The 288,358-nt window shown below is 42.3% G+C and overlaps 1 protein-coding gene across 1 annotated transcript; it reads left to right on the top strand.

The window, feature by feature from the left end:
- Nucleotides 1–82,346: 82,346 nt before the first annotated feature.
- LOC134350819 (zinc finger protein 292-like) lies at nt 82,347–288,096 on the top strand. Its single transcript, XM_063056556.1, has 8 exons — nt 82,347–82,505; nt 160,303–160,457; nt 188,919–188,997; nt 249,611–249,746; nt 261,916–262,118; nt 262,639–262,775; nt 265,956–266,097; nt 278,449–288,096. Exons 1-8 carry the CDS (start codon nt 82,377–82,379, stop codon nt 286,399–286,401), a joined length of 8,934 nt encoding a protein of 2,977 aa, XP_062912626.1. The 5' UTR covers nt 82,347–82,376; the 3' UTR covers nt 286,402–288,096.
- Nucleotides 288,097–288,358: the final 262 nt, after the last annotated feature.

The following is a 288,358-nucleotide window of genomic DNA, read 5'->3' as shown; positions in this document are numbered from 1 at the left end:
TCCAACTGTGATAAGACTGCTGAACGGATCCTGACCCGGATCTGGGCCGTACCTTCCAAATATCCGGACCTGCCTCTCGGTTTTTTTGCACTACCTTACTTGCCCTTTTCTATTTGTACAGGGTCTTTCTTTTTTGTATGTTAAATTTAAAATGGCTTCTTTGTTATGTTATACTGGGGAATGCTTCTTTGTTATGTTAAATGCTGAGAAAGTCTCCAGCTAGACATTTGCTTGGGTTAATACAGACAGCAGGGTGCTATTAGCCAATGGGTGTTCACGTATCGTCTTTTTTCTGGTGATAATGCTGTCTCATATGACTGGAACAGGGGTTTTTGGTGGGGAGTCGGAGGAGAGACGAGGAGGACGACGGATATGCGGAAAGGCTCCGGTCGATCACTCCGGGTGGTCCCGAGCCGTGAGTCGACAGGATCCAGGTGGTCATCAGGAATTGATTGAGCTCCAATGGTTGCGCACGAAGAACTTGGACTTTGATAAGTCTGGCGCCTTTTTTTTAATTACTTCCTTTTCTGTATTGAACTTATATTAATTTCATAGACTTAATAATATCTATAAAGTGTACTTGGTAAAACGTACTGGGTGTACTGGCTGATGACTGATGTTTGGGCTTGATTCGGGCGGCAACCGACTCCGTGGGAAGCGTTGAGGCAGGTACTGGGTGGGATTTCCCCTAGACATATACGAGCCAATATAACTGAGCGTTATATATTTTCTATTTATGAATTGTAATTTAAATTTTTAATATTTACTATCGATTTGTACTCCAGAGAGCAGAATCAAATATCACTGTGATGATTGTACACTCCAGTATCAATTGTTTGGCGACAATAAAGTATAAAGTATAAAATATACTGTATATATAGGGTGTCTAAGACGTTTGCACAGTACTGTATTTGTCAATGTGGGATGGAGAGTAAGTTTGTAAATCTGGTGGGAGCAAAGGATGTTGGGAACGGCAAGGGTGGAGCTCCATGGGAGGGATGTGGGACAGGTGGCAGAGAAGGATGGCCAGGGTGGGGAAGGTGGTGTGGGTGCAGACACACCCAATTCTGAGGCACCAGACAAGGTCATTTGATTCCAAACAACTGGTATATTGATCATTACAGAATGCCTTTCTGGTGCTTCCTGCTCCCTTCCCTCTCCCTTCCTCTTTTCCCAATCATGATTCCCCTCTCCCTGCCCCCTCCCCACTCAGTCCACAATAGAGACCCAGATCAGAATCAGGTTTGTCATCTCTCAGGTATGTCATGAAATTTGTTTTTTTTTGTGGCAGCAGTACAGTGCAATGCATAGAATTACTACAGTGCTGTGCAAAAGTCCAAGGCACTTTAGCTATCTACGTATACTGTATGTGCCTAAGACTTTTGCACAGTACTGTATCTTTCAATCTTCTCGATTCATCTTCATTTATTTCTGATCTCCATGCCCTTGCTCACTATTGGAAATGATCTTTCTTTACGTTTTTGTGATAAATTTCCCAGATTTCACTCATATACTTACGAGCTGCTCTTCTCAGGGTATCATCCCCAGCCAAAGTACTGCCACTGTTCTCAACTGAGGTCCCACACATACTGCAGCTACCATCAGTTTTCGTGGGAAAGAAGTCTATTTGCATTTCAGAAGCTGAGATAAATGAAGCAAGGAAGGTAGCAGTTGACCCTGGCAAGGTTTGCAAGCCATTACTTCCTACAAGGCAAAACCTAACGTCATAAATGGCTGAGTTGCTTCACTCCCAGATGAGCTCAACACCTTTTATAAACAGTTTGAAAAGGAGAATAAAACTATACCGGGGCGAATCCCAGCAGCATCTGGTGACCCTGTGATCACTGTCTCAGAGGCCGATCTTAGAACATCTTTCAGGAGTGTGAACCCTCACAAGACGTCAGGCCCCAATGGTTTTTCTAGTAGGGCTCTGAAAACCTGTGCCACCCAATGGGTGGGAGTGTTCAAGGACATCTTCAATCTCTCACTGCCGGAGCTGGAGGTATCAATCATATCAGCACCCAGGAAGAGCAGGGTGATCTACCTCAGTAACTCTCACCCTGTGGCACTCACATCTACCGTGATGAAGTGATTTGAGAAGCTGGTCATGGCCAGAATCAACCAAGAACCTGAGCTCACTGAAATTTGCCTATCACTACAACAGGTCTACAGAAGATGCAATCTCACTGTCTCTCCATATGCCACTGAACCACCTGGACCACAGCAGTTCCTATGTTAGGCCGCTGTTTATTAATTATAGCTCAGTATTCAACACCATCATACCCTCAGTACTCATCAACAAGCTTCAAAACCTGGGCCTCTGTACCTCCCCCCTGCAACTGGATCTTTGACTTCCTCACTGGGAGGCCAGAGCCAGCGCAGATCAACAGGATGTGTGTTCAGCCCACTGCTCGGCTCTCCTTATCCTCCAACTGTGTGTCTGGGCACAGCTCAAAAGCCATCTATAAATTAGCCTATATCACAACTGTTGTTGGCAGAATTACAGATGATGACGGGGAGACAAAAGGCAACAAACCAGACAAGTACGAAAATAAAGAGAGAATAATAATAAATAAGTAAGCAATAAATATCGAGGACATGAGATGAAGAGTGCTTGGAGGCGAGTCCATAGGTTGCAGGAAGAGGTCAGCGAAGTAGAATGAAGTTTTCTGAGAAGAGAGCATAACCTGGATGGTGGGGGTCCCTGACGATGGATGCAGTTTTCTGCGACAGCACTCTGTGTAGACGTGCTCAATGGAGGGGAGGGCTTTAGCCGTGATGGACTGGGCTGTATCCACTACTTTTTGTAGGATTTTCTGTTCAAGGGCATTGGTGTTTCCATACTAGGCTGTGATGCAGCCAGTCAATATACTCTCCACCACACATACACAGAAGTATGTCGAAGTATTAGATGTCACGCTGAATCTTTGCAAACTTCTAAGGAAATAAAGGTGCTGCTGTGCTTTCTTCGTAATTGAACTGAAGTGCTGGGTCGAGGACAGGTCCTCTAAGACGATAACACCAAGGAATTTAAAGTGACTGACACTCTCCACCTTTGACACCCCAAGGAGGATTGGCTCATGGACCTCTAGTTTCCTCCTCCTAAAGTCAGTAATCAGCACTTTGGTCTTGCTGAGCACCAAATTTCTTGGTGTTCACCTGGCGGAGAATCTCACCTGGTCCCTCTACACCAGCTCCATAGCAAAGAAAGCCCAGCAGCGTCTCTACTTCCTGCGAAGGCTGAGAAAAGTCCATCTCCCACCCCCCATCCTCAGCACATTCTACAGAGGTTGTACCGAGAGCATCCTGAGCAGCTGCATCATGGCCTGGTTTGGAAATTGCACCGTCTCGGATCGCAAGACCCTGCAGCGGATAGTGAGGTCAGCTGAGAAGATCATCGGGGTCTCTATTCCCGCCATTAGAGACATTTACACCACACACTGCATCCGCAAAGCTAGCAGCATTGTGAAGGATCCCACGCACCCCTCATACCAACTCTTCTCCCTCCTGCCATCTGGCAAAAGGTACCGAAGCATTTGGGCTCTCACAACGAGACTGTGCAACAGTTTCTTCCCCCAAGCCACCAGACTCCTCAATACTCAAGAGATGAGACTGACATCTACATAATTTATTATTTTATTGTAAATTGTCCTCTACTGTGCCTATTGTCTTGTTTATTAATTATTGTACTGCCCTGCACTGTTTTGTGCACTTTATGTAGTCCTGTGTAGGTCTGCAGTCTGGTGTAGTTTTTGTGTTGTCTTACGTAGTCTAGTGTAGCCTTGTGTTGTCTCACTTAGTCTAGTGTAATTTTGTGTTGTTTCATGTAGCACCATGGTCCTGGAGGAACATTGTTTCATTTTTACTGTTTACCAGCAGTTTATGGTTGAAATGACAATAAAAAGTGACAACTTGACTGACACTGAGCGAGAGGTTGTTGTGGCACCACTCAGCCAGACTGGTGTTTTGTCACCAGCTTTGATTCAGCCCATGACAGCAGTGTTGTCAGCAAACTTGAGTGTGACATTGGAATTGTGCTTAGCTACTCAGTCATAAGTGTAAAGCAAGTAGAGCAGGGGGGCTAAGCACGTGGCCCTGTGGTGCTCCTGTGTAGGTGGAGATTGTGGAGGAGATGTTGTTGCTAATTTGAACTGATTGGGGTCTGCAAGAGAGGAAATCCAGGATCCAATTGCACAAGGAGATATTGAGGCCAATGATCTGAAGCGTGTGATTAGTTTTGAGGGGATGATGGTATTGAATGCTGAGCTGTAGTCGATAAAGAGCATCCTGATGTATGCACCTTTGCTCTCTGGATGTTCCTGGGTTAGGTGAAGAGCCCACGAAATGGCATCTGCTTACAAGAACTTAACAGAATCAAATCAAACATTCATAGTTTGAAAGGGAAATAATGTTTGGCAAATTTGCTGGAGTTCTTTGAGGATGTACAATCGTAGGAGGAGGGAACATGAGGATATAGTATATTTGGATCTCCACAATGACTGGTGCACAAGTTAAGATCTCATGGTATTAGAGGAGGTGCATTAGTATAGAATGAACACCAATTATCACTTAAAAGGCAGCCAGATTAAGAGTTTTTTTCAGAAAAGATGTTTGTAACTAGTGGACTGCCTATGGACCAGTCCATGACCCACAATTATTTACCATCGATGTCAATGACTTAGAAGAGGGAGCCAGACTATAGGTTAACCAAGTTTGCCTATGATGCAAAAGTAAGTGGAAGGGTGATCTGTGATGGGGACATTTGGACAATATAACAGCACACGGCTACATAAATAGATCGAGGGAATGGATGACAACTTTGCAAAAAGAAGTTAATGCAGGAAAGTGTGAGTTCATGCATTTCTGTGGGAGAAATGAAAAAAAGGCATGCTGTTAGTTAAACGGAGAGAGACTGCAAATGTTCAGAATATGGAGAGATGTAGGTGATCTTGTGCTGGAATCATCAGAAGATAGCATGTGAATGCAGCAGGTAATTACACAACAAGTGGTATGTTGGCCTTATTGCTAGGGGAACAAGGTTTAAACGTAGTGGTATTGTTAACACTGTGTCGGATACTATTGAGGTCATTCCTGTAGTACTGAAAACAGTTTTGGCCCCCTTATTTAAGAAACGATAAATTAGCATTGGAGGCAGTCCAGAAAAGATTCAGTAAGTTAATTTCTGAAATGTCAGGTTGTCCTATCATGGAAAGTATACCTATACTTTTTTGAAGTTTGGGAGAATGAGGGGTGATCTTGTCAAACATACAGTATCCTTAAGGGAAATGACAAAGTGAATGTTGAGGTATTTTCCACTCATGGGAGAGCATCAAATGTGAGGATATAGTTACTAAAGAGTAGTCATTTAAAACTCGAGTGCATAAGAATGTCTTCTCACAGAAAGTGGTGAATTTCTGTAGTTGGGGTACGATAGGGTCTTTTAAGAGACATATGGATGGGACATGTTCGGCACAGCATTGAGGGCCGAAGGGCCTGTATGGTGCTGTAGGTTGTCATTGTTTCTCTACCCTGAAAGATTGTGGAGGCCAGGACCCATGGAAGTGTCCACCACTCTAAATATCCAATTCCTCCACTATTCAAATCCTGGTTAGAATGTGTACCATGAAGGAAATACATCACAGTTATTTGTCTAGGCCACTCTCAAACTTGCAATCTCATCAACTGTAAGAGCAAGAACACCACCATACGCAGTTCTCTCTCTAACTCATGTACCTTCCAGACTGGGAAACATATCATTTCTTCATTGCCACCGAGACATGATGTTACTATTTCCTCCTTGTCGTGCAGTAGGAAAACGCTCAATACAATGACTACAGCTATTCAAAGATTGATCAAGGACAGTTAACAATGAACATTCAACTTGGGCATGAATGAACACCTAAGAGAAATGCCAGAGGATGACCATAAGACCATGAGACATCAAAGCAGAATGAGGTCATTCGGCCCTTTGGGTCTCTGCTCCACCATTCTATCACGGCTGATTTAACACGTTCTCCCCAGAACCTTTGATGTCTTACCTTTGAACCTTTTAACCTATCAACCTCCATCTTAAACGTACTCAATGATTTGGTCTTCACAGCCATTTGTGATGATGAATTCCACAGATTCACCACCCTCTTGCCAAAGAAAGTCCTCCTCATTTCTGTTCTAAGGCGACTTCCTTTTATTCTGAGGCTGTGCCTCTGGTCCTAGACTCCCCTGCTATGGGAAACATCCTCTCCATGTCCACTCCATCTCGGCCTGCATATATTTGATAGGTTTAAACAAGATCCACCCCCCCCCCACTTCACTCTTGTAAATTACAGCAAGTACAGGCCCAGAGCCATCAAGGACTCCTCATATATTAACCCCTTCATTCTTGCAATCACTCTCGTGAACCTCCTCTGTATCCTCTCCAATGTCGGCACACCTTTCCTTAACTAAGGGGTCCAAAACAGCTCACAATATTTCAAGTGCGGTCTGACCAATGCCTTATAAAGCCTTACTGTTACGTTGCTTCTATATTCTAGTCCTCTTGAAATGAATGCTAAGATTGCATTTGCTTTTTTCACCACCAACTCAATCTGAAAGTTAACCTTTAGGGAATCCTGCACAAAGACACCTTGCACCTTTGAATTCTGAATTTTCTCCCCGTTTAGAAAACAGTTTATGCCTTTATGCTTTCCACCAAAGTGCATGACCACACACATCCTGACACTATATTCCACCTGCCACCTCTTTGCCCATTCTCCCAACCTCTCTAAGTCCTCCTGCAGATCCCCTGTTGCCTCAACACTACCTGCCCCTCCACCTATCTTTATATCATCCGCAAACTTGACCATAAAGCAATCAAATCTGTCATCCAAATCATTGACATATAACGGGAAAAGAAGAGGTTCCAACACCAATCCCTGTGGAACACCACTAATTACCAGCAGCCAATCAGAAAAGGTCACTTTTATTCCCACTCTTTGCCTCCTGCCAGTCAGTCTTATATCCATGACAGTATCTTTCCTGTAATACCATGGGTTCTTACCTTACTAAGTGGCCTCATGTGCAGCACCTTGTCAAAGGCCTTCTGAAAATCCAAATAAACAACACCCTCTGACTCTCCTTTGTCTATCCTGCCTTTTATTTCCAAAAAGAATTCTAACAGATTTGTCAGCCAAGATTTCGCCTTAAGGAAATGATCCTGTCTTCAGCATATTTTATCCTGTGCCTCCAAGTACACCAAAACCTCATCCTTAATACTTTATACTTTATACTTTATTGTCACCAAACAATTGATACTAGAATGTATAATCATCACAGCGATATTTGATTCTGCACTTCCTGCTCCCTGGATTACAAATATTAAATATTAAAAATATTTAAAATAGTAAAAATTAGTAAATATTAAAAATTTAAATTATAAATCATAAATAGAGAATTAAAAAATGGAAGATAAGGTAGTGCAAAAAAAACCAAGAGACAGGTCCGGATATTTGGAGGTTACGGCCCAGATCCGGGTCAGGATCCGTTCAGCAGTCTTATCACAGTTGGAAAGAAGCTGTTCCCAAATCTGGCCGTACGAGTCTTCAAGCTCCTGAGCCTTCTCCTGGAGGGAAGAGGGACGAAAAGTGTGTTGGCTGGGTGGGTCGTGTCCTTGATTATCCTGGCAGCACTGCTCCGACAGCGTGCGGTGTAAAGTGAGTCCAAGGACGGAAGATTGCTTGTGTGATGTGCTACGCCATGTTCACGATCTTCTGCAGCTTCTTTCGGTCTTGGACAGGACAACTTCCATACCAGGTTGTGATGCACCCTAGAAGAATGCTTTCTACGGTGCATCTATAAAAATTAGCGAGGATTTTAGGGGACAGGCCAAATTTCTTTAGTTTTCTCGGGAAGTAAAGGTGCTGGTGGGCCTTCTTGGCAGTGAACTCTGCTTGATTGGACCGAGTCAGGTCATTTGTGATATTGACCCCCGAGGAACATAAAGCTTTTGACCTGTTCCACTTGCGTACCACTGATGTAAATTGGGTCGTGCGGTCCGCTACTCCTTCTGAAGTCAACAACCAATTCCTTCGTCTTGCTGACGTTGTGGGATAGGTTATTATCTTCGCACCATGCCACCAGGTTCTTAATTTCCTCTCAGTACTCAAACTCATCATTACCCGAGATACGGCCTACAATTGTTGTGTCATCAGCAAACTTATATATTGAGTTTGATGGAAACTTGGCTGCACAATCATGGGTGTACAGTGAGTACAGCAGGGGGCTGAGTACACAGCCTTGTGGGGTACTGGTGCTCAGAGTGATTGTAGAGGAGAGCTTGTCCCCTATTTTTACAGCCTGGGTCCTGTCTGTGAGGAAGTTGAAGATCCAGCTGCAGATCTGTGTGCTAAGGCCCAGGTTCTGGAGCTTAGGAATCAGTTTATTTGGAATGATGATATTAAAGGCAGAGCTGTAGTCAATGAAAAGGAGCCTTACATATGTGTCTTTATTCTCCAGGTGTTCTAAGGAGGAATGTAGGGTCAGTGAGATGGCATCTGCCGTTGACCTGTTGCTCCAGTAGGTGAATTGTTGGAGTCCATTATTAATAATGGACTCCAACACTTTCCCAACCACTGAACTCAGGCTAACTGGCCTATAATTGCCTGTTTTTACCTCCCCCCACTTTCTTAAAATGTAGAGTAACATTTGCAAATTTTCCAGTCTCTGGAACAATTCCAGGATCTAGTCATTCTTGAAAGATCATTACTAATGCCTCCACAATCTCTTCAGCCACCTCTTTCATGTGTAGTTGAAAGAGGGTACACTGGGGTGCAGACCATCTGATCCAGGTGACTTATCTACCTTCAGACCTTTCAGCTTCCCAAGAGCCTCCTGCTTAATTATAGCAACTACATACACTCCTGCCCCCTTACACTCCTATATTTCTGGCATACTGACGGTGTCCTCCACAGTGAAAACTGATGCAAGACATTTACTGAATTTATCTGCCATTTCTTCATGTCCCATTGCTACCTCTTGACATGTACAGTCAGTTAGGAATGGAATACTAATTTAGGAATGGGATATGAAGCAAACTATGAATGAGGATAATATTTATGAATTCAGTGCATTGGGTACAGAGATCCTGAGAAGATTGATAAATACGTGGATTTATAGGGGAGGGTACAGACTCCACAACTCATATTCTCAGTTCTTATTTATTTATCTATCTATTTCTCCATTTATTTATTTTGCACAATTTAACAAACAACACATAGGTTGTTTGTCAGTCTTTGTTATGTATAATTTTTATAAATTCTAATATATTGCTTTATTTTCCTGTAAATGCCTGCTAGAAAATGAATCTCAAGGTAGTGTATGGTGACCATGTACATACATAATTTGAGAATGACCTTACTTTGACTTTCAACAGGATACATGGAAGAAGTGGATAATAGGTGAATCGGACTCAAAATGTTAGAGGAGGTCAGTGTGTTGCATGGAACGGTCACGCAAAAACAGTCTGAAAGCAAAGCAATACAAAGCAAAGAATTCACAGAAATTGTGACTACAAGATCACTTTGATAATAGAATTAAATCAGAGCAAATTAAACTGCATGAGATGCAGTTTCAGTGACTCTTTCCTCAATTACTTGCTGCTTTAACTTTCTACCATGTACAGTAAGTATTTTCTAACATCAGTAGTTGGTTGGCATCCATCTGTCTCGAAGGACACTGGGTGATGGTGATCATCATCACAAGCCTGGGCGGGAGGTATGGAGATCCTGAGATGCCCAGTCGTCAAGATCCCCCTCCCAGCCTCACCAGTGTAGTCCAAAGGAAAGCTTATGAAGCAATATGTTTGGCACCAGCTTGGCTGCAGGAGCTGCCGGAAGGATGTTCAATGACGTCCAGCTGCCTTAGGGGCTCCACTCCAGATTTGCTGTCTGGGTTTACTCCCGTAGCCTTCGTCTCTCCTGAGGCTGCCCACATGGCAGTGGGGCCATTTACCCACAGCTGGGGATCTGGTTCACGAGCACCAGGGCGTGTCCACACACCGATGCGCCTGCGTGCTACATGTGCAGGGGCCAGACCTCCTCTCCGTCCTCTGTAGTTCAGCCTGAGTCTGAAAGGAGTTCAGTTTCTGTGCGTCGCCAGCGAGGAGGCACGACATGGGGCTTGCTGTAGGAGAGGCTATGTACTGGCAGGGAGAGAATTACACACTCAGCTCCCCTTTTCCGGAGACTGCTAATCAGTAGTGGAAGCTGAAAGTGAGAGCGACAAGCACAACCCACTGCATTACCGTCCACTAGACGTAACGCAGCAACCATTTTGACATCAGTTAACTACCAAAATAATTCACTAGACTGAAGTTAATAGATCAGGATATTGGTCAATAAAAAAATCTGTTTCAAAGCTAGTGTTCAGTTCATTAAAAAAAAATCTAAAGGGCTATAGAAGCAGTGAAAGCAACATAATGATTTCATTTTCTTCATTCTGATAAAGACTTTATGTTTTTCCACTGAACAGAAGTGAAAAGCAAGGATATCACATGACTGCTTTGGAAAGAAACATGTCCTTGGAGGGAGAGGATCAGACTAATCTTTGTTTCCAGGATCTTCATTTCAATATTGAACACTAGCACCAAAAAAGAAGAAATACGATAAATTAATGGCTCCTGTAATTTTGTCAAACTTTGGATAAGATGCTTGCTAACAGGAATATGTACAGTGAAACTTTCATTAAATTGAAAGCTTTATCAGTAAACTTTAAGGCTTGGTGTCATATTAATTTAGAATGAAATATACGATTTTTCATAATAATAACCAGCATTCAACATTACCATCCCCTCGAAACTAAACACTCAGCTCCAGGTCTTGATCCCTTCCTGTGCCACTTGATCCTCAATTTTCTCACTTGCAGTCAGGTTGGACCGACAACAACCTCCATCAGCACAGGCTGTGTGCTCAGCCCCCTGTTCTACCACTTTATATTTACAACTGTGAGGTTAAGCACAGCTCCATTGCTATATCTAAGTTTGCTAATGTCACTGCTGTTGTTAGCCCAATCAAAAGTGGTGATGAATCAGCATATGGGGGGGGGGGGAGGAATGGAAAATCTGGTCGAATGGTGCCACAACAACAACCTCTCACTCAACGTCAGCAAAACCAAAGAGCTGATTATTGACAGGAGAAAGAAAATAGAGCTCCAAAAGCTAGTCCCTAAGGGGATCAGAGGTGGAGAGGGTCAGCAACGCTAAATTCCTTCACCTTATTAAATCTGAGGATCTTTTCTGGGACTAGCACATAAGTGCCATTACAAAGAAGGCACAACAGCACCTCTACTTTCTTAGAAGTTTGCACAGACTTGCCATGTCATCTAAAATTTTGATTAACTTCTGTAGATGTACAGTGGAGAGTACCCTGACGGGATGCATCACGGCCTGCTATGGGTGGAAACTCCAATGCTCAAGAACAAAAAAACCCAATTAAAAGTGATTGGCACAGCCCAGTCCATCACAGGCAAAGCCCTCCCCACCGTTGATCACATCTACAAGGAGCACTAGTCCAAGGAAGCATCATCCATCATCAAGGAACCCTACTGTCAAGGCCATGCTCTCTTCTCCCTTCAGCCATTGGGAAGAAGGTACAGGAGCCTTAGGTTCCTCACCACCAGGTTCAGGAATAGTTATTATCCTTCAACCGTCAGGCTCCTGATCCAACATGGATCATTTCACTCACCTCAACTCCGAACAGATTCCACATTCTACGGAATCATTTGCAAGGATTCTACAACTCATGTTCTTGGTGTTATTTATTTACTTACAGTAGTTATTATATGTTTTGAAAATTTACACAGTCTGCCTTCTTTTGCACATTGGTTGTTTGTCAGTCTTTCTGTGTAGTTTTTCATTGATTCAATTGTGCTTCTCTGTTGTATTGTGAATGTCTGCCAGAAAATAAATCTCAAGATAGCATAAAGTAATATATACTTACTTTGATAGTAATTTTACTTTGAACTTTGAGCAACATATCCTTATTTTCCCAAAACAATTTTGTCCTTTGTCTCAGGCAGGGTCTTCATGTGAGATTTAACCTTCAGCGGAGGTGCCCCACAATGTTAAATCATGGAACTGAATCAGTGAGTGTGTCACTGTACAGCTCTCCCTCATTATACTCCTGCTCAAATATTCACAACACCGAGACAAGCGAGACAAGCAGGTGGGTTTTCATTTGGTGTCTCACACTTCACACAGGAGCAAGATCAGACCTGGTGAAAGAGAGCAAAGAGAGAGTTGTTCAAAACTGCATCAAAAAAACTTGTCTCCCCAGGCCTGAGTGAGTTACATATCACAATGCTAGGTGGTGATAAATTCTCACTTGCACTGAGTTCAACCATGCCTAGAGCAGAGCAGAACAAAGTCTGCCACCTTGAATAGGATAACAATACTTGAAATTTTGCCGTTTCAGATTGCACCAATCTGCAAAGCCCTTGGCATCACAATGAAATGCCACTGGTTCAGAAAGTTAGCAAAAGGTAACAAGGAAAGTGGGAATTCAATTCAATTTGTTACATCAGCCCAGCTAAGGTTCCTCAACTGGTAGCTTATAACATGGAACGTAGGACAGTACAGCACAGTACGTGCTCTTCAGCTCTCGATTTTGTGCTAACCTTTTAACCTACTCGAACCTTCCCTTCCTACACAGCTCTCCATTTTTCTATCATCCATGTGTCTATCTAAGAGTCTGTTAATGTATCTGCCTCCACTACACACCCACCCGTTACCCAAACTTACCTCTGGCATTTCCCTATACGTTCCTCCAATCACTTTAACATTTTTGCCCCCTTGTATTAGTCATTTCCACCCCAGGAAAAGTCTCTGGCTGTCCACTCTATTGTGCCTTTTATCATCTTGTAAACCTCTGTCAACTCACATCCCATCCTCATTTGCCCAAAGAGAAAACTCTAGATCGCTCTAGCTGTCCCGATAAGATTTGTTCTCCATTCCAGGCAACATCCTGGTAAATCTTTCTCTAAAGCTTCCTCATCCCTCCTATATTTAGATGGTGTCCTGTCTCCCAACTGCTAGCTCGAAGTCAGCCGGCCACTTTGGCTGCAGAAACAGATTTCTGAGAAGCCCATCTTTACCTCTGCTCTTGATGGATTGCCCCACAGAGGGCCAACAAGAAAAGACAGACTAAGATTTCATACACTCACCTACTGCAAGTGTCTCCTTTAAGAGGATGAGAAAATATATCATAAACTTTCTAATGTTTAATTAGGTCACACTAAATATTATTCTTTTGCATTATTTTCCTGTTTTGCCTGATTTTGATTGCTGGCTGAGGAAGGCCGATATGGAGACATTACAGGAACTGTTGGCAGTGTGCAGGACAGCATTGCGTCAATGTGAAAAGTTATTACTGCAGTATGTGCTTTCAGCTTTCAGCAGTGCAACCTGAGTCAGACCCTCAACTTCTAAGGACATCTTTGACAGCAATGTGAAAAGATGTCATCGCACTATTTCATCACCTCCCTCCTGCTTCTCCCCTCACAAACAGTGTGAATAGGATCTAAGCTCTTCCACAGCTCCATACCTCAGACAGTACAATCTTCTGCAGAAGGCAGTACACCACCAGTGCTCTGGAGATTCTGTCCAGTGCATACTGAAGACTGCTTCTGGGCCTGTCCTGGCACTTCGAGAGTTTTTTCATGATGCTTGTTCATTCATACATCTGATCTCTCCTGACATTCAATGAATCATTAGGATTGCAACAGCAAATGTTGAAGTAGATGTTCCTTTCCTTCTGCCATTTCTGCAGTCTGCTTCCAGCTCTGAAGTAGGTGAAATTATCAAGGTACACTCCTTCATCAGATTCTCAGACATGAGCCCAGATTGTCATGCATGTTCCCAGATTGTCATACATTAGATTAGATTAGATTATGAGGACACTCAGTCCTTGTTTATTGTCATTTAGAAATGAATGCATTAAAAAATGATACAATGTTCCTCCGAAACGATATCACAGAAACACAAGACAGACCAAGGCTAAAACTGACAAAAACCACATAATTATAAGATATAGTTACAACAGTGCAAAGCAATACCGTAATTTGATAAGAGCAGACCGTGGGCATGGTAAAAAAAAGTCTCAAAGTCCCGATAGCCCCAATATTTCACGCAGACAGTAGAAGGAGGAAACTCTCCCTGCCATGAGCTTCCAGCGCCGCAAACTTGCCAATGCAGCACCCTGGAAGCACCTGACGGCAGCCGACTCTGAGTCCGTCCGAAAACTTCGAGCCTCCGAGCACCGAGGACCAGCTCTGCTGAGCGCTTCGACCCCAGCCCGGCCGCCAAGCAAAAGGCAAACCCGAGGATTCAGGGCCTTCCCCTCCGGAGATTTCAGATCACACAGTAGCGGTGACAGCGCAATAGACATTTCAGAAGTTTCACCAGATGTTCCTCCGTGCTCTCGCATCTGCCTCCATTAAATCAGAATTGTGCACGGCCTCCTACTTGACAGATAACAGATATCATCACCAGAGAGGCCGCGTCACACCGCCATCTTCTTCTCCTCCCAGATTGTCATACATGTGTCTGGATTACTCCTCAGAATAGGCTCTTGAAGCAGAGGGATTAACTTCGCTCAACGTCACTCACCCCATAACTGAACTGTTCCCACTTATGGACTCACTTTCGAGGATCTCATGTCCTTGATATTTATTGCTTATTTATTTATTTATTTATTATATTTTGGGTTTGTATTTACACGGTTTGTTTATTTATTTTTTGAGTTGTAGCACAGATGATCACTGCCTAGCAACTGGAATCACAGAAGACTGAAACATAAACAGCTCATTTGAGTGTTTAGTAACTGTGTCAGTTGAAAAAGAGGATCCCAATGAGACGCCACCTTCCAGCATTTGATTGGTATATATAGGCCATTTAATTACACATCCAGGCAAACTTTAAGTGTGATGAAAGTTTTTTGTCCCCAACACCCTCTGGGTAGAATTTTATTCCTTCCCTTTCCATCCAATCTTTCCAACAGCCCACTTGCGGTCAAGATGGCGCCAGCGTACGACGCTCCCTCGGCCAACATCTTCCAGATAGCAAATAAACATATCCTTTTATACTTCTCTTGTGTCTGCTTTTCACTTTAAGTGTGTCCCTGTTAGAGCCTGCAATTGACAGTTCGGAGACTGTTTGAGTGACCGAGCACTTTGCTGACTCTGAGAAGATTCTGGGAAGCGAGCGGGCACTCAGGTGGCCTCAATGTGAAGAAACTTCGAGACGGGACACGAGCCTATTTTTGACTCCATGTTGCCATTTAAAGCATCCATTATTCGCTGATTAAAGGGTCGAGGACGATTGAGACATCGAAGCGAATGCAGAAGGCGAGCGAGCGTTTCAGCTCCGTCTGCCTTTTGATCGTTGCCGGAGAAGGAGCCAGTGAGCGGCCTAATTCTGTGGCAGGCGGGGAGGCCTCATGCGGCAACCCTCTCTTTCGAACAATGTCGGCGATATCGTAGGATGGTATCGTGGTTCTGCGCTTATGAATTGGACAATTGCGTTGATGGGCCGCGGATTTTTTTCAAGCATATGGTTTTTATATTCTGTTTTTTTTATCTCCCGTTCCATTTCCATTTTGTTGTGTGAGGGGAGGGGATCGGGGGTTGATGTTCTGTTAGCTTTTTGTGCAGGGGAAGGGTTGATTTTTTTGGGGTCGATGTACCTGGTCCGTTCTGTGTAGGGGGGAGGGCGGTTTTGCGGGGTTGATGATCGGAATGCCATTCTTTTTGTACGGGAGATGGGTGGGTTGACGTTTCTCTGTGAATGACTTTCACATTCTTTGTTTCATGGCTATCTGGAGAAGACAGAGTTGTATAGAGATACTCCCTTCTCCAACCCTTTAACTCTTTCACCAATCATCTTCCCAGCTCTTTGCTTCACCTATCACCTGCCACATTGTACTTCTTCCTACCTTGCTCCCCTCCCAGCCTCCACCTTCTTATGCTGACTTCTTCCTCCTTCTTTTCCAGTCCTGATGAAGGGTCTTGGCCCAAAACGTCAACTGTTTATAACCATCAGTAGATGCTGCCTGACCTGCTGAGCCTCTCCAGCACATTGTGTGTATCACCCTTCCATAATGCTGCAAGATCCAATGACATCATCATTATGCGCCATGTCATATGACGTGGGCGATCATGGTCTTCCATCTGAGTAGTTCTAATAGCTCGTCAAACCCTTTGCCCGTCCATCTCTTGAAGTAACTCACGAATGTCATGCACTGTTGACCATGACTTTTTGTCCCATCAGTTTTTCCCATCACTGCAAGATGTTCGATTTCTCTTTCCTCAGTACATGTCCCGGAAACTCCAGCTGCCATTTTCTGATTCCAATAACATATAAGGGTCTGATTATCAGTTTTACTGAAGTCTGTTACTAAACTCAGTGGTCTCTGCTTTATGAGAAAGTTGGTTATATAAATGACCCAGCTTCTTGTTCCGTGATAAATCATCCTGAATTTAGTGGTGCTTTCTCCACAATTGCTTCCTTTGGGAATTAGAAATAGGGATATCAGCCTTTGCCTTAGGAAATGTTATAGACACGATCTTGCTCCCAGCTACTGCATAGTAATACTTTTTGTGAAAGCTGTGCATTATTTCTCTGGCCTTGTAGACTTTACGGGCAAGTGACACTGACCTAATTTAAAAATAGAACTCTACCATCTTTTTAGTAGATAAGGGCATTTGTTAGTCCATGTAAGCATGAGAGGGAAATAGGAAACTTGAAGACCTGTTTGTAAAAAAAAATGAATCAGAAACCATTTTAATTATAGATCCTTATCAGTGTGGCTTAGGCACAGGATGATATGACCACTAGCTCCATTTTTAAGCTATACTTCAAGGCAGTCTTTTTTATTGTTTTTTTGTATTGCAAAACATATATAAAATTTATCTTTTTCTTGTGAAAATTACACGTCTGATGCCACATGCATGTGACACTGCTGCAAGTAAGTTTTGCCATCATTCCAGAGCATACATATACTTGTGTATACAACAAAAAACTCAACTTTGATTTTGAAAATTACCCTTTTAAATACTCTGTTGAAAGTAACTTTGTAAAAGTTTCAAAAGCAGGTTAGATGACAGCTATGGAGAGAGTTAGCCTTTTAGTCAGAAATGGAAAAGTTATAAACTCAACAGATTTGAAATAATAGACGCTGGAGTAAGGGGGTTGGAAGACAATTTGCAATAAGGTGGAAGGCAGGAAAGATTAAATCTCAATACTGTTGATAAAGCAAGGGGAAAGTTAATAAAGGACAAATGAAGAAACATGAGATGAGACCAGAGGAGATGGAAACAACAACAACAGATGTTGTCCAAAAATATGACGGGAATAGATTTGATCTGAAATAGTTGAGCAAAGCTGAGAAGTGGAGAAACGATCAGCAACATATTGTTCTGTAAGAAAGGGACACACAGCACAGAGAGTTGAGTGTGAATGGTGTGGAATGTTAAAGTGTCAAATTCAATGTCAAATCTGGTTCCTAGCGTTTCCGTGACAGGACATCTGGTAGAGTTTCCAAAATGATTTGGATTTTAAGATGAAAGATTCAATCTAAATTTAGCAGGAAAACAACATCTTGGTTGGAGTCGAAACTTAAAGCAGGAAAACAAGAACAAGGATCATTAAAAGGCTGATTAATCAACTGCTAACATTCATTAGAGAGTTTGAGCAAAGACACTGGGTGCTGGAGTCTCTCCTAAAAGCTGTCACATAGATTTTAATAATTGCTGAAAATATCGAGAATAATTTAAAAGCAGAGTCGACTTTTAATTTTTCAATAGCTGTTGGAGGCCTGAAAGACATTAGTAAAAATTAGAAGGCAGTTTATCAAGACTTCGTCAAGACTCTACCAATGTCTAGTATATGAATTCGCTGAGATCTTAACCATATATTCTATTAATTACATCCCTCATAGTTTGGTCATAATATCTTGCAAGGGCACTCTGTTGAACTACAGGAGGAATTGGAGAAGAGGTCACCAGGCAAAGTGTCCAGCCCACTACATTGGACAGGGAGTGGTGGACTTCTGCCCCAGGGATACACGATTACCCTGCTCTGGTCCTTCTCTACCATTAACCAGTGTCACATCCAAGAAGCCCTACACTCTTTCAATCATCATCCTGAAGTAGTCCCTCTTGGTCGACCCGGATTTCTGGAGCCCCTTTGCACTGATAGTTTATAAAACACATTGCCTCCAAACCCCCAGAAATTCAAATTTAATAATCAGCAATTTGACCCAACACAGGACATTAGGATGAAACTAGTCAGCAACGAACCCAGTTGACAAATGACCACTTCAAATTGTAACCTGTAAAGACAATGCTGCAAATATGACAAGTGTTCTAGAAATGGATTGGGAAGAAGTATGAGAATTCTGCCTCGACTATGAAGAAGGATCAGTGGTACATTTCCTAAGCAGTGTTGGGCAGTGCAACTTGTCAGTAACAGAGTCGCCTTTTTGTTCCCCAGTCTCATTGGACATTTATTTGCATATCATTGATGTGCCTGTCTCCTGACTACCAGCCTTCCCCATTGCCCATCAATCCTCAGCTCGCCTCAGTTTACCTATCACCTTCTAGCCCTTTTCACTCACGTTCCTCTCCTGCCCTGAAATGCTGCCAATTCCTTTCCCCCTACAGATTCCGCCTGCCCCATCCAGTTCCTCCAACCGATTGCTTTCTGCTTGGGGAAAAAAAAACAAGCGGAGATATATAGGGATATAGTCTATGTGCAGGCACTGGGGATTCGTTTCATGAGGCTTCAGTGCTTAATTAATTTGACACAACGTCATGAGCCAAAGGGCTTTTTCTTGTGCTGTACAACTAAGAATCAAAAAGTCAAATTAGAGTTTATTGTTATATGCATAAGCACACGTGTGCACAGGTGCAGTCAAAGCTTAGATGAACAATATTGTGGAGCCACATCACAGGCATAAATTACACACCATTTCAACAAGAAACACAATTGGAACAACAAAAAAACAAATTTATTAGAGTGCAAAGTTGTTCAGCAGAGGGAATGATTAGCGTTGTGCAGGTTGGGTTCATCCAAATGGGTGAAGGGAAGTTGCTGTCTTTGAACCTGGTGGTGTGGGACTTCTGACTTCTGTACTTTCCATGCTCAATGAAATATTTAATTCCTCTTGGACACACTGAATGTCTGTCCTCTGGATCACACACACACACACACACACACACCCCATTTGAGAAACGTGCTGGGACTTTTCAGTAATGACCAAGGACGTGGGTCAGTGCTCACAAAGTCACCTTGTTCTTGCCACTCTGAGCAGATGGAGGAAGGTGTTATGTTTGTCCTTAACAAAGATAAACTTAGCTTTTGTTTAACGCTAGAACATGTTTATTTACAGAATGGCTTCAGCTCAATACTGAGCGAGTGTGACCAGGTCTCCATCGTCACTTCCAGTTCCGGGTGAACCGCTTGCATTGAATTCAATTGAATTGACTTTATTTCTTACATCCTTCACATACGAAGGGTAAAAACTTTGTGACGTCTCCATCTAAATGTGCAATCGTTGTAATTTATAATAATTTATAATAAATAGAACAGTCAATGTAATATAGATTACACTCAAATCGGCGTGAGTTTATCAGTCTGATGGCCTGGTGGAAGAAGCTGTTCAGGAGCCTGTTGGTCCTGGCTTTTATGCTGCGGTACCGTTTCCCGGATGGTAGCAGCTGGAATAGATTGTGGTTGGGATGGCTTGGGTCCCCAATGATCCTACGGGCCCTTTTTACACACCTGTCTTTGTAAATGTCCTGAATCATGTGAAGTTCACAACTACAGATGCGCTGGGCTGTCCGCACCACTCTCTGCAGACTCCTGCGATTGAGGGAGGTACAGTTCCCATACCAGGCAGTGATGCAGCCAGTCAGGATGCTCTTAATTCTGCCCTTATAGAAAGTTCTAAGGATTTGGGGGCCCATACCAAACTTCCTCAACTGTCTGAGATGAAAGAGGCACTGTTGTGTACAGATCACGTGAGGTCCTCGGTGATGTGGATGCCGAGGAACTTGAAGCTGTTTACCCTCTCAACCCAGATCCATTGATGTTAATAGGGGTTAGCCTGTCTCCATTCCTCCTGTAATCCACAACCAGCTCCTTTGTTTTGGCGACACTGAGGGAGAAGTTGTTTTCTTGACACCACTGTGTCAGAGAGATGACTTCTTCCCTGTAGGCCACCTCGTTATTGCCCACTGGGAACGGAAGTTCTTTATTATGTACACACATAATAACGTAGAAGGAGTGCCAATCAATTAGGTTCTTTGTCCAGGAACATGTTAGACCATAAGACCATAAGACTTATAAGCAGAATTGGGCCATTTGGCCCATCAAGTCTGCTCCACCATTCCATCATGGCTGACTTGTTGTCTCTCTCAACCTATTCTCATGCCTTTTCCTCGTAACCTTTCACACCCTCCCCTAATGAAGAACCTATCAACTTCTGCTTTAAATATAATCAATTACTTGGCCTCCACAGCCGTCTGCCGCAATGAATTCCACAGATTCACTCCCCCCGGCTAAAGAAATTCCTCTTCAGCCCTGTTCTGAATGGACACCCCTCTCTTCTGCAGTCACTCGACTTGTAAGAAGACACAGAAGGCGGCAATAGCAAACCAGTTCTGTAGAAAAAAATTTGCCAAGAACAATCATGGACAAAGCCTATCATATGACATAGCACATAGTGATGATGACAATCAATAAGAGAAGTAGATGAACTGTAAATTTTGTGGCGAGCTGGTTCCCCAGCAGAAGTAGACAGGACTGATTTCCGATTAGGACATGACAGTTGGCTACAAAAACAGATTGGTCTGATCTACAATCTAACGTGGGCTCTAACCTAACAGAGCGATATGGATGTGGATGAGGGAATGTATCCAATGCCCAAGCTTGGAAGATTGATTCCCAAGCTTGGCTGCAGCAGAAGCATGAGGAACATGGCAGAGCACGAACGAGACTGCAGATGGTGGTGCTGTACATCTCTCCTGCAGCCGGTGACCCATAGCTCCTCGTTCTCAGCTGAAATATCTCTCCTGCTCAGCATAGTTTTACTCCCATGCAAGCTGGAGGCTGTTCCTGATGTGGAGGCATTTGTACCAATTCTACCATGGGAATCTGGCACAGATAGACTGCTAAGGATGAAGTCAGTAGTGTATCCCTTAACCTGATTCACTTAACTACTGCAGAACGAACAGGCCCACAGTGATGAGAGATACAACCCTGGAAGAAATTACTTCCTTTGTCCATCTCAGAATCATTGTGAGTATATATGGTGTAAAGGATAAGGATGTCAAAGCCAGGATCAACAAGGTCAGAGTGGTTTTCAACATCCAGAAGAAAGTGTGGACATCCAGAGTTATATCAAAGAAAACCAACATCAGGATCTTCAACTCAAATGTTAAAACAGTGCTACTATATGGCTCCAAAGCCTGGAGAACAATGAGGAAGACACTACAAAAACTGCAAACTTACATCAACCAGTACCATTTATGAAGGCTGGGTCCCATGCACTAGTATTGTTGCACAATCATTATGATCTGGCTACAATCTTTTCCAATGGACTTCAATCAGCATTTCAGTACATCACTGCTTTCGTAGTCCAAAGAATTAGAGCAAATGAGTTTTCACCTTAAGCAGTGTTGCTCCTCTACAAATGGAGGAGAAACCAATGAGCTCAGCTGAACAGTGAACAGAGCTCCAATAATCAAATGATACATAAGAAATCTCTCTCTGACCCTTGTCTTCCTGTCCCTTGTCTCTCCGACCTTGCGTTTCTCTCCCTTGTTCTGTCCCTTCTCTTTCTGACACTTGCTTCCCTGCAATTTGTCTATCAGTCCCTTGTCCCCTTGACCTTTGTTACCCTCAACTTTGTCTCTCTGTCCTTTGTATTTCTAACTCTTGTCGCTCTGTCCCTTGACTCCATGTCCCCTGCCTCCATGTCCCTTGTGTCTCTGTCCCTTGTCTCTCTGTCCATTATTTCTCTGACCCTGGCCTCTCTCTCTCTTCTCTCTCTGTTGCTTGTCTCTCTATCCCTTGTCTCTCTGACTTTATCTCTCTGTCCATTGTGGTTCTGTTCTTTGTCTCTGTGTCCCATGTTTCTCTGACCCTTATCTTCCTGATCCTGTCTCCTTCACTTTTGTCTCTTGGATGCTTGTCTCCCTGAACTTTGTGTTTCCATGGCTTGTCTCCGTGTCCTTTGTCTCCCTGTTCCTCGTCTCTCTGTCCTTTGATTCTCTGACCCTTGTCTCTCTGACCATTGTCTCTCTGTCCCTTGTGTGACAGTCCCTTGTCTCTCTGTCTCTTGTCTCACTGACCCTTGTCTCTCTGTCACATGTGTGACAATTTCTGGTCTCTGTCCTTAGGCTTTCTGACCCTTGTCTCTCTGTCCCTTGTCTCTCTGTCCCATGTTTCTCTGTCCTTTGTCTCTCTGTCCCTTGTCTCTCTGTCCCATGTTTCTCTGTCCTTTGTCTCTCTGACCCTTGTCTCTCTGACCCATGTTTCTCTGACCCTTGTCTTCCTGATCCTGTCTCTTTCACTCTTTCTTTTGAACGCTTGTCTCTGAGATACTTGTCTCCCTGTCCTTTGTCTCTCTGTCCCTTGTCACTCTGTCCCTTGTCACTCTGAATCTTGTCACTCTGTCCCTTGTCGCTCTGAATCTTGTCTGTCTCACCCTTGTCCATCTGTCCTTTTTATCTCTGTCCCTTGAGTCTCTGATACTTGTCAGTCTGACACGTCTCTCTGTACCTTGTATGACAGTCCCTTGTCTCTCTGTCTCTTGTCTCTCTATCACGTGTGACAATCTCTTCACTCTGTCCTTAGTCTATTTGACCCTCGTCTCTCTGACCTTTGTCCTCTGCCCCTTGTCACTCCATCCCTTGTCACTCCACACCTTGTCACTCTGCCCTTTGTCTGTCTGTGAGTAGTCTCTCTGTACGTTGTGTCTCTGTCCATTCCTTCTCTGTCCCTTGTCTCTCTGACTTTATCTCTCTGTCCATTGTGGCTCTGCTTTTTGTCTCTCTGTCCCACGTTTCTCTGACCCTTGTCTTCCATATCCTGTCTCCTCCACTTTTGTCTCTCGGACAATTGTCTCTGTGACGTTTGTCTCCCTGTCCTTTGTGTTTCCGTCCCTTGTCTCTCTGACTCCTGTCTCTCTGACCGGTGTCCATCTGTCCCGTGTGTGACAGTCCTTCATCTCTCTGACCCTAGTCTCTCTGTCACTTGTGTGACAGTTTCTTATCTCTGTCCTAAGGCTCTCTGTCTGTTGTCTCTTTAACATTTGTCTCCCTGCCCCTTCTCTCCCTGTCCCTTGTCTCCCTGACCCTTGTCTCTCTGTCCCTTGTCTCTCTGTCACTTGTCTCTCTGTCCCTTGTCTCCCTGTCCCTTGTCTCCCTGACCCTTGTCTCTCTGTCCCTTGTCTCCCTGTCCCTTGTCTCTCTGTAATTTGTCTCTCTGACCCTTGTCTCCCTGTCCCTTGTCTCTCTGTCCTTTGTCTCTCTGACCCTTGTTTCTCTGACCCTTGTCTCTCTGTCCCTTGTCTCTCTGACCCTTGTTACTCTGACCTTTGACTCTCTAATCTTTGTCTCTCTGTCCCTTGCCCCTCTGACCCTTGTTTCCCTGTCCCTTGTCTCTCTGTCACTTGACTCTCTGACCCTTGTCCCTCTGACCCTTGTTTCCCTGTCCCTTGTCTCTGTCACTTGTCTCTCTGTCCCTTGTCTCTCTGACCTTTGTCTCTCTCTCTATCCCTTGTCTCTCTGAGATACATGGAAGAAAGGAAAGTGATGAGGATCACCTTCCATGGCTTTTGTTTCCTCCCCCCCACTGCCTTTTCTTTCTTCCTTGGTCTTCTGTTCTCTCCTGTCGGACTCCCGCTTCTCCAGCTCTGTATCTCTTTCACCAAATAAACTTTCCAGCTATTTACTTCATCCCACCCCCTCCCTTTTCAGCTATCACCTTGTGTTTCTCTCTCCCTTCCCCCCACTTTTTAAACTGCTCCTCAGCTTCATTCCTCCGGTCCTGATGAAGCGCCTCGTCCTGAAACATCAACTGTAGTTTTTTTCCATAGACGCTGCCTGGCCTGCTGAGTTCCTCCAGCATTTTGTGTGTGTTGCGTAAAAGTTTCAAGCAATTTTCTTTAAAGATTCACAAATACTTCCAATTTTCATTGATCGGAACTTTTAAACTGGCCTTTATGTTGACATGAAATGTGGCAAATTGGTTAAGGCAACGCACAGAACTCAGCAAAGCAGGCAGCATCTATGTAGAGGAATAAAGTCTCAAAGTTTTGGGCTGAGACCCTTCATCGGGATTGGTAAGCTATGTGGAAGAGGCCATATTAGCATAGCGGTTGGTGTGATGCTCTTACAGACTGGAGAGTTCCAGAATTCAGAGTTCAATTCTGGTGTCGCTTGATATGGAATCTCTTCGTGGAATATGTGGTTTTTCTCCGAGTTCTCCGGCCTCCTCCCACATTCCAAAGACTGGGGGTAGGCTAATCGGTCGAATAAATAGGTGGGGAGAGGGGAAGGAGCACAAATTGGCAGGTGAGGGCATTTGAGGGGGAAATTGCGTGGGCTGGGGAGGGGTATACATTGAGAAGCTGGGAGATGATAGGTCAAAGGGTTAAAGAGCTGGAGAAGAAGGAATCTGATTGGAGGGGAGAGTGGACCATAGGAGAAAGGAAAGGAGGAGGGGACCCAGGGGGAGGTGATGAGCAAGTGAGGAGAAGGGAAGGGGTGAAAGGTTAGTCAGAATCAGAATGGAAAAGAGAGAAAAAATTGCCAGGAGCTGGAGAAATCGATGTTCATGAGGTCAGGTTGCAGGCTAGGCAAGCAGAATGTGAAATGTTGATCCTCTAAGCTGAGTGTGTCCTCCAAGTAGCTGTAGAGGAGGCATAGGTTGTGGGTTTGGCATAATGCAGCAGTTTTATGTACTGCATTAAAGAATTTAATCACATACCTATTGGACACACTGTCAAATGTGTTGTGTGCTGTTTGTGCAAATGAATGCACATAATCACAGCACAATACACTTTCCAACATCATGAACATAAAGTTCCTGTGAATGCCTTTGGCCTGCAGGTGGCGTGGATCACCCACAAAGAATCAGCAAGAGGCACGATCTGCTTCTGTGCTACATGAAAAAGTCCAGCTTCATCTGGTCTGGGCCAGGCCCTCCAGCAAGATCTCACCTTTTTCAACGTTTATTTACCCTTTTCACCCACCACTTCCCCCATGCCAGCTCAGAGCTTATCTTGAGGAGACCTGAGGGCGAGCAAAGGAGGGGCACCACTTCAACCGGTCTTGGGGTGGGGGAGGAAATTGGATTCGAATGGATTGGATTGGTTCATGCTCTGGAGGGAAGAAGCTGCATTAACTGTCAGTTGCTGAGATCATGATTGGGTTACAAGGTGCTTTGTCAGTGTCAAGATCAGGTCAGTATCTGATGTGTTGACCCCCCCCCATATATTTGCAACATGATTATTCTTTGCTACATGCAAAACTTCTAAATATACCTCTTCTGAAATTATTCTCACTGCAATCAGCAGCATGTAATTTCCCTTTAAGCAATGCCCATGTTCCCACAACCCATGGATTCACTTTCAAGCACTCTTCATCTCATGATCTCCATATTTATCACTTATTTATTATTATTATTATTTCTTTCTTTCTGTCTTTTTGTATTTGCAAGGTGTGTTGTCTTTTGCACACTGGTTATCCACTCTGTTGGTGCAGTCTTATCGTTGATTCTATTAAGGTTACTGGATTTATTGAGCATGCTCACAAGAAAATAACTTCCAGGGTTTTATATGATGGCGTATATTTACCTTGATAATAAATTTACTTTGAACTTTGTTTAAGCAAAGGAGAAAAGTTCAGCATTATGTATCAGGATATAATGAATGTGTCACCTTTAGCTCTTCTGTACAGCGCCATTATTAAATCAGTATTTGGTGCTCTTTTTTTACAAACTGCTAAACTCCACTGAGATACAATATGCGAACTGGAGCTGCAAAATTCACAATAACATTGATATTGTATGCGGCTCTTCACTACCAATACATACAATTAGAGAGCAGAGGAGTAGCCCACTGTCTCCGCAATCCAAGATGCTCTCCAATGTCACTGTACATGTTTGCTTTTGGTCTGACAGGTATTACAAACTTGGTCCACAAGCATTATCTAATTCAACATATCTCACAAATAAATTTAGACAGAAACAACAAGCTCTCTTTGTAATCAGTAATTTTCATTGTTGGGTTCCATATCAGAGGTATACCAATTCTCCTTAATGTTTGCTCAAATTCCTCACTGATAATTAACCTTGGGAATCTGGGAAGATCAGTGTTCCCTAATCATCCCTAAATGACTTTGAGATGTTGGTAAAGGCCTTCTTGAACTATTGTATTCCATGTGGCAAATGCAGTTAGAATCACGAAGTCGTAAATCAGAGTTAGAATCAGGTTTATTATTACAGGCCTGTGATGTGAAATTTGTTAACTTAGAAGCAGCAGTTCAATGCAATACATAATATAGCAGAGAAAAAAAATAATAAATAAAATAAAACAATAATAAACAAGTAAATCAATTACATATATTGAATAGATTTTTTAAAATGTGCAAAGACAAAAATACTGTATATTTTAAAAAGTGAGGTAGTGTCCAAAGCTTCAAAGTCCATTTAGGAATCGGATGGGAGGAGGGAAGAAGCTGTTCCTGAATCGCTGAGGCTTCTGTACCTCCTACCTGATGGTAACAGTGGGAAAAGGGCATGCCCTGGGTGCTGGAGGTCCTTAATAATGGACTCTGCCTTTCTGAGACACCGCTCCCTAAAGATGTCCTGGGTACTTTATAGGCTAGTACCCAAGATGGAGCTGACTAGATTTACAACCTTCTGCAGCTTCTTTCAGTCCTGTGCAGTAACCATCTCACCCCGCCCCCCCAATACCAGACAGTGATGCAGACTGTCAGAATGCTCTCCACGGTACGTCTATAGAAGTTTTTGAGTGTATTTGTTGACATACCAAATCGCTTCAAACTCCTAATAAAGTATAACCGCTGTCTTGCCTTCTTCATAACTACATTGATATGTTGGGACCAGGTTAGATCCTCAGAGATCTTGACACCCAGGAACTTGAAGCTGCTCACTCTCTCCACTTCTGATCCCTCTATGAGGATTGGTATGTGTTCCTTCATCTTACCCTTCCTGAACTCCACAATCAGCTCTCTCGTCTTACTGACGTTGAGTGCCAGGTTGTTGCTGTGACACCACTCCACTAGTTGGCATATCTCACTCCTGTACGCCCTCTCATCACCACCTGAGATTCTACCAACAATGGTTGTATTGTCAGCAAATTTATAGATGGTATTTGAGCTATGCCTAGCCACACAGTCATGGGTATTTAAAGAGTAGAGCAGTGGGCTAAGCACACCCCCCTGAGGTGCACCAGTGTTGATTGTCAGCGAGGAGGATATGTTATCACCTATCCACACAGATTGTGGTCTTCCGGTTAGGAAGTTGAGGATCCAATTGCAGAGGGAGGTATAGAGGCCCAGGTTCTGCAACTTCTCAATCAGGATTGTGGGAATGATGGTATTAAATGCTGAGTTATAGTCAATGAACAGCATCCTGACGTAAGTGTTTGTGGTGTCCAGGTGGTCTAGAGTCCTGTGGAGAGCCATTGCGATTGTGTCTGCCGTTGACCTATTGTGGTGATAGGCAAATTGTAATGGGTCCAGATCCTTGCTGAGGCAGGAGTTCAGTCTAGTCATAACCAATCTCTCAAAGCATTTCATCACTGTCACTGTGAGTGCTACCGGGTGATAGTCATGTAGGTGGCCCACATTATTCTTCTTTGGCACTGGTATAATTGTTGCCTTTTTGAAGCAAGTGGGAACTTCTGCCCATAGCAGTGAGAGGTTGAAAATGTCCTTGAATACTCCCGCTAGTTGGTTGGCACAACAATGTTGGATGAAGGGCAAGACTGTTATTTCAACTTTCCAGGCATGATATAGGCAATGCGACATGAATTGGCACTGCAATATTAATTCAGGAGTCCACTACTGCAGTAAAAAGAGAAGATGTATTGAAACACTCTTTAAATAAGGCCTTAAAGGGGAGAACTTACAAACAGAAACAGGGTTGGTCACATCATCAGAGGCGTCACACAGGCTTTCCAGCCATCAGCAGGAAGGACAGCTGGTGCATAAGCAAATGCTCGACAGGTATTAGAATAATATGGTTTTAGTAGAAGGGAATTTCACCCTCCTCAATATTAATTGGTGTTACCTTACTGCTCAAAGTTCAGAAGTGTGTAATTTTTAAAGGAGAGAAGAACTTTATGAGCTAGTAAGTAAAGAGTCCAAATGAGGGTAGTAGTGGGCTGAATCTTAGAATCAGAGTCATACAGCACAGAAACAGGTCCTTTGTCTCCCCATACACTCATCAACCAATATCTATACTATCCCAAATGGTTCCATTTAATATCAGAGAATGTACACAGTATACAGCCTGAAATTCTTCCTCTTCACAGACATCCACAAAACAAAAAAAAACATAGAATGAGTGATAGAAACATCAGAACCCCAAAGCCCCTCTCCCCCTCCCATCGCACAAGCAACTGGAAAAAGTTGCTCGTGGAGAGGGATAGAAGCAGACAGTTTGGGAAAATGTTTAATTGGGGGAAGGAAAATTATGATGATATTAGGCAGGAATTTAGGAGCATAAATTGGAAATGGATGCACTCAGGAAAATGCACAACGGACATGTGGAGGTTGTTTTTGTTTGGCCCCTTCTGGTGAGATGGCAGCATGCTGAGTTGCAATAGCTTCTGCAAGGCTAACGAAAGGTGTTATGGTCTTTTTAAAGCATTTTTTTAATGACTGCAAGACCCAGCTGGACATTAAGAACTAAAAGTACAGCAGGTCCACGTCACCAGTGAGTTGCTGGTTGGTGGAGAAACTGAAGGAGCTGTACTTGGTGTTGACTTTGTTGCTGCCTGCAACAGAGAGGCAGTTCTCAAAGGCAGTGTGCGGTCTTACAGCAAGTGACTGACTGCCTTTGTCGCTTTTCTTGTGATCGCAAGATGCTGTTGGACATCAGTATAATGGATTGCTACAAGTCCGGTTTACTGGTTTTTTGGCAAGAGGTCGGGGGGGGCTGCGTGGCCTTGGTCATAGTGAGAAGTATGTTTTGCCACAGCCGGAGGTGGTGTAGCATGGCACCCATGCTGGTGTTGCCAGTGCTGCTCTGCAGGGTTCACTCGGCAAAAGGCACACTGTGTTCTGTTTGACCACAGGCTGCTAAACATTCATGGACTCAGGGACTTGGACTATATTTTTTTTAGTGTGACTGTATTTTGCAGCTATCTTATATGTGCTGTCTGTGCCTTGTGCTATGTATGACTGTCGGTACTATGTTTTGCGCTTTAGCTCTGGAGTGTCACTGCTTCATTTAAGATTATGAAGACACGCAGTCCTCTTTTATTGTCATTTAGTAATGCATGCATTAAGAAATGATGCAATATTTCCTCCGGTGTGATATCACAAAACACAGGACAGACCAAGACTGAAAACTAACAAAACCACATAATTATAACATATAGTTGCAACAGTGCAACAATACCATAACTTGATGAAGAAGTCCATGAGCACAGTAAAAAGTTCAAAGTCTCTCAAATGTCCCATATCTCACGCAGACCGGAGAAGGAAGAAAAACTCTCCCTGCCATGCCCGACCACAGTCCGACTCTGAGTCGTCCGAAAACTTCAAACCTCCGAATCAGCTCTCCGACACCGAGCACCATCTCTGTCCGAACGATTCGACCTCAATCTCGGTCGCCAACAGCAGGCAAAGCTGGGGATTTTGAGGCCTTCCCTCTGGAAGATTCCCGACCGCACAGTAACAGCAGCAATGAAGGAGCGTTTCAGAAATTTCTCCAGATGTTCCTCTGTACTTTCACGTCCGTCTCCATCAAATCAGAATTGTCCACGGCTCCTATTTAACGGATACGATATCATTTTTCACTGGAGGGCTGCGCTCTCTCCTCATTTGGCTGTATTCATGGGAATTCATTTATGGTTGAATGACAATTAAACTTGGATTTGATCTTGTCTAGGGAGCACTTGCAGGAGATTCTGGATAGGTTTGTCCCACTGTCATAGGGAAAGGATGTAGGGTGAAGGAACCAAGGTTGACAAGAGGAGTGGAATATCTGGTCAAACAGAAAAAAGAAGCTTACTTAAGGTTTAGGAAGCTAGGATTGAACAGGACCTAGAGAGTTATTAGGTAGTCGGAAAGGAGCTGGACTTCCTGGAGAGCCAGAAAAGGATGAGAAAGCTTGGCAAGTAGGATTAAGGAAAACCCCAAGGCATTCTACATATATGTGAAGGTAGGACTGTCAGGGATAATGAGGAAACGTGTGCCTGGAGGCAGAAGAGGTAGGAGAGGGCCTTAATGAGTACTTTGCTTCAGTATTCCCCAGCGAGAGGGACCTTGACATTAGTGAAGACAGTATGTATTAGGCTGATATGCAACCACATGATATTAAGGAAGAGAATGTGCTAGAACTTTTGAAAAACATTAGGATAGGTAAGTTCCCGAGACCAGGCGGGATATACCCCAGGTTACTATGGAAAGCAAGGGAAGAGATTTCTGTGCCTCTGGCAATAACCTTTGTATCCTCATTGGCCACTGGACTAGTACCAGAAGACTGGAGGGTGGCAAATCCTTTTCCTTTGTTCAAGAAAGCTAGTAAGGATAATCCTCCAAGAACCTTCTCTCTCCAACTGTTTGCCCACTACTGACATAAGACTCACTTGTTTACCCTCAGAGACCACTTTGTTAGGTAACTCCTGTGCCACTGAATGTACGTTCGTGGTCTTCCTCTGCTGTAGCCCACTCATTTCATGGTTCGACATATTGTGCATTCAGAGATGCTCTTCTGCACACAACTGTTATAACGTGTGGTTACTTGAGTTACTGTCACCTTCCTGTCAGCTTGAACCAGTATGGCCATTCTCCTCCGACCTCTCTCATTAACAAGGCATCTTTGCCCTCAGAACTGCCACTGACTGGATGTTATTTGGGATTTTTTTTGCATCATTCTCTGTAATCTCTAGATTGTACAGTCTAGACTGTTGTGCAAGAAAACCCTGGGAGGTCAGCAATTTCTGAGACGCACCGTCTGTCTGGCACCAACCATCATTTCACAGTCAAAGTCATTTAGATCACATTTCTTCCCCATTCTGATGTTTAATCTGAACAACAACTGAACCACTTAACCATGTCTGCATTTTTTTATGCATTGAGTTGCTACCACATGATTGGCTAATTAGATATTTGCATTAACAAGTAGCTGTACTTGTGTACCTAATAAAGTGGCCACTGAGAATAGACAGGTGAGTCTTATGTCAGTAGTAGACAAACAGTTGGAGAGAGAAGATCCTTAAAGACAGGATTCCCGAGCATTTGGAGAAGCACAGTCTGATTGGGGATAGTCAGCATGGCCTTGTGAGGGGCAGGTCCTGCATATCAAGCCTGTGAATTCTTTGAGATGTGACAAACCAAACTGATGAAGGTAGAGCAGTGAATTTGTTTTATATCGATTTTACCCATGGTAGACTCATTCAGGAAGTGAGGAGCCATGGGATCCAAGGAAAATTGTTAGTCGCACTCAACATTCGCAAGACCAGAGCTGATTATTGTCTACACAAGGAGGAAACCAGAGGTCAATGAGCCAATACTCATCAGGGGATCAGAGCTGCAGAGGGTCAGTAACTTTAAATTCCTTGGCGACATCATTTCAGAGGATCTGTCCTGAGTGCCGTACATATGTGACATTACGAAGAAGGCACGACAGCGCCTCTACGTCCTTAGAAATTTGCAAAGATTCGGCATGTCATCTAAAATATTGACAGACTTCTATAGTTACGCATTGGAGAGTTTATCGATCGGTTACATCATGGCCTGGTATGGAAACGCCAATCCCCTTGAACGGAAAAGCCTACAAAAAGAAGTGGATACAGCCCAGTCCATCACAGGAAAAACCCTCCCCACTGCTGAACAGAACTACAAGGAGCCTGTTACAGGAAACCAGCAGCCATCGGCAATGACTCCCACCATCCAGGCCGTGCTCTCTTCTCACTGCTGCCATCACGAAGGATGTACAGGAGACTTAGGTTCCTACACCATTAGGGTCAGTAACAGTTACTACCCCTCAAACATACTGAAGTAGAGTGGATAAAACATATGGACTCACTTTCAAGAACTACATAGCAAAGTTGTTTATGACTAGAAACCATAAATTCAGCATGAAGAATAAGAGGTTTTAGGTTTCTGGCAGAGAAATGAAATTGAATTGAATTGACTTTATTTCTTACATTCTTCACATACATGAGGAGTAAAAATCTTTACATTACTTCTCCGTCTGAATGTGCAGTAGTTTGTAATAAGTATGTACAACAGAAAAGTCAATATAGCTTAGAAATACAATTGTGTCAGTGTGAATTAATCAGTCTGATGGCCTGGTGGAAGAAGCTGTCCCGGAGCCCATTGGTCCTGGCCTTTATGCTGCGGTACCATTTCCTGGATGGTAGCAGCTGTAACAGTTTGTGGTTGGGGTGACTTGGGTCCCCAGTGATCCTTCAGGCCCTTTTTACACACCTGTCTTTGTAAGTGTCCTGAATAGAGGAAAGTTCACATCTACAGATGCACTGGGCTGTCCGCACCACTCTCTGCAGAGTCCTGCGATTGAGGGAAGTACAGTTCCCATATCAGGCAGTGATGCAGCCAGTCAGGATGCTCTCAATTGTGCCCCTGTAGAAAGTTCTTAGAATTTGGGGACTCATGCCGAACTTCTTCAACCATCTAAGGTGAAAGAGATGCTGTTGTGCTTTTTTCACCACACAGCCAGTATGTACAGACCAGGTGAGATCCTCAGTGATGTTTATGCCGAGGAACTTCAAGCTGTTTATCCTCTCAACCCCAGATCCATTGACGTTGAAGGGGTGAGCCTGAGAAGGTTGTGGAGGCAGAGGCTCTCAAAATATTTATGGAGTAGCCAGACAAACACTTGAATCTCCAAATCATGTAAGACTACAGAACAAATGCCAGAAAATGGGATTAGCATAGATGCGTAATCAAAGATTCAAAGTACATTTAATATCAAAGTACATGTACAGAATACAACTCTGGGATTCGTTTTCCCACAGGCAGCCATGAAACGACGAAACACCACCATAGAACCCATTCAATAAAACGTCAAACACCCAACGTGTGAAAAAAAACAATTGTGCAAACGGCAAAGAGCAAACGAACGTCTCATAGAAAATCAAACATCAAACCAGCAGTATTCAGTGTAGTTTAGTTCAGTGCCACACCGCTAGCCAGTGCAAGCCCACAAGGCCATTCATCGCTGAACCGCCCCAATCAAACCGCTCAAAAACAAGCAAGAAGAAGAGTACTCGGAATCTAGTGATCATGTACAACATGGAAAAGTCAATCGTTAGACCAATGATAGACCAAAGGGCTGGATTTCGTGCTATATGACCAACAGAAAGCAACCACATAAACCCCACATCCCTGCAGTTGTTTCAAGTACTTGTGCAATTCCCTTTTGAAAAATATCACTGAATATATTTTCTCCTGAGGCAGTGTATTTTAATTCTAACCATTCACTATATAAAAAACTGCTTCCTCATATCGCCTCTGGTTTTTTTAACCTTAAACTGATGTACCATTGTTAGACTATGGGGAATTGTTACTTACTATTTACACTAGATAACCCTGTCATATTTAAACTTCCTCTTAGTATTCTTTGCTCCAAGTATAACAGGGTTATTATCTTCAATTCCTTATTTGCTGCCACTAGCATATAGAGCAACAATGAAGGTCCTTTATCACTGGTGATGTTCAGGGCTTCCTTTGTCATGTCAGTAGCTTCCCCTTGGTTTTCACCACTGTTAGTCATGCAAATCCTGGGCAGAGAGTCAGGAATACCGCCGCACTCAGATGTAGAAGGATTCTTCATTGCTGTTTCTGTAACAGTTCCGTTTGACCAGTCAGGGTTGTTAGCCCGAGCTGGCCCCCAAACTTGGAGGACCGGTGGACCACTCTTAGTCTGACCTCTACTCTTTGACCTGTGATGGGTGACCCTACCAAGAGCCAAAGCATAAAGACCTGATGCCAGCAGGTTATTGAGGCACGCAAACCTCCAAACCACAACAAAGGAGGATCTTCTGTTTCATGCAACCATAATCAATTACTCCTGGAGCTAAATTGCTGTCCATTTTCCAAAGACATCACAACCCTGGACGCAATTGCTGTAAATGAATTTGTGTTTGTTAGCATGGATTATGATCCAACATCTCTGGATTGAAACTACTAACTCGACAGTCTGAACATTCAGAAATGTTTTGATAACTACAAACCATGGTCATGTATGATGAACAAGAGAAATTCTGCAGATGCTGGAAATCCAAGCAAAACACACAAAATGCTTCAGCAGGAGGGTCTCCGCCCGAAGCGTCGACTACTTTTTCCAAAGATGCTTCCTGGCCTGCTGAGTTCCTCCAGCAATTTACATGTGTTTCATGTATGATAAACACTTGTAGCTCATTCTCTGATAACTGAGCACAGTAGTTGTATTTATTTAGATACTGCAAGCTCCATTGAATTGAATTGAGTTTATTGACTTTATTTCTTACATCGTTCACAAACATGAGGAGTAAAAATCTTTACATTATGTCTCCATCTAAATGTGCAATGTGCAATCATAGTAATATATAATAATTTATAATAAATAGAACAGTCAATGTAATATAGAGTACGCACAAGTCAGCGTGAGTTTATCAGTCTGATGGCCTGGTGGAAGAAGCTGTCCCGGAGCCAGTTGGTCCTGGCTTTTATGCTGCGGAACTGCTTCCCAGAGGGTAGTAGCTGGAATAGATTGTGGTTGGGATGGCTTGGGTCCCCAATGATCCTACGGGCCCTTTTCACACACCTGTCTTTGTAAATGTCCTGAATCATGTGAAGTTCACAACTACAGATGTGCTGGGCAGTCCGCACCACTCTCTGTAGAGTCCTGTGATTAAGGGAGTGTCATGTGTGAAGCCAAGAAGAGCTACCGGACGGATGATGCTAATAACGAAAGACAATGGAGAAACATTCAAAATGCTAATAAGAGAGAAGAGAGAGATTAACGAGAAAGAGACACAATTCAAATGTTGGCGTCTGCCACAGACCATTTGCTTTGAACCTGAACTGTTTGAAGTTTGGTGGACAGGTGATACCCCATCAGGGGGATAAAAATAGCGGGTTTGCTAAGGCACGGGACACATACGCCACGAGACCCTGGAAAGAGCAGTGTGCCCCACAAGTTGGTGGGAGTTTAGAGGACCGGTTCGCGGGAATCGGTCAGAGGTTCACAGGGTGGAAAGGTACGATCGGTGGGAACCTGGTGTGTGTCTGCCCTTGCCTGGGTGCCGGGTTCACCATGGAAGAACGATCGCATCCGGAACGGAGGGGTCACAGTCCGTGACCACAGCTGGATCAGAAGGCATCGAAGGGTTTGCCTGAAACCAACTGCATCTCTCTCTCTCTCTCTCCCTCCCCCAACAGTACAACAACAGCGATTACTTCGAACTGCACTAGACTGAACTGAACTCTGCTTCACCTTAAGACTGATCATTTTACCCCTAGACTGCGATAGAGCTTGATTGATTCCTATGAGCCTATTTCTGTGTATATGTGTATATTATCATTGCTAACCTGTTACATTTATATCCTTGCGGTTAGTGCACTGTATTACTTATTTCTTTAATAAAACTTTATTAGTTCCTAGTAATTACAGACTCCAACACGTGTTCCATTTCTGCTGGTTTGGCAACCCAGTTATGGGGTACGTAACAGGAGGTACAGTTCCCATTCCAGGCAGTGATGCAGCCAGTCAGGATGCTCTCAATTGTGCCCCTGTAGAAAGTTCTTAGGATCTGGGGGCCCGTACCAAACTTCCTTAACCGTCTGAGGTGAAAGAGGCGCTGTTGTGCCTTTTTCACCACACAGCTGGTGTGTACAGGCCACGTGAGGTCCTCGGTGATGTGGATGCCAAAGAACTTGAAGCTGTTTACCCTCTCAACCCCAGATCCATTGATGTCAATAGAGGTTAGCCTGTCTCCATTCCTCCTGTAATCCACAACCAGCTCCTTTGTTTTTGCAACATTGAGGGAGAGGTTGTTCTCTTGACACCATTGTGGCAGAGAGATTACTCCTTCCCTGTAGGCCACCTCATTATTGTTTGGGATAAGGCCAATCAATGCAGTATCATCAACAAATTTAATTAGCAGATTAGAGCTGTGGGTGGCAATACAGTTATGGGTATACAGGGAGTAAAGGAGGGGACTCAGTACACAGCTCTGAGGGGCTTCTGTATTGAGAGTCAGAGGGTTGGAGGCGAGAGAGCCCACTCTTACAGCCTGCTGGCCATCTAACAGGATGTCCAGGATCCAGGTACACAAGGCAGGGTCAAGGCCGAGGTCCCGGAGCTTATTGTTGAGCCTGGAGGGAATTATGGAGTTGAATGCCGAACTGTAATCCAAGAACAGCATTCTCACATAAGCATCCTTCCTCTCCAGATGTGTAAGGACAGTGTATAGAACTGTGGCTATTGCGTCGTCTGTCGATCGGTTTTAAACTGCAGTAATCAAAAAGGAAAGAAAAAAACGATGATTGCTGAAAATCTGAAATAGCAGTGCAAAATGTTGTAAATATTCAGTAGGTCAGATTAATAATATTTCATTAAAGATACTGCCAGGTCCACTAAGTATTACCAGTGTTTTCTGTGTTTTTTTTTATAATTTGCAATTATGTGTCACGGAAATATCCAAAAAAGCTTTTGAGGCAATGCAATTAATTGAAAATATCTTTATGCTTTCAATGTGTTCACAATGAGTCAATCTATTGTGTTAGTCATGTTTATTTACTTTATGAATTCCCTTCAGCACAAGCTTTTGTTAGAACTTTTATTCTCCTGCCAAGCAATCTCACCAGAAAACACAAAATCTGTCTGGTTTTAGTACTTATAAAGAAAAGTATGTGCAAGTCCAATTGAAATTTGAAGTGAGCTGGGAGGCACACTTTACCCACTTGGCATATCGACTGAAATCCAGAACTAGTTAATATAACAGTAATTGTCCCAGCCAGTTAGACTGATCAATCTGTAAGATTTATGTGTAGAATGGACATTGACAGTATTAACTCTAAAGAAGCACTGATTTTTGTCAGCAACTGGAAGGATTGTTATTGAGTATTTCATTACTCATTTTTAATTTTTAAGAACTACTTTATGGAAATTGAGCTGTGCCTTCTTTGAGATGTTAATCAGTACTTGTGCAGAGGGCCAACAAATGTTTTGTTTCAGAGTCAATCACTGGGAAACAGTACAAACCCCAAGGCCACTGAAAAAACCTACTACTGTCATCACCAATTAACTGCATTGTGAAAACCTGCACTCAAAGTAAAATTTATTATCAGAGTACATACATGAGATTCTTTTTGTGTGTGCATACTTAGCAAATCTATAGAACAGTAACTGTAAGCTGTCCATTTTACCTGCCGCAGGAGATCTCTGTGATCACTTTGGTAGCAACGTACATTCCACCTCAGGCCAATGTCAAAAAGGCTCAAGATGGTCTGAGCAATGGGATCAACGTGCATGAAACAGCACACCTTAATGCTTTCACCGTTGTTTTGGGGGATTTTAACCAGGCCAATCCAAAAAAAATCACTAAATAATTAGCATCAACAAATCACTTGTAATACCAGAGGAAACAACACACTAGACCACTGTTACACCTCCATCAAGAATGCCTACTGTGCTATTCCACACCTTCACTTCGGGAAGACTGATTACCTGGCTGTACTTCTACTCCCTGAGTATAGGCAGAGACTGAAGACTGCAGCACCAGTAGTGAGGACCAAGAAGGTACCGACAAGGGAAGCACAGGAGCGCTTACAGGACTGCTTTGAATCGGTGTATTCAGGGATTCATCTTCAAATCTGAATGGCTACGCCACAGTTGTTTCCAACTTCATTAAAATCCATGTGGATGAGAATGTGCCTACAAAGACTTGCTGTACATTCCCAAACCAAAAGCCATGGATGAAGCAGAAGGTACGCCATTTGCTGATGGCTAGATCTGTGACATTTAAATCTGGTGACCCAGGTCTGTACAAGGAAAACAGGTATGACTTGCAAAGAGCTATTTCAAGGATGAAGAGACAACTTCAAACGAAGGTGATATTGGATGTTTGACAACTCTGGCAGGGTTTGTAGGGCATTACTTCCTACAAAGCAAAACCCAACATGATGAATGGCAGCAATGCTTCAGTACCAGATAAGCTGAATGCCCTCTATGCTCACTTTGAAAGGGAGGTACAACTACAGCTGTGAAGATCCCTGCTGCAACCAGTGACCCTGTGATCTCTGTCACGGAGTCCAATGTCAAGCTATCTTTCAGAAGGGTGAACCTTTGCAAGATGGCAGGCCCCAAAGGCATACCTGGTAAGGCTCTGAAAACTTGTGCCCACCAACTGGTGGGAGTATTCGAGGTAATTTTCAGCCTCTCACTGCTACAGTTAGAAGTTCCCACCTTCTTCAAAAAGTCAACAATTATACTAGTGCCTAAGAAGAGTAGTGTGAGCTGCCTTAATGACTATTGTCCAGGAGCACTCACATCTACGGTGATAAAATGCTTTGAGAGGTTGGTCATGGCTAGAATCAACTCCTGCCTCAGCAGGGGCCTGGACCCACTGCAATTTGCCAATTCTCACAATAGGTCAATGCCAGACACCATCTCAATGGCCCTTCACATAGCATTAGATCACCCGGACAATACAAACACCTATGTCAGGATGCTGTTCGTTGACTTAGCTCAGCGTTTAACGCTATCATTCCCACAGTGCTGATCAATAAGCTTCAGAGCCTGGGCCTCTGCACCTCCCTCTGCAATTGGATCCTCAGCTTCCTAACCGGAACACCACAATCTGTACGGATTAGTGATAATATTTACTCCTCCCTGTTGATCAACACTGGCGTATCTTAGGAATATGTGCTTAGCCCACTGCTCTACTCCCTCTATAACCATGACTGTGTGGCTAGGTATAGCTCAAATACCATCTATACATTAGCTGATGATATAATTATTGTTGGTAGGATCTCAGATGGAGATGAACGGGTGTACAGGAGTGAGATATACCAGCTAGTTGAGTGGTGTCACAGCAGCAAGCTTGCACTGAATGTCAGTTAGATGAAAGAGCTGATTGTGGACTTCAGGAAGGGCAAGACGAGGAAACACGAACCAATTCTCACAGAGGGACCAGAAGTGGAGAAAGTGAACAACTTCAAGTTCCCGAGTGTCAAGATCTCTGAGGATCTAATCTGGCCCCAACATATTGATCATTCTGACAGGCTACATCACTCTCTACTGGCTACTGCACAGGACTGAAAGAAGTTACAGAAAGTTGTAAAATTAGTCAGCTCCATCTTGGGTGCTCGCCTCCATAGTATCCAAGACATCTTCAAAGAGCGGTGGCTCAGAAGGGCGATGCCCAACCAACCAGGACATGTCCTTTTCTCAGTGTTACTGTCTGGAAGGAGGTACAGAAGCCTAAAGGCAAACACTCAGCGATTCAGGAACAGTTTTTTCCCCTTTGCCCCATACAATTCTTAAATGGACATTCAACCCATGAGCACTATGTCACTTTTTTAATATATGTTATTTCTGTTTTTGCACTACTTTCAATCTATTTAATATACATATATATACTTACTGTAATTGATTTACTTTTTTCTTTCCTTATTATCACATATTGCATTGAACTGCTGCTGCTAAGTTAACAAATTTCACGACACATGTGGGTGATAATAAACCTGATTCTAATACTGGATAGGATCTATAAATTGTAAACACCAAGATCTGTAAACTGTAAACAAACTGTGAAAATGCAGTTAATAAATAAATAGCAATAAATAAAATATATAAAATAATTATATAACAGAGTTCTTAAATGAGTGTAGCTATCCCCTTTTGTTCAAGAGCCTGATGGTGAGGGGTAGTAACTGTTCCTGAACCTGGTGGTGTGAGTCCTGAGGCTCTTGTACCTTCTCTCTGATGGCAGAAGCGAGAAAAGAGCATGGCCTGGGTGGTGAGGATCTTTGATGATGGGTGTTGCTTTTCTACGCCAACATTTCATGGCGATGTGCTCAATGGTTGGGAGGTCTTTACCCATGACGTACTGGGCCGAATCCACTACCTTTTGTAGGATTTTCCACTCAATGGCATTGGTGTTCCCATACCAGGCTGTAATGCAGCCAGTCCGCACACTTTCCCCCACACATCTATAGAAGCTTGCCAAGATTTTTGATGACATGTTGTCATGGTCTGATCCATGAAGTCCGCATTCCGGTTCACGGTCCGTCCGTGGACTCAGGACTCCAGGTCTTCCAGCTGTCCTTGTTTTGGTTGGGTTAATCATAAGCACCTGATTCCCATCTTGGGGCTTGGAATATAAATGGCCTTGGGGTCAAGTGTGGGCTGCTGGTTTGTCTTGTCAAGATTCCCTGGGAGCAACCTGCTGGTGGAAGGCTAGAGTAGCTTCCTGCTATCTTTAGGCTGTGTTAGAGAACCATCACTTCATGGAGCCTTGTTGTCAGTAGTCGGAGCTGTCTTTGCGGTATGGATTTGGCCGTTTCCCGGGCCAGCTGAGTGGCTGTCAGCCACTCTGAGCTAGGTAGGGAACTGGCTGTTTCCATAGCTAGCCTAGGTTGCTGGCCATAACTGTGACTGGGAGCAACCCCGATGCAGAGATGGAACTGTCTGTCATTCTTTGGTGTTTGTCTCTTCTTGTCCTCACCTCTGTGGGGTAAGTCAGGCCATTCTGCCATTGCCTTGCAGGGTAACCTGTCTTGTCTTGTCTTGTCTTTGCCTCTGTTGAATAAGTCTGGCTGCTCTGCCATTACCCAACGGATGGTCCTGTCCCACCATGGTGTGGAGATAAAGTTGAGTCCTGGCTTGTCCAAGTATAAGTCCTGCTCTATGTCTATGTACTGTCCTGTCTTGTGTTAGTGTCGTGTTAAAGGTGAGTCCTGGCTTTTTGAAGGATAAGTCCTGGTTCTATGTTGATGTACAGTTCCAAGTCTGTCTCCGAGCTCCAGCCTCAGGAGCCAAGACCCCAGCCTCAGGCCTCAAGAGCCAAGACCCCAGCCACGTCCTGTCCTGTAGCCATGTCATGTCCTTGCCTGGTTCTGGGGTCCAAGCCTGAGGCAAGACCCAGTTTCTGGGTTCTTGTCCAGTCTCTGGCTCGGAGTCCAAGCCCAGGTTCCTAGTTCATGGTTCCCTGTCTAGTCCACGTCCTAGCCCAAGTCTGCGTTCTTGTCCCTGCTCCTTGTCTGTATCCTGTCACGTCCCTACTCTAGTCAAGTCCTGTTCCTTGTACTTCAGTGTCTGTCTAGCATTTGGGTCTGTTCCCAGCACCCCCATTGTGACACATGGTCCTGAGGAAGTAGAGGTGCTGTCATGCTTACTCATTCCTCAATTTCACTTTATTCTCTTGTGCAGAAGAAGAGCGTCATAGACCTTGTTAAACAAAGACATATCATATTATACAGAAATTGTTGGAAACAGATATTGACTATTTGATAAGCTGGTGGATGTTCAAATTCCTTATCTGCAAATTCAATTAGCAATCAAACTATTGTAATAGTCAATAAAATCTGCACGTTAATGGGCAACAATACTTCAGAATTTGTAAGTAACTGACCAATAGTAAATGTAAATAGTAAATGTTATCTGTTTACATCTTTATCTTGTGGGCGGAGCTAGAGATCGAGCGGCTTCTCCTAATTCATCAGCGAAACCGTTGAATTCTAATGTCTCTGTTTTCCTTCTCAGGGCGGCCGGGGGTCCTGTCGGGATCTTTGATTTACAGCAGCACTGAGACTGTGGTTCTGTACGGCAGCGGGTCCCGTTCTTCGAGTGGACCTATCGGCCGGGTTTCAGTTTGTCCAGGTTCTGCCTGCTGCCGGGCGCCTTCGAGGTGCAGCCGAGCGCGGCCCCGGTGGACGCGAGTTCTCACCGGTGTTAGGTTAGCAGGAGCCGGAACAGGGCTCTGCACTCGGTGAGGACTTTCGGTCAAGATATTTCTGCGCCTCCTGCGTGTTCTTCTTGTCCGGTCTGTGTAATGTGATCTGTTGGAGCCTGTGGCGTGCAGTTTGGAACCCGAGCGCCCTGCTGTGTCCGGAGAGCTGCCTCGTGGAGATCAGAGACAGGGATCCGAAAAGGACCAGAGACGGGGCACGGGGTCGTGAATGACTCCATCTCGATGTGGCAAGGAAGATTGAAGCATCGAGGTGAATGTGGAGGGGTTCTGTGGTCGCTCCCGATGGGTCGGCGCGGCGTCCAGACCCGGCATGGCGGTCACTCTTCACAGAAGGACTGAGTTGGTGTGGCTGCTCTCCTTGTATGCCGATGGAAGATTTGTGAGAAGATTGGACTGTATACTGTGTGCTATATGTATATTGGTCTCCTTCAGTTTTTAGGTGTTTTCTTCTTTTTATGTCCGATTGGTGGGTCGGTGATTTGTTAATTTTTGGTGTGTGGAAGGTTTGGGGCTTTGATGATATGGTCGCTGTTCTTTGCGGGTGAAGAGGTCGAGGATTTTATTGTCACTGTTTTGTTTCTGCAGAGGAGGGGTGGGGGCATTTGATGCTAATGTCACTGTTCTTTTCTGTGGGGGAGGGATGGGGATTTAATGCTATTGTTGCTGCTTTTTTTGCAGGGGAGGGGTTGGAGAGTTTACAAGTTTTGTTTCCTTTTTGTGCCAGGGGGCGATGGGGGGGGGGCGGAGAAGAGTAGACGTCTTTCTGTATTTAATGGCTATCTGGAGAAGACAAATAGAGTTATATTGTACATGCATACTTTGACACTAAAATGAACCTTGGAACCTTTTTTTTTGATCGATGGTGAGGTGCCGATTCTTGAGTCGTGAACTAAAAATAAAAAGCAACGCTTCAATTGACTGTAACATTGAAATAGTGACTGTCGTCTCCCCTTTCACTGTAGGAGGAGCGATATCTGTCTCTCCCTTGAGTGAGAGAAAGAACCCAAGGGATGTCAAAATGTTGGAGTGAACAGTTAGCTTTTTATGTACTGTAGACATTTCTTGCCTGGGCTGACTACACACTATCTGTAAATTAACTTGTCTTCACCTTTGCCTTATGACTTCCACACTATTTTTCTTTTGTGTTTTCCACAGGATGAAGCATGTGAACCTACAAAAGGACAACTACCTTGTCATGGTTTGAAGGCTTGCATACCTCGATAACCCGGAGAGCTATGCTGGCTGGAGTCAGGGTTTTATGCTCTGGCTCTTGGTACGGTCACCCATGTCAAACAGGTCAAAGGGTAGAGGCCAGACTAAGAGCAGTCCACCGGTTCTCTGGGTTCAGAAGTTCAGCACAGGGCTGATTATTCTGACTGATCAAACAAAATTGTTATGGAAATAGCAGTGAAGAACCCTTCTACATGTGAGAACGATGGTATTCCTGAGTCTCCACCTGGGACTTGCAAGACTGACAGTAGTGAAAATTGAGAGGAAGCAACCGACACAATGAAGGAAGCCTCGAACACTGCCAGAGGTGAAGGACCTTCCTTGCTGCCCTAAATGCCAGCAGCGTAATGGGCAGTAAGTATGCAGGAAGCATGTGATGATTTGAGAGAGAGAAGTGCTCAGCATTTGGGAGTTGTGAAGCAAGAATAAGAAAATTATAAATGGAGCAGGGACAGGGCAGGCCATACATGAAGTTCTCCCGCAGTTAGAGCGAGAAGTTGTATAAATGCAAAATTATGCTGGAAACACTCCTGGCCAGGTAGTTTGGTGGAAAGTGAAAGAATAGTCTTCAGTCTGAGAACTTTTCAACTGGGGAAGAGAGAAAACATGTGGAGGAATGGATTATATATAGAGGTTAATAGTTGGGAATGGGGTCAACTATTCAAAATTTAAACTAAATGTATTATCAAAGTATTTGTTACCCCCATATATTACCTTGAGATCCATTTGTGGGCATTTACAGGAAAAAGAAATACTATAAAATTTCATGAAAGTCTGCATACATAGCACCCAAGTGTGCAAAGCACATTGCTGGATGGCAAGGCACTTGTCTGCAATTCTCTAGACATTAGTTCATCAGCTACAGGAGGAACTGGAAGAAAAGTAGATCATGCATCATGTAATACCTTTATTTTCTATTGCGTTTGATTAAGCTGTTTTTCATTACGTAACTCATTACATAGCATTGAACTTCCAGGTATTATCTCTTAAATAATGAAACTATAAATATTGTAAGATTAATTAAAATTTTACTTTTAATAATACAGACATTGATTATACCTCACACACGAGGAAATCTGCAGATGCTGGAAATTCAAGCAATGCTGGTGAACGCAGCAGGCCAGGCAGCATCTATAGGAAGAGGTACAGTGGAGGTTTTGGGCCGAGACGTCGACTGTACCTCTTCCTGTTGATTATACCTACCAAATTCCTCAGTGTTCAAAAGCTGCATGACCCTTTAATACATTTTGTTGTTCAGTTAATGTCAGAAATTAATACTTTGACATTAATACTTTCTCTATCTGAATCCACACTTTTCTTTGCTTTCTGTACCTGATTTAACAATGAATTACATAGGCAATCAACACTTAGTTCAGTCTCTATTATTCATGAACAATTCCCTAATCCCTTTGATTAAGGAGAGAGTGTTATTTGGCATATTTATAGATACAAATGTTACATAGGGAATAGAGTCATAGAACACTACAGCACAGAAACAGGCCTTTCAGCCCATCTAGTCCATGCTGAAACATTTAAACTGCCTAGTCCCATCAACCTGCCATCCCATCCACTTACCTATTTAAACATTGAAATTGAAGTTGTATCCATCACTTGTGCAGGCAGCTTATTCCATACTCTCACCACCCTCCGAGCAAAGAAATTTCCCCACATATTCCCCTTAAACATTTCATCTTTCATCCTTAACCCATGACCTCTAGCTGTAATCTCACACAACCTCAGTGGAAAAAGCCTGCTTGTATTTACCCCATCTATACTACACCTCTAGCAAATCTCCCCTCAATCTTCTATGTTCAGGGAATAAAGTTCTAACCTATTCAATCTTTCCTTACAACTCAGGTTCCTCCAGTCCCTATAGCATCTTTGTAAATTTTCTGTGTACTCTTTCAATCCTATTTACATCTTGTAAGTAAGTGACCAAAACTGCGCACAATACTCCAAATTAGACCTCACCAACATCTTATACAACTTCAACATAACATCCCATCTTCTGTACCTGGTACTTTGATCTATGAAGGCCAAAAGCGTTCTTTACAACCTTATCTACCTGTGCCACCACTTTCAATGAATTATGTACCTGTACTCCCAGATTCTGTTGTACTACCGCACTCCTCAGTGCCTTACCATTCACAGTGCAAAATCTACCCTGATTAGTCCTACCAAAGTACAACGCTTCACACTTGTCTGCATTAAATTCCATCTGCCATTTTTAAGCCCATATCTTCAAATGATTAGATCCCACTGCAAGCTTTGATAGCCTTATTTGCTGTCCACTGCACCCCCATTCTTGGTGTCACCAGAAAAACTTGCTGATCCAATTAACCACATCTTCATGCAGATTGTTAATATACATGAAAGGCAACAATGGACCCGGTACCAATCCCTGCAGCACTCCACTAGCTACAGCATTAACTGTACTTCAATCCTCTGATGCCTCACCTGTCACTAAGGATGACTTAAATAGGTCTGCTACAGCTTCTGCAATTTTGGCACCTGCCTCTCACAGGGTCCGAGGGAACATCTTGTCAGGCCCTGGGAATCTGTCCACCCTAAGTTACCTCAAGACAGAAAACATCTCCTCTGTAATCTGTATATACGGACCATGCTTTGCCTGACTTCTGTAGACTCTGTGTCTCCAGAGTAAATACAGATACAAAATATCCATTCAACATCTTCCCCATCTCTTTTGGATCAATACACAGATTACCATTCTGATCTTCCAGAGGACAAATTTTGTCCCTTAAAATCCTTTTGCTCTTAACATATCTGTAGAATCCCTTAGGGTTCTCCGTCACCTTGTCTGCTAGGGCAACCTCATGCCTTCATTTAGCCCTCCTGATTTCTTTCTTATGTGTTCTCTTGCATTTCTTATTCTTGATAGGGACCTCATTTGTTCCTTCCTACCTACCTACACCTGCTTTGCACCTCCTTTTGTTTTTAAACCAGGGTCACAATGTCTCTCGAAGACCAAGGTTCCCTAAACCTGTTATCTTTACCTTTTATTCTGACAGGCACATACAAGCTTTGTACTCTCAAAATTTCACTTTTGAAGGCCTCCCACTCACCAAGTACACCTTTGCCAGAAATCAACCTGTACCAATAAACATTTGCCAGATCATACCTGATACCATCAAAATTGACCTTTCTGCAATTTAGAAAATCAATCTAAGGCCCAGACCTATCCTTTTCCATAATTACTTTGAAACTAATGGCATTATGATCACTAGATGTGAAGTGTTCCCCTACACAAACTTTTGTTACCTGCCTTATCTCATTCCTTATTAGGACATTAAGTATTGCACCCTCTCTCATTGTGACTCCTATGTACTGATTAAGGAAACTTTCCTGAACACATTTGACAAACTCTATCCCATCTAGTCCTTTTACAGTATGGCAGTCCCAGTCAATAAGTGGAAAGGTAAAAATCACCTACTATCACAACCTTATGTTTTTTGCAACAGTCTGCGATCTCACTACAAATTTGTTCTTCTAAATCCCTTGGACAGTTGTGTGGTCTGTAATATAGCTCCATTAATGCAGTCATATCTTTTTTTATTCCTCAGTTCTACCCATAAAGCCTCAATAGATGAGTTCTCCAGTCTGCCATGACATTTTCCCTTACTAGTACTGACCCCAATCCCCTTTTATTCCCTCCCACTCTATCACGTCTAAAACAGTACCCCTGAATACAGAGCTTACGTCCTGACCCTCCTGCAGTCAAGTCTCACTACTGGATACAATATCAGAATTCCATGTGTTGATCCATGCCCCGAGCTTACCTTCCTTTCCCATAGTACTTCTTGCATTGAAAAATATGCCACACAGAATATTAGCCCCACTGTGCTCAACCTTTTGATTCCTGACTTTGCCTGAGATCTTAACAATATCTGTCTCCATAATGACACCACAATCACTCTACTATCTGTACTGGCACATTGGTTACCATCCCCATGTAACTCTAGTTTAACCCCCCTGTCGTGGTCTGGTCCGTGAAGTCCGTATTCTAGTTCACGGTCCGGTCCGTGGACTCAGGACTCCGGGTCTTCCAGCTGTCCCTTGATTGAGTTAATCATAGGCACCTGATTCCCATCTTGAGGCTTGGAATCTAAGTAGCCTTGGGGTTAAGTATGAGCAGCTGGTTTGTCTTGTCAGTCCCTCTTGGAGCAACCTGCTGATGGAAGGCTAGTGTAAACCATTTGTGATCTCTAGGACTGGTTGGAGGGCCACTGCTTCATGGAGCCTTGATGCCACTTGTTGGAGCAGTTTTTGTGGTATGGATTCGGCTGTTTCTGTAGCCAACTGAGGTTGCAGGCTGAACTGAGACTTGGAGCTACCCTGAAGCAGAGATGGAACTGTCTGTCATTCTTTAGTGTTTGTCTGTTCTTGTCCTTGCCTCTGTAGGGTAAGTCAGGCTGTTCTGCTGTCGCCCTGTGGGAGAATCTATCTTGTCCTCGCCTCTGTTGGGTAAGTCTGGCCATTCTGCTGTTACCCAACAGGTGGTCCTGTCCCATCTTGGTGTGGAGATAAAGTTGAGTCCCGGCTTGTGTATGGATGAGTCCCTGCTCTTTGTCTATGTACTACCCAGTCTCATGTTAGTGTCGAGTTAAAGATGAGTCCTGCCTTTTTGAAGGATAAATCCTGGCTTTCTGTTGTTGTTCAGTTCCCAGTCTGTCTCTTAGCTCCAGCCTCCAAGTTATCAGTCTCTGCATTTCAAGATGAAGATCCCAAGCCAAGCTCCAAGAACCCAAGCCTCGAGGATCCTGCAGCCAAGCTCCAAGAACCCAAGCCTGAAGTCCCCAGCCTGCAGCCAAGCTCAAGACCCAAGACCCCAGCCTGAAGCCATGTCATGTCCTTGCCTGGTTCTGGGGTCTGAGCCGGAGGCAAGACCCAGGTTCTGGGTCCTTGTCCAGTCTCGGGCTTGGAGTCAAAGCCTTGCCTCCTAGTCCTGGTTCCGCTTTCCCTAGCTCTAGTCTGTGTTCTTGTCCCTGCTCCTGGTCTGAATCCTGTCACATCCCTACTCTAGTCAAGTCCTGTTCCTTGTACTTCAGTGTCTGTCTTGCATTTGGGTCCGTTCCCAACAACCCATTGCGACCCCCCCCCCACCCCAGATACTAGCAAATCTTCCCACTAGAATATTAGACCCCCCCTCCAGTTTAGGTGCAAACCTTCTCTTCTGTACAGGTCCCACTTTTCCTGAAAGGGAGCCCAATGATCCAAACATCTGAAGCCCTTCCTCCTACACCAACTCATTTGCCACATGTTAAACTGTATGTTCTTCCTATTTCTGACCTCACCAGCACATGGCACAGGTAGCAATCCTGAGATCACAACCCTGGAGGTTTCGCACCTAACTCCCTGAATTCATTTTGCAGAACCTTGTCCCTCTTCCTACCTGTATCATTGGTACCAACATGGACCACTACCTCCAGCTGCTCACCGTTCCACTTAAGAATGCTGAGGACTCGATCTGAGATGTCTGGTATCCAAGGGGCAACATACCACTTGAGAATCTTGTTCTCATCCACAGAAACTCCTTTCTGTTTCCTAACTAGCAAATCTCTCATCACCACAGCTTGCCTGTTCTCCCCTCCTTCCCTTCTGAGCCACACTCAGTGCCAGAGACCTGACCACTGACTATCCTCTGTTAGGCCAGATGTTGTCCTTAGTCAGTTGTTAGCCAACAGGAATTATCCCTCAGAATGGATTCGTGTCACTTACCTGTCACCGCTGCTAAAATCCATCCCATTATGCCATTTTACTTTGGTTTTACAGCTCCTCTGCAATTCCATCTCCATTCACGTTGTCACAGGATTCGGATATGGCCCAAGTGTGGAGTGAGAGACATTGAAGCGGGTCAATAGTTCACAAAACTTTAATGCGAACTGTGTTAAAGAGAAAATAAAACAATGAATGCTAGGCCAAACAGGGCCGTTAACTAAAACTCTCAAATGGGAAATGACGCCTACGCTGCAGCTAAAAAGTACATCTAAACATTAAACGAATGCTGACAGTCTTCAGAGTCAGTTGTCTCAACAGTCCAATTCCTCAGGCAAGGCTGATGCAAACAGGCAGCGAAGCAATACTGTGCTTTGTCCAAGTCTGTACAAGCACTACGACGACAAAGATGGAGTTAAATACTATCACCATTAAATAATTAGCTGCCACGTGCATATTCACAAGTGCAATTGCCGTATCTACTGTGCTGCCAGATCTGTGGTTGTGACAGGGCCCCCTCTCTAGGTGCAGCCCCTGAGGTGCCACAGACCTGTGTCCGCTGGAATTCCCGGATCAGCAACTTGTCCAAGATGTCCTTTGCTGGGATCCAAGTACGTTCTTCCGGACCATACTGTTCCCAGTCCACAAGGTACTGGACCTTACCATGTACCTGGCAAGATGCCAGGAGGAGCTGCACAGTATAGACAAGGGAACCATCTACCAGGAGGGGGAGGTGGGGTTACTGGGGCCAGGGGAGAGGTAGTAACAGGCTTGAGCTGGGAAACATGGAATACTGGGTGGATCTTCAGTGCTGCGGGTAGACGCAATCTATAGGATGCCTTGTTGACAGTCTTTTCCACTACAAATGACCCCATGTAGCACGGTGCCAATTTGCGGCTCTCGACTTTCAGGGGAAGATCCCTTGATACCAACCAGACCTCCCCTCCTGGCTTGAATGGGTTTACCCGTCGATGGTAAGGCTGCCGGGAATGCTGTTTCTGGGCGCGCAGCAGAGAAGCACTGGCTCGACTCCAGGTGCGCTTGTTCAGCAGTAGAAGCTCCTACGTCAATCTCCTGATCAGGGAAGAGCAGGGTCTGGAATCCCTTCTGCTATTCAAAGGGAGACATACTGGTGGAGGATGACTGGAGGTTATTGTGGGCAATCTTTGCCCAAACCAATTGGGAGCTCCAGGACATGGGGTTGGAAGAGGCAAGATAGCACAGGGTTGTCTCCAACTCCTGGTTCACTCTCTGTCTGGCAATTAGATTGGGGTGGAAGCCAGACGAGAGGCTGGCTGTGGCTCCAACAAGAGAGCATAACGCCTTCCAAAAGTGGGAAGTGAACTGTGGTCAACGATCAGACACTGTCTTGAGGAAAGCCATAGAGCCTGAACACATGTTGAACCATGAGTGTGGCAGTCTCACAAGCCGATGGGAGCTTGGGGAGGGCAATGAAGTGGGCAGCCTTGGAAAATCAATCCACAATGACCAAAATGGTAGTGTTTCCATTAGATGCGGGCAGACCAGACCAAAAGACATCACCAGGTTTTCATTGTGGTCATTAGGGGTGTTGAAAGCAGTTTTCCACTCATCTCTTTCTCTTACGTGAATCAGATTGTAAGCATTGCGCAGATCAATTTTGGAAAATATGTTTGCTCCCTGGAGGTGTTCAAACGCAGATGCCAGCAAGGGAAGAGGGTAGCAGTTCTTCAGTAATGTTGTTCAGGGGCCGATAATCGATGCAGGGACGGAGTTTGCCATCTTTCTTGTTCACGAAAAAGAAGCCCGCTCCTGCCGGCGAGGTTGACGGACAGATAAACTCCATGCTCAATGCCTCCTTAACTTCACTGAGAACAGGTTTCCCTACCTGACTAATGAATCTCACGGCCAAGGTCAGCTGCTCTCCCTCTCTCTGCTGTGTCCATCTTTGTGTGGTTGAGACCTGCTGTCACCAGGTTCGGATATCACCCAAGTGTGGAGTGAGAGACACGAAAGTGGGTCAATAGTTCACACACCATTAACAGTGTTCGCATTAAAAGGAAAATAAAACAATAAACGCTAGGCCAAACAGGGCTGTCAACTAAAACACTCAAACAGGAAATGAAGCCCACACCGCGGCTGAAAGGAACATCTAATTATTAAATGAATACCGCTAGTCTTCAGATGACTCGACAGTCCAATTCCTCAGGCAAGGCCGATACAAGCCAAAGCGAGGCATTACTGTGCCCTGTCCAAGTCTCAACAAGCACTATGATGACAGGTATGGAGTTAAACACTCTCACCATTAAATGATAATTAGCTGACACGTGCAAATTCATAAGCGCAATTGCCGTACCTACAGTGAAAAAAACACTTTGGCCCACAAGGTCTACACCAAACAGGATACTAAATTAAACTAATTTTCTTCTGCCTATATGTAATCAATATTCCTCCATTCCCCATATATTCCTGAAACTATCAGGAAACCTCTAAGATGCCATTATCACCACTTACCCGACAGTCTATTCCAAAAACCATCACTCTTATTTTATAAGACACTTGCCCTGCTTATCTTCTTTAATCACCCACCCTCTCACCTTAAATTCATGTCCTCTAGTATTAGATATTTCTACCCTGAGAGAAAGACTCTAACTACCTACCCTATCAATTCCTCACATAATCTTCTAAACTTCTGTCAGATCTTCCTTAAGCCTCTAATGCTCCAGAGTGAACGATGCAAGTTTGTCAACCCTCTCTTTATAGTTCATACTCTCTGATACAGCCAGCTTCCTGGTAAACGTCTTCTGCCTCCACATTGTTCATGTAATAGGGCAACCAGAAGGCTACACAATACTCTGGTGTGGCCAAACCAAATTTTAGTATAGCTGCAACGTGACTTCCTGACTCTTAAGGCTGATTTATACTTGTGCATATGTGCTACACTGTAGGCCTGATTTTCATTTCTGCGTAGGCTCTATACCGTAGTGAGAATGTGTTGGTGTGCGCCAAAATGCTAGTTGGCGGCGGGGCTTCTATGCCACTGTGTTAACTTTCTTCATGAGAGACATGGACGAGGAAATGTATTTCAAACATTTTCACATGTTGGCAGGTAGATTTGACGATTTGGTTCATCTATTTTCCATCAGTGTACAGACATGGCAGAGAAGAAGCAACCGGAAATGGCAGGGAGGAAATGCGATGCTACCAAGCGGACCAATCACAGTGGTTGTGGTATGCATCGCCGCGATGCGTAAGTTACTTCTTTGGGGAGGTGCATGTCACCCTACAGCATTGGGTACACGGTACCTACAGCGCAGATGTGATGCAGAAGTATAAATCAGGCTTTATACTCAACCAGTGAAAGCAAGTATAAGTCCACTTTACCTCCCTATCTACCTGCATGACCACTTTCAGGGAGCTGTAGACTTGGACCTAAAGGTCCCTCTGTCCATCAATGCTGTTAAGGGACCTACCATTCACTGTATATGTTCTTGCATCAGATCTCCCAAAGGACAATACCTCACACTTGCTTAGAGTAAAATCCACCTTCCATTTCTCCACCCAAAACAAGTTCAACTGGAGGATGGCCCATACTGGACTTTGTGTTGGAAAATGAGTCTGGCCAGATCAAGTTCAGGTTCAAGTTTAATTGTCATTTAACCATATATGATTACCCATAAATAAGCCAAATGAAACAGCTTTACTTTGGGGCCAAGGAGCAAAACACAGTACCAATAGTCATACACAGCACAAGTCATACAAAGCACTTATAAAACAGCAGTAAAATACAGTCACACAAAAAAAATAGTCCGAATCCCCGAGTCCATGAATGTTGCAGCAGTCTGCAGTCGAACACAATACATCTTGTCTTCTGCCAAGCAGACACGGGGGGCCGCACTGATGCCAACATGTATGCCACACAACACTACCTCTGGCACTCCAGTGGAGTGCACTGACACCAACACCTTAGCCCTAGGTTGCCACAAACAGGTGACACCACAACTTGAAACCTAGTCCTCACAAGAGCCAAAGCCATGCAACTCCCCGCCATTTGTCACAAATCAGTAAATCAGATTTGCAATATTCCACATTAACAATCCCCTACTGGGTCCTGTGATCCAAAGAAAAGTGAACAAGATGATCATTCGCAGTGAGACTGCACACTGCCTTCGTGCACCTTTCTCATGCAGGCGGGAGCACAACCCACACTAAGTCTGGCTCCTTCACTTCCTCTGCCAATGAGCAACTTGCTGATGAGGTAGATCTTTAAGTTCTTAACGTCCAGCAGGGTCCTGCAATGGTAAAAAATGTGTTTAATAGGATCAGATAATTGATCTTTCAGTAGAGGAACATTTAGGAAACAGTGATAGATATGAATAAGGATAAGTAAAAGTAATAAACTGGGGAGGACAAATTACAAAAGTATTTAGGAGCTAAGCAGAGTTAATTGGGAAAAGCTGTTCTGGGTAAGTCATGAGGAGATTGTTTAAAGACTGCTGCACCAAGCACTGGATTGGTATTTCTGAGTAAGGAAGGACAAAAATAACAAGGCAAGGAAATCCTGGATGATGAGAAAGATTGTGAATTTAGTCAAAAAGAAAAGGGAAGTGTATGTAACGAGTAGGAGGCTAAAATTGAAAGGGGCCCTTGAGGAATATAAAACCAGAAAAAAAATTCAAGAAGACAACTAGGAGAGCCAGGGAAGGCCATGGAAGATCATCGGTAAGTAGAATTAAGTAGGAAGATAGCAGCGTGACGCAGCTCGCAGCGGCCACTCCAGTGGTGATGTCTGTTATTTGTCAAGTAGGGTGCCGTGCACAATCCTGATTTGATGGAGACGGACGTGAGAGCACGGAGGAACGTTTGATGAAACTTATGAAATGTCTGCTTTGCTGCTGCTGCTACTGTGTAGGTCCAGAATCTCCAGAGGGGAAGGCCCCGAGTCCTCAGCTTTGCTTGTTGCTCGGCGGCCGGGGTGGGGTCAAAGCGCTCGGCAGAGGATGGTGCTCGGAGAGGCTGTGTTGGAGGGGCTGGTTGGAGGCTCAAATTTTTCAGACGGACTCAGAGTCCGCTGCGGTCGGGTGCTTCCAATGGTGCTGCATCGGCAAGTTTGCGGTGCTTGGAGGCTCATGGCAGGGAGAGTTTCTCCCTTCTACTGTCTGTGTGAGGTGATGAGGCTATCAGGACTTTAAGACTTCTTTTTACCATGCCCATGGTCTGCTCTTTATCAAATTATGGTATTGCTTTGCACTGTTGTAACTATATGTTATAATTATGTGTTTTGTAAGTTTTAGTCTTGGTTTGTCCTGTGTTTTCTTGTGATATCATACTGGAGGAACGTTGTATCATTTTTTAATGCATGCATTTCTAAATGACAATAAACGAGGACTGAGTGTCTTCATAATCTAATCTAATTTAAGTAGGATTAAAGAAAATTGCAAGGCCTTCTGTACATAAACAGCATAACTAGGGAGAGGGTAAGGCCACTCAAAGATAAAATGGGAACACATGCTCGGGGGCAGTGGATGTGGATGAGGTTCTAAATGAATACTTTGCATCAGTACTCACCAAGGAGAAGGACAGTGAAGATAGTGAGATCAAGGGGGAGCATGATAATATAGTAGAGTATTTTGTAATAAAGAAAGATGTGGTGCTGGGTCTCTTGAAGAGCATTATTATGAATAATTCCCCAAGGCCTAACGTAATCTGCCCCAGGTTAGAGAGAAGCAGGAGGTAAGATTGCTGGGGCCTTGACCAAGATCGTTATGTCCTCTCTAGCCATAGGCAAAGTCCCAGAGGATAGGCAATGTTGTTCCTCTGTCAAGAAGGGAAATACAGATGATCCTGGAAATTATAGGCCAGTGTGCATCAACATTAATGGTAGGGAGACTATTGGAAAGGATTCTTCAGGATAGGATTTATGATCATTTGGAAAAGAAAGGACTAACTAGGGGTAGCTACAATAACATTGTATGGAGCCAATCACGTCTTACTAATTGGTTTGAGTTTTTTGTGGCGGTAACAAAGGTGATCAATGAAGGTAGAGTAGTGAATTTTGTCCATGTAAATTTTAATAAGGCACTCAACAAGGTCCCTCATGGTAGGCTCATCCAGAAGATGAAGATGCATGGGATCCACAGTTGCTTGGACATTTGGATCCAGAATAGGCGTGACCATAGAAGAAAGATGGTCAATAGGACTTATTCTGGCTGGAGATCCATACTAGGATCTCTGACTTGTTATATAAAAAAGACTTTGATATAAACATGGTTGGCTGGGTCAGTAAGTTTGCCACTGCCAAATGCATAAATCCTATCCCTAAGAATCCGCTCCAATATTTTCACTATCACTGACGTTGGTGAAAAGTTAGAGGAGGTACAGTTCAGCTTAGGGTTTAGGGATAGGATCAGGGATGAGGGAGAGGTGGTGGTCAAGGGCAGCACAGTAGCATAGCAGTGAATGCGACACTAGTACAGCTTGTGGGGTGTTCCAGAGTGCAGAGTTCAATTCTGGCACCATTCTGTAAGGAGTCTGTATATCCTTGCCATGGAATGTGTGTGTTTTCTCCAGGTGCTCCAGTTTCCTCCCACAGTCCAAAGATGTACCGGGTTGGTTAATTGGTCAGAGTAAATTGTCCTGTGATTAGGTTAGGGTTAATCGGGTCTGTCGGGGGTTGTTGGGGCGGAGTGGCTCCATGGGTCAGAAAGGCCCACTCTGCACTGTATCGCGAAATAAGTAAATAAAGAGTCAGGGGCATGATGTTCAGATTGAGATGGCGCTGAGCTGCAATGTCCATCGATGTGTGGCTCAGACTTAGTTGTATTTTAGGTTTGTGGCGATGCTTTTTTTGGGACAGCATGGGAAGTTAGGGGTTAGATTGTGGTTTAGGGATGGGGATGATAAAGAGCTAGAGGTCAGTGGCAGTAAATTAAGAATTAGGGAAGGAGCTGGTTTTGGGAATCCAGATTGGAATGCTCCAGGGTTGTAGGTCAGCAATTTTGGAGGTCAAATTGGTGGGCACTGAAGAGACCCGCGATTTAATTTATTTCCCCCCTCCCTCCCCCCCCCCAACAGAGTCAGCTAGTCCCAAATTGAAGATCCATACGGGCAGGAGTCAAGGGAGCTGGTAACCCCACCCCAGACCACCAAGATCAGAGGTCTGTGTGAGTCTAGAGGTCAAGGCCCAAAGGTCAAACCAGTGATCAGCAAGTCCTGGGGTCAAGGCCTGAAGGTCAGATCTGTGATCAGCAAATCATGGGTCAAAGTGTAAAGGTCAAACATGTGATCAGAGACTCCTGAGCTGGGTACTGAGAGGTCAGCAAAGTCTGGAGGGAAAAGCCACAAATTGAAGTCTGGAGCTCAGCAAGTCTGAAGGTCAAAGGCCCAATGTCTGCAAGGTCCAGTCCGGGGATCAGAGGTTAAGATTTACTGGATTTTTATCTTGTATTCAGAACATAAATAAGGTTTTCCCAAGAACACTTCTGAAAATACAATTCTCTGAACTTGCCCTGGCAGAAAGAGACCGCATTACCTGCCCCTCATGACAGTGCCAAATGAACTGAGGAAGCCAATTGGGAGAAAAATAATGGAACTTCATCATACAAGTTCAAATCTGCCAAAGTAAACTTATTATCAAAAGTATTTACAGGAAAATAAAGAAATACAGTAGAAATTATGAAAAACTGTACAACCAAAACTATACAAAAGAGGGCAAATTGTGCCAATAAATGAAGTACTGAGACTATGAGTTGTAGTTCTTGAAGGTGAGGCTATGGGTTGTAGAGTCAGTTCAGTGAAGTTCTCCACACCGGTTCAGGGTCCTGCTGCTTGAGGGGTAATAACTGTTGCTGAACCAGATTGTGTGGGACCCAAGGCTCCTGTACCTCCTGCCAATGACAGTAGTGAGAAAGGAGCATGGCCTGGATGGAGGGGGTCTTTGATGATGGATGCTACTTTCTTGTGGCACTGGTGTGGAGGGCTTTGCCTGTGAGGAATTGGGCTGTATCCAACACTTTCTGTAGACTTTTCCATTCCTGTGCATTGGTGTTTCCATACCAGGCCATAAAGCAACCAGTTAGGATTCCAAGTGAAATTAGGATTTTATATATAGAAACATATAAAATATTGAAAGGGATAGATAGAGGCAGGAAAGTTGTTCCCACTGATAGGTGAGACTAGAACTAAGGGATATAGCCTCAAGATTCAGGGGAGTAGATTTAGGACGGTGATGAGGATGAACTGCTTTTCCCAGAGAGTGCTGAATTTGTGGAATTCTCTGCCCAGTGAAGCAGTGGAGGCTACCTCACTAAATATATTTAAGACAAGGTTGGATAAATTTCTCCATAACAGGGGAATTGAGGATTGTGGGGAAAAGGCAGGTAGGTGGAGATGAGTCCATGGCAGATCAGCCAGGATCTTATTGAATGGCCAACTCCTGCTCCTACTTCTTATGTTTTTATGTTCTCCACTGTGCCTCTATAGAAATTTGGTTAAGTTTTAAGTAACATGCTGAATCTATGTAAACTTCTAAGAAAGTAGAGGCACCATTGTGCCTTCTTTGTAATTGCATTTACATGCAGGTCCCAGGACAGATGCTCTGATTGTGATAGTGCCAAAGAATTTAAGAGTACTGATTTTCTTTCACCTCCAATCCACTAATGAGGACTGGCTCAGGGATCTCTGGTCTCCTGCTTCTGTCGTCAATAATCAGCTCTTTGTTTTTGCTGACATTGATTGCAAGGTTATTGTTATGGCACCTTTCAGCCAAATTTTCAATCTCCATCCTATAGGCTGATTCGTCACCAGCTTTGATTCGGCCTACAGTGGTCATCAGCAAACTTAAAAATGGCATTGGAGTTATATTTAGCCACAGAGTCATTAGTGTAAGGTGAGTAGAGCAGGGGGCTAAGCACACAGTACTGATGGTGATTGTGGAGGAGATGGTGTTGCCAATCCATACTGACTGGGGTCCGCAAGTGAGGAAATTGAGGATCCAGTTGCACAGAGAGGTATCAGTGGCCAGATCTTGGGTCTTATTGATGAGGTGGGAGGATGATAGCATTGAATGCTGAGCTGTAGACAATAAAAAGCATCCTGATGTATGCATCTTCATTGCCCAGGTGTCCCAGAGAAGGGGTAATGAAGTGGCAGCAGCTGCTGACCTGTTGAATGGTTGGCAAATAGGTCAACAGCTGATCCTGGTCACTCCTCAGACAGGAGTTGATAAGCATGACTAACCTCTCAAACTCCTCCTTCACATTTGGATGTAAGTGGTACCCGACAATAGTCACCGAGGCAGGTTATCATCTTCTTCTTGAGCAAGAGTATGATTGAAGCCTACATGACGCAGGTGGGTACCTCAGACTGCTGAAGCAAGTAGCTGAAGATTGGAGTTGATTAGCACCGGTCTTCAGTACTTGGCTGGGTATGCGGGACATGGATTCACCCTCCTGAAGGATGCTCCCACGTCGACCTCAGACTGAAATCACAGTGTCGTTGGGGACTGTGGGAGTTTGTGAAGGTGTTTCCATATCCTCAGTCAAAATAAGACATTGAGCTCATCTGGGAGAGAAACCCTGTTGTCACTTATGTCACTTGTTTTTTTTTGTCAGAGGTGATGGCATTCAAACCCTGCCACAGGTGTTGATCATCCTTCAATGATTCAATCCCAAGTTAAACTTGCCTCTTTACATTTGTGGTGGCTCCCCAGAGATCATATGTGGACCTCTCATACTTTACTGAATTACCAGTACTGAACACCACCAATCTAACCTTCAGCTCACTGCAAATCTCTCGGTTCCTTCAGGGTTTCTGGTTGGGGAAGACTGAATAATTTTGTGAAGACTGAATAACTTGTCCTTGGTTGTCTTTATAAAGTCCGTGACAATTGTGGTGTACTCAATCAGGCTCCTCTGAGTCCTTGAACATGACCCAGTTCGCCAATGCTAAAGAGTCCTGTAGCTGCTACGCTGCCTTCCCTGACCACCTCTTTGTCCTTACCTCTGGTGCCTTGTTCTTTGGCCTCTGTCTGTATCCAGGAAGGAGAAGGGTGTGTAGATGGTCAGATTTCCCAAAACATGTTTGAGGGATGGAACGGTAGGCATTCTTAATGGTAGTGTACTAGTGGTTGGATGTGTTAGGTCCTCTGTTGTTGCAGGTGTTGTGCTGATGGTAGTTCGACAGGGGTTTATTCAGTCTAGCCTGACTGAAGCCCCTGACAATGATCTGAAAGATGTCAGACCGGGGCCTTTCTTGTTTGTTAATCATGGTACTCAATAGACCAGGTGCTAGTTTTACGTCTGCCTTTGCCAGTACGTAAACTGCAATCAGCATCATGGAAGAGAACTCGCTCAGTAAGTAGAACAGTCAGCACTTTGTCATTAGATGTTTCATTTCGGAAGAACAGAATGAGACAGGACTGCTACGTATGAGTACCATGAGGAGTTTGTCATGAGGCAGATGCCAGCATCTCTGTCCTTTAATGATGCCTTTCATGGTGCTCGTCTGTGGCAGCCTTGTCTCACTCTCTTCTTCTGACCTGGAACATCTAATTGATGACTGCTGTACTTACTGAGAGAGTTCACCCAGTAGTTTTGTGAGCTGACTGCAAACATTGCCATATATTGCCAGTGCCATTTTTTAAAGACATGACACTTCCCTGTGACATACATCTCTCAGCCCTGCTAATCCTAATTCCTTCTGTGTCAGCTACTGAATGATACTCTTAATTCAATAGACAATTGTATTTCCAAAATCCAAAAATGTCTCATCTTTGACCTTTATTTAACTCAATATTCTTCCAGTTACCAATCAGTTCTTCTTTCACCTTCATCACCATTTAAGGTCATTTTCTCTCTCTCTAAACCCAACATTTCACCTGGCAGGCCCATCATCTCTACTTTCTTAAATCCAAAGAAGACGAAATAGAAAAGATATGGTGGATAGCTATTTTAGCTATTTACCCCCAGATGAAGCTGTACCATATAAAGCATCAATTGGCCTTTTTACTTCTGACAGAATACGCACTGTTCCAGGATCATGCAATGCAACAATAACCTCTGGTTTCATTCCCTTTGATTCTTTCACTTTCACAACACAGGAGGAATGAGACCATCTTATCACCTCCTTTCCTCCCTACCACTCAGCCAATTAACCTTGATGTGCACTTACATCTAACTTATATCTTCTCCCATGCCCTCTCTTAACTGTCTCATCCATGAGATCCATATACTTTTCCAATGGTGTGCAACTATTTTAGATGCAAGGCAATCAGCAATACAAAAGAGTTCAGAAAGCCTTTTATGCAAACATAGAAGTCCTGAACCTCCTGAGAAATCTTTCAGCCCTCAGCCCATCTACTCCCCAGCATCATTCTTCCTGTGGGTGTCCAGATTAGACCAATTTACAGAATTTTTTTTCAATGTCTCCATTCAATGCAATGCAGAGAAATAGCTCCCAAAAAAGATGGATAAATTCTGCATTGCTCACATTACAAGGTGTGTAATTTCAATGAATTTAATTTTTTAGGGATTTTCAAGTAGTTTGGCTTTTTAAAATGCATTTTGAAGTTTAAAATGTTTAATAACATTAAAGGTATCATTTCTTAATGCATGCATTACTAAATGACAATAAAAGAGGACTACGTGTCTTCATAATTATAGGTATGATCTGAATACTCATTGATCAGGAACTGGCTTCAGGGACTAAAGTGCTGCTTTCTAAAAGCAAAGGTGAGCTCAAACAACTCACTGCATAATAAGGTCAATCATAGGATTGATCAGCCACATGTTCTTCAACAGTCCTGCTCCCTCAACCCTATTCCCTCTAGACAGCTGAGAACTGTAACTCCTTTCTTGTGCCTATGCTAATAATACTGTAAATAGCTCGTTTCTCTTGCATGCCTGCTGTTAGCACCTTCCTCAAAATACCATTTCTTCATTCCTCCACTCATATAATCTGCTACCCAAGATCCAACTGCTCTTCTCCAAAGAGTACACTTCTCAAATTTGTGCCCATTTTCCCACAATCTCTGTATTTGAATTTCTCCACTCAACTTTCTATCCATGTCAGTAACTAAATAACTCTTGTCAAAGTCATAAGTACCATCCAATGTAATCTCAGCAAAGGTAGCCTGTTTCTCATCTTTCTTGATCAGTAGTTGACCATGGACACCAACTTTTTATCCCAGTGTCCTCATCCAGCTAGCTGGGCCTGCATTTGCTGATTCCATTCTTGTCAAAGTGATAGTTGTATAGCACAGAAATAGGCCTTCTCCCCCGTCTAATCCCACTAGCCTATATTATGTTTGTACCTTTAAGTGCCTGTCTGAATATCTCAAACATAATGACTATATTGGATTCCACCACTGGCAGCACATTCCAGATATCAACCAATCTCTATAGATTAAAGCTTCCCCTTCTCATCCCTTTTAATACTTCCACCTTAAGTCTTTACCCTCTTGTATTGCTTATATATGCCCCACTATGGGAAAAGATCTGATTACCTCCCTTATCTATAATTCAGTTTTATATTCCGTCAGGTCACCGGTCCTATATCCTTAGCCCCAGGGGAAACAAGCCTAGGCTTTCCAATCTGTCTCCAGAAATGAAGTCCTTCAATCCAGACATCATCCTGGTGATCTCCTCTGCAGTTTACCAGCACTCTACATCCTTCCTATAGTGTGCCAGAACTGCACACACAAGACTGCACACACTTCCACATATTGGCTGGGACTCCCATACAGTAAAAGGGCTGGATGAGATAGAGTTTGTCAAAGGTGTTGAGGAAAGTTTCCTCAAATCAATATATAGAAATCCCATCTAGAGAGACTGTGATAATGGATCTTCTATTAAGAACAGAGGCAAAGCAGGTAACAGAAGTGTATGTAAGAGAATGCTTTGGATATAGTGATCTTAATTCCATTAATTTCAAGATAATTACGGAGAAGGATAGGTCTGGTCCTTGGATTGAGATTCTAAATTGGAGAAAGGCCGAATTTGATGACATTAGAAAAGACTTAGCAAGTGTAGATTAGAATCAGAATCGGGTTTATTATCACTGGCATGTGTCGTGAAATTTGTTAACTTAGCAGCAACAGTTCAATGCAATACATAATATAGAAGAAGAGGGAAAAAAATAAATAATAATAATAAATAAGTAAATCAATTACAGTATACGTATGTTGAATAGATTAAAAATTGTGCAAAAAACAAAAATAATATATAGTTTGAAAAGTGAGGTAGTATTCATGTGTTCAATGTCCATTTCGGAATCGGATGGCTGAGGGGAAGAAGCTATTCCTGAATCGCTGAGTGTGTGCCTCCTACCTGACGGTAACAGTGAGAAAAGGGCATGCCCTGGGTGCTGGAGGTCCTTAATAATGGATGCTGCCTTTCTGAGACACCACTCCTTGAAGGTGTCTGGGGTACTTTGCAAGCTAGTACCCAAGATGGAGCCGACTAAACTTACGACCCTCTGCAGCTTCTTTCGGTCCTGTGCAGTAGCCTCTCCATACCAGACAGTGATGCAGCCTGTCAGAATGCTCTCTACAGTATGTCTATAGAATTTTTTGAGTGCTTGTGTTGACCTACCAAATCTCTTCAAACTCCTAATGAAGTATAGCCGCTGTCTTGCCTTCTTTATTACTGTATCAATATGTTGGGACCAGGTTAGATCCTCAGAGATCTTGACACCAAGGAACTTGAAACTGCTCACTCTCTCCACTTCTGAGAGAGACAGGTTATTTTCTGGCCAAAGAAGTGCTTGGTAAGTGGAAGGCTTCAAAAGTAAAATTTTGAGAGTACAGAGTTTATATGTTCCTGTCAGAATAAAAGGTAAGGCTCACAGGTTTAGGGAGCCTTCTTTTTCAAGAGATACTGAAGCCTTGCTTAAGAGGAAGAAGGAGGGTGCACAGCAGGTATAGGCAAGAAGGAGAAAAGGAGGTACTTGAGGAGAATAAGAAATGCAAGAGAACACTTAATGAAATCAAGGGGGCTAAATGAAGACATGACGTTGCTCTAGCAGACAAGGTGAAGGAGAATCACTGGAGCTTCTCAGGGGCTTTTGAAGACCAAAAGGATGGCTTGGGAGTTTGTATGTTCTCCCTATGACTGTGTAGTTTCCTCCAGGTGCTCCAGTTTCCTTTCACAGTTCAAAGGCTTACTGGTTGGTAGATTAATTGGTCATTGTAAATTGTTCTGTGACTAGGCTCGGGTTAAATTGGGGGATTGCTGGGTGGCGTGGCTTGAAGGGCTGAAAAGGCCTATTCCACACTGTATCACAATAAAAATGAATTTAAAAATTTTGGGGGCCCTAGCAGAGGTATTTAAAACGTTCTTAGCCAGGGGTGAGTTACAGGCGGGTTGGACGTTGTTCCATTGTTTAAGAAAGGCTTTAAGAATGAGCCGGGAAATTATAGACCAGTAGTGGCTAAATTATTGGAAAGTATTCCAAGGGACTCGATATGTAAGTATTTGGATAGAAGAGCCTGATGAGGTACAGTCAATATTGCTTTGTGCAAGGCAGGTCATGTCTAACTAACCTTGTAGTTTTTCAAGGAGGTTACCAGAAAAGTAGATTAAGGAAAGGTAGTGGCCATTTACATGGATTTTGACTGGATGGACATTCGCAAGGCCTTTGACAAGGTCCCTCACGGGAAGCTGGTGTTACAAGGATTATCACTTAGTAATAACGATCAGTTGCGCACAGCGAGAATCTATATTAACTGACAAGTACCCTTATTGTCCATGTATTGCTCTCTGGTAACTAATTGCCTGGAACAGCTCCCTAGGATCATCCCCAGCCATATATGTCCCAATACCCTTACCAATATCCCTCAACTGCAGCAACCCAAAGGAAGTAGTGTCTGTTATATTCTGGTTTTGATTTCCTGCCCCGACCCCTTGCTGTCTGATATTAACTGAGGTGGGAGGGGCGCACAAGGGTCAGTTGTGCCGACAGGCTCTTTGTGGTTGCAAGTTGGCGAGGGATCCTCGGGAAGAGGCTCCTCATTGTAACCACATCCGTTCATCTTAACACTCCAGTCCATATTTCTATATTCACTCTCATCCCCTCTTTCAGATCCAAAAGCACATATTATTCCTATTTGTGCTGCAAGTTGGCCCTGCAGCTTTTGTATCTGCTTTAAAGATTTTATGGTCTCCAGTGTTGCATTTCTTTTCATGTACTGATTCATGTACTACATTCGTAGCCATCTTTAAACCACCGCACTGTTTCCTCAACACCTCCACTTCGTTTTTGCCTTCTTGGGCTGCTTCTTCTTGTTTACTGTTTTTGTTAACCAGTTGTTCACACTGTAATTGAAACTGGTACATGTGTATCAAATCCACACTTCTCTGCCCCTGTAAATCAGTAAGCTTCTCGTTAAGGTTTTCTACCTCATCGCAGAGCCTGTTGTTTCCCTTTTCTTCTCTGCCACTATTCCATGTTTCCTGTTCTGATCTTTCTCACTCTATTTTAACTTTATGGCAATATTCTAAGTTTTCTTTTTCCGATCTTGCTTGCTTTACTTTAGCTTTCTGTTGATATTCTATCCAATCTTCAATTAAACGGCCAACAGCTATTAGCTTCTATAATCGTTCAAATGTCTTGCTGACAATTTCCATTGAGTAATCTTCCAAAGAGCTTCCCCAGCAGTTTTCCCTTCACTGCCAGTGTGACCAGCATACTCCCTGTATTATGGCCATTTTCCCAATATGTAATTCTGGAGGAATCCCCTCCAGTCAAAGCAATCCAAGTACCCTGGATTTACAGGATTCCCTGAGTTCTTCATCCTGGGTCAGTAGCAACTAACTACCCAGGCCCCAGATCTCTCTGGACCGCACCAATGTGGTCTGACTCAAGTCTGCCACAGATTCATTGGAGAGATTTATCCTTGATCCCATCCAGGGATGCCAACGAGGATTACCCTTTAGAAATAGTGATCAGTTAGGCACAGAGAGAATCTGTATCTACTGACAAGTACCTTTATTGTCTTAACTGACAAGCACATGAATTTTCACAACTGAATACCTGTACGCACACCTACTAAGTTTCCCTGAACCTCGGTGAACAGAGGAAGAAGAGAAAATGTTATAACGAGGGGCGAAAAAAGTCTATTTTAGCCAGGTAGAGTTGTGACCCTGAAGTGTCTGACATGGGATCCTCCACATCAGCGATGGTTGGTCGCTGAAGAGTTGTCTGTGCTTGAGCCCCTAAAATCATCTACTTTCCTTATCAGACAAATCTATAATGATTCAATTTCATTGGCTCAAGGTCATCTGACTGACCTGTGTCAGATTCCCATTGGATGTCACCAGGGCTACAAGTAGTATTGTTCTATGGCCTTTGGTTTCAACTTTGTGCATTGGATGACTTCTTTTGTTCTATTCAACTCTGACTGTTTCAAACTGGATCACCTAGACACTGGGACCAGATGGCCAACCTGCCATTTTACACAATAAACAGCTTGTCTGAGAATGGTCTCAGGTTTAGCAGATACTCCCTGTGTCTACAGTTCATTTGCTTTTTATTAAGTTATCCTAGAGCAAGAATTAACACATCAAATATTTCACAAAATAACAGCTGCAAGGACAGTCCCACAAAATGGTTGTAGTTCTTTCTGGCCAACATTGGTCAAGAAGGTTCAATCGCTTGACATTCAGGATGAGGTAGTAAATTGGATCTGACATTGGCTTTGTAGGAGAAGCCTAGAGTGGTAGTAGATGTTTGCCTCTCTGATGGAGGCCTGTGACTAGTAATGTGGCTGTTGTTGTTTATCAGCTGCATCAACAATCTGGAAGATAATTTGGTAAACTAGATCAGCAAATTTGAGGATGACACCAAGATTGGGGGCATAATTGACAGCGAAGAAGATGGGATTTAATGCAGCCGAGTTTGAGGTGTTGCACTTTGCGAGGACCAACCAGGGTAGGTCTTGCATGGTGGGTGGTAGGGCACTGAGGAACGTGGTAAAACAGAGGGCTCTGGGAGTACAGAGCCATAATTCTTTGAAAGTGACATCACAGGTAGATATAGTGGTAGAGAGAGCTTTTGGCTTGTTGGCCTTCATAAATCAAAGTATTGAGTCCAGGAACTATGATGTTACGTTGCAGTTGGTTAAGATGCTGATGAAGACTAATTTGGAGTTCTGGTCATCTACCTACTGTACAGGAAAGAAATAAATAAGATTGAAAGGGTGCAGTGAAAATTTTCAATGATGTGTTTGGGATTTGAGGACCTGAGTTAAATGGAAAGGTTGATTAGGTTAAGATTTTATTCTCTGGAGAAAAGGAGAATGAGAGGAGATTTGATAGAGGTGTACAAAATTATGAGGGGTATAGATAGGGTAAATGCAAGTAGGCTTTTTCCACCGAAGTTGGGTGAGACTAGAATTAGAGGTCATAGGTTAAGGGTGAAAGGGGAACCTGTAGAGGAACTCCTTCACTCAGAGTGGTGAGAGTGTGGAAGAAGCTGAGAGCGTAAGTTGTGGATGTAGTTTTTTTTCAACATGTAAGAGAAATTTGGATAAGTACAAGGCTGGGAGGGGTACGCTCAGGTGCAGGTCGGTTGTACTTTGCAAGAGTTTAGCATGGACTAGATGGGCCAAAGGGCATTTTTCTGTGCTACACAACACTGGTTAGGCCACACTTAAAGTACACTTAGCAACATAATACCCCAATATTTATATTCTATACTCTGATCTATGAAGGTAAGCATGCCATATGCCTGCTTCACCACCCAACATTGCCACTTTCAGGGTCCCTTAACCTTAAGTTCCCCCTGTTCTTGATATTTCTTAACACCCTACCATTTATTGTATATGTCCTACCCCAAACCGACTTCCCAAAATGAATTACTTTGTGCTGACTTTGACTAAACTCCGTCTGCTCTCACTGTGCTTGAATTTCCCTGTGATCCAAATCCCACTGCAGTGTTGGACAAGCTTCCGTACTATCCACAAACGCCACTAACTTTTATGTCATCTGCAAACTTACTAATTATACCTTTTACATTCGTATTCAAACATGCCGTTTCCAATCGAAAAGCCACCTTTACGCACTGCTCTCTTTTTCCTATCTCCAAATCAATTTTGGTACCAATTAGCCAGCTTACCTTGGATTCCATTTTCCATAACCTTCTGGACCAACTCGCCATATGGGACCTTGCCAAATGCCCTATTAAAGGTCAGTGAGAGAACATCCACCACCCAACCTTCATCAATCTCCTATGCTACCTCTTCAAAGAACTCAATCATTAAAGCATGACTTCCCCCACAAAGAGCTTTGAAGACGATCCCCGATCAGTCCGTGCCTTTCCAATGTCCATAAATCCCATCCCTCAGTATTTTCTCCACTAATTTCCCTGCTGCTGACAGAAAGCTCGTCGGCCTATTCTTGCTGCCTTCTTAAATAGGGGAACAACATTAGCTGTCCTATTTATCCAGTAAATGCCAGAAAAATTGCCTCGAAAGGCTTCTCTTTCCTTGCTGTGCTTAACAATCTATATTTAGATCTTTGTTTTAATGTCTAATGCCGCCGTACAGCAGCGACATCTGAAAATATGGCATTGCTTTCCGTATACGTGTAAATGACACACAGCTTCACCCATCACCAACTCAATCAAAACATTTATTGTTTCAAGCCTATCAAACTGTCTATAACCAAGTATTTAAATGGCAACTTACTCTAATTAATTGTTGATATGGTTAGTAATGTTGTGTCTTCCAAAATCCTTATTTCCTTGCTGTCACATCCATTACACCCCTGGAAAAACCAAACGAATTACGGAGTCATAGAAAAGCACAGCACAGAAACAGGCCCTTCAGCCCATCTGATCCATGCCGAACCATTTAAACTCCTATTGCCCTGCATCCAGACTATAACCCTCCATACCCTTACCATCCACATACCTATCTAAACTTATCTTAAACGTTGATATCGAGCTCGCATGCATCAGTTGCACTGGCAGCTCGTTCCACACACTCACCTTCCTCTGCGCAAAGAAGTTTCTCCTCATGCTCCCCTTAAACATTTCACCTTTCACCCTTAACCCATGACCTGTAGTAGTTGTCCCACCCGATCTCTGTTGAAAAAACCTTCTTGCATTTACCCTAAGTATAGCCCTCATAATTTCGTATACCTCTATCAAATCTCCGCTCAATCTTCTGTATTCGAAGGTATAAAGCACTAACATATTCAATCTTTCCTTATAACTCAGGTCCTCCAGTCCTAGCAACATCCTTGTAAATTTTCTGTGTACTTTTTCAACCTTATTTACATATTTTCTGTAGGTAGGTGACCAAAACTTCACACAATACTCCAAATTAGGCCTCACCAGCATCTTGTACAACTTTAACATAACATCCCACTCCTGCAGTTCATACTTCGATTTATGAAGAGAAATGTACCAGAAGCTTTCGTTATGACCCTATCTACCTGTGCCATCACTTTCAATGTATTATGAAACTATATTCTCAGATCCCTCTGTTCTACAGCATTCCTCAGTGCTCTACCGTTCACTGTGTAAAACCTACCCTGGTTGGTCCTACTGAAGCGCAACACCTCACAGTTGTCTGAATTAAGTTCTATCTGCCATCTTTCAGCCCATTTTTCCAGCTGGTCCAGATCCTGCTGCAAGTTTTGATTATCTTCCTCACTGTTCACTACACCTTCAGTCTTGGTGTCATCTGCATATTTACTAATCCAGTTCATCATGTTATCATCCAAATCATTGATATTGATGACAAACAGCGGACTCAACAGCGATCCCTCTGTCATGCCACTTGTCACAGGCCTCCAGTCAGAGAGGCAACCCTTTACTACCATTCTTTGGCTTCTTACACAAAGCTAATGTCTAATCCAATTTACTACCTCATCTTGAATGTCAAGCAACTAACCTTCTTGACCAACTTCCCATGGGGGAACATGTCAAATAACTTGCTAAAGTCCATGCAGGCAACATCCACAGCCTTGCCTGCACCAACTTTTCTGCTAACTTCCTCAAAAAACTCTATAAGATTGGTTAAATGTGACCTACCATGCACGAATCCATGTTGACTATCCTTAATCAGCCCTTTTCTATCCAAATCCTCTTATGTTCAGTCCCTTAGAATAACTTCAAATAACTTTCCCACTACTGATGTCAGGCTCACCGGCCTATCATTTCCTGGTTTATTTTTAGAGCCCTTCTTAAACAGCAGAACAAAATTAGCTATCATTCAATCCTTTGGTACCTCACCTGTTGTTAAGGATGATTTAAATATCTCTGCTAAGGCCCTGCAATTTCTGCTCTTGCCTCCCACAGGGTCCAAGGAAACACTCTGTCAGGCCCTGGGGATTTGACAGCAAACACCTCCTCTGTAATCTGTACAGGGTCCAAGGAAACACTCTGTCAGGCCCTGGGGATTTGACAGCAAACACCTCCTCTGTAATCTGTACAGGGTCCATGATCTCGCTGCTGCTTTGCCTCACTTCTACAGTCTCAGAGTCCATCTCCCAAGAAAATACAGATGCTCAAAATCCATATAAGATCTCCCCTATCCCTTTGGATCAATACACAGATTACCATTCAGATCTTCCAGAGGGCCAATTTTGTCCCTGCAAACCTTTTGCTCTTAACATATCTGTAGAATCCCTTAGGATTCTCCTTCACCTCGTCTGCTAGGGAAACTTCATGCCTTCTTTTAGCCCTCCCGATTTCTTTCTTAACTGTTCTCTCGCATTTCTTATTCTCAATAGGGACCTCATTTATTCCTACTTGCCTACACCTGCTATGCACCCCCTTTTTTCCCTTAACCAGGGCCTCAATATCTCCTGAAAACCACGATTCCTTAAACCTGTTATCTTTACCTTTTATTCTGACAGGCACTTACAAGCTTTGTACTCTCAAAATTTCACTTTTGAAGGCCTCCCACTTACCAAGTATACCTTTGCCAGAAAACAGCCTGTCCCAATCCACACTTCAACAGATACATTTAATGTCAGAGAAATGTATACAATATACATTCTGAAATTCTTTTTCTTCTCAAACACTCACAAAAACAGAGGAATGCGCTAAAGAATGAATGACAGTTAAATGTTATAACCCCAAAGCCCCCCCAGCTCCCCCTCCCACATATAAGCAGCAGCAGAGCAATGATTCCTCCTCCCCCAGACTTGCTGTACCTCAAAGACTACTCATTCACCCGGTAATTCAACATACCACAGGCTTTCTCTCTCCCTAATAAGGGAAAAAGAGGTGTCAGAACCTTTCTGAAACCATCACAAATGGCCTGGTTCATATCTAACTGACACTGGCTTCCAAGCATGTACTGTATATACATACAGTGGATTCTGGTTAATTGGGATGCAAGGAAGTCAAGGAAATTGAAGTCAGCATAAAAACAAAAGGAAGGGGCGTGTGTATGTACGTGTGTGTGTGTGTGTGTATATGTGTGTGTATGGAGATAGATAAGTAGATACTTTATTGATCTCAAAGGAAATTACAGTGTCACGGTAGCATTACGTGCACAGATACAAATATCAAAAGAGAAGTAGAAAGAATTAAAAAAAGTTACATAAAGCAATCTAACAGGAAGGGATCATCACTTCCCCAGCTATAGGTTGACTTATTATAGAGCCAAGGGTAAGAATGACCTCATGTAGCGTTCTTTGGAGCAGCGCAGTTGTCTTAGACTGTTACTAAAAGTGCTCCTCTGTTCAGCCAAAGTGGCACGCAGAGGGTGGGAAATATTGTCCAGAATTTCCAGGATTTTCCATAGGGTCCTTTGTTCTACCACAGCCTCCAGTGTGTCCAGTTTGACCCTAGCAAAAACTATTGGAAAATTAAAGATTGGGAAGCTATTAAAAACCAACAGAAGGCAACTAAGAAAACCATAAGGAGAGAAAAGATAAAATATGAAGTTAATATCAAAGAGGATACAAAAGGTTTTTCAAATATATAAAGAGTAAAAGAAGGGCGAGAATGGATATTGGACTGCTGGAAAATTATGCTGGAGAAGTAGAAATGGGGGACAAAGAAATGATGGACAAACTGTGGAGAACACGAGCAGTATGGCAGAAACTGGAGGGTATCATGGGGCGGAAGTGAGTGTGTGTGCTATAACTAAGGAGAAGGTGTTTGGGAAGTTGAAAGGTCTGAAGGTAGATAAGTCACCTGGACCAGATGGGCTATGCATCAGAGTTCTGAAAGAGGTAGCTGAAGAGATTGTGGAAGCATTAATAATGATCTTTCAAGAATTACTAGAGTCTGGAATGGTCCCAGAGAACTAGAAAATTGCAAATGTCACTCCACCCTTTAGGAAGAGAGGGAGTCAAAAGAAAGGACAATTAGTCTGAATTCAGTGGTTGGGAAGATGTTGGAGTTCATTTTTAAGAATGAAGTTTCAGGTAGCACATGATAAAATAGGCCAAGGTCAGCATGGTTTCCTTAAGTGAAATTCTTTGAAGAAATAATGAGCCGGATAGACAAAGAGAGTCAATGGATGTCATTTACTTGGATTTTCAGCAGGCCTTTAACAAGGTGAAACACATAAGGCTGTTTAACAAGATAAGAGCCCATGGTATTACAGGAAAGATACTAACATGGATAGAAGATTGGCTGACTGGCAGGAGGCAAGGTGTGGGAATGAAGGGTGCCTTTTCTGGTTGGCTGCAGGTGACTAGTGGTGATCCACAGGGGTCAGAGCAGGACTGCTTCTTTTCATGTTATATGGCAATGATTTGACTGATGGAAATGAGGACTTGGGAGTCTTTGTCCAGGATTCCCTAAAGGTTAACTTGCAGGTTGAGTTGGTAGTAAGGAAGGCAAATGCAATGTTAGCATTCGTTTTGAGGGACAGAATATCAGAGCAAGGATGTGATGCTGAGGCTTTCTAAGGCATTGCTCACACCGCAGTTTGAGAATTGTGAGCAGTCTTGGGCCCCTTATCTAAGAAAAAACATACTGGCATTGGAGAAGGTTTAGAGGAGGTTCACAAGAATGTTTCCAGGAATGGAAGGGTTAATGTATGAGGAGCATTTGATGCCTCTGGGCCTGTACTTTCTAGAGTTTAGAAGAATGAGGGGGATCTCATTGAAACCTATTGAATGTTGAAAGGCCTAGATAGAATAGACATGGAGAGGCTGGATCCTGTAATGGGTAAGTCTATGATCAGAGAGCACAACCACACAACAGAGGGACATCCATTAAAACAGAGCTGAGAAGGAACTTATCTAGCCAGGAGATGGTGAGTCTGTGGAATTCCTATTTAAAGCAGAGGTTGGCAGGTTCTTGATTAGTCAGGGTGTCAAAGGTTATGGAGAGAAGGCAGGAGAATGGGATTGTAAGGGATAATAAATCAGCCAAGATGGAATGGTGGAGCAGACTCAATGGGCTGAGTGGCCTAATTTTGCTCCTATGTCTTATAATCTTACATTGGGCCCAGTGAATTTTGGCTCAATTAAGTGGCTGCCCCAATTAGCTGAAGTTTCATGGAAACAGGCATTAAAAAAAAGACAAACCACCATTTAAATGAGCAGCAAATGATGTATTTAAATGAAATACAAAACAAATTAGAACACTAACCAACACTAGTGGTTGTCCATCATGTCCAACAATGACAGGAAACCTGTTTAGAAGAGTTTTAAATTAGAAAGGCCATTGCACTGGGGCAGTTTCACTTCCTCAACCTCTGAAGTCTGGGTCCAGTGGTGCAAGTAGACATCAGAAATGGGTCTTCCTTGGTTTCTGTTGGATGACCACGACTTTGTCTGAGCCTTGTCATCCCCTCCGCTATCCACTGAGCGTTGCAGAACTACCTTCCTAACCGTTGGATCTCACTGTAGATCTCATCTGCCCAGTCTGCCAGAGCTGACTTCACATGCTAGGACAAGCATGTCCCTATCTCACTGGGGTATCAGAGCTATCAGCTACCCTCATGTTGTTTAGATCACCTGTCAAAGCACTGTATTGGGGTGTGGCCGCTGTTGCGTGCAGTCAGCTTTGAGCCACATATGAGAGCTGAGTGTTTGTTGGGGACCAAAGGTAACATTCAAGATGATTGTTGATACCCTCAAATTCTTCGTAGTTCCTAACTTGTGAAGTCATTTCATTTTCACTCCTGGCCATTTCTGCCATTTCAAAGTCTGAATGCTTGAAATCGCAGTGTGCTGAACAGTTCCAAATTGTCTACTGCTTTTTTCTCGCCAACTATCAGTGACAAACATTCGCATCTGGCGCTATTTAAAAGTGTTCACTCTAAGCATAGTGTAGAGCCTAATAGCCACATGACGTGATGCTAGTTAGTATATGTTCAGCAAACTTCCTGCCCCACTTAAGCACGACATAGTCTCAAATCAGCAAAGGGAACCTTGGCTATTTTTTCAATTTGTGGCTGTCCCGATTAACCCATGGCCCAATTAACTAGATTCCATTATTTGGCTGTTTCTACTACAGTAATCTGCTCTGTACCTGCCTTAGCTCAGAATCAGAATCAGGTTTAATATCACTGACATATGTCATGAAATTTGCTGTCTTTGCGGCAGCAGTACAATGCAATACATAATAATAGAGAAAAAAACATGAATTAGAATAAAGTAGCTTATCTGCTACTCAATTCTTCAACTTTGCTTTTGTTACCTCCAAATCATCCAATGGCCTCCTTTATTCCACATTATTCTGTAAATTTAGAGCATTCAGTCTCTGTCTTCATTTGTCCCATCCCTCCTATGTTCATTAACTTTTACAAGTACACAGTTCGACAAAGCTCCCATGGTGAAAATATTATACTGATTTTCAAGTCCCTCCTTGGCCTTGTCCCATCCAATCGCCGACAGCTTTCTCATCCTCTGATATCTCTACCTGTCCATTTCTGGCATTGACAGCTCATACTATCGCTCGATCATAGGGCTTCTGAGGCCCTACGTTCTGCACTAGCAACCCTAAACAATTCCACTACTCTATTTTTATTCTTTAAGAATTCTTCAAAACTTACTTCTTTCATCAAACATCTGGTCAAATACACCAAATGAATAGGTATTACATTTTATCTGGTAAGATTCCAGTTAAATAGATATGATACTTTCCTAAATTAAAGTTAATGTAATTTAGGATTGTAATCTGCCCAGCAGCTGCAATACTCAAAAGGAAATACAGAGAAAACGATGCAAGCAGGCCCAAGGGAAAGTCTTGAAGGCATTTTGAGGAAACTGAGGGGCAATGAAACATTCAGAACTGATGAATACAAGCTGAAAGAGAATAAATACAAATGGTTCTAACGCAAGGGTTCCCAACCTGGGGTCTACGGACTCCTCAGTTCGGGTCCATAGTAGGGGTCCACAGCATACAAAAAGTTGGGAAACCCTGTTTTAGTGGCAAGCTAATGGAAAAGAATGAAACCTGACTTTGTAAGATTTGCTGAAAGAGATGGATGTTAGTCCAGTGAAGTTGCTCAACTACTTCAGGACCATGATTGGAAAATACTTACAAGACTTCATGATGAATGACCATATATTCTAAAGCAATTCTGGAGTGGAAGGAGCTAAAGATGGTGCTGGAGGTTTAGCAGTCCTGGGAGACTTCTTCCAGTTCAAGGTTGCAGGTGAACGCAGCAGGCCAGGCAGCATCTGTAGGAAGAGGTGCAGTCGACGTTTCAGGCCAAGACCCTTCATCAGGACTAACTGAAGGAAGAGTTAGTAAGAGATTTGAAAGTGGGAGGGGGAGGGGGAGATCCAAAATGATAGGAGAAGACAGGAGGGGGAGGGATGGAGCCAAGAGCTGGACAGGTGATAGGCAAAAGGGATACGAGAGGATCATGGGACAGGAGGTCCGGGAAGAAAGACAAGGGGGAGGGGGGAAAAACCCAGAGGATGGGCAAGGGGTACAGTCAGAGGGACAGAGGGAGAAAAAGGGGAGAGAGAGAGAAAGAATGTGTGTATATAAATAAGTAATGGATGGGGTACGAGGGGGAGGTGGGGCATTAGCGGAAGTTAGAGAAGTCAATGTTCATGCCATCAGGTTGGAGGCTACCCAGACGTAATATAAGGTGTTGTTCCTCCAACCTGAGTGTGGCTTCATCTTTACAGTAGAGGCCGTGGATAGACATGTCAGAATGGGATGTGGAATTAAAATGTGTGGCCACTGGGAGATCCTGCCTTCTCTGGCGGACAGAGCATAGGTGTTCAGCAAAGCGGTCTCCCAGTCTGCGTCGGGTCTCGCCAATATATAGAAGGCGACATTGGGAGCACCGGATACAGTATATCACCCCAGCCGACTCACAGGTGAAGTGTCGCCTCACCTGGAAGGACTGTCTGGGGCCCTGAATGGTGGTAAGGGAGGAAGTGTAAGGGCATGTGTAGCACTTGTTCCGCTTACAAGGATAAGTGCCAGGAGGGAGATCAGTGGGGAGGGATGGGAGGGACCAATGGACAAGGGAGTCGCGTAGGGAGCGATCCCTGCGGAAAGCAGAGGGGGGGGAGGGAAAGATGTGCTTAGTGGTGGGATCCCGTTGGAGGTGGCAGAAGTTACGGAGAATAATATGTTGGACCCGGAGGCTGGTGGGGTGATAGGTGAGGACCAGGGGAACCCTATTCCTAGTGGGGTGGCGGGAGGATGGAGTGAGAGCAGATGTGTGTGAAATGGGGGAGATGCGTTTGAGAGCAGAGTTGATGGTGGAGAAAGGGAAGCCCCTTTCTTTAAAAAAGGAGGACATCTCCCTCGTCCTGGTTAATTTCTTCTCTTTAACATTTTCTCTTTCCTTTTCAAGGTGACTAGGGTCCTATCAGAGTCCGTAATCTATAGCTGCACCCAAACTGCTGTTCTTCACGGTGGTGGGTTCTCACTCTCAGAGTACGCCAAGCAGCCTAGCGTTTTCGATATCTCCAGGAGTGGCCAGGAAGATGTGTGCCTTTGGGATGCTGCCCTGTGACAACCTGATTCCTCGCCAGTGTTGCTGAGTTGTGGAACATCGAGACTGCAGTGTACTCTGCTGTCAAAATAAGCAACTCTGCAGATTGTAACATCGAAACAGCGAGTTGTTGGTCTCTTCCCCTCTCGCTGTGGCAGGAGTGATACCTCTCTCTCCCTCGTTAGTGAGAGAGAGAGACTGTGAGATGTCAAAGTGTTGGGATGGACAGTAGTTTTTTGATAGACTCTAGATCATGGTCTCAGGGGGAGTGGGGGCTTTGCTATTGTTTGCATGGGGGTGGTGGGGGAGGGCTGATGATTTTGCTGCTGCTTGTGCATGGGAGGGGGAGAGCTTTGGGCTTCTAACATTTTCTGTCAGTTATTCTTTGGGGTTTATCATCTGTTTAGCAGTCTGCAAAGAGTAAGGATATCATGTTACATATTGTGTACATTCCCGGATATTAAATGGAACTATTGACGTACAATAAAGTAGCCAGGATGAAAAAGATAGTTGCACAATGTAGGAAAGCAAAGCTTTTAGATGATTATATGTTGATGTGCAATTGCAAATTGAATATACATTTGATTAACAGGGATCTGGTATGACAGTATGGCAGTTTGTTCAGACATTGTAGGAATGCAATAAGATTCTGAGCACAATTGCCTCAGAGCATTGTGGAAAGTTTGAAGAGTTTGATCTGATGCATTTTCTGTGTTCTTCCATATTTGCTTCCTCCAACCTTCTCTGACCTTTTCCATTCCCTTCTCTCTCCCTCTCTCCTCTCTAACCTCAATACTCTCCCATGTTCAAAACACCTGGATCTCCTGAACTTGCAGTTCTGTTAAGTTGTGCATCAAAAGTCCATCCGAAGTTACTGTAATTAATTTGTTTCCAACCTGATACTTGCCATTCTTTTCTCTCAGTTGCAACATCATATATAAAAAAATTAAAGCCACCTAATGTGAGCTGGCTAATTGGATCCAAAATTGACTTGGACATAGAAATCAGAGAGTAATGTGCAAAGATGCTGTTTTGATTGGAAGTCTGGTATGTGAATGTAAATGTACGTGAAAATAAGGAGTATGATTGGTAGGCAAAACTTTAACCAATTTTGATTTGTCCTTTATATATTGCATGCAATTACAAAAATACATATCTCAGCTGCCCAGGCTGTCTTGTTCTCCCATGGCTTATCCAGATCAGGGTGGAAAAAGATCATATTGCCAATGCTACCAATACAACCAGACAAGTAATAAAGAAATTAAGTTACTTTCATTGATACATACACTTTCATAATTTTAATATGAACAGTTCTGTAGATATGAGGAAAGCAATTCTGCTGGGAAAAAAATCACCACCTCTAATGTTGTCTAAATGTAGCTGCTAAACTACACGATATTTCAAGGAGTTAGTCATCTTTATTCGGGAATTAATCTCGCCTCCAGAATTTGAGGTCGCCAGCTACGTTCACGTGCAAGACTAACATGGTAACCAGCCTCAATGACTATCGTCCAGTAGTAATTACATCCACACTGCTTGCTTTGAGATGTTAACATGTATCAACTCCTGCCTGAGAAGCCACTTGGAGCTGCTCCAATTTGTCTACCCGAGCAACAGGACCACAGCAGATGCCACCTCATTGCCTCTTCACTGAACCTTGGAAATCTGGACAGCAAAGATGCAGACATCAGGATGCTCTACTAGTTTAAGATGGCGCGGGTGAATCTCAGCGACTTCTGGCTGGTGGCTAACGAAACAAGAAAATGAACTAAATACTTCGTTGCTCACTCATTCTGAAAATGATCATCACAAACAATAGTCTGTAACTTCTCTTTGGGCTTGGAGACAATTCATTATGGCAGAAAAGGGATGACTTAGGGCAGCAGGTCCGTCATCAAGCGTGAGGAAGACCCATGGTTCGACCCATGGTTAAGTGCTGGACCAAATCAGAAAGGTCATATACAGGCCGAATCGAGGTGGCGAGGTCCAGTCTTCAGAGTGTATCAATGTTTGGAGGACTTGAGTGCTGGGTCAGATTGAAAAGGTCAGGGAGTTGGCGCGAGGCAAGTGTGGGCCCATTTCAGCTTACTGCTCCATGACATTTACTCGGCTCAAACTTTATACTTCATTGTTGCCAAACAATTGACGCTAGAGTGTACAATCATCACAGCAATATTTGATTTTGCACTTCGCGCTCCCTGGAGTACAAATCAATACTAAGTATTAAAGATTTAAATTATAAATCATAAATAGAAAAGGGAACGTAAGGTAGTGCAAAAAAACCGAGAGGCAGGTCCGGATATTTGGAGGGTACGGCCCAGATCTGGATCAGGATCCGTTCAGCAGTCTTATCACAGCTGAGAAAAAGCTGTTCCCAAATCTGTCCGTACGAGTCTTCAAGCTCCTGAGCCTTCTCCCGGAGGGAGAGGGACAACAAGTGTGTTAGCTGGGTGGGTCGTGTTCTTGATTATCCTGACAGCACTGCTCCGACAGCGTGCGGTGTAAAGTGAGTCCACGTACGGAAGATTGGTTTGTGTGATGCGCTGGGCTGTGTTCACGATCTTCTACAGCTTCTTCCGGTCTTGGACAGGACAACTTCCATACCAGGTTGTGATACACCCTAGAAGAATGCTTTCTACGGTGCATCTATAAAAATTAGTGAGGGTTTTAGGGGACAGGCCAAATTTCTTTAGCTTTCTCAGGAAGTAAAGGCGCTGGTGGGCCTTCTTGGCAGTGGATTCTGCTTGGTTCGACCAAGTCAGGTCATTTGTGATATTGACCCCAAGGAACGTAAAGCTTTTGACCTGTTCCACTTGCGCACCACCGATGTAAATGGGGTTGTGCGGTCCGCTACTCCTTCTGAAGTCAACAACTAATTCCTTCATCTTGCTGACGTTGAGGGATAGGTTATTGTCTTCGCACCATGCCACCAGATTCTTAATTTCCTCTCTGTACTCAAACTCATCATTACCCGAGATACGGCCTACAATTGTTGTGTCATCAGCAAACTTATAAACTTTGTATATTGAGTTCGATGGAAACTTGGCTACACAATCCTGGGTGTACGGTGAGTACAGCTGGGGCTGAGTACACAGCCTTGTGGGGCACCGGTGCTCAGAGTGATTGTAGAGGAGAGTTTGTCCCCTATTTTCACAGCCTGGGTCCTGTCTGTGAGGAAGTTGAAGATCCAGCTGCAGATCTGAGTGCTAAGGCCCAGGTTCCGGAGCTTAACAATCAGTTTATTTGGAATGGTGGTATTAAAGGCAGAGCTGTAGTCAATGAAAAGGAGCATTACATATGCGTCTTTATTCTCCGGGTGTTCTAAGGAGGAATGTAGGGCCAGAGAGATTGCATCTGCCGTTGACCTGTTGCTCCGGTAGGCGAATTGCAAAGTGTCGAGGTTGACCGGTAGGCTGTGGTTGATGTGTGCCATAAGCAATCGCTCGAAGCACTTCATAGCAATTGATGTCAGAGCCACAGGTCGATAGTCATTCAGGCATGCCACTTTGCTCTTCTTCGGCGCCAGGATTATCGTTGCCTTTTTAAAACACGAGGGGACCTTAGACTGAAGCAAGGAGCAATTGAAGATGTCAGCAAACACTCCAGCTAGCTCGCTTGCACAGGCCCGGAGAACCTCTCCTGGGACGCCATCTGACGCCATCTCTGCACTGAACTAAGGGTCTGCGGACAAGCTCTCTTCGTGGACTTCAGTTCAGAATGCTATTTGTTAGCCTTTATTTTCTGCATGATTTGTTGTTTTGTTTTGTTTTCTTTTCTCTCTGCACATTGGGTGATTGGTCTTTTTTTTGTGTTTTACTTTGGGTTTCTTTGTTTCGTATAAAGTATGTATACATTATACAACCTTGAGATTCATCGGTTAGATGATCTCAAGGTTGTATAATGTCCATACTTTGATAATAAATGTACTTTGAACTTTGAACTCTATCAACCCAGCTCAGCATTCAATACTGTCATCTCCTCAAAACTAATCAATAAGCTTCCAGGCCTTGGCCTAACTGCCTTCTTGTGCAATTAAATCCTTGATTTCCTCACTTGCAGACACCAGTCAGGTTGGATCAGCAACAACATCTCCTCCACGATTTCCATCCGCACAGGTGCACTACAAGGATGTGTGCTCAGTCCCCTGCTCTACTCGCTTTACACTTTACACTGCTCCAATGCCATAGTCAAGTTTGCTGATGACACCACTGTCGTAGGCTGTATCAAAGGTGGTGACGAATCAGCATATAGGAGGGAGATTGAAAATCTGGCTGAATGGTGCCACAACAACAACCTCTCACTCGATCTCAGCAAGACCAAGGAGCTGATTATTGATTTCAGGAAGAGGAGAACAGATGTCCATGAGCCAGCCCTCATTGAAGGATCAGAGGCAGAGAGAGTCAGCAACTTTAAATTCCTAGAGGTTATTATTTTGGAGGACCTATCCTTACTTCCTTAGGAGTTTGTGAAGATTTGGTTTGACATCTAAAGCCTTGACAAACTTCTATAGGTGGGTGGGAGAGAGTATATTGACTGGCTGCAACATGGCCTGGAATGGAAACACCAATGCCCTTGAATGTAAAATCCTGCAACTAGTGGATATGGCCCAGTCCATCATGAGTAAAGCCGTCCCCACATTGAGCACATCTACATGAAGCAGGAAAGCTGCATCCATCATCAGGGAGCCCCACCACCCATGACATGCTCTCTTCTTGCTGCTGCCATTAGGAAGAAGGTACAGGAACCTCAGGGACCCACACTACCAGGTTCAGGAATAGTTACTACCCCCTCAACCATCAGGCTCTTGAACCAAAGGGGATAACTTCCAGTCAGGATAGTGCCAGCAAGCAACAATTCCTCAGATGACATCTTCCAGATGTCCACAAGACTGTTTATTTCACTTCTTGTACCTGATCTTATCTCGCAGTTCTAGAACTGTTAGAGTTTGGAAATAGACTGGGTGATCTAGTACTCTGCTGTCTCTGAGAACATACCAGGAGCTTAGAGAAAGGGCACAACTCCATTTTGCCGGTTAAAGCGTCCATTAATCGCCAATTAAAATGTCGAGGAAGATTGAAGCATCAAGGTGAATGCCGAAAGCGAGTAAGTGTTCAGCGCCAACTACCTGCCTCTTGCTGCAGGTGGATAAGGCATTTATGTGTGACCCCCCCCCCCAATCGCTCGCTACTGCCTGCTGCTCTGCTTTGAGTGGTTTCCCTCGCTAGTGGCTGTTGGACGATGCTAGTGTAGTCCTGCGATTTATGAATTGGACTGGACTCTTTTCAGCTTTATGTCTTTCATATTCTGTGTTTTCACCCATTCTCTCGTTACCTTCTGAGCAATTTAATTTTGGTGAGATTTGTAAATTATTTTTGTGCGGAGGGGTTTGGGTTTAATGATCTCACAGTTCAGCTGTTTTGCTTTCTGTGTGGGGAGGAAGGGGTGGGGTTTGATGCTCCTATTGCTGTTGTGTGATGTAATTTGAGCCGATTTGTGTTTTTGTGCCGTGGGATTTTTTCTTTGAGCAGCTTCTGTGGTTTTCTTTGTTTCGTGTCTATCTGGAGAAGATGAATCTCAGAGTTGTATACTACATACTTTGATTTAAAAAAATGAACCTTTGAACTTCACTTGCCCCATCAATGAAATGTTCACAACCTATGCACTCACTTTTAAGGACTGTTCTTCTCCTGTTCTTGATATTGTTTGCTTGCTTTATTTATTTATTTATTTATTATTTCCTTTTGTATTTGAACAGTTTGTCTTTTGCGCAATGGTTGAATGCCCAAGTTGGTACGATCTTTTATTGATTCTATTATGGTTGTTATTCTATTATCAATTTATTGACGATGCCCACAAGACAATGGGTTGGATATGGTGAGATATATGTAAATTGATAATTAATTTACTTTGAACTTTGACTAGCTCGAGTCATCTTCTGACTGACCCTCATTAGGGAAGCTTGACTGCTTCTCTCTCTCCCAACTGCTGAAAGACGTCTAGAGTATTTCTAACACTTTGTTTTATATCAAATTTTATTCCAATTGTTGACGTGAAGTTTAGTTGTCTCTTCAAGCGACCGTCCCGTGATGTTATTTTTCAATCCCACGAGCAAACGTCCTGGAACCACCACGTGCCGACCGTCCGGACCCCTCGCGCCTCCCCACGTGACCTCGCCCTTCCAGCGGCTCCCTACGCCACGCGGCCGCCGGCCAATCAGAGCGGCGCTGCCTCGCGTTGACGTCGCGCGCGCGGGCGGTGCTGAGAGAATGGGAGGAGGGGAGGGGGGGGATGGGGGAGCCGGGGGGAGGGCGCGTTCCGGGCATGAGCGCAGCGGAAAGATGGCGGGCGCCGAGGTTGATGCGGACGTTAGGAAGCTGATGGGCAACCTGCGGCAGCTGGGCAACGAGCTGCGGGAGCTCGGCGTGTCCGTGCAGTCGTCCGGGGATTACTGCCAGCGCTTCTGCCAGGTGAATGGCTGGGGCAGGCGGGCGTGAGGGAGGGTGGGAGGAGGGCCTTGGTGCCTTTAATTAGCGGAGCCTCCCTCCTGCTGTATAAATATGTGTGGCGGTGGGGGGGGGGGCGGATAGCGGCTAGTGGCATCGCCGCGCTCTTTGTTAATTGCGGCGGGCATTTTTCAACCCAGGGCTTATGGGTCTCCTCCAGGAGCTGTGCTGCTTTCCTCACAGATCTCTTTGTTTTTTTCTTCTTTCGCTCTCCTCTTCCCCCTCCTTTCCTCACTCTTCCCACCCCCCCCCCTTGCGGCGCCGGCGTGTTTTCGCTGCGCAATCTCTTAATAATAAAAGAAGGAGGCTGCGAGCCGAGAGGGAGGGGGTAGGGATTGGCGCTAGCCATTATAATCTGCACAGCTGATTATAAACTGGACTCCCACATCCCCACTCCTCTCCTCTGACTTTGGTCCTCTTCTCGCCATCGTGTGTGTTTGTGTTTTTTTAACATCACTGCAGAAAATGTGGGACATGGTCTTGGGGTTCACCAGTAACTGTATGAACTACCTCCCCCTTCCCTGATTTAGTTTCAAATCTGAAACCAGCTCTTGAATTGAGGCAGGTGCTTTATTTGGGGTGTTCCGTCATTTTGCTCGCTTGCCCAAGTTTTGGAGAAAAAAGTTTAGTTTGACCTCGAGTGTTTCAGTACGCGCATCTGTGCATTGTTTTAGAGAGTGGAACTTGAGGCCTTGTGGTGTCCATACCTTTTGGAATAAATGTGTACAATTGAAACAAAATCTGACAGCTGAACCGATAAAGACAAGTATTTAGCAGCGCTCCTGTTTCATTGGGAAATAAAATATGCAGATAGTGTAATCTGAATTTAAAATAGAAAGTGCATGAAATAATCAGGTAACATTTATGAAGAGATAGTTTAAATTTCAGGTCAACATCCCGTCAAAACGGTTATGTCAGTTCCGAAGAGTTCTGAAACATTAACTCTGCCTGTTCTACAGAGTATTTTCAGCATTTTGTTTTCCTTTGACGTTTTGCTTTGATGCTTTGTTGGTACATTTTCAGTTTAGTTAATGTCCTTTTGCACTAGGGTAGTGAACTGATATTGTCATTGTCTTGGGTTGCCTTTTGGGCATAAGAATAACTTGCTTCCAGTCTGTTTTTGTGGGGTGAGACTGAAGTGAGAATGGTAGACTCCTTCACAGATGGGAAATGGGTGACGATAGGGTGGGTGGGTAGGTAGATGGTGAAGTAAGGAGCTCCTGTTATGTACAGCAGAACTTCCAGGGCCTTGAGGTCTTGATGAGGCTGGGTGCTTGTTCTTAATGACTTTGAGTGGTTATGGACCAGAGGTTGCAGAGATTGAAGGAAAGGTTAACTTTACAAAAGGACTTTTTGAGCACATCTTGGCATTCTCTTATCTGTTCATCTGGTGATCTGTCCTGTCACAGTTCAGAAAGTATCTGTGACGGGAATGCCAATGACATGTTCTGTTCAGTGTTGCCGTCCGAGAGGAACTGGGACCTCGGGGGAGATGTTTACAAATTCAGAAAGAACATGATCTGTTGAGTAATGGATAGAGCTTCTTAGAATGGTAGAACTGTACTATATTGCCCATCAACATGAGAGTTGTTGATTCTCTGCTAGCCAGCTGTTTTGCAGATAATTAACTTTTTAGATGAAGTTTATTTGTGTAATGTTTATTAATGTTTAATGAAACAGAATTTGTTCTGACAAATGGTAATTGTGCCCTTGATGTGCAGATGGGTTTTTAAATGAACTGTACAAATAAATGTCTGGTGATTTGTGCATATTTTAATGTTCAAACCTTGGCTTATTTTTAGAGCACATCTGATGTATAGAAATTGTGTAACCAGATGATCAATAAACAATTTTCCTTGTAGGACCATTTAATAAATTTCAGCCGCCTAACAAATGGATTAAATGCATGTTTGATTTCCATATTCTCTTACCATATAGATCTGACAGCTGGTGCTATCTCTGCTCATGGATTATTTTCTCAATTTTTACCCTGTTATTTAAACCGATTTTATTTATTTGAGGAAACGCAATCTAGCAGTATTTAATGTAGGGAGGAGTGATGAGATTCATTTTGGTGTTGGCTGCACCATAATTTTGCTCAATGATTATGTGCTGTGTTGCCATATAGCGCTATGCTATGGTAGCAGTCATAAGATGATCAAGCTATTTGTAGGTTTTGAGGCAAAGTCAGGAATGAAGAATAAAATCTCCTGAAACACCAAGAAAAGCCCTTGCAATGAAAGAAAAAGTTGACTGAATTTTGGTGATTATAATCAAATAACTATTTTAAAAATAAGAAACTATGCCTCAAGACATCATTTAAAAACCTTTGGAAACTCAGTGGCATTTGACATATTCATTCATTACAGCAAAAGATCCTGATGCTGTCTTCCCATTCAGTGTAACATGATTTTTTTTAATGCTTTTGTACTTGCTTCCCAATGATTGAATCAGCTTTAGTGGTAAAAGGAAACATTAAACATTTATATTGGTAAGCACTTTATTGCACAGAATGAAAGTAGAACTATGGATTTGCTTTCATGTTGGATGATATTACCCAGAATTGTTTCCATTTGGTTTGTGATGCACTATTTTTGTGCATCAACAGGCTCCACTGCTCCTACTCGTTTACAATAAAAATGCTATTCTCCAAATGTTATAAATAACTGGCAAGAGAGTTATAGAACACTACTGCACAGAAGCAGGTCTTTCGGCCCATCTAGTCTATGCCGCATCATTAAACTGCCTGGGCCTATCAATCTGCACCCAGTCATAGCCGTCCATACTCTATATCATCTATGTACTTATGAAAATTTCTCTTAAATGTTGAAATTGACTCCACATTCATCTCTTGCACTGGCAGCTTGTCGTACACTCTCACCCATCTGAGTGAAGAAGTTGCCCCTTGTGCTCCCCTTAAACATTTCAACTTCTACCCTTAACCCATAACCTCTAGTTGTTGTCTCACCCGACCCAGTGGAAAAGGCATTTACCCTATTTATACTGCTCATAATTTTGTATGCCTCTGTCAAATCTCCCCTTAATCTTCCAATGTTGTAGGGAATAAATTCCTACAACCTGTTCGACCTTTCCCTATAACTCATGTCCTCAGGTCCTGACAACATCCTTGTAAGTTTTCTCTGCACTCTTTCAATCTTATTAACATCTTACATTTAGGTAGGTGACCAAAACTGCACACAATACTCCAAATTGGGTCCCACCAACGTCTCATACAATTTCAACATAACATCCTAACTCCTATACTGGGTATATTGAATTATGAAGGCCAATGTGCCAAAAATTTCTTTACAACCCATGATGCTACTTTCAAGAAATTGTGAATCTGTTTTGCCAGATTACTCTGTTCCACCACACTCCCCAGTGCCGTGTGTAAGACCTACCCTGGTTAGTCCTCCCAAATGTGCAACACCTCACACTTGTCTGCATTAAATTCCATCTGCCATTTTCCAGCTGGTTCAGATCCTACTGCAAGCTCTGATAGTCTTCCTCACTGTCCGCTACACCCCCAATCTTGGTGTCATCCACAAATTTGCTGATCCGGTTAACCACATGATCATACAAGTTGTTGCTATAGATGACGAACAACAACAGACCCTGCACCGATCCCTGTGGCACACCACTAGTCACAGGCCTCCGGTCAGAGAGGCAACCATCTATGACCACTGTCTGGCTTCTCCTTTGAAGCCAATGTCTAATCCAGTTTGCTACCTCATCTTGAGTGCCAAGTGACTGAACCTTTTTGACCAATCTCCCAGGTGGGATCTTGTTAAAGGCATTGCTGATGTCCATGTAGACAACATCCACTGACTTGCCTTTCCCGGTAACTTTCTCAACAAACTATAAGGTTGGTGAGAAATGACCTACCACACACACAGCCATTTTCACTATCCCTAATCACTCCCTGTCTATCCAAATACTTATTATCAGTTTCCTTAGAATACCTTCCACTAACTTTCCCGCTACTGATATCAGGCTCATAGGCCTATAATTTCCTGGCTTACTCTTTGAGCCTTTCTTAAACCACGGAACAATGCTAGGTGTCCTCCAGTCCTCCGGGAACTTGCCTGTGGATAAGGATGATTTCAATATCTCTGCTAGGACCCCTGCAGTTTTTGCACTTTCCTCCCGCAGGGTTCAAGGGAACACCTTGTTGGGCCCTGGGGATTTATCTATCCTAATTTGTCTCAAGACAGCAAGCACCACCTCTTCCGTAATCTGTGTAGGGGACATGACCTCACTCTTGGCATTTCCTCACATCTATAGACTCTGTCCATTTCCCAAGTAAATACAGATGCAAAAAAATTGATTTAAGATCTCCCCCCCCCCCCCCCCCCCAATCTCTTTTGGCTCCAATCTGATCTTCCAGAGGACCAATTTTGTTCTTTGGCATCCCTTTCCCTTTAAAATGACTGTTTTTTACTTTTCTTTTACATTCTAATTTATTTTCCATTTCTTGAGCTTTGCTGCTTTGTTTGACGATGCCATTAGTGAAAATGATATATTGTCTTGGACTGCGGTGGATGCCTAATGGATATTCTTGTATGCATTTGCTTGTGCTGATCTGACTGTTTACTCCCTTTCAAATTGATCAAGGCTGTGCTGGTATTACCATACACTAATAAAGTTTCCTCTGCCCTGCCAAGATACAGTTACCTTTATCACTAATCTTTTAGGTCGAGACAGTTTTTTCTTTAAATAGTTTGTGGTTATTCATATAATGCATGCAGTAGTTGTGGCATTTTAAATGTAGGTCTTCCACGTAGGACATTCTCCAATGGTAAAACAAAATTAAACAAAGACATCATTAGATTGTTGTTTGCGTTTATTAGATTGTTGAGTGGTCTTGAAGGGATATGAAGAGAAGGCAGGATATCGGTGCTGAAATAGTAGAATAGACTTGATGGACCAAATGGCCTAATTCTGCTCTTAACAGTGGTGCTAGCAAGTTTGTGAACCCTGTAGAATTTTCTCTATTTCTGCAAAAATATGACCTAAAACGTGATTAGATCTTCATTCGTCCTAAAACTAGGTAAAGAGAACCCTATTAAATAAATTGTACAAAAATGTTACACTTCATTAATTTATTGAGAAAAATTATCAAAAATTAAACGTATTTGTTGGTAAAAGTATGGGAACCTTTACTTTCAGTAGCTGGTGTGACCCCCTAGTACAGTAATAACTTCATTCAAATGTTTCCAGTAACTGTTGATCATTCCTGCACATCAGCTTGGAGGAAATTTAGGCCATTCCTCCTTACAAAACTACATCAACTCTGGGATGTTGGTGTGCTTCTTTGCATGAACTACTTGCTTCAGGTCCTTCCACAACATTTCTATTGGATTAAGGTCAGGATTTTGACTCAACCATTCCAAAACACAAATTTTCTTCATCTTAAACCATTCTGTTGCGGATTTACTCTTTTCTTTCGGATTATTGTCTTGTTGCATTTTCCAACTTCTACTAAGCTTCAGGTGATGGGCTGCTAGCCTGGCCTTCTCCTGTAAAATGCTTTGATACAAGTTTGAATTCCTTGTTTCCTCAACAACTGCAGGCAGTCCAGGCCTTGAGGCAGCAAAGCAGCTCCAAGTGATGATGCTCCTTCCACCATGCTTCCCAGTTGGAATGAGGTTTTGGTGTTGGTGTGCAGTGCCATTTTTTTCTCCAAACATAGTAATGTGCATTTCTGCCAAAAAGTTCAACTTTTGTCTCATCTGTCCACAGAACATTGTCCCAGAAGTGTTGTAAAACATCCAGGTGGTCTTTTGCAAACTTGAAACGTGCAGCAGTGTTTTTTTTGGAGAGCAATGGTGTCCTTCCACGAACACCATTCTTGTTCAGTGTTTTTCTTATAATGGACACATGAACAGAAATTTTAGCAAGTTCTAGAAATTTCTGCAGGTCTTTTGCTGTTACCCCTGGGCTCTTTTTCACCGCCTTCAGCATTGCACATGGTGTGATCTTTGCAGGATACCTACTCGGAGGGAGAGTAGCAACAGTACTGAGTTTTCTCCATTTCTAGACAATTTCTCTTGCTGTGGGTTGATGAACATTCAGGTCTTTAGAAATGCTGATGTAGCCTTTTCCAGCTTCATGCATCTCTACAATTCTTCTAAGGTCCTCTGAAAGTTGTTTTGATCGAGGTATGGTGCACGTGAACAGATCTTTCTTAAGAATAGCAGGCTCTGTTACTAACCTGATTTTGTGTGACTTTTTTATAGGGTAGGGCACCTCTACAACCCACACCTCCAATCTCATCTCATTGATTGGAAAACCTGACCCCAAATAGCTGTTTGTATTAAATTATGCATTATTATCATATGTTTCCATTTTAACTATGGACTATGGAATATTTGTGTTGTTATATGCTACATGATAGAAGTTTCAGATTCTTAACAAACTAATAATATTCAATTAAAATTATGGTTTTAGCCTTAAGTAACTTAACAAATAACAACAGTGATGATAGCACTGTGTGAGTTTTGCTAATTACCAAAAACGTCCATCAAAAAAAAGTGAACATCCCTATACCCCCCATTTCTGACTGACATTTCCTCCTTTAAATGGTTTAGATTACTTTTACATTAAATCAAATTTCTTTATAGTTTTGCCCTATCTTTGTAACTTCTAGTTCAGCAATTGTTTTAAGTTAAAAACAAATGGCTGTAAGAGATTAGCAGGTCAAAGCAGTATCTGTGCAGGCAAAGGAATGGCCCATGTTTTGGGTTGAGTCCTCTGCTTTTCTCTAATCCAACCAGAATTGTGTTACAGATGTCCCCCGCTTTATGAACTTCCGCTTTACGCCACTTTGCTTTTACGAAAGACCTACATTAGTACCTGTTTTCGTTAACTGAAAGAGGATTTTCGCTTTTACCCAAAAAGACGCCTGCTTTAAACTTGTGTTTACCCCGAGAAAGACTACCATGACCGTGAAGCCTTGCGCGGGCAGGTGTACGTGCCGATTTTTTTTTCTATAAATGGGTTTTGGCTAAATCTTCCCGATTCTGTTAAGTGAAACTACACTGTACATACATTATTTCTACTTTATATAGGCTGTGTATTTATCATATCATTCCTGCTTTTACTATATGTTAGTGTTATTTTAGGTTTTATGTGCTATTTGGTATGATTTGGTAGGTTATTTTTTGGGTCTGGGAACACTCAAAAATTTTTCCCATATAAGTTAATGGTAATTGCTTCTTCAACTTACGCCATCTCGGCTTATGAACGGTTTCATAGGAACGCGCTGCCTTCGGATAGTGGGGAAATTTAATTTGATGCTCTGTTTTTATGCATCACAGCGTTTAATCTGTTGTTGTAGTTAGAAGGCGAAAAGTTAATATTGTAAATTAGCTAAGCATTTCTAGTTATTAGTGGTCTGTCACTGGCATCCACATCTTCAACATCCTTGGCTCAAAGTTCAAGTCGTCTTTTCCATTGCCTACCTGCCTTTAAGATATTCATTAAAACCTTCCTCTTTGACCCACTGCTGCTAATGTGTGGTTTGATGTCAGATTTTTGTTTGATATTGCTTTGATGTTTGCTTCATTAAAGATGCTATGTACATTGATTTGTTGCTTGATACATTGTTTACTTAATTACAACTCTGTTGTAAAGCAAAATGCTACTGTAAATTCTGAAGGTACTCAGTAGGCCAGAGCATCTGTGGAAAGAGAAACTGAGTTTAGTTTTTTAACTTAGTGATACAGCACAGGAACAGGCCCTTCTGGCCCAACAAGGCAACACCACCCAGTTACACCATTGTGACCAATTAACCTATTAACCAGTATGTCTGGATTGTGGGAGGAAACTCATGCAGTCACAGGGAGAATGTACAAACTCCTTACAGACAGTGGTGGAATTGAACCTAGGTCACTGGTGTTGTAATAGTATTACACTAACGCAGTGTTTCCCAATCATTTTAGTCCAATACCCCTCTAAAGCACCTTCATACTTGCCAATGCCCCTCTTAAGCACAATATACTTTCCGACGCCCCTACCATCCCTACCATATGCTAACATGAGAAAACTGATTCTGCTTTAATTTTTCATTTGGCTTTAACCCTAATTTACACAGTACCTGTGAGCTGTACAGCAGCTTCGTCATAATATGATCCTTGAACTTGATGGATTTTAGCAAGTGTTGAAATGTCAAGTCTGTGACAGCAAAAGCCTCAAGTCCCCATGCATAACAATGTCTACGTGGCTTCTGTTTTTTGTGAGTATATGGTTCACTGCACTGAAACCTCCTTCAACAAGGTGGAAGGATGGAAATACAGTGAAGAGCAGTTTGGCTCTTCTCCAAAGACCAGGAAACTTTGTATGACAGTACAGCCACATACCACAGAAAATTACATTTTTGAAAAACATTGTTACTTCTTCATCATTCTGAATTTTGATGATTTCTTCTTGCAAGCACTCTTCCTGTTCTTCCACCTTGCGAAGAAATGGGTTAATTACCCAGTCCAGAATTTTCAGATCGTTCAAATCCTTGAATCAATTCTGAAAATCCTTCAAAGACTGCAGGTGTAAGCAGTACTCTTACAAACCACCATCTGTGAAAGAGAGTGTCATATTTTCAGTGCAGGGAAACGGTGAGAACATTCTTCTCATAATGTTTGACTTATATATTTTCAATTTTCTGATAAAAGTGGACCTGCACCTTTTGCCTGGATTAAATTGAAATGTTCACTCTGCAGTTTCATATTTAGAATGTTCGTTTTGTCATACAGATCAGCTAGGTATGCCACATCTTGAATTTTGCTTACCAAGCTCTTGTCGACTTTGAGCAAAAATTCAACCAGTGTCTAAAAGGTCAAAGAAATGTTTTAAGCAGCAGCCTTTTAACAGCCAATGCACTTCAGTGTGAAGAGGCAAGCGTTTAAACTCCTCCTTGTTATCTTTGCATAACAGGCAAAATAGTCTGCTATTTAATGGATGAGTTTTAATTTTGTTGATAGAAGATATGACAAGAGTTATGCTTGAAAAATGTCACTGGCTGAGGTTTTTGGCTGCGAGATGTTGCCGATGAATTACCCAATGGATTGAAAACAGATTTGGAATTTCTTTTTTTCATAACTGCCACTAAACCAGCATGGTGACCTATCATGTTTGGTGCTCCATCTGTTGCACAAGAAATTTTGTTCCTAATCGGAATACTTTAATCCTCAATATACATTTTGAGTTCATCGTAGATTGATTCTCTGCTGATATTTGTTTTTAACTTCTTACAAAAGAGAATCTCTTCATAAACTTTATTTTTGTTAAACTGTACATATGCCATTAGCAATGTTGTGTCTTGCACAGTTGATTTAAGCAGTTGTATCCCAAATTCTATTTTATTTTGTAGCTCTGTGCATAGTTGATATTCATTGTCTTCACTCGTTTCGTCAATATGATGAGCTACAGAGTAATTACTCAGAGGAATTGATTTTAAAATACTGGTATCCATTTTGAGAGCAGTGATGAGCACTTCTGATACAGCAGGCATTATTAACCTTTCACCAATTGTATGAGACTTTCCACACTTTGCTATCATTTTGGAAATGTTATAAGAAGCAATGAGACCACTATCAATGTCATTTTGGCTTTCTTGGCAAATGAATGTACAATGCTTTTCAAATGCTTCATCTTCTGGAGCTGAGTAATACCATAAGTAGCCTTTTCAGGGTGTCTTTTATGGAAGCTTTCCTACAATCTTGATGGGTTCATGGCTTCATTAGTTAGTACAGTATTACAAATAAGACGTATGGGGTGTAGCTGATCTGACAGGAATAGAATAAAACCATACTCCAGGTATGTAACATTGTATTGATGTACTTTCTGTACTTTGTTTCTTCGCAGGATTAGACTTCAAGGCTTCACCACATTCAGACTCTCAGAGATCATGCTGTATTTCCCTAATGCCTCCTTAGGACACATAACTGCCCCCTTTGGGAATCACTGTGCTAACGGCTACACTACTGTGCCACTGTTATTGTTCTAGACTTTTGGGAATCTTGTTTGTTATTTTATTTGCTTTACCATCAATCATAAAGGCAAAGTCACCCTTTTTATTATAATAAATCACCATGTTAAAATTAAAAATGAAGCTATTGGAAATGCTGAGCAGGTCATGCAGCATCTGTGAAGAGCCAAAGTTTCATCAGAATCTTTGCTCCATTAATGTTGAAATAATATATTCTGGGAACCAACTCAAATGTTCCAATTACCATTGAAAGAAATCCTATAAGCAGATGATATATTAATCTGAGTATTTTAGGTAGCTCCTTGGTGTTGAGAATGACCTGTTTTCTCTCTGACTGATGATTTACAGAGCCTACTGCTGGTGAGGCAGAAGGTAATGTTAGAACAGACTGTGGGTCGTCTTAGGAGGTGTTGTGCTCCTATCTTTATGGATGGGTGCCCATGTGCAATCAATGTACCCTAAAAGCTCTTTCTGCATTTTAAACAGTGATTTTAAGAAGTATGAGGATGTTGGACTCTTCCAGGGTGACATTGAGCATATCCTTAAATCTTTTTGTTTGCCTACTTTGTGATTTCTTTGATTACTGAAGTTGGCGCTGAAGTGAAGCCGACAACAGTAATCAAAGAAATTACAAAGTGGGCAAACAAAAAGATTTAAAGATGTGCTCAACGTCACCCTGGAAGAGTCCCTGTTTAAAATGCAGAAAGAGCTTTTAGGGTAGCATTAGTTACTTTGATTAGTTTCATTTCACCTGAAAGCTAATTGTCAGTGATTTTGGGGACTGTGCAGTTCATGTTCTGTGTATTGTTTGTTTACTTATTGTTTGCACATTTTTTGTTTAACACTGTTGTGTGGGGCTTTTATCTGTGGATTCTATTGTTTCTTTGTTTTGTGGCTGCCTGCAAGAAGATGAATCTCAAAGTTGTATATGGTATACTTACTTCGAACTTTGATAAGTGTTGGGCAATGATACAGCAAGTTGCTGGTGAACGCAGCAGGCCAGGCAGCATCTCGAAGGAAGAGGTACAGTCGATGTTTCGGGCCGAGACCCTTCGTCAGGACACAGTTACAGTTTTGTTTGATGACAGTCTTCACAAGGATTAGACTTGTTGTGGACCCATTGAACAGGATCATGGTTTATATGCCATCATAAACATAACATTGAAAAACTTCAGCATGGACTCATTGGGCACCACTGTATTAATTGCTGAAGAAAGTAATTAAGTTGTTGCAGTACCTTGGTGTATATTCCAGAATAAAATAAAAGTACTCTTTGTATACTTTAATGCAAATTAAAGAAAGTTTTAGCCTCCTTTGACTGCTGATATATAGAACTGGATGAAAACGTAATTATATCATGTATCTAAGATTTTCTCTATTCAAGTGTTTTTGAGAGCAACTCTTGCACTGAACAAATTAGGTTTTTTAAAAAAAATTTTGAACAATTAATAGTTTAATTAATAGATGGAATGTATTACACTTTGAGCACTATACCAGTTAATTTGTATTCAGCTTTTACTTTAGGACTTAGTGCATGTATGTCTCATTTTCTCAGCTAGAGTTGTAAGAAAGTTCCAAATCCAGAATGCACGTCTGGTTTTTTTGAAACAATTAATGGCCAATGTTTGTAGATCACAAAGGTTAAATGGATGTTGGGGGAAGTTTGTGAATTTTGCTTGTGTGTCAGATAGTGCAATAATGCCATTTAGTATTACTGTGTTTTGTGCAAAATACCAACTTGGATTATACTGTGTTTGGCCAGCAGTTCTATGTGAGACAAAACATTTAAGTGCTGACAAGTTTGATGTGTCTGTTTGTCTGTGGAAGTCTGACCTTTTGGCCAACCTCTGCCTCATACAGTGGAGATTTTACAGTTGCGAGGAAGAAGTTACATTGCAGTTTTTAATATCTTTTTCGTTTTTTGTTTTAAGGTGAATTATTAGAATCAGGTTTAATATCACTGGCATATGTTATGACATTTGTTTTATGGAAGTAGTACATTGCTGTACTAAATTACATTAAGAAATGTATATAAAAAAATTAATTAAGTAGTGCAAAAAGTAAGCAATAAAAATGTGAGGTAGTATACGTAGGTTCATTGTTCATTCAGAAATCTGGTGGCCAGGGGTGGGGTGGTAAGAAGCTCTTCCTGAAATATTGAATGTATTTCTTCAGGATTTAAAGATTTAAATTTAATTTCTAAATTTAAAAATTGCTAAAGTTTTTAAATGTTGGATGGCTTCAAAATTACCCAAACCTTAACACTTTTGGCAGATGGCAAAACAATACATGTGGATTTACTGTCAAAAGTTTTGAGGAACCTCAGGGATCGAGCTTTTCCTGGTTTGATCTGTTCTTATGTGAGAGATCTCAGCACTACACAAAGCCTCTGCTTCTCGATTACCTCAGCAGCATTATCACTTTTCTAAATGTGGACAGAGTTAAAATGTGATGACAGCGTGGTTTAGCAAGGATTGCAGGCAGTGAACCTCACTCAGTATAGTCCCATATGTATTTGCAAATTTATCATATGTACACCCCTTCCTCCTTACATACTACATTCCCCACTCCGATACCCCTCTTACTTCTCCTCACTTGCCTCTCTCCTCTCCCTAGTGTCCCTTCCTCCTTCACTTTCTCCCATGGTCCACTCTCCTCTCCTCCTAAAACATGTTACGTTTTCCACCTATCGTCTCCCAGCTTCTCAGTTCATCCCCATTCCCCACCCACCTGGCTTCACCTATCACCTAGCTTGTATTCCTTCTCTTCCTCCCCCCCACCTTATTCTAGCTTCTTTTTCCTTTCTTTTCATTCCTTTTCACGACCTGCAATGTCAACTGTTTGTTCATTTTCATAGATGCCGCCTGACCTGTTGACTTCCTCCAGTATTTCGTATATGTTATTCATTCTTGTACCCACCCGCTCATACATAAAGCCAGACCTCCAAACCCAAGACAGGCTGTCTCTGGAGTCCTTGACTTCAGACTTGCAGACATTTGGCCCCACCCTCCAGTCCCTGCCTGGACTCTCAGACCTCAGGGCTCCAACTTCCACACACGCCAACCCAGGAACTTAAACTTTCAGGCCTTGACATTTGGACTCACCAACTTTGGTCTTTGGCCTTTGGTATCAACCCTAGGATTCATCATTCACAGGACTTTGAACTCCATCCTCATGTCTCCTGCCCACATAGATCCCCGATCCTGGGACCTGCAGACCTCTAGAGAGTTTAACAGCCCGTGTACCCAGGGCCTGCCAACCACGGTCCTTGACCTCTGGGATCAATGGTCTTCATCTTAGCGTTGTCAATCAACCCCTGGGAATGACTTTTATCTAACTCCCTCTCATCCCTGTCCCTAAACCCTAACATGACCCCCAAATCCTAACCTGACCCCTAATTCACCATGCTGTGCCTAAAATTATCTCTGGGAACCTAAAAATAATAGCCATGAATTTGATGCTTGGCGCCACCTTGATCCGGAACTTGCTGATTAGATGCGGCAGTGCATAAATATGGTTGCTATTTCAGGTAAACTTGGGTTTTTGGCACCTCTTGGTGTTTGAGAAATTGGAGACAGGTTACTGTAAAAATGAATGATTTAAATTTTCTTCCATATTTTGAAATATTGATAATGTGTGATAGAGGAATAGACACATAGTTTTTCTCAAATGGTGAGAGGATACAAATAGCATTTGGAAGCTGATTTAGCAGTGAAGTTTTTGTACATGAATGGAAAGACCGTATTCTCATAATCAGTAACTTTTGCAGTTGGATGTGAGCAATGACTGCATTTGTTCCGCGTCTTATCATATTCATATCCAATGAATAATCTTAGGAAAATAAGCATTTTGTAATTGAATTAAATTGTTTTGATGAATGAATCATTTGTCATGCTTGAGAGAAGAGGGTGTTGGAAATACTGATCTTAATCTATTTCATTGTGCTGTGTGTGCCCTGTATAAACAAAACATGTTTAGTACTATATAATTTTATACCTATTGCTTAAACTTGACCATGTCCTAATTTGTTTTAGTAACTAACTCTTCATACTGTGCGTGCATTGGGGCTATCTGCTTTGCTTGTTTACAAAGCTGAACAATGTTCTGTTGTCTTCATGTTTATCCACCATACCTTAATTAATTTTGTTAGATTAAGGTTTACACAAACATTCACTTATGAATACCTAATTAGCCTGTTCACCGAGCCAAGCATTTAAAGGTTTCTCTGGAATATTTAGCAGTTCATTCAATTGTACACAGCATTCACAGTGTATCTAAATGTAGTTGCAACATGTAAAATATATTATCCTTGTGGCTCATCAGCTAGTTATTTTTGTAAATGTTCGAAAATTTTATAACATATCAAGTAGGTCAGAAGAAAGGATTTGTATTCATAAACTGTATCTGTTATGCTCATAAAGAAAATATGCAAAAGCCTTTGGGCAATGTGAAGGAAGTCATAAGACAGATTTCCAGCACCATAGCACTAAAGAAACTTGAAGTTGTTGACTGAGAGGGGATTTCATAGAGATGTTTGTAAAATTCTAAGTAGTAGTGTAAGAATTTGTTTTAAAGAAATTTTAAGTTTATCTGGATGGATGAAGTAGGATTTACCCAAATAGCCTTTCCCATCAGTGTCTGAAGATCACAGAATTTCTTGTTTGCTCAATATAAAGATCTTTATAAAGATTAGCTTTATTTGTCACATATACATAGGAACATACAGCAAAGCATTAGTGACCAATACAGTCCAAGATGTGCTGACAGAATCTCAGAAGTTTTGCCATGCTTCTGGCACCAACATATCATCCCCACAATTTACCAATCCTAACTCTTTGGGATGTGGGAGGAAACCAGAGCACCCAGAGGAAACCCACATGTGGTCCTGGTCATGTGGAGAATGTCCAAACTCCGTGCAGACAGCAGTGGGAATCAAATCCTGGATCTTACAGCTGGAAACACACGTCAAAGTTGCTGGTGAACGCAGCAGGCCAGGCAGCATCTCTAGGAAGAGGTACAGTCGACGTTTCGGGCCGAGACCCTTCGTCAGGACTAACTGAAGGAAGAGCTAGTAAGAGTTTCGAAAATGGGAGGGGGAGGGGGAGATCCAAAATGATAGGAGAAGACAGGAGGGGGAGGGATGGAGCCAAGAGCTGGACAGGTGATTGGCAAAAGGGATATGAGAGGATCATGGGACAGGAGGCCCAGGGAGAAGGAAAAGGGAGAGGGGGGAAAAACCCAGAGGATGGGCAAGGGGTGCAGTCAGAGGGACAGAGGGAGAAAAAGGGGAGAGAGAGAGAAAGAATGTGTGTATATAAATAAGTAATGGATGGGGTATGAGGGGGAGGTGGGGCATTAGTGGAAGTTAGAGAAATCAATGTTCATGCCATCAGGTTGGAGGCTACCCAGACGTAATATAAGGTGGTGTTCTTCCAACCTGAGTGTGGCTTCAGCTTTACAGTAGAGGCAGTGGATAGACATGTCAGAACGGGAATGGGATGTGGAATTAAAATGTGTGGCCACTGGGAGATCCTGCTTTCTCTGGCGGACAGAGCGTAGGTGTTCAGCAAAGCGATCTCCCAGTCTGCGTCGGGTCTTGCCAATATATAGAAGCCACATCGGGAGCACCGGATGCAGTATATCACCCCAGCCGACTCACAGGTGAAGTGTCGCCTCACCTGGAAGGACTGTTTGGGGCCCTGAATGGTGGTAAGGGAGAAAGTGTAAGGGCATGTGTAGCACTTGTTCTGCTTACAAGGGTAAGTGCCAGGAGGGAGATCAGTGGGGAGGGATGGGGGGGAACGAATGGACAAGGGAGTCGCGTAGGGAGCGATCCCTGCGGAAAGCTGGTGCTGCATTAGCATTACACTGACTACCATGCTGCCCCATGAATTCAAAGTAAATTTATTATTAAAGTACATATATGTCACTGTATAAAACCCTGAGATTCATTTTCTTGTGGGTCTTTACAGTAATTACAAGAAACACAATAGAATCAGGGAAAGTCCACACCCAACAGGATAGACAAACAACCAATGTGCAAAAGAATAAACTATGCAAATACAAAAAAGGAAAGTTAATAATTTAAACAAATATTGAGGACACAAGATGAAGAGTCGTTGAAAGTGAGTCCATAAGTCGTGGGAACAGTTCAGTGATGGGAGGAGTGAAGCTATCCCCTCTAGTCCTGATGGTTGAGCAGAAATAACTATTCCTCAACACAAAGTACTCTGCAGATGCTGGGGTATTCCTGAACCTGGTGGTGTGAGTTCTGAAGCTCCTGTACCACCTTCCTGATGGCAGCAGTGAGAAGAGAGCATGGTCTAGATGGTGGAGGTCCTTGATGATGGATGCTGCTTTCCTGCGACAACACTGCGTGTAAGTATGCTCAGTGGTGAGTGGGGCTTTAACCATGATGGACTTCGCTGTATCCATTTCTTTTCCTAGGCATTTCCATTCAAGGGCATTGGTGTTTCCATACAATGCTGTGATGCAGCCAGTCAATTTACTCTCCACCACACATCAAAGTTTTAGAAGTCATGATGAATCTTCTCAAACTTCTAAGAAAGTAGAGGTCGTTCCATGCTTTCTTCGTAATGGCATTTGTGTGTTGGACTCAGAACAGATCATCTGAAATGATAACTCGGAGGAATTTAAAGTTGCTGACCCTCTCCACCTCTGATCCCCTGATGAGGACTGGCTCATGGGCTTCTGGCTTCCTCTCCCCTATTCAGTAATCAGCTCTGTGGTTTTGCTGACATTGTTGTGGCACCTCTCAGCCAGATTTTCAATATCCCTCCTATATGCTGATTCATCAACAGGTTTAATTTGGCTAGTGACCATGGTATTGGTAGCAAGCTAAATATGGCACTGGCACTGTGCATTGTACATACAACATATGTACATAAATTGTTCTTGCATTTAAAAAAAAAAGCAAACCAATGGATGCATTCTATTTGATTTTCCAAACAGAATATAATGCCAGGATAAGGTCATTTATAGATAAGGCCTTGAGGTTTATAATAGTTTGACAGGTTGGTTAACTGATAGGAAACAGAGTAGAGATAAATAGATTGGGAATAAAAACTAGCACCATGCCACAAATACCATTATAGAGCCTTGGCCATTTGCAATTTACTGAACATTAGTGACTTGACTGAAGGAGTGGAGTGTATTGTGTCTGACGATTCAAAGATAGGTCGTGTTGAAGGTCTGTAACAGATCTTAAACACATTGAGTGTTGCGGGCATGAAATTTGTAGATGGAGCAAGTCAGTCAGTCAAGTCAGTCACTTACTTGGAAGAAGAGAAATACAGATGATTTAAATGGTGTAAGATTAGAAATTTAGGTGTCAACTGGACAATGGGTTGACCCGCTGGGGCACCCTTTGAGAGGAGAGTAGTGCAGTCTGATGTGACCAGAATGAACATTAATTTTCCTGAATGCTATTGATATCGCTTTGATTTGGAAACTGAAGTAGAAAACCTCAGATTATTAAAGAAGAACGACGCGTAGCAAAGCAAATATAGCTACTCCTCATTTAACGAAGGACACTTTTGACAGCATCATTTCTGGTTTATCTGCTACCTTCGTGCCTCTTGTTGTCATTCTGGAGACATGCAGTCCTTTCATCTCTTCATCGCTTCTGCTGTTTGTTCTTTGTCTCTGATCCTGGAGATGAACATGCCTCCCCTCCTGGGTCTCCTCTCAAATTTTTTTGTCCTGACTCTTTGATCCTGGATTCGTGTGGCCCTGGCCTCATCCAATTCTTGTTCTCTCCCTCCCCTTGCTGCTTTCCGATGACGTTTGGCGTCATCTCTTGACCATAATGGCTCCCTCCCCTTTCCACGCGGCATAATTAGGCTGACCTTTTTTTTTACCCTAATGCTGAATAGAAGATACGAAGCAGTAACACCAAAGGATGCTGATTATTCTTGATGATGTGGTTGGTGCTCTCCTAAATGGACGTGATATAGTCACCGCTGTCCTTTGACCGCAGCAAAGGGTTTTATGGGTGTCTCGAAGTACGTCATTACAATAAGATTTAATTATCTCTTATTGATGGCTGGCAATTAGACCTGTCCCAGTCCTGCATGTGCTGATGGTGATTAGCAGAATGTCCCCTCGAATTAGAGCTGGCCTACATCCGGTAGGTGTCGCTGCTGAGGCTGGCCGATCGGGCTGTGGCGTCCCGATTTCCATGATGGCCGATCGGGTCTCGGGTGAAAGCCAGCCTTTTGATTTTTGGCGAATGAGCAATTTTATACGCATATATAACCCTGAACTTTGCCTGCATTCTGTAAGTTAGCGCATTTTAATTCTATTTAGCCAAAAAGAGTGCCGTTGTAATACACTGTTTGCGCTAATTGGAGGTGACAAACAGACAGAGCATGAGGGTTTTAGTGGTATATAGATATATGAGGGGTGATTGATAAGTTTGTGGCCTAGGGTAGAAGGAGTCAATTTTAGAAAGCCTAGCACATTTATTTTTCCTGCATTTATTCACTTAGTCCAGCAGTCGTGAAGCATACAGGTCCCTTTTTTGTAGAAGTTGATGTCTTGGACCTCCAGAAAGTGGTCCACAGCAGGGATGATAGGTAAGTTTGTGGCCTGAGATAGAAGGAGATGAGTTATTAACTTCAAACCTTCTGCATTTTCACTCCGAGTTGAACTGCACGTGCATGTAACAAGAGCTATATAGATAACTCCCCTCCTCCTACCTTAGGCCACGAACTTATCATTCACTCCTGCTGTGGACCACTTCTACAGAGAAGGGATCCGTATGCTTCACGACCGCTGGACTAAGTGTGTAAACGTAGGAGGGTCTATGTTGAAAAATCAGTGTGCTAGGTTTTCTAAAATTGACTCCTTCTACCTTAGGCCACTAACTTATCAATCACCCCTCGTATATTTAAGAGAAAGTTGTAAAATGGACAAGTAATTAGAAAAGCAAATGGGACAGCAGTCTTAATTGCAAGGGAATGAGAAGAAAAGCAGGGACATCTTATTGCAACTTCTCAGGGGTTTAACGAGGCTTGGCGAACCTGATTCAGTACTGAGTAGCTTCCAGAACTAGGCAATGTAAATTGTCTCGAGGCCAAGATTAAGACGAAAATACATTTCCTAAAGTTGTATGTATTTGGAATTCTGCATTCCCTGAATGAACGGGGCTATTCACTCTCTTCTGAAGTACAAGTCTGCAGCTTTCAAGTCAAGTGACCCTGCCCTTCATTAAGAAATTGACATATTGTATACAAAATTATGAGGGGTATAGATAAGGTAAATGCCAGCAGTCTTTTTCCACTGAGATTGAGTGAGACTAGAACTAGAGGTCATAAGTTAAGAGTGCAAGGTAAAATGTTTAAGGGAAATATGAAGGGGAACTTCTTCAGAGGGTGATGAGAGTGTGGAATAAGTTGCCAGAGAAAGTATTGGATATGGAGTCGATTTCATTACTTAGAGAACTCTGGATAAATGCATAAATGGGATGGTTGTGGAGGACTATGGCACAGGTTCAGGTGGGTGGGACTAGGGAGAAAAATAGTTCTGCACAAACTGGATGGGCTGAAGGATGACCTGCCGAAGGGTTTCCATAGCTGCTGCCTGGCCTGCTGAGTTCCTCCATCATTTTGTTTGTGTTGCTCGAATTTTCAGCATCTGCAGATTTTCTCTTGTTTGTGGGCTAAAGGACCTGTTCCTGTGCTCTGGTGCTCTGACTCTGTGACTCAAAGATATGACCCCCATAAAGCTATCAGAAATGCTAAGAGACAGTACAAGTCCAAAGTTGTGTCTCAGTCCAGCTATCAGTTGTGGCATGGCTTACATACTATACCAGGGTGTAAAACAAAGTCTGGCAGCATTGCTGACAACAGGCTATCCCTTCCTGATGAATTTACCACATGCTATACACAGTTTGAACAGAAAGGAATGGGTATGTCACCACCCATCCTGACAATCTTCAGTGCACCTGAATCTAGAATCACTGTCGTGGTTGTAAAAGTCTTCTGGAGGGTGAACCCATGGAAAGCATCAGTCCCAGATGGTGTCCCTAGCTGTTTCATTAGATCTGTGTAGATCAGCGGGCAAGGGTATTTGCAGACATTTTTAACCTCTCCCTGCTTTAAGCTGTGGTTCCTTCCTGTTTTCAGAAGTCATCGATCATTCTGGTCCACAAAAACAAACTAACTTCGTAATGTCTACTACCAAGTGGATCTAACATCTACCAACATGAAGTGCTTCGAGAGGCTGGACAAGGCAAGCATGAACTCCAGCTTTCCAGACAACCTTCACCCACTGTGATTCGCCGACCATCAAAACAGGTTCATGGCAGTCACCAAATCCCTGCCCTATGTTCATCTCTGGAGCATCTGGACAGTAAAGATAACTACGTCAGATTATTGTTTATTGACTACAGTTCTACTTTCAACACTATTATTCCAAGCAAACACATTACCAAGCTCCAAACACAAGGAGTTAATGCCTCCCTCTGCAACTGGATCCTTGACTTTCTGACCAACAGCAACTATCAGTAAGGATAGGCAGCAACACCTCCACCACAATAATTCTAAACATTGGTGCTCCACAAGGTTGTGTCCTCAGCCCCCTACTCTACTCTCTGTAAACTCATGACTGCATAGCCAGATTCTGCTCTAATTCCACCTACAAGTTTGCAGATGATACCGATGTAGTGGGCTGTATCTCAACTAAAGATGAATCGAAGTACAGAAAGGAGATAAAGAGCTTAGTGCCATGACAACAATATTTCCTTCAGTATTAACAAAACTAAACAGCTAGCCTTTTAACTTCAGAAAGTAGGGTGATGCACATGCTCCTGCCTACATCATTAGTGAATTTTCTTACTATCAGCGCTATTTATGAGGGTAAGTTCCTAAGTATGAACATTCTAATAGCCTACCATGTTGATGCCATGGCCAAAAAAAGCTCATCAATGCCTCTACTTCCTCAGGAGGCTAAAGAAATTCAGCATGTTTCCATTGACTCTCACCAATTTTTTTCGATGCACAATAGACAGCATTCTGTCTGGATACATGACGGGTTGGTATGGGAACTGCTCTGCAGAGGGTTGTGGACGCAGCTTAGCATATCAGAGGAACCAGCCTCCCCTCTATGGGCTTGGTCTGTACTTCTTGCTGCTTCACTAAAGCATGCAGCATAATCAAAGACCTTCCCACTCCAGACATTCTCTCTTCTCCAGTTTCCCATTGGGCAGAAGATACAAAAACCTGGAAGCACATACCATCAGACTCAAGGACAGCTTCTATCCCACTGTTTTCAGGTGATAAGATAGAATCTTGGCCTCAAAATCTACCTCATTATAATCTTTCACTTAATCATATATGTGCACTGCATGTTTTTGGTATCTTTACACCTTATTCTGCATTATTATTGTTTTACCTTATTCCAGTTCAGTGCATTATGTTGTGATTTGATCTGTGTCAAAAGTATGCAAGACAAGCTTTTCACTTTGTCTCCGTATAGGTAATAAATCAGTACTAGGATGTTGCCTGGAATGGAGCATTTCAGTTATGAGAAGAGACTGGATAGGCTAGAGTTCCCTTGCAGTAGAGGAAACTGAGGGGAAATCTGATAGGGATATACAAAATTGAGGAACATAAATAGTGTTGATAGTAGGAAAATTCACCTCCGGCAGAGGTATGTAAAACTATATCTACAATAACGGGAAATGTTTTTAGGGGACCAAGGATGAAACTTTTCATTTAAAGTGTGGTTGGAATGTGGAACATACCACCTGAATGTGTGGTGGCAGCTAGTATTCCATTGATCATCTGAGCTGTCATGCATAGAAGATTATGGACCAGCCATTGAAAAATAGGATTAGTAGAGGTAGACAACAGGAATTCTGCAGATGCTGGAAATTCAAGCAACATACATCAAAGTTGCTGGTGAACGCAGCAGGCCAGGCCGCATCTGTAGGAAGAGGTGCAGTCGACGTTTCAGGCTGAGACCCTTCGTCAGGACTAACTGAAGGAAGAGTGAGTAAGGGATTTGAAAGTTGGAGGGGGAGGGGGAGATGCAAAATGATAGGAGAAGACAGGAGGGGGAGGGATAGAGCCAAGAGCTGGACAGGTGATAGGCAAAAGGGGATACGAGAGGATCATGGGACAGGAGGTCCGGGAAGAAAGACGGGGGGGGGTGACCCAGAGGATGGGCAAGAGGTATATTCAGAGGGACAGAGGGAGAAAAAGGAGAGTGAGAGAAAGAATGTGTGCATAAAAATGAGTAACAGATGGGGTACGAGGGGGAGGTGGGGCCTTAGCGGAAGTTAGAGAAGTCGATGTTCATGCCATCAGGTTGGAGGCTACCCAGACGGAATATAAGGTGTTGTTCCTCCAACCTGAGTGTGGCTTCATCTTTACAGTAGAGGAGGCCATGGATAGACATGTCAGAATGGGAATGGGATGTGGAATTAAAATGTGTGGCCACTGGGAGATCCTGCTTTCTCTGGCGGACAGAGCGTAGATGTTCAGCAAAGCGGTCTCCCAGTCTGCGTCGGGTCTCGCCAATATATAAAAGGCCACATCGGGAGCACCGGACGCAGTATATCACCCCAGTCGACTCACAGGTGAAGTGATGCCTCACCTGGAAGGACTGTTTGGGGCCCTGAATTGTGGTAAGGGTGGAAGTGTAAGGGCATGTGTAGCACTTGCTCCGCTTACACGGATAAGTGCCAGGAGGGAGATCAGTGGGGAGGGATGGGGGGGACGAATGGACAAGGGAGTTGTGTAGGGATCCTGCGGAATGCAGAGAGGGGGGGGAGGGAAAGATGTGCTTAGTGGTGGGAGCCCGTTGGAGGTGGCGGAAGTTACGGAGAATAATATGTTGGACCCGGAGGCTGGTGGGGTGGTAGGTGAGGACCAGGGGAACCCTATTCCTAGTGGGGTGGTGGGAGGATGGAGTGAGAGCAGATGTACGTGAAATGGGGGAGATGCGTTTAACAGCAGAGTTGATAGTGGAGGAAGGGAAGCCCTTTTCTTTAAAAAAGGAAGACATCTCCCTCGTCCTAGAATGAAAAGCCTCATCCTGAGAGCAGATGCGGCGGAGACGGAGGAATTGCGAGAAGGGGATGGCGTTTTTGCAAGAGACAGGGTGAGAAGAGGAATAGTCCAGATAGCTGTGAGAGTCAGTAGGCTTATAGTAGACATCAGTGGATAAGCTGTCTCCAGAGACAGAGACAGAAAGATCTAGAAAGGGGAGGGAGGTGTCGGAAATGGACCAGGTAAACTTGAGGGCAGGGTGAAAGTTGGAGGCAAAGTTAATAAAGTCAACGAGTTCTGCATGCGTGCAGGAAGCAGCGCCAATGCGGTCGTCGATGTAGCGAAGGAAAAGTGGGGGACAGATACCAGAATAGGCACGGAACATAGATTGTTCCACAAAGCCAACAAAAAGGCAGGCATAGCTAGGACCCATACGGGTGCCCATAGCTACACCTTTAGTTTGGAGGAAGTGGGAGGAGCCAAAGGAGAAATTATTAAGAGTAAGGACTAATTCCGTTAGACAGAGCAGAGTGGTGGTAGAGGGGAACTGATTAGGTCTGGAATCCAAAAAGAAGCGTAGAGCTTTGAGACCTTCCTGATGGGGGATGGAAGTATATAAGGACTGGACATCCATGGTGAAAATAAAGCGGTGGGGGCCAGGGAACTTAAAATCATCGAAAAGTTTAAGAGCGTGAGAAGTGTCTCGAACATAGGTCGGAAGGGATTGAACAAGGGGTGATAAAACAGTGTCGAGGTATGCAGAAATTAGTTCGGTGGGGCAGGAGCAAGCTGAGACAATAGGTCGGCCAGGACAGGCAGGTTTGTGGATCTTGGGTAGGAGGTAGAAACGGGAAGTGCGGGGTGTGGGAACTATGAGGTTGGTAGCAGTGGATGGGAGATCCCCTGAGCGGATAAAGTCGGTGATGGTGTGGGAGACAATGGCCTGGTGCTCCTTAGTGGGGTCACCATCGAGGGGTAAATAAGAGGAGGTATCCGCGAGTTGTCGCTGTGCCTCGGCAAGGTAGAGGCCAGACTACAACAGCACCCCCCTTATCGGCGGGTTTAATAATAAGGTTAGGATTAGTGCGGAGGGAGTGGAGAGCAGAGCGTTCCGAAGGAGTGAGGTTGGAATGGGGACAAGATGCGGTGAAGTCGAGACGGTTGATGTCCCGTCGGCAGTTAGCAATAAAGAGATCCAGAGCAGGCAGAAGACCAGAGCGGGGTGTCCATGAAGAAGAGGAGGGTTGAAGACGGGAGAAGGGGTCATCGATGGGGGTGGAAGAGTCCTTGCCGAAGAAGTAGGCTCGGAGACGGAGACGGCGGAAGAAAAGTTCTGCATTGTGGCGAACACGGAACTCGCTGAGGTGTGGGCGAAGGGGGGACAAACGTGAGGCCCTTACTGAGAACAGAGCGTTCTGCCTCCGACAGTTGAAGGTCGGAGGGAATGGTAAAGACCCGGCACGGATGAGAGCTGGGATCAGAGGGGGGAGGGGGGAGGCTGGTGGTGTCAGTGGAGAGGGGAGGGTTGGGGTGAGAGGAAGATGGAGCCTCTGAGGGCCCAGGAGTTGACGGTGGGATCTGAGGAAGACGGGGCTGCAGAGTGGTGGTGGGGGAAGGGGAGACGGGAGTAGAGGTAGAGTGGCAAGGGTATTGTGGGCTGATGGGCCTGTTTCTGTGCTCTGATCTATTTGTAGCCTGCAGGGGAAATTAAAGTTATAGGGATCAAGGAAGTTGAGGCCAATTATCAGATGAGCTATAATCAGTGAATGGCACAGTAGGCTCTGGAGATCATATGATCACCCTGGCATATATTTAAAAGGTAGTTTCTGAGTAGATTTAAATTAGGTTGTACAACAGTGTTTGTATTAATTGTAACAAATTATTTATCACTTAAGATCCTGTTAATTTTGTATTATTTAAATAGCAAATTCTAATTTTCTATTAGAAATTATTTTTGAAATGTTATCTGTTGGGATGATTTAGTCAGTAATCTACTTGCAAAAAATCAAGTTCTGTTAATATTTCTCTTTCCCCAACACCAGCTGCAATTTTATGTAGTTCTGGAGAAAAACATACTGAGCTAATTTGCTCAATTGTTCTACTCAGAATTGGCATCTGCACTAAATTCTTATGCAGGCAAATGTTACCAGTACGTTTTTATAAATCCCACGCAAGGAAGTATAATTGAATAAATAAAACAAAATACTGTTGGAGTTTTCCTGCACTTAATTTTCCCTTTTTTCAATTCACATCGGCATATAAACCCAGCTAGCAATGAACTGCCACATACATGTGTGTGTGCTTTACATAAAAGGGCAAATCAAAGATTTATAAGCTAATCAGTAAGTATGATTTGGGTATTGGCCTGAGGTGTTTCTTTTTGAGGCAAGTAATTAAGCTTTGTTTAGAATACTTATGTAAATATAGGTTACCAGACATTTTGCAATTAGAAACATTTTTGTTAAAATAATTTTAAAGTTTGGTTTGAGGGTAAAGCAGAAAGTTGAAGTATATTGGAGCTTCAAATGGTTGTGTTACTGGTTTCTAGATATGTCCTATGTCCCTCCAACTGATCTAATTCACCTCCACATTATTAGAACATAAAAACTTAGTGCTCTGAGTCTTCCTGGATAATCCTTTTTCATTTTGAATGATCATAGGCCAGGTTTCCTATGATTGAATGAAGATTTTGTAATTTTTCCAGGGAGGTTTTGAGAATGTCTTAGCACTTGAAAGCCTCTCACTGTTTTGGAGTTTGTGAATACATTGTTTGTTTTGAAAGTCTGACGAACGATATGACCTACTAACTGAAATGGTTGAATGTGATTGATCTCCATCCCAGAGATGTTGCCTTGAGAGAAGATTCTGAAATTGAAATAGCCTATTTCACCAGTAGGTTTTGCCAGAGATGGAATTGATCCTTAGTTGCAGATGACCTTTGTAGGTTGTTTGTATCTCTTAAGTCCTGTAAAAAGGAGGGTAGCAATTAATACTGTTTAGTAAATTGAGCCTGGTGTTGGTTTTAAGGTGGTCGAGAACTCTGTAAACGTGATGATACTTACGCATCATCTCATGCTATATAACTCAATGACTGAGGGGTTGTAGTGAAGATTATTAAAGGCTGAACAGCATCCTATTCATCCTGTAAATAAATTCTACGTCAATGCAAAGCTCTTTGGTAGTGAGGTGGATTATTGCAATGAGATGGACACAAATTTATTGGGTTATGTTGGTAATTTATTGTTGAACTTTAAGTATTTATCGCTAAAAATGTCTTGTAAGCTTTCTGTCCAAATTCTGATGAATTCCCAATCTTTCTTTCAGCGGGACTGGTGAAGCTCAGATGTATGGACAACAAAGTAACATAGTGGTTTGAACAATTGCTTTACAATGTCAGCAACCACCGATTTGAGGTGTGATTCCCACCACTGTCTGCAAGGAGTTTATACTTTCTTCCCATGGCTTCATGGGTTTCCTCTGGGTACTCTTGTTTCCTTCCTACATTCCAAAGGTTTATGGTTAGGATTAGTGAGTTGTGTTGTGAATTAGTTAAGGTTAGTAAATCCCAGGGTTGTATATGGTGACATATATGTACTTCAAATAAAAATTTACTTTGAACTTTGTGGGCATGCTACTTTGGCAGCAGAAGTGTGGCAACATTTGTGGGCTTCCCCAGTACAACTCTTGGATTCTCATCATTTGCATAAAATAATACATTTCACTGGACATTTCAATATACATTAGACAAATAAAGCTAATCTTTAAAAAAAAATCTTTTCATGGAGAAGTATTTATTTTCCTCGATACACTGCATTTCCAGAGGATTGCAGCATCATAACATATGAACATAGAACATCTAACACTACAGCAGAGTACAGGTCCTTCAACCCACGATGTTGTGCCAAGCCTTTAACCTACTCTAAGATCAATCTAACATCTCTTCTATGTAGGAGGGATCAACCTTGCTTCCATTTTTCTTCCATCTGTGTGCCTATCTAAGAGATTTTTTGATACCCCTAATGTATCTGCTTCTGCCATGACAGTTGGCAGGGTGTTCCATGCACCCACCACTCTGTACTTTTAAAAAAAAATAGAAACTTATGAATTGAACAAAATTTGTCAGCAGATTGGATGAGTTTGTGTGTTCCATGAGTTGGATTTTACAAAGGTTGCTGTGACTGGCACCTTCTGGTGCATGGTACAAAGTTGAGTGTGCAAGCAGTGTTGTTGATAGCTGAAGCACTACTGTATTTACTCCTGAGCTAATGTTTGCTTGCTTTTGGATCAGGTTTTACTATGTCCAAAACTATCAATTTGTTCCATAAATGTATTTACTGATGGAATTGATGTTTGCAGAACTCCAATTCCGTGGCATTAATGTTCTATCAAATAGCATTTGTCAGCAAAGCAACTAAGGTGGACAGTCTTGCAAGCATCTGCTGCACTTGAGAACGAAGTCTTTATAAACAGGCAATCAGCTTTCTTCCATTTTGTTTCTGTTGATTGTTGCTACTTTAAATCTTTTGACTATTCTTACATGACTGCATTTGTGCTATCTTAAAATCATAATATAATTTCTGTTTCCTTGCTGCTAAAATTATCTTTGTCGTGTCTTGTATAGGATAATGCGACCACACTCAAGCATGGATGTCACTTAAGTAAACTGTTGCTGTGCAGTTTATTGAAAATTCTATGTAGTTTAAAACAAGAGAAGGTCATTTTGCCCATCCCTGTTGTCACAACATACTATCTAAAAATGTGATTCCCTTGGATAATTTTGCTTTTGAAGATCACTAATTCACTTTCCCCTATGCCTCCTTTAGTGAGGTTTTGCAATAACAACTTTAAATCCTGTCTGAAGATATCTTCTTGGTTTAAACATCTTTATTATCAGAAAGGTAAAAGATAAAGTCTGTTTGCTGTGCCTATCTTTGATGTAATTATGACATAATCTGCCATCAAAAACTTAATTATAAAAGCAAAGAGGTTCATGCACTGCAAAAAAAATGACAGAAATATACAATGGAATCCAAATTTGAGTAATATTTTGAGGTGGTCATATTCAGAAATAATCAAACTTTTGTAATATAATAAGCATTCAAAACACTAAACATGGAAAAAGATTTTGGAAGATGCCTACCTATTGCCATCTGAATTTGGGAAAAGAGGTACTTTGGTACAGCAACTTCCATTGTTTAAACTAACTGTTCTAAAGTTCCAAGTTCTGTAACCTCTGGTCCGTATATAATGTTTACTTTGAAAATAAAGTTCTGGATCAATATTTGTGTGATTTTTTTTTCCCCAGGTTGATTTGCATAGGTTGAGGTAAGCCTGCCACTCCAAGAATTCTGGTAGTGGGAAGGCACCTGTGACTCAAAATGTGATGGTACATTCTTTTGTACATAGCTGTATAAGAATGACTACAGTAAGGTTGGTTTCTGATTGTTTTGCTTTATGATAGTTTGGAGTGTTGAGGAAGTGGTTCATTAAAACTGAGAAGTTGTAGCCATGTAGTATTAGTGGCAGTAGCTAGTAGTTGTGGCAGCTTTTTTCCCCCGCTATCCTAAATCTTCTGGAATTGGCCCTGATGGTGACATCTACTACTTTAAAACTTGTTCAAATCTGTATTAAGAGAAATTGAAAATTTGCATTAAAAAAAACTTGTAGAGTTGTGCAAAGTAAAATATTCCAGACTCATAAAACAGTTTGATTGTTGACTTTCATTTCATCTATAATTCTGATTTTTCTCATATCTAAGCTTCAGGGGCAACAAGAGTAAATTGGAACTGATGCATTGCATTTAGACCTTTTAAGCAAAGGTATGTTTATACAGGAAATTTTAAATAAAGGAAACAGGCTGCCCCCTTTTGACTCCAGGGAAAAAAAAGCTGCTTGAAATTCAAGCAGTTGAACTTATGAATAAAATGGAATATTTCAAACTTCAAAGTAAATTTATTATGAAAGTACATATATGTTACCAGATACTACCTGGAAATTCACTTTCTTCTGGGCAATCACGGAAAATACAAAGAAACACAATAGAATTCATGAAAAACCTCACACAACAATGCAGACAAATAACCAATGTGCAGAAGACAAATTCCAAATACAAAAAGAAAAATAACAAATGAGCAATAAATATTAAGAAAATGAGGTGAAGAGTCCTTGAAAGTGAGTCCATAGGTATGGGAATAGTTCAGTGCTAGAGTGAATGAAGTTCCGTGAAGTTATTCCCTTTGGTTCAAGAGCCTGATGGTTGATAACTGTTCCTGAACCTGGTGGTGTGAATCCTGAGGCTCCTGTACCTTCCTGGTGACAGCAGTGAGACGAGAGCATAACCTAGATGGTGGGGGTCCATGATGATGGATGCTGCTTTCCTGCCACAGCACTCCTTGTAGATGTGCTCAGCGTTGGGGAGGGCTTTACCCATGATGGACTGGGCTGTATCCACTAGTTTTGTAGGATTTTCATACCAGGCCATGATGCAACCATTCAGTACACTCTCCACTGCACACCTCTGGAAGTTTGTCAATGTTTTAAATGACATGCTGAATCTTCGCAAACTTCTAAGAAAGTAGAGGTGCTGCCTTGCTTTCTTTATAATGGCACTTAACTGCTGGACCCAGGACAGATCATCTGAAGTAATAATGCCAAGGAATTTAAAATTGCTGACCTTCTCCAGCTCTGATCTCTTGATCTGGACTGGTTCATGGACCTCGAGTTTCCTCCTCCTAGAGTTAGTAATCAGTTCTTTGGCTTTGCACCATTCAACCAGGCTTTCAATCTCCCTCTTAAATGAGTACTTGTTGTGACCTTTAATATGGCTAATGACAGTCCTGTCGTCAGCAAACTTAAATATGGCATTGGAGCTGTACTTAGCCTCATAGTCTACTAAGTATAAAGCAAGTAGAGCAGGGGGCTAAGCACATAACCTTATTTGCATTTGTGCAGATGGTTATTGTGAAGGAGATGTTGGCATTCTGAACAGACTGGGGTCTGCAAGTGAGGAAATCCAGTTGGACAAAGAGGTATTGGAGTTTATTGATTAGTTTTGAGGGGATAATAGTGTTGAATGTCCAGCTGTAGTCGATAAAGAGAATCATGATCTATGCATCTTCACTGTCAAGATGTTCTAGGGTTGAGTGGAGAGCCAGTGAAATTGTATCTGCTGTTGACCTGTTGTGATGGTAGGCAAATTGAAGCAGATCCCAGTCACTCCAACTTGGCTCCAACTTGACTCCAATTTAGAACCATAAGATGTTTTCTAGAGACTGAGAAATATGGGAAAGTTTTTGTTCCATTACAATCACATCTTTCCCTCATCCCCCACTTTCTGCTTTCCACAGGGATCACTCCCTAGATGACTCCCTTGTCCGTCCGTCCCTCCCCACTGATCTCCCTTCTGGCATTTATCCTTGCAAGCGGAACAAGTGCTACACCTGCCCGTACACCACCTCCCTCACTACCATTCAGGGCCCCAAACTGTTCTTCTAGGTGTGGCGACACCTCACCTGTGAGTCTGTTGGGGTCATATCCTGTGTCTGGTGCTCCCGATGTGGCCTATATATCAGTGAGACCCACCATAGATTGGGAGACCGCTTCGTCGAGCATCTGTGCTTTGTCCGCCAGAAGAAGCGGGATCTCCCAGTGGCCACCCATTTTAATTCCACTTCCCATTCCCTTTCTGATATGTCAATCCATGGCCTCCTCTACTGTCGCGATGGGGCCACATTCAAGTTGCAGGAACAACACCTTGTATTCCGTCTGGGTAGCCTCCAACCTTATGGCATGAGCATTGATTTCTTGAACATCCAGCAATGCGGCCTGCCCCCCACCCCCTTTCACCATACCCCGTCCCCTTTTCCCCCTCTCACCTTAGTTCCTTACCTGCCTATCACTTCCCTCTGGTGCTCCTTCCCCCTTTTCTTTCCTCCATGGCCTTCTGTCCTCTCCTATCAGACTACCCCTTCTCCAGCCTTGTATCTCATTCACCAATCACTTCCCAGCTCTTTACTTCATCCCTCCCCCTCCCAGTTTGACCTATCACCTTGTGTTACTCTCTCCCCTCCCCCACCTTTTAAACCTACTCATCTTCTTTTCTCCAGTCCTGCCAAAAGGTCTCTGCTTAAAACGTTGCCTGTACTCTTTTTCCATAGATGCTGCCTGGCCTGCTGAGTTCCACCCGCATTTTGTGTGTGTTGATCTGGGGCTATGGGGGCCACGGTAGCTTAGCGGTTAGTGCAACACTATTACAGCTCGGGGCACTGGAGTTCTCAGTTTACTTCTGACGTCATCCGTAAGGAATGTGTATGTCCTCCACGTGGAATACATATGCTGTTTCCCGGTCCTTGGGTTTCCTCCCTCAGTAGAAAGATGTACTGGGTAGTTAATTGGTCGTTGTAAATTGTCCCGTGATTAGGTTAGGGTTAATTCGGGGTTGTGGGGGTGGCGTAGCTTGAAGGGCATATTCTGTGTTGCATCTCTAAATAAATAATTAATTGGTGCAATGACTGATTATGCAGACCAGAAGAATGTGTGGAAGTAAGGTGTGAAGATGATTCTTACTAGATCAGCAAAGTCCATTGTGGCATTTGTGGTTTTTTTTTATAGTGGTTCAGAGCATAAACTAGTAACATATAAACCAGAATGACTCATTATCGTTGTAGTGATCAATTAACACAGAATTTATCTTGTGGGATATTGAATTCCGGTGTACCCTATAGTTGGTCTTTTTAAATACCAGGCCTGTGGTTATCATAGTGCTTTAGATTAAAAACCTGCATGCGAAATAATAAAAGGCAGTGTCTCTTTAAGTATCGGTGAAAGAATATGATATCACTATTAGTATGTAACGTACTGCCACACACTCAGTTGTGGCATATTATCTGCAGTAGGACATATTCATGGCATCCTTGGGCATTCTCTGGAAGATGAAGAGCAGGATAGAGTATCTGAGAAAAATCAAACCGTTTTGGTTACTGCAATCTGTGTGGTAATGATTGAGAAAAACAAAGATTATTTGGAGGGAACACACATAAAAATTGCTGGTGAACGCAGCAGGCCAGGCAGCATCTATAGGAAGAGGTGCAGTTGACATTTCGGGCCGAGACCCTTCGTCAGGACTAACTATCTCTTCTTTCAGTAAGAGATTTGAGAGGGGGAGGGGGAGATCCGAAATGATAGGAGAAGATAGGAGAAGACGGGAGGGGGAAGGGATGGAGCCAAGAGCTGGAAAGTTGATTGGCAAAAGGGATATGAGGCATCATCAGTGTCTCTAGACTTTGACAGCTGCTCATTGACACCAGGACATCTAGCGATTGCTTTGCAAAGCTCCATTTGAAGGATTACAAGTTCATATCAGAATCAAACCATGGGTCAAAGCTGTCTTTTGCAATTCTATACACCTTTTAAAAACAGTGGGGAAAAATATTTCACTTTTATCAAAGCATGGCATGTTAGCGAAGACTACAATTGGATCCTTGACTTCCTAACCGGAAGACCACAGTCTGTGTAGATTGGTGATAACATCTCCTCCTTGCTGACGATCAACATTGGTGCACCTCAGGGGTGTGTGCTTAGCCCACTGCTCTACTGTCTGTATATCCATGACTATGTGGCTAGGCATAGCTCAAATACCAAGTATAAATTTGCTGAAAGGGCAAAAAGGAGTGAGATATGCCAACTACTGGAGTGGTGTCGCTGGAACAACCTGGTAATGTCAGTAAGATGAAAGAGCTAATTGTGGACTTCAGGAAGGGTAAGACGAAGGAACACATACCAAACCTCAGAGAGGGATCAGAAATGGAGAGAGTGAGCAGTTTCAAGTTCCTTGGGTATCAAGATCTCTGAGCATCTAACCTGGTCCCAACATATTGATACAATAATAAAGAAGGCAAGACAGCGGCTATACTTCATTAGGAGTTTGAAGAGATTTGGTAGGTCAACAAATACACTCAAAAACTTCTATAGGTGTACTGTGGAGGGCATTCTGACAGGCTGCATCACTGTCTGTTATGTGGGGGCTGTCGCACAGGATCGAAAGAAGCTGCAGAGGGTTGTAAATTTAGTTGGCTCCATCTTGGGTACTAGCCTGCAAAGTACCCAGGACATCAAGGAGTGGTGTCTCAGGCAGCACCATTATTAAGGACCTCCAGCACCCAGGGCATGTCCTTTTCTCACTGTTACCATCAGGTAGGAGGAGCAGAAGCCTGAAGGCACATAATCAGCAATTCAGGAACAGCTTCTTCCCCTATGCCATCTGAATTGAAAAATGGGCATTGAACCCTTGGACACTACCTCACTTTTAAATATTTCTGGTTTTTGTATGATTTTTAATCTATTCAATATGAATATACTGTAATTGATTTACTTCTTCAATATTATGTATTGTGTTGAACTGCTGCTGCTAAGTTAACAAATTTCACGACATATGCCAGTGATAATAAAACTGATTCTGAATATCTAGTTTGAGTCATCCCACTGTGGTGGTCGCAAAAAGTGTGCAGTGATTATTGAATGAGGCTCATTCAGCCACGAGATTAGAGTTGCTCTCTGTAGTTATATAAGACCTTCATAATGACCTAGCTTGTGTATATTTTGTCTATTAAAAAACTTGATTGTTTGCTTGCCTATACCCAGCTGAATGTTCTCTCAAAGCTAGCATTTTCTGATAGCAAATGTACACAATGACTTATTTAGATGTATTAAATTAGATTCCAAAATGTTCTAGGTTATAATGGATCAGGTGTTACAGGGAGATGATGTCATATGATACAGAAACAGATCCTTTGGGCCAACTTGCTTATGCCAACCAAAAAGATGAGATTTTGGAAGATGATGGAAATCAAGAGCAACACACAAAAGTGCTGGAGGAACTCAGCAGATCAGGCAGCATCTATGGAAATGAATGAACAGTTGGTGTTTCGGGCCAAGATCCTTCTTCAGGACTGAAAAGGAAGGGGGAAGAAGTCAGAATAAAAAGGTGGGTGGAGGGGAAGGAGGACTAGCTAGAAGGTGATAGGTGAAGCCTGGTGGGTGGGAAAGCTGAAGGGCTGGAGAAGAAGGAATCGGATAGGAGAGTAGAATGGACCATAGGAGAAAAGGGAGAAGGAGGGGCACCAGGGGGAGGTGTTAGGCAGGTGTGAAGAAGAGGTAAGAGCGCAGAGTGGGGAATAGAGGAAGAAGCAGGGAAAAAAATCATGAAGGAGAAAGTGATGTTCATGCCAAAGTTTTCGTAGCTGAAGTGTCATTTGGCCGTCTTTGACTCATCCCCCAAGCCTTTCCTAACCATGTACCTGTCCAAATGTCTTTTAAACTTTGTAACTATACCCCCCTCTGCCATTTTCTCCACATACCCACTACTTACCCTTTAAATCTATCCCCCCCTCACCTTTAAACTTGTGCTCTGTAGTTTTAGGTTCCTCACCCTGATTACTCACTTTATCTATCTCCCCCTATAAGGTCACCCATTTAGCCTCCTTTGCTTCAGAGGGGAAAATGCCCCAACCTATTGAGTATCTTTTAACTCAAGCCCTCCAGTCCCGGAAACATCTTTTCTGCAACCTTTTCAGCTTAATAACGTCCTCCCTATAACTGGGTGACCAGACTTGTACACAAAACCCCAAGTGTCGTCTCACCAATACCTTGTACAGCTGCAGTATGACCTTGCAACTTTTATACACAGTGCCTTTAGTGATGAACGCCAGTGAGCCAATGGCCTTCACCACCTGTGTAACCTTTTTCAGGATGCCTTGTACCTGAATTTCAATGGCCTTCTGTTCTGCAACATTCACCCCAGAGCCCTATGGTTCACTGTAAAAGTACTATGCTCATTCGTCTTCCTAAAATGCAACACCATGCACTTAACTAAATTAAACTCTATGTGCCATTTCTTGGCCCATTTGCTCAATTGAGCAAGATTCCCCTGTATTTTTTGATAATCATCTTCATTGTCTACAATGCCATTTATTTTAGTGTCATCTCCAAACTTGTTAATCATACCTTGTACATTCTTATCCATATTGTTGATATAGATGTCAAAGAACAATGGCTCAGCACTTAATCCCTGAGGCACACCACTAGTCATGGACTTTCAGTACAAGCAGCTGTCTTCCACCATCACCGTCTGCTTACTACCAACTCTACCTGGATTCGTGTGATGTAACCTTACAGAGCAACCTACCATGTGGAATCTTATCAAAGGCCTTACTGATGTCCATATGGACCATACCTACCACCCGACCATCATCAACTTCTACATCACCAAAAACTCAATTTAAGTTATGAGACATGATCTCCTATGCACAAAGCTGCAATGACTATCCCGAATCAACCCTTGTCTTTCCAGATATATGTATCTCTTTCAGAATACTCTATAATAACTTGCCTATCGCCGATCTTAGGACTTAATGCTCTGTAGTTCCCATATTTTTCTTTTTAGCTTTTTAAAAAAATGCAAGCACAACATTCTATCTTCCAGTCTACTAGCTCCTTATCTCTGGTGAACAGTGATAGAAATATCACAGCTAGGGCTCCCACAATTTCTCTCTAGCCACCCTCGGTGTTCTTGGATATACCTTGTCACAACCAATGCAGAAAAGAGGATCACTTTGCTTTACTCAGGACCTACCTCTCAATGAGAGCAGAGCCAATAACAAAATATACCACTGTTTCCACTGCATCAGCAGGGATTTTGACTGCCAGTAGCGTACAGTGTTTTGAGATCTCAAACTGATGCCAAGTTTCTGGTCAGTCAAAGTCCATCAGTGCACTTGTCTTACCCTTGTTAAAAGTTCTGTCCTAGGCCAACGTCCCAGCATCAAGCCAGTTATCATTTTAGCCAGTGGTAGTAGTGTCAGTCATCCAGATAATATAGGACACCAGGATACCTGAAGCTATCACTCTACTCTGAGTTCTGTTACAACAAATAACTTTCAAGAGGCCAGAGAAAACATTTCAAAGGTGTTATCAAAGACTGCTGGAGAAAATGTAACTGCTCAAAACTTGTGCTCTAGAAACACAGGAAAGCTCTGACCGTGTTGATTCTATTTCGAGCACTTGGAAGGCATGTGCAAACATCATGTACCCTGTCCCATCAAGCTGTGCTTCCGAGTTATGGTAGTGCCTTTGAGTGACATGACGAACTCCTTAATCCTCCTGGAATGCACAGCTGCAGGGAAGCATGTCATATTTAACCTTGAGGAACACCTTCAGAGGAAAAAATATAGTATATATTTGATCAAATGGCAATTCCATCTTCTTGGTCACAAACATCTCGTTCCACTTTATCTATGGTTGATGAAGTCTTCGTCTCTGTCTTTTTTTTAAACCTCAAGATTTGTTCATTCCTTTGGTTTCCTTTCTCGGAATTTGTTCTAAGTGGTTCTAGGCCCAGGCCTTCCAAAGACACCAATTCACTTCTGAGTTTAAAATTTCAGCATAATCTCATTATATCTTAAGTAACCACCTTATTACAGATGCTAGTTAAAAAAATGTTGATGTCATTTTTTTCCCTCTCCATCCTGTTGATTTTGGGTTTCCCGACATCTCTTTTGGCAGTATGAACTGGGGGTGCATCTGGAAGTGTTTATATCTTTGAGATTCGTTCTAAAATTACCTCTTTTATAAAAGATTTATTAGCAACCCAATATTGCCTTTGACTCAGCAGCCAATTTGCCTGCTTATTCTTCCCAATTGGTTTGGGATTATCTTGCAAATTGAAGATTCTGATCAAATGCAATTATTTGGATCATCCTTAGTCTTAATCTTGTTTCTTCTTTTAATACTGGTTTGTAGATACTGGCTTTCTTCCTATGCTTTTATTTTTGAACAAGTGTAGCATTTGCAATTTCCTGCTGTCTGCTATCTGCTTGAATCTGCGTGCTCAGCGGATACCTCAACTAATGATCCACCTAGCCCAGGTGGTTATCTTCTGTGAATGTAGCTAGCCTTTCTAGTACTCTATCAATTCTTAGCCCATCTGGAATTTAAGCTGCATCTCCTTTTGCTAAAAGGCCAACAGCATTTTTTTCTCAGCCGGTGTAGATTAATGTGAAGAACTTAATTAGTACCTCTGCATGTCCTCTGCCGTCAGTTCATTTTGGCTTTTTGGCCCCTTCTCAGCTTCTGTATTCCTTTTTCTGTTCACCTGCTTATAGAGTATCATTGATTTTTTTCCCCCCTATATTTTTTGCTGCAGGTCTTTTCCCATGCACTTATTTTAACTGGCATCTGTAATTTTTTAAAAGTTTCCTACTTTTTTCTTTGCTTATATTTTAGTAATCCAAGAAGCTATGGTTTAATTCCCTACACCCTCCTTTGGGAATGTGCTGGACTGTGGCTGAAACTTCAGCTGTTCAGTTACTGTTTTTCTTACCAAACTTTGATTCCAGTTTACAATTGTACAGGCTACTGTTGAGGCCCTATTTGTAGCAAACAGCTTTGGTCCCCTAATTTAAGAAGGATATGTCAGCATTAGAGACAGTCCAAATGAGACCTACTCATCTAATTCCTGAGATAAAAGGGTTATCCTATAACAAAAGGGTAAAGAAATGAGATTTGTATTTGGAATTGAGAAGAGTGAAGGGTTATTTTATCGAAGTATTTAACTGGGGATGGTGGGGGTGAAACAGGGTAGATTTTCAGATGCTTCCACGAGTGAGAGAATCTCAAACCAGGAGGGCATAATTTCAAGATTGCTGTAGTGTCATAAATTGCATGTTTAATCACATCTGCAACTGACCAATCTTATTTTATAGGCTTCCTAGGATTGCTGTGCATGTACATGAACATATGTTAAATCTCCTTGTACTCTTTTTAGTTTAGTCATTTGTATTTGGTGCATATCTGATCCAAATATTTTTGCATTCTTTTCAGAGCTACCTTGCTATGCTATTTCTCCAACCAAATCAGTTTAAACCTTGTTCAGCAAGGACTTTAGTCCCAGCTCTGGGTGTCAATCTTGGGACTTTGCTATATCTTGGTGACTAGTAGTGATAATTCACTTATTGTTTCAGGCTTTATCTCCTCTTGCATTGGTGTGAAATTGGTCCATCCATCTGGTGCAGTCTTCCCTCCCATAGAGCTGCTTCCCAAGCTCTAGGAATCTAAAGTCTCTTTCAAGCCATTTCTCTGCCATTTTGCAGTCATTGTTACATTGCATGAGGTGTCATCTGAAGAGAGCCAAGACTACTGCTGTTCGATCTCTTTTCCTAATTCCTTTAAAACCTGCCTGTGGGACGTCATCACTTTTTCTGCCTATATAATTTGATATTTATAAGTAGTTATGTGGCACGTGGCCAAGTGGTTAAGGCGTCGGTCTAGTGATCTGAAGGTCGCTAGTTCGAGCCTCAGCTGAGGTAGCGTGTTGTGTCCTTGAGCAAGGCACTTAACCACACATTGCTCTGTAATGACACCAGTGCCAAGCTGTATCGGCCCTAGTGCTCTTCCCTTGAACAACATCGGTGGCGTGGAGAGGGGAGACTTGCAGCATGGACAACTGCCAGTCTTCCATACAACCTTGCCCAGGCCTGCACCCTGGAAACCTTCCAAGGCGCAAATCCATGGTCTCATGAGACTTAACGGATGCCTATATAAGTAGTTCACCTTTTGTTGCTCCTTTGATGTTCTTAACCCTAGTGCCAAGAATCTGGCACATCCCATCCTGAAATAACATCTGCAATCATTGAAACTTCGTACTTCTTAATTACAAAATCTGATATTGGAACTGCTCTCTTGTCTCTTATCTTTGCTTCCTGTACAAATGAGTCAGCAGGTGTGCTCTGTGTTTGGCTGTAGCTCCATTCTCTCCCCCCCATCAATATTGACAACTGAATGCTGGTTAGAGAGCAAGACATTGCTCAGGAGACCCATGGACCTGCATGCCCTTCTTTATCATACCTCTGCTAGTCACCCATTCCCTTCCTACCTGCATTCTACATTAGTAATTTACTGTGCATAACTCTCTGAACTGTGTTATCTGTGAAACAATTTTGCTTTAAGTTAATAGTAATAATGTCATTCATTTCCCAGAGTTCAATCAATGACACTTCTTGCATCTCTGATTCTTCAGGACATTTAAGCATTTACAAGTTTCCACAAATGTGCATTCTACAGATCTTAAGTCTGCTATTTCTCAGGGTTTATCAGATTAATTGAATTAACAGTTAATGAATATACTTAATCCTGTTACCATTAAAATACTAAGGGTTTATTTGTTCTTTTTTAAAAAACATATTCCCATTTAAATTCTAGGACTCAGGTTTCCTATCTTTTTTCCTTTTAAAGTTGCAGTCTTTATATCAAAGATGGAGTGATTTTTATTGTCTTTTTAAGACTTGCATACTGATATTCCTTGGTTGGAGAATGATGTTGAATCTAAGTTCATCTGAATAATTATGAAGCCTTTGCAAAATTTATGAAACATCAACTCTTTTATTCTTAGTTGGTCTGTTACTGCCTATCCTCATTCATTTTCACAATATCAGAATCAGGTTTATTATCACCGGCATGTGATATGAAGTTTGTTAACTTAGCAGCAGCAGTTCAATGTAATACTTAATATAGAAAAGGAAAAAAAACAAAATAAAATAATAATGTAACGCTCTGTAAGGTTTCACTGCTAATGTAATGGCCTCTCTGTAATGTTTCACTGCTAAGGTAATGGTTTCTCTGTAGCAGCAATGTTTGGGTTATGACTAGAGATAACGGGGCCTTTGGAATGTATGTTAACCAATGAGAGGCATGTTGTTCTTTGTTGTGGGTCTGGGAGCAGGGATTTCGCGGTCTTTGTCGGCGAGAGATGAATGGAAAGAGTTGGTAGACTGCCGGACAGAATGGACTGTGAGCGAGAGTCCAATGGTCATCGATGCTCGGAGGAGGTTGATGGGGGTTGAATGGACAATTCTGTGAGCTCCAATGTGCACTTTAGACTGTTTCATTAAATTGGACCCTTTTTCTTTTAATTTTCTTTACTAACCCTATAGTCAAATTAAGATTTATAAAGTTCAATCATTTTAATTGCATCTGGTGTACTGTCTGATATTTTGCGGTTTGGATTTGAAACTGGGCAACACATCACGCAGCGTCCACACAAACGAGATTTCTCAGTTTGGCTGGGCCAGAGGCTGTCTTACCCTAGACAAACGTATGCTGGCCAAACCTCAATGTACAATAATAATAAATAAGTAACTCGATCACAGCATACGTATATTGAGTAGATTAAAAATTGTGCAAAAATCAGAAATACTATATATTAAACAAGTGAGGTAGTGCCCAGGGGTTCAATGTCCATTTAGGAATCGGATGGTAGAGGGTAAGAAGCTGTTCCTGAATCACTGTGTGTGTGCTTTCAGGCTTCTGTACCTCCTACCCAATGGCAACAGCGAGAAAAGGGCATGCCCTTGGTGCTGGAGGTCCTTAATACAGGTTTCCCCCCGCCATCCGAAGGTAGAGCGTTCCTATGAAACGGTTCGTAAGCCCAGATGTCGTAAAGCGAAGAAGCAATTACCATTTATTTATATGGGAAAATTTTGTGAGCGTTCGCAGACCCAAAAATAACCTACCAAATCATGCCAAATAACACATAAAACCTAAAATAACAGTAACATATAGTAAAAGCAGGAATGATGTGATAAATACACAGCCTATATAAAGTAGAAATACTTTTCCACAATCATTACTGAACTGTTCTCCGGAGCGGAAATCTTACGCAAGCGCCGTCGGCAGGAAATCTCAGGCAAGCGCTGTTGGCAAAAACACGCGCAAGCACTCTCCAGTAACCTTTAAGCTATGAAGCTACCAAATAACACATAAAAATACGCAGCCGATATAAAGTAGAAATAAGGTATGTACAGTGTAGTATCACTTACCGGAATCTGGACAGCGCGGAGCACACTGATGACGGTGTGTTAGGCTGAGTCGGAGTTTGGGGTGGTGCAGTGGCCCCCCACCCTCCAGGCCGCTGAGCGATACATTGCCGCGAAGAACGCAGGGGTCAAGCGGTAGCTGGGAGGCACACAGCACATCTTTAAGAAAAAAGCCGAAACAAACATGCTAATTAATTAGGTGCCACCCGTAATTGTCGGCCCAGATCAGTGCTGATTTCCAATTGCGTCGTCTCTGATCTGGGCTGACACCTGTGTGGGCGGCACCTAATTAATTAGCATGTTTATTTCAGCTTTTTTCTTAAAAATGTGCTGTGTGCCTCCCGGCTACCTTTGCATTCTCCACGAATCGCTATCTGTCCGTGGCCTGGGGGTTGGGGTGGTGGGACACTGGGGTGTCATCTCGTCGCCTGTTTCCATGAGGCCTGGCAGCTCATCTTCTCCTATGACTGCCCGCCTCGATGTCAAAGGTGGAGGTTCGTCGTCTGCTGTGGCTGATGTGGAAGGCTTGCTTGACTGCTGAGCCTCGCGTATTTTTCTATCACACAGTTCTTTAATAAGGACTCAAACCATCCTGCAAATATCCCCTAAACTGACGTACCCTTTCAAAATTAAAGTCGTACTTTATCATTACTCATTCGGTTTTGATTGTTATTCTTTTTTCTTCCAATTGCATCAGCTCTTCATCTGTCAGTTCTTGGTGATGGGATGCCAAAACCTCTTCAACATCATCTTCGTCAACTTCCACAATCCAAACTCACGTTGTCCTTACTTCGTTCACCACGATCAAAATGTTTAATTATGTCTAGTTTTACCGTAAATGTAACACCCTTACGAGCTCTTTCAGACTTTTCCGATAGAATAGAGCTCATCTTGCAAACGGCTGCTCACAGGCTCGTGTTTAAGCAATGCCGGTGAGAATCCAGGGGAGAGTGGCTGCTCGGGGCGTGCTGCCTTTTATCGTGCGCTGAATTTTTTTTTCGTAACAGTGAAAACACCTTCTGAAAGTGAAAATAGGGTACTAATGTAGGTCTTTTGTAACAGTGAGGTTTCGTAAAGCGAACGTTCGAAAAGCAGGGGACACCTGTAATGGACGCTGCCTTTCTGAGACACTGCTCCTTGAAGATGTCCTGGGTACTATACATAATATATATATGCTCAGTTGTTAGTTTAATGTAATCACCAATTTGTCCTTGATCTCCTGAAGTCGTTTTTTTTTGTGTGTGTGGTGTTCACTTCTTTAAGCTTAATGGATTCATGTGTTTTTCTTTTAAGTTGGCCTTAATAGGAACCATGAAGTGCGAGCAGTAAATATAGCAAATTTACACTAATTTTTTTTGCATTCTTTTTAATAATTTGTAACAGGCACATATAATGTTGGTAATTGTAGAAACAGATCACGAGGGTTTGTGCTGGGATTTCTACTTTTACTCTAGTTTGTTGTATCAAATACTATCATTTGGCCTGGTAACATGTCTCTGCGCTCAGACACAGGAGCCACTCAATTCTAATAAGTTTCTTAATTCTAGGTCGAACTTGAGATAAGCACACTTGAATTTAGACCATAAGATGTAGAAGCAGAAGTAGGCTATTTGGCCCATCAAGTCTGCTCCACCATTCAAACATGGGTGATACTTTTTTCCCTCCTCAGCCCCACTCCCCAGCCTTCAAGAACCTGTCAAGCTCTGCCCTAAGTACATCAACAACCTGGCCTCCACAATTGCCTGTGGTAATAAATTTCACACATTTACTACCCTCTGGCTAAAGAAATTTTTCTGCAACTCTATTTTAAATGGATACCCCTCTATCCTGATTTTCTGCCCTCTTCTTCTAGATTCTCCCATCATGGGAAACATTCTTTCCACATCTATTCTGTCTAGGTCTTTCAACATTCAAAAGCTTTCAATGAGATTTCCCCCTCATCTTTCTAAATTCCAACGAGTACAGATCCAGAGCTATCAAACATCTCTTGTATGATAACTCTTTAATTCCAGGAATCATCCTGGTGAACCAGTACATCTGGTTTTTAGATGGGAAGCCCAAAAATGTTCACAGTACTCAAGGTGAGGCCTCACTCACCAGTGCTTTATAAAGCCTCGGCATCACATCCCTGCTCTTATATTCTGGACCTCTTGAAATGAATGTTAACATTGCATTTGCCTTCCTCACCACCAACTCAACCTGACAAGATTTTCCAAGGCCCTTTGCATCTCAGAATTTTTTAAATCTGAGATGCAACTCTGAAATCTGTTTAGAGAATAGTCTGCACATTTATTTCTTCTACCAAAATGCATGACCATGCATTTTCCAACATTGTATTTCATTTGCCATTTTCTTGCCCATTTTCCTGATCTAACTCCTTTTGTGACCTTCCTGTTTCCCCATCACTACCTGCCCCTCCACCAATCTTCGCATCATCTGCAACAAAGCCATCTATTCCATTATCTAAATTATACTATATAGCATAAAAAGAAGTGGTCCCAAGACTAACCCCTGTGGAACACCACTAGTAGGCAGTCAACCAGAAAAGGATTCTTTTATTCCCACTTGCTGCCTCCTACCAATTAGCCAATGCTCTAACTGTGCTAGTAACTTTCCTGTAATACCATGGGCTCTTTTAATTTGGTAAGCAGCCTCATTTGTGGCACCTTGTCAAAGGTCTTCTGAAAATCCAAATATGCCACCTCCACTGCATTCCCTTTATCTATCTTACTTGTAATCTCCTCAAAAAATTCCAGCAGGTTCGTCAGGCAAGATGTTCCCTTAAGGAAACCATGATGACTTTGTCCTACCTTGTCTTGTGTCACCAAGTACTCCATCACCTCATTCTTAACAATTTGACTCCAACATCTTTCTAGCCACTGAGGTTAGGCTAACTGCTCTATAATTTCCTTTCTGCTCCCTCCCATCTTTCTTAAAGAGTGGAGTGATATTTGAAATTTTCCAGTCCTCTAGAATCATGCCAGAGTCCTATGATTCTTGAAAGATCTTTACAATCTCGACTGCCATCTCTTTCAGAACCCTTGGGTACAGTTCATCTGGTCTGGGTAACTTGTGTACCTTTAGATTTTTCAGCTTTTTTAAGCACCTTCTCCCTTGTAATAGTAACTGTACTCACTTCTCTTCCCTAACACCCTTCAACACCTGGCACACTGCTAGTGTCTTCCACAGTGAAGACTGATGCAAAATACTCTGCCATCTGCCATCTCCTTGTTCCCTGTTATTATTTCTCCAACCCCATTTTCTAGTGGTCCTATATCCACTCTCATCTCTTTATTTATATATACTTGAAAAAGCTTTTCCTATCCACTTTGATGCTGTTTGCTAGCTTGCTATCACATTTCATCCTTTCCCTCCTAATAATTTTATTTGCTTTCTGTAGTTTTTCAAAAGCTTCCCAATCCTCTATTTTCCTGCTAATTATTGCTTGGTTGTAAGCCCCCTCTTTTGCTTTTACATTAGCTTTGACTTCCCTTGTCAGCCACGATTGTACTATTTTGTCATTTGAGTATTTCTTTATTTCTGTAACACATCTATCCTGCACCTTCCTCATCTTTCCCAGAAACTCAAGCCATTGCTGATCTGCTGTCATCCCTGCCAGCATCTGCGTCCGATTTACTTTGGCCAACTCCTCTCTCATACCACTGTAATTTCCTTCACTCCACTGAAATACTGCTATGTCAGATGTTACTTTCTTCCTATCACATTTCAAGTTGAACCCAATCGTATTGTGATCACTGCTTCCTAAGGGTTCCTTTACCTTAAGCTCCCTAATCGCCTTCGGTTAATTACATAACACCCACTCCGGTATAGCTGATTACTTTAGTCCCGCCCATTGCTTTTGTCTCCAGGACCCAGAAGAGGCTGGTAGACTTACTCTGGGGCAACAGGAGGCATTGGGTCTCTGTTGCGGTCCTGAGTCTTCTGATCATGGAGGGTGGTCAGTCATTGGTGTGTGTGTGTGTGTGTGTGTGTATATGCACCCAGCTGGCACTCTCTGCCTCAGGACCCCACAGAGATACCTGTATAGTGACCACCCTCCGAGATGGTATGGGCTGGTGACGCACTTTCTCTGCTGGGGTCACTGCCGGCAGGAAGACACGCGGCTTCCAGCAGACAGCATCAGTTGTGTTGCTTTGAGGAAACTACCTCGTTTTTACCAAGAGCTGTTGAGGGTAAAGGGTCTAGCCTCATCCAGAGAGGGTCCTTCTGCATCTGTGGTGGACGGTGCTTTAGCTGCAATGGGGACTGGTCCTCTTCCTATGTTGGTGGGTGTTGAGGGGGCTTGGGGAAGTGGAGCGGTTCCGGCTGCACCTCTACATGATTGGCTGGAAATGCTCGTGGGACCCAGGCCTTGGGATTCCACATGGGAGAAGGCCCCACTAAACATGAACGTCATGCGGGGATGCTCACCATGCTCTTCTGTGATGCTCCAAAACGTTTCTTGTACGGGCTGCTCTTGCACATCTTTCACTGCCTTGCCTTTGTCTGCTAACCAGACTCACCTTGGTGATCTGTTTCACCATCTGGCAGCAGAGGTGATCCCCAGTGGAAACCTGTTTGTGCGGGAGTCCTTCCCTTGTACATAGGGGTCCTGGAGTGGAAGATGTTTCATAGGGCAGTACCGTGCAACAGGTTTTTAAGCAGGTTCACTGACATCCATCCACCTGTCCATTCTGTGGCCAGGAGGAGTCAGTGTACCACAATTATATGGAGTGTGAGAGTTTGCAGCCCCTGTTTGAGTATCTGAAGGGGCTGCTGCTCAGGTTCTAGTTGTACTTTGGCCCTGCACTCCTTATATATGGGCAACCAGTATGGAAAGGGGCAGATTGTGAGGAGGATCTACTGGTGGGCTTGCTTCTGGACCTGGCCAAGATGGCCATCCATGGGTCTAGGCGGCGGAAAGTTGAGGGCTCTTCCAGGGCTGACTGCCTATCCCTCTTCCAAGGATACATTTGTGCCTGGCTGTCCTTGGAGAGGGAGCATGCGGTCACAATGGGTACACTGGGGGATTTCCAAGAGTGGTCGGCCCTGCAGGGAATTGACATTTTTTATGGACAGTAGTAATCATGTTTTAATTTGAATTTATTCACTGTCTTGCAAATACTTAATGTTTGTAGTTTGTGTATTTGTTGTGTAAATAAACTTTCATAATTTTGTAAAAAAAAATAAACTTTTATAATTTTGTGCCCGTTGTTACACAAGTGCAATGAAACAACTCTGAAGATTAATTCTTCATCATTATGTTCGTCAGAATTGTCTGTAGGCCTAGGGCTAGAATCCTCCTCTTCCATCTCACACCTCACCTTCAAAAATTGCCACACTCGACTGTCTTTAGCATGAAAATTTCCCTCCGATTTTTTACATTACTGGTAGAGGTTGTTCGCTCCCATAAGTCAGTTAGCGGCGTGTAAGGGGAAATTGGGGGAGGTAATTCGGGAGGGAAAGGCTGACATCACAGCCCAAGTTAGGTAAACCATTCAATGCTTGGAAAATGTACTTCATGCTCCTCATCAGCTTACCATCCTCCCCTCTGTGTAATATAGTACTCGACAATTATCAACCTACCATTCTCCCCTCCGTGTAATACAGCGCTCAACAATTATCAACCTACCATTCTCCCCTCCGTGTAATACAGCACTCACCAATTATCAGCCTACTGTCCTCCCCTCTGTGCAATATAGCACTCACCAATTTTCAGCCTACTGTCCTCCCCTCTATGTAATACAGCACTCACCAATTATCAGCCTACCACCCTCCCCTCTGTGGAATACAGCACTCACCAATTATCAACAGCCTCTCCTTTCTCACGTCAAAAACCGAGAAAGAACACGGTCCAACTGCGCACTGCCATACTGGGCTGAGCGACCTCTAATGAGATTGCTATCGGGGCTGCTTGTTCACTACCCATTACTGTGAGCACTAGCATCATGCATTGTGCGAAATTCAAAAAACAATGTTTTTTTTAATCACAATCTTGCAGAGCCCCTAGCAACCGCTCACGGAACCCCGGCTGAGAGACCCTGGCGTATATTCTGCAGTCATGCCTCTCAGGGACTTGGGCTATTTTTTTCACTTAGTGACTGTATTTTTTCTGAAATCATAACCATATGTGCTGTGTGCTGTTGACAATGTGTTTTGCACCTTGGCCCCAGAGAAACGCTGTTTTGTTTGGCTATATTTGTGTCTAATTGAATGATAATTAAGCTTGAAATTGAACGTACATCATACACATTATGCAATGTGGAGGAAATGATAACCCATTAAGCCTTCATCTTTTACTAAGATAATACCTGATTTTTGGTCTGTGATGATACTTCTCTTCAGTGGAATTGTTCAATGGAGATGGTTAGGTGGAATTACTGAGCTGAAATTCTGTTTCATATAATTCTATGTTCACATGAAAATATCTTGCAACAACTAGGAGTCAAAAATAACAGTGCTGTCAGCCAAAGCAGTTTGTTCTGAATTCTTTTGCTAAATATCTAAGATAGCAGGTCGCTCAGCTCATAGTTGAAAAAGAATGCATGTAGCATGCATTTACTTTGAACTTTGACATCCTCTTGTTTGGTATGGATTACAGTGCAGCCAATGCAATTGAAAGTGCACTGTCACTTAAAACAGAAGGAACCCAATCAGTTGAAAAGTTGGGCAGAGTATTGGTAGTTGGAATTTAATCCCAAGTTCAAGTCAAATAGGTCTATGACATATACAGAAAATAGTAGGGTGATAAGGAATGTTGATCAAAGGGGTCCAAGTCCAAAGTTCTCTCAAAGTGCCAGGTCAAGTGTGGAGAAAGGCATATGTGCATGCTTGCCTTCATAGGTTGGGGAATAGAATATAAAAATTAGAATGTTGCAACTTTATAAAATACTGGCTAGCTTGGAGGTCTAGTCTTGCATTCTGGTTTTCACTCTATAGGATGAATGTGGTTACGCTGGAGAATGTGCAAAGGAGATTTATCAGGATGTTGCCTGAATTGCAGAACTTCACTTAGAGAGAGAGATTGGATACAGGGACTTGTTTTCCTTAGAATGATGAAGTCTGAGCAGTGACCTGATTGAAAAATGCCAAATGATGAGAATGACAGGTAATTGAAAATCTTTCCCATGGTCATTGTATCAGAAACAAAAGGACATCATTGGCTTAAGTTGAGAAATAGGGCATCACTGCCTGGTATGGGAACTGTACTTCCCTCAATCGCAGGACTCTGCAAAGAGTGGTGTGGATAGCCCATTGCATCTGTAGATGTGAACTTCACACTATTCAGGACATTTACAGAGATGGGTGCGTAAAAAGGGCCTGAAGGATCATTGGGTCACCCTAGTCGCAAACTGTTCCAGTTGCTACCATCCAGAAAATGGTACCGCAGCATAAAAGTCAAGACCAACAGGCTCCAGGACAGCTTCTTCCACCAGACATCAGACTTATTAATTCACGCTGATACAATTGTATATCTATGCTATATTGACTGTTTTGTTGTACATACTAGTTATTACAAATTACTATAAATTGCACATTGCACATTCAGATGGAGATGTCAGGTAAAGATTTTTACTCATGTATGTGAAAGGCAATTCGATTAAAAGGGTTCGAGGGGAAAGTCTTTTCCAGAATCTAGAACATGTTGCCAATGGTGGTGGAATCAGATACAAATTACTATATGTAAGAAGCATTTAGATGGACACAAATAGGCATAGCAATATGGTGGTAATGTGAGTAAAATGGATTAGTGTAAAAGGTCAGCATAGATATTACTGTGCTGTACAAGTGAAACATTTGGCCCAATTGGTCCATGTCTATGTGTACATTTGCACAATGCAACTGTGATATTTTAGAGAATTGGGTGCACTTGCCTCGTTGGAATATAAGTTTGAATTTATTTTCACTGTTTGTAGGTCAACAGCTTTTTTTTTCTTAGATACTGTGTTTGGTTTCTGCACTTGGTTTCTGCACTGTGTACATTTTTAAGGAAGAACATTTCACTGAATCATTAAAACTGTTCAAATCTTATTTAGCTGTCATTGCACATGTATTGCATAAAAGTTGTTGCTTTTTATTCCTTCGGTTTAATTAAAATACTGGTTTTGAGCATTTTGTGTATGTGCTTGCAAATCTTTGCACCTAATATGGCAATGTTCATTGAGGTTCCCTGTTCTGTTCTGATTTAGAAAGTACAACTGCAAAATTGCATTCATTACAGAAAATGTATGATATATAACATCCAACACCCCAGATTGGAAATCTGTGCCCAAGTTTTTCCAAATTTTAACCAATAGTAAATATTTTCTGGCTTTGTTTGATACTTCGGTGGTAATAAAGTTGGGTTCAATAGTTAATGTGAATCTGTTTATTGATCACTGCGACGTTTTCACATCTCTCATGAGGGTTATGGATTTTAATGTAATAAAAACAGAAACTTCAAGCCAGCCAGTGATTGTGGAAAGAGAAGCAGAGTTATCCAGTTGAAGACTCCTTGCAGCTTTTCTTATAAAGATCTTGGTCCTGAAATATTGACTCTGTTCCACTGGAATTTCAGAGTTCCAGAATCATGCGTTTCTTCTTCCATCTTATGGATTTGAAGGTTAGACTTAGAACTTTAGCTACTCAGTGACAGAATGCATTTAATATGGAGTCACGAATGCACACTAATTTTGCTATGTCAGTATTTCAGTATTAACTTTTTCATCTGTATTCAGCTGCTAAATATGATACAGAATCATAGTTTAGTATTGTTTTTCTGATATGCCTTTGGTTATATGAATCTCCTTAGCTCCTTGTGGCAAGTTTTTCACTCGTGGGTTTCTGTCAAAGCATATAATATGGTGATCTGAATAATGAGTTATTTTTCATTATGATAGCAGCCATAAAAACAGACTAGTATGTTTATTATCTTTCATTGAATAATGCAATCAAAAGTGATTTTGGTTACAGCAATTAGAAATCCTAATCTGTAATTTATGATCTATTCCAATTTTCATTGCTCTAATCTTGCTTCACAGATCTTGTACGAGGTTTAATTAAATATTAGATTATTAGTTCAAAATATAATTTTGTTCTTGAAATCCACCTATTTTTGAATGGTGAAGCAGTTCCTTGTGTGACATCACAAGAAGGTGCTTTTGTTTCACATTTATTTTCTCTGTTGATGTCAGGATTACATTAAAAATCTAATATCTCCTCAATATTTTTTGTGTATGCATAAATGAATGAGAATATTACATTGCTCTCAAGAGTGTTGTTAACTTCATTCATTTTAATGGAATTTATCCCCCACAGATGAAGTAATTTATTTTTGCATGTCATTCTGTTTCAGACTGCTTGCAGCTGCTAGGACAATTTTGAAATTGCTTGATTTGGTCATGTTTGGTCTTGTATTTGGCTCCTAAATGTAATGAAGTCTCCACCCCCCCTTAGTTCAGGCATTTAATATAATAGGATTTTTGTCTTTTGTGAGAGTACAATGAATAAATGCACTTGAGGGATATTTTTAGATTTTCAATCCTCATTCTGTATGAGGAAATATTAACAGTTTTTCTATTTTCAAGATGTATATCTTGGAGTCAAAGAAATGTACTTTTTTTTCATGTTTCTGATATAGTTAGGCAGCACAGAAACAGGCCATTCAGGTTACCAATTCTGGCCATCACCATCTATTTACACCAATCTCATCCTTTTGTCCCCACATTTGCTTCCCCCAGATTAATCTACACACTCGGGGTAACTTAAGTGGCCAATGAACTGATCAACTGTGCACATTTGACATATGGTAGGAAACAGGAGCACTCTGTGTAAATCCATGGGCAGACAGTAATGTGTGACCTCGACAGGACAGCACCAGAAGTCAGGATTGAACCTGGGTTGTAGGAGCTGTGTAAGGCAGGAGCTCTATCAGTTGTACCACCGTGTCTTCCCTGCTCTTGCATACACATTGTTCAATTATGATGTGGGAGTGATCTATTTGTCCTTTTGAATCTGTATCATTATTCAGTTACGTCAATGTGGATTTGTATCATTTTCATGTCTCTCATTCATATGGATCTTTTCTCCAAAACAAAGAGTTCTGGTAAAAAGGGTTGGCACAATATTTAAGATAAGGCAATGACTAGTAACTATGTTCAGATTGAAGAATGTCTCTTGTTCATAGGGATCTTTTCTCCAAAAAAAAGAGTTCTGGTAAAAAGGATTTGCGGAATATTTAAGATAAGGTAATGATTAGTAACTATATTCAAATTGAAGAATGAAACAAAATGGTTTTGGACTGCTTGAGAAAATTTTAATTGTATATTCTGTAATGGAAGTTTAGAAACCATGGAAAAACTACAGCACAGAAACAGACCTTTTGGCCCTTCTTGGTGGTGCTGAACCATTTTCTGTCTAGTCCCACTGACCTGCACATGGACCATATCCCTCGATGCACCTCCCATCCATGTATCTGTCCAATTTATTCTTAAATGTTAAAAAAGAACCCGCATTTACCGCCTCGTCTGGTGGCTCCCACCACTCTCTGTGTGAAGAAGCCCCCGCTAATGTTCCCTTTAAACTTTTCCCCCTTCACCCTTAACCCATGTCCTCTGGTTTTTTTCTCCCCTTGCCTCAGTGGAAAAAGTCTGCTTACATTCACTCTATCTATACCCATCATAATTTTATATACCTCTATCAAATCTCCCCTCATTCTTCTACACTCCAGGGAATAAAGTCCTAACCTATTCAACCTTTCTCTGGAACTCAGTTTCTCAAGTCCTGGCAACATCCTTGTAAACCTTCTCTGCACTCTTTCAACCTTATTAATATCCTTCCTGTAATTTGGTGACTAAAACTGAACACAGTATTCCAGATTCGGCCTCACCAATGCCTTATACAACCTCATCATAACATTCCAGCTCTTATACTCAATATTTTGATTAATAAAGGCCAATGTACCAAAAGCTCTCTTTACGACCCTATCTACCTGTGACGCCACTTTTGGGGAATTTTGTATCTGTATTCCCAGGTCCCTCTGTTCTACTGCACTCCTCAGTGTCTTACCATTTACCCTGTATGTTCTGTTTGTCCTTCCAAAGTGCAATACCTCACACTTGTCTGTATTAAACTCCATCTGATATTTTTCAGCCCATTTTTCCAGCTGGTCCAAATCCCTCTGCAAGCTTTGAAAACCTTCCTCACTGTCCACTACACCTCCAATCTTTGTATCATCAGCAAATTTGCCACTCCAATTTACCACATTATCATCCAGATCATTGATATAGATGACAAATAACAATGGACCCAGCACTGATCCCTGTGGCACACCACTAGTCACAGGCCTCCACCCTGAGAAGCAATCCTCTACTACCACTCTTTAGCTTCTTCCATTGAGCCAATGTCTAATCCAATTTACCACCTCTCCATGTATACCTAGCAACTGAATTTTCCTAACTAATCTCCCATGCGGGACCTTGTCAAAGGCCTTACTGAAGTCCACGTAGACAACATCCACTGCCTTCCCTTCATCCGCTTTCCTGGTAATCTCCTCGAAAAACTCCAATAGATTGGTCAAACATGACCTACCACGCACAAAGCCATGTTGACTCTCCCTAATAAGTCCCTGTCTATCCAAATGCTTGTAGATTCTGTCTCTTAGTACTCCCTCCAATAACTTACCCACTACCGACGTCAAATTTACTGGCCTATAATTTCCCAGATTACTTTTCGATCCTTTTTTAAACAATGGAACAACATGAGCCACTCTCCAATCCTCCGGCACCTCACCCGTAGACACTGACATTTTAAATATATCTGCCAGGGTCCCTGCAATTTCAACATTAGTCTCCTTCAAGGTCCGAGGGAATATCCTGTCAGGTCCTGGGAATTTATCCACTTTAATTTGCCTCAAGATAGCAAGCACCTCCTCCTTTACAATCTGTACAGTTTCCATGATCTCACTACTTGTTTCCCTTAATTCCATAGGCTTCATGCCAGTTTCCTTAGTAAATACAGACGCAAAAAACCCATTTAAGATCTCCCCCATTTCTTTTGGTTCCGCACATAGCCGACCACTCTGATCTTCAAGAGGACCAATTTTATCCCTTACAATCCTTTTACTCTTAATATACCTGTAAAAGCTCTTTGGATTATCCTTCACTTTGACTGCCAAGGCAACCTCATGTCTTCTTTTAGCCCTCCTGATTTCCTTCTTAAGTATTTTCTTGCACTTCTTATACTCCTCAAACACCTTATTTACTCCCTGTTTCCTATACATGTCATACAACTCTCTCTTCTTCTTTATCAGAGATGCAATATCTCTTGAGAACCAAGGTTCCTTATTCCTATTCACTTTGCCTTTAATCGTGACAGGAACATACAAGCTCTGCACTCTCAAAATTTCTCCTTTGAAGGCTTCCCACTTAGCGATCACATCCTTGCCAGAGAACAACCTGTCCCAATCCACGCTTTTTAGATCCTTGCTCATTTCTTCAAATTTGGCCTTCTTCCAGTTTAGAACCTCAACCCTAGGACCAGATCTATCTTTATCCATGATCAAGTTGAAACTAATGGTGTTATGATCACTGGAACCAAAGTGCTCCCCTACACACACTTCCGTCACTTGTCCTAACTCGTTTCCTAATAGGAGATCTAATATTGCATCCCCTCTAGTTGGTACCTCTATATATTGATTTAGAAAACTTTCTTGAACACATTTTACAAACTCTAACCCATCTGGACCCCTAACAGTATGGGAGTCCCAATCAATATGTGGAAAATTAAAATCCCCTACCACCACAACTTTGTTTCCTGCAGTTGCCTGCTATCTCTCTGCAGATTTGCTCCTCCATTCTTGCTGACTATTGGGTGGTCTATAATACAACCCCACTAACGTGGCCATACCTTTCCTGTTTCTCAGCTCCACCCTTAAGGATTCAGTAGACAAGCCCTCTAATCTGTCCTGCCTGACCACTGCTGTAACATTTTCCCTGACAAGCAATGCTACACCCTCACCTTTCATTCCTCTGCCTCTATCATATTTGAAACATTGGATCCCTGGAATATTAAGCTGCTAGTCCTGCCCCTCCTGCAGCCAAGTTTCACTAATTGCTATAACGTCATAATTCCACGTGTCAATTCACGCCTTCACCAATTCACGCCTTCAACTCGTCTGCCTTCCCTGCAATACTCCTAGCATTGAAATATATACACCTAAGAAGATTTTTTTACCACCACTCACAACCTTTCTATTTGCGGCTTTGCTTGAACTTTTAACATCATTTATTTTCACCCTAGCCCCACTGTCAGCTCCGGCACTCTGGTTCCCATCCCCCTGCAAATCTAGTTTAAAGCCTCCCCAATAGCACTAACAAACCTCCCTGAAATGATATTGGTCCCCTTGTAGTTCAAGTGTAACCCGTTTCTCTTGTACAGGTCCCACCTGCCCCAGAAGAGGTCCCAATGATCCTGAAATCTGAAACCTTGCCCCCTGCACCAGTTCCTCAGCCACTTGTTCATCCTCCAGAGCATCCTATTCTTACCCTCACTGGCACGTAGTACAGGTAGCAATCCTGAGATTACCACCCTCGAGGTCCTGCTTTTCAACGTCCTACCAAGCTCATACTCACTCTCCAGGACCTCCTCACTCGTCCTTGCTATGTCATTGGTACCGATGTGCACCTCGACATCTGGCTGATCACCCTCCCACTTCAGAATGTCATGCAAGCGTTCAGAGACATCCTTGACCCTGGCACCTGGGCGGCAACAAACCATCCTGGATTCTCTGTCACGACCACAGAGCCTCCTATCTGCACCTCTAACTATGGAATCCCCTATCACTACCGCTCTCCTCTTTTTCCACCCTCACAGATAGATAGGGTCATAAAGGGAGCTTTTGGTACATTGGCCTTTATTAATCAAAGTATTGAGTATAAGAGCTGGAATGTTATGATGAGGTTGTATAAGGCATTGGTTTCATAAAGCAGGAAAAATAGTAATATATTTTAAAAATTACTTTTCCTTGGTTTTGGTTTTGAAAGAAGCTAATTTGCTTGAATTTTTTTGAAATATCAGACCTTATCTCTGGAATGTCTTTGAAATGGATGCTAATACAACACAGGTGAAGAGATCTGTGATTAATTCAGATATGAGCTCTATGATAGCATAGCTTTGTCCATTCCATTTCAATTTATTCCAGTTCTCTGTATCTTTTAATACGTGTACAGTTTTGTATGCAATTGATTGGAAAATGGTAGTTGTGCATTGGTCAGATATAAAATTAAAACCTGGCCTAAACCTAACCTGTTTGACACATTTGAATCTATCCCAAGCCCAAGTACTTATATTTTCCTTTTCCCATTCTCATCTGATCCAACCTTAGGGCATTTTCAGCTGCCAGATCTATTTGAGCCCATCATCCCATTTAACATGAAACCTTTCTTCCTTTTACTTGCTATATAGGTAGTGCTTTTTGTCTGTCAGCATAGATAGCATCATCATGTGATATGACTTTGTGTACTTAATATTTTGCAAATGGAGTGTAGCACTCACATAGAGATCTACACTATTTTATAAGATTACTTCAACCTTGAAAATGCATGGTTTTCCATTGGTTACATTGAAGCTATATGACACAAGCTGTAGGAATGTACTGAAATAATAGACTTACTGAAATGCATGTTAATAAAGTTTCAGATTTTAAGTTTTTCCTCTGTGATGAAGTAAGGTCTGAAATTGTTTGTCCAAAAATCAGACAGTTGGGCACAGCCTTTCTTTGGTTACTGTAGCTTATTTTATTATCATGCACTTCAGTGAATTACACTGTCGTTTTTTTGGTGTATTCTTAAAAGTACAACAGATGTCTGTTAAATTAAGAGGGGACAAGGGTGCATTGAGAATGCCTTCCAGATATGAGTCATAATTTGAAAGATGCCAACATAATTGAATCCATACAACTGCAGCCTTCTCTGTCTTGATATCAAACATTTTATAAGATCATTGACCTAAAGCAACCACACACAGTGTGTAGATGCAGCTAGATCTGTTTATTTTTTTCCTTCATACATTTTTTATTTCACTTTCATGTGTTAATTCCAATGATCTAAGGTACTATGGAGTATTCGCCTCTTCCCTTCCCATTAAGAGCTATAATGTTTATGCTTGGCCTTTTTTTGGATTTTTTTGCTTTGGTTTGTTTGGATTTAGGTCCAACTTTGTATAAATTTTTGTAAGCAGATGACATTTCTACTTCAAATGGATATTGATCCTTTATAGTTAGGTGCAAATTTTGGGACATCTTTCAAGTTAATAATTGTAATGATAAAGCAGAATGAGTTAGGAAAAGAAATAGTGTTTAGTTGGAAGAAAGGAATAAACGCTGATTTGCCATTTCCTGTTAGGAAGTAAAAAAAAAATCCACTAGTTTTGACTCAAAATGTTGTTTCTTTTGCTTTTAGTACTTGTAATATTAGCGCCTTGGTTTTTGCATTACAATCCTATTTTTAAACCCTTGCCTTGCCTTCTACAATATGTGGAATAGTAATCAGTAGAGAAGAATAAGTTTGCTTCACTGAAATGATGGGATTAATGAAATTTCTGGCATTAAGTGCCGTTACTGCACTTCAGTTGGCCTATTAATTAATTAAAAGTTGTATATCTCATTGGTATGAATTGCAGTGCATCATCTTGCAGCATTATATGCACAAAAAAAATCAAAATTGACTCAAGTAAATGTTCCACTAAGATAATGGTGCTGATTGCTCAGACTTAATTAATGGAATACTGGAACCAGTCTAAAATTAGCTCTTTCCTGAAATGAACTCATGTTTAAAAATTAATTCTGGAATTCATTCTTTTATGCATGATAGCGGCAGCAGATTATAACATTAATGGCACAAGGAAAAGTGATTTGAAGAGATATATGAATTGGGGAGTAGCAGAGATAGGATTGTGTTATAAAGAACCTGTCTGACCGGATGAGCTTAATGTCCTACTCCCATACTGTAAGAATTCTTTGCTGCTTAATATTTGTCATTATGTCTTACTGCTGTTTGCTTTCTTTGTAACTGAGAAGAGGGTTGATAAGTATGTAACATGTAAAAACAGGAGGTTATTGTTTGACCTTTTGAGCCTGCTCCGCCATTCAGCTGGTCTTCCACCTTGCCACAAATTTCCTGCATGATCCTTGTATCCCTTTATTCCTTCAATATTCAAAAATGTCTCGATCTCTGCTTTGCATGACTGAGCATCTGTAGTCCTTCTGAGTAGAGAATTCCGAATGTACTTTTTTCAGGAAAAATAAATTCTCCTTGGTTTAATTCGCAGCCCTACCACCTATTTTGACATTGGCTGGTTCTTGACTACTCAGCCAGATGAAACATATTGTAGCCATTCGGCCTGTGGAGCCCTGGAAGAATTTTCCAGGATTTTTCAATAAGACAACTTATTTTTCAGAATTCGAATATAGGCCTAGTCTTCACGCTTTCTCTTCCTGCAGCAAATCTGCCATCACTGGAACCAATCTCAGGAATCTCTCTGTAGACCTTAAATGGCAACTTTATTTTTTTTAGGTTAGGGAAATAAAAAGCATACACAGTATTCCATGTGTGGCTTCACCAAGTTCCTATATAATTGCTGTAAGAATTCTCTACCTCATATCCTCAAAACATTTTTTATCATTTGTTTTTCTGTTTGCTTGATACACCTAAATGTTGGCTTTGTGACTTTTGTACAATGATACCCACGATCCTTTAGACTTCAGTGTTATTTATTTCATAGAAGATAGGACATTGATCATTATAGCACAGTACTTTGGCCGATGATGTTGTGCCCAACTTACTCAAAGGTAAATCTTACCCTTCCCTCCTATATAGTCCTCCATTTTTCTTAAAGTCACTAATGTATATGCCTCTACCACCATCCTTGGCAGGGCATTCCACACACCTACCGCTCCCTGTGTGAAAAATAACTGAACTCTGATATTCTCCCTATACTTTACTCCAGTCATCTTAAAATTATGCCCCTTTGTATTAGCCATTTGAACTGGGGGGTGGGGGGAGGAGTCTCAGGCTATCCACTCAGTCTGTGTCTCTTCTACACTTCCTATCAAGTCACCTCCAATCCTCCTTTCCTCCAAAAAGAATAGCCCTAGCTTACTCATCTTATCCTCATAAGACATGCTCTCTATTCCAGGCAGCATCCTGGTAAATCTCCTCTGCACCCACCCTAAAGCTCCACATCCTTCCTATAATGAGGTGACCAGAATTGAACACGATATTCCAAGTGTGGTCTAACCAGAGTTCCATAGAAGTACAACTCACAACTCTTAAACTTAATACTCCAACTTATGATGGCCAACACACCATATGCCTTCTTAACAACCCATGGCAACTTTAAGAGATCTATAAACATAGATCCCAGGATCCCTCTGTTCCTCCATGCTGTTAAGAACCCTGCCATTTACCCTTCAAATTCTACCTTCCAAGGTGAATCATTTCATATTTTTCTCGGGTTGAACTCCATCTGACATTTCTTAGCCCAGCTCTGTACCCTGTCAATGTCCTGTTGTACAACATCATTTTACATCATCCACAATTCCATCAACTTCTTGCCGTCTGCAAATTTGCGAGTTCATCCTTCCACTTCCTCATCCAAGTGGTCAATAAAGATCTGTTTCAAAACAGATCCCTGAGGAACACCACTGGTCACCAATCTCCAGACAGAATACGTTTCATCTACCACTGTCCTCTGTCTTCTGTGGGTAAGCCCATTCTGAATCCATACAGCCAAGTTTCCTGGATCCTATGGTAAGCTCAATCAGAAAGTCAGAAAATCCTGACTTTCTGAATAAGCTTACCATGGGGAGCTATTTCAAACACCTGACTAAAATTCATCTGTACCACATCCACTGCTCTACATTCATCAATGTGTTTCATCACATCCTCAAAGAATTCAATTAGGTTGGAGGAACAACACCTTATATTCCGTCTGGGTAGCCTCCAACCTGATGGCATGAGCATCGACTTCTCTAACTTCCGCTAATGCCCCACCTCCCCCTCGTACCCCATCTGTTACTTATTTTTATACACACATTCTTTCTCTCACTCTCCTTTTTCTCCCTCTGTCCCTCTGAATATACCCCTTGCCCATCCTCTAGGTTCCCCCCCTCCCCCATCTTTCTTCCCGGACCTCCTGTCCCATGATCCTCTCATATCCCTTTTGCCGATCACCTGTCCAGCTCTTGGCTCCATCCCTCCCCTCCTGTCTTCTCCTATCATTTTGGATCTCCCCCTCCCCCTCCAACTTCAAATCTCTTACTTACTCTTCCTTCAGTTAGTCCTGACGAAGGGTCTCGGCCTGAAACGTCGACTGCACCTCTTCCTAGAGATGCTGCCTGGCCTGCTGCGTTCACCAGCACCTTTGATGTGTATTGCTTGAATTTCCAGCATCTGCAGAATTCCTGTTGTTTGTGAGATTAAGATGCGAGTCCACCCCAAAACCCCGCTGTTTGTGTAGATGCTGCGTGATTTGTTACCCTGTTACAAATCAGTGTACGAAATAACAGACAATATACTGCATACAATTAAACGATTTAGCTATAATTCTCAATTTGACTACAGGGTTAGTGAAGAAAAAGCAAAAAAAGAAAAGAGTCCATTTTAATGAAACAGTCTAATGTGCACAAGTTGGAGCTCACGGTTTCCCTTTCGATCTCCCTGGCCTTCGTCAGATTGTGGCTCCACTCTGGCGTCTTCTCTCTTCATTTCCCGCTGAACAAAAGACCCAGGTCACCCTAGTGTCAGGCACATGGCACAAAAACACCTTCCCATTATTGGACGGCCCACATTCCTAAGCACCCATCATCTCTAACCATAACCCAAACACTGCTTCTCCAGAAAGACCATTACATTAGCAGCGAAACCTTTCCCAGGGTGTTACAACTAGATGTTCAACATTGTTGTGGCTGTGATTGAACTCCGTAGAGACACATTGAAGCTGATGATGTAGAAGTCTTTATTCCTAAGGTTGTTATAGCTGCGGGGTGGTAATGTGGACAAGCTCCCGCTACATATTAAACACTCCCAATGGCGTGTGCCTCAAATAGCCTCTGACAACTAAGTCCAGCACCTGGCCTTCATGAGTGGCCTAGCTGCTAAGTCTGGCGGAACAGTTTCTACTGACGAAAGGAGCAAAGGCAAGTTACTGGCGCTTTAAAACCAGTCGCTTCGGGCAGGTAGGGCTCCTCATCTGAGGATGGCAGCTCACCAGGAGAAGGAAAAGTCTAATCTCAAACATCTGGTGCCTTGTGGCTGTACCTATTCATGAGGAAAGCTTTAGGAATAAGTCTCCAAGGCAGTCCTACATTGAGTTGAATGCTGACTGGCAACTCCCATGAAGGTGTTGGTGCCAAACTGTATTGGTCGCTGCTGTCCCTTTGGGTTCATCAGATGCACGGAGAGGGTTAGCTTGCCACAGGGGCAGCAACTTGCTCTCCATATCATACTGTCCTGGCTTGTGTATCTAGACATTAGGGTGCAACATCCATGGTCGACGCTGACCTACAGAGACCTCAGGATTCATCACAACAAGCAGGAATTCTTTTGGAGACCCTTTCGGTAGAATCACACAAACCTTTCTATACCCTTAAGATGTCACATTTCTATACTCTTAAGATCAAAGGTTACAGTAGGTGCTTTGATACAATCTTAATAGCTATAATGACTATTTATTTAAATACTTTGGGTTGACAGTGCTTCTTTTGAATTGCATATCTGCAACAAGAGACATCTCTGAATGTTCAAATACCTTACTGGGTAAATACCTTACAATACTGGGACCAACTAATTGACACAGATATTCCAAAAATCTTCCGAGGACAGAGCCAGTTGCCCAAGATTTGTGTTGAGAGCTGACTCTCTGAGTACACAAATCTCCCAACGATTGATAGATCAGCAATTTAAAGTATTAAATGATAGTAACAGTATGGTCTGTCAGCTTCCTTGAACTTGTTTACAATGGTGTAAATTACTTAAACCCGTAGTTGCCTGGATTGATGCAGCCTAATTTAACATTACCTTATTGTTTTGCATTGCATCTTTTGAGCAGCCAACCCCATGCCGAGGGCTAGCCTGTGCTCCACAGAGAGTATTGTTTATTTCCAAAGGTGTGCTTTTAATTTCAGATTACTGCTTGCAATTTAAAATTTACATTAAGATCTGAAGATTGGCTCTTGTTTGATTTACTATCTGCTATATTTGCATAACTCCAGAATACTTCCTAACGTACATCTCTTGTCAACCATGGTACCCTCACCTTACCATCTTTTCCATGCCACAATGGGACAAGCCCATCATCGCCTAGCAGTGCCTAGCACCAGATCCGGTATGGCCTCTCCTCCAGTCGGCTGTCAGTGTATTGCATCAAGATTCTAACATTTCTGCAGCATCTAAACCTTTTGCACTAATGAGGTGATTATCAATATGAGGGATGTTATTGTCACCCATGACAACAACCCCATTATTACTGCAGTTTTCCAAAATCTGCCTCCTAATCCATTCCTCAGTGTCTGTTACTATGGGGGGGGGGGAGGTGGTCTTTATAATCCTCATATAGTGAGTGCTCCTTTTCCATTTCTGATTTCCACCCACACTGACTCAGTTGATGAGCTCTCTATGACGTCCTCTTGTTCTGCAGCTGTGATACTATCCCTGATTAGCAACATTAGTCCCCCACCTCTTACCTCCCTCCCTGTCTCTTTTGAAACATCTAAACCCCAGGACATCCAGCAGCCATTCCTTTCTTATTGACAGCCAAGTCTCTGAGATGACCGTACCTTCATAATTCCATTTACTGACCCTTGCTCTAAGTTCATCACCCTTGTTCCTGACACTTCAACCTATTCCACTGTCTGCAATTTTGCCCTATCAACTGCCTACCCTTTCTCAGTCTCTATGCACAGTCATCTACTTCTTGAGATTGAAGTCCTTGGGAGTATACAGGCCTCTCCTTCACATGTTCTTCCAGTCTGTTGTCGCCAGTACAATCTTCTATGTAGATTGTATCTTCGGGGCAATGGCATCAACACGGGTGATGCCAACAGGCTCAATAAACTGATAAGAAAGACTGGCTCTGTTAGAGGAGTCAAACTGGACAGACTGGAGGCTGTGGTAGAACAAAAGACCCTATGGAAATTCTGGACAACGTTTCTCACCTTCTGCATGCCGCCTTGGCTGAACAGAGGAGCACTTTTAGTAATAGACTAAGACAACTGTGCTGCTCCAAAAAGCGCTATATGAGATAGTTCTTACCCTTGGCCTTTCATCTCAATAATGAGTCAACCAGTAGCTGGGAAAGTGATGACCCCCTCTTGCTTCTCTTCTAATATTTGTACATTGATGCACTTGTAATGCTACTGTGACACTGTAATTTCCTTTGGGATCAATCAAGTATCTTATTCATACTAACTGCCCTATCCTCTGGCCTGTCATTTTGGTTAAGCCCTTCCTGTCCTTTCCCTTCCCCTCCCATCTTCAATTCAGTTGAAAAAAAATTAGAGAGAGCTCTTGATGTTAATGGACAGTATCAGTATCAGTATTGCCTGTATCAGAATCTAAGTAAGTGGTCGACAGTGGTAGTTTAACAGCTAATAAAGTGATCAGCTGGAGCTGGCTACCATGAGACATGCCTCTGAGAATCAGGCAGGTGGTGCAGGAATGCTCCGAGTGCATTGTACTCTTTAACCAAGTATTTACCTCTGAATAATGGAGAAAATCCTAAAAGACACTCATGTAGTTACTTACATAGTTTGCAGAACTGTTACTTTTCTGTTACAACATGAAAGGAAGCTATTTAGTAACTCAGATCTCGACCATTTAAGGAGTGGGGATAGATTGGACAAGAAAACTATATTGGGGGATTTCATTAGTTTGGAATTAGAATGGTGGCGGGGGGGGTGTAGATGGGCAATCCTGTGCCTACAAACCTAATTTCTCAGTGGTACACTTCCTCCTCAGATGAACATTGAGCAGGCAGATAAACAGATGCAGACCATTGTCCAAATTACTACGAATAGGTAGATAGATACCAGGCTCTGGTCCTGCAAGCAGATTACCAGAATGAAATGAAAGGCCTCCACAATAGTAATTTCTCAGGCAATACACACAAAATACTGGAGGAACTCCACAAATCAGACAGCATCTTTGGAGGGGAATAATCCATTGATGTTTCGGGCTAAGACCTTTCATTAGGACTGTAAAGGAGGAGGCAGAATCCAGAATAAGAAGGTGAGGGGAAGGGATGGACTGCAAGCTTGCAGATGATAGGTGAAACCAGGTGAGAGGGAAGAGTGGGTGGGTGGGGGAGGGGGAGAATTAAATAGGAAGCTGGGTGGTGATACTTGGATCTAATGTGAGGGGACAGTAGACAATGGAAAATAGTGAAGGAGAAGAGGCAAGAGAGGGAGGTGATGGCAAGGTGGGAGGAGAAGTGTTAAGAGGGGATCCAGAATGGGGAATGGACAAAGAAATGAGGGAGAGGGCTAGAGATCACCATAAGGTAGAGAAATTGATGTTCATGCCACAAGGTTGAAGGCCACCCAGACAGAATATGAGATTCTGTTCCTCCAATCTGAAAGTGACCTCATCATGGCAGTAGAGGACCTCACAGACAGATATGTTAGAATGGGAAGTAAAGTTGAAACGGATAACCTCCCAGGGATGCTGCCTATTGTGTTGGATGGAGCAAAAGTGTTCGACGAAGAGGTCCTCCAATCTACTTTGAGTCTCACCAATGTAGAAGTGGCCACAGCAGAAACTCTGAATAGAGTAGATGACCTGGACAGACACATGGGTGAAGTTCATCTCACATAGAAAATAGGTGCAGGAGTAGGCCATTCGGCCCTTCAAGCCTGCACCACCATTCAGTATGATCATGGCTGATCATCCAACTCAGAACCCTGTACCAGCCTTCCCTCCATACCCCCTGATCCCTTTAGCCACAAGGGCCATATCTAACTCCCTCTTAAATATAGCCAATGAACTGGCCTCAATTGTTTCCTGTGGCAGAGAATTCCACAGATTCACCACTCTCTGTGTGAAGAAGTTTTTCCTAATCTCGGTCCTAAAAGGCTTCCCCTTTATCCTCAAACTGTGACCCCTCCTTCTGGACTTCCCCAACATAGAACCATAGAACCATAGAACATTACAGCACAGAAACAGGCCTTTTGGCCCTTCTTGGCTGTGCCAAACCATTTTTCTGCCTAGCCCTCTGACCTGCACCTGGACCATATCCCTCCATACACCTCTCATCCATGTACCTGTCCAAATCAAATCAAATCTGCCTGGTTTATATGATCCTTTTTGGGAAAATATCAGGTTAACCTAGTGTCTCTGCACAACAACTTGTCTGAGATTAACAACAAGTGAAGGGGAGGTATAGGATGCGAGGCAGAGAATTCTAACTCTTCTTACACTTCATAGGTAATGCAAAGCACAATGGCATCAAATCTATACTTTTAAAAGAAATCTGTCCGAGCAAAACTAAATAAAAATAACACAATTTAATTATCTGTAACCTCTAGTTACATACATGAAGCTGCAACAAACAGAATACATCACAGAAGAAAACAAACATGCATTAAACATAAACACAAAAGAGCAGATGAATACTCACTATAAAAACCTGCAGCTGAGATGGGTACAAAATAGAGGAACGGACAAAAAGTTATAGACTATATAGATCAATTTAAGGTAATACATATTCTAGAAATAATTACATTTCAATTATTAAATTATCAAACCAAGCAAAACAAAAATTTACATTTTGAACTCAAGCCAAAACACTGACATCAATCTGACCAAATTGCAAAGGCTGAAATAAATGCATCACTACTATTAGATTGCATTACTTCGGGAAAAATCTTCCTGCATCTAGCCTGTCCAATCCCTTTAGGATTTTATACGTTTCAATCAGATCCCCCCTCAATCTTCTAAATTCCAGAGAGTATAAGCCTAGTCGATCCAGTCTTTCCTCATATGAAAGTCCTGCCATCCCAGGAATCAATCTGGTGAACCTTCTTTGTACTCCCTCTATGGCAAGGATGTCTTTCCTCAGATTAGGGGACCAAAACTACACACAATACTCCAGGTGTGGTCTCACCAAGGCCTTGTACAACTGCAGTAGTACCTCCCTGCTCCTGTACTCGAATCCTCTTGCTATAAATGCCAGCATACCATTCACCTTTTTCACCGCCTGCTGTACCTGCATGCCCACTATCAATGACTGGTGTACAATGACACCCAGGTCTTGTTGCACCTCCCCCTTTCCTAATCGGCCACCATTCAGATAATAATCTGTTTTCGCCACCAAAGTGGATAACTTCACATTTATCCACATTAAATTGCATCACCTAGAAGGACTGTTTGTATTTTAGAATGGTGGTGAAAAAGCTGATGTAGGCGCAGATGTAGTAGTTGTCACATTTGCGAGACTAAGAGGAGGGAGGTTAGTGAGCAAGAATGAGTGGACTAGGAAGTCATGTAGAGAATAATCCCCATGGAATTTCTGGGTTACTACCTGTACCACATTTTAGTGAGTACAGAAATAGTTGCTTGAATTGGAGAAGTTAAGTTATGGGGTGAGATTGGATAAACTGCTTGTTTTCCATAAATTTAAAGAGACTAAATGGTTTCTTGATGGAGATGTACAGAATATGAGAGGGGTTGATGGTCTTTTTCTATGGTAAGGATTTAAAAAAGTAGGCATAGTTTTAAGGTAAGATGTGTTTACTTAGGGGTAAGTTTTTTTTACACGGTGGTTGGTAGCTAGAAATTGCTGTCAGAGGAGGTGGTGGAGTCAAATACAATCACTACATTTATTAGGCATTTAGATGGACAAGTGGGCAAGCTATATTAAGAGATATACACTGTACCTCCTGTACCAAACAAAGTGGCCACTGAGTGTATGTGTGTGGACTTCTGCAGCTGTTTCCATCCACTTAAAGGTTTGACATGTGCGTTCAGAGATATTTCTCTTCACACACTTCGTAACATGTTATTTGAGTTACTGTCATCTTCCTAAAGGCTTGAACCAGTCTGGCCATTTGCCTGTGGCCTCTCTTGTTCACAAAAAATTTCACCCATAGAACTGCCACTGGATTTTTGTTGTTGTTTTTCCACACCATTTTTTGTAAACTCTAGAGCAGGGGTTCCCAACCTTTTTTATGCTGTGGACAAACACCATTAAGCAAGGGGTCTGTGGACCCCAGGTTGGGACTGTTGTACTTTTATGCATTGAGTTGCTGCTACATGATTGGCTGATTACATATTTGCATTAATAAACAGGTGTACCGAATAAGGTAGCCATTGAGTGCCGTATAGCAGATGGTTAAATATTTTGGCATGGAAATAGTGGGCCAAATAGCCTGCTTCTGTGCTCCATAACTCTAGGATGCCAAATGATAGATGCAGAGAGCTCAACAACAAAACGTCTGGAGGAGTATTAAAGATTCAGGCTTAAAAGTTAAGAAGGCAAAGAAAGTTCACAAAAACATATGGGCAAGTAGAGTCAAGGAAAATAGTGGGCTTTCTATAAATACAAAAAGTGTAAAGGAAAATATATTCAGAAAGGAAATAGTATGTTCTTTCAAAAACTTCAGTAGCAGCCTAAGCGTGGAGGTGGAATACGTGTAAAGTTCTGAATAACTTTGGAACTGTCTGCATGAAAGAGAATGTTGATGTAGAGAGTGATGTTACAGAGGCAGAATGTGAAGTTCTGAATATAATAAACTCAAAAGATGTATTACAGGGCTGCAATCATAAGCATTGATAAATTGCTAAGCCTGATTAAAATGTATCTCAGCCTAGTAAAAGAAACAAGTGATGAAATAGTCCAGGTCTGAATATTATTTTTCTAATTAAGGGCATTAGAAGACCAGAAGGTTGCTGATTTGGTAGACTCGTAGAATTGTACAGCACGGAAAAAGGCTCTTTTGCCCTTACTTGAACATGCTGACCAAGATGTACATTCATGCTAATCCTATTTCCTGGCTATCCTTTGAAACTCATTCATATACCAGTCCTTGTACTACTTAAATGAATCTAATGTACCTGCATCAACAACTTCCTCTGGCAGTTGTTTCCAAATGTCTATCACCCACCACAGTACCTTAATTTAGGAGGGAAGAGGATAAAGGATAGAACAATTATCTACAAACTTCGCAATGATAGTGTGTGGATTATTAAGTCATTATAGTTAAATGAAAGCCATTCCCATTCTCTTATAAACTTGCTGGGACCCATTCCTGGCGCTGCACATGAGCTCATTCCTGTGCTTCCTTTAAACCTACCTGGTTCACTGACAAAGTGCAGGTTTTTGGTCCTGTCTCTGATCTCTATGACGCAGCTCTCCAAACACAAGCTGATGCCTTCACACTTACTTCACTCAAGAGGTTCACTGAAATGTTACTATATAGGAGGAATTTCTTTAGCCAGAATGTGGTGAATCTGTGGAATTCATTGCCATAGACGGCTGTGGAGGCCAAGTGTGAAGGCATCAGCTTGTGTTTGGAGAGCTGCGTCATAGAGATCAGAGACGGGACCAAAAAGGTCCAAGAATACAAGCTGACTTGTGGAAAAGACCAGAAGTGAGGTGCAGGTCAAGAACAATTCCATCTTGAAGTGGCGAGGAAAATTGAAGCATCAAGGTGAATGTGTAGGGCTGAGAGGTGGTCAGCAGCTGGATCAGCAATGTTCAGACCCGGATCGGTGGTCATTCTATGTGGAAGGACTGAGTTTGTGCGGCTGCTGGCCTTGTATGAAAACAAAAGGACCTTTCCCATATTCTGAGATTTATGTGATTATTGGACTATACTTTATATTTGTTTCGTTCAGTTTTTGGTGTTTTCTTTCTTTTGGATGATTGGTGGGTGGGTGAATTGTTAACTTTTTGTGTGTGGGAGCGGGCTTGGGATTTCGGTACTACTGTTCTTTTCTGCGAGTGAGGAAGTCAGGCATTGTTACGTGTAGGGGGTTGTTGATTGCTATTGTGGCTGTTTTTTCCTGTGGGCAAGGGGGGCTTTTGGGGTTTGCAAATTTTTCTTTACTTTTTCGTGCTGATTGTGGGGGAGTTGATGTCTTTTCTTTCATCAGCATCCATGGACTTTCTGTATTTAATGGCTATGTGGAGCAGTCAAAGATCAGAGTTGTATTATACAGGTCCACAATACCTTATCCGAAATCCTTGGGGCCAGTTGCATTTCGGAATTAAGAATTTTTTGGATTTCAGACCCCACCCCGCCCCATACCAAAAAACATGTATGCTGAAGCCCCTTATTTAACCTGTCTTAGTGTGGTGGACTTTAAGACCCAGCGGCGCACCAAACCTATGCACATCCTCCCGTATACTTTAAATCATCTCTAGATTACTTATACTACCTAATACAATGTAAATGCTATGTAATTGATTGTTATACTGTATTGTTTAGGCAATAATGACAAGAAGAAATTTTATTTCCAACAAAAACATTCAATAAAATATAAAAATATATAGCTTCAAACGAACCGAATCAAACACATGGTAAATGACTTATTGGAATAAATGTAGGACGTCACTGTCACTGTCTTTCTGTTTATTTAAATCATATACAGTGGTAGTTCCGACACTATTTTCTTCAGTAAGACGCCGCACAGACACACCACAATCAAGCTTCTGCAATAACTCCACTTTCTGCGTTATTGATAGAGAAGATTCCTTCTCTTTTTCTCATTGTTACCCATAGGGGTATTTGCAGCTCTTTTTGACCGTTTCACAGTGAAATTAAACACACAGTCAACAGTGAACACAAAATACAGGTTTCCCCCGCCATCAGAAGGTAGAGCATTCCTATGAAACGGTTCGTAAGCCGAAATGTCGTAAAGCGAAGAAGCAATTACCATTTATTTATATGGAAAAAATACATGAGCGTTCACAGACCCAAAAATAACCTGCCAAATCATGCCAAATAACACATAAAACCTAAAATAACAGTAACATATAGTAAATGCAGGAATGATATGATAAATACACAGCCTATATAAAGTAGAAATACTTTTCCACAATCATTACTGAACTGTTTGCCGAAGCGAAAATCTCACGCAAGCGCCGTCGGCAGAAAATCTCAGGCATGCGCTGTTGGCAAGAACACTCTCTCCAGTAACCTTTAAACTATGAAGCTGCCAAATCTACCAAATAACACGTAAAAATATACAGCCTATATAAAGTAGAAATAATGTATGTACAGTGTAGTGTCACTTACGGGAATCGGGAAGACAGTGCAGAGCACACTGATGATGGTGTGTTAGACTTGTCAGAGTTTGGGTGGTGCAGTGACCCCCACCCTCCGGGCCGCTGAGCGATACATTGCCGCGAAGAATGCAGGGGTCCAGCGGTAGCTGGAAGGTACACAGCACATCTTTAAGAAAAAAGCCGAAACAAGCATGCTAATTAATTAGGTGCCACCCGTAATTGTCGGCCCAGATCAGTGCCGATTTCCGATTGCGTTGTCTCTGATCTGGGCCGACAATTATGTGTCGGCGGCACCTAATTAATTAGCATGTTTATTTCAGCTTTTTTCTTAAAGATGTTCTGTGTGCCTCCTGGCTACCTTTGCATTCTTCGCGAATTGCTATCTGTCCGTGGCCTGGGGGTTGGGGTGGTGGGACACTGGGGTGTCATCTCGTCGCCTGTTTCCATTAGAGCAGGCAGCTCATCTTCTTCTATCTCTGCCCGCCTCGATGTCGAAGGTCGAGGTTCGTCGTCTGCTGTGGCTGATGTGGAAGGCTTGCTTGACTGCTGAGCCTCGCGCATTTTTCTATCACACAGTTCTTTAATAAGGACTCAAACCATCCTGCAAATATCCCCTAAACTGATGTACCCTTTCAAAATTAAAGTCGTACTTTATTATTACTTATTCGGTTTCGATTGTTAAAGAAACATAGAAACATAGAAAATAGGTGCAGGAGTAGGCTTTTCGGCCCTTCGAGCCTGCACCGCCATTTATTATGATCATGGCTGATCATCCAACTCAGAACCCCGCCCCAGCCTTCCCTCCATACCCCCTGATCCCCGTAGCCACAAGGGCCATATCTAACTCCCTCTTAAATATAGCCAATGAACTGGCCTCAACTGTTTCCTGTGGCAGAGAATTCCACAGATTCACCACTCTCTGTGTGAAGAAGTTTTTCCTAATCTCGGTCCTAGAAGGCTTCCCCTTTATCCTCAAACTGTGACCCCTTGTTCTGGACTTCCCCAACATCGGGAACAATCTTCCTGCATCTAGCCTGTCCAATCCCTTTAGGATTTTATACGTTTCAATCAGATCCCCCCTCAATCTTCTAAATTCCAACGAGTACAAGCCCAGTTCATCCAGTCTTTCTTCATATGAAAGTCCTGCCATCCCAGGAATCAATCTGGTGAACCTTCTTTGTACTCCCTCTATGGCAAGGATGTCTTTCCTTTTTTCTTCCAATTGCATCAGCTCTTCATCTGTCAGTTCTTGGTGATGGGATGCCAAAACTCTTCAACATCATGTTCGTCAGCTTCCACAAGCCAAACTCACGTTGTCCTTACTTCGTTCACCACGATCAAAACGCTTAATTATGTCTAGTTTTACCGTAAGTGTAACACCCCTACGAGCTCTTTCAGGCTTTTCCGATACCATAGAACTCATCTTGCAAACGGCTGCTCACAGCCTCATGTTTAAGCAAAGCAGTTCCGAATCCGGGGGAGAGCAGCTGCTCGGGGCACGCTGCCTTTTGTCGCGCACTAATTTTTTCGCGTGCTGAATCTTTTCTTTCGTAGCAGTGAAAACACCTTTTGAAAGCGAAAACAGGGTACTAATGTAGGTCTTTCGTAACAGTGAGGTTTCGTAAAGCGAACGTTCGAAAAGCGGGGGACACCTGTATCAGTGAACAGCAAATGCACGTGTAGTCAGTATGAGCGCTGAGCCACAACTGATGTCTGGCGGCCTCTGCTAGTGCTGCCACTTCACACCTGAGTGACGTCAGCTGTTAGTGAAAAAAACTTCGGTTTTTGGAGCTTTTTGGATTTCAGAATTTCGGCTAAAGGAATGTGCACCTGTACATGCATATTTTGACAATAAGACATACCTTTGAACTTTTTCTAGCTTCTATACTCAATGCCCTGACTGATGAAGGCCATTATATCAAAAGGCTTCTTCACCACCCTATCTACCTCTGACTCCATTTTCAAGTAATCATATGGTTGAACACCCAAGATCCCTCTGTTCTACAATACTCCCCCAGGGCTCTGTGAAAACCCTACCTATATTTGACTTTCCAAAATACAACACATTGTACACGTTTGCTTAAATTCTATTTGCTATTCCTTGGTCCACTTACTCAGCTGATCAAGATCCCTCTAAGTCCTGATAATCATCTTTGCTTCTGTGACACAGCTCATTTTATTGTCATCTGTAAATTTACTAACCACACCTTGTACATTCTCATCCAAATCACTTGTGTGATTAATGAAGAGCAAAGATCTCAGCACAAACCCCTGAGGCAAACCACTACTTGTGGGCCTCCACTCTTACCCTGTGCTTCCTTCAACAAGCCAATTGGGTATCCAGTTACCCAGCTCTCCCTGGATTTCATGTGATCTATCTTCCAGAGGAGCCTACCACATGGTACCTTATCCAAAGGCTTTATTGACTACCCTGAACAATCTTGTTGGTCACATTAAAAAATGATTGTCCCAACATCTGCCAGTATGACACCTTTTTTGGAGAGGGAAGCTAAGGCAAGTGAGCAGTGCAGAACTGGTAGGACACTAAGAAATGGGGAAGTGAAACACCTTTAGTGCACATCCAAAAATCCCTACGTGTAGCATTTAGGTAAATAAAGTAGGCATGTGGGTTACTTGTCTTTATTTTGCCAGAACTATATAAAACTGCAGGCCACAGCTTGACCACTGTGTACAGCCTTTCACCAACTACAAGATATGGTGCACTAACGAGGATACAGAGGAGATTGCTGTGGGTATTGCCGGGGTTGCAAGGTATGTCTAGGTTGGGATTATTTGCTTTGAAGCATAGACTGAAGGGAGATTAAGTGTACACAAGATTGAGGGGCTTCAACAACGTAGACAGAAACTACTTATTCACTTTTTTTTAGAGAAGTTAATAAAGTAGATATAAATTGATTGGTTCAATTAAATTTATTTCTCTCAATAAATTTGTGGTTGTAATCGGGCACTTGCAACCTTACAAGAGGAGGAGGCAGAAAATCTTATTACCCTTACAAAGTAGGTGAATAAGTACTGAGCAGTCATAATTTGTTGCTCTGTCAAAAGATTGGGAAGTGTGATCCAATTTGAACACAATAGGCCTTCCCATGTGCTGTAAATTTCTGTAATTCTGCTGTCAGTGTAGTGCATCATTGAATAGCTTGAAAATGGTCCCAGGCAAAACTGAAGTTTATTTAAACCTTCTCATAAATAAACAAGAATACTTAATTCTCTTTAAGAACATGAAAATTGATTTACAGAAGAAATTGAATATGCCTGAAGAAAATGTATCTCAGGGTTGTATACGGTGACATATATGTACTTTAATAATAAATTTATTTTGTTGTTAAGATCTCAGCCAAAATCAGGGATCAAAAGGTTGAGCATGGTGCAACTAATGTCTGAGCTGCATAAATTTCAATACCATAAGTATTGTAGGAAAAGTATACGAGCTCAAGGCATGGATCAGCACTTGGAATTATGATAACATGGCCATTAGTGAGACGCGGTTGCAGGAGGGGCAAGACTGGCAGCTCAGTATTCCGGGGTTCCATTGTTTTAGACGTGACAGAGCAGGAGGAATTAAAGGGGGAGAAGTGGCATTTCTTGTCAGGGGAAAATGTCACAGCAGTTCTCAGACTTGAGAACTCGTCTAGTAAAGCTTTATGGGTAGAACTGAGGAATAAGAAGGTATGACCACATTAATGGGGCTATATTTATAGAATACCCAACAGTCTGCAGGATTTAAAGGAACTAATTTGTAGAGAGATCACAGACTATTGCAAAACATAAGATTGTGATGGTAGCTGATTTTAACTTTCCACATATTGACTGGGATTCCCATACTGTAAAAGGACTAGTGATATTGAGTTTGTCAAATATATTCAGGAAAGTTTCCTTAATCAGTACATGAAAGTCCCAACAAGAGGGTATGAGATATTTGATTTCCTATTAGGGAATGAGACAGGCCAGGTGACAGAAGTTTGTGTAGGGAAACACTTTGCATCTTGTATCATAATGCCACTAGTTTCAAAATAAAAATGGAAAAATATAGTTCTGGTCAGTAGGTTGAGATTCTAAAATAGAGAAAGGCCAATTTTGATGGTATCAGAAAGGATCTGGTATGTGTGGAATGGAACAGGCTATTTTCTGGTAAAGGTGTACTTGGTAGGTGGAAGGCTTTCAAAAGTGAAATTTTGTGAGTACAAAGCTTTTATGTGCCTGTCAAAATAAAAGGTAAGGATAATAGGTTTAAGGACCCTTGGTTTTCAAGAGATATTGAGGCCCTGGTTAAGAAAAAAAAAAATGAGGTGTAAAGTAGGTTTTAGGCAGGTAGGAACAAATGAGGTACTTGCAGAGTATAAGAAAGAACAGTTGAGAAAGAAATCAGGAGGGCTAAAAGAAGGCATGAGGTTACCCTAGCAGACAAGGTGAAAAGAATCCTAAGGGATTCTACAGATACGTTAAGAGCAAAAGCATTGCAAAGGACAAAATTGGTCCTCTGGAAGATCAGAATGGTCATCTATGCGTGGAACCAGAAGAGATGGGGGAGATCTTAAATGCAACTTTGCGTCTGTATTTATTTGGGAGACACACAGTCTATAGAAGTAAGGCCAAGCATCAGTGAGGCCATGGACCCTATTCAGATTACAGAGGAGGAAGTGTTTGCTGTCTTGAGGCAAATTGGGGATGTATAAATCCCCGGGGCCTGACAGGGTGTTCCCTCAGACCCTGTGGGAGGCAAATGCAGAAACTAGGAGGACATAGCAGTGATACTTAAATCTTCCTTAGCGACATGTGATGTACTGGATGATTGAGAGTAGCTGATTTTGTTCTGCTGTTTAAGAAAGGCTCTAAAAGTAAGCCAGGTAATTATAGGCCAATGAGCCTGACATCAGTAGTGGGGAGGTTATTGGAAAGTATTCTAAGGGACTAGATATGAGTGTTTGGATAGACACGGACTGATTAGGAATAACCAGCAGGGCTTTGTGTGTGGTAGGTCATGTCTAACCAGTCTTAACTGGATATTGTCTTGATGGCATTTGCCAAGGCCCAGTATGGGAAGTTGTCAAGAAGGTTCAGTGACTAGGCATTCAAAATGAGGTAATAAATTGGATTAGACATTGGCTTTGTAGGAGAAGCCAGATAGTCATAGTAGATAGTTGCCTGTTTGACTGGAGGCTGTGACTAGTGGAGTGCCACAGGGATCAGTGCTGGGTCTGTTTTGTCAGTTGCATCAATGATCTGGATGATAATGTGGTTAACTGGCTCAGCAAATTTGAGAAGGACACCAAGATTAGGGGTGTATTGGACAGTGAGGAAGACTATCTCACACACACACACACACACACACACACACACACACACACACACACACACACATATATATATATATACAAACCTACACTTCACCCTCCCATCTTTGACCATCCTAGTATCCTATTCCTGTTTATTCCTCATATTCTATTAAAAAAAACCCTGTACCCCTTAAAAACGCTAAAAATACCTGGACTTGTGCTCTCTCACCCATGCCCAGCAACCCTTTTAATGTGAATTCCTGCATCCCCAACTCCCTTAATTTATTTCTCATCATCTCTCTCTGTATTCCTGTAACACAAAACTACATCTAGACCAGCAGGAAAAAATGGGCTGAAAAATGGCAGATAGAATTTAATGCAGACAAGTGTGAGGCGTTGTACTTTGGTAGGACTAACCAGGGTAGATCTTACACTGTGAATGGTAAGGAACTGAGGAGTGCGGTAGTACAACAGAATCTGGGAGTACAGGTACATAATTCATTGAAAGTGGTGGCACAGGTAGATAGGATTGTAAAGAAAGCTTTTGGCACATTGGCCTTTATAAAGAAAAGTACTGAGCACAGGAGATGGGATGTTATGTTGAAGTTGTAAGACATTGGTGAGGCCTAATTTGGAGTATTGTGTGCAGTTTTGGTCACCTACCTACAGAAGAGATGTTAGTAAGCTTGAAAGAGTACAGAGAAAATTTACAAGGATGTTGCTGGGACTGGAGGACCTGAGTTTATAAGGAAAGATTGAATATGTTAGGACTTTATTCCTCGGAGCGTGAAGATTGAGGGGAGATTTGAGAGAGGTATACAAAATTATGAGGGGTATAAATAGGGTAAATGTAGTCTTTTTCCACTGAGGTTGGGTGGGACTACAACTAGAGGTTGAGGGTGAAAGGTGAAAAGTTTAAGGCAGGACACAGGGAAACCAGTCAGGATAATGAGAGTGTAGAACAAGCTGTTAGTGCAAGTGGTACATTCCTTGATTTCAACATTTAAGGGAAATTTGGATAGGTACATGGGTGGCAGGAATATGGAGAAATATGGTCTGCGTGCAGGTTGATGGGGCTAGGCGGTTTCAATGGCTTGGCATGGACTGAGTGGGCCAATGACTATAAACTTTGAACTTCACTACCACTACCACCACCACCAACACCACACTGTTAGGAAACCTGAAGAATAATCCCAGCAAAGTGATTGCTCCCTTTACATTTTAAGTTTGACACTTATTCTCAATCCTCATTCTTCTAAACTCCAAAGATTACAAGTCTTTTGTTTTAAACTGGTTATTATAGGGCAATCTTCTCATTCAGGAATTTGCCTGAGTGACTCTCTTCTGGATGCCTCTAACGCTGGCACTTGTTTCCTTGTTTAAGTGATAGAAAACTGTATGTGTGGTCTCACCAATACTCTGTAAAACTATGCTAATATTTATTTATTTAAACTTGAAACCCCTAACACTTAGACCAATGTGCCATTTAGCTTAATTATTTGCCTTATCTGCATGTTAACCTTTGTGAGAACAGAAAACCATTAAGTAGCACAAGAAAACTTGGATCTCTCTATTCTTCACTCATTTGTAGTTCCTCTGATTAAGATAATAGCCTGTATTTTGTTAAAGTGGATAATCACACACTTGCCTTCATTTGCATTTGCCCATTCACTCTTCCCATTGCAGAGTCCAGATATTGTCATCAGTAAACTTGGACATTCTACATTGTGTCTCCTCCTGAGGGTCAAAAACTGATTCTTGGGTCACTTCATTAATTACCCTTTCTATTTGAAAAAAATTCACTTATTCCTGACCAATAATCAGTCTCAATCCGTTGGTCAATTGTTGACACTGTACCTTTGGTAGTCTCAATCATAAGGTCCAGAGATCCTTCTGAAACCTAATTGCCTCCCCTACTCACTCTCACTAGATACCTGACCAATAGCCTGAGTGCTTTTCCTACATTACAGCAACACTTTGAAAGTACTTTCTTCACCATAAACTGTTGAGGAGTTGTTTTGTGGGGCTGTGAATAATGTTAAATGAAAATCTTTTGGTTCAGTGCCTGGCCTGATTATTCAACAGTGAGGAACTTTTGGATACTGCATTAACACAAGCAATTGTTGGACTGTTTGCTAGTCTGAATTGAGAAGTACTTAAGGTTAGAATAAATTAGCTGCTTGTGGATCAAATTTTTGAGAGGTTTTGGGAAGTATTATGTCAAAATGTCGGTCTCTAATTTTTTTTCCCTGTAACTTTACAAATCAGATGCGATGCTAGAAACCATAATACAGTGGATTCTAGTTAATTGGGACACATCGGGACTAGTACATTTTGGCTCAATTAATTTTGGCTGCCTCAGTTAGCAGAAGTTTCATGGAAATAGTTTAAAAGGTATAAAAAGGACAAACTACTGTTTGAGTAGCAAATTATGATTTTAAATGAAGTACAGAACAAATTAGGACACTACCGATACTACTACAGTACTCTAAAACTGCATTAGTTTCTAATAGTTATCAACAGAGGAGTTCATCTAGTGTCTAGCTGTCTAGTGTCGAGAGTTCATCTAGCTTTTGATTGACTGTAAATGAACAAAATTAGCACAGACGCCTAGTGTGGATAACAGACTGCCTTCATACAATGGTTTCAATGATTTCATCCTCCAAGTCTTCATTTTCATAGAACATAGAATAGTACAGCATATTACAGGCCCTTCGGCCCACAATGTTTTGCCGACCCTCAAACCCTGCCTCCCATATAGCCATTCATTGTAACATTCAAGATGATTGTCAATACTTTCAAATTCTTTGTGTTTCTAGCTTGTTGAAGTAGTGAAGTCGTTTCATTTTTCACTCCCAGCCGTTTCTGGCATCTCCAAGCTTGAATGCTTGAAACCACAGTGAGCAAAACAGTTATGAATTGTCTTACTGCTTATTTCTCGGCAGCTATCAGTGACAAAAATCACTCCTATTTATGACACACACACAAGCAACTGATGCTATTTTAAAACTGATCACTGTAAGCACGGTTTAGTGTCTAACGGCCACACAAGTACATGCAACTGACGCTAGTTAGAAACTGTTCAGTAGCCATCTCCTGTCCCAATTAAGTGGCATAGTGTCCCAAATAAACAAAGGGAATCCAGCTATTTTCTTGATTGGTTTTCATTCTTTAAAAGTTGTCCCAAGTAAGTGGCTGCCCTGATTAACCACTGGGCCGATTAACTGTAATCCACTCTACTTGTTGTTATAAGAGGTGATTGGTGGACTGAAGTGGTGGGGTGATGGATGACTCTTGTGTCCTCTTGTGTCTTCATTGACTTTTAACTTTTCATTTCAGACACTTGTACAGTATGCTGGGAAGTGGAAGATATCTGAAGATCCTTTACCTTTATTGGAAGTGTATACTGTAGCCATACAGAATTACTCAAAAGCACGACCTTGCCTCACTGCGGAGTGTGAGAATGTATGTTTTGTGCTTGACCGACTAGCATTGTAAGTACTACCAACAACAGGTAATGGGAGTAGAATTTCTATTAAACCCAGTACTTGCGTGATCTTTGGGTGATATTAACAATAACATCAGTGCCATATAGGTGAACAACCTTGCAACAATAATCTTATATATTGTGCAGAATAGTCATGATTTTTTAATATTGGAGACAGGTGGATGTTTGAAATCAAATTTGTGTTAACAACTGACTTCCATAAATGTTACCTATTGTGAATTTCATCATTCTTCAGTTATTTTAAATGTGTGAAAACTTAATTGCCAGAAATTTCCATTTTCTGACTTGGTTTTTTTCTTCCTCAAACTTCTCAATTGCATAAAAGAAATTCTATCAATAAAAGTGTTGTCCAAAAGAAGATCGCCAAAGAGTAGACTTCCTGAATACCATTGTTGGAATATCCAGCTTTTCAAAATGCAGATGACCTTCCTGCCTACAAGCAGTGAGTCTTTTGCAACATTCAGACATGATCTGACAGGTGGCAAGTGACGATAGCTCTACATTGGTATTGGGTAATGACCATTAACAAGAATCAGTCTAGCCATCTACCTTTAATCTTCAATGGATTTCCATTGCCAAATCCTCTGTCAGCATCTTGAGGGTCTTCAGTGATCTGAAATTTAACTGGACTAGTCACACAAATGCTGCGGTTACAAGAGCTGGTCCAAGGCAGTGAGTAACTCGCTTCCTGACACCCAAAGCCCTTTCTTCATTGCAAAGAACATTATCAAGTGCATGATGAATATTCTCAATTTGCCTGAGTAAGCATATGCCCAACACTTATCAACTTAAATGTCATCCAGGACAAAGCAGTGCACTTAACTGGCACTGCGTACATCACCTTTATCATCCATTCTCTCCACCAATGGTGCACAGTGACTGCTCTGTAAACCAGTTAAAGAATGCACTGCTGTATTTATCCAAGCCACATCACTTGCCAGACCTGCAGCTAATATTAGCAAGGATCAGGGAGTAGGTGGCATGGGAACACTACCACCTGCAAGTTCCCCTCCAGGTGGCACTCCATCTCTGGTACTTCATCGTCTCTGGGTGTAATTCCTGGAAATCACTATCCAACAGCACTACAGTCTTCAAATAAAGGACCGTAACAGTACAAAGAGATCACACTTCCACCACAACCTCAAGGGCAATCAGAGGTGGACAATAAATGCATATGTTGCAGCAACATTCAGATCCTGGCGGATGAATAAATTAAACAAATTGAAAATAGTTGAGACTAGGATGGTCGTGCAATTTTACGGGGTTGGTCAGATATATATTGCAAACCACTTGCCTGAACCACTCACAAGAAATGTATTTTTGTTGCATACATTGAGCTACAATTATGTAAAGCTACAATTATGTAAAGTATGTACAAGTATGTAAAGCTACAATTTTTAAAAGCTAGCTATTTCTGCATTCTGAGGGCAAGATCTCACACTTCTAGTCAAACAGCGGATGTATTTCTTGCTTTCTGTCCTTAATAGTTACTGCATGTCATTTTCATGTAGTCTCCCTGTCTAATTTGACTAAACAAGGCTACCAAGATAGTTAAACATGGTATCCAAGGTAAAGCTTGCAAAGTTGGAAGGAACAAGCATAAAGCTTGAAAACAGAACGTTTCCGAATCAAGCAGAAGACATCCAAGGCATTGATAAGGAAGGGATGAGTATGCTAGTAAGAAACAAACACCAACTTTAAGAACATCCTCTGTAAAATAAAAATATAAAGATAAGCAGAACCAACTTGCAAACTAACATGAGAAATTACAGTAAAAAATAAAGAAATGAAATATTTTAATGGAAGGCAGGAAAAAAATAGAAATAGCAGGAGACTGCAGATCTAGAGTTAATGAGGTGCTCATTAGTAAGAAAACAATATATTTGAGAAATTTAGAAGAAATGAAAGATAAAGATGTTTGTCCTAGGGTTTTGAAGGAAGTGGTAACTGGGGAGGTTATAGATGCACTGGTTATCATCTTCCAGGATTCTGTAAACTCTTACAGTACGCTGGATGAACTCAGCAGGTGGGGCAGCATCAGTGGAAACGATGAGTTGACGTTTCGGGCCGGAACCCTTCGTCAGGAATGAAGAATGAAGGAGGTGGAAGAATTTGAAGAATGCTTGCTCTTATGTGGTTCCCACAGATTGAAAGTTAGCAAATGTAATCTAAGTACTAAAGTCCTCCAGCTGTGACCTAACCAACATTAAGTTGAATTATAACCTCTTTGCTCTTATTCTGTGCCCCAGCTAATGAAAGTAAGAACTCATACACCTTCTTCACCATCTTGTCTACCCAGTTGCCATTTTACCTGATCCTTGGCTTCATCTGTTCTGGAGTACTGCAAAGGGGGCCTGATATTCATGGCCTGTTTCCTACCTTATTCTTCCAAATTACCACACATTTATCCATATACCATTGCTCTGCTCGTTATACCAATTTTTCATTATTGTTCTGTATTCTAACACTATCCATCTGGCTATTTAAAATTCTTTGTCTGAGTCCCAATGAGCTCCTCCCCTGGCCCCCAAAGTAGCCAGAGGTACATCTTATTAGGGCCTTTGAATTTATCCACATTTAAGTCCACCAAGACATCTAATACGTACTCCTTTTAATGACAATGTGTTCCAGAATTTCATATCATCTTCCCCCTTCCCGACCATCACCAAATTCTTTGTTTACAGTGTCCTTCTTAATAGTTAGTATGGATGAGAAGTATTTAAGATGTCACTTGCATTTTGTGGCTCAATCTTCTGATCTCTAATGAGCCCTAGTACTTCTCTGATTTCCTTCTTGCCCCTAATCTATTCATAAAGTGATCTTCCTTAACCTTGTTCGTTAGACCCCACTGTTCAGAAGATGTTCTTTATCTTTATCTCAACAAGGACTGTGGAGTGGTGAATTTTACCATAAATGGATATACCAGGTTCCACTGTTCTTCACTGCTTCTTCCAAATGATGGTTAAAGTTGAAAGTAAATTTGTTATCAAAGTACCTGTATGTCACCATATACTATCGTGAGATTCATTTTCTTGCAGGCATTCACAGTAAGTACAATTAAACATAATAAAATTAATGAAAAACTGCACACAAGACCGACAGCCAATGTGCAAAAGACAACAAACTGCGCAAGTATAAAAAGGACAAAAAATCTTAAATATGTAAGCAATAAATATTAAGAACATGGGATGAGTCCCTGAAAATGAATATGAAATGAAGAACTCTTGAAGGTTAATATTGAAGCAATTCTTTCATTAGCCGACAGAGAATAATAGCTGTAAATGAGGATGGGGTTTCCTTTCTCTCACTTGACCTACCTGAGTAATGAGGTTTAATGGTTCTGGTGTTAAGGTTGAGGATGCTGAATGCCATCCCTCCTACCACTGTGCTGGCATACTGGGTATGTCATGCTGGTGGGATACGATAGTGTTAGAGGAATCTGGCAAGTAGTCTGTAAGTATAATTCTAGGACTTCAGCCAAGCCAGGCTGTTGTTTGGTCCTCCCATGGGGAAGCTTTTCCACTTCAGTACTCAGTGTCATAGCTGCAAGTTTTGTAAATTTGAAGTGAACAAAAGGTTAGTTGGGCTGGAAGCAACTTTGGCAAGTCAGAATTTGGTGCTGAGACTGATATTCCTTCAGTTTTATTCTGACCTAACTGCATCTATTCTTGATTACAGTAATGCTTGGCAGGCATCCTGAGGAGGCCTGGAGTTAATATAGGGCAGTACAGACAGAAGATCCCATGTGCTGATCTTGATGGCAATTTATATTAAATGAGCTCCTCCTGTTTCTCACCCGTATCCCATATTAATATTCATGTATCTATCTAAAAGTCCCTTGAAATTCCATCAAACTTCCTGATTCTACTACTGCCCTGGAACTTATTCCAGGCACCTACCACACTCGTGTTTATTTAAAATAGAGCTTGTCCCTCATATTGCCTTTAAACTACCCATCATCTATTCTGTATGCTCCCTCCCCCCCAAAAAAAAATCTTTAAAAGCATCTTCACTGATGTTTGACTTTTTTACCCTGGCAAACAGATACCAACTGTCTAACTTATCAATGCCTCTCAATTTTAAAAGTCTCTTATCAGGTCTTCCTTCAGTCTCCGACACTCATGCTCTCTTAACCAGGCAGCATCCCGGTAAATTTCTTCGTCATCTTTTCCACAATCTCCACATCCTTCCTGTGGTGGGATACCAGCACTGCCCTCAATATTAACACCCCTCCCAATGAAGGCAAGCGTTCCATTTGTCACAGTGCCATTGATCCAGCTGCTGGTGCTGGCCTCTGAAAGGCCATCCAACATTTCCAAGGGGCTATACCATTAGTTAGTGAGGGAAATGGCCACAGGGAGCTCTGCTATGTCTGCCTACTCTCCTTACTTATCCTGGTGGTTATCTGCTTATTTCCAGCCTGCACCTGAGGTGTGACCATATCAGATAAAGGTTTTATTTATGATACCTTCAGAATTCCGGATGATCCTGTGTGCAGCTAACTCCAGTCTGGTTCCTTGGTCTAGACTGTCAGTCTCTCCATTTGCATGTGTTTCCCACAAATATATTCATTGTGGACACTGAGGTTCTTCAACTTCCCACTTCCTTCATTGACCAGATTTATCACCAGATTTCTTTCATGAAAGGATTTTAGTGACCAGATGGGATTTTATGACAAAACTGCAGTTTCATGATTACCAAAATGATTAAAATATTACCAGCTTCAAGCTTGATGGCTACCATAGGGAGATCTGAGCTTGTGTCAGTGGATTGTGGTTCCAGATTCTGGATTGGTTGTGTGACATTTTATGTCCATTGTCCCACCATCCTGCTATTAAGGTGTTAAATTTTTCTAAGTTAATTCTGACAATCAAGGGATTAAAAAAACATTTTATAATCCACTTCATCTTTAGTGTCTTGCTGCTGCATCTTCAAACTGCCAAACAACAAATTTAGTCTCTTCTCAGCAATGTGACGAAGAATTCCACTGTACTTTTGCTAACAGAAAGCTGGCATGTTGTGACCTTTGATGCCCTCCGTTGGTCAGGGTCGACCATGGATGTTGCATCTTAGCTGTCAAAGTCAATATGCTAGCCAGTGCAGTACGATATGGGGAGCAATCTGATGTCCGTGCAGCAGGCTTCTCTCTCCAGTGCAGCCAATCAATCCAAAGGAATGGCAATGAAACAGGTAGCAAAGTCATCACAGGAATTGCTGGTCAGCGTTGAAATCAATGTGGGACTGCCTTAAGGACTCCAGCTCTGGATTTTACCTTCGGGTATACTCGTGAAGCCTTTCTTATGAGTGGACACAGCCGGATGGTAGCGGAGGTTTGAGATCAGAATTTTCTTTCTCCTAGGTGAGCTGCCAACCACGGCTGACAAGTCCATCTGCCCAAAGCAACTGGTTTTAAGGTGCCAGTAACCCTCCCTTGCCCCTTCTCCGGTCAATAGAAACAGTTCAGGCAGGCTTAGTAGCTAAACTACACAGGAAGGCCAAAAGCTGGACTTGTTTTTCAGAAGATATTTGAGGCATTTGCCATCGGGAGCATTTAATAGGTAGAGGAAGCTTATCCTCACTACCCTCCCCCCCTCCCCCCAGCCTTAAGGAACCAGCAGCCTTTAATCCATTAATTTTATCTGTTTCCAAACTAAATGGAACAGCAAACCCTATAGGATCAACAGGGCAAGGATGAAAGTTTTATAAAAATCTGAAGTAAACACAATATAAGAATTTCATGCAGTCTGAGTATTTCTGATCAAACATTTACAAGGTTTATTCTAAAAAAAAATTATTTTTAATTGATTGATTCTGTGCTGTAATCCCAGTGTATTTTTTGTCCTATTCGGAGGATCACAATCATGGCTTCATCTCATTTCATCTCATATTAAAAACTGGGTCATACCGCGGGTGGATGGGCATGTGCAGCGTAATCTGTTTAGCTGCGTTTGGCTGATGTGGAGCTATAGTAGGCCTGCACAATACTGTCAGAATTTAATATCAGAAAATTAATATCAAAATCAACTTAAGATCATTGTTTGCTTTTGGGCCTTTCCCTGTAAAGTGTATGATGAAAAATTACCTTGGAAGTTTTGAAGTAAGTAGATCTACCACTTCGTAGCCTGGAGTTGATATTAAGTAATTAAATATTTTTGATGTATTTGTATAATATTCTTGCTCTTTTTTAAAACCTATGACAAATCAGAATCAGGTTTATTAACACATGAAATTCGTTAACTTAGTAGCAGCAATTCAATGCAATACATAATATAGAAGAAGAAAAAAAAACAAAAAATAAGTAAATATTATTCTGTATACAGTATACGTATATTGAATAGATTAAAAATGGTGCAAAAAAACAGAAATACTGTGTATTTTTTTAAAAGTGAGGTAGTGTCCAAGGGTTCAATGTTCATTTAGGAATCGTTGCTAGAGGGGAAGAAGCTGTTCCTGAATCGCTGAGTGTGTGCCTTCAGGCTTCTGTACCTCCTACCTGATGGTAACAGTGAGAAAAAGGCATGCCCTGGGTGCTGGAGGTCCTTAATAATGGATGCTGCCTTTCTGAGACACTGCTCCCTGAAGATGTCCTGGGTACTTTGTAGGCTAGTACCCAAGATGGAGCCGACTAGATTTACAACCCTCTGCAGCTTCTTTCGGTCCTGTGCGGTAGCAGCCCCTTCCTCCCCCTCCATACCAGACAGTGATGCAGCCTGTCAGAATGCTGTCCACGGTATGCTCTCCACTATAGAAGTTTTTGAGTGTATTTGTTGACATATCAAATCTCTTGAAACTCCTAATAAAGCATAGCCACTGTCTTGCCTTTTATACAACTACATCAATATGTTGGGACCAGGTTAGATCCTCAGAAATCTTGATACCCAGGAACTTGAAACTGCTCACTCTCTCTCCACTTCTGATCCCTCTATGAGGATTGTGTTCCTTTGTCTAACCCTTCCGGAATTCCACAATCAGCTCTTCCACAATCATGAAGTTGCTTATTTTATACTTCCCAATCTAAATCTGTGAGAAACAATTGCTTTTAATGGTAATCATTCTTCTTGATATATTTTGTATTTTAAATGTTGGTGTAAACCAGGGGTCGGCAACCTTTTTGCCTCTGTGGGCTGGATCACGTATTAATGAGTGGATGGTGGGTCAGATAAATGCCATAAAAAAACTTGAAATATGGGAATTACCCATTTAAATACATCTGGTTATGTTTTGCCTCAAATTAATGAATAACGCATGCTAGAAAATCATTTGTGCTTAAGGTTGCCTACCCCTGGTTTAAACTATCCAGCATAAACAGTATCTTCAGAATCAGATTTAATATCACTGGCAATGCTGTGAAATTTGTTGCTTTGTAATACGCAAGAGGCACCAGGGGAATGTAGTAGTTAGTGTGACGGTTTTACAGTTCGGGTGTTGAGTCTGGAGTTCGGTTCTGGCGCCCTCTGTAAGCGAGTTTGCACCTTCCTTCTTGTGTGTGTGGGGGTTTCCTCCTGGTGCTCTGGTTTCTTCCCACAGTCTAAAAACGTACCAATTAGTAGATTAATTAGTCATTGTAAATTGTCTTGTGATTAGGCTAGGGTTAAATGGGTGGGTTGCTGGGTGGTGCACCTCAAAGTGCCTGAAGAGATTGTTCCATGTGGTGCCTCTAAATAAATAAACTAATTTAAAAAACTATAAATTATAACAAGTATATATAACAAATAAATTAAATAAGTAGTTCAATAAGAGAGGGGAAAAAAGTGTGAGGTAGCAATTCATTCAGAAATCTGATGGTGGAGAGGAAGAAGCTGTTTCTGAAATGTTAGATGTGTGTCTTCAGGCTGCTGAACCACCTCCTTGATGGAGGAAATGAGAAGAGGGCAGATCCTGGGTGATGGATGTGCTTAATGATGGAACCCATCTTTTTGAGGCATCGCCTTTTGAAGATGTCTTTGATGCTGGGGAGGCTAGTGCCCATGATGGAGCTGCTGAGTTTACAACTTCCTATAGCTTTTTCCAGTCCTGTGCAGAGGCCCCTTAAGCAGACGGTGATGAAACTAGCTAAAATGCTCTCCACGGTACATACATCTGTAGAAATTTATGAGTGTCTTTGGTGCATACCAGGTTTCCTCAAGCTCCTAATGAAAACAGCTGCATCAATAGCTGCATCTTTGTAATTGCATCAATATGCCAGGCCCAGGATAGACCTTCAAAGACACGGGAAAATCTGCAGGTACTGGAAATCCAAAGCAACACACACAAAATGCTGGAGGATCTCAGCAAGTCAGGAAGCATCTCTGAAGAGAAATAAGCAATCAATCTTTCGGGCTGAGACCCTTCATCTGGACTCAACAGGTCCAGATGAGGCGTCTCTGCCCAAAACGTCAACTGTTTATTCCTTTCCATCGATTTGCCTGACCTGCTGAGTTCCTCCTGCATTTTGTGGGAGTTGCTCTGGATTTCCAGCATGTGCAGAATCTCTTATGTTTACGATTTCTCAGTCATAATGTTGTATATTATTATTGGGTCACCCCCCACAACCTCCTTCCCTCCAGAGAAAGCGAACATAGTCTATCGAGTCTTTCTTTATAACTGTAATCTCCTCTGTGCCCTCTCCACATAAAGATGTTTTTACTATAGAGTGGCAACGAGAATTTGTGCAATATTGAAGCTATGAGTTAAGTAACCTTTTTATAAAATTATACCGTGATGTTCCAACTATTATATTCTGTCTTAAGACCCATGAAAGCAAGCATGTACATTTTCTTCGCGACCCTCCCTGCGTGTGTGGTTGCTTTTAGTGAACTAGGACTTGTACCCCTCCCCCTCCCCCTTCAGCTTTCAAATCCCTTACTCACTCTTCCTTCAGTTAGTCCTGACGAAGGGTCTCGGCCTGAAACGTCGACTGCGCTTCTTCCTATAGATGCTGCCTGGCCTGCTGCGTTCACCAGCAACTTTGATGTATGTTGCTTGAATTTCCAGCATCTGCAGAATTCCTGTTGCTTGTACCCCAAGGTCCGTTTGTTCATCAAAATACCCAAGGCCCTACCATTTACTGTGTATATCCTACTCTTGTTGCCCTCTCAAAATGCATCACCTCTTTCTTTTAAAGTTGGAATATTCTGAGTGATTTTGTTCTTGAAAGCATTTTTTTGTGATCCGTGTTAGCTCTTGGGGAAATGATTGGAGTATGTGATTGCAGGGATTAGGAAGAAAGTATTTCTGTGTTTCATACCTAAATTAGACATTTAAGCAATAACAAATTACCTCAATGAAAGAAAATCAAAAATAAAGTAACAAAGTGAAAGCAGTTCACAGTGCAACTTTAAAAGTGCTCTGTGACTACGGCTGTTTAATGTGTTTCAAGCCTAGAGGCAGAGTAGCAGCCAGGAAAGTCCATTGTTTTTTTAGAAACAAGGTCAAAGGAGCATTTCTAATTGGCTGATGTGCCTCATAATTAACCAAAATAAAGAAGGCAAAGGTAAACAAGAGTGTGACCTTTTGGAGCAGCTGTTTTTGGAAGTGCCTGCATTTGTGTGCTGCATTTGAGGGTTAAGTTCAGGAGTTTATGGCTGAAGAGGTTTTGAGTAGGCAGAGCAGAGGTATGGGTAAAAACAGGCAAATAGATTATCCTTAATATTCAGATATAGTCAGGATGGCAGTCAGAGCAGTGGGTATCCAGGGTATCAGAGTCATCCAGGATGCTGAGAGCGTTATAGATAAAACTTAGAGTAAAGTGGTCAGGCCAGAAGTGCAGGCTGCAGGTAGTTGGGTGACTACCAGGGAAAAACGAAAAGGGAATAGGGAAAAAGTGGTTTGAGTTCCAGTTCAAGTTTATTATCATTCAACTGGATACATGTATGCTGCCAAACAAAGCAATACTCCTCTGGACAAGGTGCACAACAAATTACAGGTAACTCACACAAAACATTAAGTAATATTGCCACAAATAATAAAATATATTTAGAAGATTGACATTTAGCATAAGATGCACTTACGACACAAGTTTAAAAAGTAGACAATATTACAGTACTGCCGCTTCATAAGTGTTGAATCCTGGATGGCGGCAGGGAGTTCAGTAGTCTCACGACCTGGAGAAAGAAGCCATTCCCCATCCTAACAGACCTTGTCCTAATACTATATACCTCCTGTCTGATGGTGGAGGGGCGGATTCATAGAGATTGTGGAATGGATGGGAGGGACCCTTGACAATGATAAGGGCCCTGTGTATGTAGCAATCCTGATAAGTATCTCAGATCGGTGGAAGAGACCCACATGATCCTCTCAGTAGTCCTTGCAACCCTTTGTAGGGTCTTATAGCCAGTTGCCTTGCAATCCCCATACCAGATGGTGATGTAGCTATTCAGGACACTCAATGGTGCTGCGCTTTGTTGACTAATGAGATGGTGTTGAAGGACTAGGTGAGATCATCCATTATGTGCACTCTCAAAAACTCAGTGCTCCTAACTCTGTCCAGAGAGGAGCAGTTTATGTACAGTGAGGAGTAGTCAGTCATGTGATCACTCCTCAGTAACAGAGTACTATTGGGGCAATGACCTTTCTAAGAATGGCAGCAGCAGTCAGGTCAGTGGCATAGTGACCAGCACTGAGGATCAGCAAGGAAGGGTGGAGTTAGCCAAAGCAACAGTGATTTAAAAAAAAACCTCAATGGCGGTATAGTTAGACATTACTGTGGCTGCAAATGAAACTCCAGGGTGGTGTGTTGCCTCCCTGGTATCAGGGTAAAAGATACTACATTGCAAACACAGGACATTCTGAGGGGTGCGGCCGAGGTGAGCTGCCAGAGATTGTGGCCACAATGGTACCAATTGCATGGTCAGGCAGCGAGATGAAGTTTCCTGCAAGCTGATTTTAGGTAGTTAGGTGGTAAGTTTAAAAATTTGTAATCTCAGGATTTTTAACCATGCCATGTGCTTTTGAGGTAAGAAATGTTCTGTAGGTGGCTAAGGAGCTGTTAGAAGTGGATGAGCTTCAGAGATATGGACAATTGTGCTGTCTTCCAGGGCAGGTGAGACCTGTACAAGAGGCACAGGTGGCACCTGAATTAGAGAACCAGTATGCTCACGTGGAGGTTTGCTAGAGCTACTTGGGAAGATTTAATCTGGAGTGGCAGGCAGTGAGAACCAGAGCAGCAGATCAGCAAGTTGATGGTGATGTAGGTGTTATGATCAGTAACACACATCAAAGTTGCTGGTGAACGCAGCAGGCCAGGCAGCATCTGTAGGAAGAGGTGCAGTCGACGTTTCAGGCCGAGACCCTTCGTCAGGACTAACTGAAGGAAGAGTGAGTAAGGGATTTGAAAGTTGGAGGGGGAGGGGGAGATCCAAAATGATAGGAGAAGACAGGAGGGGGAGGGATAGAGCCAAGAGCTGGACAGGTGATAGGCAAAAGGGGATACGAGAGGATCATGGGACAGGAGGTCCGGGAAGAAAGACAAGGCGGGGGGGGGGGGACCCAGAGAATGGGCAAGAGGTATATTCAGAGGGACAGAGGGAGAAAAAGGAGAGTGAGAGAAAGCATGTGTGCATAAAAATAAGTAACAGGTGGGATACGAGGGGGAGGTGGGGCCTTAGCGGAAGTTAGAGAAGTCGATGTTCATGCCATCAGGTTGGAGGCTACCCAGACGGAATATAAGGTGTTGTTCCTCCAACCTGAGTGTGGCTTCATCTTTACAGTAGAGGAGGCCGTGGATAGACATGTCAGAATGGGAATGGGATGTGGAATTAAAATGTGTGGCCACTGAGAGATCCTGCTTTCTCTGGCGGACAGAGTGTAGATGTTCAGCAAAGCGGTCTCCCAGTCTGCGTCGGGTCTTGCCAATATATAAAAGGCCACATCGGGAGCACCGGACGCAGTATATCACATTCCCATTCCCATTCTGACATGTCCACATCCCATTCCCATTCTGACATGTCCACATCCCATTCCCATTCTGACATGTCCATCTACGCTCTGTCCGCCAGAGAAAGCAGGATCTCCCAGTGGCCACAAATTTTAATTCCACATCCCATTCCCATTCTGACATGTCTATCCACGGCCTCCTCTACTGTAAAGATGAAGCCACACTCAGGTTGGAGGAACAACACCTTATATTCCGTCTGGGTAGCCTCCAACCTGATGGCATGAACATCGACTTCTCTAACTTCCGCTAAGGCCCCACCTCCCCCTCGTACCCCATCTGTTACTTATTTTTATGCACACATTCTTTCTCTCACTCTCCTTTTTCTCCCTCTGTCCCTCTGAATATACCTCTTGCCCATCCTCTGGGTCCCCCCCCTTGTCTTTCTTCCCGGACCTCCTGTCCCATGATCCTCTCGTATCCCCTTTTGCCTATCACCTGTCCAGCTCTTGGCTCTATCCCTCCCCCTCCTGTCTTCTCCTATCATTTTGGATCTCCCCCTCCCCCTTCAACTTTCAAATCCCTTACTCACTCTTCCTTCAGTTAGTCCTGATGAAGGGTCTTGGCCTGAAACGTCGACTGCACCTCTTCCTACAGATGCTGCCTGGCCTGCTGCGTTCACCAGCAACTTTGATGTGTGTTGCTTGAATTTCCAGCATCTGCAGAATTCCTGTTGTTATGATCAGTAAGTCTGAAAGGAAGAACAGGCAGGGGCTGGTTGGTAAACACAGTGTGGCATATGAGATGTAGTGGGTTTATTTTAATGCAAGGAGTATTATGGGTAAGGCAGATAAGTTTAACATCTGCATTAATACATGGAACTGTGATGTTGTGGCCATTACAGAGATTTGCTTGTGAGAGGGACAGGACTGGCACCTCCATCTGGTTTTCAGTATTTTAGAGGCGATAGAGAGGTTAAAGAAGGGGAGGAATTTTGGATTACTAATCAGGGGGAATATTACAGCTGCCCTCAGAGGACATAATGAGTGTTCATCCATTGGGGACACATGGATAGAACTCAAAAATAAGAATGCAATCACTCTGTTGGGGATTATACTTTGTTTCTCAATAGATACCGACAGATAGAGGAACAAATAAATGACAGCTAATAGAAAAATGTAAAAACGTTGTGGGCTGAAGGGCCTACTGCACTCTATTGCTCTATGTTCTATGAAATTTCAAGGTGAGACAACAGGATATCTCTCACGTAACTACGAATTTGATGAATTGCAGGCATTTTATATATATGGTTTCCCCCTTTTTGAAAAAATAGTTAAACTAGCAGTTCAAGTAATGCCCAGTGATCAGCCTACTCAATTCAGTAAAGGGTATATATACTGTACATCTATACAATCTACACATAAGCAGTTTAAGAATAGAGAAGTCTACCAAATTAAATTAAGATGGATAATATTGCATATGTTGGTTCATGAGGTCAAAATGCTAGAAATGTTCTCACCATAATAAATCTGTTGGAGTTTAGATTTTATTGCATAATATCCAATTCCATTTTATTTATGCTATTCTCCAGAATGCCCTTAATGCTTTATTGCCTAACATATAGCAAACAAAATAAGCTAGTTACATCTTGCGTAGCAAGTAGACGAGTCAGACTTGTCAGTATTCAGAGGCACAAAATTAACAGAATAACATATTTATTCAATGCTGTTTTAAAATTGAATTATTTCATCATTAAGAAAATCCAACATCAGAGCGCAGGGGAATTTCAGGCTTGAAAGTTTAATTATCTGGTTATCAGCTTAAGACTACCTCTGTCACTAATTCTTCTACCTTGACTATTGTTATTAAGGCATGCATGAAACATATGTTCATTAGTTTTAAAGTGGTTGTACTTTTTTACTGGAATTTATCCTTTTTCAACTGCCTGGATTAGGTGAAAAGTGCCAGGGAAGCAAGGGCTCTCATTGCCTCTAACCATTGTCACATTGTCATATCGGTACCTGACTTGAACTCTGATTTTCTCCTATCCATTGTTTAAAATCTTGTCATTCTTCAGCATTCCAACTAATAACAAGAATATATTCTTTCACTAAAGAGTTTCAGTATATTGCATTCATTATAGCGCTTGTGTGAGATTTTCGCTACCGAGAACAGTGCAGTGATGGTTGTGGAAAAGTATTTCTACTTTATATAGGCTGTGTATTTATCATATTCCTGCTTTTACTATATGTTACTGTTATTTTAGGTTTTATGTGTTATTTGGCATGATTTGGTAGGTTATTTTTGGGTCTGCGAACGCTCACAAAATTTTCCCATATAAATGGTAATTGCTTCTTCGCTTTACGACATTTTGGCTTATGAACTGTTTCATAGGAACGCTGTACCTTCAGTTGGCGGGGGAAACCTGTATGGGTCAAGAACCAGTCCCATTTGATGTCTAATTCTCAGTGTTAAATATGCTCTATGACAAAATTTCAAGTGTATATACCGATGATTTGGGTTTTTCGAAGCTCTGGCAGCATTATCCCAAATCGCATCCCAGTCTAAGTCTTTCTTTTCTTTTCTTTTTCTTTTTAAATCTTTTTATTGAATAAGTATACAAAAAGGTAAGCCATATAAACATTAATACAATGTAAGTCTTGTCCCAATTCAGATATGTCCCTATCCCAGGCTTTCATTTCCAATGTGGGCATATATTTCTGGGAGTTTAATTTATCATAGATATATGACACTATCTGTCCTGGAGCGCTCTGTATCCAACTTAAAATGGGATGGTCCTTTAAATCTGACCCCCAGGGAACGCCATAGGCTTTACAAGCTGATCTTACTCGAAAGTAGAAGAAAAGAGAGTGTTTATCAATATTATATCGAGATACCAGTTCTTGAAAGCTAAGGATAGTACTTGCCCAATTAACATCTTGAAGAGTAGTAATACCTTTATCCTCCCAAGTTCTGTTAGTGAATGGTTTCCCCCTAGATAGAAAACGATTATTGTTCCATAATGGAGATGATTTGCACCATACGCTTTTAAATTTTAGGAATTTTTCTGCTGCTCTAAACACTTGTAGCATATGGGTTAAAATTGGACCGTAATACAAATCAGATTTTTTTGGTAGACATACCTATAAGGAGAAAGTCCTTCAACCTTATTGGTACTATTAGCTCTTGTTCTATATTTTTCCACGATGAAACTTTATCTTCCTCCATCCAATAGCTAAGACTTTTTAATACAAATGCCCATTGATACAATTTAGAATTTGGACATGCCAATCCCCCATCTGACTTTTTGAATTGTAGAGCTGACCATTTTATATTGGGTCGTTTACCATTCCAAACGTAGCATCATAGTAAGGAGTCCAGTTTTTGCCAATATCCTGCTGGAGGTGCAAGTGGGATCATTGAGTTGATAAAATTAATGCGGGGTAAGATGTTCATTTTAATGACTGATATATGGGCTGGGACTGATGCTGGCAGGTGTCTCCATCTATTAATATCTTCTTCTATTTTTTCAAAATTAAAGAGTAATTTGTTTTAGCCACAGATGATAGGAAAATATTAACTTTAATACCCAAGTAGAGGACCTCATTTGTAACCTTAACCTGGGGAGGGAGAGACACCTTACTTTTAGCCGTATTAATCAGCATCAGTGCTGATTTTGACAAATTAACTTTGTATCCTGAAAGAAATCCAAATTGCTCCAGTGTTTTTAAAACATACAGGAGAGTTTGTTGAACATTTGCCATATAAACTAGCGTGTCGTCCGCGTAAAGTGATACTGAATGTGATGTTATACCTATTGTAATAGGGGAGATCTGAGGAGAGTTTCTAATTAAATGTGCAAGCGGTTCAATAGATATAGTAAAAATTAAAGGAGACAAAGGGTCCCCTTGTCGTGTGCCCTGTCCTATGTCAAATAACTCTGAGAAACCTCCTCCCACACATACCCAGGCTGAAGGATTAGCATAGTGTTTGAATCATATTCATAAATTTATCGCCGAACTTAAATTCTTTTAGAACTCGCCAAAGATATAGCCATTCAAGCCAATCGAACGCTTTTTCGGCATCTAGAAATAGCAGGCCACAGGCAGGTGGGATTTTATGTGTTGCACTCAGTATGTGTAAGAGCCGGCGAATATTATCAGATGCGATACGCACCCTGATAAAGCCCGTTTGATCTGGGCTAATTATTTTCCCAATTACTGTCTCAAGTCTACTGGCTAAGACTTTGGAAAGTATCTTGAGGGCAGCATTTATCAAGGAGATTGGATGGTAATTGGCACACTCCAAGGGGTCCTTACCGGGCTTAGGCATAACTGTGATCAGGGCTGTGTTTAGATCTCTATGGAAAGCGCCATTTCCAAAAGCATAATTTAATGTTTCTGACCATACTGGTCCAAGAATATCCTAAAGTGCTAGGTAAAATTCCACAGGTATGCCATCTATGCCTGGCGTACGGCCCTTATTTGTAGCTTTGACTGCTTTAAGTAGCTCATCCAGTGTAATAGGAGAGTCTAGAGTTTTGGTGTCCTCTAATGACAACATAGGGAGGTCTAATCCACTATAAAAATCTGTGAAGTCATTCTCAGAAGGAACTGAACCACTTGTATACAGCTCTTTAAAGTAATTCTTGAATGTCTCGTTTATTTCCTCTGTTGAAGATACTACTCCACGTTTAGCACATCTAATTGCTGGCATAGACCTTTTAGTTTCCTGTTGTTTGAGCATTAGAGCTAAAAGATGGCTCGGTCTACTGCCTTCTGCATAATACTTATGTTTGGTTATATGGATCATATATTCTGCCCTGCTTCTTAATAAATCATTTAATTCTGCTTGTTTTGTTTTGAGCTCGTTTTCTTTTGTTATGGTGTATCTCCTTTTGAGATCATTCTCCAAAACCTTGCATTCTTCTTCTAGGGTGGAAATCTTTTGAAGCCGGCTTTTATGTAGGTGAGAACTGAACCATATGGCGTTATTTTGTAAGAAACCCTTGATAGAGGCCCAAATCACTGTCACATCTGAGACACTGTTTTTATTTAAATTTATAAATTCTGTCAGTTTTGTTCTCAGTTGTGACAGAAATTCATCGTTTTTTAGAAGGGTGGAGTTAAACCTCCACCTAGTAGCCTTATTTTTAATTTTGCCATAATTAAATGTAGATATGATTGGGTTGTGATCAGATAGATGTCTGGGCAAAAATTCTATTGAGTGTACTAAAGGCAGCAGACCGGAGGATATAAAGAATGTAATCTATCCAAGAGAAAGTTTTATGTCTTGTAGAGAAGAAGGTATAGTCTTTAGCAGATGGATTATGCACCCTCCACACATCAGTTAAATTTAAATCCATTAGAAAAAGGTTAAGTGCTTCGGAAGCAGATTCTTGAGAGCTTGATATATTTGAAGAAGATTTATCGAGGTTAATGTTTACCATAGCATTCATGTCAGAACCAACATATAGTTGGTAGTCACTTAACTTCAGTAATTGTGAGGTAATTGAGGGAAAAAATTCAACCTCGAATATAGTTGGGGCATATAGGCTAATGAATGCAACTTTTTTACCCTGAATGGATGTGCAGCAAAAAGCTAGACGTCGTTTATTGTTGGCGCCAGTCCTTCCAATTGATACATTAATATTACGTCTCATTAATATCATAACTCCCTTTGTACGAGTACCATCAGCTGATGCCACAACGGGTTTATAAAAGCGGTTTTCAACCCTGGGAATGTCACTAGGTTTAAGGTGTGTTTCCTGTAACAGCGCGATATCTGTTTTCTTTCTGCGTAAGAAATCTAAAACCTTTGAACACTTATAGGGAGAGTTTAATCCTCTAACATCAAATGATACAATAGTAAGATTTTCTAATTTATCTGTGTTGATCTGTTGTTGTAAGTTGGTGGTGTAGCCCTGACTTACCCCCTTCCCAGCCCCCATCACCCCTCGCATTCAACCCTTTACTTTGTAACATCTGTGAGTGTCACTAAGCAATGTCAGACACTGAACACTGACATTAACCTCCCCCTTCTAGCACCAACAAATTACAAAGGCAACGCAGTTCTCATAGACAATCATATCAAAGAGACAAGAAAAAAGAAACCTGGACAAATCCGTTAACCTATATAATTAAGACCGTTTCTGTCTCAAATATAGTATAACACATAATCAAGACCCCAACAGCTATCTTGCAAGAAACTGTCACTTTAATCGACCGTCGCTTAGCGATGGCGCCAGTGACGTCTTATCTGGTGCCCAGGAGCGTAAACAAGTCTACTGGAGACATAACGTTCTAAAGTTATTTAGAACAAACTGCTGTTTTTCAGCTTCATTCTTGATGAAGTATTACATTTGGGTATATTGAATATCACCTTAAAACTCTGACCTGCGATACTCAGAGACAAATTGGCTCCTTAATTAACTAAATACAAAAGTGCAATGAATGACTTTCCAGTAAAAGAATAACCAGAAAACTTCACACCTAGGATGTTAACTTGCCCGTGCCAGTTAAATTGTGCATGCAGGCTGGTCCGAGCTCTTAATGCAGTTCCATCTCCTCCCGAGGGGCGTGTGGACTTTGCCCAAGGTCTTCTCCCATATCTCCCAGCACCGATGATTTCAGAGCTTCTTTTGCTTCCTCTGCCGAGTTAAACGACATCTTCATGCCCTTGATATTCACTTTCAAAATCACCGGGTATATGAGGAACGAGTCGATCCCCTTCTGTCGAAGCTTAGCGCAGATCTCCTTGCATCCCTGCAGTCCCTGCATCACGCCGGGGCTGTAGTCGGTGAAGGACTGCAGCTGGGTGCCATCAGGGAGAGTAGGTTTGGCTTTCCTCGCACCCTCCAGGATAGCCTGCCGGTCGGTGTACCGTAGAAGCCTAAAAATTATGGTCCATGGTCTTGCGGTGTTGTTGGAAGAGAACCTATGTGTTCTATCAATCTCCAGTGGAGTGCTGTGGGAATTCTTGAGCGCTGGAATCCAATTAGGCAGCATCTTCTGGAGGTAACCTCTTGGATTGTCGCCCTCAGCACCTGTCGGTAAGTTGACCAGCCGCACATTGTTTCTCCTGGATCTGTCCTCCAAGTTGTTTAACTTCTTCCATATCTTAGACACCTCCGTGAGACAGGAGTTAGTAACTTTCTCATTCTTGCGTAAGCAAATCTGAATGTTGTCTATTTTATTGAAGACCGTGCTAAATTTTTTTAGCGCGAATGTCCGCTTGCTCCTTTAATGACCGGAGAATGTTGCCATTCTCTGGCATATGCTTCTGTATGCGGTTGAGAGCCTTTTCCAGCAACTCCTTTAGCATGTGAGCTACCATTTCTTGCAGCGATTCCATCTCCGTTGCCATTGTTTGCTTAATTAGCAAAGCTATTTCCTCGGATGAATCGCTAGCTTGGTGTCGTCTGCTGGTATTTTGTTTCCTGGTTGAATTTGGATCTTTTTTTGAAGTCATGTCTTTAGTTAGATCTTTCTCCAACTCAACCTTGTATTAAGACCGTCTATGAGCCCTAAAGAACTTGAAAAAGGAGGGATATATGTCTGTGCTCAGTGCTGTGCTGCCATCTTGACTCGTACCTCACTGGAAGTCCAGCAGCCATATTGATACTTAGGTTTTTCATTTGAACATGGAGGTCATGTAAAATCTGTCAGATTACAGTGTACTCTTTTGATTACTACTAAGGATGTGATGGTACCAGTGGGGCTGGTGAGGAGATTGCCAGGGATGAAGAATTATGTTTAAAGCAGAGAGTGTTTAGTTTGGGGTTGTTTGCTTTTAGAATGCAGGAAGACCTGGTAGATTTATCTTGAGTTTACAACATTCAGAAGGCTTCTTAAGTGGACCTAGCTGCCTTGGAACAGAAATTGATCACAAGGGAGTTCAAAGTTCAAAGTAAACTTATTATTTAAGTATCAATAGGTCACCATATGCTACCTTAAGATTCTTCTTCCAGGCATTTACAAGAAATTAAAAAAATACAATTGAATTAATGAAACTCAAAAATGGACAAATGATGAATGTGCAACAGAAGGCAAATTGTGAAAATCCTTTTAAAAAGTAGATAAATAATACTGAGTTGTAGAGTTCTTGAAAGTGAATCTATAGGTTTTGGAGTCAGTTCAGCGCTGAGGTGAGTGAGGCTATCCATGTTGGTTCAGGAGCCTGATGGTTGTAGGGTAATTTATTTTTTTTCTCAGTCTGGTGGTGTGGGACCAAGTGGAGTGCATCAATCTGGTCAAAGTATCCTGATGGAGGGACTTGGCCCGAAATGTCAACTGCTTACTCTTTCCCATAGATGCTGGCTGTCCTGCTGAGTTCCTTCAGCATTTTGTGTTTGTTAATTATCATTCAACCATACATAGATACAGCCAAATGAAACAGTATTCCTCTGGGGCCAAGGTGCAAAACATACACAGCACATTCAAAGTATCAAGCAAAAAAGAATAGTCACACAAGAAAAAGACACATATATAGTCCAAGACTCTGAGTGACATGTCCCTCAAATTGATTGTGTGGAATCCCAGCTGTGCACAACCACTGCAATCCAGCCTGTCATTCCACTGATCAAGCAACATACATCAAAGTTGCTGGTGAACGCAGCAGGCCAAGCAGCATCTGTAGGAAGAGGTGCAGTCGATGTTTCAGGCCGAGACCCTTCGTCAGGACTAACTGAAGGAAGAGTGAGTAAGGGATTTGAAAGTTGGAGGGGGAGATCCAAAATGATAGGAGAAGACAGGAGGGGGAGGGATAGAGCTGAAAGCTGGACAGGTGATAGGCAAAAGGGGATACGAGAGGATCATGGGACAGGAGGTCCGGGAAGAAAGACGGGGGGGGGGGTGACCCAGAGGATGGGCAAGAGGTATATTCAGAGGGACAGAGGGAGAAAAAGGAGAGTGAGAGAAAGAATGTGTGCATAAAAATGAGTAACAGATGGGGTACGAAGCGGAGGTGGGGCCTTAGCGGAAGTTAGAGAAGTCGATGTTCATGCCATCAGGTTGGAGGCTACCCAGACGGAATATAAGGTGTTGTTCCTCCAACCTGAGTGTGGCTTCATCTTTACAGTAGAGGAGGCCGTGGATAGACATGTCAGAATGGGAATGGGATGTGGAATTAAAATGTGTGGCCACTGGGAGATCCTGCTTTCTCTGGCGGACAGAGCGTAGGTGTTCAGCAAAGCGGTCTCCCAGTCTGCGTCGGGTCTCGCCAATATATAAAAGGCCAAATTGGGAGCACCGGACGCAGTATATCACCCCAGTCGACTCACAGGTGAAGTGATGCCTCACCTGGAAGGACTGTTTGGGGCCCTGAATGGTGGTAAGGGAGGAAGTGTAAGGGCATGTGTAGCACTTATTCCGCTTACACGGATAAGTGCCAGGAGGGAGATCAGTGGGGAGGGATGGGGGGGACGAATGGACAAGGGAGTTGTGTAGGGAGTGATCTCTGCGGAATGCAGAGAGAGGGGGGGAGAGAAAGATGTGCTTAGTGGTAGGATCCCGTTGGAGGTGGCGGAAGTTACGGAGAATAATATGTTGGACCCGGAGGCTGGTGGGGTGGTAGGTGAGGACCAGGGAAACCCTATTCCTAGTGGGGTGGTGGGAGGATGGAGTGAGAGCAGATGTATGTGAAATGGGGGAGATGTGTTTAAGAGCAGAGTTGATAGTGGAGGAAGGGAAGCCCCTTTCTTTAAAAAAGGAAGACATCTCCCTCGTCCTAGAATGAAAAGCCTCATCCTGAGAGCAGATGCGGCGGAGACGGAGGAATTGCGAGAAGGGGATGGCGTTTTTGCAAGAGACAGGGTGAGAAGAGGAATAGTCCAGATAGCTGTGAGAGTCAGTAGGCTTATAGTAGACATCAGTGGATAAGCTGTCTCCAGAGACAGAGACAGAAAGATCTAGAAAGGGGAGGGAGGTGTCAGAAATGGACCAGGTAAACTTGAGGGCAGGGTGAAAGTTGGAGGCAAAGTTAATAAAGTCAACGAGTTCTGCATGCGTGCAGGAAGCAGCGCCAATGCAGTTGTCGATGTAGCGAAGGAAAAGTGGGGGACAGATACCAGAATAGGCACGGAACATAGATTGTTCCACAAAGCCAACAAAAAGGCAGGCATAGCTAGGACCCATACGGGTGCCCATAGCTACACCTTTAGTTTGGAGGAAGTGGGAGGAGCCAAAGGAGAAATTATTAAGAGTAAGGACTAATTCCGCTAGACAGAGCAGAGTGGTGGTAGAGGGGAACTGATTAGGTCTGGAATCCAAAAAAGCGTAGAGCTTTGAGACCTTCCTGATGAGGGGTGGAAGTATATAAGGACTGGACATCCATGGTGAAAATAAAGCGGTGGGGGCCAGGGAACTTAAAATCATCGAAAAGTTTAAGAGCGTGAGAAGTGTCTCGAACATAGGTCGGAAGGGATTGAACAAGGGGTGATAAAACAGTGTCGAGGTATGCAGAAATGAGTTCGGTGGGGCAGGAGCAAGCTGAGACAATACGTCGGCCAGGACAGGCAGGTTTGTGGATCTTGGGTAGGAGGTAGAAACGGGAAGTGCGGGGTGTGGGAACTATAAGGTTGGTAGCAGTGGATGGGAGATCCCCTGAGCGGATAAAGTCGGTGATGGTGTGGGAGACAATGGCCTGGTGCTCCTTAGTGGGGTCACGATAGAGGGGTAAATAAGAGGAGGTATCTGCGAATTGTCGCTGTGCCTCGGCAAGGTAGAGGTCAGTACGCCAGACTACAACATCACCCCCCTTATCGGCGGGTTTAATAATAAGGTTAGGATTAGTGCGGAGGGAGTGGAGAGCAGAGCGTTCCGAAGGAGTGAGGTTGGAATGGGGACAAGGTGCGGTGAAGTCGAGACGGTTGATGTCCCGTCGGCAGTTAGCAATAAAGAGATCCAGAGCAGGCAGAAGACCAGAGCGGGGTGTCCATGAAGAAGAGGAGGGTTGAAGACGGGAGAAGGGGTCATCGGTGGGGGTAGAAGAGTCCTTGCCGAGGAAGTAGGCTCGGAGACGGAGACGGCAGAAGAAAAGTTCCGCATCGTGGCGAACACGGAACTCGCTGAGGTGTGGGCGAAGGGGGACAAACGTGAGGCCCTTACTGATAACAGAGCGTTCTGCCTCCGACAGTTGAAGGTCGGAGGGGATGGTAAAGACCCGGCACGGATGAGAGCTGGGATCAGAGGGGGGAGGGGGGAGGCTGGTGGCGTCAGTGGAGAGGGGAGGGTTGGGGTGAGAGGAAGATGGAGCCTCTGAGGGCCCAGGAGTTGACGGTGGGATCTGAGGAAGACGGGGCTGTGGAGTGGTGGTGGGGGGAAGGGGAGACGGGAGTCACAATAGCAGCACATAAATACCCGGCCTGGAGTTCAAGGCTGGAGTCGCAGTTGGTGGTTGCGCAATCACTTCGAATGTGTCCATGGTCATTGCTGGAGTCCGGGTTTTGAATATGCCCTGAGGTGTTGGAGCCGCCGAGATCAATGGCAGGGGCTGCAATCTGAAGTTCATGCCTGCTAGCGTCGGGGCCGGCAGGCTCTGGAGTCCGTAGATGTAGGATCTTGCGATCTTTGCGTAACATGATAAAGTCAAAAAAACGGCGATTGCAGGCGTGAATCCGACGGAGGATGAAATAACGGGTAGGACCATTACAGACGGCGAAGAAAGTGTCCCGAAGGTGTGGAAGGGTCTGGGATAGGGACACCAAGTACCTCCTCATGGCGGAGAGCGTCACCTTCAGAGCTTGACGGGAGAAGCGGAGACAGGCAGAGTCAATAAAATGTGAGTACCTGGGAGCCTCAGAAGGTCCAAATTGAGAGGCTTGGAAATGAATCCTAAAGCCAACTGGAGTAAGTTGGCGACGGAGGCACGTTCCAAGAAAGGATATATGGCTGTGATAGCGAGTCTGAGTCAAAGTGTGGTCGAAAAGTTGAAGAGCCGAAGAAATTAGAGATGGGGAGCAGTGAGAGATGGTTTCACTGAACTCCCATCGAAGAGAGGATCTAAACTTCTTCGGTGTAGGCATCACCGGAAGAGGCTTCGCAGTAGTGAATTTAAACGCAAACAACAGGAATTCTGCAGATGCTGGAAATTCAAGCAACATACATCAAAGTTGCTGGTGAACGCAGCAGGCCAAGCAGCATCTGTAGGAAGAGGTGCAGTCGACGTTTCAGGCCGAGACCCTTCGTCAGGACTAACTGAAGGAAGAGTGAGTAAGGGATTTGAAAGTTGGAGGGGGAGGGGGAGATCCAAAATGATAGGAGAAGACAGGAGGGGGAGGGATAGAGCCGAGAGCTGGACAGGTGACAGGCAAAAGGGGATACGAGAGGATCATGGGACAGGAGGTCTGGGAAGAAAGACAAGGGGAGGGGGGTGACCCAGAGTATGGGCAAGAGGTATATTCAGAGGGACAGAGGGAGAAAAAGGAGAGTGAGAGAAAGAATGTGTGCATAAAAATAAGTAACAGATGGGGTACGAGGGGGAGGTGGGGCCTTAGCGGAAGTTAGAGAAGTCGATGTTCATGCCATCAGGTTGGAGGCTACCCAGACGGAATATAAGGTGTTGTTCCTCCAATCTGAGTGTGGCTTCATCTTTACAGTAGAGGAGGCCGTGGATAGACATGTCAGAATGGGAATGGGATGTGGAATTAAAATGTGTGGCCACTGGGAGATCCTGCTTTCTCTGGCGGACAGAGCGTAGATGTTCAGCAAAGCGGTCTCCCAGTCTGCGTCGGGTCTCGCCAATATATAAAAGGCCACATCGGGTCCACCGGACGCAGTATATCACCCCTGCCTCACCTGGAAGGACTGTTTGGGGCCCTGAATGGTGGTAAGGGAGGAAGTGTAAGGGCATGTGTAGCACTTGTTCCGCTTACACGGATAAGTGCCAGGAGGGAGATCAGTGGGGAGGGATGGGGGGACGAATGGACAAGGGAAAACTTCCACTGATCAACACTGGAGGCAGCATTGACAGGGGAGGCAGCGTCTCTATTTCTGGACTGCAGCAGCAGGCAAGTCCATGGCTTGAGGTCTAGGCCTTGCTACAGTCGAGGCCATACAGCTCACATGCCACCTTTTGTGCCACTGAACAAGGTAAACGGCCAGCATCCTCTTACATTATCAATGTCCAAAAGGATCTTGTGATCGCAAGAGAAACGTCCCAGACAATCACCCACAGTTATACTACATGCCACTTTCGTGCACTACTCTAATGCCTTCTAGTAGCAGGCTCCAAACTCAATCTGACTCCTCTGACACACTGGCTGGCTCCTTCGACACTCTGGCTGGCTACTCCAATCAATGAGCAGCTTGCAGCTCCTGAAGTTCTTAGAGTCCAATTTTGTCTTGTGATCATAAAAAATAGATTTAACAAATAAAAAGGCACCTTTGGTTGGCCCCCGAGAGGCCGCTGCATCTGAACGCAATGCCATCTTACCGGAATACTATCGGTTAACATTTGGGGGAAAAGATTAGTAAATCTAACATTAATTTTAGCCATTAATGCAAACTAATGCTTTGTCTAAATCAACTTCCTGGAATAATTGGAGTGGACAATAACTGGTTTGCCAGTATTTTAGCTCATGACCAAAAACTAAATAAAAATCAGTTTTGGCAGCACTTTGAAAAATAACTTTTGATATGGCAATTGAGGGGATCACAGGTCCTGATGAAGGGTCTTAGCCCAAAATGTCGACTATTTATTTTATTCTATAGATGCTGCTTGGCGTGTTGCACAGGAAGATTATGTCTTTGAAGAAGATCCATCAGTTCTCTGCTAACTCTAAGCAAGAGACTATTGATTGCTAAAGTAGACTTAGTTAAGCGTTATCAATGCAAGTAATCTATCAGCAGAGTGTATATTGAAATGTATATTTGACAATATATGACACGTTTTCATTATTAATATGTTGTGCAGAATTTGCTTCTAAAAGTGAAATTAAAGCAGTTTCATGATTGAATACATTGGCATTAATGCTTAGATAATAGATTCCAAAAGTACTACTGTTTGATTCTTGGCAGATTGTTTCAGAAAGTGTGGTTTAAATTCCAGTACTGGATTTTGCATCCATTTGCTTCTGAATACTATGCAACTGCTGTTCCATTTTTAATCTGCAACCACATTAGGGCATTGTACAGGATAATTGGGATAGTTTCTATTTCCATTAGTTACTGAGCTGGTAACTAGAGGAGGTAAATTGGAAAAATATTAAAAAGTATTATGGAAAAGGCTGAGATGATGTTTTGTCCAAAAGATTTATGAAACAAATGTAATGCCAGATACTAATGGTAAAAGCAGAAACCTATTCCTTGGAAAGGCAAGTTGATAAATACTGCAGGAAGAATGATACAAAGGCAAGAGAGTACAAATATGAATAGTTGGGCAACTCAGCCAGTACAATTGTTTGAATAGCCTCATGCTGTAAAACACTATGAGTATCATTAGATTTAACTTTTGCCATACTGAAAATAACCTTTGCATGAGATGCTTGTTACTCTGTATAGAGGGTAATCAGCATAATTGCAGTGTTTGTTCCCTATATAAAACCAAGCATTTATAATCTGTTAATATTAATGTTTTCAGTTTTGTAGAACTTGCTTTGATTTTTCTTCTATGAAAAACAAAAGGCTGAATTCTGCATGGTGGATAATTTGAGATAACAGCTTGCATTATTTTAATTTAAAAAAACATGTATTAAGTGAAGGACTTCGATGTTTTTAGGCTGCTTTTTTGTTGCTTTAAAGTTATTTTCAGGATTGTGTTATTTATTCTTGTAGATGACTCACAAATGTCTGTCTTGAATGAATTATGTCCCTTTTGTAAATTGATGTTTAGGATACGCTGCAGGTTACAGTCAAATAAATTTATTACATCTCTGCAACACACAAAATGCTGGTGGAATGCAGCAGGCCAGGCAGCATCTATAGGAAGAAGTACGGTTGATGTTTCGGGTTGAGACCCTTCGTCAGGACTAATGGAAAAAAGAGGTAGTAAGAGATTTGAAAGTGGGAGGGGGAAGGGGAGACCCAAAATGATAGGAGAAGACAGGAGGGGGAGGGATGAAGCTAAGAGCTAGGAAGTAGATTGGCAAAAGGGATACAAGGCTGGAGAAGGGGGAGTATCATAGGACGGAAGGCCTTAGAAGAAAGAAAGGTGGAGGGGAGCACCAGAGGAAGATGGAGAACAGGCAAGGAGTTATTGTGAGAGGGAAAGAGAGAAAAAAAAAACAACTAGGGATGGGGTAAGAAGGGGAGGAGGGGCATTAACGGAAGTTAGAGAAATCAATGTCCATGCCATCAGGTTGGAGGCTACCCAGACGGAATATAAGGTGATGTTCCTCCAAACTGAGTGTGGCTTCCTCTTGACAGTAGAGGAGGCCGTGGATTGACATATCGGAATGGTAACGGGACGTGGAATTAAAATGTGTGGCCACTGGGAGATCCTGCTTCCTCTGGCGGACGGAGCGTAGATGTTTAGCGAAGAGGTCTCTCAGCCTGTGTTGGGTCTCACCACTATATAGAAGGCCACACCGGAAGCACCGGACACAGTATATCACACCAGCAGATTCGCAGGTGAAGTGTCGCCTCACCTGGAAGGACTTTTTGGGGCCCTGAGTGGTGGTGAGGGAGGAAGTGTAAGGGCATGTGTAGCACATGTTCCGCTTACAAGGATAAGTGCCAGGAGGGAGATCAGTGGGGAGGGATGGGTGGGGGGAATGAACGGACAAGGGAGTCGCATAGGGAACGATCCCTGTGGAAAGCAGAAAGTTGGGGGAGGGAAAGATATGCTTGGTGGTGGGATCCCATTGGAGATGGCGGAAGTTTGGCGGAATATAAGGTGTTGTTCCTCTGTCACAATAACTCCTTGCCTGTCCTCCATCTTCCTCTGGTGCTCCCCTCCACCTTTCTTTCTTCCAAGGCCATCCATCCTATGATACTCCCCCTTCTCCAGCTTTGTATCCCTTTTGTCAATCTGCTTCCCAGCTCTTAGCTTCATCCCTCCCCCCCCTGTCTTCTCCTATCATTTTGGGTCTCCCCTTCCCCCTCCCACTTTCAAATCTCTTACTATCTCTTTTTTCCATTAGTCCTGATGAAGGGTCTCAACCCGAACGTCAACTGTACTTCTTCCTATAAATGCTGCCTGGCCTGCTGCCTTCCACCAGAATTTTGTGTGTGTTGCTTGAATTTCCAGCATCTGCAGTTTTTCTTGTGTTTGCATTATTACATCTCTGTAGCATGATCGCAATTTATGTCCCAAATAATTTATACATTCATAATAATTATTTTTGTTCTGATATTGGTCTGCTCATTTTTCAAAATCTTTCAAGAATTGATATATACTAACTATCAACCACAATATCAATTTGGTGCTTAAACACTAAATTCATTTTTTATTTTGCATTATGTTTGAAAGAGCATTATGGTAGCTCAAATATATACATTTTCTGTTTTGAGGTGAGTGTTTTCTGACGGTATTTGCATAGATCTGATCATTGCAAATTTGGAGCTCTTACAGAGGTGATTTGACCTGAAAATTGCCTTGACAGTGCTGTTGTGTGTGATAAATTGAATAATTTAATTCTAATCTTTTTAATCCATTCAGGAGCTGCACTGAGCTTTTGCTTTGCCTGCCTGATGAAGTACCAGACACACTTTGGGAGCAGTTTCAGGCCTGTGTACAAGTAAGTTGATCTGATTGTGAAGTGTGTGTTTTCCAAACATTTCATTGTGTATCCTTGGTAAACAGGTTACTAGGCCTTTTTTTTTAAGCAAATTGGGAAAAACAATGAAAGTATTTTAAAAATATAGATTTGAACACTAGCTTTCAGTTTGTGTTAATCTGTTAACTCATTGTACAATCCTTGGAGTTATGTGCAGTACTCTCTTTTGGAATTTTAATTTTATTAGAATCAGAATCAAGTTTAATATCACTGGGATATGTTGTGAAATACATTGTATGTATTACATTGCAATGCATGCAAAACTATAAATTAAAATATTACAATACTAAAAAAAATATTGAGGTAGTGTACATGGGTTCATTGTCTGTTAGGAAGTCTGATGGTGGAAGGGAAGAAGCAGTTCTAAAACGTTGAGTGTGCTTTCAGGCTCTTGTACCACATCTTTGTTGGTGGCAATGAGAAGAGAGTACGTTGTGGCTGATGAGGATCCTCAATGACCGATGCTGCCTTTCTGAGGCATCCCCTTTTGAAGATGTCCACAGTGCTGGGGAGACCTCCACGCATATGTTTTATTTCGAACTCCAACATATTTGGCTGGCTTAACATAAAGAAGCAAAACTGGGCTGAGAAGTGGCAGATGGAGTTCAACCCAGATAAGTGTGAAGTGGTTCATTTTGGTAGGTCAAATATGATGGCAGAATATAGCATTAATGGTAAGACTCTTGGCAGTGTGGAGGATCAGAGGGATCTTGGGGTCGGAGTCCATAGGATGCTCAAAGCCGTTGCGCAGGTTGACTCTGTGGTTAAGAAGGCATACGGTGTATTGGCCTTCCATCAATCGTGGGATTGAGTTTAAGAGCCGAGAGGTAATGTTGCAGCTGTATAGGACCCTGGTCAGACCCCACTTGGAGTACTATGCTCATTTCGGGTTGCCTCACTACAGGAAGGATGTGGAAAACATAGAAAGGGCGCAGAGGAGATTTAAAAGGATGTTGCTGGGATTGGGGAGCATGCCTTATGAGAATAGGTTGAGTGAACTTGGCTTTTTCTCCCTAGAGCGACAGAGGATGAGAGGTGACCTGATAGAGGTGTATAAGATGATGAGAGGCATTGATTGTGTGGATAGTCAGAGGCTTTTTCCTAGGGCTGAAATGGTTGCCACAAGAGGACACAGGTTTAAGGTGCTGGGGAGTAGGTACAGAGGAGTTATCAGGGTTTTTTACGCAGAGAGTGGTGAGTGCATGGAATGGGCTGCCGGCAACGATGGTGGAGGCGGGTACGATGGGTCTTTTAAGAGACTTTTGGATAGGTATATGGAGCTTAGAAAAATAGAGGGCTATGGGTAAGCCTATTAATTTCTAAGGTAGAGACATGTTCGGCACAACTTTGTGGGCCGAAGGGCCTGTATTGTGCTGTAGGTTTTCTATTTTTCTATGTTTCTAAGCATTTTTTTCACATTTCACAGGCAAATGTTTATTTCTTGGACAAATGGATCCAATTATATCATTGTTTGACCCTTTATTTGATAAAGCAATGGCAAATAAATTTTATTTTGGTGAATTGTAAAGATGAAAGAAGTATTTTCAAATGGCATGAGTAATTTATGATCATAAGATTTTGTGATTCTCAGAAGCTACTCAAGGCTTTTTGTGAATTCAGGATATGAGCCACCTGCCACAGAATGCATACATTGTAACCTATAGTACACACTCAGTGGCCAGTTTATTATGTACCTTCTGTACCTAATAAAGTGGCCACTGAGTATATGTTTGTGGTCTTCTGTTGTGTAGCCCACCTGCTTCGAGGTTCGACTTGTTAGGCATTCAGAGATGCTCTTCTCCACACCACTGTTGTAATGCATGGTTACTTAAGTTACTGTCACTTTCCTGTCATCCAGTCTGGCTATTTTCCTCTGACGGCTCCCATTAACAATGCGTTTTTACCCACAGAACTGCCACTCACTAGATGTTATTTGATTTTTTTGCACCATCCTCTGTAAACTCTAAAGACTGTTTTACATTTAAAAAAAACCCAGATCATCAGTTTCTGAGATGCTTGAACACCCAGTCTGGCACCAATGATCACTCCAAGGTTAAGGTCACATTTCTCCTGTTCTGATGTTTGATCTGAACAACAACGGAACCTCTTGACCACATCTGCATGCTTTTATGCATTGATTGCTGTCACATGACTGGCTGATTAGATATTTGAAATAATGAGCAGATGTACAGGTATACCTAAAAAAGTGGTCACTAGCTCTATGTTTTTTTCATAATCGTTCCTGTCCACCCCATTGTCAAGGTGTTGGCGTTGGGGAATTTAGTAATAGTTGTTGTTAGAGATCATCATTGCTTGATGCTTGAGTATTTGAGATTGCTATTTCCTGTTTGTTATCCTGAGGTAGGTTGTGCTGCACAGTCATTGACTCGTTCATTATCTTGGGCAAAGAAGCATATTGATATTATGCATGGTCTTTTGAAATCTAACAAATGTAACACAATGGAACTATAAGGTCAGAACTACCTCTGAAGAATGGAAACAGAGTTGAAGTTCTGGGTTTATGAAAGCACATGGAACTAGATTTTATGATCATCAGCAGATGACTGTAATGGAGAGAAGGGTTTTGACAAAATGGTTGAAATTGGCTGGCGTAGGACATTGACCTGAGGAAATTCTGCACTGATGCTCTGGGATGGAGAATTTTTGCTGACAGCATTCACAATCATCTTTTTTTGTGCCATTTCCCATTCGTACAGATTTCAGTTTTGTGATGCTTTCTCATTGCCTCGCTTAATCAAATATTGCTTTGATCCCCTGGACACTTAGTCTGCAGTTTAACTCCTGGATCTGTTTAGACCAAAACCTGGAGCTCAGTTCCTTGGTTGAACCCAAATCTTGTATCATTAAGCAGGTGTGACATTTGGAAGTCCTATTTATGGCCCTTACAATCACTTTATTGTTCAGTAAACACAAAATACTCTGCAGATGCTGGGGTCAAAGCAACACTCACAACACGCTGGAGGAACTCAGCAGGTCGGGCAGCATCCGTGGAAACGATCAGTCAACGTTTCGGGCCGGAACCCTTTGTCAGGACTGAAGAGGTAAGGGGCAGAGGCCCTATAAAGAATATATACCTACCAGCCTTCTCCTTACCACCCTCCCCCCACCTTCTTTATAGGGCCTCTGCCCCTTCCCTCTTCAGTTCTGGCGAAGGGTTCCGGCCGGAAGCATTGACTGATTGTTTCCACGGATGCTACCCAACCTGCTGAGTTCCTCCGGCGTGTTGTGAGTGTTACTTTATTGTTCAGAATTCAAGGTAAAAAATATATGTGTTATTAAAGTATGCATATGTCATCAAATACTCCCTGAGATTTATTTTCTTGCAGGCATTCACAGTAGAACAAAGAAATATAATAGAATCAATGAAAAACTACACACACAGATTGACAAGTAACCAATGTGCAAAAGAAGAGACTGTGCAAATATGAAAACGAATAAATATATAATACTGAGAACAAGTTGTAGAAGTCCTCAAAAGTGAGCCCATAGGTTGTGTTCAGTGATCATCTCAGTGTTGTGGCGAGTGAAGCGAGGGGCCTGATGGTTGAAGGGTAATAACTGTTCCTGAACCTGGTAGTATTTGATCTAAGGCTGCTGTACCTACTTCTCTATGGTAGCAGTGAGAAGAGAGCATGGCCTGGATGGTGGGGTTCATTGATGATGGATCTTTATTGGAGGAAACAATATTGTAATAGTTAAATTATTGGGGTAATAAAGCAATATGAACTAATGATATGGAGATATTAATTGAATTTCTCCTTGGCAGCTGGGGAAATTGCATCATGTTAGTAAATAAATCTGGAATGAAAAAGCTCCCTGCCGTTGTCCAGTCTGTGCAGTATGCGACTCCAGATCCATAGCATGCGCTTGTCCTTTGATGTGATCTAGCAAGCTCAAGTTGTATCAGAATGCTGAAATAAGCAAGTATTGTGATAGGCACAAAATATGAACATGTCAAAAACATGCCCGAAGCCAGTCAAGCCTCCAGAATCTTTTTGAACATCTGCAGGCTTAAATAAGGAAAAGCTGACCCAAAGATCATTCAGCAAATAACCTGATTTTGAAACACTTGGGATCACAGAGCCTTCATCGTCCTTCCAACCCACCTTCCCTGAACACCCCAGCCCTTCCTGTCTCCTCTGAGACTACCAACCCAGCTCTTGTCCTTCGACCCTCTGACCTTCCCTCTCTGAAGCAGAATGTTCTGTCCTCAGTAAGGGCCTTGCCTTTGTCTCCCTGCACCTGCATCTTAGTGAGTTCTGCACCCACCATGATGCTGAGCTCTTCTTTCATGGCCTCTATCTGTGTGCTTACTTCTTTGGCAAGGACTCTGCTGCCCACATAGTGAACCCATTCTCCCATGTTCAACCCTCCTCCTGTTCCTGGATACCCCCCTCTGGTCTTCTGCCTGCTTTGGATCTTTTTATCCATTGCCAATGAGACTTTAATTTTCCTTTCTCCGATTCTAACCTCACCCCCTCTGAACACACTCCACACTCTACACACTAATTCCAACCTCACCATCAGACCCACAGATAAGGGGGGTGCAGTAGTAGTCTGGTGGCCTGACCTTTACCTTGCCTGAGGCCAGGTAGCAACTCTCAGTCTCTTCCTCTTACTTGCTCCTCGGACAAGACCCCACTAAGGAGTACCAGGCCATTGTCTCCCACACCATCACTGACCTTATGGACTCTTGGGGACCTCCCATCCACTGCCACCTCATAGTACCCCTACCCTGCACTTCCTGTTTCTATCTCCTATTCAAGATCTATAAACCTGCCTGTCCAGGTAGACTCATTGTTCCTGCCCCACCAAACTTGTGTCTCCATATCTTGATTGTTTTATTCCCCTGGTTCAGTCCATTCCTACCTACACCCAGGACACTTCACATGCTCTTGATTTTTTTCAATGACTAAGTTACCTGGCCCTGATTGTCACATTTTCACAATGGATTTCCAGTCCCTATACACCTCTATTCCTGCATCAGGAGGGTCTTAAAACTCTCTATAATGTATGGATCTATTTCTTTTAGAGCAATGACCCCTCCCCCTTAGCACTATGTATTGATCTGTCATCTGCGCATGCACTGTTGTCTATGCATGCACTATTATTCTCTCTTGCGCGCTCTCTCTCTCTGCAATGTGAATACACCAGTTAAAGCCATCTCCCACGTGTGTGCTTTTATTTAATATAAATGTAGTTGTGAACAGATACAGCAAATTGGTGAGAGTACGAACCTGAATGTCAGAAAATATCACCAACTACATTGGCAGTTACGGCACGATTATGGGACGAAACAGCGAGAGTTAAATAGTACAGAGAAGGCCGTCACAGATGCTAACAAAGGGACACGTATGTAACTGCCTGCATTGTACACAGCAAAAGATATGCTGAATTTAAAGTGAAAATAACGTGGCACTGGCTTCAGTCAGGAAAGTTGACGAATTTAATAGTGCAAATGAAGACTGGGAGTCGTATATTGAGAGGGTGGAAGTGTATTGTGACACGAATAATGTGGAGAAGCAAAAGAAAGCTAGCTTAGTGGGCGCAAGGACTTACAGCCTCTTGCGCAACCTAGTAACCCCTGGAAAAGCCAGCAAGCAAGACGTTCGATGAAATTGTTTAAATTTTACAAAATCACTTGAGCCCGAAACTGCTGGTAATAGCTGAGAGATTTAGATTTTACAAAAGGAACTAGTCAAAAGATGAAAGTCTTTTTGAATGCTTTGCAGAACTGCTCAGACTTGCCCTGTACTTTAGAAATGGAATTTCTGATGCATTAAGGGACTGGGTTATATGTGGCATGCATAGTCAAAGCACTCAAATGAGGCTACTGTCCGAAAGAGACTAAACCTTAGAACGTGCATTTATCATTACAATATCATTAGAGACTGCAGCAAAGGTGCAGCAGAACTACAGAAAAGAAGGTTAGAAGTACAGAAAAGAATGGTGCAAAAAGCCAAAAATGTTATCGATGTGGGAAATCCTCCCATGATGCAAATGAATGTTGGTTCAAAGAAAGTGTCACAAAAAAGGTCACTTAGAGAGGGTGTGTAAGGCAGACAAAAAGCACAACCGAGTGAAAAGTTTGAAACTCAAAGCTAAACAATTGCATAAAGTTACTGAATGTAAAACAGAATCAGACAGCAGAATCTGACAATGATGAACTGTCATGCCTAGAACTGCATAGTATTACTGAAGCAGATCACAATATAATATACTTTGTAGAACACAGTTGATGTGTTGAGTATAAACTGAAAATGGAGCTGGAAGGGAGTAGGGTCAGCTTTGTCCATAATTCCAGAGGCTGACTACAACAGACTGTTTTCCTAAGATACCATTAGAGAAGACCTCAGTGATGCTAAAGACTTACACAGGTGAAAAGGTGACCCCCAAAGGCAAACTGAAAGTGAAGGTGACATATAGAGGTCAAATACAGCTATTAGAGCTTATGTATTGAAAAGTGGAGGGCCAGCTGTTTTCGGGTGTGAATGGTTGAGAAAAATCCAACTAGACTGGCACTCAATCAAAGCTCTCAGTGTGGCATCAATAGGCAACGGCATCCCAAATAGTAGCACGAACCAGAGACTGGTATAGCTGCTTAATGCTAATGAGAAGGTGTTTGAGAAAGGTATTGGTAAACTCAAAGGCATGAAGGCCAAAAATGAACTGGATGAAACAACAGCACCAAGATTCCATTACGTGCATCCAGTGCCTTACATGCTATGTCCTAAAGTGGATGGTAAACTGCAAAGCTTCGAGGCGTCTGGAATTCTCTCCAAGGTTGAGTGGAGAATTTGGGCTGCGCCCATTGCCCCGGTGTTCAAGAAAGGGAAGGCTGGAGCCATTTGCATTTGTGGGGATTTCAAGGTGAGCATTGACTGAGTACTGTGCAGTATTCCCTGCCACGAATGGAAGACAGTTCTGCATCTTTGGCAGTTGGGGAGAGGTTTTCAAAGAGTGACTTGTCACAAGCCCGTCTGCAAATGGAGAATGAGGAGTCAAGCAGGAGGTTCCTCACAATCAACACTCACAAGGAACACAGAAAATGCTGGAAGAATTCAGCAGGCCAGGTAGCGTCTGTGGAAAAGAGTACAGTCGATGTTTTGGACTGAGACGTCAACTGTACTGTTCCATAAATGCTGCCTGGCCTGCTGAGGTCTTCCAGTATTTTAAGTAGGTAGCTTGGATTTCAACATCTGCAGATTTTTTCTTGTTTGTGATTCAACACTCACAAGAGACAGTTCTAGTATAAGTGTCTCGTCTTTGGCATTGCATCAGCTCCAGCGGTTTGGCAAAGAGCAATAGGCTAAGTGCCCCAAGATACTCGAGGATGCTACATTGAGGACATCATCGTGACTGGCAAAAATGGTGAAGAGCACCTCCAGATCCTTTGTAAAGTGCTAACCAGGCTCAGTGAGTATGGTCTGCGCACATAGAGTAATGTGAGTTTTTCGAGAATGAAATCTCATATTGTGGACATGTCATTCACAAGAGAAGTCACAAGAGAAGATTGTATCAGTGCTACAGGCACCCAAACAGAAAATGTGTCACAACTCAGTCATACTTGGGCCTTGTGAATTATTACCACCAGTTTCTCCCAAACGTTGTTACAGTGCTGCATCCATTGAACTGTTAGAGACAGGAGCAAAGTGGGAATGGTCAGAAAGGTATAGAACATAGAAAATCTACAGTACAATACAGGCCCTTCAGCCCACAATGCTGTGCTGAACTTGTACTTACTTTAGAAATTACCTAGGGTTACCCAAAGCCCTCTATTTTGCTAAGCTCCATGTACCAATCCAGAAGTCTCTCAAAAGACCCTATTGTATCCACCTCCACCACTGTCGCCGGCAACCTATTCTACGCACTCATCACTCTCTGTGTAAAAATAAAAACTTACTCCTGACATCTCCTGTGTACCTACATCCAAGCACCTTAAAACTGTGCCCTCACATGTTAGCCATTTTAGCCCTGGGAAAAAGCCTCTGGCTATCCACACGATCAATGCCTCTCATCATCTTATACACCTCTATCAGGTCGCCTCTCATCCTCCGTCATTCCAAGGAGGAAAGGCCAGGTTCACTCAACCTATTCACAGAAGGCATGCTCCCTAATCCTGGCAACATCCTTGCAAATTTCCTCTGCACTCTTTCGATGGTTTCCACATCCTTCCTGCAGTGAAGTGACCAGAACTGAGCACAGCACTCCAAGTGGGGTCTGACCAGGGTTTTATATAGCTGCATTTGTGGTCAGTTGCTAACTGCATTTCATTGGCTTTGTATCTGTACTCGGCACAATGACAATAAAGTTGAATCTAATCTAAATTGCCTCTCGGCTCTTGAACTCAATCCCATGGTTGATGAAGGCCAGTACACCATATGCCTTCTTAAACACACAGTCAGTCTGCGCAGCAGCTTTGAGTGTCTGATGGACTCAGACCCCAAGATCCCTCTGATCGTCCACACTGTCAAGAGTCTTACCATTAATACTATGGTCTGCCATCATATTTGACTTACCAAAATGAACCACCTCACACTTAGCTGGGTTGAACTTCATTTCGTCATCTGCCACTTCTCAGCCCAGTTTTGCGTCCTATTGGTGTCCCGCTGTATCCTCCGACAGCCCTCCACGCTATCCATAACACCCTCAACCTTTGTGACATCAGCAAATTTACTAACCCATCCCTCCACTTCCTCATCCAGGTCAATAAAAATTACGAAGAGAAGGGGTCCCAGAACAGATCCCTGAGGCACACCACTGGTCACCGACCTCCAAGCAGAATATGACCCGTCTACAATCACTCTTTGCCTTCTGTGGGAAAGCCAATTCTGGATCCACAAAGCAATGTCCCCTTGTATCCCATGCCTCCTTACTTTATCATTAAGCCTTGCATGGGGTACCTTATCAAGTGCTTTGCTGAAATCCATATACATTACATCTGCGGCTCTACCTTCATCAGTGTGTTTAGTCACATCCTCAAAAAACTCAGTCAGGCTCGTAAAGCACGACCTGCCTTTGACAAAGCCATGCTGACTATTCCTAATCATATTATGCCTCTCCAAATTTCATAAATCCTGCCTTTCAGGATCTTCTCCATCAACTTACCAACCTCTGAAGTAAGACTCACTGGTCTAGAATTTCCAGGGCTACCTCTACTCCCTTTCTTGAATAAGGGAACAACATCTGCAACCCTCCAATCCTCTGGAACCTCTCTCGTCCCCATTGATGATGCAAAGATCATTGCCAGAAGCTCAGCAATCTCCCCCTCGCCTCCCACAGTAGCCTGGGGTATATCTCGTCCGGTCCCGGTGACTTATCCTACTTGATGCTTTCCAAAACCTGCAGCATATCCTCTTTCTTAATGTCTGTATGCTCAGGCTTTTCAGTCTGCTGTATGTTATCTCTACAATCACCAGGGTCCTTTTCTGTAGTGAATACTGAAGCAAAGTATTCATTAAGTACCTCTGCCACCTCCTCTGGTTCCATACACACTTTTCCATTCTCACACTTGATTAGTCCTGTTGTCTTATGTTTTATCCTCTTGCCCTTCACATACTTGTAGAATGCCTTGGGGTTTTCCTTAATCCTGCTCGCGAAGGCCTTCTCATGGCCCCTTCTGGCTCTCCTAATTTCATTCTTAAGATCCTTCCAGCTAGCCTTTTGTAAGCTTTCCTTTTCTTCTTGACTAGATTTTCTACGCCTTTGTACATCATGGTTCCTGTACCCTACCATCCTTTTGCTGTCTCATTGGAACGTACCTAAACAGAACGCCACACAAACATCCCCTGAACATTTTCCACATTTCTGCCATACAGTTCCCTGAGAACATCTGTTCCCAATTTATGCTTCCAAGTTCCTGCCTGATAGCTTCATATTTCCCCTTACTCCAATTAAACATTTTCTTGACTTGTCTGTTCCTATCGCTCTCCAATGCTGTGGTAAAGGAAATAGAATTGTGATCGCTATCTCCAAAATGCTCTCCCACTGAGAGACCTGATGCCTGACCAGGTTCATTTCCCAATTCCAGATCAAGTACAGCCTCTCCTCTTGTAGGGTTATCTACATAGTGTGTCAGAAAACCTTCCTGAGCACACCTAACAAACTCCACCTCATCTAAACCCCTTGCTCTAGGGAGATGCCAATCAATTTTGGGGAAATTAAAATCTCCCATCATGATAACTCTGTTATTATTGCACTGTTCCAGAGTCTGTCTCCCTCTCTGCTCTTTGATGTCCCCGTTACTATTGGGTGGTCTTTAAATAAAATACCCAGTAGAGTTATTGACCCCTTCCTGTTTCTAACTTCTACCGACAGAGTCTCCGTAGACAATCCCTCCATGACTTCTTCCTTTTCTGCAGCCGTGACACTACCTCTGATCAGCAGTGCCATGCCCCTACCTCTTTTGCCTTCCTCCCTGTCCTTTCTGAAACATCTAAAACCTGGCACTCTAAGTAGCCATTCCTGCCCCTGAGCCATCCGAGTTTCTGTAATGGCCACAACATCATAGTTCCAAGTACTGATCCACGCTCTAAGCTCATCTGTTTTGTTCATGATACTCCTTGCATTAAACAGACACACCTCAAACCATCTGTCTGAGCGCGTCCCTTCTCTGTCACCTGCCTATCCTCCCTCTCACATTGCCTGTAAGCTTTCTGTATTTCTGAGCAAACCGTCCCTTCCTCTGTCTCTTCAGTTTGGTTCCCACCCCTCATTAGACACTAGACACTAGAATACTACAGCACAGTACAGGCCCTTTGGCCCTTGATGTTGTGCCAACCCATATATTCCAAAAAAAAGTACTAAACCCACATTACCCCGTAACCGTCTATTTTTCTTTCATCCATGCGCTTGTCCAAGAGGCTGTTAAATACCTCTAATGTTTTATCCTCCACCACCGTCCCTGGCAAGTCATTCCAGGCACCCACAACCCTCTGTGTAAACAAAAACAAACAAACCCTGATGTCTCCCCTAAACTTCCCTCCCTTAACTTTGTACATATGCCCTCTGGTGTTTGCTATTCATGCTCTGGGAAACAGGTACTAGCTATCCACCCTATTTATGCCTCTCATAATCTTGTACACCTTTATCAAGTCCCCTCTCATCCTTCTACATTCCAAAGAGAAAAGTCCCAGCTCTGCTAACCTTGCCTCATAAGACTTGTTTTCCAATCCAGGCAACATCCTGGTAAATCTCCTCTGCACCCTCTCCATAACTTCCACATCCTTCCTATAATGAGGTGACCAGAACTGAACACAATACTCTAAGTGTGGTCTCACCAGAGATTTGTAGAATTGCAACATGACCTCTCTACTCTTGAACCCAATCCCCCTGTTAATGAAGCCTAGCATCCCATAGGCCTTCTTGACTATCCTATCAACCTGTGCAGCGACCTTGAGGGATGTATGGATTTGAACCCCAAGGACCCTCTGTTCATCCACACTCTTAAGTAACCGATCATTAACCCTGTACTCAGCCTTTTGGTTTGTCCTTCCAAAATGCATCACACTTACCCGGATTGAACTCTATCTGCCACTTTTCTGCCCAACTCTGCATCCTGTCTATATCCTCTTGTAACCTTCGACAACCTACAGCTCCATCCACAACTCCTCCAATCTTCATGTCATCCGCAAACTTACTCACCCATCCTTCCGCCTTTTCATCCAGGTCATTTATAAAAATCACAAAGATCAGGGGTCCCAGGACAGATCCTTGCGGCACTCCGCTGGTCACCGACCTCCAGGCAGAATACTTTCCTTCCACTACTACCCTCTGCTTTCTTCCTGTAAGCCAATTTTTTATCCAAACAGCCAAGGTTCCACTGATCCCATGCCTCATGACTTTCTGAATGAGTCTTTCGTGGGGGACCTTGTGAAATGCCTTGCTAAAATCCATGTAGACCACATCTACCGCCCTACCCTCATCAATTTCTTTTGTTATCTCTTCAAAAAACTCAATTAGGCTCGTGAGGCACGACCTTCCCTTCATAAAGCCATGTTGACTATCCTTGAGTAGACCGTACTTCTCCAAATGCTCGTAGATCCTATCCTTAAGAATCCTTTCCAATAGTTTGCAGACCACTGACATACGACTCTCCAGTCTATAGTTCCCAGGATTCTCCCTATTAACTTTTTTAAATAAGGGAACTACTTTTGCCATTCTCCAATCCTCCGGCACCTCCCCTGCAGCCAAAGAAGATTCAAAGATCATAGCTACTGTTCCAGCGATCTCTTCTCTCTCTTTCCACAGCAACCTGGGGATTTATCAATCTTGAAGTTTTTAAGAAGATCCAACACTACTACTTCCTTAATCTCCACATTGTCCAGCACACAGGCCTGTTCTATTTCGACCTCACCCTGATCAAGGTCCTTTTCACTTGTGAATACTGAAGCAAAGTATTCATTTAGGACCTCCCCAACCTCCTCCGCCTCCAGGCACATGTTGCCTTCTTTATCCTTTAGCGGCCCCACCTTCATTCTTGTCATCCTTCTGTTCTTCTCATACGCATAGAATGCCTTCGGATTCTCCTTAATCCTATATGCGAAGGCCTTCTCATGCCCCCTTCGAGCTCTCCTAAGTCCTTTCTTAAGCTCCTTCCTGGCTATCCTATATTTCTCATGAGCCCCTCCTGCTTCCTGCTTCTTATATCTAACATATGCTTCCTTCTTCCTCTTGACAAGTTGCCTCACGTGTTTCGTCAGCCACGGTTCCCTTTTCCTACCATTTTTTCCTTGTCTCAGTGGGACAAACCTATCCTGAACCCAGCACAAGTGGTCCCTAAGCTTCTTCCACATTACTTCTGTGCTTTCACCCTTGAACATCTGTTTCCAATTTACTCTCGCTAGTTCCTGCCTCATCCCTTCATAGTTAGCTCTTCTCCAGTTAAGCATTTTCCCATTTTGTCTGTTTATATCCTTTTCCATAGTTATGCTGAAGCTAACGGAGTTGTGGTCGCTCTCGCCAAAATGCTCCCCCACCAAGAGGTCTGCCGCCTGACCAGGTTCATTACCCAGAACTAGATCCAGTATGGCTTCTCCTTTTGTCGGCCGGTCCACATACTGTGTCAGGAATCCTTCTTGAACACACCTGACAAATTCAGCCCCATCTATCCCCCGTGCATTCAGGAGATGCCAGTCAATATGAGGGAAGTTGAAATCACCCATAACTGCAACCCTGTATTTCCTGCACCATTCTAAAATCTGCCTGCTTATCTGCTCCTCGGTGTCCCGAGGGCTTTTTGGGGGCCTATAGACTACTCCCAGCACAGTGATTTCTGACTTCCACCCACACTGACTCAGTGGACACTCCCTCTGTAGTGTCCTCCCTTTCTATAGTCGTGATAATATCCCTGACCAGTAATGCTACTCTTCCACCCACCCCCTACCTTTTCTACCTCCCATCCTATTCCTTTTAAAACACCTAAACCCTGGTACCTGCATCAGCCAATCCTGCCCTTCCTCCAGCCAAGTTTCAGTAATGACCACAACATCGTAGTTCCACGTACTGCACCATGCTCTTAGTTCATCCCCTTTATTAATACTCCTAGCGTTGAAATAGACACATTAATTCTAGTTTAAACTCTCCCCAATAGCCTTAGCAAACCTCCATGCCAGGATTTTGGTCCCCCTTGGATTCAAGTGCAACACATCCTTATTGTGCAAGTCACGCCTGCCCCAAAAGAGGTCCCAATGATTCAGAAATCTGAACCCTGCCCCCACTCCAATCTCTCAGCCACGCATTTATCCTCCACCTCACTCTATTCCTATACTCAGTTGTTGTGTGGCACAGGCAGGAATCTCGAGATTACTACCCTTGTGGTCCTGCTTCTCAGCTTCTTTCCTAACTCCCTGTAGTCTGTTTTCAGGATCTCCACCCTTTTCCTACCTATGTCATTGGTACCAATATGTACCATGGCATCTGACTGTTGAGCTTTCCACTTCACAATATTGTGGATGCTATCAGAAACATCCCGGACCCTAGCACCTGGGAGGCAAACTACCAACTGTGTTTCTTTCGTGCGTCCACAGAATCGCCTGTCTGACCCCCTAACTATAGAGTCTCCTCTCACTGCTGCCATCCTCTTCCTTTCCCTGCCTTTCTGAGCCACAGGGCCAAACTCTTGTTTCAGAGGCACGGCCACTGTTGCTTCCCCCAGGTGGGTCCCCCACCCCCCCAACATTACTCAAACAGGAGTACTTATTGTTAAGGGGGACAGCCACAGGGATACTCTTTAGTATCTGTCTCTTGCCCTTCCCCCTCCTGACTGTTTCCCACTTATCTGTCTTCCAAGGCCCCGGTGTGACTACTTGCCTATAGCTCCTGTCTATCACCTCCTCACTTTCCCTGACCAGACGAAGGTCATTGAGCTGCATCTCCAGTTCCCTAACCCAGTACCTAAGGAGCTGCAGCTCAACGCACCTAGCACAGATGTGGCTGTCTGGGAGGCTGGGAGTCTCCCGAACATAACCACATACAACACCCAGTACCAAACACCGGCTACGCAGACATACTTCCTATTCTTATTCCTCACAAGTAACTTACTTAACCTTGTTGCGTTATCACCGAAGCCCCATGGAGCAAAAGGTCTTCTACTCTGACTCCCTCTACTCTGATACCCGCTCTATAAAACTGTCTTTTTAAATTCTTCCCGTCAGTGTAACTTGCTGACATCCACAAGCCTCCGTAGTGACGCCTCGATTGAATTGCTAAAGGAAAAATGATTTCCTTTTAAATTCTTCCCGACGGTCTAACTCGTTGACATCCATCCGCCTGTGCAGTCGTGCCTCAATCCGGTGAACTGCACACCCATTATGACCCATCCCTGCCCATCAGATTGCTGTGCAATTGCGACCCCTTATGACACTGGAGCTGTTGTGTCGCACGTTATGAAAGATGGACCTGAATACCTGATTGCATTTGCTTTAAGATCACTGATGAGCGCAGAACGCAACTACGCACAGATTGACCGAGAGGCTCTTAATCTAGTATGGAGAATAGCGAAGTTACACCACTACCTCAACAGACAAAAATTTACGCTAGTGACAGATCACTGGCCCCTTGTATCCATTTTCAATCCCAGGAAGGGAATTCCAGTGATGACTGCTACCTGGTTACAACATTGGGCACTATTCCTTTAACCCGCTCTAATGTCATAGAGTTCAAGGGTACCAACCAACACAACAGTGCTGATGGCTTGTCACATCTTCTAGTATTGGTAACTGAAGAAGAAAAGTCTTTATACTGTGACCCAGCAGAAGTTTTCCACACCGCATTGGTGATACCAGTTGCCAGAAACAAATTCCAAAATACAAAGGGAAACAAGGAATGACCCGACATTGTCAAAAGTCTGTGACATCACCATGCCAGGATGGCCAGCTCATATTAACCCTATGTTTCCAAAAGTTCTGAGGGAGATGAGATCAACTGTGCTATGCTGCATTGTCATGCTACATTGACGGTTGCATTGGTGCTGCTTCCTGCACCCGGACTGAGCTTGTTGACTTCACCAATTTACTTCCACCCTGCCTTTGAATTTCTGACACCTCCTTTCCTTTTCTCAATCTCTCTGTCTCCATCTCTTGAGACAGTCTATCTACTGACATCTTTTATAAACCCGCAGACACTCATAGCTATCTGGACTATACTTCCTCCCACTCTGTTGCTGAGCACCTTTGCTCTTTCCACCACAAAAAGAGAGATCTCCTGGTGGCTGCCCATCTCAATTCTACTTGTCAGACCATGGCCGCCTCTACTGCCACAATGAGGCCACACTCGGGTTCTCGAACTTCGATTTCTTGAACTTGCCCCACTTCACCGTTCCCCATTCCTGTTTCTCTCTCTCACTTAATCTCCTTTCCTCCCTCTGGTGCTCCTCCCCTTTCCCTTTCTTCCATGGACTTCTGTTGTCTTGAGTTTCCCCTTCATCCAGCTCTTTATCTATTTCACCAATCCATTTCCCAGCTCTTTACTTCACCCCTTCCCCTCTCCCAGTTTCACCTATCACCCACTACCTTGTACTACTTCCTCCCCTTCTGCCCACACCTTCTTACTCTGACTTCCCTTCCTTTCCAGTTCTGATGAAGAGTCTTGGTCCGAAACATCAACTGTTTACTCTTTTCCACAGATGCTGCCTAGCCTGCTGAGCTCTTCCAGCATTTTGTGTATATTGCAACTGATGTAGTGTTTCCTATAGAATTGTAAACTTGCTGTCACCTTTGCATGCAGCTGTATTGTGGCTTTTAGGTGAATGCTATCCCACTGAGAGGCAGCACAGACTGGAATGAATGGCTCTGAAAGTCATTATGATTGGATTTGGAATTCACTTAATTGAGACATGAGGTCAAACACAAGCAAGTAAATGAAATGATTAGCAACACCACCCTCTCAACTATTTTCCCATGTTGAACCTTGGAAGGGTTGCAAGGGCATAGAATGTTGTCTGGGTGGGTACTTGAGTGTCCATGAACAAAAGTGGTCCCTGTCAAGCAGGTTGAGCCATGCCAAAGTGAAACTCATGTGGAACAAGTTGTTCTTGTCAATTTACCTGCTGTCAATGCATCTATCCATGACAGTATTGGTATGGTTGTCCATGACATGGTCACTGTGCAGATAGTGCCTCATCTTTAGACTGATGGGCTCCTCTATTATGATTACCTTTACCTTCCTATTAAATGACATAGATTTAAATAGCCCAAAACTGAACTTCTTTGACACAGTGGACCGTCAACAGCAATGGAATTGTATACACCTTGGTCTTGAAGGCACCTTCACTTTATCATTACTATTAAGTCAAGGACCTGTGTCTGGTTCGGTGAAAAATGCTGAAGAATATTTCAGTTGCTGCATCAGATTTATCAAAAAAGCTGAGATGCCAACTTATTAAAATTATAATGCAAAATGATATTTATGCAAAACAATAAACCAACTCTGAACAAAGTTCGGCAGTCCTCCATATCTAGTTATGAATGCTAATGTATGATTTTGTGACTACTACCACCACCACCAGCACATCTTGACCTACAATGTCAACATCTACCCTTTGCCTCCATTAATGCTGCTTGACTGTTTCTCCGGTGTTCTGTTTTTCCTCATTGTAGCAACTGCATTCTATATTGTCTTCAACTTTGGCATTTGCCCAGTGCTAGCAAATTGTCCAGATATGCAGGATCCACAAGATGCTTGACCAGTGTAATCCAGGTAATTGTTGCTTCATAGTCTACCCAGTTGTCAGCAAAATAATGTGTGTTGTGGACAATGCAGAACTTATTCATCATTAAACTGCTCACTGTTGCTCCATTTGAACTTCACCAGAAACTTGGAGCACCAGAACTCATGAAGGGCTTGGTCCAAAATGGACAATAGAGCTAAATTCCTGATGCAAGTGAGAATGATCACCCATAACATAAAAAACAGCATTTGACTGAATGGCATAAAGGAAGCTTAGAAAAACTGAAGAGAGGAAACTCTATTAATCATTTGGGAGTAAAGTATAACTTCATTCCAAATGATTTGCAGGAGACTACAAGTCTTTGAATTTGTTTACCTTGAGATTGAAAATTGTTAAGGCTGATACATCTTTCATTCTAGGGAATCCAGGAATATGGGGATCAGGCAGATGGATGATGATAGTCTCGTCAAGCGAGGAGCAGTTATACCACATTCCTTCAATTCTTTGTTAGAGAGATTAGTTTTATTTGTCACAATGTACATCAAAGCATCAAAGCATGAAGTGAAATCCGTCGTTTTGCATCAAATCAAATTAACGAAGATGGTGCCTGACAGCCCTTGTGTCTTGCCATACCTCTGGCGCCAACAAAACATGCCCTAAACTCACTAGCCCTAACCCTGCTTCTGTGGAATGTGGGAGGAAACCAGTGCACCTGGGGAAAACATACAAACGCCTTACAGTGTCATCAAGAATTGAACCCCAATTGGTGATTGACTGCACTAAAGCGATGCGCTGATTGCTACACTACCATGCCGTCTCTTGTTATTAAAATACTGGTAGTTGCTACCCAACAACAACATAAGAATATCTTTACTAGAGAAGCTGATTCTCCTACACCTTGGTTATTTAGGACAAAAAGTTCACTTGTGTGTGCATCATAGAAAATAAATGAGAGCCAGAATTTTGTCCGGAGTTTTGCGGAGTGGACATGTCTTGGTAATTCTGTACATTGTAGAGTAGATGCCGATGATGTGGTTGAGTTGCAATAAATGGCCACGGGCTCTGTCAATTCTCAAACAGATGTTGACAGCGCTACTGATGGCAATAATCTTAGTCATTCCTTGCCATCTAATGCAAATGAATCAAAGTAGAAATGGATTGACATGTGATGGTGGACTGTGGGAAAGCATATAGATGGAGCTGCTGCCTAGTGCTGCTAACATTTTGTGATGACAAATGTTTCAGTGACAGGATCTATCAAGTATGAGTAGAATAGTCGAATGTAATCTGACTTATCACAAATTTATGTAAATCATCAGATCACAATCTAGTAAATTTATTGGTTATCTGATTTACTCTGTCTACTTATTGACGTAGTATTCCTGTTGACAGTCAGTTGATCTCATGTTTATAGAGGTGTCCAGTGAATTATAAATGGCACCAGTTTAATTTCATAAGCAATGTTTTTGATTTTGTCTTGAGTACAAAATAACTTCACAATGGTCATGGAACTATAACAGATCACCCACAATCTAATTTAAAGGTGGAAGTCTGAAAATTCTGTTCATATTCATGCTCCTGCAGATGCTTCCACAGACAGCAACCAAACCTCCTTCCCCCTGACAGGCTGATCCATGCCAATCAGGATTCCCATTTAAGCTTCTCCCAATGCCCATGTCTGGCCCATATCCTGACTAAACTTTTTCTGTCTGTCCAAACAGTGATAATGTACCCACCTCAACTACTTGCAGCTCATTTGATATACTGACCATCCTCTGGGATCAAAAGTTGTCTTTAAGGTTCTTAGTTAATCTCTCCCCTCTCACTTTAAACCTACTCCCGCTAGATCTTGACTCAAACGTATTATGCCAGTGAGGGTAAAAACAGGATAATTTGGCATATAAATGTCTGGCTGAGAAGCTGGTGCAGGGGTCAGGAATAAAAGTTCCTGGATCATTGGGATCTCCTCTGGGGGAGGTATGGCCTGTATAAATTGGATGGTTGCACCTGAATCCGAGGGAGACTAATATTCTTGCGGGCAGGTTTGTGAGAGCTGTTAGGGAGGGTTTAAACTAATTTGGCAGGGGGATGGGAACCGGAGTGGAGGGACTCGGGATAGAACAGATGGTTAATTAAAAAAAAAGCAAAGATAGTGTGCCGTCAGACTGTCAGGAAGGGCAGGCAAATGATGGGACAAAATTGCAGCCAGCAGTATCAGTGCATTAGGAGTGCAGAATCAAAAAGGGTACTCAATACGGTACTCAAAGTGTTATATCTCAGCGCACCGAGTATAAGAAATAAGGTAGATGATCTTGCTGCACTTTTAAGATTGTCGGGTATGATGTTTTGTCCGTTATTGAATCGTGGCTAAGGATGGTTGTAGTTGGGAGCTGAGTCTCCAAAGTTACACATTGTATTAGAGGGATAGGAAGGCCAGCAGAGGGGGTGGTGTGGCTCTGCTGGCGAAGAATGGCATCAAATCAGTAGAAAGATGTGACAGAGGATCGGAAGATGTTGAATCCTTGTGGGTTGAGTTAAGAAACTACAAATGTAAAAGGAACCTGATGGCAGTTATATACAGGCCTCCCAACAGTAGTTGGGATGTGGACTACAGCTTACAACAGTAAATAGAGAAGGCAGATCAAAGGGTAAATTTATGGGAGAAATTAACATGCAGGTAGGTTGGGAGAATCAGGTTGGTAATAGATCTTGAGAGAGTGAATTTGTTGAATGTCTACGAGATGACTTCTTGGATCAGTTTATTGTTAAGCCTACTAGGGGATCAGCTATACTGGATTGGGTGTTATGTAATGAATTGGAGATGATCAGGGAGTGTAAGATAAAGGTACCCTTAGGAGGCAGTGATCATAATATGATTGAGTTCAGCTTGAAATTTGATAGGGAGAAAGTAGAGTCTGATGTAGCAGTATTTCAGTGGAGTAAAAAAAATTACAGTGGTATGAGAGAGGAGTTGGCCAAAGTAATTGGAAGGAGATGCTGGCAGGGATGTCAGCAGAGCAACAATGGTTTGAGTTTCTGGTGAAAATGAGGAAGGAGCAGGATAGATGTATTCCAAAACTAAGAAATAATCAAATGGCAAAGTAGTATAACTGGCTGACAAGGGAAGTCAAAGCTAATGTAAAAGCAAAAGAGGGGCATACAATAAAGCAAAAATTAGTGGGAAGATAGAGGATTGGAAAGTTTTTAAAACCATACAGAGAGTAACTGAAAGAATCATTAGGAAGGATAAGTTGAAATGTGAAGGCAAGCTAGCAAACAATATCAAGGTGGATAGAAAAACCTTTATCAAGTATATAAAAGAGAGATGAGAATGGATATAGGACCACTTGAAAATGAGTCTGGAGAAATAATAATAGGGGAACAAGGAGATGGCAGCAGAACTAAGTGACTATTTTGTATCAGTCTTCACTGTGGAAGACGATAGCAGTGTGCCAGGTGTTGAAGGCTATGAGGGAAGAGAAATGAGTGCAGTTATTATTACAGGAGAGAAGACGCTTAAAAAGCTAAAGTACATAAATCACCCAGACCAGATGAACTGCTCCCAAGGATTCTGGAAGAGTTGGCAGTCGAGATTGTGGAGGCAGTAGTAACGATCTTTCAGGAATCATTGGACTGTGGCATGGCTCTGGAGGACCGGAAAATTGCAAATGTCACTCCACTCTTTAAGAAAGGAGGAAGGCAGCAGAAAGGAAATTATAGACCAGTTAACCTGATCTCACTGGTTGGGAAGATCAGAGTCAGAATCAGGTTTATTATCACTGGCATGTGGCGTGAAATTTGTTAACTAAGCAGCAGCAGTTCAATGCAATACATAATCTAGCAGCGAGAGAGAAAAAAATAAATAAAATAAAACATGATAAATAAACAAGTAAATCAATTGCGTATATTGAATAGATTATCAAAAATGTGCAGAAACTGAAATACTGTATATTAAAAAAAGTGAGGCTGTGTCCAAAGCTTAGAAGTCCATTTAGGAATCGGATGGCAGAGGGGAAGAAGCTGTTCCTGAATCGCTGAGTGTGTGCCTTCAGGCTTCTGTATCTCCTACCTGATGGTAACAGTGAGAAAAGGGCATGCTCTGGGTAATAATGGACGTTGCCTTTTTGAGACACTGCCCCCTAAAGATGTCCTGGGTACTTTGTAGGCTAGTACCCAAGATGGAGCTGACTAGATTTACAACCTTCTGCAGCTTCTTTCGGTCCTGTGCAGTAGCCCCTTCATACCAGACAGTGATGCAGCCTGTCAGAATGCTCTCCACAGTACAACTATAGAAGTGTTTGAGTGTATTTGTTGACATGCCAAATCTCTTCAAACTCCTAATGAAGTATAGCCGCTGTCTTGCCTTCTTTATGGCTACATCAATATGTTGGGACCAGGTTAGATCCTCAGAGATCTTGATACCCAGGAACTTGAAGCTGCTCACTCTCTCCACTTCTGATCCTTCTGAGGATTGGTATGTGTTCCTTCATCCTACCCTTCCTGAAGTCCACAATCAGCTCTTTCGTCTTAATGATGTTGAGTGCCAGGTTTTTGCTGTGGCGCCATTCCACTAGTTGGCATATCTCACTCCTGTATGCGCTCTTGTTACCACCTGAAATTCTATCAACAATGGTTGTAACGTCAGCAAGTTTGTAGGTGGTATTTGAGCTATGCCTAGCCACACTGTCATGTTCTTACAGAGAGTAGAGCAGTGGGCTAAGCACACACCCCTGAGGTGCGCCAGTGTTGATCATCAGCGAAGAGGATATGTTATCACCAATCCGCACAGACTGTGGTGTTCCAGTTAGGAAGTCGAGGATCCAATTACAGAGTGAGGTACAGAGGCTCAGGTTCTGCAACTTCTGAATCAGGATTGTGGGAATGATGGTATTAAATGCTGAGCTATAGTCGATGAACAGCATCCTGACGTAGGTGTTTGTGTTGACTAGGTGGTCTAAAGCCATGTGAAGAGCCATAGAGATTGTGTCTGCCGTTGACCTATTTGACGATAAGCAATTTGCAATGGCTCCAGGTCCTTGCTGATGCAGGAGTTCAGTCTAGTCATAACCAACCTCTTAAAGCATTTCATCACTGTCAATGTGAGTGCTACCAAGCGATAGTTGTCAAGGCAGCCCACATTATTATTCTTTGGCACTGGTATAATTGTTGCCTTTTTGAAGCAAGTGGGAATTTCTGCCTATAACAGTGAGAGGTTGAAAATGGCCTTGAATACTCCTGCTAATTGGTTGGCACAGGTTTTCAGAGCCTTACCAGGTACTCCATCGGGACCTTCTGCCTTGTGAGGGTTCACTTTCTTTAAAGACAGTCTAACATTGGCCTCTGGGACAGAGATCACAGGGTCATCAGGTGCAGCAGGGATCTTTACAGCCTTTTAAAGTGTGCATAGAAGGCATTGAGTTCATCTGGTAGTGAAGCATCGCTGCCATTCATACTATTGGGTTTTTGCTTTGTAGAAGGATGTTGGAGTCAATTATTAAGGATGAGATTACTTGGTGCTACAAGACAAGATAGGACAAAGTCAGCATGCTTTCCTAAGGGAAGATCTTGCCTGACGAACCTGTTGGAATTAGATTACAAGTAGGATAGATAAAGGGGATGCAGTGGATGTTAACATTTTTGGATTTTCAGAAGGCCTTTGACAAGGTGCCACACATGAGGCTGCTTACCAAGTCAGGAGCCCATGGTATTACAGGAAAGTTATTAGCATGGTTAGAGCATTGGCTGATTGGTAGGAGGTAGAGAGTGGGAATAAAAGAATCCTTTTCTGGTTGGCTGCCAATGACTTGTGGTGTTCCAAAGGAGTTTGTGTTGGACCACTTTTTATGCTGTATATCAATGATTTAGATGATGGAATAGATGGCTTTGTTGACAAGTTTGCAGATGATACGAAGATTGGTGGAGGGGCAGGTACTGTTGGGGAAACGGGTAGGTTGCAGAAGGACTTGGGCAGATTAGAAGAATGGGCAAGAAAGTGGCAAATTAAAAACACTGTTGGAAAATGCATGGTCATGCACTTTAGTAGAAGAAATAATGTGCAGACTATTTTCTAAAAGGGGAGAAAATTCAAAAATCTGAAATGCTAAGGGACTTGGGAGTCCTTGTGTAGAACACCTTAAAGGTTAACTTGCAGGTTAAAGTGGTGGTGAGGAGGGCAAGTGCAATGTTAGTATTCATTTCAAGAGGTCTAGAATACAAGAGCAGGGATGTGATGCTGGGACCTTACAAGGCACTGGTGAAGCCTCATGGGTATTGTGAACAGTTTTGGGCTCCTCGTCTAAGAAAAGGTGTGCTGGTATTGGAGAGATTTCAGAGGACGTTCACAAGGATGATTCCGGGAATGAAAGCATTAACACACGAGGAATGTTTGATAGCTCTGGATCTGTATTTGCTGGAATTTAGAAGGATGAGGGTGGATCACATTGAAACCTTTTGAATTTTGAAAGGCCTAGACAGAGTAGATGTGGAAAGGATGTTTCCCATCATGGACAAGAGGACACAGCTTCAGGATAGAGGGGCATCCATATAAAACAGATGCGGAGAAATTTTTTTAGCCAGATGGTAGTGAATTTGTGGAATTTGTTACCATAGCTTGCTGTGAAGGCCAGGTTGTTGGGTATACTTACGGTGGAGATTGATAGATGCTTGATTGGACACAGCTTCAAAGGTTATGGGGAAAAGGCCATGGCGTGGGTCTGAAGGGGAGAAAGGATCAGCCATGGTGAAACGGACTTGATAGGCCAAATGGCCTAAGTCTGCTCCTAGCAATATACACAAAATGCAGGAACTCAGCAGACCAGGCAGCATCTATGGAAAAGAGAGTAGTTGACATTTTGGGCCGAGACTTTTCATCAGGACTGGAGGAAAAAAAAGACGAGGAGTCAAAGTTAGAAGGTGGGGGGAGGTGAGGAAGAAACACAAGGTGAAAGGTGAAACTGGGAGTGGGGGAGGGGTGAAGTAAAGAGCTGGGAAGTTGGTGAAAGAGATGCAGGGCTGGAGAAGGGGGAATCTGATGGGAGAGAACAGAAGGCCATGGAAGAAAGAAAAGGAGGAGGAGCACCAGAGGGAAGTGATCGCCAGGTAAGGAGATGAGGTGAGAGAGGGAAAAGGGAATGATGAATAGTGAAGGAGAGGCGGGGTGGGGGGCATTATGGGAAGTTCGAGAAATTGATGTTCATGCCATCAGATTGCTGGCCACCTGGACAGAATATAAGGTGTTGCTCCTCCAACCCGAGTGTGGCCTTATTGCGACAGTAGAGGCCATGAACTGGCATGTCAGAATGGGAATAGAATGTAGAAGTAAAATGGGTGGCCACTTGGAATTCCTGTTTTTTCTGGTGAATGGAGCGTAGGTGCTCAGCAAAATGGTCTCCCAATCTATGCCAGATCTCACTGATATACAGGAGGCCACACCGGAGCACCAGATATAGTAAACAACCCAACAGACTCTCAGCTGAAGTGTCGCCTCACCTGGAAGGACTGTTTGAGGTCCTGAATGATAATGAGGGAGGAGTTATGGCACTTGTTTTGCTTGCAAGGATAAATGCCAGGAAGATGATCAGTAGGGAGGGACAAATGGACAAGGGAGTTGCATAGGGAGCAATCTCTGTGGAAAGCAGAAAGTGGTGAGCTGGAAAGATGTGCTAGGTGGTGGGATCCCGTGGGAGATGGTGGATGTTACGGAGACTTATGTGCTGGACGAGGAGGCTGGTGAGGTGGTAGCTGTGGACAAGAGGAACCCTACCCCTGGTGGGGTGGCGGAAGGATAGGGTGAGAGCTGATGTTCGTGAATTAGAAGAGATGCAGTTGAGGGCAGCGTTGATGGTGGAGGAAGGGAAGCCCCTTTCTTTGAAGAAGGAGGACAGCTCCTTTGTTCTGGAATTAAAAACCTCATCCTGAGAGCAAGTGCGACAGAGATGGAGAATTGAGAGAAGGGCATGGCAGGGTGGGAAGATGTTTAGTCCAGGTAGCTGTGAGAGTCAGTGGATTTATAATAGATATCAGTCGATAAGCTGTCTCCAGAGATAGCAACAGAGAGATCAAGAAAGGGGAGGGAGGTGTTGGAAATAGACCAGGTAAATTTGAAGGTATGGTGGAAGTTGGAGGCAAAGTTGAAGAAGTCAACGAGCTCTGCATGGGTGCAGGAAGCAGCACCAATGCAGTTGTCAGTGTAGTACAGGAAAAGTTCGGAGAGTGACACCAGTGTAGGGTTGGAACATAGACTGTTCCATGTAGCTGACAGAAAGGCAGGCATAGCTGGGACACGTGCGAGTGTCCATGGCTGCACCTTTTTGTTTGAAGGAAGTGGAAGGAGCCAAAAGAGAAATTATTGAGAGTGAGGACAAGTTCTGGCACACAGAGGAGAGTGGTGGTGAAGGGGAACTGCTTGGGTCTGGTGTCCAGAAAGAAACACAGAGCTTTGAGCCCTTCCTGGTGGGGGATAGAGGTGTATAGGGACTGGACATCCATGGTGAAAGTACAATGCTCAGGGCCAGGTAACTTGTAAGTATTAAGTAGATCCTGAGCTTGTGAAGTGTCACAGATATAGCTGGGAAGGACATGAATTGGGGGGTTAAAACTGAGTCGAGGTATGTACATATGAGTTCAGTGGGGCAGGAACAAGCAGAAACAATAGGTCAACCTGGACAGGCAGTTTTGTGGATCTTGGGTAGGAGGTAGAAACGGGAGGTGTGGGGTACAGGAACTGTGAGGCTGGTGGCGGTGGATACGAGATCCCCAGAGTTAATAAGGTTGGTGATGGTATGGGAGACAATGGCTTGGTGCTCCTCAGTGGGATCCTGTGCAAGGGGTAAATAAGAGGAGGTGTTTGACAGTTGTTGCTGAGCCTCAACAAGGCCGAGATCTGCCCACCATGACTACTACAGCACACCTTATCTGTAGGTTTGCTAATGAGGTTAGGATTAATGCGGAGGGAGTGGACAGCAGTGTGTTTGGAAGGAACGAGTTTGGATTTGGAGAGAGGAGTGGTGAAGTTGAGATGGTTAATGTCCCTTTGGCAATTGACAGTGGAAAGATCCAGTGCAGGAAGAAGATCAGAGCAAGACCAAGAAGAGGAGGAGGATTGAAGACGGGAGAAGGGATCGTCAGTATGGGGTGGAAAGGCCTTGCCAAAGAAGTAGACACACAGACAGAGGTAGCGGAAGAAGAGCTCAGCATCATGGCAGGCACGGAATTCACTGAGGTGTGGGGGCAGGGAGACAAAGGTGAGGCCCTTACTGAGGAAGAACATTCTGCCTCAGAGAGGGGAAGGTCGGAGGGAATGGTGAAGATCTGGCATGGCTGAGAGCTGGAATCAGAGGGCGGAAGAGGGTTGGTAGTGTCAGAGGAGAGGGTTGGGGTGTTCAAGGATGTTGGGGTGGGAGGAAGGTGGAGTCTCCGAGGGCCAAGGAGTTGGTGGTGGGATCTGAGAGACACGACATTGCGGAGTGATAGTGGGAGAAGAGGAGATATGTTCCAGCGGCTGTGCGTGAAGACCCGGCCTGGATGTACTGTTGGTCAAGGTTGGAGTTAGAGTTGGAGGTTTCGCAATTGGAACTTTGAAGGTGTCTGAGGTCGTTGGAACCCGCACTGATGGCGCTGGAGTCCGGGTTGTGAATTTGTTTGGTATAGTTAGAACCACTGAGGTTGGCAGTAGGGGTCGTGGCCTGGAGACATCCATCCCTGTTGGCGTTAGAAATGGCAGGTTCTGTAGCCTGCAGACGAGCAATCTTCCGATCTTTGCAGGTCGTGAGTCAGTCGAAGAACCGGTGATTGAAAACGTGGATCCACCAGAAGATAAAGTACTGGACAGGTCCATTACAGGCAGCGGAGAGAGAACCCCCGAGTAATGGAAGTGACTGGGATAGGAACCCCAGGTACCTCCTCGTGGTGGAAGGCGTGGCATGTAGAACGTGGTGGGAGAAGCAGTCAACTGAATATGAGGAGATGTCTTCCTTTTTTAAAGAAAGGGGCTTCCCTTCCTCCACTATCAACTCTGCTCTTAAACGCATCTCCCCCATTTCACATACATCTGCTCTCACTCCATCTTCCCGCCACCCCACTAGGAATAGGGTTCCCCTGGTCCTCACCTACCACCCCACCAGCCTCCGGGTCCAACATATTATTCTCTGTAACTTCCGCCACCTCCAACGGGATCCCGCCACTAAGAATATCTTTCCCTCCCCCCCCTCTCTGCATTCCGCAGGGATCGCTCCCTACACAACTCCCTTGTCCATTCGTCCCCCCCATCCCTCCCTACTGATCTCCCCCCCGGCACTTATCCGTGTAAGCGGAACAAGTGCTACACATGCCCTTACACTTCCTCCCTTACCACCATTCAGGGCCCCAAACAGTCCTTCCAGGTGAGGCAACACCTCACCTGTGAGTCGACTGGGGTGATATACTGCGTCCGGTGCTCCTGATGTGGCCTTTTATATATTGGTGAGACCCGACGCAGACTGGGAGACCGCTTTGCTGAACATCTACGCTCTGTCCGCCAGAGAAAGCAGGATCTCCCAGTGGCCACACATTTTAATTCCACATCCCATTCCCATTCTGACATGTCTATCCACGGCCTCCTCTACTGTAAAGATGAAGCCACACTCAGGTTGGAGGAACAACACCTTATATTCCATCTGGGTAGCCTCCAACCTGATGGCATGAACGTCGACTTCGCTAACTTCCGCTAGGCCCCACCTCCCCCTCGTACCCCATCTGTTACTCATTTTTATGCACACATTCTTTCTCTCACTCTCCTTTTTCTCCCTCTGTCCCTCTGAATATACCTCTTGCCCATCCTCTGGGTCCCACCCCCCCTTGTCTTTCTTCCCGGACCTCCTGTCCCATGATCCTCTCGTATCCCCTTTTGCCTATCACCTGTCCAGCTCTTGGCTCTATCCCTCCCCCTCCTGTCTTCTCCTATCATTTTGGATCTCCCCCTCCCCCTCCAACTTTCAAATCCCTTACTCACTCTTCCTTCAGTTAGTCCTGACGAAGGGTCTCGGCCTGAAACGTCGACTGCACCTCTTCCTAGAGATGCTGCCTGGCCTGCTGCGTTCACCAGCAACTTTTATGTGTGTTGCTTGAATATGAGCACCTAGGGTCTGAATCAAGAAGCTTGAAAGCAGATCTGGAAGCCATGTGGTACAAGCTGGTGGCAAATACTTAGCTGTGGTAGCCATTCTGCTTCTGTGTATTATGGTCTTATTAGATTAGAGTAATTTTATTGTTTTCTCAATGCACTCAAGGAATTTAAGTGGTGAAATTTTGAGCTCTAAAAATTTCTCAAATTCAGCCTTATAATTGAGGAGGAGTTACTTTTGTAAATTTTGTTTCTGAAACTCATATACATAATGCTTGCTAATAATAAACTTTCCATTTAATCCTTTTGGAGTGATTTAGTTATGTTTACTAAACCGTGATTGACTCGGTCATGAGTAGATACAATAGGAGACTACATTATAAATAAGGACACGTGCTATATATTGATTTAAAGTTAATTAAGTCAGTGAATCAAAGCAAACCATTATAAAACAACTAATTGAAGAGTATTTGCATTCTGAGCTTGTCAGATGGTCCGGGGTAGTTACTGTGTACTCTTTGAAAAGGATTCTCTTACAAACTTCGTGGTTCTTAATTTTAATCAAGAGATTTCTCTAAACCATTCACCAACAGAATAATTTCTACTTAACTATTATGGAAAATCCTTGTGACATTTGATTGCAGAACATTTTAGATTGTTACAGCCAGAAGCATTCTAATTAGTTCTACGTCTTTGCTCATTTATTTGTCAAATTCCTTTTTAAAAGCTCCCATTGAATCTGTAGCCATCACCTTATAAAGCAAGTGCCAGCCACTTGAGACAGAGAGATTATTCTGTTGGTAAGGTTGTTAAAGGATATGGAAATAAAATGAATAAATAGAGTTCAGTTCATCATTAAATACATGACTGTGTATATTTCTCTTGCATCTTGTGTTTCCAAAGGGGAATAATATGGGAAAAATACTGCAGGGAATATTTGTGGGTTCCTGTGGTGCAGAAATTGGAATCTTAGAGAATTGTTTGTGTTATCAGTGCTAGAATTTTATGCTAATCATTTCTAGGTGACTTTATTTCTTAATGTTTCGTTGCTTCTTTATCAATATTTTGCACTGCTAGATTTAGATGGAGTTTTGTTTCCCCCCGCATCTCCCCCCCAACTTGTCTTACAAGCATGACCAGATGGCAAGACTGAAAAGTCAGGATATTTTCATTGTAATGGAAAGGGTTAGTTTGGACATGGTTCAGGTAGTAGTGTGAATATTTTAAAAACGAAATGAAACTTGCACAGAGGTTGATTTTTAAAAGGATGTAAGGGGCGAGGGATGGGAAGGTGGGAAAGTTGGACTGAGCTGAAGTAGGCAGTTATACATTCTTGTACCTTGTGCTATTGGGATTTGTAAGACCCAGGAGCATGCTCATTGTCACTCAATACCAGATTGGTGATTGAAAGGTTCATAATGCCCACTTTTTTTTTTAAAAGACCCTTCATATTATAAAGTATAAGAAAGAAGTTGAGAATTATGTTTGCCTAGTGGCAGTGAATTTCAACACTGTCCAGAAATCAGCAGAGGTGGACAACTCTTCCTTTAACCAGATTTCTTTCCTCTTCCTCATTAACCTATGGGATGGATAATGGATTCAGGCAGGTCTAGTACTTACCTATCACAATGATCAAGAGGAGGGTATGTGAAGGATGTCTGTCGGATATCGTTTAGTGCCATGTCTGAGCCCCAATGTAGTCATTCAATGCTGAGATCACACAGGCTACTCTCCCTGTTTCACTGTAAACCTGCATGCCCTGTTGCAGTCAACCTAGGCAAAATATGCTATTGAATTCTATCTGGTCTCCTAAGGGATCCAAACATGAGAATGAAAATAAGATCAAATGATATCCCAATAGTACCTCCACTGGTGTTGGGACATAGGCCATAGTTCAAATAATCTAAATGTTATTGGAACATCAGATCACCCTAGGTTGTACAGTATCCTTGACGGTAGGATACAGTGGCAGGGTTGATACATTGTCGGTAGAATAAAATGGGAATAGTTTAGGAAAGCATACAATGTGGTTAAAGGTCTGTGTATCTTGACTGTGGAATGATTGTTCGTGCCAGATGGGGTGATTGGAGTATAAACTATAAGATATAGAAGTGGAATTAGGCTATTTGGCCTATCGAGTCTGCTCTGCCATTTCATCATGACTGATCCATTTTCCCTCTCAACCCCAATCTCCTGCCTTCTCACTGTATCCCTTCATGCCCTGACCAATCAAGTATCTATCAACCTCTGCCTTAAATATATGTGAAGACTTGGTTTCCACAGCTGCCTTTGGCCACGAATTCCACGGATTCACCACTCTCTGGCTAGAGAAATTCCTTCTCATGTCCGTTCTAAAACGACACCCCTCCATTCTGAGCCTGTTTCCTCTGGTCTTAGCCTCTCCCATCATAGAAAACATCCTCACATCCACTCTATCAAGCCCTTTCACCAATCAATAAGTTTCAATTAGGCCACCTCACATTCTTCTGATTTCTAGTGACCATAGACCCAGAGCCGTTAAAACTCTCTTCATATGACAAGTCATTCAATCGTGGAATAATTTCTGTGAACTTCCTTTGAACACTCTCCAGCGTCAGCACGTCCTTCCTAAGATAAGGGACCCAAAACTGCTCACAATACTCCATGTGAGGCCTCACCAGTGCTTCATAAAGCCTCAACATTACATCCTTGCTTTTATATTCCAGACCTCTTGAAATGAATGCTAACATCACATTTGCCTTCCTCACCACTGACTCAACCTGCAAATTAACCTTTAGGGAATCCTGCACAGGGACTCCCAAGTCATTTTGTGCCTCAGGTTTTTGAATTTTCGCTCTGTTTAGTAAATAGTTAACCCTTTTATATCTTTTGCGAAAGTGCATGACCATACACTTCCCAACACTGTATTCCATCTGCCACTTTGCCCAAGTCCTTCTGTAGCGTCTCTACTTCCTCAAAGCTACCTGCCCTCCACCTATCTTTGTTTCATCCGCAAACTTTGCAACAAAGCCATCAAATCTGTCATCCAAATCATTGACGTATAACGTAAAAAGAAGCAGTCCTAACACAAAGTCTGTGGAACACCAGTTACCACTGACAACCAACCAGAAAAGGCTCCTTTTCTTCCCACTCTTCGCCTCCTGCCAATCAGCCTCTGCTTTATCCATGCTAGTATCTTTACTTTAATACTATGGGGTCTTAACTTGTCAAGTGTCCTCGTATGTGACACCTTGTTAAAGGCTTTCTGAAAATCAAGTACAAAACATCCATTGATTCTTCTTTGTCTATCCTGCTTGTTCTTTCTTCAAAGAATTCCAACAGATTTGCCAGGCAAGATTTCCATTAAGGAAATCATGCTCACTACAGCCTATTTTATCATGTGCCTCCAAGTACCCCAAAAGCACTTCCTTAACATTTGATGCCAGCATTTTCCCAACCACTGAGGTCAGACTAACTGGCCCTTAGATTCCTTTCTTCGCCTCTCTCCCTTCCTGAAGAGTGGAGTGACATTTGCAATTTTCTAGTCTTCTGGAACCATTTCAGAATCTAGTGATTCTTGAAAGATCATTACTAATGCCTCCACAATCTATTCAGCCATCGCCATCTTTTTTCAGAACTCTGAGGTGTATACCATCTGGTCCAGGTGACATATCTACCTTCAGACCTTTCAGTTTCCCAAGAATCTTCTCCCTAGTAATGGCACCTTCACACGTTTTTAACCCCTGACACTTTCGAACTTCCAGCATACTGCTGGTATCTTCCACAGAGAAGATGGATGCAAAATACTTATTCAGTTTGTCCACTGTTTCCTTCTCTCCTATTACTACCTCTCCAGCATTGTTTTCCAGTGGTCCAATAACCACTCTCACCTATTGGTTTTAAAATGATTCCTAAACCTCTAACTTCCCACTAATTTTTGCTCTATTATATACTCTCTCTTTGGCTTTTATGTTGGCTTTGATTTCTCTTGTTAGCCAAGGTTATGTCATCTTGCCTTTAGAATACTTCTTCCCCTTTGAGATGTATATGTCCTGTGCCTTCCAAATTGCTTCCAGAAATTCCAGCCATTGCTGCTCTGCCATCATCCTTACTAGTGTTCTTTTCCAATCAATTTTGGTTAATTCCTCTTTCATGCCTCTGTAATTCCATTTACTCCACATCAGATATCATACATCAGACTTTAGCTTCTCCTTCTCAAATTTATTTTACTTTATACTTTATTGTCGCCAAACAATTGATACTAGAACGTACAATCATCATAGCGATATTTGATTCTACGCTTCCCGCTCCCTGTATTACAAATATTAAATGTTAAAAATAGTAAAAATAAGTAAATATTAAAAATTTAAATTATAAATCATAAATAGAACATAGAAAAATGGAAAGTAAGGTAGTTCAAAAAAAAACAGAGAGGCAGGTCCGAATATTTGGAGGGTACGGCCCAGGTCCGGGTCAGGATCCGTTCAGCAGTCTTATCACAGTTGGAAAGAAGCTGTTCCCAAATCTAGCCGTACGAGTCTTCAAGCTCCTGAGCCTTCTCCCGGAGGGAAGAGGGACGAAAAGTGTGTTGGCTGGGTGGGTCGTGTCCTTGATTATCCTGGCAGCACTGCTCCGACAGCATGCGGTATAAAGTGAGTCCAAGGACAGAAGATTGGTTTGTGTGATGTGCTGCGCCGTGTTCACGATCTTCTGCTGTTTCTTTCGGTCTTGGACAGGACAACTTCCGTACCAGGTTGTGATGCACCTTAGAAGAATGCTTTCTGTGGTACAACTGTAAAAATTAGTGAGGGTTTTAGGGGACAGGCCAAATTTATTTAGTTTTCTCAGGAAGTAAAGGCGCTGATGGGCCTTCTTGGCAGTGAACTCTGCTTGGTTGGACCAAGTCAGGTCATTTGTAATATTGACCCCGAGGAACTTAAAGCTTTTGACCTGTTCCACTTGCGCACCACCGATGTAAATTGGGTCGTGCAGTCCGCTACTCTTTCTGAAGTCAATTTCAGGATGAATTTGGTTGTATTATGATTACTTGCCCCTAATAGTTCTTTACCTCAAGCTCTCTAATCAATTCCAGTTCATTGCACAACACCCAGTCCAGAATGGCTGATTGCCAAGTGGGCTCAACCATGAGCTGCTCTAAAAAGCCATCTCGTAGACATTATCGAAATTCCCCCTCTTGGGATCCATCACCAGCCCGATTTTTCCCAATCTTCTTGCATACTGAAATCCCATGGCCTTTGGAATCAATTGGCATAAGTTTGGCGAGTTTACAACTTTATGTAGTAGTGCATTGTCCCCTCCTTGCCAGACAGTGGTACAACCAGTGAGGATGTTCTCCATGGTACATCTTTAGAAATTTGTGAGTGTCTATGGTGACATACTAATTCTCCTCAAGCTCCTAATAAAATATAGCTATTGTTTTGCCTTCTTTGTAATTACATCTATATGTTGAGCCCAGGATAGATCCTCAGAGATGTTGACACCCAGGAACTCAAAACTGCTCATCCTTCCCACTTCTGATTCCTTGATGATGACTGGTGTGTGTTCCCTCAGCTTACCCTTCCTGAAGTCCACAATCAATTCTATGTCTTACTGATGCTGAGTGCAAGCTTGTTGCTGTGACATCACTCAACCAACTGATCTATCTCACTGGTCTCATCTATGCCTCCTCATCACCATCTGAACTTCTGCCAACAGTAGTTGTGTCATCAACAAATTTATAGATGATGTTTGAGCTATGCTTTGCAACACAGTCATGCATGTGGAGCTGGGGTTCCCATCTTTTTTTATGTCATGGATCCCTACCATTAACCGAGGGGTCCTTGGACACCAGTTTTGAAACCCCTGGTGTAGAGAGAGTAAAGTAATGGTCTAAGCACAACTTTTCCTTTGACTGTTTAAGCACACTAAACAGTCCTTGTTCTAGTACTACAGAACCTCCTACTTGGTGGTAGTGGGTCAAAGAGATTGTGGAATGGATGGAAGGGATCCTTGATGATGCTAAAGTCCCTATTTACGATAGTGCTGATAAGTATCTGTGATTGGTGGAGGGGAGACTCCGATGGCCATCTTGGTATTTCTTGCAATCCTTTGTAGCCTCTTGCAGTCAGATGCCTTACAATTCCCGTAAAAGATGGTGATGTATCTGGTCAAGACACTCTCAGTGGGTTGGGGGTGAGGAGCCTCACTTTCCTCAACGTCCTTGGAAATTTTCTCTGCGCTCTTTCAATTTTATTGATATCTTTGCTGTAGGTAGGTGACCAGGTCTGAACACAGTACTCCAACTTAGGCCTCGCCAACAACGTTACAACTTCAACATAACATCCCAACTCCTGTACTCAATAAAGTTGCTGGTGAACGCAGCAGGCGAGGCAGCAACTTTGATGTGTGTTGCTTGAATTTCCAGCATCTGCAGAATTCCTCTTGTTTCCTGTACTCAATACTTCGATTTATGAAGGCCAATGTGTCAAAAGTTTTCTTTACAACCCTGTGAAGCCACTTTCAAGGAAATATGTATCTGTATTCCCAGGTACCTTTGTTTTACTGCACTCCTCAATGCCCTAATGTTCACTGTGTAAGTCTTACCTCTGGTTTGTCCTCTCAGGCGACACACCTGACATTTCTCTGCATTAAATTCCATCTGCCATTTTTCAGCCCATTTTTCTAGCTGGTTTGGATTCTGCTGCAAGCTGTGATCTCGTTGCCCACTATGCTTCCAAATAACAGTGAGTGGGAAGCTGGATTATTGGGAAACTTTTAAATTCCAACAAAAGGCAACTAAAAATGCAAAAAGGGAAAAGGTGAAGTATGAAGGCAGTCTAGCTAATAATATAAAGCAAGATACCAAAAGTTTTTTTTCAGTTATATAAAGAGTAAAGGGAAGGTGAGAGTTGATATTGGACCATTGGAAAATGATGCTGGTGAGGTAGTCATGGGGGCAAAGAAATGGCAGATAAACTTAATGGGTACTTTACATCTGTCTTTACTGTGAAAGACACTAGCAGTGTGCCAGAGGTCAGTGAGTGTAAGGGAGCAGGAGTGAGGGCCACTGCTATTACAAAGGAAAAGTGCCAGGCAAACTGAAAGGTCTTAAGGTGGATAAGTCACCTGGACTACATCCCAGAGTCCTGAGAGAGGTTCCTGAAGAGAAAACAGATGCATTGGTCATGATCTTTCAAGAATCACTTAAGTCTGGCATGGTCCTGGAGGACTGGAAGATTGCAAATGCCACTCCACTCTTTAAAAGGCGGGGGGGGGGCAGTGGGAGGCAAAAGAAACGAAATTATAGGCCAGTTAGCCTAACCTCAGCGGTCGTGAAAGTGTTGGAGTCTATTGTTAAGAATGAGGTTTCAGGAGACTAATGATAAAATAAGTCAAAGTCAGCATGGTTTTTGTCAAGGAAATTCTTGTTTGAGTTTTTCGAGGTTGTAGCAAGCAGGGTGGACAAAGAAGAGGCAGTGAATGTCATTTACTTGGATTTTCAGAAGGCGTTTATTAAGGTGCCACACATGAGGATGCTTAACAAGATAAAATCCTATGGCATTACATGAAAGATACTAGCATGGATAGCGGAATGTCTGATAGGCAGGAGGCAGCAAATGGGAATAAAAGGTGTCTTTTCTGGTTGGCTGCCGGTAACTAGTGGTGTTCTTCAGGGGTCAGTATTGGGGCCACTGCTTTTTACATTGTTAGTGATCTTGATAATGGAATTGATGGCTTTGTGGGAAAGTTTGTGGATGATATGAAGATTGCTGGAGGTGCAGGCAGTGCTGAGGAAGCAATATGATTGCAGCAGGACTTAGACAAATTGGAAGAATAGGCAAAAAAAGTGGCAAATGGAATGCAGTGTTGAGAAATGTATGATGATGCATTTTGGTAAAAGGAACAATAGTGCAGATTATTATCTAAATGGGGAGAAGGTTCAAACATCAGAGGTGCAGAGAGTCTTAGAAGTCCTCATGCAAGACTCTCAGAAGGTTAGTTTACAGGTTGAGTCTGTGGTAAAGAAGGCAAATGCAATGCTGGCATTTATTTCAAGGAGAACAGAATATAAAAACCAGGAGATAACGCTGAGCCTTTATAAGGACACTGGTTAGGCCACACTGTCAGCAGTTGTGGGCCCCATATTTCAGAAATGATGTGTTGTCATTGTAGAAAGTCCAGAGAAAGTTTACAAGGATGATTCCGGCCTGTATTCACTGGAATTTAGAAGAATGCGGTGGGGGGGGTGATCATTGAAACCTACCGAATGTTGAAAGGATTAGATAAGAATCCTCTGCCACAGGCTGCGGTGGAGGCTAAGTCCATGTGTATATTTAAGGCAGAAGTTGATTGTTTTCTGATCAGTCAGGGCATCAAAGGATATGGCAAGAAGGCAGATGTATGGGGTTGAGTGGGATCCGGGATCAGCCATGATGGAATGGTGAAGACTCAATGGGTTGAATGGCCTAATTCTGCTCTTATGTTTTATGGTCTTAAGCCAAAGTCAAGTCCAGTTACTACTTCATCCTCTGTGCAAAGTAACTGAACCTCTTGACCAGCCTCCAATATGGGACTTTGTCAAAGTTCTTGCTAAAGTCAGTGTCGACAACATTCACTGCCTTTCCTTCAACTTTCTTGGCGTCCTCATCAAATAGCTTTATAAGATTAGTCAGACACACCCTCTCACACACAAAGCCATGTTGACCATCTTGAATTAAGCCCTGAATGCACTACCAACCAGGGATGGTAGTGACAGCAGAAGCAATAGCGGCATTCAGGAGGCTTTTCTATGCAGAGAATGGAGCAATATAGCCTATCTGTGGGAAAAGGGTATCAGTTTAATCTGGTATCATATTCAGCACTGATATCATGGGCTGAAGGGCTTGTTCCTTTACTATTTTCTTGTTTTGTAATGAATGGCATCAAAAGTACGTTAGATTGATATAGAAAGACAAGCAGAGAAAGAGGAGTGTGTGGGGGGTAAACTAGTTCTCCATTTGTAGGAACAAATATATGTATGTTGGACGTTTGAATTTAATATTATTGCACATCATTTATCTGGGGGTGTCTATAATTCAGGCATTCATAACCTTGTGAAGGCTTGTATTAAATTATAGAGTTATTGTGGTGCTCTTCTATGGCGACAACTAGAACTTTCAGTTGACTAAAACGGTTTTGCAGACATAGGCACCTAACAGTAAAATGAACAGGTGGAATATAATGCAGAGTCGGGAGTTTCTAATTAGCTTGATTACCCACCAGTCAAAGTTGATATGAAGTATGAAGAAAGGGCAAACCCAGTGTTGCTTTTGTAGGTGCTATAATCATAAGCAGAGTAATAACTGACTTCAGATTGCATTTCAAAAAACTACGAACGGGCTGTAAATTCAGATATTCAGTCTGGTATTTGTGTGATTCTTTGGAGGATCCTAAAGGGAGTTAAAAATTTCATTTAAAAAATGAAAGACAAATAAATTGGAATGATGTACGCTAATACTTGCGGATCCAAATAGCAGCTGTGGCTTAGCTTGTTATCTCAGTTTTCTATAAGTAGAAGAATCTTAAGCTTCAGAGAATATCCAGAGAAAATAACACACTGTTTTTGGGAGCGTTTTGGTCATGAGCATGAGGTGACGTGAAAGCTAATGGGTACGGCTAATCCCATGCTTTGCTGTCACCATAGCAACGTTGATCAATTCAGAGATTGAACTGATCACAAGGTTTTACTTCCAAAATTTCTAACAGAAATAATTTTCAGCTCTGTGAGTATAACTGTGTATTGTGACCACTTGAAGTAACAGATTACTAAATGGAATGGGGAATTTAATTTCATGGAAAGTATCTGCAAAAAGTAAGCAAATGGGGAACTCGGAAGCACTGTGGTGCTTTTATATTTCCTCCTCAGCTACTTAGTGTCTACAGTCATTTCTTGTTTCATTTTCGCCCTTTGACCAAAGAGAGTCATAGAGTACTACACACAGAAACAGGCCCTTAGTCTTTGCCAAACTGTTATTCTGCCTAGTCCCATCGATCCACACCTCGACCATAGCTCTTCCCATCCCATACATGTACTTATCCAAACCTCTCTTAAATATTGCAATTGAACCCACATACACCACTTCAGCTGGCAGCTCATTCCACACATTCATGACCCTCTAAATGAAGAACTTTCCCCTCAGGATTTCCTTAAATATTTTTCCTTTCATCCTTAATCTCTGATCTCTAGTTCTAGTCTCACCAAACCTCTGAAAAGCGCCTGCTTGCATTCACCCTATCTATAGCCCACATAATTTTGTATACCTCTATCAAATTGCCCTTCATATACTTATCCTCCACAGAATAAAGTTCTAACTTATCTAACCTTTCCCCGTAACTCAGGTCCTGGCAATGTCCTGTAAACCTTCTCTGCACACTTGAAATCTTATTGATATTTTTCCTGTGAATGGGTGACCAGAACTACACACAATACTCCAAATTAGGCCTCGCCAATGTCTTGTACAACATCAACATAACATCCCGACTATGGAATTATGGAGCTGTATTCGCAGATCTCTCTGTTCTACCACAATCCTCAGTCTCCTACTGTTCACAGTGTTACTCCTCCCCTGGTTTGTCCTCCCAAAGTGCAACATGTCACACTTGTCTGCATTAAATTCCATTTGCCATTTTTTATCCCATTTTTCCAGCTGGTCTAGTTACCATTGCAAGCTTTAATTGCCTTCTTCGCTGTCCATTACCCCCTCATACTTGGTGTTACCTGCCAATTTTCTGATCCAGTTTATCATGTAATTAACGTAGATAACAAAAAGGGATCCATCACCAAACCCTGCAGCACACCACTAGTTAGAGGTTTCTAGTCAAAGAGGCCAATCATCTACACCTTCTCTGGTCTCTCTCATTAAGCCAATGTTGAATCCAGTTTACTGCTTTATGCTGAATGCCAAGTGGCTGAACCTTCTAGACCAGCTTCCTAGGCCTTGTTCAAACGCTTTGCTTAAGTCTATTCAGACAACGTTCTCTGCCTTTCCTCCCTGGTAACCTCCTTGAAAAACTGTAAGTTTAGTTGGACATGACCTCCCATGCACAAAGATATCCTGATAATGATGAACCAATTTCAGAATTATTTTACCTGATGAACATCAAAAGATAAACGTATTTAAACTAGGGTCCATTTGGGAACAAACCTATTAATGCCAGAGAGCCTCAGTCTAAAGTAAGTTTTTAGGAAGCTTGACAGTTCAGAAATGTCATTTTATAGAGCCATAAGTACAGATGCAAACCTTTCAGCACCCCCTCCCATATCTACAGTCACAATCAAGTCAAGTCAAGTCAAGTCACTTTTTATTGTCATTTCAACCTTAACTGCTGGTACAGAACACAATTAAAATGAGACAGCGTTTTCCAGGACCATGGTGCTACATGAGACAATACAAAAATTACACTGAACTACGTAAGAAAAAGCACAAAAACTACACTAGACTACAGACCTATCCAGGACTGCATAAAGTGCACAAAACCGTGCAGGCACTACAATAAATAATAATAAATAATAAACAAGACAGTAGGCACAGTAGAGGGTATAGTAGGTTGGTGTCAAGCCAGGCTCTGGGTATTGAGGAGTCTGATGGCTTGGGGAAAGAAACTGTTACATAGTCTGACAACAGGAATTCTGCAGATGCTGGAAATTCAAGCAACACACATCAAAGTTGCTGGTGAACGCAGCAGGCCAGGCAGCATCTCTAGGAAGAGGTAAGAGTTGCTGCCTGGCCTGCTGCGTTCACCAGCAACTTTGATGTGTGTTACATAGTCTGGTTGTGAGAGCCCGAATACTTCGGTGCCTTTTGCCAGATGGCAGGAGGGAGAAGAGTTTATATGAGGGGTGCGTGGGGTCCTTCATAATGTTGTTTGCTTTGCGGATACAGCGTGTGGTGTAAAGTCTGTGATGGTGGGAAGAGAGACCCCAATGATCTTCTCAGCTGACCTCACTATCCGCTGCAGGGTCTTGCGATCGGAGATGGTGCAATTTCTGAACCAGGCCATGATGCAGCTGCTCAGGATGCTCTTAGTACAACCTCTGTAGAATGTGGTGAGGATGGGGGGTGGGAGATGGACTTTTCTCAGCCTTCGCAGGAAGTAGAGACGCTGCTGGGCTTTCTTTACTATGGAGCTGGTGTAGAGGGACCAGGTGAGATTCTCCGCCAGGTGAACACCAAGAAATTTGGTGCTCTTAACGATCTCTACAGAGAAGTCGTCGATGTTCAGCAGAGAGTGGTCGCTCCGTGTCCTCCTGAAGTCAACAATCATCTCTTTTGTTTACATTCAGAAACAGGTTGTTGGCTCTGCACCTCCTCTCTGTATGCTGGCTCGTCACTCTTGCTGATGAGACCCACCACGGTCATGGGTCAGCAGAGTGAACAGCAGTGGATTGAGCACACAGCCCTCGGGGGAGCCCCGTCCTCAGTGTGATGGTGTTGGAGATGCTGCTCTCGATCCGGACTGACATCACATGATTATCTTCATAATTACTAATCAGTCATGATAAAGGGTTTCGGCCCAAAATGTTGACTGTTCATCTCCCTCCATAAACGCCACCTGACCTGCTGAGTTCTTCCAGCATTTTGTGTGTTGCTTCAAATAATTATCTGCATTTCTCTCATTAACTCACCCTTGGCCCTTGGACTACCATGTTTTGGCAACTTAACTGCTTGTCCAAGTGTTTCTCCAATGTTGTGATATTACCAGCCTCCAGTTACTGTGTTGCTGGTGAACGCAGCAGGCCAGGCAGCATCTGTAGGAAGAGGTGCAGTCGACGTTTCAGGCCGAGACCCTTCGTCAGGACTAACTGAAGGAAGAGTGAGTAAGGGATTTGAAAGTTGGAGGGGGAGGGGGAGATCCAAAATGATAGGAGAAGGCAGGAGGGGGAGGGATAGAGCCAAGAGCTGGACAGGTGATAGGCAAAAGGGGATACGAGAGGATCATGGGACAGGAGGTCCGGGAAGAAAGACAAGGGCGGGGGGGGGGACCCAGAGGATGGGCAAGAGGTACATTCAGAGGGACAGAGGGAGAAAAAGGAGAGTGAGAGAAAGAATGTGTGCATAAAATAAGTAACAGATGGGGTACGAGGGGGAGGTGGGGCCTTAGCGGAAGTTAGAGAAGTCGATGTTCATGCCATCAGGTTGGAGGCTACCCAGATGGAATATAAGGTGTTGTTCCTCCAACCTGAGTGTGGCTTCATCTTTACAGTAGAGGAGGCCGTGGATAGACATGTCAGAATGGGAATGGGATGTGGAATTAAAATGTGTGGCCACTGGGAGATCCTGCTTTCTCTGGTGGACAGAGTGTAGATGTTCAGCAAAGCGGTCTCCCAGTCTGCGTCAGGTCTCGCCAATATATAAAAGGCCACGTCGGGAGCACCGGACGCAGTATATCACATTCCCATTCCCATTCTGACATGTCCACATCCCATTCTGACATGTCCACATCCCATTCCCATTCTGACATGTCCATCTACGCTCTGTCCGCCAGAGAAAGCAGGATCTCCCAGTGGCCACATATTTTAATTCCACATCCCATTCCCATTCTGACATGTCTATCCACGGCCTCCTCTACTGGAGGAACAACACCTTATATTCCGTCTGGGTAGCCTCCAACCTGATGGCATGAACATCGACTTCTCTAACTTCCACTAATGCCCCACCTTCCCCTCGTACCCCATCTGTTACTTATTTTATGCACACATTCTTTCTCTCACTCTCCTTTTTCTCCCTCTGTCCCTCTGAATGTACCTCTTGCCCATCCTCTGGGTCCCCCCCCCCGCCCTTGTCTTTCTTCCCGGACCTCCTGTCCCATGATCCTCTCGTATCCCCTTTTGCCTATCCACCTGTCCAGCTCTTGGCTCTATCCCTCCCCCTCCTGTCTTCTCCTATCATTTTGGATCTCCCCCTCCCCCTCCAACTTTCAAATCCCTTACTCACTCTTCCTTCAGTTAGTCCTGACGAAGGGTCTTGGCCTGAAACGTCGACTGCACCTCTTCCTAGAGATGCTGCATGGCCTGCTGTGTTCACCAGCAACTTTGATGTGTGTTGCTTGAATTTCCAGCATCTGCAGAATTCCTGTTGTTTCCGGTTACTGTGTTCCAGATTGCAACTGGGCTCCCTATATGCTGTAAAGAATGCACTTGGCATACTTGTCTGTATTGATCAGTGCATTGAGTTACTGAATACACGTGGACGAAGATGTTAACTGTCCTGTGCTATCACCAGTGGGGTCATCAGTTGATCTGCCACCTGTCTTCAGGAGTTTTGGCCCGCTTATGATCAAGATTCAAGGTGGTGGGCCAGCAGTGTTAAAGCACCACCTCCCACTGGTGAGCTTAAAAACTTGGCATCTGCCTCTATCACAGTTGTTGGTCACTTCCATCCAACAGATAGTCTGCTCTTCAGGGGTCTATGCAACTACTGAAGGGTTTGCAAAAGATGTATACACTGTCTCCAACATCATACTGATATCCTCATCAAATCAATGCCAAGCCTTCTCATCTGCCATTGCTGGCCACTTGACCTTCCTCTTCTTCTCTACCTCCACACCACCGCCATCATGCGAAGTATCTACCTGGGTACTGTGGTCTGAAACCTGACCTGGGTTATCTCTCGTCTGACCTGGAGTATGATGACTCTCTCCAGAGCGAATCGCTGTGGCTTGTGAATGAGTGGTTGAAAAGACCACATCATCTGTGCTTGGTGAAGTAATCTCATCTTCATCCACTGGGATGGAATAGCACTTCAACTTTGCTTGGTGGACTCGTAAACCTTTAATGCTGGAAAACGCTCTCCCACACCAGCACACTGGACACTCAGAGCCTCTTATCCTAGCTCTTGGTCGTAGCCGTTCCCTGTATTTAACTGTATCTGTCCGATTGGGTCCATCATTCTCCCTCCCTCTCGGAGGACCCCGAGGGTATGTTTCTTCATGTAAACTAGAAGCTTCAAGAGGTAGGTGCTCTTCTGAGCTGGTGCCCGGACTGCCAATCCTGACACCCCCGGTGCCAGTCTTCGTGGCTGTCCGCTGTCTCTCCACACTGTTGTATTAAATTCAAACTTTGTCTTGTCCACACTTGGAATATTGTGTATGATTCTGGTCACCTCATTACAGGAAGGATTTGAAGACTTTTGAAACGGTACAGAAGAGGTTCATGATGCTGTCTAGATTAGAAGGTAAAAGTTATAAGGAGAGGTAGGACAAATTTGGGTTATTTGCTCTGGAGTGTCAGAGGCTGAGGGAAGACCTATTAGTAGTTTATGAGAGGCATAATTAGGATAGAGAGTCAGAATCTGATTCCCAGAATAGAAATGTCAAACACTAGAAGACATACATTTAAAGTAAGGAGAAAAAATTTACGGGAGATGCACGGATCATGTTCTTTTTACACAAAGTAGTACATTAGTACATGCCTGGAACAGGCTGCTGGGGTGGTGGGGGGGGTGGAAGTGAAAGAAGCAGATATGATACTGACTTAAAAAATGTATTAAATAGACATGTGAATATGGAGGGAATAGATGAATGTGGATTATGTATATACACAGAAGAGAATTTAAATCGGTATTGTTTTCAATGTGGGCATTGTGCTGTACGTTCATTGTAGTTACTTTGAGCACAGGAATAAGGACTTTTGGGAGCTCCGTTGAGATCAAACCTGGAGAGTTGGTCACTATGTCAGATTTTTGCTCTGGAGGCAGTGCAGTGAAGATTCAGCAGGCTAGAAAAGATTCATTCATGTACAGAACTGATGCAAAAAGAAATGTTGGTTCGATTAGGCCTACATTTGCTAGTCCTTGGGAAAATGAAAGGAGATCTCATGGGAACGTAAAATTCTAACTAGGCCAGATGTATTAAATGCTGGAAGGATATTCTCAAATGGTGGGAATCAGGAACTGGGGTGACATTCTAATGATAAATTCTAAATCAAAGGACCCAATCCCCAACCCCAAGTCAGACCCAGGCAAAAGGAAGATTGTTATTGGAATCAGACATTTATCCTCCCAGTCATGTTTCGATGTCATGTGATGACCATCTACGTATATCTAACCAGTTCCTATTCAATGGCTTTAGAAATCAACCCTGATCTTTCTATCTTGGAGAAGTTCCCCTCAAATAACATTGCTTCTTGGGAAACAGGGTATGACAAATGACTGGGGTGTTGATGGGGGGTGGTGCATTGGGACCACTGACAATATTTTGATTTGATTAAAATTCCTTAAGGACTGGCAGATCTGATCCACAAGTTGAAGTTCTAAATTGGGGCAAGGCAGATTTTGACACTGTTAGACAGGAACCTGATTGGAGTATGGTATTTGCGGGCAAAGGGACGTCGGGCTATTGGGAAACTTTTAAAAGTGAGACATTGAGAGTTCAAGGTGCAGTTTCCTGTTACAGTGAAGGTTGGCATGCATAGGGGACCCTGGATGAGACAAGATTTTGAACCTTGTGTCTGGAAAAAGAGGAGGCATGGGTCAGTTTCCGGCATCTGGGATCAAACAATCCCTGGAGGAGCATCAGGGATACTGGAGTGTACTCAAGAAGGGAATCAGGGGGACAAAAAGAGGGCATAAGATGACTTTGGCAAGAAGATTATGGAGAATTCAAAGAGATTTTATAAATGCTTTAAGGGAAAAACAGAGGATAGGGCTTTCGTCACCAAAAGGGACATCTTTATGTGGAGCTGCGTCCACAATGAATATTTCTGTCCTCAATGAATACTTTCTTCTGGTTTTGTTGTGGAGAAAGGCATGTAGAGTTCAGAACAAGGAAAAGTAAATGGGGAGGACATGAGGGTTGTCTGCTTTACAGTTGAGGATGTGCTGAATGTCTTAAAAGAGCTGAAAGTAGACAAATCTTCAGAACCCGTATAGGTTTATCCAAAAACACTGTGGGAGGCTAGATAAGGAATTGCGGCAGCCCTGACTGAGATTTGCATAATCATTATCTGCAGGTGAGATGCTGGCAGACTGGAGGCTAGCAAATGTGCCTTTATTTAAGAAGCATGCCAAGATAAAATGCAGGAACTAAGGATCAGCAATTCTAATATCTGTGGTATCTGCAAAAGAGAGGAATTGATTAGGGGTAGTCAGCATCACATTCTGGTGGGAGATTATGTCTTACAAACTTGATTGAGTTTTTTTGATGATGTGAGTGAGAAAGTTGATGATGGCAGGAAAGCAGGCATGGTTTATATGGACTTAAATAAGACCTTTGTTAAGGTCCCATGTGGTAGATTGCTCTGGAAGGTTAGATCACATGCATCCAGGGAGAGCTGGCTAATTGGATACACATTTGGCTTTATGATAAAAGATGATAGTATAAGGGGGGTAAAGATGTTGTCAAGATATCTCTGTCGGATAAGGAGAATGAGGGGTATAGATAGGGTGAATGCACAGAGGTTTTTCCCGGGATTGGTGTATCAAGAATTAGAGGCAATAGGTTTAGGATGAGAGGGGAGAGATTTAATAGAAGCCTAAGGGTCAACTTTTACGTGCAGAGGGTAGTCAGAATATGGAATGATCTGCCAGAGGAAGTAGTTGAGTACAACATTTAAAAGGAACTTGGGCATGTGCAAGGCTAGGAAAGTTTAGAGTAATATTGGTCAAAGGTGGGCAAAGGGGATAAGTTTAAATTGGAATCCTGGTTAGCATGGACCAGTTGGGCTGAAGAGCCTTTTTTCTGTGCTGTATGACTAGAATATCTTGAGGGTTGCCATTAAACAGAAGTTCATGCTGGATAAATATTCTGTCCTTTAATAGCTGGCTGGCTACTGGGCATCCAATACCTCACATCTCAGTAACTTTCCCCATATTACAGCATGCATGTCTTAAACTCTCCACTTGTATGGCTGAGTTTAGCTATAACACCCGCTCTAAACATTCTTTCGTTGCAGAGTGTGCCAACGATAAATTGCTCACCTTAGGATTCTGACAGCCGCTACCAAATTTGCATCCTCCACCATCAGATTTATTTTGAGTAGGAAATGAGAGGCTTCTTGGGAGTGATTGCCATAGTGAAGTTTGGGGTGTGGATAAAGACTTCAGGAAGAGATAAACTGAGGCATAGGTAGACTTAGGTGGTGCTTAATGTTAGAAATGGGTGATTTTCCAAAAATGTATCTATACCATGAGGATTTTATCTCAGCATCAGATAAGGCTATAAAGATAGGTTGCTTGTCTTTAGCTGGAAGGTAGTAAGTGGCTCATTATTAAATGTACTGAGATATAGTGGGAAAACTTTGGTTTGCATGCTGTCAAACAGAATATCCCAAAATAATAAGTATTTTGAAGTATTACAAAGGGAAAAGCAATAACAGAATGCAGAATAGTGTGAGACAAATTTAATCACAGAGGAAGGTGCCAGTCATACATTGGGGTAGATTGAGGCATCAAGAGTTTGTTGTACAAGAGGTCTATTCAAGGGTCTTAAAACCGCAACAGAAGCTATCCTTGTGGCTGGTGGTGTGTGTTTTCAAGCTTTTGCCTCTTCTGCTCAATGAAAAGCAAATAAAGAATGATCGGGCTGATATGAGTTTTTCAGTATCTTGGCTGCTTTCCTGAGGCAGCAAGAAGCACAGATAGAGTTGATGGATGCGATGCTGGTTTTCGTAATGGATTAAGCTATATCTACAATGTTGTGTATTTAATATTTCAGTTATATTTCTAAATTTGTTGATTAAGCTGCCTTTGTTGTGTAGATAATTGATTATGGGTTATAAGTTTTTTTTAAAAAGGTGGATTGCATACATCATGATGCTTCCATGTGATATGTGGCTCACCTTGCTTAAAGTAAAAGATGAAGTTAGATTTGCATCTCTTGATTCCTTGTTTTTCTTCCAATTGGTTTGATGTTTTGAAGTTACAAAGGATAACACACAAGTCTGCAGTTTCTTGCTGTTTTGGGCACAGTATTTGCCATACCAAGCTGTGATGTATCTGGATTGGATTCTTGCTATAGTGCATCAATAACAATTGATGAATGTCAATGGGGTCATGCTGAATTTTTGTAGTCTTCCAAAGAAATAAAGGCATGAAAATAAAGGGCAAGGTATTGGTGATAATTGACATCTGAAGTCAATGACGAGTCAATCAGTATTTCAGATCAAGGCATATCATCTGGGCAGTGCAGTTAAAGAGTCTCAACATGAAAGGTTAACTGTCCACTTCCCTCCAGAGATGCTGGCTGACCTACTAAATTACCCCAGCAGCTCAATTTTAAACAGCATCTACAGTTTCTTGTGTGTCTGTCTTGTTTAGATGAGCTCAGATTTGGAAAGCTGTACCAGAAGTCTGAAGGTAGGGGAGGATCATTTACGATGTCAGTACCGAACTATATGGGAATCAGTTATAACAGTTTGGTAAAAACAGTGAATCCAGCAATTTCACAATTGCTGCCATCTAACCTTAAGAATTTAAGCTTAAATCTTAAGCTTAGCAGAAGCATTAATAACTATATTCTATTTTACTACATAAACTGCTGGAATATTTCATCAATTAACAATGATGGTCATGATTTCCAATCCCTTGTGTTTCTAATAATTTCCAAGCCCATTTCTGAATATTTGGGAATGGTTTCATTAGTCCTATTTGAGGAAGCACAACAAAATCAAAACCTGCCCCTGTTCGACATTTTAGATGTTTCTATAAGAAGTATTGGGATGCTTATCTTGCAAGCACCCCCTTCAGTTGCCACAACTTTTTGATCAAATATGCCTTGTGTCACAAGCATTTTCAGCATGTTTACTTCTGCTTGTTGAAATGAAGTAGCCTTTATTTTCGTGTTTCACTTAGAGCATTTACAAATGCAAGTGTGGAGGATTCTTATAACTGGCTTTGTTAGCCAAGGAGTATACTTTTAAAGCCATTACTAAATGGTTTCATCTGTCTTGATGAATCTTAATCAGACATTGACCATTGATACTAATTCCATGGAAGAATGTTCTCTGTAAAATGCACAATTTTAGAGCAAGGGAGGACAGGTTTTCTTTCTTCACTATACCATTGATGGCTATTCCTTCAGCTTTTTAGATCCTAACATTTTAGATTTTGTTCACTAAATCTCTGCTTGTTTCTGCATCCTTTTAAGGCATGCTTAAAATGTCTTTTCTAGCCATAATTTTGGCTGCATGCCCAAATGATAGCTATTACAGTGCCTCAGTGTCCAATTTTGTTTGGCAATCATGTGAAAGATGTCTTATTACACTGGCAATGTTCCTTAGAGTGATATTGATTTTAGTTACACTGTGCCTAATTTGATGTGCATGTCCAATACAAATACAGTGGATTTCAGTTAATCAGGACACATTGGGACCACTACATTTTGGCCCAATTAAGCAACTGTGGAATTAGCCAAAGTTTCATGAAAATAGTTTAAAAGGTATAAAAAAGATGAACTACCGTTTACTGAGTAAGAAATTATGTACTTAAATTAAATACAGACTAAAGTGGAACACTATCAATACTACTATTACAGTACTATAAAACTGAATTAGTTCCTAATGGCTATTGATGGAGGAATTCATCTAGTGTACACTGACATGTTCTTTTGATTGTCTGTAAATTAACAAAATCGGTGCAGACAGCTAGTGTACAGAAAGGCTGATGGATGTTATAGTTGGGAACTAAATGTCCAAGGCTACACATTGTATCGGAGGGATAGGAGGGCCAGCAGAAGGGGTGGTAAAGAATGGCATCAAATCTGTAGAAAGATGTGACATAAGATCGGAAGATGCTGAATCCTTGGGGATTGAGTTAAGAAACTGCATGGCAGTTATATACAGGCCTCCAAACAGTAGCTGATCTGGACTACAGATTACAACCGAAATAGAAAAGATGTGTCAAAAGGGTAATGTTACGATAGTCATAGAGATTTTAACATGTAGGTAGATTGGAAAAATCAGGTTGGTAATGGATCTTAAAAGAGTGAATTTGAGGAATGCCTAAGAGATGGCTTTTTAGAGCACAAACAACAGGAATTCTGCAGATGCTGGAAATTCAAGCAACATACATCAAGGTTGCTGGTGAACGCAGCAGGCTAAGCAGCATCTATAGGAAGAAGCGCAGTCGACGTTTCAGGCCGAGACCCTTCGTCAGGACTAACGGTTAGTCCTGACGAAGGGTCTCGGCCTGAAACGTCGACTGCGCTTCTTCCTATAGATGCTGCTTAGCCTGCTGCGTTCACCAGCAACTTTGATGTATGTTGCTTTTTAGAGCAGTTTGTTGTTGAGCCTACTAGGCGATCAGCTGTGCTGGATTGGGTGTTATGTAATTTACTGGAGGCACTTAGGGAGCTTAAGGTAAAGGTACCCTTGGGAGGCAGTGATCACAACACGATTGAGTTCAACTTCAAATTTGATATGGAGAAAGTAGTCTGACGTAGCAGTATTTCAGTGGAGTGAAGGAAATTACAGTGGTATGAGAAAGGAGTTGGCCAAAGTAAATTGGACAGGGATGCTGGCAGGAATGACAGCAGAGCAACAATGGCTTGAGTTTCTGGGGAAAATGAGACAAGTGCAGAATAGAGGTATTCCAAAGACAAAGAAATACTCAAATGGCAAAATAGTACAACTGTGGCTGTCAAGGGAAGTCAAAACTAATAAGCTAATGTAAATGCAAAAGAGAGGACATCCAACAAAACAAAAATTAGTGGAAAATAGAGGATTAGGAAGCTTTATGACACCTTACAGAGAGCAGCTAAAAGAATCATTAGGAGGGAAAAGATGAAATATGAGAGCAAGCTAGTAAACAATATCAATGTGGATAGAAAAAGCTTTTTCAAGTATATGAAAGAGAGATGAGAGTGGATATAGGACCACTAGAAAATGAGGCTAGAGAAATAATAATGGGGGACAAAGAGATGGCAGATAAACTAAATTAATATCTTGCATCAGTCTTCACTGTGGAAGATACTAGCAGTGTGCCAGATGTTGAAGGCTGTGAAGGAAGAGAAGTGGGTGCAGTTACTACTACAAGGGAGAAGGTGCTTAAAAAGCTGAAAGATATAAAGGGACATAAGTCACCTGGACCAGATGAATCGCACCCTAGGGTTCTGAAAGAGGTGGCAGTTGAGGCTGTGGAGGCATTCCGCAATCTTTCAAGAATTATTGGACTCTCGCATGATTCAAATGTTAACTTCGCTCCTTAAGAAAGGAGGGAGGCAGCAGAAAGGAAATTATAGACCAGTTAGCCTGACCTCAGTGTTTGGAAGATGTTGGAGTCAATTGTTAAGGATGAGATTATGAAGTACTTGGTGACACAGGACAAGATCGGACAAAGCCAGCATGGTTTCCTTAAGGGAAAATCTACCTGACAAATCTGCTGGAATTGTTTGAGGAGGTTACAAGTAGGATAGATATTGTTGCATATTTGGATTTTCAGAAGGTTTTTGACAAGGTGCCACACATGAGGCAGCTTGCAAAGATAAGAGTCCATGGTATTACAGGAAAATTACTAGCATTGGCTGATTGGTAGGAGACAGTGAATGGGAATACAAGGATCCTTTTCTGGTGGGCTGCTAGTGACTGGTGGTGTTCCACAAGGGTCAGTATTGGGATCACTTCTTTTTATGCTGTATATCAATGATTGATATGATGAAGTAGTTGGCCTGCTTACAAGAGAGGGCTGATTGGTCTTGGAGGTTGAGGGTAACCAATGCAATATATTTTTTTGGGGGGAAGAGGGGGAAATCTTGAAGCAAATATAAATTAGATTAAAACCAGTAGATTAAATATGCGAGATTTTGCAGGTGCTGCAAATCCATTGCAATGCAGACAAAATGCTGGAGGAGCTCAGCAGGTCAGAAGGCACCAATGGAAATGAATCAACAGTTGACTTGTTGGGCTGAGACCCTGGATGAGGACTGCAAAGGAAGGGGGAAGATGCCAGAAGAAAGTGAGAGAGAGGGGAAGGAAAACTAGCTAGAGGGTGATAGGTGAAGCCATGTAGGTGGGAAAAGTAAAGGATTGGAGAAGAATGAATCTGGTAGGAGAGGAGAGTGGGCCAAGGGAGAAACAGAGGAAAGGGGACACCAGGGGGAGGTGATATGCAGGTGAGGAGAAGAGGTAAGAGGCCAGAGTAGGGAAAAAAGAAGCAGGAAGAGGGAGGGGGGAAATTACCAGAAAGAAAATCAATGTTCATGCCACCAGGTTGGAGGCTACCCAGATGGAATACAGGATGTTACTCCTCTAACCTGAGAGTGGACTCATCGTGGCAGAATAGGAGGCCATGGACTGATGTTGAATTGGGGATTGGAATTAAAATTGTTGCCACTGGGAAATTCTACTTTTTGTAGATGGAGCAGAGTGCTTAACATAATAATAGATGGCATAACAAACTTTGTTTTGAAACTAGTAATGCAGAGGCTTGGATTATTGCTTGAAAATTGAATTCAAATCCCACCATGAAAGTGAATTTAAACTGTTAATAAAATATATCTGATATGAGTAATGGTAGCAGTGAAATGTTTGAGTTGTTGCCAAAAACTGCCCAGTTCATTGCTGTCCTTATGGAAGGGAAATCGGTATGCTTGACTCAGAGCAGTTTAGAATTGACCATAGAGTAATGGGTCCGGAGTCACCTAGAGACCAGGATTTTATTTGTATTTTGCATTCCAATTCCTGGAAAAAGCACATTTTCAAAAATATAACCTAATATAGAAGACAGTACGATATTGCAGTATCTTTTATTTTAAGAATATATTCTTATATGCATTCTTGTCTCTTAAATGGCTACAACCCCAGTGCAACATTGTTTTTAAATAATTGTGGGTCAAGTCAAGTTATATCAAAGTTCCATGAGAAATATTAGTGATGAAATTGGGCAGAAACTGTTGGCTCAAGTTCTATTTATGATGAAGGCATCTGAGAAGTACTTTTTGCAAATAATTTTGACTTGTGCCAAAATTACCAGAACTGTTGGAACAGAATGGTCAAACGACAGTATGAGGCAGTTATAATCATAGTATCAGTACCATACTGCAAATGTTCAAAAATACTCCATCAACATGCTTTGGTTTCCTTGTGGTCCAACAGCAGGATCAATCCAGTAGACATCCCTCCATGTCAGCGGAATAGGAAGGAAATTACTTTGGGAGTCTGAACATTAACCTCAGACCAATGAAGTACCAAGGAAGGCATTGCCCTATCAATACTCCCGAAGTGAGCAGCATTTAGAAGGAAGTACTTGAGTTAGGAACACTTTTGATAAAGTACTTTATTGGGGATTGATAGCATAACTTTTAACCAAATTAGATGTGTCCTGACATATACAGCTGCCCTTGTAATGGACATATAAAAATATCATCAGGAAAAAAATGTACTTAATCCCTTCCTCACCAATCTATCACAAGGTCCCTTTCAGTTATTGCTAGGAGTGACGATTTATCTTACAGTTGATAAAGCTAGTCCTTACAATGTTCAATACATTTCCCAGCCTCTTGTAAAAGTCTGTTGTGCTTGCAAGTAACTTACAACATGATTATCAGGAAAGAAAATCTGTCCTTAGCAAATCTGACCTATGTGTGGCTGAACCTGCCAATGCGGTTGGGTTTTAACTAGCTTCACAGTTCAAGAGAAATTTGGGTTGGAAAATAAATGCAGGCGTTGTCAGCAGTATTCACATCCTATGTGTGTGTTAGAAGCCTGCCTTCCACATCCCAAGAAATTGCTAAGTGCCTTGAACATAGCAATGTCTGAAGGCAACGACATCCCACCGTGGTGCAGAAAACTTGTCTTATAGTACATAAGAAATCATATCATGTCCCTAAATCATTGTCAACATTCATCAAGATCATGGCTAATCTTTTAGCTCTGTATCATCTTCCAGCCTTTGTACCTTGATTCCCTCAATACCTAGGATTGATTTAGCACCTTTAACCAATTAAATAGTGGGAGGCGTTATAAGAGGAAATAGAATAGTTCCAGGAGAGAACTGATAAATTCCCATAAGAGGGAGCAGGACATCCTTTATTAAAATTATGTAGATGGTTGAGTATAGATTAAAATGGGAATAGAACAAGCTGATTTATAAAATTTGTAAGGTCCTTAAAATTCATTCAAAATCGTAATAACTACAGATGCAGAAGAAATCTTAAAAAAGAAACAAGGCTAACGGTATTGTGCAGTTATGGTTGTCACACTACAAATAGAATTTGGTAGTAATGGAAAGGTGCGAACAAGATTCACTAGGATATTGCCTGGAACATATCACTGAAACCAAGATTTAACCACAGTTTAAATTTTAGTAAAATGTCATTGAATTAAAGGAATAGTAGTAGCATAGATGTAAAATGGATTAAAGAACTGGAAAGATGGAAGGCAGTGGTGAATAGTTGTCGGAAACATAGTGTTTCCAAAGGGTCCACATTAAGACAACTTTGTGATACATGTTCATCCAGGAGATTAATGCATAGGAATATAAGTTTGCATTGCAACTTAGATTTACAGTTGACCCAGACTTCAAGAAGATACAAGCTGTGATTTTGGAGAAAGTATGAGGTGGAGACAGTATAACCTAAATTGATAACATAAAGCATACTGGCACTTGGGGTAAATACAGGCAGAATCTAAGGTAGCAGGACAAGTTGAGAAGGCAGTTTGCATTACTTAAAATAATTCTGGTCCTTGGCTTTTATAACAATTGCATTAGAATACAAATTGAAAGGATTATGACAGACTTCTAAAATGATGTTGAGTCCTCAGCTGCAGAGTATACAGGTGTCCCCTGCTTTTTGAACGTTCGCTTTATGAAACCTCACTGTTACGAAAGACCTACATTAGTTCCCTGTTTTCGCTAACAGAAGGCGTTTTCACTGTTACGAAAAAAGGCAGCGCGCGCCCCAAGCAGCCGCTCTCCCCCGGATTCAGAACTGCATTCTAGCTGGCATTGCTTAAACACGTGCCTGTGAGCATCCGTTAGCAAGATGAGTTCTAAGGTATTGGAAAAGCCTAAAAGAGCTCGTAAGGGTGTTACACTTAGCGTAAAACTAGACATAATTAATTGTTTCGATCGTGGTGAACGAAGCAAGGACAAAGTGAGTTTGGCTTGTGGAAGTTGACGAAGATGATGTTGAAGAGGTTGGCATCCCATGACCAAGAACTGATAGATGAAGAGCTGATGCAATTGGAAGAGGAAAAGATAACAATCGAAACGGAATGCAGTAGCGCAGGGGTCCCCAACCTTTTTTGCAACATGGACCAGTTTATCATTGACAATATTCTTGCGGACTGGTCAACCGGGGGTGGGGCGGGGGGGTAGGGTTGCCAATGGACAAGAGTAACAGTCAAATACGTTGTGTTTACCCTGAGGAAGACTGCAATGACCATGAAGCCTTGCGTGGGCACCAGTGCGCATGCGTGTACATGCTGATTTTTTTCAACAAACCGTTTTTGGCGATTCTGTTCGGGCGGGGGGGGCAGCGTTAATCACAACCGGAATATAGGTGATAACTGGCTAATACACTCAATTTCATGTCTAAAAGGGTTTATCTAACGAATTTAATATTAAGCACATAGCGCATATTTTCCTCGCATGAATATAGTGATAAGTCAATTATCAGGGGAGGACAGGGGAGCTTGAAGTAAGTGTTGAACGAACTTCCAGTAGAAGTGGTCGAGGCCGGTTCGATATTATCATTTAAGGAAAAATTGGATCGGTATATGGACAGGAAAGGAATGGAGGGTTACGGGCTGAGTGCAGGTAGTGGGACTAGGTGAGGGTAGTGTTTGGCACGGACTAGAAGGGCGGGGATGGCCTGTTTCCGTGCTGTAATTGTTATATGGTTATATAAGTCACTTATAAGTCAATAGCATCATAACATTTTAAGTAATGTTTGGATATTAAACACACAGCACATATTTTCCCCGTATGAACATATAAAATCATTGCAACACACCAATATCGCTGAATCAGTGGGAGACCTGGGCTGAATACTTGTTTCCCTGCAACAAGACAGTTCCATGGAGGGGTGATGGGAGACAGTGATACTCGAAGGGGGTTCCTTATGTCCAGTCTATTCCGCAATTTAGTTTTCGTTGCATTCATTGCAGAGATATGTTGGAAATAGAAGCAACGTTTTCAGTGCTTTCGTGGCTATCTCAGGATATTCAGCCTTGACTTTGATCCAGAATGCCGGCAGAGATGTTATGTCAAACATATTTTTCAGCCCGCCGTCATTTGCAAGTTCGAGGAATTGATCTCTTTCCCGCGCTGACACGGATGACGTGCGGATCATGACCTCACGTGTGTTCAAGCTCAACAGCATGTGACAGGGAATGAGGAAAGGTGCAGATGACTCATATCACCAAATCATATCGTTTCCTCATGGCCCGGTAGCACATGCTTTGCAGCCCGGCACCGGTCCGCAGCCCGGTGGTTGGGGACCGCTGCAGTAGCGAACGGACCGAAAGTGAAGTAGTCCAGGAACTGAACGTGATGCAACTGTGTGAGATTTTCGCTGCAATGATAAAGTACGACTTTAATTTTGAAAAAGTACGTCGGTTTAGGGCATATTTGCAAGATGGTTTAAGTGCTTACAGAGAACTGTATGATAGAAAAACGTGTGAGGCTAGCAGTCAAGCAAGCCTTCAGCAGACAACAAACCTCAACCTTCGACATCGAGACAGGCAGACATAAAAGAAGATGACCTGCTTGCCCTGATCGACGATGAAATGACACCCCAGTGTCCCACCACCCCAACCTCCGGGCTGCGGATAGATACCGATTCGTGGAGGATGCAGCAGTAGCCAGGACAGACCCAGCACATCTTTAAGAAAAAACCCGAAATAAACAAGCTAATTAATTAGGTGCCGCCCGGCATGTAAATGTCGGCCCAGATCAGAGGCGATTGCTGATTGCGTCGCCTCTGATCTGGGCCGACATTTACGTACCGGGTGGCACCTAATTAATTAGCTTGTTTATTTCGGCTTTTTTCTTAAAGATGTGCTGGGTGCATCCTGGCCACCGCTGTACCCCTGCATGCTTCGCGGATCGGTATCGGTCGGCGGCCCGGAGGGTGGGGCCACTGCACCACCCCACCCTCCGACGACTAAGCCTAACACACCATTATCAGTGTGCTCGATATCTTCCCGATTCCCGTAAGTGATACTACACTGTACTTACATTTTTTCTACTTTATATAGGCTGTGTATTTTTAGGTGCTATTTGGTATGATTTGGCAGCTTCAGAGCTTAAAGGTTACTGGAGAGCGCTTGCGCTGTGAGCGCTTGTGTGAGATTTTCGCTACGGAGCACAGTGCAGGCAATGATTGTAGTTAAGTATTTCTACTTTATATAGGCTGTGTATTTATCATATCATTCCTGCTTTTACTATACGTTACTGTTATTTTATGTTTTATGTGTTACTTGGCATGATTTGATAGGTTATTTTTGGATCTGCCAACGCTCACAAATTTTTCCCATATAAATAAATGGTAATTGCTTCTTCGCTTTATGACATTCCAGCTTGCAAACCGTTTCATAGGAACGCTCTACCTTTGGATGGCGGGAGAAACCTGTAATGTCCATTTCTGGGCACCTGACTTTAGGAGAGATGTCTTAGAAAGAATAGGAAATTTATAACACAAGCTATGCAGTCACTGTTTGTGTCAGCTTAAAACACACTGGCCTCCTAGCCTATAACCTCACATTCTTTCTGTAGATGTATAACCATGAAGTGGATATCCAAGCACTATTTAATTGAGATGCTTTTGGCCTTTCTCACAATTTTAGGCTGTCACATCCAGATCCCTATTGCCCTGTATCCTGCAACACTATCTTAGTCTTCTGGATTCTCTTGTTCTCCTTTCTAACATTGGCATTCTCTTTGTCCTCTGCCCCTCTTCTCTGCCTGCTTGTTTTCTTATTTGTCTACTTCTGATGCTAGGTCATAGACTGTTTTTCTCTGCACAAATACTGTCTAACCTCCTGAGTATCTTCAGCATCTTCTGCTTTTGAGTTAAATAATACATTTGTCTGGCACCTTGCAACAGTGATCAATGTAATGAGTTAACATGGATTTAAAGCATGGTGCAAATTTGAGCTAAAATTGCAATCAAAACATCCCAAACATAGTCACTTAAAAAAGGAGCAAGTGTGTTCTGTGCTCTACTTTGTACTAAATACAGTTGCAAGAAGAAGTTTGTGAACCCTTTGCAATTGCCTGGTTTTCTGCATTAATTACTCATAAAATGTGGTCTGATCTTCATCTAAGTTACAATACAAACACAATCTGCCTAAACTAATAACACACAAACAATTGTACTACTTTTCATCATTACTAAGTACACCATTTAAACAATCACAGTTTAGCTTCAAAAAACTATGTGAACCTCTGGGGTAATGCCTTCTACAAAAGTTATTTGAGTCAGGTGTTTCAATCAATGAGATGAGGTTGCAGGTGCGGGTTACAGAGGTGCCTTGCCCTATATTTAAAAAAAAGACATAAAAAGCCTGCTCTTCTCAAGAAAGATCTGATTATGTGCACCATGCCTCAATCAGGACAACCTTCAAAGGACCTTAGACAGAATTATAGCGATGCACGAAGCTGGAAGAGGCTACAAAAGCGTTTCTAAAACCCTCTGTGTTCATCAGTCCACAGTAAGAGAAATTGTCTACAAATGGAGGAAATTCATTACTGTTGCTATGCTCTCTAGGAGTGGACATCCTGCAAAGATCACACCAAAAGCACAACGTGCAATGCTGAAGGAGGTGCAAAAGAACCCAAGAGTAACAGCAAAAGACCTGCAGTAATCTCTAGAACTTGCTAAAGTTTCTGTTCATGTGTCCACTATATGAAAAACACAGAACAAGAATGGTGGTCATGGAAAGACACCGTAGAGAAACTACCTGAAGTGCAATAGAAGATGATCCGAAACACAAGTAAATCAACAACAGAATGGTTTAAAAAGAACAAAATTTTTGTTTTGGAATGACCAAGTTGGAGTCCAGACCATAACTTAATTGAGATGCTGTGGCATGACTGAAGAGGGTTGTTCATGCAAAGTATCCCAGAAATATTGATTAACTGAAACAGTTTTGTGTGGAGGAATGGTCTAAAATTCCTCCAAGCCGATGTGCAGGACTGATCAGTTACCGAAAACATTTGGTTCAAGTTATTGCTGTACAAAGGGGTTACTCCAATTACTGAAAGCAAAGTTTCATGTACTTTTCCCAACAAATACATGTCATTTCTCTCAATAAATAAATTAACAAATATAATGTTTTTGTGTTATTTATTTAATTAGATTCTCTTCATCTAGTTTTAGGACTTATGTGTAGATCAGATAAGTTGTATTATGCAGAAATAGAGAAAACTGAAAGGTTCACAAACTTTCTACACAAACTGTGTCAATACAGCTCTTCATATATACCTTCTACAAGGCTGCACCAATCTAAGAATTATAAATCTGCACATTTCTGAGCCGATATAGAAAGCACAACAAAAAGAAAAACAATATGTGGAAACACTTAGCGGATAGTTGTGTAAAATATTTCTCTATTGAGAGAAAAACTTTAGGTCCAAGATTTTTTTCAGAATGGGGAAAGGCACTTCGTTTTCAGTAGCAGAGAAGATGCGGGGGAAGGATAGGCAGGACAATGGGAGTATCCCTGATGGATTGAAATGAGAGGCAGGGTTGTGGGATGAACCAACAGGCCAGAATCTATGAATTGACAGAGAAAGCTACTAGTCTGTGGGCAGCACAATAGTATAGCAATTAGCACAATTGCTTAACAGCACCAGAGATCACTGATCTGGTGTTTAATTTCCGACCCTGTCTGTAAGGAGTTTGTTCGTTCTCCCTCGGACCGTGTGGGTTTCCTCCAGATGCTCTGGTCTCCTCCCATATTCCAAAAGAGATGTACGGTTAGGGTTAATGAGTTGAGGGAATGCTATGTTGGTGCTGGAAGTGTGGCGTCACTTGCAGACTGCCCCCAGCACAGTCTTCGGAATGTGTTGGCCGATGATTCAAAACAAAGCGTTGCATTGTATGTTTCAATGAGCATGTGACAAATAAAGCTGATCAAGCCTAAAACGAAGACAGGCAGAAATGGCCAGTTTGATGTAAGCAAAAAGAAAGGGCAAGTCACCTAGTATGGAGAATTCAATATCAAGTCTGATAGGCTGCAGCATGCCTAGAAAGAAGATGAGGTGTATCACAAGCTTGCATTGGGCCTTATAACTGTACAGAAGGCCACAGGTGAAGGTCAAATCGGGAGTGGGGTGATGAATTAAAATGACAGGCAGTTAGAAGCTCAAAATTATACCCTGTGGACTGAGTGCAGATGCTCCAAAAAGTGATAACCAGAGCTGTATTTGGTTCCTCCAAAGTGGAGGAGGCTACGTTATGAATACAGAATGTAGTAGCCCAGATTGGTGGAAGTGCAGGTGAATCACTGCTCCACCTGGAAAGATTTAGTGCCTGGATGGTGGGAAGGGAAGAGGTAAAAGGGCAGGTGTTGCATTTCCTGAGGTTGCATGTGGAAGAAACAAGAGATCAGGAGCAGTTGAGGGGAACAGAAGAATAGACCGGAGAATCATGACAGCAGTGATTCCTTCAAAATGCTGAAAGGAAGGTGGGGATATGTGGCTGGTAATGGGCTCTTGTTGAGGCTGACTGAAGTTGTAAAGAATGATTCCTTGAGTGCAGATATTGGTGAGGTGGCAAGAAAAGGGTGAATGCAGAAGGGTGGGAAATATTAAGAAACTATTTCTCATCTAGCCCCTGCATTTTGAATAATGTTAACATTTGATTTATTCATCCATGGAAACTGTTAGTGATTTATTTCATTATGCAAAATAAAGCCCAAAAGGTTTTTGAAGACTACTTCATTGGGAATTACTAACATTTGATGAAATGCATCACTGTGAGTAAACAGTTCTATTGGCAATCCTCTCTTAAAATTAGTTAGGTATCTTAGATGACAGGCTGCATCTACCACTTCCTCTGGCAGCTTATGCCACATTTGCCCCATCCTCTGAGTGAAGAAGTTCCCCCTCAGGTTCTCTTTAATTATATCACTTTCCACCCTTAACCTATGACTCTCACCCAATCTCAGAGGAAAAAGTCTGCTTGCATTTACCCTATTATAACCCTCATAATTATGTACAACTCTTTCCTCATTCTCCTATGCTTCAGGGAATAAAATCCAAGAAATAATTCTTGGGAAAATATTTTAATATTGAAGTAAATTTTAGAGTTTTAGTTTTCTCCCTTTGACCTGAAAGTTCTCAGCAATCTGTGTGTCAAATAAACTTAAGAATTATGTTTTATTTTTGCAGGCAGCACATAAAGTGCTATCAGAATATGGAAATCCAGAACTTCAAATGCTGGCTGTACTTGCCAAAGAAGGTGGGGTATGGAAGAACTCTGTACTTAACAACATTTTCTCCCAGCAGCCATTGGAACAGGATAAAGGTAAGATATATAATGAAAAGCCTTACCGAAAGAAGTTTAGAAGATTTATGAAGTTTTCTATAACGTATATCTTATATAGCACAGAGACAGACCCTTCTAGGCCTTCATGTTCATACCGGCCATTAAGTCCTTATCTTTCCTAATCCCATTTACCAGCACTTAGCTCTTGTACATTCAAGTGCTCATCCAGTTATTTCTTAAATATTGTGAGTCTCTGTTTCACTAAACACTCAGGCAATTCAATCTGGATTCCAACCACCCTCTCCGCATGAAAGAGTTCTTCCTCAGATGCTCTATAAACCCTTTATCATAACCTTATGGCCTTCATATCTCAGTTATGGGGTAAAGTTTCCTACTATCTACTCTATCTGCACCCCCCACATAATTTTTTAAACCTCTATCAGCTCCAGTCACCTCAATTTCTAGGGAAACAAATCCAGTCTACCTAATATCTCATAACTGAAACGTATTATCTCGGGCAATATCCTGGTAAATCTTTTCTGAACCCTTTCAAGTGCAATTACATGGTGACTAGGACTGTACTACTAGATGTGGCCTAACTAATGTTATGTAAAGTTAGACCATAGTTTCTCTGCCCTTTATCTGTATCCAATTAATGAAGGCAAGTATCCCATTTGCTGCCTCTACCACCTCATCTACCTGTACTGCCAGCTTCCGAGACCCTTGAGGTTTTACAGCAAGGCTTTTTTGTTCCGCAGTACTTATTCATTCATACCACAGATGTTGTGTTTTGTATCCACCATTTTATTATGGAGAATAGAACATAAACATTACAGTACAGAGCAGGCACTTCAGCCCACGATGTTCTGCCGACCTTTTGAGCCAATTCTTCCCTCCTACATATTCCTCAATTTTGTTATCATAATAAGATTATGTATATGAATCAAATAAATTATCCAGTATTGAATATTGAGTTTCAAGCATGTGTCTGGAATTTGGATACTGTAAATTTTCTATAAGTGCAGTTTTACTGTAATCTTCTCAGAAATGTTCACTCACCAGTTTAATTGTTTCTACTTATAAATGCATTCAGTTGGGCCTTCCTGAAGTTGCCCATTAATGGCAAATTTGTAGCCAAAAACCATTAAGGCATAGTGGTTGAAAGCGCAGTAAGTACACTTATTAGTTGGCACTGTGATGTTGTTTAGGGTTGCTAAAGTGATGCATTTTATTGGACTTCTACTATCAGTAGAATAGTCTAATAGAAAATTGAAAAATGTGCGTGCACCAATGACAACGACGAAAGAAGTAACTTGCAGTATAGCCCAAATCATTGAGGTTCAGGTTTTAGTAGGTTTATGGCAATTTAATTTTAATTCATTGTTTTATTATTTACTAGTAAGTTACTTATTAATGTAGTGAAGTGTCCAAAGCTCCTCTTGGAGGAGAACAGCCAGAGGGGACAAATAAAGGGCAAGCTTCAGCATAATATCAGATATTTATGATGAAGAGGGAAGTGGTATTGACAGGGATCAGAGAGAGAAACAGTTATTGGCATTTATGGAACAGAGATGGAAGTGCACAGTAGTTCAAGGAAAAGTGTAAAAGAATATGAATCAGAACTATGGGCCAGAGGATCTAAGAAACTATTATTTGGCTGATATTATCAACTCAGTGTATTGGATGATAAACAGTACAACAACCAAAGTGGTCCTGAGATTTAAAGTGCAATATTGTGTGAAGCTAAAAATATTCAATAAAGAGACTGTAGTAGTGGGCATTTCAGAAGTATTCTTATGTGAGCCTTGGAGCTGAATTGGCTAGAGGCTTTAATATTAGAGCACTGACATTGAATATGGAACATAGTAAACAGGAGCAAAGGTGGGCAATTTGGCCTCAAATGTCATTCATTGTGTTCACAGCTGATCTTCCATCTCAGTACATTTAACAGTAGTATCCCCTTATTTCCTGATTACTTTAATGTTGTAAAATACATTGATCTCTTTCTTAAATAAACATTTGAGCTTCCTTAGACATTTTGGGGTAGAGAAATCCAAAGAGTCTCCATCCTGCAAATGAAAAAATTTCTCCTCATTGTAGTCTAAATTGGCCTAACTTGCATCTTATTGTCTGCCTTCACTGCATTTTCTACGTAGCACTTTATTCTGCACTCTGTTACAGTTTTGCCTTGTGCTGCTTCAATGCACTGTTGTAATATATTGATCTGGATAAATGGTATTTCACCTTTTGTCAGATTGTTCACTGTACCTCGGTACATGTGATGATAGCCAATTTATCAATTCATTCTCAAAAAGCATGCCAATTTCTACTCAGGCAGGGGAAACATCTTTCCTGCATCCAGCCTATTAGTTCGTTAAATTTTTTTGTATTGTAGAGAATTTGTGTCTGTAATCTTTATTAGATCAGGCGTTTGTCATTTCGTTAGTTTATCAAAAGTCTCCTTGACTTTCTTGATTTACAGTTAGAAGATGGTGGGTTCAAATCCCACTGCTGAAACTTGAGCTCAAGATCTAGGCTGACTTTCTACTGCCACGTTGAAGAAGTATTGCATGGTGAAGGGAATTGCCTTATGGGATATTAAAGCCGAGATCCTTTTTCCCTCAAATGGATATAAAAGATCCTGCAATTTTGAGATGTGAATTCCTATTGTTTGAGCTGTTTCATATATCCCTTAACCAGCATTGTTAGACAGTATTTTCATAAGATGTAGTATAGTGCTGACAGAAACAGGCCTAAGAGCCCACGATGTCTGTGCCAACCATGATGTCAACTTAAACTAGTACCTCTACACATGCATCATATTGACCCAGTCCATCATTAGTGGTCAGAAGAAGTGAACCTATGGCATGTGTGCCCGAGATGGCCAGCACAAAAATTTTATTAGCATGCGACATGCAGTGCTGCTCCGCGATACTTGAAACCCTATCCATATTAAAAAGATCCATAATGATTATCTTTACTGCTAAATGAAGCAGCAAATGACTTTTTACAACCTGAGAACAGTGAGATGTCTTCACAGGAAGCATCTCACGCTGGCTAGGTGTCAGCTAGACTATTATGAGAAAACATAACATTAGATGGTACATTCTGAAATTCTCACAGACCTGGCATACACATCAGTAATTGGGTCGTAAACAGTTACAATAACAATGCTATTTAGAAATGGTAATATTGTCTTTTTAAATGATTAATATTAATAAATTTTGAACAGGTTTTCTAAAATGCTTCATATATTTAAAGTTGTCCCTTATATTTTTATTAATGGTAAAACAATTAATACATGTAAATAAGCAATGTGACTCATCCTTTTTCATTAAAAATATCCACAATTATTGTTAACACGAGATTCTGCAGATGCTTCCTCTCTGCCATCCAATTTCTAAATGGACATTGAACTCATGAACACTACCTCACTTTTTAAAAAATCTCTGATTTGCACTATTTTAATCTCACTAATATGCACATATATATACTTATTGTAATTTATTTTTTCCTCTCTATATTATCATGTATTTCATTGTACTGTTGTCGCTAATTTAACAAATTCCACGGCACATGCTGGTAATAATAAATCTGATTCTGAGATGCTGGAAATCCAGAGCAACACACACAAAATGCTGGAGGAACTCAGCAGGTCAGGCAGCATCTAGGGAAGTGAATAAACAATAGATGTTTCGGGCCGATACCCTTCTTCATCAGGACTGGAAAATAATGCAAAAGAGGCCAAAATAAAAAGGTGGGGGAAGGGAAGGAGGACAAGCTAGAAGCTGGAATGTAAAGCCAGGTGGGTGGGGGAGAGGGGGTGAAGTAAGACACTGGGAGGTGATAAGAGAAAAAGGCAAAGGATTGGAGAAGAGTAAATCTGATAGGAGAGGAAAGTGGACGAATGGAGAAGAGTAGGAAGAGGATCCACAGGGGGAGGTGAGAAGAGTTAAGAGGCCAGTGTGGGGAATGGAAGAAGGAAGAGGGGAACAAAATGCTGGAAGGAAAAATTGATGTTAATGCCATCAGGTTGTAGATGGAATATGAGGTGTTGCTCCTCCACCCTAAGAGTGCCCTCATGGTGTCCAAAAAGGAGGCATGGATCAACATGTTGGAACAAGAATGGCGATAGGAATTAAAATAGTTCGCCACCGGAAAGCCAGCTTTTTGCGGATGGAGCGGAAGTGCTCGACAGTGCAATCTCCCAGTTTACATTGGATCTCACCAATGTAGAGAAGGCCGCATTGGGAGTACCACACTGTAGATGACTGTTTATTATTGTTACAAATTCATCAATCAATGTTAATCTCTGCTCAAAATTACCATTGCACATGACAGTATTTTTTTTGACAAGATTTTCACCAATTTGGGCGCATACTCTTAAAAAAGTGCATCACCCTGGTGTAACACTATTATTCCAATAAATTTTTGTGTAATTCTACAGTGGTACCTCAAGAAGGTCAATATTTTTCAATGTTCATTTGGAAGATGTGATAAAATGATAATGGATTGGCTTTCATGTACCACTACAGTGTATGTGGTAAAAGGACTCTTAAAATTGTCTGGAGAATTCTGAATAACAAAACAATATTGGCTAGTTATGACATGATATGGATACTGTGTAGGCAGAAAAGATTAATTTGCCAATTGATTACTAGGTTAATTGGTTCGGCACAACATTGTGGGCTGAAGGGCCAGGTTGTGTGCTATGCTGTTTTATGCTCTATCCCTAATGTATCTACCTCTACCATTGCCCCTGGCAGGGCATTCCATGCACACACCACTCTCTGTGTAAAGAATTGACATCCCCCTGTATTTTCCTCAAATCGCCTTAAAATTGCGTCCCCTCATATTAGCCATTACCACCCTGGGGAAAAGCCTTTGGATTACCACTCGATCTATGCCTTTTATCATGTTGTACGCTTCTATTAAGTTACCTCTCATGCTTCTTCACTCCAAAGAGAAAACCCCTCACTGGCTTAATCTATTCTCAAGACATGCTCTCTAATTCAGACAGTATCCTGGTAAATCTCCTCTACACCCTCGTTAAAGCTTCAACACCCTTCGTATAATGAGGTGACCAGTACTGAACACAAGATTCCAAGTGTGGTTTAACCAAGGTTTTATAGACCTGCAACCTTATCTCTCGGCTCTTAAACTCAATACCCCAACTAATAAAAGACACCATACACCTTCTTAACAACCCTATCAACTTACACAGCAACTTTAAGGAAACTATGGCCATATGTCCCAAGACCTCTCTGTTCCTCCACACTGCTAAGAATTCTGCCATTAACCCTGTATTCTTATTCAAAGTTGATCTTCCAGAGTGAATCACTTCATACTTTTTAGGGTTGAACTCCATCTGCCTCTTCTCAATTCTGCTCTGCATCCTGTCAATGCCCCAGTGTAACCTATAACAACCTTCTGCACACTTATGAACCCACCCTTCCACTCCCTCATCCGTCATTTATAAAGAATCACAACTAGCTGGGGTCCCGGAAAGGATCCTGATGGAACACCATTGATCAGAGACCTCTAGGGAGAAAACACACCATCTACAACCAGTCACTGCCTTCTGTGGGCAAGCCAATTTTGAATCCACACAGCCAAGTTTTACTTGCTATTCTGTTATTCCTTGTAGTTGCTATTCATGAGCTTGTAAGGATCCATTAGCAGTGCTGAGAGGCTGTGGTGAATAGTGTATAAGCTAGGACAATATACAGTACATGCAAAAAAAAATCAAGTACACTATTGTGCATTGTGCATGGTTCCAAAATGTAATGTACAGTTTTGGTCTCAGTTCATACTGGGTTCCAGATAAAGATTCAGAGGATGGTTACAAGTAGATACTTCCTTACAAAATGTGCTATACCAGTGAGATATAACATTATTACTCTTTGCTAGTCATGTGATCTACTGATCTAATGCATGCTGCAATGCAGTCATGTTACATTTGGGCCATTTCGGTACAGTGATAAGCATTAGCAATTGTACCTCAATTATATAAACCTAACACTACAGAAAGCTAGAATAATAAAATTTTAAGAGAACATAAGTCTGCTTCTGGCAGATGGTTTCCTGCATTTGATTTCTTACACTCAATTATATTCTCTATTTCCTGTAACATTCTTTATTTTTCAAGAATCTCATTTCCTTTCAGAGGAGTTATGTTATGCAGCTTCACAGTGCAAGCTTACGCTTGTCCAATTGTATGGCAGTCTACATTGTCTAGATTATTTGATAACTATAGATGCATCATTAGATTGAAAAGGATGCCTACTGAAACTCCAAAATTTAATTGTTCATGGCTGGTGATGCTATGAAGAAATCCCAAAACAGTGCAGAGTATATCTGTAAAGCATTATAAAAATGCTCAATTAAAATATTGACTGTATGAATTAATAAAAGTTAGAAAAATCTGAGGAAATAAATGCAAAAACAAAAGCAGATAACAAAATCATTTTAGTAGAAATGTGAAGTAATTTATCTGGCCAACTCTTGTTTCTGGATGAAGGTGATGCTCATACAGCAAAATATGCAGTTAGTATGGTTGCTATTCTGCCTGAGGAGTTAAAAAGCACATGGTTCCTTCTGTATCTAGTCATTCTTATCATTTGATTGTGTACTATAACAGACTGGGTATAGTGAAGTCATTTGTAGCACCACATAGTGAGTAGACTCATAAATGGCCTATGTCACTTCGATATATATTTGGAAAAGATCATCACTGCACCTTTTGTTAAGAAATTAGTATTAAAGCAGCTTATAATGACTGGGTTAGATGTTTGACTAGTGTAAACCACATTGTCTTATCCTCTCTTATATTAAGAGGTAAAATTTGGACAGCCAGCCAATGTGACATTATCAAAGAACAGGCTTTCAGATGAGGCTTTCTATTTTCCACATAAACCCACACAAAATGCTGAAGGAACTCAGCCGGTCAGGCAGCATCTATAGAAAGGAATAAAGAGTTGACAGTTTGGGTCGAGACCTTTCACCAGTCCTGATGAAAGAAGTATTTTGGTATCATCACTACTCCTTCAATTTAAGTAATTTTCAATCGGAATGTAATCTAGAGCACTGATTTTTTTTTTGTTCAGAAAAGAGTGAGTTGTGCTTCCCCACCCTTTGTTATTTGGCCCCCATTCAAAAGTCAAAAGTTCAATTTATTGTCATGAGCACAAGTAAATGTACAAGAGGGGCAATAGAAAAACTTATTTGCAACAGCATCACAGGCATGTTGCATCAGACAATTACAAAATAAATGGTACACAATTTTTACAAGAAAGAACATAATTAGTACAAAAAAGAAACAAAATTCATTTTACTGCAAAGTGATCGAAACGATCGTAGTGTTGCAAAGCTGTAGTGGTTGGGGCTTTGGCGGTTAGTCCAAGATTGGGGTGGTTCAAGGGAAGTAGTTGTCGTTGAACATGATGGTGTGGGACTTTAGGCTTCTATACCTCCTGGGAGAAGATGGCATAGCCTGGATAGTGGTGATGTATGATAATGGATGTTAAGGCAGGGCCTTTTATAGATACTGTTGATGGTGGGGAGGGATGTGTCTGTGGTATATTGGGCTGAGTCCACTGCTCTGTGCAGCTTCTTGCATTCCTACGCATTCGCATTGCTATATCAGACCATGATGCAGAATCCACAGAAGTTTGTTAGAATGTTCAGTGACAAGCTGGACCTCCTAAGAAAGTAATGATGTTGGTGCACCTTCTTCATGATTGCACCTATCTGTTGGGCCCAGATCAGGTCATCTTATATGTTAATGCCAAAAAATTTAAAGCTGCTGACTCTTGCCATCACCGATTTCCCTCAATGTAGACTGTTTGACCTCCTGTCTCCTTCCCGAAGTCAACAATCAGCTCCTTAGTTCTGCAGATATTGAGTGAGAGGTGGTTGTTGTGGCAGTGTGATTCGTCTAGCAATAGTAGTGATGTTGAATTTGTATGTGGCATTGGAGTTGTGCTTAGCTACACAGTCACGTGCATAAAGAGAGTAGAACAGGGGTCTACAAAGAGTGAAGCAAAGTTTTACTGAACCTTTGAAAACTGTACTACTTTTTCTTGGTGATGCACATACTATCCGTTTATAATTTAGATACACTGTTGATTCTGCTTTCACTTCCTTTCAATTAGAACACTGTAGATCATCATAATTCATAGCGAAAAAAAGCAAAATGCTGAAGGAACCCAGTGAGTCTGGTGCATCTGTGGAAGAAAATGAATAGTCAACAACTTCCTTCCATGGATGCTGCTTAACCTATTGAGCTCCTCTAGCTGTTTGATCTTTGCAGCGGTAGCACTCTTGTTTCATTACAATTTAAGCTTTATTCATCATCTCCTTATCTATCTTTAGTTTCAAAGGAGGTGAAGTCTGCAAACATTAACATAAAATTCACTTTCCCATAACTTGCATGTGAATGTAGTGATAATAAGTTTTCAGATAACATAAAAATTGGTAATGTGAGTAACAAGGAAGGTTGTCTAGGGTGATGGCATTGTACAAATCACTTGGAAAGTTGGGCAGATGGAATCTTATCTTGACAAGCATGAAGTGTTGGATTTTGGGAGGTTAAATAGGGGTAGGGCAAATGGAGTAAATGATAGGGATAACCTATCTATACCTCCTGGGTATGTTGATGAATAGAGAAACCAATTGCTGTCACAAGAAATCAGCATCCTTTATCAAGGACCCCCACCATTCAGACCATGCTTTCTTCTCGCTGCTACCATAGAAAGGAAGTGCAAGAGTTTTTGGTCCTATATCACCAGGTACAGGGACCTTCAACTACACTTCAACTATCAGGCTCCTGAACCAGAGTGAATAACTTCACTAATTCAACACTAAACTGATTCCACAACCTATGGACTTTCAAGGACTCAACAACTCATGTTCTCAGTGTTATTTGTTTACTTGGAAATAATTTGGAAAATGTGTAGTTTGAGTAGTTGATTATTGGGCTGAGTTGTTCTCCAGTCTTGGCAATTTAGTTGCAAATGCTTCATCACTATACAAGGAGACATCATCAGTGCACTGTTAATTGTGGTGTGTCCTCCGAATGTTTGGCCTTTATATAACTATCAAACAGCTGATTGAACGCCATTACAGAAACTCAATTGTGGTATTGGGAGGACAACTTGTCACTGATTGGTTGTATGGTGAACTTCGTGTGTTATGGTCTGGAATTTTGCCTCCTTTGGCTCATAAATAGGATCAAGGTATACATGTTTGTTTACAGAATTGTTTGTGGAAAACTGTGCTTCTAGGAATTCTCTTGCATGCCGCATGTTTGCTTGAGCCATGACTTTCATTGATGCCTAGTCAAATTTGTGCCCCTCTTGATCTTCATGGGTGGAGACCAGTGAGTTGGTCATGCCACTTTACAGCCTGGTGATGTTCATGGATCCTTGTGGATAGTTTTCTCTGAGTTTGGCTGATGTAGTATTTGCTGCAGTCCTCGCATTGGATTTTGTAGACATATAGATCTTGTCTAATAGCTTGGTTTGTTCTTTTGCATTCATATCCTCCTATTTCATATCCTCCCTTTGCAGGACTCACATCGCTCTTATCTTTGCCATTAATACCATCATGGACTCTGACCTCTGACTACTCACCCTCGCCTTTCAGAATGTTCTGCAACCGTTCTGATGCATCCTTGACCCCGATACATGGGAGGTAAAACACAATCCTGGAGTCTCATTCGCGGCCACAGAAACGCCTATTTGTCCCCTGTCTATGAAGACCTCTTTCACTACTGTATATCTAGAGTTTATCCCTCCCTGCTGAACAGAAAGGTCAACTGTGATGCCACTGATCTGGCTGCAGCTGTTGCTTTTCCCTGAGAGGTCACTTGCCCCAAAAGTGTTGAAAAAGTATACTTGTTAGAGAGGAGATAACCACAAAGGACTCCTGTACTGCCTGCCTGTCTCCTTGTAGTCACCCATCTACTCTTTGACTGATCACAAATGAGAAAATCTGCAGATGCTGGAAATCTGAGCAATGCACACAAAATGCTGGAGGAACTCAGCAGGCCAGGCAGCATCTATGGAAAAGAGTACAGTCAATGTTTCAGACTGCCAGTGGGTTTCAGCCCGAAACGTCAACTGTACTCTTTTCCATGGATGCTGCCTGGCCTGGTGAGTTCCTCCAGCATTTGTGTCTGTTACTCTTTGACTGAACCTGCAGCATGACCACCACCTGGAAACACTTGTCTGCCTCCTGTTTGCTCCACAGTAAGTCCAGCTACTGCTCCAACACTCCATGTGGCCTGAGAGGAGCTTCAGCTGAGCACTCTTCCCACAACCATAGTAGGTGGTTTTCTTTTATGAGTTTACCTCCCACTGAGTAGGAAAATGTTGTCACTATGTTGAAGACTTGTATTGTGATGCATGTTGTGTATCATCTCCAGGGGATGGATTGCAGGTTTTAACATAATTAAATTATTTGTGCAGTCAGCAAGAATGGGTTAGGATTCCTGTAAGGAGGTGCTCTTCATTTTTCATAGTGAAGGTATTACTTTATTCTTTACATTGTCTGCCATTCAGTACTTTTGTAATGCAATATTGTCAAAACTGACATCTTTCTAAATTGTCAATAAACTCAAAACCATGTTTGCTTGCTCAAGTGACACATAAAATTGAATACTAGATTTCAGAGCAACACGAGTTCATCTGATGTCAAAGTTCAAAGTGAATTTATTTTCAAGGTATGTATATGTCACCATACAATGTCCTGAGATTCATTTTCTTGCAGGCAAGACTAGCATTCCTTCTTCTGTCAGCACTGTCTCATTATTTGCCGAACCTGACCTCCCGAGGTTCAAATTGAGTTCTGAAGTTGCAGTATTGAGCTCATCTTGGAAGTTATGTGTTACTGTTTTGCAAAATAGTAATGGTGTGCTTCTTTTCCTGCAGTTCGTACACTTTTTATTTGAAAAGTAAAGTAATTTAAAATCTGGATGACAGAGATTGGTAAAATGGACAGATAAATTAATGGGTTTTCTTTGGGTGTTCTGGCTTCCTTTCATATCCCAAAGTAAGTTATTTAGTTGTGTTAAGTTGCCTCTAAGGTAGGTGGTGGTGGGAGAATTAGGGTGGAGCTGATGGCTCTGTGAAAGAGAACAGGTTGCAGGGAGAGAAGTGGGGGAGTGAACTCTCAAAATCCTTTGAGAGTTGGTATAGGCTTCCTGATCACCATGTAAAGTTTAGCAAAGGTGAAGAGATGCATTCTGGCAAGTGGAAGGAGGAGTGCAGCATAAGCCATGTGCACAGTTTTAAGAGGTGCAGGAACTAAGTTAAATGGATGCACGTACACAGATCTTTGAAGGTTGCAAGACTAATATCCGTTTTTAAAATCTAGGATCTTTGACTAAATTCTGCTTTTTACCAGCACAAATACGAAAGCAACAAAGTCATCTCAATCTTTATTAAGCATGCGTTCCATCTGAATTTCATATTTTAGAAAAGATGCCAATAATGGTCTTGAAGGGTGCTAAAAATGCTGCTATTGATGCAGGACTTCAGTAATTTCAGTATTGAGGGGAAACTGCTGTTTTTCTGTTTAGACTGGTTATGTGGGGGGAGGGGGAAAAACAATTTAACCAGAAGCTGTAGGTTCAAAATGGTAAATGAAAGGTAGAATAAAGGGCCATTGCACAGCAAGTTAGAATATCTGAAAGGAGGGTGCTAGAAGCAAATTTAATAAGAGCTAATTTAATAAAAATATTAATAACTTGAGAGAATGTGATAAATTCTTTGAAGAATAGATTTAGAGCTAGATTTAGAAAGATTAACAGGATAGTTCTACAAAAAGTTGACACAGGCACATCGGACTGAATAACTGCCTCTTGTATTCTATTGTATTATGACACTTTTTGTTCCTTTTTGGTCATATGACCAAAATATATTTAATGGCGCAAAATATAAAAGCATTTAAAGTATATGTTCTATGTATATTTGGAAGTTCTGCATCTTTTGAGTAATCTGTTGTGCCAGATCTATTTTCTGACATTGTATGTAAAATGGTTCACCGCAGCCACTATGCAATGAAAGAGTGTAATAATTGAGTGGTTGAGCTGCAGCAGGTGGAGTTTGGCGGCGTGCAATTACTCTAAGCCTCAAAACTTATACACTATAAAATTCTTTGATAGCAGCAAACATTGTTGAGTTGATTGATATTTTGATCTTTGCAGTGAGTGAATTTCTGATGCAGGAAGGTCCTGCCCTTCTTGAAATGCGAATCCGACACCTCATCAAGGGAAAGAGGTTTGATCAGGCTGCAAAGCTGGCAAAAGTTTGTGCTGAGCATCCAGAAATTGGTACAAAGAGTATTTTTAAACAGATTTACCTAACCTGTCTTTGTACTTCATCATCAAGTGAAACCTTGATGGAAGAGGTAAGCACGATTCAATTACTGATATCCTTGTTTATTCAAATTAGAGTCAGTTCAGTAATTTGCTGAACTACTGTAACAGGCATGTGTATTCTACTGGGGTCTTTTGTATTCAGCAGTACTATTGTGAAACAGTTTAATGATACCTGCAGTTGATTAACATTTATTTCTAGGCTATTATTAACATTTCTAAAAGTCAGTTCATTGTCTTTACTTTTAAAATAATTTTAAATAAAATGTCATGATTAATACGTCGATAAATGTAAGCAAGGAGCAGTGGATTCCCAGATACACAGTCAGAATATTAGATTCCATTCACATTCATCTCTAGTCTTGTACATGGTAAGTTTTGATGTGTATGATTGCAAAACAGCCATAAAAGTTTAATGGGGAAAAAAAATCCATTGCAATGCAAAAAGCACATATAGGAAATCTGAAATGAAACCGCAAAGTGCTACAACTACCAGAGACACAGACAGTGGATTGGCCATTCTAATTTGAATCTGTGTTTATGTTTTTTTAGATTTCAGCTGTTGACTGCAAAGATGCATTGGAGATGATTTGTAACCTGGAATCCGATGGGGAAGAGAATTTAGCCCTCATCTTGTGCACAGCCTTCCTCACACGGCAGCTTCAACAAGGAGACCTATATTGTGCTTGGTCAGTCATCCTTCTCAGTTATTGGAGGCTGTTAACATAATATTACAGAAACATTTGTTAAATTAATCTGATTCTGTGTTGAGTTTTACAACCGGAGTAGATAGCATTCACATTTTAACAGCTAAATTAAACCAGACCATTCAATCCCAGCTGAATGATTTCTCTTCATCAATTAACCAGTGCAAAACAGCAGAACTCCAGCCTAGTCAAAAGTGTGAAGGTTAGGGTTGTATCAGAGATTCGTTGGCAAAAAGTAAGTAAAGTTGCCTTGAACCCACCCATTTCCCAGTTAAGAAAGGTAGGACACAGCACTGGCCGCCTCTGCTCATAAACCACCATTTACCTATTACACTATGACTGAATACCTGGCTTAATTTTAACTGAAGTTTGTTTTGCATTGCAAGGAATAGAAATGTCTCTCCTCTAGTTCCAGAAATCTTACTAGTAACAGACTCCCTCCCCTAATGACATCTCCTCCTCCCACCTTACACTCTTTCCATCAGAAAATTTCCAAGCTTTTCTCCACAACTTCTCTCTTGCCAACCTAATTCCTCCTAAAGGACCCTCGTCAGACTGTCTGTGGATAGGGACTCCTCTGAGGAGCCCTGCAGTTATGTTTTACAGGGCATTCAGGAAAACAAACAGCAGTTTGGCTAAGAACATAAGACATAGGTGCAGAATTAAGTTATTTTGCCCATTGAGCCTGCAGCGCCATTCTATCATGATTAATTTATTATCCCTCTCAACCCCATTCTCCTGCCTTCTCCCTATAACCTTTGACACCCTTACTAATCAAGAACCTATCAATCTCCGCTCTAAATACGCCAAATAACTAAGTATTTATGGTATCATTTTCCTCTTTAACAAGTCACATTTGCCGTATTTATCAAAAGTGGAAAATATGAGCACTGATGAAAGGAATTATCTTTCCACATTAATGAAGTGCACTCAATAAACTTTGCTTTCTGATTCCTTTGTGCGAAAGTCAAGCTCTGATATTTCATACCCTAGATTACTCTTATTAGGACTAACACTGTCTAAGCTTCGTACATGTACAAACAATACAACTTCTTCCTCTTCACAAATAAGGCTGCATTTCAGCTTACAGCCAAAGATAAACTGCAATTTCCATTAACAGAAGAATATTTCAGAAGGAATCGAAGAGTGCTGTAGGTATTTTTGTTTCATTATTGCAAGTCTTACTATGAATTATATTGGAGTTATTTATTCAACAAACATTTGATCTCAGAAAGTGTTAACAATAGAATTTTTTTCAGTGGGTTTCAGAGATTTGCTTAAGAACCAGTTGTGGAAAGCACTATGTAATTATGCTGAAAAATTTGATCACAAATTTGGACTTAAATTATAGGAAAGCTGAAGTGATTAGTATGGGAGCATTAATTGAAATACAAGAATGACTTAGAAGCAATTGATGGCTCAGGCAGCCCAATGTAATGGATATCTTGTGTTAATGGAAGAGATTTATTTTAGGGAACCCAATTAAGAATTGATTCATAAAGTTATGGGACGGGTTTCATTTCTCTGCTCCATCATACTGTTCAGTATTCTCATATGGAAAGGCTAAACATATCCTGAAGGAGGGTCTTGGCTCAAAACATCAACTGTTTATTCATTTCCATAGATGCTGCCTGACCTGCTGAATTCCACCACCATTTTGTGTGTGTTGTTTTGGATTTCCAGAATCTCTTCCATTTAAGACTAAACATTTTAGTATTTAATGACTAACGCAAAGCTGCATTAGAAACAAGAAAACAAGTCAGCCTCTTTGTCAGATCATCATTTAGACACAGGACAGGGCTGAGAGCTAATAGCATTTCAGACAGGAAAGAGCTATTTAACTATACAGTCTATGCCAATGTTTATGCTCCACATTAAACTCCTCTTAATCCTTTGGCATATCTGCAATAAAACGAAGTGCTGAAAATATTCATCAAATCAGATATGATATGCAGAGAAAAACATTTGACATTTTCAGGTCAATAACCTATTATCAGAATTGGGAAACTGAGAATGCAGGTATGTTTTGGGTTACAGTGAGAGAACATAAGGAATATTGGCATGTTTTTCATTCCTTTCTGTTCATGTGCTTGTAAGTGTATACATGATTACACCTAACACTGATGTAACAAAGAAATAACTGTCTTTTTTATTTGGTTCTTTGACAAATTCCCTATTTCACTGATCTTTATTTTTTTGCCTCAGTAAGCTATCTACTTTTAAATGTTCCTATTGAATGTGTTTCTTAACACCTACAGGCAATGCATTCCAAGTCAGTGATTTGCAGCTCACAGGTGTTTCTGCATGTCACACTAAATTATCTGTACTTTCTGATTGCCGGTCCTTTTTGTTTAATCAAAATCACTTTTATTCTTTGACTTTCTTTAGCAATTCTTTATAATAGCAAGTAACACAGTGGAAAAGGGCATTTTGTTTGAAAGTTTCAATTGGATGTAATAAGAGTCTTGTATTTATTGCTTTAGTTTTGGATTCTCTTGTTCTGTATACAACCATTATCTCTGCAAAAAAGTTCTAACAAGTTATCCCTCAGTATTCTCCTGAAACTGCTCAGCCTTTTCTCATCACTATACATATCACTTCAGTTGTTATCTCTTGTCCAAAGTGCCACTACCCTTTTTGTAACAAGGAAACTGGAACTCTGAATGGTAGTTCTAAGTATTCAAAACAACTGTGAAAGTTTAATATAACTTGTCTGCTTTTCATTCCTATCCCTCCACAAATAGCTCCTAGTGAATGGATTTATGTTTTTACATTCTCATTAACAATTTACTTTTGGTGACCTGTGTATCTAGACTCCTTTGCTCCCTTTGACTCTTAGTATCCAAACAATCTGTCAACTCTATTCCTCAAATGTATCACTTCACACTTATATATTTAAAATTAATCTGTAAAATGCACTAATTTTGTTACGGTCATCCTGTAAACAGTTGAATTCTTTCTCAATGTTCCTCCCAATTTGATGTCATCCACAAATTTTGAAACTGTATTTTAAGATTTGGACTCTGGAATCACGATAAAGTCCTGCTTCATTTCCTACCAAACTGAGTGGCTATTTTGTAGCCAATTTGCTAGCTGTATTGCTAGTCATACCCCACACTGACTTACAAGGTCAATAATGGATAAATGTTTTCTTGTTTTCAGGGAGCTGACACTGTTCTGGAGCAAATTGCAGCAACGGATAGAGTCATCTTCCTTAACCTTTCTGGAATGCTGTCGGCAATTCTCCATGTTGTCTAAAACAGTTTATCACATATTCTTTTTGATTAAGGTCATACAGTCAGAGGTATGAATAATTTATTGTGTAAAGTTCTGTTCTGTACATTTTGAAAACTAATTACAATTTAATTTTTGATTTGAACTCAAAAGTGAATGTGCCTAGATGCTGCAAATGCATCTCTCAACAGTTTAACACCTGGAATCGCTATTCTGCAGTTTTCATAAATTTGCAATTATTGGCTGAAGAAAGCATTTATATAGTGACTTTTCACATCCTTGGGATATCTCAAGCTCATCTCTAGGTAAATTACATTAGGAAAGTAGTCACTGTTGTTTTGTAAATTGGTGTATATTCTCAGCTGCATCCTAGAGACAGCAAACTAAAATAATGACCAGTGCATCTGATTTTGGTATCTTAGTTGAGGGAAATATAGGTCCAGGTAGCTGAACAACTCCCCTGTTTCTCTTCAAAAAACATAATTGGATATTTAAGGCAGGCTGGCTTGTCTCTTCTAATGTTAGTCCATTGCTGAATTCTGCAATTGTATCAGCTTAGATTGGAACCAGAATAAGGTTTATTATTACTGGCATATGTCATGAAATTAGTTGTTTTGTGGCTCAGTACAGTGCATGGCATATAAAAAATTACATTAAATTATAATAAAACAAAATAAATAGCAAAAAAGAGGAATAGTGAGGTTGTATTCATGGGTTCATGGACCGATCACAAATCTGATTGAAGCAACTGTTCCTGAAACATTCAGTGTGTGTCTTCAAGCTCCTGCACACCTCTGATGGTAGTAATGAGAAGAGGGCATGTCCTGGATAGTGAGAGTCCTTAATGATAACTGCCAATTTCTTGAGGTACTATCTTTTGAAGATGTCCTCGATGGTGGAGAGACTTGTGCCTGTGATGGATCTGGCTGAGCCCACAACCCCTCTGCAGCCTTTCGATCCTGTGCATTGAAGCCTCCATACCAGGCAGTGATGCAACCAGTCAGAATGTTTTCCATGGTACATCTGCAGAAATTTGATGCACAAATTATTACATTAATTACTATATTAAATTATTACAAATATAAATACTGAATTTAATATATTACATAAAATGCAAATATTGACTTTACACCCTTAAGCTCTGAAGTATCTGCTATTAAAGATGATGCTAAGAGGGTGTCTTTAGTAGGATGCATGCAGAAGCTGATTTGATTATAACATTAACTTTGAGGTGAATGTCAAAATCAATGGTTATGTAGATTCTCATAGATTTGTACTTGACTTTTACTTCCAGTCAATAATTCAATCAATTACAAAAAATAAAAATCGCATTTCTATTTATAATTGCTTTACCCTTTGCAATGGCTAGCTATAAAAATCATTATGCAGAACTCACTCCAGATAAAGCTAATAGTTTCAATATTCTTTGTGATGTTACAGTTAGGTCATTTTTCTTCTTCCAATACAGTGCCTCGAGGTTGAGAATAACTTTCTCCACTGCAGTTTTTTTGATTTGTGAGGTGATTAATGAGGGCAATGTAACCATGATCATCCACAGATTGGCAGGAGATGCCTGGCAACTTGGCAGCTGGTTTGTTTGTGGGTTGATGCACTTGTTGCACCACTTAAAACTGCACTTACACCTGCTCCTCATATGTGAATTTGAGGTTCTTAGTGCCTTCCTGAATATTCCTTCTCTGTGTTTGTGAAGAATTCCACCTGCTGGTCTGTGCAAGATCTAAGGACATTACTGGGGACCAGTAAGACTGATCTGATGTCTTATGACTGTGGGTAAGGTGGATCAGAAGACTTCAGAGGGGTGGTGGCATTTCGTTGATCTCCTGTTTGAAATGTGCATAGAATGCATTGAGCTCATTGGGAAAGGATGCTGCCTAAATTCATTGTTGCCAGCAGTACTGCCTGACTTCACTTTGTAGCCCATTATTGCATTCAAGCCTTGCCACAATTGATGGCTGGACTGGGACTCTTAGCTTGGTCTTCTATTGTCTTTTGGCTTCCCTAATCGCTTTACCAAGGTCCTACCTGGATTTTCAGTATAGGTCATGGTCACCGAACTTGAATGCCGTAGATCTGGACTGAGTAGAAAATAGATCTCTTTATTGTATTATTCAAGATGCATATAATTAGTTGAATGTGCTTGGAAGAGTAATAACAAAGTAAACATTTTCAGCACTGAATGGTGATACAACACATAGCTTTGTTACTATACTGCTCCAGAGACTTAGGTTTGATCTTGACCATCAGTACTGCCTTTGTGGAATTAACACATCCTCCCTGTGACTATGTGGACTCCCTTTGGGTACTCTGATTTCCCCCAAGGTGGGAGGGTAATTGGCAACAGTGAATTATTCCTCAGTATGGGTAAGAACGAGAGAGGAGTTGATTTGCATATGAGTAGAGCTACAGAGAAGTGAGAGGGGAGAATGGATCTGATGGGATTGCTTTCCTGGAGGCTAGTATAGACTAATGGGCTTATTGGTTAACTCCGATTTCAGTATGAATAAATATGCAAAATTTGAAAGGCAATTTTGCAGAGTTTGTTTTTAAACAACGAGTATGCTTTGTAAGATTCGAATGCGTACAGTTGCGACAAGTAGTTTGTGAACCGTTGCAATTACCAGTTATTCTGCATTTATTACTCATAAAAGGTGATTTGATCTTCATGTGAGTGAGTGAGGCCTCCGTCGGTCAGGGTCAACCATGGATGTTGCATCCTAGCAGTGTAGATACACAAGTCTGGACAGTACAATATGGAGAGCAAGTTGTTGCCCATGTACAAGCTCCCCATCTCCACGCATCTGGTGAACCCAAAGGAACGGCAAAGATCAGTACAGTTTGGTACCAGCAGCTCCGCAGGAGTCTTCAGTCAGGCTCAGGGACTCCAGCTCCAGATTTTTCCCTCGGGGTTTACTCCCAAAGCCTTCCCATGTGTGGGTATAGCTGCAAGGCAGCAGAGGTTTGAGATCAGAGTTTTCCTGCTCCTAGATGAGCTGCCAACCACAGCTGATGAACCCCATCTGCCCAAAGCAACTGGTTTTAAAGTGCTAGTAACCTACCTTTGCCTTGTAGTTAAGCCACACGTGGTGGCCAGGAGCTGGATGCCATTGAGAGCATTTAATAGGTAGTGGGAGTTTGTCCCCATTACCACCCCCAGCTATAACAATCTCAAGGAACCAAATCTTCATCGAAGTCACAATAATAGACAAACACAATCTGCCTAAACTAATAACACACAAACCATTGTACTTCTTTTCATCAATACTGAGTGTACCACTTAAACAATCACAGTCTAGGTTCAAAAATATATGTGAACCTCTGGGGTAATGCCTTCTACAAAAGCTATTTGGAGTCAGGTGTTCCAATCAATGAGGAGATTGACGATCTGAGTTGTAGAGGTGTCCTGCCCTATATTTTTAAAAAAAGAGACATGAAGTCAGGTTACTGACAGAGCTTGCTTTTCTCAAGAAAGATCTCTTTATGTGCCCTATGCCTTGATCAAAACAACTTTCAGAGGACCTCAGAAAAATTGTGGAGATGCATGAAGCTGGAGAAGGCTACAACAGCATTTCTAAAGATGTGAGTGTCATCAGTCCACAGTAGGAGAAACTGTCCACAAATGGGAGAAATTGAATACTGTTGCTACTCTCCCTAGGAGTGGTGTCCTGCAAAGATCACACCAAGAGCACAGCTTGCAGTGCTGAAGGAGGTGCAAAAGAACCTACCGAAATCTCTAGAACTTTCTAAAGTCTCTGTTCATGTGTCCACTATAAGAAAAATACTGAACAAGAATGGTGTTCATAGCAGGACACTATGGAGAAAGCCACTGCTCTACAAAAAATACATTGCTGCGTATCTCAAGTTTGCAGAATACCACCTGGATGTTCCACAATGCTTCCGGGGCAGTGTTCTGTGGACAAATGAGACAAAAGTTGAACTTTTTGGCAGAAGTGCACACAGCTACAGTGGCATGCAAAAGTTTGGGCACTCCTGGTCAAAATTTTGTTACTGTGTATAGCTAAGCAAGTAAAAGATGACCTGATTTCCAAAAGGCATGAAGTTAAAGATGACACATTTCTTTAATATTTTAAGTAAGATTATTTTTTTTATTTCCATCTTTTACAGTTTCAAAATAACAAAAAAGGAAAAGGGCCCGAAGCAAAAGTTTGGGCACCCTGCATGGTCAGTACTTAGTAACACCCCCTTTGGCAAGTATCACAACTTGTAAAAGCTTTCTGTAGCCAGCTAAGAATCTTTCAATTCTTGTTTGGGGGATTTTCACCCATTCTTCCTTGCAAAAGGCTTTTAGTTCTGTGAGATTCTTCGGCCGTCTTGCATGCACTGCTCTTTTGAGGTCTATCCACAGATTTTTGTTGATCTTTAGGTCGGGGGACTGTGAGGGCCATGGCAAAACCTTCAGCTTGCGCCTCTTGAGGTAGTCCATTGTGGATTTTGAGGTGTGTTTAGGATCATTATCTTGTTGTAGAAGCCATCCTCTTTTCATCTTCAGCTTTTTTACAGACGGTGTGATGTTTGCTTCCAGAATTTGCTGGTATTTAATTGAATTCATTCTTCCCTCTACCAGTGAAATGTTCCCCATGCCACTGGCTGCAACACAAGCCCAAACCATGATCGATCCACCCCTGTGCTTAACAGTTGGACAGGTGTTTTTTTCATGAAATTCTGCACCCTTTTTTCTCCAAACATACCTTTGCTCATTGCGGCCAATAAGTTCTATTTTAACTTCTTCAGTCCACCGGACTTGTTTCCAAAATACATCAGGCTTGTTTAGATGTTCCTTTGCAAGCTTCTGATGCTGAATTTTGTGGTGAGGATGCAGGAAAGGTTTTCTTCTGATGACTGTTCCATGAAGGTCATATTTGTGCAGGTGTCACTGCACAGTAGAACAGTGCACCACCACTCCAGAGTCTGCTAAATCTTTCTGAAGATCTTTTCCAGTCAAACGGGGGTTTTGATTTGCCTTTCTAGCAATCCTACAAGTAGTTCTCTTGGAAAGTTTTCTTGGTCTTCCAGACCTCAACATGACCTCCACTGTTCCTGTTAACTGCCATTTCTTAATTACATTACAAACTGAGGAAATAGCTACCTGAAAACGCTTTGCTTATCTTCTTCTAGCCTTCTCCTGCTTTGTGGGCATCATTTATTTTAATTTTCAGAGTGCTAGGCAGCTGCTTAGAGGAGCCCATGGCTACTGATTGTTGGGATGAGGTTTGAGGAGTCAGGGTATTTATAAAGCTTTGAAATTTGCATCACCTGGCCTTTCCTAACGATGATTGTGAACAAGCCATAGTCCTAACAAGCTAATTAAGGTCTGAGACCTTGGTAAAAGTTATCTGAGAGCTCAAATCTCTTGGGGTGCCCAAACTTTTGCATGGTGCTCCTGTCCTTTTTTCACTCTAAAATTGTACAAAACAAAAATAATACACTAATCTTAAAATGTTGAAAAGAATGTTTCATCTTTAACTTTATGACTTTTGGAGATTAGTTCATCTTCAACTCACTTTTCACAGTATTCACAGTATTTCACTTTTCACAGTAACTATTCACAGTAACAGAAATTTTGACCAGGGGTGCCCAAACTTTTGCATGCCACTGTATGTTTGTAGAAAAAAAGGACACTGCACACCAACACCAAAACCTCATCTCAACTGTGAAGCAGAGTGAAAGGAGCATCATGGTTTGGGGCTGCTTTGCTGCCTCAGGGCCTGGACAGCTTGCAGTTGTTGAGGGATCAATAAATTCAAGACATTTTACAGGAGAATGTTAGGGTAGCATATGTCACCTGAAGCTTAATAGAAGTTGGATGATGTAACAAGACACTGATCCAAACATAAGAGTAAACCAACAACAGAATGGTTTAAAAAGAATAAAATTTGTGTTTTGGAATGACAAGTCTTAGATGCTGTGGCATGGCCTGAAGAGGGCTGCTCATTTAAGATATCCCAGAAATATTGATGAACTGAAATAGTTTTGTATGGAGGATTGGTCTAAAATTCCTCCTTGCCGTTGTACAAGTCTGATCAGCAGCTACAGGAAAAGTTTAGTGGAGGTTATAGCTGTTGAATGAGGTTCTACCAGTTATTAAATACTAGGGTTCATATACTTTTTTCCAGCCTGGATGTGAATTGTTCGTGTGTTATTAGTTTAGGCAGATTGTGCTTGTCTATTATTGTGACTTAAATGAAGATCAGACTATATTTTATGAGTAATACAGAAAACAATACAAGTATTCACAAACTTGTTCTTGCAACTGTATATGAAGTAGAAATAAACAAAAATATATGTGATAAGATGGTTGAAGTTAGTAGACTGTAAGAAGCCTGAGGGAAATGAACACAGTGTACAGTAAAATTATGAAAAACTGCAGCGAAAAAGGCAGCCCTTGGCTCCACTGTGCCTGATCTCTCCTCTGAGCAAGCAGTTATGTCCATACTTCATCATTACTTTTTTCTGTAATCCATTAACTTGCTTATTTTTGATTATTTGTACACTTATTTATTAAACTCCACCACCTCTTTGGTTACAGCTTTAATGATCAGGGAAACTTGGAGTGGGGAAGAAAGGTTCTGCCCCTGCATACTCTTGATTAATTATCATAAAATTGATTATAAGTAATTATATTTTTGACGTAAGTCTTGATTGTGGCCAGTTTAGATTGGCATATGCCAACACAGACATTGTGGGCCAGAGGGCCTGTTTCTCTTCTGTACTATACTGTGTGTTAAATTAAAACACAACTTAATGATGTTGTAACCAAAAATTTGTCAAGCAAGTGTTGGTAGATTGTATGATGATGCCCAAAATTCTCACCTTTATTCCAGCTAATGGCAAAATATTATGAAGATTGTAAAGTCAAAGCATAAACTGTTTTAATAACCTACGCTTCTATTATCGATGCATGTAATTTGTTTGCAACACACATAACATGCAGGTCAGGCAGCATCTGTGGAAAAGAGTAAACAGTCAACATTTCAAGCTGAGACCTTTCATCAGATCTGGAAAGGAAAGGGAGAAGTCTGAGTAAGAGGGTTGGGGGGAGGGAGGAAGAAGTGTAAGGTGACAGGTGACAGATGAAACTGGGAAGTGGGGTGACGTAAAGAGCTGGGAAGTTGATTGGTAAAAGAGATAACGGGCTGGAGGAAGGGGAATCGGAAGGGAGAGAATAGAAGGCCATGGAAGAAAGGGAAGAGTGAGGAGCACCTGGGGGGGGGGTGGTGTGATGTGCAAGTAAAGAGATAAGGTGAGAGAGAGAAACGGAAATGGGGAATGGTGAAGAAGGTGGGAGGGGCAATTACCAGAAGTTTGAGAAATCAATGTTCATGCCACCAGGTTGAAGGCTACCCAAAATATAAGGTGTTGCTTCTCCAACCTGAGTGTGGCGTCATTGCAGCAGTAGAGAAGGCCATGGACTGAAATGTCGGAATGGGAAGTGGAATTGAAATGGGTGGCTACAGGGAGATACCGCTTTCTGAAGCTGTTGGAGCAAAGGTGCTTGGTGAAGCAGTCTCCCAATCTACATCAGGTCTCACCAATATACAGGAGGCCACACTAGGAGCACTGGATACAGTAGATGACCCCAACAGACTAGCGTGTGAAGTGTCACCTCACCTGGAAGGACTGTTTGGGGCCCTGAATGATAGTGAGGGTGGGGGTAATCAGTTTCTTGATCTTCTGGTAATTGCCTGCCCCTCTTCACCATTCCCCATTCCTGTTTCCGTCTCCTACCTTATCTCCTTACTTGTCCATCACCTCCCTTTGGTGCTCCTGGCCCTTCCCTTTCTTTCATGGTCTTCTATCCTCTCCTGTCAGATTCCCCTTTCTCCAGCCCTTTATTTCTTTCACCAATCAACTCCACAGCTCCTTACCTCACCCCTCTCCCTCTCCCAGTTCCATGTATCACCTACCTCCTTGTACCTCTTCCTCTCCACCCCCCATCTCCTTACTCTGATCTCCCCTTTCTTTCCATTCCTGAAGAAGAATCTCAGCCCAAAACATTAACTGTTTACTCTTTTCCACAGATGCTGCCTGACCTGCTGAGTTCCTCCAGGATTTTGTGTGTTTTGCTGTGGATTTCCAGCATCTGCAGATTTTCTCTTGTTCGTAACTTGCTTGCTACCTCTGGTAGTTTACCAACCTGCCTTGCCGCAATCATCTAATTTCTCATCTAAATTTTTTTAACACCATGCAAGCCGTATTAGTCCTCACATACATTTTACCATTTCAAAATCCCCTGAGACATCCTTCAAGATGAGATTTAAGATCAAAGTTTGAGTTCTTATAATGCAATGAAGCTCAGTTGCAGACACTGGAATCCAAGGATATGGCATTAATTAGATTTTGATGATTTGTAATTTTTTCACTTGATGGTTAGGTCTATTTTTTAACTGCAGTATGGATGAGATTCATATGCTTAGTCCAGGGAATGTCAAATTTAGATTATTGTTTAAATCTACTTTAAATTGAAATGATGCAGCATAATTTAAATCCAAGTGTTGATTTAGTAAGGTCCAATTCTGATGGTGGGTGCATTGTGCTTTAGATTCTGAAAATGCTGTTTACATCATATCATTCTGCAATGTCTATTATCCCTAAAGCATGCTTTATAACAATGTTTCCAATATTCTGTGAGTTACAGGAATTGTTAAAGAATCAAAGTAAATGATTCAGCCCACTGAGTTCAAACTAATTTATTGTAGAAGAATTTACCTGAGCCTGTTCTTCTGCTCCTGAATGGCCTTCAAATTGTTTTCCCTCATATCCACTACCCTTATAAGCATTGAGTCTCAAATAATAACACTCTGCATTTAAAATAGATTTCCACATTACGACCTCCCCCAACGCCTTATTATTTGTCTGTTACTTTGTGCCATCTGATCTTTAGAAACAGCCGCACCCTGTTTTCCTATCTCAACACATCATCAACTTGTGCATGTGCACCAAATCTTCTCTCAAACCTCCTCCCCCTTGTAAGTTGGTGAACAATCTAAGTCTCGCTACCACAACCTTTTAAATATAATCCCTCAATCTCTGTTGCTCCTCCTGCAGCCACTGATTGCGAAAATGTGACCATTGCCATTCTCACCTGTGTTTCTTTCACAAATTAGTAATCCAATTATTTAGGAGCCTGTTCCCAATTTTATTAAATGCCTTTGGTAAAAGGGTTTCCACTGTCTTTAGTGCAATAGTAATTTTTTAACTTTCTTTCTCATATGTGTGAACAAATAACTCTTAAGAGTAGATTATTTGGATGATGATCTCCATAATTTCCATATGCTTAAGAAATATTGTTGTATTATTTAAGGAACAATATATTTTATTAAGTGCCAAGTTTTCTCAAAACATTTGATTTTAGCCATTTACAGTATTCATGCTTTTTTTTTAATTTAAAGGAAATGGCCATATCATGAATACAGATTATATGAGACCCAGCATGATTTCTTAAAAAATACTAATTCTCTGAAAGACATACCTAGTGGACCTTGCTGAATTTCTATTGTTATATTTGAAGAACGAGTATTTTTTTGAGAATGACACTTTTTTCCCCATAACAAATGTGCAGTGGATTGTTCATAATTTTTTTTAACAACCGTTCAAATAGTACACAGAGCTGTCTGATCGGTATAGGCATTTCCTGATGTTAAAGATCATTGCTTGATGCCACCTTCATTTTAAAAGTCTATACATAGGACATCTGTTTCATGAGCTCTGCGACTACTGCTGCTTAATTAACTGTTCTGTGAAATAGAATGTTATTTTCCCACAACAGAAATCTAGCACAGTAGTAGGTGAGATATGCTGAGAGTCAGTTTTGGGTTGAAAGGATAATAGTGTCTGAAAGGCTAGTGTAACGCTCAGGGCTATCAGCTCGTGTTTGTCTAGGGGAAACCCTGTCCGCCCGCCAAACCGTGTCTCACGTTTGCGTAGTTGCTGTGTAATGCACCCTGGTACAAACTCACACATAAAATATCAGACAGCACGCAATGTATGATTTACAGATTACACTTTATAAATCTTACTGGAACTATGTAATTAATAGACATAAAATATAAAAGGAAAGTAAAAGGCGCCAAACTTATCAGAGTTCAACCACTTCGTGCACAACCATTGGAGCTCAATTAACGGGGTCTTCTTTCCACCATTCGATCTCCTCCGACCTCCTCAACCCGCTGCCTGGGACCAACCACGGTGGTCGACCAGAGCGCGTCCAGCACGTCCTTCCTCTTCGGTTCTCCTCCCGAAAAGCCCGCGCACTGACTCAGGTTCCCACTCATACAGATAGAATAACATAGCTTCCATTGGTTAGTTCCTCTGTTATCTATAATTATAACTACAAACATTTCAGCTACAGAGAACATTACCTCATAGTTAACATTACAAAAAGCCATTTCATTATAACACTTCAGAGAAGCCATTTTATAATTAACAGTTAACATTACAGTTAATATTACTGAAAACCCTACACTATAAAGGCAGATAATTTGGGCAGTCCTCCGGTATGGGAGTGCTGCTGATTAATCAGATGTTGTGGTAAGCTGTTTACAAAATCTGCTTTAACCCTAAGTAAGGCAATCCCCGAAATTGATGCACTACAGTAACCTACATGTTAGTTCTTATAACATCAAAGAGTCAGAGTAATACAATATAGAAATAGATCTTGTGGCTGTACTGGTATATGCCAGTCAAAATGCCCATCTAAGTAATTTGTCTGTTTGATCTATATCCCTCTAAATCTTTCCAATCTATGTACATGTTCTAGTATCTTTTAAATATCACTATTGTACCTAACTCCACCAGCTTGTTCCATATATTCACCATCCTCTTTGTGAAAATATTGCCCCTCAGTCCCTCTTAAATCTTTCACCTCATGTTAAAGATGTGGCCTCTTGTTTTTTGATTCCTTTCCCTGGAACAAATACTGTCTGGACATTCATCCAAGCTATACCCCTCAGAATTTACACACTTCTAGATGGTCATTGTGCTCATTGTCCTATGTTCCAGGGAATAAAGTCATACCTATCCAACCTGTCCCTATAACTCAGGTCCTTAAGGTCTGGCAATATTATGAAAGATCATCTTTGTACCTTTTCCAGCTTAAAGGTTATTACATGCTAACCAAACATCTAATGTAGATGAACTGAACACACCGATGAGGGAGAGGGAGAAGTGGAGAGTCCATCATCATGCCCGACGCCGGCCCTCTAGGCCTGAGTCGACATAGTAGTAGTAAACTGCACAATACTCCCAAATGCAGCCTCACCAATGCCTTGTATAATCAACTGCGACCTACCATGTTAACCCATTTGACCCTCTCACAGGTATTCCCTTTGACCTAGCCATTCATCCTATCACCTTCTCTGTAACTTAGAATGGTACAGCGCAGGGGCAGGCCCTTCAGTCCACAATGTTGTGCCAAACTACCTAGCCAAATCCTTCTTTTCTTCCTGTGATCCATATTCCTCCATCCTCTGCATATTCATGTACCAGTGTAAGAGTCTCAAACCCCTCTATCAGTTCTGCCTCCAATCACCACTCCTAGAAGAGCACTCCAGGTACCCACCATTCTCTGTATAGAATAAAGCTTGCCCCACTCATATCCTTTGAATGTTCCCCTCACAAATGCATATTCTCTGGTGCATGTCACCCTGGGAAAAATACAGTTACCTCCATTGTCTATGCTTCTCATAATTTTACAAACTTATGTCTCATCACTTCTCAACCTCTGCTGAGATTTTACTTGTGAAACTTAATAGTACCTTTGTGTGTGTGTGTATTTTTTTCCTTCTTTCTTCAGAAGCTGTCTGACCTGCTGGAATTATAGTATTTTCTCTTGTTATTTCAGGTTTTTTTTTTATCTACTCTTGGAAACACTGGTCATTATATATTATTGCTATTGCAACTTGTACATAAACACAAAGGAAAAATGCATTTTTGTACAAAGACCAAGTTCAAAGAGCCAACTGAGACTCTGGTCTAAATTACTTCCTGTGCTTTATCATATGATGCAGGTTAATTTTACTTTTTAGTAGTAACTTTGGTGGAGTTGTGCTTTTCCCAGTACCCATCATTGCTTTCTCATTTACATTTTTAACTTTGACCATTCTACATCACATCACTGAAACAGTCAGTATTGCTGCTTCATAAATAAAAAGTGACATAATGGCAATCAAATATTATATTACCAAGTGCTTACTAAGCAAGGGAACCATATATTTTCTGCTTATAATTTTCAGATGGCTTATGTATTCAGAAGACAAATTTTAGCCATTTTTATCTAGGATCAGCACGAATTATAATGATTGATCATTTGTTATTATCCATGTGATTATATTTTGATGATATCAATTCAAAATCTGTGCAGTAACTTATGATCTTCTCTTTCCAGGCAGGGGAAGCTGGGCTTTCAGCTTGTATTGAGCTGTGTGTGAGGGCACTACGCATGGAATCAAATGAAAGTCCTTCAGTGAAAACATCCATCTGCAAGACAGTGTCATGTTTGTTACCTGATTATTTAGAGGTCAGGCGAGCATGCCAGCTCACTGAATTCCTCCTGGAGCCCACAGTAGAAGCATATTATGCAGTTGAGACTTTGTACAACCAGCCGGATCAGAAGTATGATGACGAAAATGGCCCAATCCCAAATTCACTGAGATGTGAACTCCTGCTTGTTTTGAAAACTCATTGGCCCTTTGATCCTGAATTCTGGGACTGGAAGACTCTGAAACGACATTGTCTTGCATTAATGGGGGAGGAAGCATCCATCGTGTCTTCTATTGATGAGCTTAATGACAGTGACCTGTTCGAAAACAATGAGAGCCATCCAGAAGAAACTGCTATGAAAGAACATTCGCTGAATGGACTTCCTAAATTTTACAGCGATGTGATGAAAGTAGAGAATGGTTCATCTGAAAAAGTAGAAAGGAAGGAAAACCCTAAGATTGAGAAAGGTGTGGTATCTGCCAGATTTAAGAATTGGCAGGCATATATGCAATATTGTGTATTATGCGACCGAGAGTTTCTGGGGCACCGTATTATCCGTCATGCTCAAACTCATGTGAAGGATGGAAACTATTACTGTCCTATATGTGCCAAAAGTTTCAAGAAAAAGGAGATTTTTGTTCCACATGTTACATTTCATATTAAACAGTCGTGTAAAGAACGACTGGCATCTATCAAACCAAAAAGGAGAGTTGGAAGGCCTCCAAAGAATCTGACTGACTTCAGTCCTGCAGATAAAAAAATAGCTGAAATAGATAAACAAGAACATCGTCCAATTAAAAGGAACAGCCTGTATGGCGAGGATTTTGTAGTCTTCAGTGATAGTGATGGTTCTGATGATGAAGGTAAGGACAAATCATACAAACCCGAAATAACCACACAGAAAGTGGATTACACTGAAGATTATAACTGTCCCGTTACGATCTGTACCAAAACTTTTAAGTATTTTAAAAACTTAATTGCGCATGTGAAAGGTCATGGTAATGATGAAGAAGCAAAACAGTTTCTTAAAATGCAAAGTAATAAAGTTGTTTGTCAGTATTGTCGCAGACGCTTTGTCAGCGTTTCTCACCTTAATGAACATTTGCAAATTCACTGTGGCCCTAACCCATATGTCTGTATTCAACTGGAATGTAATGCAAGCTTTAGCACTTACTCTGAATTGGTAGGACATAGAAAAGAACATCTACTGTTCAAAGCCAAATGCATGTTTCAGAATTGTGGAAGGATTTTCACAGAGTCTTATTTGTTATACGATCACGAAGCACAACATTACCACAATTCTTCATATACTTGCAAGTTCTCAGACTGTGGGAACATTTACTACTCTCAGAGTGAACTGCAAAAGCATGAAGTTGGTCACACAACACATGCCTGTGTGAAAATTGAAACTGAAAATAGCTCACCTTTTCAAGCAGACCAGTTGGCTACAAATAGAACTGATAGAGTAGGCCAGTTGTTACAAATAAAGGCCGAAGATGAGCTACGCCTTGAGTCCGATGTTTATGAGAATGGTTTTAGTACTGATTGTGTTCCAAGTGAAACTGCCAAGCCTAAATCTTCCATGTCAGAGGATCTAGAGGAGCCTTCCACTGAGCAACAGAACCACCTTCCTAAAAATGAGAATTGTGTTACCATAAAGAATGAAAAGACAGAGAGTACAGATATGGCTCATGCTGTCTTACCAGAAACCGTGTTTAAAGGGGAGGATGCTCCTATCCCAATGCTGCCTATAGAAACTGCAGCTGGTGAAGCTGCAAAATCAGTCCAAAGGTTCAACTGTAAGGTTGATGGCTGTAGTCGAAGCTATACCTCATCACGTAGTGTGAGTAAACATATCAAAGCTGCCCATCCAGAATTCTATGAAATGCTTAAGCAACAACGAAACTTAGCAAAAAAACAGCAAGTTAGAAATCCCCCAAAGTGTCAAAATCAGGAAAAGCCTTCAAATCCATTGTGTTATCCAAATGAGAGAATCTCAGCTCCAACACCTGAAAGCACTACCAATACAGACGATGCAGTTTATCAGCAGCAGGTACCCTGTGTTTTAACAGTTGAAACTGAGAATGTGGCTCCGTCCAGGAAGAAAAGGCATACACACAACAAGCGTGCAAAATGGCCTGCAATCATTAAAGGTGACAAGTTTATCTGTAGTAGGTGCTACAGAGAGTTTACTAATCCTAAATCTCTTGGAGGTCATTTATCACGTCGGGCAATATGTAAGCCGTATGATAAAAAGGAAAGTTCTTCAATTGTGGAGCAAAAGAATGGACAGGCTCTATATGTGACTGAAAAGATTCTTTCATCTGATGTGTTCACACCACAAGGACATGAACCACCCTGTATCTCAGATACATTTTTGACTGGTGAGACATTCCTTCAATCATTGGAAATGGGAGACAGTACAGAGCCATTTGCTGGTCACGAGCTCTTTCAATCCACGCAGGAGAACAATTACAATTCGAGTATATTTGAGCCAAGCAAGACTCTCCCAGTCACCAGCCTTCCTGGAACATTTGATTCAGAAGTAATTCAGCAGACTTTTCAGCCTGGGTTTGAGATGAGTGCAGTAGAAACAAGTTCATCCAACATAACCATATCACAGGCACTCACAACTATGTGTAGCCCAAGGTCATTTGTGGCTGGTGAAGATATGTCACTCAGCACTGAGGTCCCACCAATGCTGGATGTGACTAGCTCATCTGCATATTCATCCTGTGAACCCTTGCAACAGCCACTAGAATCCAACTTTTGTTCAGGAACATATGCTGACAATGAGATTCACGCACAAAACTTGGAAAGTAGCTGTGAGCCCTCTGTGTTTTTTACTAATGGTGCCCTCCCTGATATTGATACAACTCATAATTCATCTCACTCTGAAGACCCCAGGACATTAGATATAAGAATAGCTGAGGTTTTGTTGGGCTTGCAGAACCTGAACTTGGAGTATGATGAGAAGCCTTACACAAGTGGTGCCCCACGCCAAACCTCACGGTCAGAAACACCAGTATCCTCTATGAACATCTCAACACATGCACCAATGAATAGTTGTACCAGTGGTCTGAACATTATCAACCAGTGCTTGACAGCACCACAGGCAAACACTTCACTGCAGCTCACTGACACTGAGAATGACAAAGAACTGAAAGTGAACCTCATCAAACCTTTCATCTGCCAGGAATCTGGCTGCATATATAGTGCAATGACTAAAGACGCTCTCACAAATCATTATGTCAAAGTACATCAGTACTCCAAAGAGCAAATTATGGAAATAAAGATGTATCAGACTAGATTTGCTCCATTTAAGTGCCATGTTCCTAACTGTCAGAAAACTTTTACAAGGAACTCCAATCTTCGAGCCCATTACCAGTTAGTGCATCATGTAACACGGGAGGAGCTAGTAAAATTGAGAATTAAACGAGTATACTGTAAAAAATTGGAGGGTCAGTATAAAACTACAGATTCTTTGCCGCCATTGCAAGAAATCATTCCTCAATCTACTGTTAATGGGACACAAGATGATAAATCAATCAGTCTGCATGAATTGGACACAGTAACTCCAGTGCCCAATGAGGTTAATTCTGAAATGGGTCTCCATCTACCCAGTGCACATAATGACAAGACTGTCCTTTATGATCAGGGGCTCTCACAGAATGGCTCAGTGCTTCTGGCAAGTCTGGAAAATTGCTCCCCATTATCAACACAGCTCCAAAATACTTTGGCACAATCCATAGGCCCACAAGACACCTTGGTACCCAGAGCAGTGTCTCAGGATATCCCGTTGCTGCTGGCAGGGCCCACAGGTGACACTGTTGAGCCACATAGTAGCCCTACATCAGCTGAAGATCTGCTGACAATCTCACCACTCTTGACATGGCCACAGACTGTTTTGCCACTGCCTGTGAAACCCCAGGATATTTCCACCATTCCCGCAGGGCTGCAGGATATGCCCCTCCTGCCAGCACAGCAACAGTGTACATCTCCACTACCCACAATGCCACAGTCTATCCCCATACCTGGAGCTCCAGCTGTTCTGCCAATTACAACAGGCCCGACAGATGTCCCATTCATGCCAGCAGAGCAAGTGGCCATCTCCAGAATATTACCAAACACGCTGACTATCTTGCCACTGACGTCCAGGTCAGATGATGTACCATTGTTGTCGATGAGTTCATCTAGTTCCTTGCCTGTGTCTGTGGGAATGCTGGGTTCCTCTGCTTTAACTGTGGGGCCACCAGGTGCTTCACCCATGTCTTTGGTGTTGCCGGGATCTTCATCCATTTCTGTCGGGTTGCCGGTGTCCACGGTGCTACCAGCCTCCTCTGCTGTGTCTGTAAGGCCATCAGATGCTTCATCTATAACCACAGGGCTGCCGGGATCATCACCCATGACAGCAGTACTGCCAGGATCGTCACTAGTGACCACAGGGCTGCCGGGATCATCACCAGTCACTACGGCACTGCCAAGATCATCGCCAGTGACAACAATGTTGCCAGGAACATCACCTTTGCCCCTTGGGCTACCAGGATCACCGTCAATGACCGCAGGGCTGCCCAGATCATCGCCGGTGACTGCAGGGCTGCCGGGATCATCGATTACTGCAGGAGTTCTAGAATCATTGCCAGTGACTGCAGAGATGTCGGGTCCATTGCTGGTGACTACAAGGCTACCAGAATCATCGCCAGTGACCACTGGACTGCTTGGATCAACACCAGTGACCACAGGGCTGCCGGGATCATCTCCGGTGACCACAGGGCTTCCGGAATCATCTCCGGTGACCACAGGGCTGCCTGGGTCATCCCCAGTGACCACAAGGCTGCCAAGGTCATCCCCAGTGACCGCAGGGCTGCCTGGATCATCCCCAGTGACCACTGGACTGCCGGGATCATCCCCAGTGACCACAGGGCTGCGTGGATCATCTCCAGTGACCGCAGGGCTGCCTGGATCAACACCAGTGACCACTGGACTGCCTGGATCATCTCCAGTGACCGCAGGGCTGCCTGGATCAACACCAGTGACCACTGGACTGCCTGGATCTTCCCCAGTGACCGCAGGGCTGCCAGGGTCATCCCCAGTGACCACAGGGCTGCCTGGATCATCCCCAGTGACCGCGGGGCTGCCAGGGTCATCCCCAGTGACCGCAAGGCTTCCTGGATCATCCCCAGTGACCGCAGGGCTGCCAGGGTCATCCCCAGTGACCGCAAGGCTTCCTGGATCATCCCCAGTGACCGCAGGGCTGCCAGGGTCATCCCCAGTGACCGCAAGGCTGCCTGGGTCATCCCCAGTGACTGCAAGGCTGCCTGGATCATCCCCAGTGACCGCAAGGCTGCCAGGGTCATCCCCAGTGACCGCAAGGCTGCCTGGATCATCCCCTGTGACTGCAGGGCTGCCTGGATCATCCCCTGTGACTGCAGGGCTGCCTGGATCATCCCCAGTGACCGCAGGGCTGCCTGGATCATCCCCAGTGACCACAAGGCTGCCTGGATCATCCCCTGTGACTGCAGGGCTGCCAGGGTCATCCCCAGTGACTGCAGGGCTGCCTGGATCATCCCCTGTGACTGCAGGGCTGCCAGGGTCATCCCCAGTGACTGCAGGGCTGCCAGGGTCATCCCCAATGACTGCAGGGCTGCCAGGGTCATCGCCCCTCACCACAGGGCTACTGGGCACCCCTCTTTCAGCAGAACCACCGAAGGTGTTTATAAATCAGATACAAAAACGTGATGCCTTTCTACATCCAGAGAGACCTGAAGATGTGGTTGTGCAGCCATCAGAGATATCAGTGCAGGAAAGGAAATGTGAGGGAAATTTGGAGCAAACTGGAGGCACAACAACATTGATGAAGGTGTCCGGGGAAAGGAAGTGCAAGAAATCAGTTGCAAAGGTAAGAGCAGAGTGTGACAGCAATAACTTCCACAAACCATACCAGTGTGTTCACAAAGGTTGCTCTGCAGCTTTCACGATTCAGCAAAACCTAATTCTGCACTATCGAGCTGTACACCAGTCTGACCAACAGCTGCTTCACACACAGCTAAAACAGGAAATCACCCAAAGTGACAACATCCAGGTTAAAGAGTTTCAGTGTCAGATTGATGATTGCTGCAGAATTTTTCAAGGAGCGACTGATCTCATTAAACACTACTCTGAACTTCACAGTCTCGCCATAGATGAAATTGGAAAAATCATGTCTGCAAGTGAAGGGCAGTTTCATTGCGACCAAGCTCATTGCGTGTCTTCATTTACAGTGTTCTGGAACTTTATCAAACACCTTCTGGTAGCCCATGGTGTAGATGTGGATAGTCCACAAAATGATGCAGATGCAGCATGTTTTAGGTGTGACTGTGAAGGCTGTGATCGTACTTATGCCACCAGATCAAACCTTTTAAGACACATCTTTACAAAGCACAGAGAGCTGCATCAATCTCATTTAATGAGGCCCAGAAGAATCATACCATCGGACCAAGAAAACTTTCCAAGGGTAATTACTCAGGATGGTCTCACAGATGAAAAAAGCTATTTTGAATCTGAAGAACTTAGTGAAAATGAAGATGCTGTGAATCACAGTAAATCTAGTGAATGTTCTGCTTCAGATAGCAATAATATGAAAAGTGGTGAAATTGATGATAAGTCATACAACTCCAGGAAAGTTGGTAAATATACTTTCAAAAGTAAGGCTCAAGCCTTGGCCATGTGCAGCAGCAAGGCTCTGAAAGAACAGTATCCGTGCATGTTTGAGAACTGTTCATCTGTTGTTACCAGTGAACAATGTCTGGTAAAACATTATAGAATTCATCACAAAATATCTAGTGTATTTGTTAGTCAATACCACAATTATCTGGTAATTTGCAGGAAGCTTTCAAATGTCCAAGGGACAGAATTGACTGAATGCATAAGCAGTCATGAAGAACGATCAGTGGAGTATGCTGTCAATGGAGATGTGATTTGGCCACAAGACAATTTAAGTGAAATAGAGGTTTTCAGTAAAAAGCTGGGAAACGATAATTCCTTCAAGAGTTCCATTGATGAACTTTCAGAATCGCTTAATGCTGAGGTTATTGAAGGCACAGGTAGTAAGTCCATTGCAACTGAACAGAAAGAGATCACTGGTGAGAAGAAATTCACTGATGCAGGTAGCTACCAGCCTTCTAGGAAAAGATCAACCATTCAACTGGATGTCTTGGGTACAGAAGAGGGCATACAGACTAAAAAGAAAAGGAGCTTAATTGAAGAAACACCTGAGCAGCTGTTGAAAGATGATCCAAACCAAGCTCTCCATCAGAAGAAGGGTTGTCCTCCAGAGCGCAGCTTGTGCACACACAAGACACATCACCATAAGTCTTTTGATTTAAGTACATTTAAGCCCATGGGATTTGAAATTTCCTTCCTGAAGTTCCTTGAGGAATCTGCTCTGAAGCAAAAGAGAAAAGCTCTGGCCAGTAAAGGTTCATCTACTGTTAACACCGAGAAAGTGGTGGATGGCAGATTAAATTCATCCTTTGTCACAGAAGATGACGCGGACAGATTGCCAACAAAGCATCCTGTCAAAAAAGACACAAATTCGGTGGTTCTTACTGACTACAACAAGCAATCTGTCACTGATAAACTATATGATCAAAATACCGAGCATCGGACTCTTGGTAATTTTACAAATCCTTTATCTCTTCGTATTTTTAAAAACATAAAAATTATAATGGATAAGGCAGACTCAAACTGTGTTGAGCTTGCTGAAAAGCAGCTTCAACATATGCATCCCACAGTAGTCCTTAGTCGAGTAAAGGTAGACTTCAATATGCTGGCCCAAGTTAAGGATATAAAGGAAAGACTCACTGTTAAGAGTACATAATTCTGTAACACATAGTGTATGTATTGGAGAAAATAGAAGCTGTAATTTGCTTAAATTTGGTCCTTGATAGTATTTGAACCAAAAGGATGCCTGTACATTTTAACCAAAGCATGTTTGTAAATGTCTTTTTTAATATAATTTTTTAAACAAAATCTAATGTGGCAGTAGCCATGTTCAGTGTATTCAACAGAATCCCTATGGGACTAAATTATGACACAGAACGATTGGTCTGTTTATGTAAAACAAATGTAATTTGAAGTCAAGACATTTGTATACAAAGGAGAGGTGAGACTTGGACTGTTATGTAGGTTCTGTTAATAACCTGATAGGTCAGTATTCCTGAGCATGATGGTGCAAACACTGTATGATATAGTTTGAGCAGTACTTTTATCATTGTGTACATACTTAAAGAGATTGTATCCCATTTACTACAAAGCCTTTCTAGTCCCAATCCACAAGTACAAATTGTACACAAATGAAATCAGAAGCTGCTGGAAATACTCAGCAAGTTAGGCATCAAAGTGGAGAGACGTGGAGTTAATGTTTCAGGTTCATGGCCTTCCATCAGACTGGTTCTGCATAACATTGGACATCACCATAATAAAGGTCTCTTGCAAAGTTTAAAATGGTTTGTATTTTATTAATTCTGCTGTATTTTGTCCTATTTGATACAACATTACAAATGATGCTCAAACATTCTTGGTTTTTGGAGAGGGGAAGAGTATGTATATCTTGTAGAAATTTCAAACTTCTTTGTATGTTCTTTATGGGATACTCTCTCTTACAACACCATCTTGTAAGAGTTTTGAGAACAAGCTCCAGCAATACAAGCTGTGTAATATAGTCAAGCTCCTTGATGTTTTTGTTTAAAACTGTGACTAGTGGAGAAAATACAGCTTAAAAAATCCTTTTGAGAGATGTTTTAACTTAATAAAAACAGACCATGTTATTCCAGAACCCTTCATATACTGTATATAATCAATACTAAACTGTAGAAAATGTTTAAAAATGCATTAAAACTAAGTACCCAACCTGAATGTAAAAACGCTGTTGAAGATTGGATTTGCAGTGATCCAAATACTTGAAGACAACTTTAATGCAAAAAACAAGGTGAGGAATTCGAAAGTAAATGAGGTTAATGTTCAGACTTCAGAGGTTCAATCTGATGATAATGATCTTCTGTGAGCAATTCTGTACTGACACACAGTTTTACTGCTCTGGAGCTCTGTTACTGAAGGTGTATGCATCTGAAATTCTTTTGTTTCTGAACTTAATGACCAATACTGAGTGTCTGAATGTTCATTGATAACTTGCTCAGGATCTTAACATCTGGTATGAATTCACAGTTTGAAGTGGCCAAATCAGCAGAATACTAGTGAACAGTCCGTTTTGGCAAACCAGAATTCATCTTGACATGTACCGCTTGCAGTGCACCTTGCCAAAGGTTTATTCAAAACATATAACATGGTATCAGGGGAAAACAAAAGGATTTTTTGACAGTCTGTAATTGTGGGGAAAACATTCCTTTCTTTTGTAAACTAGCGTGTATCTATAGCTGTATCTCATTTATATATTTGAATACAGTATTGTTATTGTAAATAATGCAGTAGTATTTAGATGAACTATTAAAATAGAAAATTAGATGTCACTTTAAATAATGCATTTGTTTTGTTAAATTAATATAAAAATATTAAAAATAAATCTGCTTAAGGAGTTAATTTTTAATACTGGGACTACCTGCTCTCTAATTATAAATACTGATTTTTCTATTTTAAGGTCAGCTTGAAATTCCCACCTGCTCTTAGTTTGTTTAATTTGCAAACCAAATTAACCCAATTGCAAATTAAACTCCCAAAAAAACACTTGAAAAGAACTGAGTTCTGGTCGTATCTTTGATTAATATTTGGGAAAGGTTACTCTGAATGAGATTGCTCCCTAAACTGCTGGGTGTTTGCGG

Source organism: Mobula hypostoma, chromosome 8 (genome assembly GCF_963921235.1).
Source record: "Mobula hypostoma chromosome 8, sMobHyp1.1, whole genome shotgun sequence".
In the NCBI taxonomy this organism is placed as follows: Eukaryota; Metazoa; Chordata; class Chondrichthyes; order Myliobatiformes; family Myliobatidae; genus Mobula; species Mobula hypostoma.
Note: the sequence above shows the minus strand (reverse complement) of the source record. Positions and strands in the feature narration are given on the sequence as shown.

Excerpts from the sequence above, each read along its gene's own strand:
- LOC134350819 (XM_063056556.1), top strand. The coding sequence starts at position 82,377 with ATGGCGGGCGCCGAGGTTGATGCGGACGTTAGGAAGCTGATGGGCAAC. Across the intron at positions 188,998-249,610 it reads AGTTTCAGGCCTGTGTACAA|GCAGCACATAAAGTGCTATC; the intron begins GTAAGTTGATCT and ends TTATTTTTGCAG. Across the intron at positions 249,747-261,915 it reads GCCATTGGAACAGGATAAAG|TGAGTGAATTTCTGATGCAG; the intron begins GTAAGATATATA and ends TGATCTTTGCAG.